We start from the raw sequence: 215444 nt of genomic DNA, 5'->3' as shown, positions 1-215444 counted from the left end.
GGGAGTCAGGTAAACATTTGCTGAGCACCTCTTGTGTGCCGGGGGGCCCAGTGTAAGGCCAGCAGGGATGGACAGGGCCTCTCATGTGGTGTCCAGAGAGACTGGTCCCCAAAATTGCTCAAGATACAATCACCTGGGACGTCCTGTAAGGTTCAGATTCTTGACTGGAGACCCCTGTATCAGGATCTCCCGGGGAGGGCGGGGAGCCCAGAAATCTGGATTTTTTTCACAGGTTCCCAGGTGATGCTTCTCATCAGGTGATTCTGGAAACCTCTGCTCCAAACAGCACTCTCCCTCCAGATGCTCATCAGGGCCTTGACAGACAGGGGCTTTCCTGCCCTCCACAGGCCCCTGAGCCCCTGGGAGCTGGGCATGGCCTCTGTGACAGGCTGTGTGACACAGGGCAACTTCCTTAACCTCTCTGTGCCTCCCATGCCTGGTTTTTGTGCTGAAGAACGATGGGTACTTGGCCTACCTCATCAAGCATTTATGAGGAATAAATGAATTAGTAAATGTTCAGGGCTTAAAGCAATGCCCTATACACACACACCACACAGATACACACACACACCACACAGATACACACAGAGACACACACACATGCATATACACATACATAGACACACACACAGACACAGACACACACACACAGACACACACATACACACACACATACACAGACACACACCACACACACGGACACACACACAGAGACACACACACATACACACACAGACACACACACACCACAGAGACACACACACACCACATAGACACACACCACACACAGAGACACACACACAGATACACACACAGAGACACACACACCACACACACAGACACAGATACACACAGACACACACAGATACACACACACAGACACACACAGACACAGACACACACACACACACACACCACACACAGACACAGATACACACACAGACACAGACACACAGACACACACACAGATACAGATACACACACACAGACACAGACACACATGCACACACATACATAGACACAGACACACACAGAGACGAACACACAGACACAGATAGACACACACAGACACAGACACACACACATGCACACACACATAGACAGACACATACATAGACACACACACAGATACACACACACAGACACAGATACACACAGACACACACACATACATAGACACACACACAGACACATACACACACAGATACACACAGAGACACAGATACACACAGACACACATGCACACACACATACATAGACACAGACGCACACACAGAGATACACACATGGATACACACACAGACACACACAGACACACATACAGACACCCACACATGCACACACACATACATAGACAGACACACAGACACACAGACACATGCACACACACATACACAGACACACACAGAGACATACACACACAGACACACAGACGCACATGCACACACACAGACACAGATACACAGATGCACAAACAGACACACATGTACACACATGCACACATGCATACACATACACTCATGCACCACACATTTATACACACAAACACACATGTGTGCCCACACAGGTGCACTCACACAGAGACACGTGAACACATGCATACACATGCATGCACACATATACACATGTAGACATACACAGGCGTGCACATGCATACACATATACAGATTCACTCACACATATACACACAGACACATGTACACACAGAGACACATACACATACACATTCATGCACACACATACATATGTGCACACAGATGTACATGCATGCACACAAACACATGTATACACATACAAGTGCATACACACTCACACAGACATGTATAGACATGTGCACACATATACACATGAACACATACACAGGTGTGCACATGCATACACACATACAGATTCACTCACACATATACACATACACATGCATGCATGCACACAAACACGTGTATACACATACATACGCATACAAGTGCATACACGTGCACATAGACATGTATACAGACATGTGCATGTATGCACACACATGCACATACACATGTGTGGACATACATCACATAGACAAACACACAGGTGCACTCACACATGCACACACTGACAGACACATGTACACATGCATACACACATATACCCATACATCTGTGCACACACATACACATGCATACACAGAGGTGCACTCATATACATATATGCACACAGAGAGACACATGTACATTCATGCGCACACACATGCACACGCGCACCCCTGACGTGTATTTTTATCAGGGATCCTGGTGACCCTGTCCCAGCCCTGCCAAGTGACTTACGCTGTCACTCAGTCGGGACAGGGGCAGTGCTGGGCTGTGAGGTCTGAGCTGGTCCTCGGGGCTGGGCAGGAGCTGCCCATGCAGTTCTCATTATCTGTGTGAATGAATGAATGAGGTATGAATTGTTTGGCATATTTCTTTGCTTTTAATTAGGAGAGCAGCAAATTTGCCTCTATAATGCCCTGCTCGTTGCAATCTGTAACAACAGTCACTGGTCCCTGCCCTGTCCCTCACACTAGAGGCTTCCTTCACCCCATACCCACTGGGTGCTGCCCCAGGACCAGGGGCTTTGGACAGGCCCCACCTTGGGAGCTCATGTTCCCAAGAGCATCACCGTCAGTGGCCCTCAGTGTAAGGTTTAAAGACTTCCCAGTGGGTTTCCAGCAATCAAGCTGGTAGACATCCTGCTGTTCTTGAAAATCCAGGAGGTCTGGCCACGTGGGGTGACATTCTCAGCCTGCCCACAGCAGGCGCCGAGGGTCTGCTGCTCATGGGGTGAGCTCTCTGACCCCACAGCCACACGGAGGTCCCTGCTGACTGATGCCCTGCCAGAGCCGAGCTTTGACTGAGCCACAGTGGCTCCGTCCTCAGGAACCTGCCCAGATCACTGGAATTCCCAGAGGGCCCCAAGCTCCTGGTGGCTACGGGTGTGTGCCCTGGCCCCTAGACCGGGGAGGCCAGGCCCTGGGGCTGGGAGGAGGTGAGTCCCAGGCTCTCTCTGCCATGGGCACTCTGCAGGTCAGGAGCCTGCCAAGGACATGGGGCCTTGCTGGCTGCTTCTCTTTGTGCCTCTGACTTGGGTGTCACCCACCCCACCCCCAGTGAGGTCTGTGCAGCCGCCCCCATTTCCAAGTGCAGAGACGGGGTCTGAGCAGCCCAGCAGCTTGGACACGTTCTTGCTCTGGAAGCCCTAAGCTGGGTCTGCGTCCAGGCCCCTCCCATGGCTAAAGTCGCCAGAGGCTTGGAGCTCTTCTGCGCTGGAGGTTCTGACCTCTGCTCTCCCCAGCCCCTCCCTTCAGGTCATCTCCTGGGACTGAGCTGTGTCAGGAGCCTGCATTTAAAACCCCAGCCTCAGTCTCCCTGTCTACATCTGAGAGGGCGGGGCTGGGCACGCTCTGTGCACCTTCCAGCGAGGGCGCGGGGCTGTTACCCAGCAGGCGCCTCCCCACCTGCCAGCCTATGGGGAGGCATCTTCCTTCTCCACAGATACCCACACGCCTCTGGCAGGCTGAGGGGGTTGGGACTGGGTAAGAGCGAGACACCTCTGCCCCGTTCTCACTGTCAAGAACTCCCAGCCAGGCTCGGTGGCTCAGGCCTGTAATCCCAGCACTTTGGGAGGCCAAGACAGGCAGATCACAAGGTCAGGAGATCGAAACCATCCTGTGTAACACAGTGAAACCTCATCTCTACTAAAAAAATCCAAAAAAATTAGCTGGGCATGGTAGCACACACCTGTAGTCCCAGCAACTAGAGAGGCTGAGGCAGGAGAATCACTTAACCTGAGAGGCGGAAGTTGCAGTGAGCCAAGAGAACTCCCTAATGCCAGGAGCGTCCACACCTCGGCAGCTTCCCGGCCTCTTCTTTTTAATCTAATGTCGTGGACTCAGAATTCACATGCCAAGGGGGCTTCACTGATGTGGACAAGATGTGTGTGAGGCCAGGCACGGCGGCTCACACCTGTAATCCCAGCACTTTGGGAGGCCGAGGCGGGAGGATTGCTTGAGCCCAAGAGTTTGAGACCAGCCTGAGCAACGTAGTGAGACCTCATCTCTATGAAAAATTAGCCAGGCATGGTGACACGCACCTGAGGTCCCAGCTCGTTGGGAGGCTGAGGTGGGAGGCTCGCTTGAGCCCAGAAGGTAGAGGCTGCAGTGAGCTATGATGGTGCCACTACACTCCAGCCTGGGTGCCAGAGGGGGACCCTGTCTGTAAAAACAAACAAAAATATGTGTGACTCCTTGTGCCTTGGACACTGGCCCTGTGGAGCCAGAATCCACTTAAAACACACGCGTCACCTAAGTCCTAAACGTATTGCCTTATTCTCTAAGACGGTTCTAGAAATAAGGCCAAGTGCACCTTCTTTCCGTCATTCTTGATCCTAAAAGTGCCGCCGGGCCACGCGGCTAGCCCAGAGGGAGGCGGAGATTTGATGGGGGCCTGTGAGGTGAGTCTCCCGCAGCCGGGAGGAGGTCACAGGGAGAGTGAGGGAGTGAAGGGGCAGGCATGATCCCCCTGCACGAAGGCTGCCCACGAGAGGCTGGCAGACCCCAGATAACGGTGGGCGCTGATAGACCAAGACCCCAGGCAGCAGAAGCTGAGCCCCACAGCGGCAGTGGGCGGGTGGTTCCGTTGTTTCTCTCTGGACAAGCAGTGCTCCCTGAGGCCAGAGCAAGACCCAGAGAGAGCAAAGGCAAGGTGGGTGCTCTGGCAGGGCAGGGACGGTGGGACTCCCCCGAGTCAGGGAATCCGAGCTTCACACATGGAAGGCCGGTGGGGGGGCGGTGGACAATGCCGAGGTCACACAGGACCTGAACTGCCCTCTTCAGACCTGGCCACGGAGCTGGACCTCACCTCCCCCCGGGACTCACCCTCCCCACAGCTGACTTGCACCCTGACACCAGGGGTCTGCCCAGCCCAGCAGGGATCAGGAGCCACTGAGAGCAACCAGCAACCGCGTAGGAGACAGTCTCAATATATTCTCTGAGGCAGGCGAGATCTCAAAACATCGTGCTTCTAAAAATGCTCTCAAGAAAAAGGCTGAACAGAATAACGTGGAAACATCTGTGGCCGTCATCAGAGTGACGGGCTGAAGTCCCTAAGTACTCACTATTCTCTTTCTGTATTCTTCAGGCACGTTACTTTTAAAACCAGAAAACGATTATTTTTGCAATCAGAAGAAATGTGATTATAAAAGCCATTGGTGGGTGCAAGTTTACAGGGGGAAGTGTTTCCGGGAAAGTTTATGGACAAAGAGGTGTCGGTCTGCAGGGGCCCAGAGCCCCAGGTCCAGCCCAGGACAGCACGCCTTGCAGGGGGCCTCCCGCGCCCGGTCTTCAGCAGCCCCTGGCACAGGATCCCAGACACCCCCACAAGCTCTCAATCCTTTAGGCTAGTACCTGTCTGTGGGGCGTCTCCCCACAAGTGCCCACTGTGAACGAGCGTGTGATGGGCCCTGGGAGCCAGGGGCAGCTCTCCCTGGTAGCTTTGAGCAGGTCAGTCCTCCTGTGTAGACAGCACCAGCCTCTACAGCTCTTCTGACATTACAGGCCCAGGGAGTCTCAGCCCAGATGGGACAGCCCCGACCTACCACTGCCTTCTAGCGGAAAATCAGAAGAACAACAGCGGCACCCAGGATTGAGCTCTGGTCTGGGACTGGCACTGAGCTAAGAGCCCCTGCTGTGTGTCCCCTCAGTGGGAGCGCCCCGAGGGCAGGTTCCTAAACCATATCCTTCCATGGCTGGGAGGGGGGCAGGGCTTGCCCAGGAAGTGCTGGTCTGGGCTTCTTATGGCTCTCTCCAGTTGTGAGATCCCCCGTCCTTAAGCAGACGGCAGTGCTCACCATTGCATGGCAGATAACCTGCATCGATCCCTTGCAGTGGAGGGGCGTGTCCCACACGTGCAGCCTCAGCTACCACTCCAGGGGGCTGCCCCATCTGATCACCAGCGTAGCCTGCCAGGTGGGGGCTTCCGGCTTCACTCTAGAGTGGAGAGCTGAGAGACACCACGGGGTGGAGGGATACCAGCATCTCCTGCTGGGGAGTGGGATGAATGTGGGGATGGCCCAGGCACTCTGGCCTCATGGCCTGGACGGACACAGGAAGTGGTTTCATGTAGCCAGGACAGAGGCCTTCCCGCCTCGAGACCTGGTGTGCACCCCACCTCCACCAAACCCAGCTGCCCCGCCTGAGCCTGGGAGAAAAGCTACCAAGTCAGGACAGGGTCACAGAAACGCCTGGCCCGGCTGGGATTTGTGGATTGATGTCTGAGGAGTGTGCTCTGGGGACCCACAGTGGCAGCTGCCAGCAAAGACAGAGCAGACACAAAAATCAGCCAGGCATGGTGACACATGCCTGTAATCCCAGCTACTCCGGAGGCTGAGGAAGGAGAATCACTTGAACCCGGGAGGTGGAGATTGCAGTAAGTGGAGATCACACCACTGCACTCCACCTGGGTAATAGAGCAAGACTCTGTCTCAGATCGGATTCCACGCCCTGGGAAGCCCCAGGGGCTGCTTCCACCGGGACCCCCTGTCTCTGCACAAGCTGATAATTCACCTGGCCCTGATGCTTCCAGCTGTATTTTCTGGAATCAGATCCTTAACCCCTCTAAGCCTCAGTTTGTTCATCTCAGAAATGGGGCTCATGCATGAGCAGGTTTGGAGGTGAATACTCCCCCAGTGAAACTTCCGACGAGGCCACAGACCCTGCCGACCCTGACTGCAACCTCATGAGAGACCTTCAGCCAAGCGCACCTGATTCCTGACCCACAGAAACTGCAAAAGTAAATGCTGTTTTAAGCCCCTAAAAAACTGCGGGATTCAAGCTCCCCTCCTCCCCAGCCTGCACGGAAGCACTGTTCGTGATTCAGTGAAGGAAATTCATGATTGCAACTGTAACTCTGTGCCAAGCACACGCAGGCTCTGTGCTCCGACTCTTGGCCATTTGCTGGCTACCGGGGAGGGCGTGGCCTCACGGGCCTTGCTTTTCTCACGTGTGAAGTGGAGCCAGCAGCCTCTGGCTCTTCTGGAAGGAGCTCGTGCTGGTGAAGGCACAAAGGACACTCAGCGACTTGAGGGTTGCTCTGGGGTCAGGCCTTCATCATGTCGATGTTTGCATTCGCGTCTACTCCCTTCCCCTATGGCCCCTGGGAAGGCAGCTTCTCTTTTGAATAAGGAAACACGGAAGGTCCCAGGTATGTTTGTACCTTGGGAGAGCAAATAATAGACAGGGCCTGATTTTCTGGAAGGACGAGGATGACAGTGATCTGATAAAATGCTCTGCCAGGCCCCCTTGGTCCGCCCAATCCACTAAAGACACTGGGATTAGAAAGCACTTCACCTTGGTGTTTCTGGCTTTACCAAAAGCTGGCTGTGTGACCTTAGGCAGAGCACTCAACCTCTCTGAGCCTGGGTGTCCCAGCTGTGAAGTGGGTCAGGGGTCGACAGGATGGCACATACCTGTGGTGGCCCTGCCCCTCTCTCTCTTCTCCCACCCATCTCTGACTGCCGGAGTCCTCCGTTTCCCTAGTCTGCCTTTTCACCCAAGTTCCAGACTTCACCGAACCAATGGATCGATGGATCTAAAACCTCCAACTCCTGGCCTGAGGGAGCTTATTGCACAAGTCCCTTGAGGTCCCCTTCTCCTATGCCATTTGCCCTTTGCCAGCCCAGCAAGGCCAATACCAGCTCCCTTTTCTGGAGCGGGAGCAGCAAGGACTCGGGAAATACCTGGGTCTCATAGTTGGTCAGGGTGTGGGGCAGTCCAGTTGATGCAGCCTGGGTCTCTTGCACCCCACCATCATACTTGCCTCCCTGGGGGTGTCTTCCGCCGTGCCTGTGGCAACACAACAGGAAACCCAGCCTGGGGGAGGCCACAGGCCAGGAGGGGGCCCCAGAGACCCCGAGAAAGGCAGGAGAGGGGGTGGCAGGGCAGAGCTAAGGCTTGGGCTACGATGGCCGCTCTTCCTCGCCTCTGGCCCTGCCCCCCACGTCCCCTCTGCCAGACTGGCTGGCACCTCTGCTCCTGGCCTCCAGCTCCGAGGGGCAGGTGTGGCCACCTAGGACACGAGCAGCAGCAGGCAGCTTGAGTTCCCTGGGTGTGCTCTGCAGCAGAGGGCCCAGGTTAATGAGCTATGGGGAGTGATTTCCCAGGAGTAAGGGCACAGGTGGGCAGTGGATGAACATTCCAGAATGCAGACTCACCCTGGCAGAGCAACTTGCACCCCACTGTGTGTCCTCAAAACGTGCTGCGGGCCCGGTCTCCGGCCCTGGCACTGCCACCTCCAGCTCCGTGACCTCGGGAGGGCCCCTCCCCCGAGTCGGCTTCAGTTTCCTCATCTGTGCCAGGACAATGGCGGTGCAGCCTCGGTGAAGGATTCTCAGTAGCATAAGGGAAGGTGCGTGCCTGGCGTGGGAGGGTGTTTATGTGGCCGTGGTGTTGCTTCAGTACTATCACTTTTTTAACTGTATCTGTAGTACCGGTTGCCTTGTTTCAGTTCTCACCATTCTGGGTGTTATCCTGTGCGTCCGTTTATTTACCCACCGGCCCCTGCGAAAATGAAAGGCAATCCCATTACTTCTTTAAAAATCGTGGATCCAGTGTCTCTCCCGGCTGGCGGTGGAGCTGGCCAAAGGGCTCGGGCATCCGGTCCTGGTGCTGTCTGGTTTGTGTGCCTGGGTCCCTGTGTCTGTGTAGCTTTGACTCGTTTGCAGCCAGCTCAGGAGTGCCCCGTGGGTGCACCACCTGGGACCCTCGTTAGGGTCTGACCCTGAAGCATACCCAGCTCGGGGGTGAGCTGGGAGTTCTCAGCTGCTTGTCTGCGTGACCTCCCAGGCTGGAGGACAGTTAACGCATCCGGGGAGCGGGGAGGGGAAGGACTCCCAGAGTCAGATGGCTTGGGGAGCCCCTCTTCCTGCCATCTGCATGTGTGGGCAGGGCCGGTTTCCCAAGCACCGGCTCATGCCCATCACCCCATGAAACCGTCACTGCCAGCCTGCGAGCTGCGTGCGCAGAGAACAAGCCCACTGTGAAGACAAGAGGAGCGAGGCTGGAGAGGGAGTGGCAGCAGGACCATGGCGACGCTGCTTTCTGCTCAGAAACCCACATGGGGAACTCTCCCTCCCGACCGAAGTTCAGAGCCCACCAGTGTCTGCATCTTCTCCCCGCACTTCCTTTTCTTTCTGTGCAAGAAAGCAGAGAGCTGGCTATTTGGAGAACCCCTGCGTACCCTCCCACGGCTCCCTCGAAGCAGCTGGGACGAGGGCAGACTCCTCAGGGCAGGAGGCTAACAGTGAAACGTCTCTTGATTTTTCCTTCCCTCCGGCCTTTCTCTTCAAGGATTCCCTGGGAACAAAGAGCTCCAGTGCCCTCCAGCCTCCATCCTTAGAATGAAGCCACCGTCTGCCCCTGGTATCCAAAATGGTCCCATGCCAACCGTCCCTGGGAGAACGGTGAACCAGGCCAGCCGGAGGGGCGGCGGGGCTGACCCTGCACATCCAGCCACTGTTTTGCCCCCCTCCCACCCCAGGCTCTTCCCCTGTCGTGTCCCCACATCTCCCTGTCCCTTCCTCTCTGGGTCTTTCTCCTTCCTTCCCTCTCTCTCTCTCCCGGTGTGTCTGTGTGGGTGTCCACGGTCTTCATCAGTCTCTCCCTCCTCTCCTGGGTCAAGCCTGTGACTGCAGTTACTCAGACAGCTCAGGCACAAAGACTCGGCCACTTTCATGTGCTGAGAGCCCAAGGAACCCAGCGTCTGCGCCTGGCATTCGAGGCTCCTGGGCATCTGCCCCCCAGCCTGGGTCCCTGCTCCCTGCTCCTTCCCACCTCAAGCTGGTTCCCTGCCCACACCCCTCTCTAGAAGGCAGAGCTGGAGACCTGGTTCCGGAAGAGAAAGTTTATTTATAAAGGGCCCAGGGTCACAGGAGTGGGGCTGGAGAGAGGGAGGCAGGAGGGAGGCGGCCCACCCAGAGGCATTGTCCAGTCGGCCACCTCTGCAGACACCTGGGGCTTGACAGCCAGGATCCTCAGAGGAACCAAGCAGAAAGTGGTTTACAATTGTCCACTTGCAGGCCGGGCGAGGTGGCTCATGCCTGTAATCCTGGCACTTTGGGAGGCCAAGGTGGGAGGATCACTTGAAGTCAGGATTCTGAGACCAGCCTGGCCAACATGGCGAAACCCCGTCTCTACTAAAAATGCAAAAATTAGCTGGGCATGGTAGCAGGCGCCTGTAATCCCAGCTACTCAGGAGGCTGAGGCAGGAGAATTGCTTGAACTTGGGAGGCAGAGGTTGTGGTGAGCCGAGATCTCACCATTGCACTCCAGTCTGGGCGACAGAATAAGACTCTGTCTCAAAATAAAAAAAAAATAGTCCACTTGCATCTCGGAAGAGGTGGCCATGTATTCATAGGCTCCTGTGCCCTATAGCTGCCAGTCCCCTCTCAGGGCGGGGCTGAGGAAGCCCCAAGAGCATCCCACATCAGCTGTCAGTGAGGCCAGGGACGGAATCAGAGGGAGAGTCTGCAGACCGCCAAGGCAGTAGAGTGGTCAGATTCCACCCCTGCCCTGCTGCTTTCCCCACCTGGCCCAGGGGATGGGGAGGCTGCCCCTCAGGTGCCCCCACCGTCCACCCCCATGTGGCTCCCCTGCTCCTGCCCTCAGAAAGGCCGGCCCACCACGAGGCCTCCAGCTGCCCAGGAGGGACAGCCAGACAAGCCCCGGCCCCATGGCTGTGGGTGCTCCCAGGGCTATGATGGACACCATCATCTCCTCCACCAAGCTGTCCCTGCGGACATCCCACACTGCCACTCCTAGCGTGCCCATCAGCGTGTCCCGCCTGGAAAGCCCGTTGCTCAGGCTCAGTGACCCACACTCCCAGCTCTAAGGCACCTGAGCCCTGAGTCGATCGTGCCTGCTGGTCAGTGGTTGTTGTAGTTGCCTATTTTCCATTATCACTGGGCATCGAAGAACCTAGAAACCCCCCAGTGAAGCTTCCCACTGAGGCTCTTCCTTCGTCCCTGCTCTCACAGTAACAAGAGACACCTGCTGTCTTCTGCCCGCCCCCTCCCAGTAGACGAACTCTTCATTGCCTTCCTGTCCATTGGGATGAGTCAGTTTCAGGTTCGATGGGTTCAACAGAGACGTTATTCTTTCCCTTGGCAGAAACCTCACCACCGTCCTACCCTGAACCCAGACCTCTGATGCAGCAAGCTCAAGACTGAAGCATGAAGGTTACACGGAGGTCCCTGCAGGGGACAGAGCGTCTGCCCTTTGCTTCCAGGCCCTGTGCACTGCCCGTCGGCTTGGTGCACGTGTCGTGTCCTGGGAAATAGGAGCCAGCCCTCAGCGCACAGCTCAGAAGGCTGAGCCTTGGGCAGGTCATTCTAGCAGCCAGCAGCTGCCCTGAGATGGGGTGTGGAAGGACAAGTGGGCCCCGTGGTCAGGGGCTCATTATCTCACCATCTTTGCTGTCAAGTGGGACGCTCTGTCTGAGACCCCTCCCAGGAGGCTGCAGAGACAATTCTATCCATTGTCATTAGGAAATAAGTCCGGATCGCCGTCTGCAAGGCTTTTCACCAGCCTACATTGGGTGGGGAACTGGCTTGATCCAGGGCTCACTCTGCACTGGACGCATTTCTCCTTCCATCTTTCAGCAAGGTGGATGCTAAGGAGGCTCCCTGACACACAGTGGAGATCCCTTTCTTCCTGAGTCTTGCCTGGAGTTGGGAGGTGTCATCTTTCTTTCCAGCTCTGAAGAGGGGTCAGGGAAGCCAGAAGCTCTCAGGAATCCCCCAAGCACATTCGCCAGACCAGGGAGAAGGTGAGGGGTGAGGGCCTCATGCAGAGTTCTGCTGCCTGAACTAAAAGCAATCCAAATGCTATGGTATTTTGAAGGAGACCATGCCAAGGACACTTAAGCCTGCTGGCATTCATTTCAGTGACTTCACAAACACTGATGAGTTGGGACTTCGTGGAGTGTTATAAATAACAAAGTGTTCAAGTCCAACTGGTTCAAAGAAGTCTTCCTTGGCTCATGGGCTGGGAAGTCCAGAGGTAGGTGGGCCTCAGGACTGGCTTGATCCAGGGGGTCAGAGACCACTTCTTTACAGTTAGATTCCCTCTCAGGCTCACTTCCCACATGGAGACGAAATTGCGTAAGCTGTCCCTGGCGTACATCCCGCACTGCAATATCCGAAGGAGGAGGGAGGGCAGCTTCCAACTCTCCCCTGAAGGTCAGGAGGCGTTCTTTCCAGCCTTTCTCAGCAAGCCACCTGCCACGCCCCATTGGCCCAAATTTGGTCATATGCCTTTCCCGGAGCAAATCTTTGTGTCCAGGGATGTTGACTGATGTAGCCTGTCTCCAGCTCAGAAGGTTTTAATGAGTCTAAGGATGACCCCAAGATGGGGTGAAGTCAACAACCCACCCAAAGACAGAGACTACAGCATGTGGGACTGGCTGCCCCCTCTTCTCCACACTCATATGCCTAATGAGATCACGCTTACAAGCCTGCACAGCCTCTGAACCCAAGACCTCAGAAATCAGGAAGGGGAATGGTTAAAGATCTTACATGAAACTACCCCTTCCCTTCTGTCCCTTTGTGTTGGCTGAAGGCAGATGTTTGAGTGCTCTTTGATGAGGGCACTGTCTGCCCACTTTTCACAGTCTGGGTGTCGCCACTGGGAAGAAGGGGATTTCCACTCCTTGATACTATGCCTGCAATTAGGGTACTCTGCCATCAGGAGGCAGCAAAGTAAAAAAACTCATTCATGTTGGCATCCTGAGAAATGTAGACGACCACATATTTTTTCCATGAAATTGTGGGTAACTTTTATGTTTAAAATACCACTTAATCACACAGCTAGGTTCCTTTTAGATGTTTGTTCATCACTTACTGCATGCACAGTAAGCCCCCAGACCTCTGCATCCAGTAACACAAAGGGACAGGAAGGAAGGGATGGTTAGGAGAAGGGGTGCTCTGAGACGCATACTGCTGTGGGCCATGGCGGAAGCCAGACTGGCCTCGCCCCACAGGACCTTGAGAGGCAGGCTCAAGCCTCAGGCTTGGGAAGTACACTTCTTCTCAGCAATTCTTCTAATCCTGTGGACACAGAGAATTATGTAACTGACCCTGTTCCTTTCTGCTGGGGCTGCCGGGCAGTGCAGACAGGAAGGAGGGGCTGCCCTCTTCTGTGTAACAGCCCATGGCAGAAGGGAGGGGCTTTGACCTCAGCCCCAACTTCCTCCTAATCTACATAGTTTTCCTTAACTCCAGTTTTCTTACAAGCTTTTGAAAAGATCTTTCTATAGTAAGGCTTTCTTTGTAAGAAGCCTCATATACTCTTTAGAACAAGATAGCATAAAAGCCTTTGATTTTTGATGTTCCAGGTACTGAAATCAAAAAGTCAAGTAAAACACACAGGGCTTCCTGGATTTGCTCACTCCATGCTTTACCTGGCCCATTACCTTGGCCCTTTCAAATCTCAGCTTTCCTCAGAGAAGCTCGCAGTACTCAAAGCTCACCATTTAGTGAGGAAGGCAGACAAGGAAACAATGACAATCCCAAGAGACCAGCCTGTAAAAGAGGGAGCCCCAGGACACACGGAACCCCGGGGGGGGGGGTGCCCAATTCGGCCAGGGGCCAGGGAGGACTTCCAGGAGGAAATTATGTCTAGGCTGATCCTTAAGGACTGAAGAGAAGTTGGCCAGGTAGAGGAGGAGAGGGAGGCTCCTGGCAGGCAGGGGCATGATGGGGTGGAGTTTGCTCTGATTTAGCCAATCCCTCTGTCTACAGGAGAAGGAATGGGGGTGCTGGGAGCAGGAGCAAAGAGAGCTGGAGAAGGTGTCTGCACTTGTGTCCCACTACACTGTGGAAGGACTTGGAGGCATGAGCTGGGGTTGGACTGATGTGATGGAGCAGGAAGAGAAGTCTCCCAGAGGGTTCTCAAGTGTCAGGGAAAGCAATGTAGTGGCAGCAGGTGCCATTTCTGGAGCTGGGAGAAGTTTAAGACAGGCTGAGCTCAGCCAGGGGCTTTCAAGTCATGGTGCTAAGGAGCCCAGGGATAGATTTGGAAAGTATACCAATCTGGCTTCTCCAGAGAAACAGAACTGATAGAAACAGATGGATGGTGGGTGGATGGTGGATGGGTGGCAGATGGATAGATGGGTGGATGGGTGATAGATGGATAGGTGAATGGATGGTGGGTGGGTAGGTGGGTGGTGGGTAAATGGGTGGACTGGTGGTGGACAGATAGGTTTATGGACAGATGGATAGGTGGATGGGTGGTGGATAGATGGTTGAATGGATGGTAGATGGATGGCTGTATGGGTGAGTGGATAGGTAAATGGATGGATGGGTGAATGGGTTGTGGATGGATGGGTAGTGGATGGGTAGTTAGATGGACAGATGGATGAATGGATGGATGGATGGGTGAATGGATGTTAGATGGATGGCTGTATGGGTGAGTGGATAGGTAAATGAATGGATGGGTGAATGAGTAGTGGATGGGTAGGTGGATGGACAGATGGATGCATGGATGGGTGAATGAGTGGTAGACAGATGGCTGACTGGATAGATGGGTGGATGAATGGATAGATGGGTGGATGGGTGGATGGGTGGGTGGGTGGGTGGATGAGTGGATGAATGGATATGGGTGGATGGGTGGATGGGTGGGTGGGTGGATGGATGGATAGGTACCTGCATGGGTGAGTGGATGAATAGATAAATGGGTGGATGAATGGATAGATGGATGGGTGGGTGGGTGGATGGATGGATAGGTGCCTGCATGGGTGAGTGGATGAATAGATAAATGGGTGGATGAATGGATAGATGGGTGGAGGTGCCTGCATGGGTGAGTGAATGATGAATAGATAGATGGGTAGATGAATGGATAGATGGGTGGATGGGTGGATGAGTGGATGGGTGGGTGGGCGGATAGGTGCCTGCATGGGTGAGTGGATGAATAGATAGATGGGTAGATGAATGGATATATGGGTGGATGGGTGGGTGGGTGGATGGATGGATAGGTGCCTGCACAGGTGAGTGGATGAATAGATAGATGGGTAGATGAATGGATAGATGGGTGGATGGGTGGATGAGTGGGTGGGTGGATGGATGGATAGGTGCCTGCATGGGTGAGTGGATGAATGGATAGATGGATGGGTGGGTGGATGGATGGATGGATGGATGGATGGATGGATGGATGGATGGATGCCTGGATGGGTGAGTGGATGAATGAATAGATGGATGGATGGGTGGATGGATGGATGAATGGATGAATGGATGGACAGATGGATGGATGGATGGATGGATGGACAGATGGATGGATGGGAGTGGATGGATAAGTGGGAGAATAAATGGGTGTGTGGGTAGGTAAGCAGACAGGTACAAAGAACAACTGATAGATAACAGGGTTTTATTTTAGGGAATTGTTTCATGGTATTGTGGGGGCTGACAAGTCCAAAATTCTGCAGGGCAGCAAGGCAGCCTGGAAACTCAGGCAGGAGTTGGTGCTGTAGTCTTGAGGCAGATTTTCTTCTCCACTGGAGAAGAAACCTGTTTTTTCTCTTAATGCCCTCAGCAGATTGGATGGGGGTCATCTCTTCATTATTGAGGGTGATCTTTACTTAAAGTCATTTTCTTAAAACTTTTTCTTTTTTTTTTTTTAGAGACAGGGTTTCACCATGTTGGTCAGGCTGCTCTCGAACTCCCGACCTCAGGTGATCCGCCTGCCTCAGCCTCCCAAAGTGCTGGGATTACAGGCGTGAGCCACCGCGCCCGGCCTTAAAATCATTTTAAGGCCAAATCATTCGTAGCTCCTGCTCCAAGCAGCTTGGCCATAGTGAAGGAAGAAAGAAATTCAAGTGGGGCCTGCTCTGCTCTAGTCATCTCAGGGAGCCGGGTCCAGCCCCACCCAGCTGACTGCACCTTTCTTTAGCCTTGGTGAACCTACAGTGTCTCATCTGTAAGACAGGGTGACACTCAACACCATGACCTCAAGGGAACACCCGACTGGGAGGCCCGCAGAACAAGCACTTTGTAAGTTACACAGGCAAGGGCTCCTGACTAAGCCTCCTCAAAACCGCCCCTCCCATGCCCACACAGCAGCTCTGAGAAGCACAGCCTGGTGACAAAGTTGCTAAGAAGGGACACGATGTCTTGCTTGATCAGCAGCCGGGGGTGGTGGCGATGTGGGACCAGAGGCTTGAGCTTGCCGGCAAGGCCAGCAAGGCCAGGCGCAGGCTTCTGGTAGGACCCTTCTGGCCTCCCACAACAAGAGCTGCTCTCACCGTCTGACGGCTGCCTTCTGGGTCCTCTGCAGGGCTGTGTGCCTGAGTGGTCATCAACCAAAGGTCATGTGGCTGGGGGAGCCCTGTGGCTTCTGGTCTGCAGGGGTCTGGGCTCCATGTGACCTTCTCTCTCTAGGTTTCTGTTTCTTCTCCCCAGCTGGGAGCCCTGAGACCTGCAGTTTTCCTCCCGGGTCCCACAAGTCATAGCTCTGGAAGACCATGTCCCTTGTGGGGCCTGATACCGGTGGTCCCCTCTGGTGGGGTGAATTGCACCTTCCAGAAAGGTATGTTGAAGTCCTAACCCCAAGACTCAGTCCCCAGGAATGTGACCTTATTTGGAAATCAGGTCTTTGAAGATATGATTGGTTAAAAGGAAGTCAGACAGTATTGGGATAGGGTGGACCCTCTGTCCTAGGACCAGTGTCCTTATGAGAACAGAAGGGGAACATTCAGAGAAGAATGCATTGTGACAGCGGAGGCAGAGTGCAGAGATCGGCCTCCCTCGCTGGGTGCGACGCCCTGCGCTGGCTCTTCAAGCCCCTTCAGAAAGCCTGTGGTCCCCCGTCACGCAGCTCGGCTGACTCACGCACCTGCCTGCTCTAGCTGAGCCTCTTCGTCTCACTTCCGGAACAGGGGCAGCTATGCAGTCAGTGTTCAATAGGTGTGGCGTCTCACCTCAGAGCTTGCTCCTTGCTCTGCTCTCCCTTTCTCTTTCCTTCCCTGGTGCTCCTCGCTTTCCTCATCTATTTGGGCTGCACAGGAATGAAGCTTCATCGGAGGAAGAGCTTTTGGAAGACCAGCCACATCCAAGCTTTGCAGTGTGAGTCATATTCTGGAACTAGGCCTATACATTTGTACATTCTACTTCATTCCATCGCTTGTAATGAACCATCTCTTGTGAGTTTTCTGTGATGGCAAAACACTGCCAAGTCGACAAACCACTCAGAGTTAGCTGGGCAGCTGGAACTGTGGCATAGATCGGGTGTCAGGGAGAACAGATGCCCGTGTAACCCAGGGCTGTGTGTCCCCTTCCTAACCCATCTGGGGGGCCTCAGGTGAGCCGTGGGCATGTGAGGGTGAAGCTGGGCCTGACTTAGCTGAGAATCCAGGTGTGGGGACCGGGGCTTGAGATAGGCTCCAGGCCGTGAGTCACATCCTACTTTTACTCCTGGTTTCATGTGGCGTGGTTTTAAATTATTGAGTGGCTGGAAAGATCCCACAATGAAATCATATTTCATTTGTTTCTCCATTTGGCAGTGAAGTCGATCAATTCCTGGAGTGTACTTAGAGATGAAGAAAGGGCAGGGATCCTGCCACTTTGGTGAGAGAAAGCCTGGAGTTTCCCCAACTGAGTGGAGCCCCCGACGGCCTCGGGACGCCCGCTGCTTGTTCTGCCGCCCTGTGCCTCTGACTTGCAGGGTTTCCGCACAGCTGGGTTTCCGGAGCGGACACCTTCTTTCTAGACCAGGCCCCAGGTGAGCACAGCCACACTGTGCTGCTCTTCACAGAAGCAATTTGTGGGAAGCCCCAGCAGATTCAGGAAGAGGTCATGGCGGCGGGAGAGGGGCTCAGGCAGCTCTGACCTCTTTCCTTGGCTGAGGGTGAGCAGCAGCCGCAGTGGGGGCCTGCGCTGATCCCACAGTTCAGTGGCCACTCTCCTCTGGGCTGGAGACCCCCTTGGGGAGTGGAGGTGACCCCTAACTTCGCTAGAGGGCCAGAGACGCTTCTCCAAGGAGGGGATCTCAACCAAGGTCCAGAGGGTAAGCCTGAGCTATCCGGGAGAAGACGGGGCACTCCCAGCAGCCCTGGGTGGGGGGCAGCAGGCCTGGAATGGCTCGGGCCCAGCTGGGCAAGTAGCCTGGCCATGCACCTCACACTGGACCCCATGACTCCCGGCTTCCGCCTTTGACCTCTTGAATGCCCCCTGGAGGGGATGATAGATTCCAGAAGGCCAGGGGCTAAAGGCCAGGGACTCTCTTCAGCAGGGCCCAGGTGTGCGGCCTGCCGGCTCCGCTTGCCCATAGTTTGCAATTGGGTAAGCAATGCCTCAGTTTTCTCATCTGTGACATTGGGATGATGATGAGATGATGACAATGATAGGGTCTTCTGAGCCTTGGCACAGAGCCGTCAGGACACAGCAGCCCTGGCTGTCACTGTTTGCTTCACCTGGCCTGGCCCCAGGAGTTCTGGGTGCAGTGTCACACGTCCCTCCGCCTCTCAGCCAGCCTGGAGTTGCTCCCACTGGGGCTTAGACAGGACCCCTCCATCGAGGCTCTCCTGTCCCCTAAAGCAGCCACCAGCCCATGGGATGCTGGGCCCTCTCCCTTCCGGCCCCTCCTGGCCCAGCCTCAAGAAACCCACAGCCCCACCTGCCCCAGTCCACGTGAGGCCAGCACTATGGGGTCTGCCCAGCCCCCAACCCTACCCAGCATGTGTCCTTCTACACTCTCTGCGGCCTTCACACTCGCTGAAAGGGCAATAGCTTTTTCAGGAGAAATGACCCTAATTTTGAAGCAATTTAAAGGTCATAGAGCGGTGACAGGTCCCCGTGTTTGTGGTGGGGGCATCTGTCATGAAGAGAGTAAGTCTTTACCTGTGATCACAGGACTCACATTTTAGGAAGTCTCACCCAGCTCAACCACGTAGGAAAAGCATTCCCCAGATCACCATGGTGGAGCTCTTCACCGGAGCGCCTGGCTTTATGTCTTCAATATACGTTTGTGAAAGTAGGTATTTGTGTTGAATTGCCTTTTTTTTTTAAAAGGAGTCTCGCCCTGTCACCCAGGCTGGAGTGCAGTGGCACCACCTAAGCTCACTGCAACCTCAGCTTCTCAGGTTCGAGCAGTTCTCCTGCCTCAGCCTCCCCAGTAGCAGGGATTACAGATGTCTCTACTGATGTCTGTCCTCAGGAGGCAGGGTTTCTCCATGTTGGCCAGGCTGGTCTCGAACTCTTGATCTCGTGATCTGCCCTCCTCAGCCTCCCAAAGTGCTGGGATTACAGGCGTGAGTCACAGTGCCTGGCCACCTTTTTGTTTTTTTATGGCCACCTCTATCATCAGGGCTGAGACCCCACATGTAAACCTGGCGCCCCAGGGAAGCAGCATTTGGCTTCGGGTGGCTTGACCTGGGGTGCAGTGGGTCAAGGACCTGGAGCTGCCCTCTCTGCATTCTGCTCCCTCCATCGCTGGAACAACCCACATCCCATAATAGTGATTAGGACATTCAGAGGGATGAGGTGCCCTTGTTTCCCTGGGGACCTACTGGGGGTTCTGGCCATTGTCTTCTGTGGGCCTGTCACGTTCCTGCTGGCCCTGGGCCTGCCCCCAGGTAGGCCCCCATAACCCTGCTGTCCTCCCCAGAGCCCAGAGCACCCCATCATAGAGCAGGGGAAAGATGAACGCATCACCTCTAAGTGTCTCCTTATCCCAAAAGAAGGCAGAGTGGTGCCTGAACTCGAATCCCAGGGAGGCCAGGCCAGGGGTGCATCCTGAAGCCTCCAGCCAGGGGCACCAGGAGGGGTGAAGGAAACCCCACTCCTTATGCTGGTGCATTGGAAAACTCTAGCTTTCCCCCTAGCACTTCCCCCAATGGGAAGCCTGGGCCAGGTTGCTTCCCCTCTCTAAGACCCTCTGCAGAGCATGGAAGTCCACAGCCCAGGGAAGCAGGCAGATCCTCAGGCAGGCGTATGCAGCCAAGGGCTATGGGGCAAGACTGGGGGTGGAGCTGGAGAGGTGGGGCCTGAGGCCTTCGAGGCCACTGCCTGGGGCACCCGCCTACCTGGGGCTTGACGGGATCCCCAGTGAAATGGGATGGGAGCCCCCAGGGGACTCTGAATAAGCAATGGAGGTAGAAGGGAGCCCCCAGAGTTCAGGTCTCTAGCCCGTGCCTGCTGGATGGGGCATGGGTCATTACAGGGCATGTCAGCTGAGGAAGGAGAAGGGGCAGCAGCTCCTGCTTCCACATCGGTACCCACCAAGGCTCACCTCTAAATGCACAGTTAATGAACTTTTTTTCCTTTTCTTTTCTTTTTCCTTCTGAGACAGGGTGTCACTCAGGCTGCAGTGTAGTGGTCCACTCATGGCTCACTGCAATCTCTGCCTCCAACATTCAAGTGATCCTCCCAGCTCAGCCTCCAGAGGAGCTGAACCACAGGCAAGCACCACCATACCAGGCTAATTTTTTTTGTATAGAGATGGGGTTTTGCCAAGTTGCCCAGCCTGGTCTCAAACTCCTGAGGGCAAGCAATCCTCCCACCTTGGCCTCCCAAGGGATTACAGGCATGAGCCACTGTGCCTAGTGCCCATTTAATGAACCTTTAAAGGACCTTGGTTTGACACATTTGGGGCCTCCCTGTGTCCATAAGCTCCCCTGTCACCGCACCAAGCCTGCTAAAAAAAAGAGGGGGACAGCATTTTTCTAGAATGAATCTTTTGACTTGTGAAACGATTTCTTGTCTATTTTCTTTACTAGGACTAGGGAGTTTAGCACATTAAAGGTGTTTGAGAATCCTAAGGGGCGTGCACTGTGATTCAAAGGTTACGGAAACTCAGGCACACAGAGTTGCCTGGGGTCACACCTGGCCCATAGTACCATGGACAGAGAACCAAAGTCTGTCTCAGTTGATTCAAATCAACCAGCAGATTCCTTGCAGTACCAGTTCAGCAGGCACGGAGCAGGAAGGAAAGAAAAGACCTGGCTCAAGCCCCACCTGTCACTGACTTGCTGGGTGACTTGGGGCAGGGCGTCTCTGGGCCTTGGTTTCTGCTCTTGTGAAAGAAGGTGTTGGAACCACATGACCCCTGGCAGCCCTTCCAGGTCGAGAACTGGTAAGACTCCCCAGCCCCTTGTCCTGGGCTCTGGAACCAGCCCAGAACAGGGCACCCACATCCACCCTCTGGCTCACAGGGATTTGGCGGAGAGGTGTGAGGTCTCCCTGCCGTCCTCACCAGGCTGTGTGGGGGAAATCATGACACCCCAGGAGGCTCTCAGGAGCCTTCAGAAACACAGGAGGACGGTGCCTCCGCTGGGAAGGAAAACAGGCTACAGGGGAGCTGGACCGAGAGTTCCTTAGAGGCCAAGTGGCAGCAGGGTGTCCCTACAGCAGGTGGGTGCCTGGCCCACCTCTCAGGCCATGACCCAGGGGCGCCAGGGGCCAGGGCTCTCCCCTCTCCTCCATCCTCTCTGTTATTCAACAGATATTTGTAGAGGGCCTGCTCTGTGCCAGGCCCTATGTTAGGCACTGAGAATAATAATAGCAAATCAAAGATTTAACCCAAAGATCTCAACCCATGCTGGGGACGGCTCACATTAACTCACTGATCCTCAGCCATCCTTAAACATGGGGACTGCTCTTAGATCTAATGACGGATCTCAAGGCACGGCGAGTTAACAGCCTTGCCGTGGCAGGAGGAAAGGGCAGGTCCCAATGGGCAGGCAGACTCAGGGACCGCCATCCCTACTACCCTTGCCTGAACAGAACGCTCCCAGCCAATGATGGAGCCTTCACAGATGGGCCCTAATGCCCACAAGGGAAGGGACGTGCTTCAGTCGCATCACTGAGAGGGGACTTGGGTTGAGAACAGGATGCCTCGCCCCTTCTGCGTCCCCTCAGTTACATGGCACTTGTGTTCCAGACAAAGTTCCCAGTGGCTGGCATGGGAGCCGGGCAGTTGTGGGCAGAATCACCTATCTGGGCCCCCTGGATTTCTAGGGTGTGTGGGGTGAGGGTGGTTCCCCAGGACTTCAGCTCTCCCCTGAGCCACTGTACTCCTGGCCTCCCGTCCTGGCCCCTCTTGGGAGGAGCTGGTTGCTGCTGGGGTCGGGGAGGGGAGGAGTACCTGCTCCTGCCTCAGTGTACTCACTGTACTCCTGGCCTCCCGTCCTGGCCCCTCTTGGGAGGAGCTGGTTGCTGCTGGGGTCGGGGAGGGGAGGAGTACCTGCTCCTGCCTCAGTGTACTCACTGTACTCCTGGCCTCCCGTCCTGGCCCCTCTTGGGAGGAGCTGGTTGCTGCTGGGGTCGGGGAGGGGAGGAGTACCTGCTCCTGCCTCAGTGTTCCATTGTCTACATTTTCTGTGCTCAACCTTCTTCCCCTTGTTGAAACCTACAAACAGCCCTGGCCCGAGCCAAAAGTCCTTGGCCTCTCCATGCCAGGTTCCCGCGATTCTGCATCCTAAATGCTCCTCCAGGTCAGGCCCCCGGTGGCCATCCTCCTGCTGGCTCCTCCCGACCTCTCTGCAGCCCGCCTTCTGTGGCACCAGGCACACAGTGGGGAATCCTGCTTCTCCCCCTTCCCCGACTCCCTATCCTGCAACCGCGCCCACGCCCTGTGCTGGGCGCCTGACGTCACAGGGGAGCTGGTCACCGTGGGGGCTCGGGCCGGGGACTGCGCCGTGGTGGGCCGCACCACCTCCCCCGGTGCGCCCCCCAGCAGGGCGCCAGCCGGCGAGGAGCGACGGGAGCCTGCGGCGGCTGGCGAGGCGCGGACAGCCCAGGCCCGGAGGCAGAAAACCTGCGCACGAATCCCCGCGGGTGCATGCCTCGCTGAGGGATGCGGGCTCATCCTGCCCGCGCCTGGCCCCCCGCCTCAGTTTCCCTCTCTGTAAACGGGGAAAGAAGAAGGGTTGGCCCAGAAGCTCTTCAGGCGCCTTGTGGCTCCATGACTCCAGGAGAGCTGCACTAAGCTCGCTTTTCCCTGCGCCGCTCTCCTAGCGACTCCCGGGCTTCCAACAGCGGCGGTCCCCACGTCGTCCCGCACGCCGCGGCTACCGCTCTGCAGAGATCTAAGAGCGATTGCGAAAGGCCTCAGCCGCCGACGTCGGTCTGCGCCTGCGCTGGCCGCGGAGCGTACTGGGACGTGTAGTCCGTTCATCCGGCAGCTGGGGCGAGAAGCGGAGGGGTGGGAGCGAGACGCCTACACTTCCCAGGGTGCTCCCGGCCGGGAGCGGGCGCGGGGCGGGGCCGCCAGGAGGGGCGTGACATAGGCGTGGAGTGGGCGTGGCCTGCGCGCGGTGGGGCTGCGGCGGCGCTGCCGGCGGGGTGCGCTAGGAGCCGGCGCGGAGCCGGGGGGCTGGCAGAGGATAGCGCGGGCGCGGCACCTGCGGGCCGGAGTGTCGGGCTGCCCGCCGCAGCGCCGGGCCGCCCCGACTCCGAGCTGCTGCTGAGATGAGTGCAGGTGAGTGCTGGGGGCTGAGGGACCGGCGGGTCCCCGCGCTGGATCGCGGCGCCGCCAGGGCTGGGTGGCATTCGGAGGCTGCACCTGCAACGCCGGGAAAAATTGGACCAGCGGCTCCCCCCAACTTTTGCTCCAGGATTTTGCAGTCCCGAGGGGCCAGAGCGCAGCCCCCTGCCCTGCTCCCGGAGCGCGTAGCTCAGTGGCGCGGGCCGGGGTCCTTTCCCAGCGCGCCGGCTGGCGTGGCTGCGCCGGGCTGTCTGGAAAGCGCCCCTCCTTTGCTTCTCACGGGGGTCCAGGTTGCTCCAGGCTGCAGAAGGCGGCCGGGCGGGGATCCGGGCGGGGGCCTGGGATCGGGGCGAAGGGCCGGGGCCCCAGCAGACCTAGGCACGCAGAGGTGAAATGACAGGCGGGGCTTTGCGGCCGGGGAGCCGCCCTTGCGTGGCTCCGGCAGCGCCTGGGTTAGGGGCGTCAGGCCGACCCTCGGCGCCCGGGACTCTCCGCAGCAGATCTGGGGACCCGGAGCCCGCATGTGTCAGACCCGGCTCCGACCCGATCTCTGCGTGTCTCCAGCCCCTCTCGCCCCTGCGCATCGCATCCCGGCCTTTCCTGCCGCACCCACCCTCCGGGATCTGACGGCCTCTGTGCGGCCTGGAAAAATCCCACAGCGTTGCAGCGCAGCCGGGCCTTGTGCTGTTGGGGAAACTGAGACCTGGAACTGGAGCTCTTGGCGGTGAACCCTGGAGGCCGCCTGAGGATGCCTGGATCTGAGAGCCTCCTGGGGCCCGCACCAGGCTGAGGGCTTGTCGTTGCATTCCCGGCAGGGAACGTCTGTCATCCCATTTTTCAGGGTGTGACCCGAGGCGCACCAGGCTTGAGTCACTTGCTTGGCTCAGGAAGGGGGGCAGGGATTCGAACCCGGTGCTCACAGACTCTTGTGCTCTTTCCTCTAAGCCTGTCTCACCAGGGACTGCAGTATGGCCCTTGGCCATGGTGCAGAAACCAGTGGGACAGCACTTCCCCTAAGAAGATCGACTGGGGAGAGAATGTGCATTTAGTGAAAGCTTCCTGTGCACTGTAGGCATAGAAGGGGGTGGGAGTTGAGGGGCCAGGGACTCCCCTACCTTGGGAGATGGTCTGCCTCCCCCTCCCATCCAAGGAAGGAGGGACTGCGTCGCAGGGAGCCTTTGGGAGTAGCTGAGAGCAGTGGCAGGTGGTTGGGGAGGTCGGAGACAGAACCCTTTGGAGGAGAATTTCTGAAATGGCTAACCTAGTTATCTGGGGGTGGCTGGGGCACCCTGAGACTTGGCAGAACCTCCAGACACATTTATCTAATGGCAGGTGGAGATAATGGCTGGGTGCACCCAGAGTAATTTTATGCCTCCTGTGGCCATAATTGATACCTGTGGTCCCCCTGTCATCAGGGAGAGCTTCTGAAGCAGTGCTGACATCTCTCCTCTGCATCTGTGGCTGCTGTTCCCAGAGAAGGGGTGTGTGGGCACTGGGGCAGCTGGGGGCAGAGACTGGGGTTTGAACTGTGGTACCTGCCTGGTGGTCTTAGGCCTAGGTGGCACCTTCCAGAGCTTAGCTTTCTGACCTGTAAGAGCAGTAGCATTGGTTGCCTGGAGGGGACAAGGTATAATTCGAAGAACCTCATACATGGGAGGCCCTTGGTAGTTTGAGATGGTCATTGCTAGATGGCCAACTCAGCTCAGCCCCTCTGAGTCAGTCCAGCTCTTTGGAACTGGCTGTGTGTGCACGCTCCCAGACACCTGTCGCCCCTGCCCAGCCCTGTCCCCAGCTGATGATGCACACAGCAGGCATTTCCACCCACACAGTCGGGGAGAGCAAACAGCTTGGGCCCTTGTTCCTGGCCTGTGGGCTCTAACGTCCGGCCACTGTGTGTCTGGCAGGACAGGAGCTTCCATCGTCAACAAGGGCAACAAGGGCAGGTCCCCCGTGGTGCTCCCCAGGCCGGCTGGCATCACTGCAGAGCTCAACACTGGGAGGAGTGGCTGAGCATCATCTGGTTCGGTCTCCAGCTGCTCAGATGGACCAGAGGATCAGAGCCCAGGGCAACCTGTCCACCCCTCCTGAGCTGCAGGCTCCCTGTTCCTTTGGGGTATGTGCAGGTCTTCAGTGTCATGACACAGGGTGCCTCCAGGATGACTCGGGTGTGGATCGAGGCCGTGCAGTCGCCTTACTTCTGTTGCATGTTGATTTCAGGTGGCTGGGGTGATTGTTTATATAGCACATGGCAAGGTTGGTGGAGATGACATCCCATACCAGAGAGGCCTGGTGAATCCAATGCCCTGACCATGGGGCTCCCCTGCCTCAGTTTCCCCGGTAGTATGGAGGGCAGGCCTTTAGCTCTGAGTGCAGTGCCAGCTCACACATGGTGAGCCCAGCAGGTGATGATGGGTGTGATGTAGCTTCATCTTACTGTAGCCCACGTGGTCACAAGGGGGCAGCTGGGGGAGGGGTTGAGAAAGGTGCCTGAGCTGGGGCAGGGGGTGGGGTGGGAAGGGATTCCAGTGCCAGGTCTGCCACCAGTGGGCACCAGATCCTTGAGCAAGGCCTGTGCTCTGTCTGAGCCTAGATGTACCACCGGGCAGCTGCTGGGCTGGCAGACTGGATTCCCCCGGGTGGACAGAGGCTCCTGAGGGGTTGTATTAATTTCCTCCCTAACAAAGTACTAAAGACCAGGTGGCTTAACCGGAGCTGGAAGGTCTGTGAGGAATGCTCCAGCCCAAACCCACACCCGCGCAGAGGGCAGACGGAGGCTCAGGGAAGGAAAAGCAGCTGTGCAGGAGCAAGGAGAGGATGTGGCGGAGCCGGAACCTGAGTCCTAGTCCTCGGACTGTGGTCGGCACAGGTCCTAGTATTTGGAACAGACACATTTCTTCTCCTAAGCCAAGAATGGACAATGACGTAGCCACAGAAACATCCACCTCAGCCTTACTAGTGACAACAAAAAGCTAGAAGCCACCAAACCATGGAGGCGAGTGATGGAATAGAGCCATCTGTTCCGCAAAGATGTACAAAATGCCTACTATGAGCTGATAGGTTTGGCTGCGTCCCCACCCACATTTTACCTTGAGTTGTAATAATCCTCACGTGTCAAGGGTGGGGCCAGGTGGAGATCATTGAACGTGGGGCGGTTCCCCATACTGTTCTCGTGGTAGCGATTGAGGCTCACAGTAGCTGATGGCTGTGTAAAGGGGAGTTCCCCTGCACACGCTCTCTTGCCTGCCACCGTGTGAGATGTCCCTTTGTCCCTTCTTTGTCTTCCACTAGGATTGTGAGGCCTCCCGTGCCATGTGGAACGGTGAGTCCATGAAACCTCTTTCCTTTATAAATCACCCAGTCCTGGAATGTCTTCACTGGCAGCATGAGAGCAGACTGATAGACAACCCACACTGCTCCCAGCCCTGGGAATCCGCAACAGACAGAACAACCCCAAATCCATGTTCTCTTGAACTGACATTTTGGGCCATGGGGAAGATATGTATATGAAGTCACTATGCATGTGAAGAATTAGCTACCTTTGTAAAGAATTTCTAATGTTAGGAGGACATGCTTAAGAAAATCAGTTTAATTTAGAAAATGGCTGAGGGCAAAGTTGTATGTCATGTAGGATGTCAGCTCTACAGAAACAGCCAGGGCGGAGCTGTGTGGCAGTGCCCTCGGTGCCCATCTGTAAGTGGTGGGAGAAGGAGCAAAGTTTCCCCCCTTCTCCACCTTTTTACTTTCCATGTGCTTTCCAAGTGTTCTTCATGGTGTTTTCTTTTGTACTAAAAGATTGAATGGAAAGAAGAGAGCACACTCTGCCTCCAGCCCTGAGAAGGGCACGAGCCGGTGGGAACCCATGACTCCGGCAGAGGTCCGGCGGTTCCGTTCTGCAGGGCCACTGTCCATCGTGTGGGATGACGGTGTCTCCCAGCAGTGAGGGAACTTAGCACGGGCCACTGTCCATCGTGTGGGATGACGGTGTCTCCCAGCAGTGAGGGAACTTAGCACGGGCCACTGTCCATCGTGTGGGATGACGGTGTCTCCCAGCAGTGAGGGAACTTAGCACGGGCCACTGTCCATCGTGTGGGATGACGGTGTCTCCCAGCAGTGAGGGAACTTAGCACGGGCCACTGTCCATCGTGTGGGATGACGGTGTCTCCCAGCAGTGAGGGAACTTAGCACGGGCCACTGTCCATCGTTTTCCCTGCCTGACCCACAAATGAGGCACAGCAGAAGCCAGACCCTCCTGACCCAGAAATTCATCTGAGGTTGTATCTGGAGAGAACCACCGTTGTGCAGGCACTGGCAGGCTGTCCTTAGCCTGGTCACCCCCAAGCTCTACCCTGTTCTTCCGTGAGGCGCAGGGTTCCTTCCTAACCTGGCCACCCAAGACCCTTGACTCTATGGTTTCTGTCGATGAGATAGTTTAGGGGTAGATAGGATATTTTCTAGAATCAAGTCTTGAGTTTGATGAACTCTTGGAAAGTCCAATCATACTGTCCCAGAAAAAGGTGTGTGTCTCTGACTCATGGAAAAGCTGCCTGCCCCACCCTGGGCTTCCAGAGGATTGTCCAGGTCATGGGAGACCGCTGAGCTCACCAGAGGAAATTGGCGAGACTGGGAGATGAAGGGGCCTGTCTTGTCACTGGCCCTTTAGGCGGGCACCGCCTGTCCTTGAGGCCGGAACAGGCTGCTGGCCCGATGCCATCGACCAATGCCAGAGCCTGGATTCCATGGCCCCTTTCCTGCAAAGACACTCAGGGGACTTCCTTGCTGCGCCCCTTGGCTGTGCCTCTGCCTGAGTAGGGCTCCGTGAGACCTGCCCTGAAGTGGGGTCTTGGGCTCACACCCAGCTCTGCCACTTGCTAGCATGATCAAAGATCAGACCTTTATGTCCTTCCGTCTGTTGCTGCCTCTCCCCAGGGTCTTGGTAGGGATTGAGGGTGCCATGAGCTGATCACAGAGGTTGTTAAAACAGCTGCGATAGGAAAACGTGGGCCGTGTCCTGGGGTAGCACCCAGTGCTTGCGGCTGATCACACGGCTCCTGCAGTCATCCCCCCATGATGCGGCTGCCCCAGTCCCGGGGAAGCCCGGAAAGAGCGGACCTCCGAGGCTCGCACCCGGCGCAGAGCAACCTGAGTCAAGCAGTCTTAGTTTACTCCAGGAATTTTTCCATCTCCAGGGCTGCTCAGGGTGTCTAGGGTGTCGGGCAGCACCCAGGTGGGACAGGCTTAAATGTCGCAGAGACCTCAGCTCATCAAGTGCTGCACTGGGGCCCTGGGCCAGATGCTCGTGTAGGTTTCCTCCCAGGGTCCTCACAGCACTGCTCAGAGCAGTCCGTGGTATCTCCACCTACGGAAGAGGAAATGCCTGCGAGTCCCATCCAGACCTGGTGTCATGTGACTTGTAAATGGCAGAGCTGGGATTTGAACCCCAGTGTGTCCGACTCAGCCGTAGACATGCATCTCCCCTGCTGGGTGGGCCCTGTCTGCCTGTCCTCCGCCTGTGTGCGTTAGCCGGCCGCGATAGAGGATGTGTTGCTGCCTCATGTGTGGCTGAGTGCTGGTCTGGATACAGCGTGGCCTGTTTGGGGCCGTTACAATGGAGCTTCTTGCTGGAGGTCTCACGTAGCCCACCTTCTCGCCTGGGCCGTGGTGCGTTATTCCCACTTTCCAGGTGCAGGACCTGCCAGCATGGAGCCAGGAGGCAGGATCAGACCCAAACCCGGCTCTGTCTGGTTCCAGGTCTCAGCATCCTATGGGGGTTCCTGCCTGGGGTCATTGCATGGCCCCAGTGATTCACCCTCAGATAGCCTTCCCTTGGCTGAACCTTTCCAAGTGTGAGAGGGCACTCTGGTGCCATAGAAGGCGCACTGGCTTTGGGGCTGGCACACTCGGCCTCCAGCCCCAATTGTTACGTGCTACTTGTGTGTTTCTCCTACTTGTGTGTTTCTCCGAGCAGATTGCTTAACTGCCCTTTTCCTCAGTTTCCTCACATAAAAGGCACAGGTGATGAGAGCTGCTTTTGAGGGTTGCTGTAGATTCAGAGGTGCCGAGTGGGAGTCCAGGGCCTGGGCACAGCAAGCACCAGGGAACAGGCAGGGTGGCCTTTGTCACAGCCATAAATACCCTCCACAGCTCAGGGACAAACCTGACGTCATGCCCCATGGCAGCTGCTGTGGCATCATCAGCCACACCCAAGGCTGGGTTCACAGCTCTCCTCCCCTTTGCTGGCCCTGCTGGCTCCCCTGCCAGCCCCGTCTCAGTCCTGTTTGCAGAGCTGCAGTGAAGCACTGGGAGGACCAGCAGCATCTCCAGAGAGCCACCCAGCTCCCAGTTCTTGTCACAGCATCCTCAGGAGGCGTGGTGTCTTGAGTCATCCGTCCCAGCTCTAAGCTTCATTTTAGCTGCATTCTACTGAGCCGTCCCACCCCAGGCGGCGGCAGCAGCCCCTCCCGCCTCCTGTGTGGAGCTCGGCTCACACCCTGTGCTGGAAGTTCAGGACTTTGGTTTCTCCTTCCTTAGAGTGATGAGTTAGAGACACGATCCAGCAATGTAAGTCCAGCCAGCACATGAAGGAAAGTGCTCAGTGTCACTGCGGCTGGCATGCTGGCTCTGTCCCCGTTGGCTCTGTCCTCAGGGCACGGCGGGACCTGGTGCTGGCTCCCCTGCAAGCCACTTGGGTGGAATGAGAGGGGGTGTTCCGTGAACAGCCATCAAGTGGAGGATGAGGGATAGGTGGAACTCTGTCCTGCCTCAGAGGGGCCTCCTCGTGTGTGCCGGCATTCCAGGTGAAGCGTTCACAGCTTGGCCCCTCTCTGACCCTCTGCTTCTGCGGACCTCAGTGTCCCCAGGATCTCACATGGAAAATGGCATCTGTTGGTGTTGCAGCTGGACATGAAGTGCCCAGGAGGAAGAATTCCAAGCACCATCCAGACCTTCACCCTGGCAGACGAGTTTCAAATGTCCTTGTGATGCTCCAACCCCTTTGCCCTAAAGTGGTCTCCAGTTAGGCTCCCCGAGTAGGTGCTGGGAAACGTGGATGCAGGTGGCTTCCTTGGGAGATGACCCCAGGAAGCACGAGGGCGGGCTGAGGAAGGTGAGATGGGGAAGGGAGGGGAAGCCAGGAAGGGGCATTTGGGCAGGGGGGCACATCTCTAGCAACTGGGGCTCAGTTCCACTGGAAGCCTCTGAATCGCCCCACAGGGAGATCAGCTGTTAGGGGTCTTTCTCCATAGGCCCTGTCCTGTCTGGGCGCAGGGCTGAGTGTGAGGTGCTGGGGAAGCCTCAGCCTGGATCTGGGCCTCCTCTGTGTCCAGCAGTCAGCAGCTCCCCCAGGGGATCAGAGCTCTTCCAGAATGTTCCTCCTGTCCCTCCATGGCTATTTATGAAGCATCTACTATGTGCTGTCTTTGCCCTGTCTTTGCTCTAATTGTGCTGTCCTTGCCCTGATCCCCAAACAGCCCTGCACTCTTCCTGCCGCCTTCTGCCTGCCCCCTCTCCTGGAGTCCCTCCTCCTCTCCTTTCGAGGCTCTGCCAGACTGATGCCACCACAGGAGAGCTTCCGCTGCACCGCTACCGCTGCCTCCTCCTGTTTTCCCTCCCCGCCCTGCCTCCCACCACCCACACCCCCCCCACTTCCACCCACTGCAAGCCCCTTCTCTGCTGAGGAAGGTATGTGTGGTGGACTTTGGTGAGGTGTTTCTCCCTCACAAGGCCAGACCACTGTCCCTTGGTGCCTGCCCACCTGGGCCTCAGGGAACCACGGCAGAGTTCAGGGTTGGTGTTCCGCTGGGCCCTGACTTGTACCCCCTCTCCTGGGATACTGGGGCCTAGGGCTGACTTTTCATGATTAAAGCGCGATTCACACTATAAAGAAAGGATTTTGTGCAGGTTCATGCCTCACTCAGGGAAAAGGCCACCCATGAGTGTCCAGGGGCTGCTACCACCAGTGACCACAAGCTGGGAGGCTTAAAGCAAGAAAAGGTGTTTCCTCCTAGCTCTGGAGGGAGCATTTCAATGTCAATGTCAGAGGCTAAACGGTGCTGGCAGCTCCCGTGGGGGCTCAGGAGAGGCTCAATCCTCACCCCTCCAGCTTCGGTGGCTGCCAGATTCTGAGGTTTGTGGCCACATTGCTCCAATCTTCAAGGCGGTGTTTTCGAACTCTCTCTGCTCCGTCCTCACGAGACACCTCCCTTGCGTGTGTCACCTTCCATCCCTCCTCTCCATGAGGACTCTTGGGATTGCCCTGAGGGCCCGCCCCTGGAATCCAGAATCGTCTCCCCATCTCCAGACCCTTTCTGTAATCACAGCTGCAAAGACCCCTCCCCTTTTAACCATGTCTGTCACAGGTTCTAGCGACTGAGATGTGGGTACCTTCTCGAGAAGGCATTACTCAGCCGGACACAGTCTCTGGGTGCATTCTGCTTCTGTGGCCAATACCTTTGCTTCTCCCCATGGGGTCTCTAGGATGGATGAGACAGTGAGAGTGACCTCCCATGGGATAAAAAAATGTTACTCACTAAATTTAAACATCCTGGGAGCTAGATCCTGTCACAGAGTGCGGACAGGAGTATCAGTTGGTACGATCTTTTGGGGAGCAGGTAGGTGAAATCTATTGAGCCTTAAATACATTCATGCCTTTTGATGGAATATTGCTAGTCCTGGGAATCTCTTCCGAAGAAAGGTTCTGAAACGCAGACAGGAATTCAGAAGTGAAAACGCACTGACTGCAGGGTTACACACTCCGCAGCTAAATGTGCCGCTGCAGAGCAGTGGAAGGACAGCACTGTCCATATCAGCGGTTCTCAAAATTCTAGGGCCTCAGGGCTCAAAACTACTGAGGACCCCAGAGAACTTCTGCTTATGCGCATTTCTTGATATTTGCCGTATTAGAAATTAAAGCAGAAATTTAAAAAAATTGTTGACCGGGCATGGTGGCTCACACCTGTAATCCCAGTGCTTTGGGAGGCCGAGGCGGACAGATCACTTCAGCCCAGGAGTTCAAGACCAGCCTGAGCAACATAGTGATATGTTGCTACAAAAAATAACAAAAATTAGCTAGGCAAGTGCCTAGTCCCAGCTACTCTGGGGGCTGAGGCAGGAGGGTCGCTTGAGCCTGGGAGGTTTAGGCTGCAGTGAGCCATGATTGCACCACTGCACTCCAGCCTGGGTGACAGGGCGAGACCCTGTCTCAAAAATATATATAAATAAATAAAAATTGAAAAATGAAAAATGTGTTAAACTGCAGAAGGACAGCGACCTCTTTGCGTGTTAACGTGAGAGCATTTTTTAGCGGCTGAGGCACTGCCTTACGGCTTTGCCAGTCTCATTGATATCTGGCTTTGCAGGTGACGGCTGGATTCTGATATCCGCCTGGAGTTCAGTCAGTTGTGACATCACATGTCACACAGCCTCTGCAAAACTCCATTGTACACTCAGGAGAGAGTGAGAGTGAAAGGGAAACTATATCTTCGTGTGGCTGTTGAAAGGCTTTTGACCACCGAACCCTGGGTGGGGTCCTGAGGACCTCCAGAGCTCCCCAGACCACACTTTGAGAGCTGCTGATAAAAGATGGGATATTGTGCTTTGAAGATACTGTGAAGCGTGAATAAAATGCATGTTAAGGCTGGCGGCAGACGAAGAATACAGGACAGCACAGAGTCTGCAAAATATGCAGAAAACACCTCAGAAAAAAAATGTGCTGGGATCACGAGCAATTTCCTTTTGTTCCCAATGCTTTGCTGTTCTGTGTTTTTACTGCTTATTCATTATAAGGTCATGGCAGTGGCGGGTTTGCTCAATACTAGGTCTCAAGGACACTCCATTAGAAAGCAGCTGTCAGCCTCCCCGGCAGCTGGCCAGGTCCTCTTGCTCTGAGATCCTCTCTTTTGGGAGGTGAACTTTCACTGTTGAGCTAGGGCTGAGTGGTATTGACATGTTACAAGCACAAGGATCTTGTGTGTGTGTGTGTGTGTGTGTGTGTGTGTGTGTGTGTACACGAGAGTGTTTTTGGGGATAATGGGATAATTTAGTCTACAGTTACAAAAGAGAGGCAGTTCTTCTCTGGAGCACAATCCCTGGTTGCCAATGAGAAATTAGGAGCTGGCCTGAGATTTCATGTCCTCAGCAGGAACGCAGGCAGCCAGCAGGGCTCCGGCAGAGAGCTAAATATATCCTGGGTGTGCTGGCAACCTCAGGAACCCCCGGCCGCTGACCAGAGTGGGACCCAAAGGGAGCGACTGATTTGTCTAATAAAAATCAATACCTGGCAGGGTGCTGTGGCTCATGCCTATAATCCCAGCACTTTGGGAGACCAAGGTGGGCAGATCGTCTGAAGTCAGGAGTTCAAGATCAGCACCTCTACTAAAAATATATAAATTAGCTCGGTGTGGTGGCACACGCCTGTAATCCCAGCTACTCGGGAGGCTGAGGCCGGTGAATTGCTTGAATCCAGGAGGCGGAGGTTGCAGTGAGCCGGGATCGAGACACTGCAGTCCAGCCTGGGCAACAGAGTGAGGCTCTGTCTCAAAAATAAATAAATAAATAATCAACACCTGCCATTTACAGAGCACCTAGCAACACCGGGCATGGGAGCAAGGCTGCACAGGTTGGTCTCCGACACCACAGATCCCAGCGGGTTGATTTTACTGCTCCCAATGTGCAGATGAGGGTGCTTGGAAAGGACAGGAGGTGTGGCCCGCCCCAGGTCACACGGCTGGTAAAGATGGGAGGTGGGCTTCCCGCTGGCCTGTCTGGCTCTCAGACGCCCACCCAGTGCCGCCGCCTCCCCAGAGTGTGTCTCCCCATGGGTTCTTTCGCAGTGAGTTCAGCATCTGATAAAAAACATCCCTTTTGTTGATGGTGCGTTTTTATGCTTTCGGAAGAGCTCACGCTTCTTGATGAAGGGCTGCCCAGCATCTGGTAAAGAACAGCAGCATAGCGGGGTCAGAGCACTGGCTGAGCGCTGGGAGCGTCACTTCTGTGAGTCCTCTTGACACCGGGTGGGGGGGTCGGGAGCTGTGACTCCCCATTTTACAGGTAGAAACATAGAAGCAAAGTGACACGGAGAAACCTGCTCCACCTCACCTGCCGGGCTGGCACCTTGTGTCCTTCTGACCCTGCGCTCAGCCGAGTGGCACCCTCCCTCCCTCCATAATCTGCATTAAATGTGGGTCAGCTTTCAGTGAGGCTTTCTGTGAGCCTCCTCTCAGCTCAGCTCAGCTCGGGAGTCGTTTTGAGACAGAGTGAGGCTCTGTCTCAAAAATAAATAAATAAATAATCAACACCTGCCATTTACAGAGCACCTAGCAACACCGGGCATGGGAGCAAGGCTGCACAGGTTGGTCTCCGACACCACAGATCCCAGCGGGTTGATTTTACTGCTCCCAATGTGCAGATGAGGGTGCTTGGAAAGGACAGGAGGTGTGGCCCGCCCCAGGTCACACGGCTGGTCACTTCTGTGAGTCCTCTTGACACCGGGTGGGGGGGTCGGGAGCTGTGACTCCCCATTTTACAGGTAGAAACATAGAAGCAAAGTGACACGGAGAAACCTGCTCCACCTCACCTGCCGGGCTGGCACCTTGTGTCCTTCTGACCCTGCGCTCAGCCGAGTGGCACCCTCCCTCCCTCCATAATCTGCATTAAATGTGGGTCAGCTTTCAGTGAGGCTTTCTGTGAGCCTCCTCTCAGCTCAGCTCAGCTCGGGAGTCGTTTTGAGACAGAGTGAGGCTCTGTCTCAAAAATAAATAATTAAATAATCAACACCTGCCATTTACAGAGCACCTAGCAACACCGGGCATGGGAGCAAGGCTGCACAGGTTGGTCTCCGACACCACAGATCCCAGCGGGTTGATTTTACTGCTCCCAATGTGCAGATGAGGGTGCTTGGAAAGGACAGGAGGTGTGGCCCGCCCCAGGTCACACGGCTGGTAAAGATGGGAGGTGGGCTTCCCGCTGGCCTGTCTGGCTCTCAGACGCCCACCCAGTGCCGCCGCCTCCCCAGAGTGTGTCTCCCCATGGGTTCTTTCGCAGTGAGTTCAGCATCTGATAAAAAACATCCCTTTTGTTGATGGTGCGTTTTTATGCTTTCGGAAGAGCTCACGCTTCTTGATGAAGGGCTGCCCAGCATCTGGTAAAGAACAGCAGCATAGCGGGGTCAGAGCACTGGCTGAGCGCTGGGAGCGTCACTTCTGTGAGTCCTCTTGACACCGGGTGGGGGGGTCGGGAGCTGTGACTCCCCATTTTACAGGTAGAAACATAGAAGCAAAGTGACACGGAGAAACCTGCTCCACCTCACCTGCCGGGCTGGCACCTTGTGTCCTTCTGACCCTGCGCTCAGCCGAGTGGCACCCTCCCTCCCTCCATAATCTGCATTAAATGTGGGTCAGCTTTCAGTGAGGCTTTCTGTGAGCCTCCTCTCAGCTCAGCTCAGCTCGGGAGTCGTTTGATGTGCTGTCTGTGTATTTGTGATTCTCCTTCGCGCCTTGCCCTTCAAATGGAGCAGGTCCCTCAGAGGCGGCCCTGGGGCATAGGGGCAGCGTCGTCACCGGGGAGCCACAGGGGTGGCTGCGGATTGTGGAAGCAACTTAGAAACTCTCTCTTCTTCCTTAGAATGACCCACAGCCTCCTAGGAGGTTGACAACTTGGAAGATTTTGCTGGAAACTGGGATTTTATTGGGAATTTCTGCCCCAGCACCAGCAGCTGCTTCCCCGCTGAGGCTCTGCTTGGAGCTTTGATTGCTTCCCTTCCCCCAGCTTGGCCAGGCACCCCTGGGGCCCAGCAGGAGATCCCAACAGGACTTCACTCTGTGGGGAGGGCGGGACCGCCAGGCTACAGCCAGCCCCTCCTCGGTGTTGACCTGGGCAGCTCCCAAGAGGCAGCCTTCAGGGCGGCTGTGGTTTCTCCCTGGACCTGAGGCCTCCCCTCCAAGCACCTGTTCCCTCAATGAGGACCTGCCTCTCCCTGAGGAGGCCGACATCAGGAAGGACCCCCCACAGAAGACCCCCCAGCCTGCTGCAGAGCCCCACCCCCAGTCTCACGAGCAGCTGTGTCCTCTAACAGGCAGCACGAAGCATCCACAGGCGTGGCGGGAAGGCGTGGTGTGTCCCCTGCAGCTTGTGGCTCCTCTGGCCAGGCACTGGGGCCATTCTTCCCTCCAGGAGCACCCAGCCACTGAAGAGGGCACACAGCAAGTGATGACAACACACCAGAGAAAGCGCTTCTCAGGGAGGGAGGCTGTGGGGACAGAGAGAAGGTGAACCTGGCCTGAGAGAGAAATCCTGGCAGGATTCCTGAAGGAGGTGACATCCAACCAAGTAGGAGTTAGCAAGACAAAGCAGAGGGAGAAGGCACCTGACAGCAGGGACAGCTGGTGCAGAGTCCCTGAGATGGGAGGGAGGGGGTGTCTCTGAGGAACTTTACCTATGCCCTGACCTTAGGCCCTGGATAGGGTGCAGGGTGCAGGGCTCCACAGTGCTGTCTGCCTTTTGCCCACTGCAGTCCTCCAATACCTCCCACAGCACGTGACTGGTAGTACACGCCCAGCGACAGTGCAGGGAACCCCGCCTCGGGGGCCTGGGAGTCAGTGTCTGGGGGAGGCTCTTTCCTTAGAGGGGTGGATGGAGACCCCTGATGGCACAACATGCAGATGCCCGGGCCTCAGCCTGGGATGCTGTGATAGAGGCTGGGCAGGCCCCAGGAGATGCATTTGCAGAAGCCCCACCCTCCAGCCTGCCTCCCCTCCCCTCCCTGCCCCAGCTGGGGCACTATTGACATTGACACTCCTTTCAAAATTTTTAGCCATGAAGGGAGGGGAGAAGGACAAGGGCCGGTATGTCCAGGGTCAAGGGAGGACTGGATCTCAGCAGGTGGGAAGGTGGGGTGGCTGCAGTGGGGAGGGAGGCTGGCTGAGAGTGTTCAGGGAGCGGTGCCGAGGCTCCGTGACTGGTAGTACATGCCCAGCGACAGTGCAGGGAACCCCACCTCGGGGGCCTGGGAGAGTGTTCAGCGTCCCTGTGCCTGCCCGCTTATTCACTGAGCTATCTTCTTGTCCTCCCCCTTCTCCAGACCTGAGGTTCCTCAAGGGCCGGGCCAGGCTGATGTCCTCATTGGGGGCTCATTGATCAGAAAGGGATGGTGGTGTCCTCGGGGAGGGCAGGGTCCAGAGAGGGGACAATCTGAGCTACGCAATTGCAGGAAGTGGCCCCTTTGTCCCACCGTGCAGGGGAGAATGAGGGACATCAGGGCGAGGCTGCTGATTTGGAAGCCCTGATTCCGCCTCTGTGCCCAGCTGGTGGCCACAGCCACATGTCAGGGATGCCACCGCTCATGAGGCGCCACTCAGCAGCTGACCCCAGCAAGCCTGGGCAGCCCACTCACAGCCCTTGCCATAATTTCACTCTAAGTGGAGGGCTGGGGTGGGACACCTGTTTTGAGGCTTGGCAGCATCTTGTTCAAGCTGGTAGCTCTTTAGCTCCTGGGCCCGGGAGGCGATGGGGAAGCCGGGTGACCAGGATGCCCTCTGTGCCTGAAGGTGGAGAGTCGTCATAATGGACTCCGTCAACGCACCCCCTGGGCATTGGGCCCTCGGTGCTGGCCCCAGGGGTAATGTTGGGGCAGTGAGGTGGGGCAGAGTCCCTGCCCTCAGGCAGTGTGGGCAGCAGGAGAGACCATCTGGGAGCAGGCAGTCACAGCAGTCAGGGGCAGCGCCATACAGACTTCGAGACCCAGACACTCTGGGAGGGGCTCGAGCCGGCGTGGAGACCCTGACAGCGTCCCAGCCCTTGCTGTCCCAGTTCTGGGAAAGAGGGTTAGTTATGCCAGGAATAGAACCCTCTGGCTCCCATGGCACCACCAGACTCAGGGCACCTCGACCAGCTGCAGCCCTAGAGGCTGGGCTTGCAGCTGGAGGGAGGTGTGCTGGGCACAGCACTCTGCTGGCCCCAGGATGACAGGGCCAAGCAGCCTGTTCCCCTCTGCACCCGTGGCTAGGTTTTCCGGCGGGCTCCTGCGTGGAGCAGGGAGCCCCTCCCCATCTTCTGAGCTCCAGGGTGCACGTATTCTTTCTCCACTCAAAGCGCAGGTGGAGTATTTGGCCCCACGTAGGTGGACAAACACACCTAGATGCAGTGTGGCCAGTAGCCCTGGGTGCAGAGTCTCCTTTTACTTAGGTCTCCTGGGGGCAGACCTGCACATAAACCCACTCCGAATGTCAAGCATAACTGGCTGGTATTAGGAGCAGGTGTAGGTGCTCACGCCTATAATCCCAGCGCTTTGGGAGGCCGAGGCAGGAGGATCACTTGAGGCCAGGAATTTGCGAGTAGCCCAGGCAACATACCAAGACCCCATCTCTACAAAACAGAAACTAAAAAGTATAATCTATGCTTGGTACGAAGCATGACCTCCCTTCCCCTTTTATGGAAGTTGAATTATTCAGATGTTGGTAAATGTGTTTGGCAAGGCTGTTCCCTGGTGCCTGAGCTTCAGGCGCATGGAAACCGGCAGCAGGGAAAGCTATGACAGAAGTGGGTGTGGCTGTGGTGTGCAGAGGAGGAAGAGGGGCTGTAATTGACCACAGGTCATGTCTGGGGCCTGGACGTGTGGGTCTTATAATCCATAAGATTATAGCTTTTGTTTGGTCTGGGCCAGGCACCCCCATGTTTGTGATCTCTTTAGAGTGATTCCAGAATTCCTAGAAATGCTTAGGGCTCTGGGGGTTGTGGAGAGGGGATGGCCAAGGTCACATAGCCAGGAAGAGACAAGGCTGTGATTTGAGCTCAGGGCTGTCTGTTCCAAGTCCCGGGCCCTTCCCACTACCTGGGGATGACTTGCAGGATGGCGAGAATATCTGAACAGGTGAGGCTAAGGCAAGGGTAGGCTGGGTCTGGAGGCATAGGCAGGGCCCACCTGAGCCTGAGGTCAGGTTCAGTGGCCTTGGAAAGCAGCCCATGGCTGCAGGCTTTGACGTGGATTTGAGTGAGGACAGAGTTCTAGAAAAACACTGTTCACACGCCCCAGGCTTCATCTGCATTGTTTCAGCTTCTAACTCTTCAAAGTTCTTCTTGGCTGCCAACTCCCTGCCTAGAACCCCGCCCTGACCCAGAAGCTGGGGGAGACACACTCTTTCCCGAATATCATCAGCCCTTTCCCTCCTTCCATGTATCTGGGTGCCGCTCTCTGCCGGCCTCCATGGGACCTTCGGGAGCCCCGAGCCTCCCTGGCCCTCGTGTGTGTTCTCTGGGGTTGATTTTATCATCGTTGTTTTCATCAGTAACAGCGGCCATGGGAATAATGGTGCCGCAGACAGAATGCTTGTTCATTTTTGAAGGGGCAGCTAGTTAAAGAGAGGCCACATGTGGCCCCACCTGCAGACAAGGCCCCACCACTGCCGCCTTTCCCCTACCAGGCTTCCAAGCCTCCAGGTGGTGCACAGTGTGGTCCTCCTCCTGCACTGTTTCACCAAGTTCCCACCTGGCATGAAATCCCTGCCATGGCTGATTCCTCGGCTGCCATGTGGGATCCCCCTGCGTGGCTCCCATGGTGTGCCTGACCGTGCTCTCTCTTTCCTTCACCACATGGGGAGCAGTTATTTTGTTTTGTACTTTTTTTCTTAATTTTATTTTAAGTTCGGGCATACATGTGCAGGACATACAGGTTTGTTACATAGGTAAACGTGTGCCGTGGTGGTTTGCCACACCTATTAATCCATCACCTAGGTATTAAACCCCACATGCATTAGCTATTTATCGTGATGCTCTCCCTCCCCTGACCCCTCCGACAGGCCCTGGTGTGAGCTGTTCCCCTCCCTGTGTCCATGTGTTCTCACTGTTCAGTTCTCACTTATGAGTGAGAACATGCGGTGTTTGGTTTTCTGTTCCTGTGTTTGTTTGCTGAGGATGATGGCTTCCAGCTCCATCCATGTCCCTGCAAAGGACATGATCTCATTCCTTTTTATGGCTGCATAGTATTCCATGGTGTGGATGTACCATATTTCCTTTATCCAGTCTCTCACTGATGGGCATTTGGGTTGATTCCATGCCTTCACTATTGTGAACAGTGCTGCAATGAACACACACATACGTGTGTCTTTATAGCAGAATGACTTATAGTCCTTTGGGTATATACCCAGTAATGGGATTGCTGGGTCAAATGGTATTTCCGGTTCTGGATCGTTGAAGAAGCACCACACTGTCTTCCACAATGGCTGAACTAATTTGCACTCCCACCAACAGTGTAAAAGCGTTCCTGTTTCTCCACAGCCTCACCGGCATCTGTTGTCTCCTGACTTTTTAATAATCGCCGTTCTGACGGACATGAGACGGCACCTCATTGTGGGTTTGGTTTGCATTTCTCGAATGATCATTGATGTTGGGGTTTCTTCATGTTTCTTGGCTGCATAAATGTCTTCTTTTGAGAAGGGTCTGTTCGTATCTTTTGCCCACTTTTTGATGGGGTTGTTTTTTTCTTGCTAAATTTATTTAAGTTTCTTGTGGATTCTGGATATGACCTTTATCAGATTGCAGAAGTTTTCTCCCGTTCCACAGGTTGTCTGTTCACTCTGACAGTAGTTTCTTGGGTTTGTTTGTTTGTTTGTTTGTTTGTTTTTTGAGATGGAGTTTAGCTTTTGTCACCCAGGCTGGAGTGCAATGGCTCGATCTCAGCTCACTGCAACCTCCACCTCGTGGGGTCAAGCAGTTCTCCTGCCTCAGCCTCCCGAGGAGCTGGGATTCCAAGTGCCCACCATCAAACCCGGCCAATTTTTGTACTTTTAGTAGAGACAGGGTTTCTCCATGTTGGCCAGGCTGGTCTTGAACTCCTCAAGTGATCCACCCACCTCGGCCTCCCGAAGTGCTAGGATTACAGGCATGCACCACCAGCCCAGCCTCTGATGATAGTTTCTTCTGCGGTGCAGAAGCTCTTTAGTTTAATTAGGTCCAATTTGCCAATTTTTGCTTCTGTTGCAATTGGTTTGGATGTTTCTGTCATGAAATCTTTGCTCATGCCTGTGTCCTGAATGGTATTATCTAGATTTTCTTCTAAGATTTTTACAGTTTTGGACTTTACATTTAAGTCTTTAATTCATCTTGAGTTAATTTTTGTATAAGGTGTAAGGAAGGTGTCCAGTTCCAATTTTCTGCATGTGGCTAGCCAGTTTTCCCAGCACCATTTATTAAATAGGGAATTCTTTCCCCATTGCTTATTTTTGTGAAGTTTATTGAAGATCAAATGGTTGTATATGTGTGGTCTTATTTCTGAGATCTCTATTCTGTTCCATTGGTCTGTGTGCCTGTTTTTGTACCAGTAGCATGCTGTTTTGGTTACTGTAGCTTTATAGTATAGTTTGAAGTCAGGTAGCATGATGCCTCCAGCTTTGGTCTTTTTGCTTAGGATTGTCTTGGCTATATAGGCTCCTTTTTGGTTCCATATGATTGCTTTGTAATTTTAAATTTTATTTATTTACCATTTTAACCATTTGTAAGTATGTCATTCAGTGGCATTAAGTCCATTCACATGGTTGAATGATGATGCAGCCATCATCACCATCCATCTATAGAACCTTTTTTATCTCCCTAAATTGAGGCTGTGTTCCCATTATGCACATACTCCCCATTCTCCCCACCCAGCCCCTGGCACCCCCATTCTTTCTGTCCCTGTGGATTCAAGGACTCTAGGAGCCTCCTATCAGTGGATTCCTGCACAATTTGCTTTCTGTGAATGGGATTTCACTCAGTGTAATGTCTTCAAGGGTCATCGTATTATAGCCTGTGTCAGAATTCCCTTCCTTTTTAAGGCTGAATAATATTCCACGGAATCTCTAGGCCACATTTTTTTATGGATTCATTTGCCAAAGGACAACTGGGCGGCTTCTGCCTCTTGGCTGTTGTGAATGTTGGCATGCGGGTATCTCCTAGGGAGCCTGCTTTCTGCTCTTGGGGTAGAGACCCAGAAAGTGGGACTGCCGGATCAACGGCCATTCTTTGTCTACGTTTTCAAGGGCCCACCCTGCTTTTCCTCAGTGGCTGCACCATTTGACACTTGGTGGGGGTGTTTTGAAGGCAGGACCATGTCAGGCTGGCCTGTGAGCCCTGTGCACAGGGAGGGAATCCACAGCTTGGCTGTGGGGCTGCGATGTGGCTGCACCATTTGACACTTGGTGGGGGTGTTTTGAAGGCAGGACCGTATCAGGCTGGCCTGTGAGCCCTGTGCACAGGGAGGGAATCCACAGCTTGGCTGTGGGGCTGCGATGTGGCTGCACCTTCCATCACCTGCTCACTACACCCTGTGCCCAGCCAGGTCAAGCTCTTAGGGGGTCCCATGATTGCCATGCTTTTCCCCAGCCTGGTGTCTTTGCACAGGCTGGTCCCCTCATTGGATGCCCCCCTCCCTGCCCCTTCACCCAAATCCACCAGAGGCCTGCCCCATGGTGCGCACTCCCTGTGGGCATTCCCTCCCACCCCGGGCCCTCTGCCGCCCCCACTGTCCTTGTCCCTTTGAGGCATGGACTTTTCACTTGACTGGGGTTCATGCCCTTTCTGCCTGCCTTCCTTGACCAGGGACTCTCAGAGTGGGGACTGCTTCACCCAGCTCAGGATCCCCTGAGCCAGTGAGCCCCTGAGGCAGAGTGGGGGTCCCAGTGCCTGCTGGGGACTAGGGCTGAGCAGTGCCCAGGTCAGTGTATGAGTCAGCCTGGCTGCCATGACCAATACCACAGCCTGGGCGGCTCATGAAGACAGACGCTGAGCTCTCATAGTTCTAGAGGCTGGAAGTCCCAGATCGAGGCATGAGAGTGGGCTCTGTTGGGGGCCACCTCCCCAAAGATGGGGTCTTCTTATTGTGTCCTCCCATGGCAGGGGACAGCAAGCTCTTTGGGATCCACCCTCATGACCTAATCACTTCCCGAGGGCCCAGCTCCTGAAATATCGCCTTGGGAGTTAGGATTTCAGCACACAAATTCAGACCTTAGCAGCAAGTGACCGGGCTTGGTTTCCTGAGGCCTGAGCGGGGAGGCCCCCTGTGTGCTCTGGAACATTGTGGCTGGACCGGAGGCCACACGGCGGGACAGTGCACTAGGCAGTGAGGCGTACATTTAGCCACACCGAGTGGGAGAACGCCACGCATCGTCCTTCCTCCGCTGCCCTCAGCCTGGTCAGTGTGACCCTGGCAGTAGTGCTGTTGGCACGCGCCCTACAGACTACAAGTTGTCGGTTGTCTGGTAGGTCCCGGGGACTCAGGTAAGCCATAGGCACTGGCCCACAAAGTCAGCCATGTGGGGTAGAGAAGGCGAGGCCCCCACCTGGTACAGCAGAGCCCCTCCCCCACGTCTAGTTTGGATTTGTGCTACCCTGGGCACAGAGAGCACAAATTGGCATCACTTTAAAAAATGGTGGTACTATATGTACGTTAAATTTCCATCTAGACCATTCTTTTTTTTTTTTTTTTTTTGAGACGGAGTTTCCCTCATGACCCAGGCTGGAGTGCAATGGCGCGATCTCGGCTCACTGCAACCTCCGCCTCCTGGGTTCAGGCAATTCTCCTGCCTCAGCCTCCCGAGTAGCTGGGATTACAGGCACGCGCCACCATGCCCAGCTACCTTTTTGTATTTTTAGTAGAGATGGGGTTTCACCATGTTGACCAGGATGGTCTCGATCTCTTGACCTCGTGATCCAGCCGCCTCGGCCTCCCAAAGTGCTGGGATTACAGGCTTGAGCCACCGCGCCCGGCCCTAGACCATTCTTGAGTGTGCTGGTCTGCGGCGCCAAAGACATTCACAGTGCTGTGCGACCAGCAGCCCCATCCATCCACAGGACCGGCTCGTCTTCCCAAGTGGAAGCCTCGTCCCCTTCCACACTCACTCCCCAGCCCCTGGCACCCACCCACACTTCTACCTTCCATCTCTATGAATTCCACAACTCTCAGGACCCCGTCTAAGTGGCATCCTATGATATTCGTCCTTCTGGGACCCAGCGTGCTGTCCTCAAGAGCCATCCATGCTGTAGCCTGTGTCAGGATTTCATTTCTTCTTAGGGCTGAGTGCGCACGTGTTGCTCGTCAGTTCACATGTCTGAGGACGCCGGGGTCATCTCCACCGCCTGGCTAGTGGAGATTCTGCTGCCGTGGACATGGGTTCTGTGGAGGCACGGGTCAGTGGAGATTCTGCTGCCATGGACATGGGTGAGCACATGCACGTCGTGTTTTTAATGGTCCTGTCAGCAGCTCCGTGGCAGGTGACCTCAGAGCAGGGACCGGCGCCAGGCCCCACACACAGCACTTTCCAAGAGCTGTTTCCTTCATTCCTCGCCACACTGGTTCTTCACCACCTGTGAGTGGGAGGTCTTACTGTCCCAGTGTGCAGATGAGGAAGCAGGTCAGCCAAGAGAGGCACCTGGCCCACGCTGCCGGCCTCTGGGCTGGGTGCAGCGGCTCTGGGTGGAGGACTTTCTGCCCTCGGAACCCCCATCGGCTGCGCACCTGAGAGCATCTGTCTCCATCCACTGGGACGGCTCTCACAGGATATCACAGCCCAGGCGGCTTAGAAACAGCAGACACTGATTTCTCACAGTCCTCGAGGCTGAAGGTCCCAGATGAAGGCCAGCAGATTTGGTGTCTGGGGAGGCCGCTTCCTGGATCATCGATGACATCTTCTCATTGCGTCCTCACGCATGGAAGGGGTGAGGGAGCTCTCTGCCGCCCCTTTTGTAAGGGCACCAATCCCATTCACGAAGCCCCCACCCTCATGAACTAAATCACCTCCCCACAGCCTCACCTCCTAACATCCTCACGATGGCAGTGAGGACTTCAACATATAAATATGGGGACACAGACATTCAGACACAGCAATATGTTAGCACGTATCAATAGCAAAACATCGCCTGTGCAGTGTGTCCCTCCCGGCCACCTGGTCACCCCCAGGAGTCCAGTGTGGAGATCGGCTTACCTTTTCTCCTCCAGGAGCCAACCCAGGATCACACATTGCCATCGGTTATTATGTGCCTTTGTCCTTAACCGCCTTTATTCTGGAATGTTCTCCAGAATACCCTTTTTCCTTTGTGCCATGGACACACTTGAAGAGTCCAGACCTGTGGCCTTGTAGCGTATCCCACCATCAGGACTGGTCTGTTTCTTCATGTCTGGGTTTGGCTGAACATTTTGGGGAAGGGCCTGCCTCAGTGATGCTGGGTCCTTGCCTCTGTGCCCGTCAGAAGGCACACAGGGCCCACTGGCTCCCAGGCGCTTTCAGATTTTAACACACTTTGTGTGCACCTAGCGGAAGTGAAAATTCTCACACGTGTATCTTTGCGCCCACATGCAGATAGATGTGTAAGGGATATTCCCGGAAGTGGAACTGGTGGATGGAAACACCTTCGCCAAGCCACCCTCCCAAAGGCTGTCCCAATTTGTACCTGTCCCAAAAGGGCACAAGCCCCTCGTCCCTGGTCCCTCCAAGCCCAGCTCAGGACACTGTCAGTCTTTTAAATATTTGTCAGACTGTGGGAAAACGGGGCGCTTCCTGTCTTCCTAGTGCTGCAGAGCCTGAGAGCGTTTTCATGCATTTCCTGGCCATTTGTGTCTCTGTGAATTTCCTGTCCCTTTCTTTGCTTATTTTTCTGTTGGGTTATTTGTCTTTATTGATTCAGGAGGCGGACGAGGCATGTGGCCTGCGTTTTGCAGGCAGGGAGATGGATCGCTATTGGTTTTAGTGTGCATTCTCCTTGGGCTGGGGCGAGCTGTGTGTGGAGGGGCTGTGAGCGTGGGGAGAGGGAAGGGCAGCAGGAGGAGGCCAGTTTTCAGCCTGGGCAAGTGCCTCCTTGGGGACAGAAAGCAGAGTGTGGTGAAGGAATGGCACCTCGCGACAGGGAGACACAGCAACACCCCTTCGTATCCTCCCTGGTGGATTTTCTCACCACACCTCTGTGTTCCCCCTGCCGTGGGGCTGCCTGAGACCTTGGGAAGGGAGTCAGTGTGCTTTGTCCCGGCCTTCGAGGCGTCCCTCGGGGCCCCTCCATATCCTCTGCTTGCCTTTGTTTCCGTCTGGCTTCGGAGCCTCTGACCTCCCTCCCCTCTTCAGCTTGGTGCAGAAGTCCTGTTCTCACAGCCGCAGAGGGCACTCACCTTGCTGTTCACTGTCGCCCCTCCAGCTTGCCAGCTCCATGCGTGACGAGACCCCCATGTGCCTTGCTCTGGCACCTGACAGGTGTTTCCCCCATGGACAATGCACTGGTGTTAGTGGCACGCAGGACTGTGGTGTGGGGGGGACACTGCCTAGCTAGCCCAGCCGGTGGCTGCCTGGGTTGTTTCCATGGTGGCCAGCTCCCTGTTGACACCCTGGGAGGCTCTGGGAATCTCTGTCCCAAGGGGTGTTTACAATGCCCATTGTCCTGTAGAGATGCTGCCAGGGCTGAGGCATGGGCCTGAGTGGAGCTGGGCAGCCTGGGGTATGTGGAGCACAGAGGAGTGAGGGGTGAGGAGAGCAGGACCCGGGGAGGAGCTCCAGCGAGGCTGGGGCGCTGCAGATCTGGAACCAGGAGTTTGCTCTCAACCTGGGAGGCCTGGGAAGCCCCAGACAGGATGCTCTGTGCTGGGGACTGGAAGGCTAGTCTGACAAGGAGTGGAGGGGCCATGGTGGGAGGGTGGAGGCCTCCCGTCTCTACCTGGAAAGATACAAACCAGCAGGCAGGAGAGGGCAGGAGAAGAGATGCCCCATAGGGGATGGAGAGGAAGCTCCCTTCATCGGCTCCCTTGGTGCCAGGGCTCCAAGGCTGTGGGTCCCCTTGATAAGAAGGGGAAAGCCAGCTCTATGGGTTGAACTGCACTTCCACTAAGCTAAGCCCTGGCCCCTCCACACGTGACCTTATTTGGCAGTGGCGTCACTGCAGATGGAGCTCGTCCAGGTGCGGTCATGCTGAATTTGGGAAGGGAGAAGAGGGAAGGGGATGTGAACACACGCGGGGAGGAGGCCACGTGACGTAGGAGGCAGAGACGGGAGTGACGCTGCTACAGGCTGAGGCTCGTGAGGATTGACAGCCGCCAGCAGAAGCAGGAAGGGGTCACGCAGGTCCTGCCCAGAGCCCCAGAGCCTGCATTGTCCTCACAACCCCTGGTCCGGGACTTCTGCCTCCAGAGCTAGGGAGAGTGAATGCCTACGGCTCAGCCACCGTCTGTGGCACTGTGTCACGGCTCAGCCACCATCTGTGGCACTGTGTCACGGCTCAGCCACCGTCTGTAGCACTGTGTCACGGCTCAGCCACCGTCTGTGGTACTGTGGCACAGCAGCCACGGGACACCCATCAAGTCGGGAACTGGGGAACAAAGATACCAGTTACCGAGTGCCTGCCATGTGCCTGCCATGTGCCTGGGTAGGGGCCAGGCACATTCACACACATCATCTCATTTAGTCTCCCAGCAACCCAGTCCGTGGCATCCCCATTTACAGATGAGGAAACTGAGGCTCTAAGAGGTAGAGCGGCTGGGCTGTGGAGTCCTGGGGCCTGCTGCAGGCCCAGAACTGAGTCACCTGAGGAAAGACAGCGGGGTGAGGGCCTTGCTTCGTGACGTGTGGCATTGCTGGGGAGCGGGTGTGGCGGTGAGCAGGCGTTCTGCGTTCTTTCTTCCGATTGCATGGTGCCCGGGCCATCCCGGCAGAGGCATCCAGCACTCAGCAGGAGCTGGGGGCCCAATGCTCAGGAGAGGCTGGGCCTGAGTATCCTTCCCCTGGGACTGGACGGTCTCAGATCCCTTTAAACCTCAGTTTTCATGATCCTGAAAAAGCACTGTTTTCCTTGCTCTCAGTGAAGATCTCTCCCCCGTCCCACGTTTCAGGCCCTGATCTCATTATTTCTCAGCTTTTAAGCAGTGTTCAGAAATGAAGATGTGAGTAATTGTACCCCATCCATGCCACCGTGATGGGTGGCAGCCGCAGCGCTGGGCTGTCAGGGAGTGAGGGGTTGTGTGCGGGGGAGGGGGTGAGCGTGAATGAGCAGGGGGACCATGCACGCCATTTCCTTTCCAACCAGGTCCTTCCTGTGCCACTCAAGCCCTCCTGCTAGCACACCCCACCTGCACAGAGAGATGTCCAGGCACCCCAAGGCCTGAGCTCAGCCAGCACAGCTGTGCCGGGGATGGAGGCTGCTGTGCCGGGGGTGGAGGCTGCTGTGCTCAGAGATGGAGGCTGATGTGCCGGGGGTGAAGGCTGCTATGGTTAGGGATGAAGGCTGATGTGCCAGCAATGGAGGCTGCTGTGCCAGGGATGGAGGCTGATGTGCCTGGGATGGAGGCTGCTATGCTTAGGAATGGAGGCTGATGTGCCAGCAATGGAGGCCACCTTGATGCCCACAAGTCAGGAAATGCGGGCCGCCCCAGGAGCATTGCAAGGCAAGGACAGCCTCCCCTAGAGCTCTCAGGGGAGCTCAGCCTGGGCGCTACCTTGACACCAGCCCAGCGGTACTGATCTTGTATTCTGGTCCTTGCTGCACTGCCCTCTACCCAGACTGTCTCTCTCTTCCCTGGGCCTGGCTAATTCCTCCTCCCTCTCATAGCTGGGCTCTGATGCCCCCTTCTCCAGGAAGCCCCCCGCTCCTTCCTAGCCAGGTCAGGGTCCCTCTGTGCTCCCCTGGGTGCCACCAAGCATACCCTGGGCTTGGGCCAGACTGCCTCCTTTCAAGTCCCAGTAAGGCAGGGCCAAGCATGGCGCCACCTCGCAGGGTCTCAGGGAAGCTCAGATGATTTGATACACGAAAATCTTGGAAAGGCCTGATCGGTACCTGGCACCCGCGTCTGCTCTCCCTGCCGCAGCCACTGCTGCTGCTGGACTGGAGCCAGGAGGACCCTGAGGGGCCAGGCAGGACTCTGAAGATGAACCTCTGCACATGCCCTTCTCCCGAATGTTACAGAAAATGCCCTTAAGACCCTGGCCTCAGCTCAGTGTGATGTTTCCCAGCATGGGCCATCCCGGAACCAGGGACAGACACAGCCAGGCTTCAGGCATCCAGCACCACCCTGGCCACCCTGTGTCTCCATCCTCGGCCCTGTGAGCCTGAGCTCCTTTGAGACTTGAGTGTTCCCCGTCTAGGCTGAGACCACCAGGGCCTCTCTTGGGGCTGCCTTCTGAATAAACTAGATGCTTAGGGGTGGACAGTGGGCTGGAGGTGAGGGGGATCTGAGGCTCCTCTCCGTGGGAACCCCAGGCACTGCTGAGTGCCGGAAGCCCGCAGGGCACCAGCCGTGCTGACTCACAGAAGCCCTGCTCCAGCTGCCTCCCCGGCCCATGTCCTGGGCTGGTGCGGTTGGCTTCCCAGCGTCCCCGAGCATAGAAGAGGTCTCCTTTCTGGATTAGGTACAGGACTTTCCAGGCTGCCCCCGTGTTCCCATCTGTACAATGCCGGCAGCAGGGGCAGTGACCAGTGACCATCAGGGCCTCTTCCAGCCCTGACACTTCCAGCCTTCAGACCCCAGAGCCACAGGGAGAGAGCATACCTGTCTCCAATCCCAGCCCCGCTGGCTGCTGCTGAAAACCATGTCCGAAGGGGACTTATGTGCACAAACTTGTCTTGTGAGCACAAACGTGATGATAGCACAGTGTGGTCGGCTTTGGGGTGAGGTGTCAAGGTTTCAAGTTCTGTGTCCTGGATTTCTCCCTCAATCTTAGAAATGCCATCTTTAAACACCTGTCTTACAGTGTGTCTTAGTCTAATTGCAGGAACCAATATGGTAGCTACTGGCCACATGTGATTATTTAAATTACAATCGATTACAATCAAATAAAATGTAAAACTCTGTTCTGCCCGGTGCTGCCATGTTTCGGGTGTGCAGGAGCCTCTCGAGCTGAGGCTGCTGTGCTGGGCCTGCAGGTGCAACGCCTTCCCTGATGGGGTGCGGGGCTCTGATTCGCTTGTGCAGAGATTTCAGTGAATGACAGAGGGGGGGGCGTATGGATTTCTGCTTTTTATTCCGTTTCCCTTAAAGATAGCACTGAGAGGGCTTCTTCTGATGTCAAAAGCTTGGGGAAATGTCAAAAGGAAACATTTCCCGGCCCTAGTGCCTAGACACACCCACCGCCTGTGGTCCTCCGGGGCCTCCGCCCCAGCCTCAGGTCCCTGAATGGGCACAGCCTGTGGGAGGGCGGGCAGCCCAGTCGGGGAAAGACATGGACTGGGGCAGCCAGGTAGGATGTGTGGTGTGGACACAGCTCGACAGATCCCCTCGGGTTGCTCCTTCTCAATCATAGACATTTATTTTCTCAGTTCTGGAAGCTGCAAGGCAAGATCAGGGTGCCAGGCTGGTCAGGTTCTGGCAGGGCCTTCTTCTGGGCCGCAGACAGACACCTTCTCCTCACACCCTCGTGTGATACGAAGAGCGAGGCAGCCTCTGGCCTCTTCTTACAAGGGCACTAATTCCGTCGTGAGGGCTCCACCTAATTCCTCCCAAAGGTCCCGCCTCCAAATCCCGTCACACTGGGGTTAAGGTATCAGCATATGAGTCTGGGGAGGCGACACCACATTCAGTCCAGGCCAGTGGACTGGGGCTAGACAGTGACTTCGTCTCTTTCCCGCCCTAGAGCCTGGGCAAGGAGACCAGCTGTGCAAGGTCACAGCTTTAGTGCATTCGTGTTTTACAGCCTGGGAACCAGCATCCTGTAGATAGAGACACGTCTTCTTGTGGTCACACCCACCTGGAAGCTCAGAAGGTGACCTTGTTTGGGTGTTTCCATATGTAATTACGGTAAAGATGGCGGTGAGGTCATTATGGGCGAGGGAAGACCCTAAATGCAGAGACTGGTGTTCTCAGAAGAGACAGAAAAAGGCACGTAGAGACATGCAGGGAAGACGGCCCATGAAGGCAGAGGCAGAGATGGGGCCCCTGTAGCCACATGCCAAGGGGTGCCTGGAGCCGCCAGCATTGGGAAGAGGCAGGCTGAGGCTCCCCGTGCCCCTGTGGAGAGGAGGGCCCTGCTGGTACCTTCATGTCACACTTCTGGCCCCCAGAACTGCAAGAGAATCGGTATCTGTTGTTTGAAGCCCCCAGTTTGGGGGGCCCTGGTGCAGGCTGTGACTCCCAGCACACGGGGCTGTGGGGGTTGTGAGCTCACTCGTGCTGCCCCTGACCCACGGGGAAGGGTTAGCAGATACTCCCACCCCCCACCCCTCCCTCACCTTAAGTGCCTTTTTAGAGTCCCTTTCCCGGAAGGGGAGACAGGTGTGTCCCTGGCACACAGTGTGGCAGGAGTCTATTTCGGTATGCCAGGAAGGGCTCAGTTCTGCCCCTCCCCGGGGAGAGGGTGGCGGCTGCCACGTGACCCTGTGGGAGCCATGTGGACCGCAGAGGCTCTCCCCCGCCCCACTGTGGTCTGAGCCTCTGTGGGCGCTGGGCCTAGCCACGAAGAGGGAGAGCCGCGACCCGCTGGCCCTTCACAAGCAGCCACACTCCATGGGGGTGCCCGGGGGAGACACAGGTAAAGCCCCAAACTGTGCTTTTGCCCAGACCTTCTGACTGGGAGCTGTGAGCTCCATGAATCAGCTTCGAGGGTCTGGTGGGAAAGGAGGGGGTCTGGTCGAGCTGTGCCCCGTGTGAAGGTCATGAGCATTAGCACTGTGAGTGCCAGTGGGTGAAGGCTTTGGGGATGCCCTCTATGGACAGCACTGTGGGGTGAGGAGGGTGACCCCATTATACAGGTGAATCAGCTGAGGCTGGGGACAGGAAGGGTCTGGTCCAACATCACACAGTGCTGGCATCAGAGCCCCAGCACCCGCTGACCACAGCGTCTGGGCCTCCCTCCCTTCCTCCCTCCTTCCCTTTTCTTTTTCCTTCAAGGGGGTGGTCCTCACCTCCGGGCAGCTGTGCTCCTGTACCCTCCGGGGGACATGTGGCCATGTCTGCAGGCTTTTTTGTTTTAGAGACAGGGTCTCACTCTGTCACCCAGGCTGGTGTGCAGTGTCATGAACATGGCTCACGGCAGCTTCAACCTCCTGGGTGCAAGTGATCCTCATACCTCAGCCTCCCAAGTAGCTGGAACTAAGGTGCGAGCCACCATGCCTGGCTAATTTTAAATTTTTTTTAGTAGAGACTGGGTCTCGTTTTTTTGCCCAGGTGGGCCTTCAACTCCTGGGTGTAAGCAAAGTGGAAACACAGCTGCAATGCTGTGTGTTGACCAGGTGGCATGTGGGGTGAAGGTGATGGCAAAACATGGGGCCTGGAGAGAGCAGAAAAGGGGGGCAGGGGAGTCAGATGAGGGGAGAGGGAAGGGAGGGGAGGCCGAACAGCGGGGAGGGAGCCCAGAACCCTGGAAACAGAGTGGTAGGTACACAGGGAAGGGGGCCTCAGTAGGGAGGGGGCCTCAGCCTCCCAAAGTGCTGGGATTACAGGTGTGAGCCACTGTGCCCAGCCATCTGGAGACGTTTTTGATGGTCACAGCTCAGGACGGTGCGCCTCTGGCATCTGGCGAGGTCAGGCCATCGGCAAGCATCCCGTGGTGTGCAGGACACCCCACGGCAGGGCCTGCCCAGCCCAGTGTCCTGCTTTGGGGAACAGCATGAATGCTGCAGGTGTCCTGATGTTACGTCAAAGAGAGGCCCATCAAACTCCTTACGTATGAGCCACCAAAACATCCAACAGCTGCAATGCTGTGTGTTGACCAGGTGGCATGTGGGGTGAAGGTGATGGCAAAACATGGGGCCTGGAGAGAGCAGAAAAGGGGGGCAGGGGAGTCAGATGAGGGGAGAGGGAAGGGAGGGGAGGCCGAACAGCGGGGAGGGAGCCCAGAACCCTGGAAACAGAGTGGTAGGTACACAGGGAAGGGGGCCTCAGTAGGGAGGGGGCCTCAGTAGGGAGGAGGGCTTGGTGGAGAGGGGGCCTCAGAGGGCCTGACACACTGCTTGGGCCTCCAGCGGGTCCCTCCTTCCCCTGAAATGTTTCCTATTCTGTGTGGGCATGAGGCCTGGTGCCCAGCAGGATCTCACCTCTGGGCAGCCAGACCAGAGCCTTCCCTCCCTGGTGCCCTCCTTCTGGCCTGTGGGGTCGGCCCTGCGCCAGGGTGCTGGGACCCTTGTCCATAGCTCCAGCATCAGTGCCTCACACTCTGAAACTCCGCGGAATGTTACTGAAGTGAGCAGCTCTGCATGGGGCAGCGGCAATGGGCCTGGAGTCCGACCCATGATGCTTTAAGCCCTGATTCTGTCTGACCTCACTGTGAGACCTTGGAGAAGACACTTCCCTGCCCATGAGGCACCCAGGAAAAGGGAATTGACTGTGTGGCTCCTCCACCCAAGGTGTGTGAAGATGCTCAGATGTGTTCCCAAAAGCAACAAGCTGCAGATCCCCCAGGGCTGCCCACACCCAGCTGAGTGGGAGTTCTCCCCTGCCCACAAGGACGTGCTGGCGTGGCTGGGCTGCTGGAGCGTTCTCAGGATAGCTGTGAATGTCCAAAGTGCACAGCAGGTGACCATGTCCGTGTCCCAGATGGAATTTCCATGGCAGAGGCTGGGCGGGCCTCCCCAGCCCAGCTGAGTCCGAGATGCTTTCTCACGCCCACTGTGCTTCCACCAGCTGTGGACCACCATGCTGGACGGATCATCTGGCTGATGGCAGAGCCAACGACGGCCATCCCAGGAGAGCCCTGGCACTGAGGCCCAGGCAAGCCTGAGGCAATCAGCGCTGCAGATCGAGCTTCCCATGTGAAGCAAGGGCATCCACAGTTAGAGATGGTGGTCGGGTGGACGTGAGTCTGCTTTACACAAACCGAATCATATACCTGACCACTGTATCTAATTGTGGGTTAAATTGAATAAAAACATAAATTTATTTTATGTGAAATTATATACGTAATAAAAACATAAATTTATTCATGTAAAATTACAGTAAAACAAAAAAAAACCTATAAATCTCAGAAGAACACATGGGAGCACATCTTCATGATAGTGGATCGGGTGACAGTTTCTTGGAAAAAACGCCAAAGCAGCGGCCATCGTGATAAGACATGGATGATTGGATTTCATCAACATTAAAAACCTTTGTGATGCAAAAGACATCATGACGGAAGTCAAAACACAACTGGCAAAATAGGAGAAAACCTTTGCGCATTAGCAAGCCCACACCGGACTCGTATCTTGAATGTATGAATAACTCTCATCTCTCAATCCTGTCAAGACGAGCAGGCTAAAAAATGGCAAAGCATCTGCGTCAACATTTTACACAGAAGATGCCAAAGGGATAATCTGCGCACAAAACAGGGCCAGCGTCATTCACCCTCAGGGAGCAGCAAATCAAAATCCCCGTGAGACATGGATTGTGGATCTGCTGGAATGGCTGGGTCCAAATCGCAGGCACGCCAGAACCGGAGGTGGGGGTGCGTAGACATCAGAACACGTGTGGAAAACACTCTGACGGTTCCAGGAAATGTGGCATGCAGAGTGACCACAGGACCCAGCAACTGCACTCCTGGGTATCTACCCAAAAGAAAGGCAAACCTATGTCCACGCGGATGTTTACGCTCGAATGTTCACAGCGGCGATATTCATAAAAACCAGAAAGTAGAAACAACCCCAGAATTCATCGACTAATGGATGAGCCAAATGGGATCTGTCCCTACAATGGAGTATTTCTCAGCCATCAGAAGGGATGAGACACTGATGCCCACCACACCGCGGATACTCTCTGAAAACACAACACCGAGTGGAAGAGGCCCCGTCGCAAAGGACCACGCAGTGTGGGCTTCCGTGCGTATGAAATGCGACAGACACGGAGCTGCAGAAGGAAAGTGGGGGTGACGGTAAAGGAAGCAGTGTTTGTTTCTGGGGTGATGGAAATTTTCTAAGATGGATTCTGGTGATCAGCACGCAGCACGCAACTCTGTGAAGTACCAAAGGCCACCGAGTGTGCATTCCAGACAGGCGAACCGCGTGGCTCTCAGTGATATCTCAGTGACGTCACGACTTTCAGATGTGTGCTCCGAGCACTCGGTTCTGTGGAGGCGCTGAGAATACGGTTTCTGAAAGCACATCGAGGCTCTGCCTTGTGAAAAGAGATGAATGATTCTGGGATGTGATGTCCTATCTTATGTCCCAGGTATGTGAGAGCAGGTGGTTTAGTTTGTGGAGCAGCCGCTGAGAGGTTAGGAGTAGTGCTTTCAGAGTGAAGGAATCAGGAGATTGTTCATTTTCCTTCAACGTCGATGTACCGTTTGTGTTTCTAACCATGAGCAGCATTCCTTAGGTCATCAAAATGAAGGCCTTTTGGTCGTTGAACCCAAAGGAACCGTGTCTCCGGAGGTTAGCAAGGGTCCTGGACGGGTCTCCCACCCCAAGCCACCTCCTGCCACACCTCTTGGCCTGTCCAGGGGGAGTCGGGACCTTGTCACCGCAGTGAGCTGTGTGATCGGGGCCAGCACACCCCTGCCTGCCCGTGTGTAGACCTGTAGACTGGTGTGTGAGCCGGACCCTGCCAGTACAAGGCTGATCTCCCCAGAGACAGGCTTTAGGGCGGGGGCTGGCTGCCTCTGTTGGGCACTTGGTTAGCGATGCCACAGAGCCACTATGCCCAGGTTCCCTTGTCCGGCGTGGCCTTCCCTGGGCTCCAGGCCAGATATCCTGACAGGCAGTTTTAATTAGACATGCCGGAAATGCTTCCCTCACACCAGCCTCTCTTGAATCAGCAGACCAGGAGAACATGAGAAAGCCCAGGACTTTGAGGGGGAGACGGGAGAGGCAGGCGGGCCAAAAACCAGTTCCCTCACATAGAAGCCCAGGCTCCAGGCCCCAGCCTGCCAGTTGAAGGCTGTGTGATCTGGCCAGGTTACTGAGCGTCTCTGAGCCGGGGCTCCTTCGCCTGCCACCTGAGAGTGACAGTGCCTCTCATGCCCCTGGCGATGGGGCTGGCGCCATTGTGCCTACACCGCGCCTGCACAGAGGTGGAGGACGTTTGAAAACCAGGGCTGTTGTCTCAGGCACCCTGTAGCAGCCCACACCGACCTGGGTTTGATCACAGGCTTTGAGGGACACCGATTTATAGTGGCATCTTTGTCCACACCTTGGCTGGTGCCCACTGCCAGCTTGGCCCTGGTGGTGGCTGGGCCCTGGACCATAACCCAAGTGCCTTGTGTCTCAGCAAAAGGGGAATCTTGGTGGGTAAATTCCACATATCTTTCCTTCCAGGGAAGATTGTAATGAAGTAAAGTGCCTGTGGACACCCGGAGGTGTGCCCACAGGCCTGTGCCCGGGCGCCCAGCAATTGCAGGCCACGTGGGATGGAGCTGTTGCCCTGCACACTCTCCAGTGCCTTCACTCGTGCAGATGTGGGTATGAATTCTGAATGGAGGGCGTTTTGGCCGTGTGGGGCACCCATCTGGGCTCATCCCCAAATCTGGGCAGCACCCAGCTCCCAGCCTGAGCACCCACGTGGTTGAGGCTTCAGGGACAAGAATTTTCAGGTATAAACTCAGACCCCTTCCCAAATACACCAATCCCTACAGAGGCCCTTCATGTTCGCGTTTTGTGGAGAAAATTCAACACTTGTAGGGTCTGGCCTCCTCCTGCTGTGGCCTCACCGTGCGTGCCCAGGGACAGAGGGGTGATGGCTTGGAGCCCTGAGTGGGTAGACTGGGGGGATCTGACACTGAACTTTGGGGTAGAGCCGGCATTTTGCTGTGGGTTTTGCAGGCATGGGCACACGTGGCCACTTTATGATTTGGGGGATTAAGGCCTCTGTGCGCCATGTAAGAGTCTGGATGTGAAGGGTGGGGGTGCCAAGCCAGGCATGGGGGAGGGTCAGGCAGGGATTAGAGATGCCAAGTAAGGGCTGCCAGCTGCCAGGGAAGAATGCTCTGTGGACCATAGTTAGGATTAAGGAGTCCCAGACCCGGGCAAAGAAGTCTTCCTGGGTCACAGTGCTGGGCCTCAAGGGCATTAGCAGCACATGGGGGCTTTTCCATGTCAGGAAGAGCAGTGGCAGGTGGGAAGGGAGCATGCAGAGCAGGAACGCCTCGGGAGGCAGGCACAGGCTCCAGGAGGAGGTTCACGCTAGTCAGGTCCGAGATGGATTCGCCGCCCCTGGGCTGGTTCGCCCCTCATCCCACTCCCTCTCCCATCCCCTCGTCCACCAGTGGGGCATGGTGAAAAGAGCTAGGGTCAGAGAGACCTGGGTCCCAGTGGCCTGGGGAGGTATGTTCCTGCTTGGAACCCCTGTTTACCCATCTGTAAATGGTCAAGAGAGGACAGGTCCCAGCTGTGGGGGATGGAAAGAATAATTGGAATACAGTGGCAGGTACCACGTAGGGTCTGACAGTGGATGGTCCTAAGAAGTGAAGGTTCATGTCCCCCCAGCATTCACACTCTGAAGCCAAACCCCCAGGTGATGGTATTTGGAGTAGGGGGCTTGGGAGCTGATGGGGGTTAGATGAGGTCGTGAGAGTGGTGTCCTTGTGATGGGACTCCTGCCCAGAGCTCACTCTCTGCCACGTGAGGACACAATAAGAAGGCAGGCATCTACAAGTCAGGAAGGAGCCCTCGCCAGGGCCCGACCATGCTGGTGGCCTGATCTCAGACTCAGGCTCCAGAACTGGGAGATCAGTGTCAGTCTTTTTTTTTTATTTGAAATGGAGTTTGCTCTTGTTGCCCAGGCTAGAGTGCAATGACACGACCTTGGCTCATTGCAACCTCCACCCTCTGGGTTCAAGAGATTCTCCTGCCTTAGCCTCCTGAGTAGTGGGGATTACAGGCACCTGCTACCACGCCCAGCTAATTTTCTTGTATTTTTAGTACAGATGGGGTTTCACCATCTTGGACAGGCTGGTCTTGAACTCCTGACCTTGTGATCCACCTGCCTCAGCCTCCCAAAGTGCTGGGATTGCAGGCGTGAGTCACTGCGCCTGGCCTAGTGTCAGTCTTTTAAGCCATCGCATCTGGCATTGTTCTGGCAGCCCACGCTGACCAGGACTAAGTGTGTCTCTGGGGAAATGGAGGATGGGAGCAGAGGGCAAGGTGGGGGACCTCTCTGACCCACCGTGGCCATCCTTACTGGGCCATTGGATGTGATAAAGATACACGAGGGCAGCTAGACTCCCCGTTCAGGCTGACGTGGTGTCTCCAGCTCAGGGCTGTGGCCCTGTCTTCAAAGCTCTGGGCAGCAGAGGTATGACCAGTATCTGCTTGGGGGCATATTGGCAGGTCCCCCCGCCCCCGGCCCACTAGGTCCCTGCAGTGGGGACATGTACCACAGCAGCTGCCTGGAGAGAGAGTGGGGTCCCTGGTGGGACTAGCTCAGCCCCTCAGTTCCTCCCAGAGAGGGAGTTGAGAGCTGGCTCGGGGTCTGGCAGGTCTTGGTTTGACGCCCAGCTGTGCGGTTTTGCCATTTGCAGCTCTGTGATCTGGATCCTGGGTAGAGGTGCTGAGTGCAGTCCCTGGCATTTGCCTGGGCACAGGAACTGAAAGATGACATGGGTTATTCATCATCACCCCCCCACCACTGGACAGTGCCCTGCGGTCACCGAGGACATTTCCTGTTTCTGATTAGATTTGAGAAATACTCACTGGGCATCTGCGGTATGCTGAAGGCCTGGAGGAGGTCACTTGTTGGACCAATGTGGTCACTCTGGCTCCAGGCAGTGTGACACAGGGGGACGAGCCCTGGGTTGGGAGCCTGGAGACCCGTGCCTTGGTGTTGGCCTGGCCACAGACTTGCTGTGTGACCTGTGCTGGTCTGCCCTGTCCCCCTCTGTGTGGGGGATGGGGAGAGTCAGTGCAGATGCTCTGAGCCTTGACCTTCCGGATGCCTCCCTTGAGATTCTCAGATGCCCCTGGCTCCGGAAGGGCTGTGCTCTTCTGGCAATGGAATAACACCCTCCAGGGCCATGGGTGCCAGGGATGCCTGGACCGGTGGCTGGAGGCCTCAAGAGTCCTGGAAGCACTGGGAGCTGGGCTGGCGTCTGCCCGGAGCCCACAGCCAGCCTAAGCCGGGGCAGCTGCTTAGTACCATCTCTCCCACACTGCCCCTGGAAGGAAGCCCCCACCCCACACTCATACAAACTCCTGCCAGCCCCGTGTGGTCACCGCCAAGTCACCGTTCTCCAAAAGCCTGGCGTCGGGTAGTCTCAGTGTCCCACTTAACAGATGGAAAATGGGCTCAGGGGAGTGACCAGGGAGCCGGCCAGTCCCCAGCTGAGCTCTGAGGCCAGCTCTGACTCTTCCCGCCTGCAGGGATGGCATGTGCACAGGTCCCCACTTACCATTTTTTGATTTTATGATGTAAAAACAATATGCATTCAGTAGAAACCATACTTTGCATTTTGAGTTTTGATCTTTTTCTGGGCTAGCGAGCTGCGGTGTGGTACTCTTACATGAGGCAGTCGACACTGTTATAAAACAGGCTTTGTGTGAGATGCGTTTGCCCAGCTCTCGGCTGACGTAGGTGTTCTGAGCATGCCCCGGTAGGCTGGGTTGAGCCGTGGTGTGTGCCAGCTTGGTGCATTCAGTGAAATCTCAGCTTGGGGATGTTGTGAGCTTGCGCGGGTGCATCAGGACGGACCTGCACGGTTGGCTGAGAAGCGTTCCTGCTGGTTCCCCACGCTGCCATGACAAGTACGCGGATGGGGGCTGGACCGGCGGAAGTCCAGATCAAGGTGGGGCCAGCGCTGGCTCCTTCTGAGGCTGCCAGGAAGGACCCATCCCAGGGCCCCTCTCCTGGCGTCTAAGTTGCCATCTTCTCCCGCGCCTTCCCGTCGTCGTGTTCCCTCTGGGGGTGTCTCTGTGTCCACTTTTCCCCTTTTTGTGACGCCAGTCCGGCTGGATAAAGGTCCACCCTGCACATCAACTCACTTTACGTTAATGGCACCTTTGAAGGCCCCATCTCCAAACATGGTGCCACGCCGAGGTCCTGGGATTGGGACCTCAACATGGGCATCTGAGGGGCCCAGTTCTGCCCACACAGATGGCTCGAGCTGCCTCCCGGCACCGCTCTTGCTTCCCGCCACGTCCTCTGGGAGGAAGGGGCAGCGTGGCCACTTGGCTGTTTTTCTCTTCCTGCTCCCAGAGGAGAGGCTCCTCTCAGGCCCCGAGGGTTGCCCGGAACCCCACTACCCTATGTCTGTCTGTTGCTCTGTGAACCATTTGTGGCCAAGAGTGACTTTGTCCTCATGGGCTCCTGTCTCAAAATAGGACAATCACAGGGCTTTCATGCCGGAAGGAGCTGTAGGACCCCCCACCTGCAGGCCTTTGGGCACACCCCAGATCTGAGCAGAGTGGTGAGGGGTCTGCTCTTCCCACTGGGCTGGGAACCCCTCCCTGACCCCTTGGCCTCGCTTGGGGCTAGCGGAGTTTCAGCCTCGTGGAAGCCCAAAACTCACAAAGGGTCTAAGCAACCAAGCCCTCTGGAGCCAGGCCCAAGAGGAAATGGTTTGATCATTTGGTTTTAAAAGACAGTGTCACTGTTATTTGCAGCACTGTGCAAAGAATCAAGGAAATTGAATCACTCTCTGATTTTAAGATTTTCTTAGTGAGACAGAAACCCAGGCTGAGCTCGGTGGCTCAAACCTGGAACCTCAGCACTTCGGGAGGCTGAGGGGGGTGGATCATGAGGTCAGGAGTTCGAGACCAGTCTGGCCAATATGGTAAAACCCCATCTCTACTAAAAATACAAAACTTAGCCGAGTATGGTGGCATGCGCCTGTAATTCCAGCTACTCGGGAGGCTGAGGCAGGAGAATCACTTGAATCTGGGAGACAGAGGTAACAGTGAGCTGCGATTGTACCATTGCACTTCAGCCTGGGCGACAGAGCGAGACTCCATCTCAAAAACAATAAAATAAAAGGAAGCCCGAGACTTGTGCCACAAGACTACACTTCCTCTTCAGCCTTCTTTGGGCTTCTAGAGTCTTCCATACCCAGCACCCCCAACTCACCTCACCTCAGAAGTGAGATTGGGGCTCTCTTCAGCCCTGTACCCCACACTGAGACATGTTTGACAGCAGCGATGGTGCCAGGACAAGAGTGTCCCCAGGACAGCATGAGGCTTGCTGGGTCGCCTGCTCCCCAGCCCAGCACCAGTCTCTGGGGGAGGTCTGGCAAAGCCAGGGGCTCATCCTGCTTCAGAGAGGTGCCCTGACCTGCTCAAGGCCACACCATCAGTGGGACCAGGTGAAAAGCAGGCAGATCCCCTCACCTGGTGAGTTTTTGCATCTGTAAAATAGGGACAATTTTCTTAGAGTTATGGTGCAAAGAAGGGCGTTCAGGGCCTGGAGGCTCAGCACAAGAATGAATAATGTCTGTGAACGTGCTGTCGGGACAGACGGCATCTGACGTGGGCCTGGAAGGACAAGTGGGGTTTTTCCAGGGGAGATGGGCCCACAGCGCTCTGGGATCAGGGATGGCGGGAGCCCAGCCTGGTGCCAGGACTGTCAAGGACAATTCTGGGAAAGAATGTGGGATCAGAGGGCAGTGAAGAAGTCAGGGAACCAGGTGGGTACCAGGCTTAGCGTGCTGGTTTGGTGGCTGGGCTGTGTTCTGTGGGGAGCCATGGAAGGTTCTTGAGCAGGGGAGGCGCCTAAGCAGAGGGGTGCAGCTTGTGCTTGAGGCCACCTTCCCAGATCTTGCCACCTTGCCAACTTGGAGAGCTTGTCCTGGGGATTCCATCATCCTGACTGTCCGCTCGCAGTGAGCTCAATGGGTGGAAATGGAGAACTTCTCCAACACTTGAGACTTTAGATGCCAACTCAACTTAGACACTGGGCTGGAGGGAAAAGGGACCTGCCCCAAGTCTTTCAGAAAGACAGAGGCCTGCCTACAACCCTGTGGGGTTATAGGACAAGTCTCACAGGGGCCAGCTCTTGCTTAAGCTGTGAGGGGCCTCTAGATGTGGGTGTGGAGTGCTCTTCTGTAACTGTCCTCTGGCGTCTCCCCAGGTGATGGGCAGTGTGCAAGGATCCCTGAGCCCTGGGGGCCGTGTGTTGGGCTCATGCTGTGTGCTGGGCTCAGTGTCCAGCCTCGGCACTGGTTACAAGATGGCAGTTGCCCCCAGAATGGCCCTATGTTGAGGACACAGTCTTTGCTCCCAAGGAGTCCATGAATAGCTAGTAGAGATAAGAAACAACTATTCCACGTGATAAATGGGATATAGTTGGCTCTCCACATATCCATGGTTTCACATCTGTGGATTCACCACATCACCAAGAGCTCAGTACAGCCGAGGCCTTCCTGTGCAGATGGCAGGGCGAGGCTCCGGAGGTGATGACTTTCCCAAAAGCTTGTGGCCTGCAGCTAGCAGGGCTGGCCTGGGCCATAGCACAGGCCTCTGAAAATCACCAGGGCTCCTCTTCCTGGGTGGTGTTTTGCTGTTGTGTCCTGCAAGCCCAGAGAACGTAGGGCTTGATTCCCTCTAACTGTCCGGAGCTTTGCAGTTGATCACTGTGGCGGGGACAACCCGTCATCTCTTCCCCCAGTAAGCGGTTGGGCCAACAGGACGCCGTGTGGGAGGATAGGAGAGATGCCCACGTGGGAATTGGCCAGGCAGGACACCCTGCTGGAAGTTGGAGTAAGCCAAGCTGGCTTCCGGAACCATGCCAGGAGGTAATAGTCATCCCAGTGCAGTTAGGTCTTCTCGGACGAGCCTAGGAGAACAGTGATCATAGGGCATGGGAGAAGCAGTCTTTGGGGCCAGGGGAACATGGAGAGCGGGTGGAGCCCAGGCGAGGCTGAGAGGATGGAAGGTTGCAGTGGCGGCACTGCGGTGGGTAGAGTCTGCTAGGGGTGGAGCCTCTGGTGGGTGGAGCCTTAGTGAGTGGAGCCTGTGGTAGGTAGAATTTGCGGTGCATGGAGTCTTAGTGGAGCCTCTGGTAGGTGGAATCTGCAGTGGGTGGAGTCTGTGGTGAGTGGAGCCTGAGGCAGGTGGAGTCTGCTATGGGTGGAGCCTGTGGTGGGTGGAGAATGGGCTGCAAATCAGTCAGTCAGTCTCAGCTGTCTTTGACCAAAGATGGGTAGCTGGAGAGAGGCAGACTTGGGCATCGGTCCCGGCTCTGCCACTCCCCACTGTGTGGTTTTGGGCTGGTCACTTAACCTCTCTAAGCTCAGCTTCCACCTCTGCCAAATGGGCAAAAGAATACCTCCAAGAGTGGCTGTGAAGGTTCCAGGTGAAGTCACACCAGGCTTTGAAGAGCGTTTCCTATCTTGGATCAAAATGGCAAGTGCCTCCTCTTGGGACTTTGGCTGTGCAGAAAGTGACTTTACTGTCTTTAGAGAGGTCTGGAGCCAGCCGGCGGAGACGGTGAGGAGACCAGGCGTTGCCACTGAGTCCCCTCTCCTGCTGTCTACACCAGGAAGTCTTTGTACGAGCAGAGATAAAATGCAGAGGGCTGATTTATAAACTGTAAACTGCTATCCTCATCAAACCTCACTTGCTGCTTGGTGGATGAGTTTCAGAAACTAGATCAGGAACAATTTGGAGCCTGGTATTTTTTTTTGGAGCTGTTTCTCCAGAGCAGGGAAGCTGCTGTGATCTATGTTGTAGGCCACCAAACCTTCCAGAGAGTGAAGACCCCTTTCTCAACTCACGTCCTGGTGCTGTATCCAATCATTGTATTGCTTAAGAAATAGTAACAAAAGCAACTGGGGATTATCTAATGCCTTCCAGCAGCCTCCACTTTTTAAAAATCCCTTGAGCATCTACCTACCACTGAAACCCATCGTCCCTGGATGTTCAACATAGATGGACCCATTTGTCTGCAGACAATCGTGGTGTGTGAATGCATTTGCAGACAGACCCCTTGCAAAATCTCCAAGGTCCCCAGGTGGCGACCCACTGATTTAGGGAATCCGTTCCTGGAGATCTTTCATGAAAGCCCATGTGTGTGAAAGCAGAAGTGAGATCAGAGAGTGAGGAGGAGGTGACCAGCCTTGGGTTTGCGGGGGGAGCTTCTCAGCAGCGTGGGACGGGGTTCTGCCCTTGGGGGGCATGCACAGAGGGAGCTAGAAACGGTGTGAGCAAAAGCTTTGCAAAGAGGTCTTCTGCTGTCTGGAGCCATCACTGAGGTGGCATTCTGGTTTTCCACGGCTGCCTCAGCGGCGTAAGACAAACATCCTGCTACATTCACAGGCTGGGAGGGCCTGCCATTGAGAAAGGGTACAGTGGGCATGCCTCGTCTCCTCTCCACAATGTCTGTGGTTTCACTGGGCAGACTCAAAGGCTAAGAGTGACTCACGAGCTGGGAGCCAGAATACTCTGCAAGCGTCTTTGCTGACACGTCTTACAGTCAATGCTGGCCATCTGTGGGGACTTCCGCAGTCTTTCTGCCAGAACAGAGACATATGGGCTCCCTGTGTGGTCACAGCATGGAGTGACTTGGGCTTCCTCCTAGTATGGCTGCCAGGTTCCCAGAATGAGCACCCTAAGAAAGCAAGGCAGGAGCCAGGAGTATTTGATGACCCAGCTTGGAAGCTGTCTGATGTCAATTCTGTGATATCCTTTTGGTCAGGGCAGTCACAGGGATCCACCCAGGTTCAAGGTGAGGGGCCTTAGCCCCCATCATGTAACAGAAGGGTCGACATGGTGTTGTAGAAGAGCGTGTGAGAACAGCTGTGGTGACTGTCACCTTTGAAGATGCAGCGTGCCACAGGGCTTTGCTCAGACAGCCCATGGAGAGCTCAGAGGGTTAAGCTCAGAGGCTTCCCGGAGGACTCCATGGGAGCTGTTGAGGTGTCTGGATGCTACTGTTGCATGCTCTGGGGAAGGTGGTCGAGGGTCAGTGTGAGGCACATGCATTCATCCTGGTCCCCAAGCATGTCCTAGGGTTCAGGCACTGGCAGGGGGCTGGACCTCCAGGTGAGCCCAGCAGGTGTGGAGCCCACCGGCCCTATAGAGGAGACAGATGTCAAAGGACGCGTTCTGAGCAATGGGCGAGCGCGAGAGGAGGATGGCTCATGGGCTCAAGCAATCCTCCCCATGAGCTGGTTCGCTGGACAGAAAGAGGAGTTTGGCTGCCAATGTCTGGGCCAGCCCTGAGCAGGGCACCGAGGGCCAGGGTGGCTGACACCCCAGGAGTGGCATAAGACAAACATCCTGTTACATTGGTGTGGGGTGACAGCCAGGCTGAGAGGGGCATGTGGAGGTCAGGAGCCTGAGGCATTTTCCCATAATTAGTTTCATCTGCACACATCTGTGCGCAAGCCCTGCGTCCATTCTCAGGAACCCAAGGCAGAGCCAGGCAGCTTGTGATCCTCAGGGAGCCGTGGTCTGGCCATGGGCAGGTCAAGGACTCAGATGGGAGAAGCCAGACTGCACTCCCAGGGAGCTGGAAGAGGGCCAGGCTGCCTCCTGGTATGCGGTGCCTCCCATCATCACTGAAATAGAGCCGGGGCAGCCCCAGGAGGAGTGTCCTGGGCTTGGGGTCCCCCCGGCGCCGGCACTATGAGCTTCCTCTGTGCTCTTGTGCCCAGGACTGTCCCATGACTGCTTGGGGACAGGGCAGTGCCTGCCCAACACTCAGGCTCATGCCAGCCTAGTTCTTGGCAGGGGGAAGAGTGCCCAGTGCACCTTTGCTTAAAGATTGAACAGAGGGTCGCTGTGTCTGACCATGTGGGGTCAGAGACCTTCAAAGCCCACTGGCTAAGCCCAGGCGGTGACGGTCGTGGCAAGAACAGGGCCGGCTCCAGAGAGCAGTGTCCTCAGTTCACGGTTATAATTAGCAGCCAGCTCTTAAGTAGGTTAGGAAGGAAGCGCCCGCCTGTGATCTGGCATGATTTTCTAAGAAGTAACACTTGGGCAGGGCAGTGGGGAGGCCTGGACCAGCTCTAGAACCCAGGCATGATCTATAAAGGAAGAACCTGAGGGAGGGGACGCAGTAAGGCACAGGGGTGGGGTCTGTAAGTCCCCGAAGAGACAGCATGGCAGGATGCATGAGGATGCAAAGTACATGTGTGTGTAAGTCCCCGAAGAGACAGCATGGCAGGATGCATGAGGATGCAAAGTACGTGTGTGTGTAAGTCCCCGAAGAGACAGCATGGCAGGATGCATGAGGATGCAAAGTACGTGTGTGTGTAAGTCCCCGAAGAGACAGCATGGCAGGATGCATGAGGATGCAAAGTACGTGTGTGTGTAAGTCCCCGAAGAGACAGCATGGCAGGATGCATGAGGATGCAAAGTACGTGTGTGTGTAAGTCCCCGAAGAGACAGCATGGCAGGATGCATGAGGATGCAAAGTACATGTGTGTGTAAGTCCCCGAAGAGACAGCATGGCAGGATGCATGAGGATGCAAAGTACATGTGTGTGTAAGCCCCCGAAGAGACAGCATGGCAGGATGCATGAGGATGCAAAGTACATGTGTGTGTAAGTCCCCGAAGAGACAGCATGGCAGGATGCATGAGGATGCAAAGTACATGTGTGTGTAAGTCCCCGAAGAGACAGCATGGCAGGATGCATGAGGATGCAAAGTACATGTGTGTGTAAGTCCCCGAAGAGACAGCATGGCAGGATGCATGAGGATGCAAAGTACATGTGTGTGTAAGCCCCCGAAGAGACAGCATGGCAGGATGCATGAGGATGCAAAGTACATGTGTGTGTAAGTCCCCGAAGAGACAGCATGGCAGGATGCATGAGGATGCAAAGTACATGTGTGTGTAAGTCCCCGAAGAGACAGCATGGCAGGATGCATGAGGATGCAAAGTACATGTGTGTGTAAGTCCCCGAAGAGACAGCATGGCAGGATGCATGAGGATGCAAAGTACATGTGTGTGTTCCTTAATTCCATGTTTAGACAACCAGCCCAGGGAAAGCCCTGTGCCCCAGGGCAGAGCTGGCACAGGGTGTGTGTGACCCCGTGGTGTGTGACAGCCATGTCTGTCTCCCAGCAAGGAATGGCTGAGCACAGGTCAGCACATGGCTGGCATCAGCTCTGGGCTCCCCAGCACCCAGCTCTAGGGAGACAAACCCCTCAGGCCCAGCCCTGGCGCATGAGGGCTTCCAGGCCAGAGGGGCAGCCAGGCCAGTGGACAGCAGCCGCCCATGTCTCAGGGCCATGCTGCAATGAAGGTGAGCCCAGCTTGCTCCTGTCCCAGAAGGTACCTGCCCATCCTCTGAGCTGCCAGCTCATGTCACCTCCTTCCAGAGGCTCTCCCAGACTACACACAGGTTCCTCTCCCTACTGTGCCTGCCCACAGCTCTGTGCCCCTCTTTGTATTCTCTGCTCTTTGCCATGGTCAGAAGGAAAGGTGTGAAAGGGAAGCCAGAACTGTCTGTCCTGTGACCCGCTCTGGGTGAGCTGGGACCTCTGGAGTTCATGTGTGTGTCTGTAGGCTTAGAAAAATTACTATTACTAGAACATACGTAGGACATTGGGAAACCCCCAGGCCAGCCATTTGCACAATACAAACAGCGGATGGGGAGCTTCTGAAATCATCTTGGTGGTTGGAGCAGGGATCAATGAGAACCCCTGCCATGGGTGGACCCTGAGTTTTCCCCTGTGTGAGTCCTCAAGGGGGGTCCCCTGCCCATTCTCTAGGGGGATCACCTCCGGAGCAAACAAGGAAAGCAGGAGAACAGAGTGAACACGGCTGCTGGTCTTTGGCCAAGCCAGGAATACCCGCTCAGGGCTCCAGAGTTCACTGGGCCCTCCGAGGAGCGGGGAACCAAATACAGATCTGTGAACAGACAGCAGAAATAAACAGTCAAAAACTCCCCAGCCAGTGTGGTGGCTCACGCCTGTCATCCCAGCACATTGGGAGGCTGACATGGAAGGATCGCTTGAGCCCAGGAGTCTGAGACCAGCCTGAGCAGCATGGCGAGCCCCTGTGTCTACAAAGAAATACAAATATTAGCAGGGCGTGGTGGCACACACCTGTGGCCCCAGCTGAGGTGGGAGGATGGCTTGAACCCAGGAGGTTGAGGCTGCAGTGAGCTGAGTTCGTGCCACTACACTCTAGCCTGGATGGCAGAGCAAGACCCTCCCTATCTCAAGAGAAAAAAAAAAAAAGCACTTTCCAGGATCACAGAATGATGAAGACTCTGCTCTCTGGGTCGTGAGAGCTGGTTCGCTGGACAGAAAGAGAAGTTTGCCCCCTCACCCCGTGCCGTGCCCCCTTGGCCTGGCATGTCCCCGTTTCCTTGCCTGTCATGCTGGTGTGGTGCTGAATGAACAGGTCTCCCCCGGTGCCTGACAGTGCGTCTGTTCCTCTGTTGAACAAGTGAACACATGATTTACAGCCTAACAGGTGATGAAGGGGATGGGAGGAGGAGCGTCAGACACACTCGAGCTGGGCCCCAGTCTCTTACCCAGCCGTGTGACCATCTCCTAGCCTCGGCATCCCCATCTGTGGGATGGGGATGACCAACCATTCCTGTGGGGCATGGTATGGACCAAACGAGAGCGTGGAGGGCTGGGACTGTGGCTGTTTCATTCACTGCGGTGTCCCTGGGGCCTACACAACTCAGTGCACAGAACAGGTCCTCAAACACGTGCTGGCCGAACAGATGAATGATGAACCAACAGAAAACACCATCTCCCCTGTGGGAGCGTTTGGAGTTGAGTGCGTTTGACCCAGGGTCACAAAGTTTGATGTCCAGGGTGAAGCCATGTGACTTGCATGGGCTTCCAACAGCCGAGAGCACCGTGGAGGGTCAGGGCAGATGCTCGTCTCCCAATCTGGGCTGTGGGCAGCAGGACGAGGTGGGGCCTGCAGTGTACCCCGCAGTGATTAGGGCCACATGGGAGGAAAGGGACAACACAGGGTGCCTGACACAAGCGGTGTCACCATTGGCCTCTAGGTTTGATGACAAGCATCAAACGTGGGACTTGAAGGAGGGCTGGTGAATGTCTCTGAACACGGTGGGGAAGGTGCTGCTAGGTCCGGTCTGAGCCACCAGGGCGAGGAAGAGAAGCTCAGTGTTGCATGGCTCAGGAGGCCAGAACGGGGTCCTCCAGCTCACAGGAGAGGAGTGCGAGGTCCAAGTGACCACACATGCTTCCACCCGGTGTCCTGGAGGCTCCCCCACCACGATGCGTGATGCCGCTGTGCTGGCCTCTATGTCCCCCTGCAGGGCCGCATTCATGGGATTCGGCCACCAGCAAGACCTGGGGTGAGTCTGGGGGGGTGCCATTCAGAGCCTCAGGCCTGGGCATAGCTGGGTGAGGCACTGGGGCACAGAGGTCAGTGCTGAGGAGCCTTCATCATCAGACCAGCATAGCCATTGAGCATGGCCAAGGATCTGAAAGGATTGGCCCCACCCTGGCAGCCCCAGTCAGGCTGAGAATATACCAAAGCCTGTCTCACTGCTCCGGCGGTGTCACCAGTTTCACATCTCACATGACCCTGTGTCTTGAGAATGGTTGTCCCCATTTTACAGATGAGGAAACGAGGCTCCAGGGGGTGGTGTGATCTGTCCAAGGTGGTGTAGCCAGGATTTGAACAGGGCTGTCCCTGCCCTTCCCAGTACCCTACCTGCCACTCACCAACGGTTGGGGGGACAGTTGGCTGATGAGGCTAATGTAAGCAAAATGTGGCCCTCGGGGAACCCTAGGCCAGGGCCATACACTAGGGCCAACAGACAAATAAAGTTTTATTGGAACACAGCTGTGTGCATTTGATTACGTATTGTCCATAGCTGCTTTTCAGATATAAGCGGAGTTGAATAGTTGCAGAGACCGCATGGCCTGCAAAGCCTAAAGTATTTACTGCCTCGCTTTCTCCCAAAAATGTTTGTGGACTCCTGCTCTGGGCTGTGAAACCTTGAGTGGACCTCAGAGTGATCATTTTTCCCCTTTCCGATAGCCATCTGACTCCTCCACCCTGCGGTCTGCGGCCTGTCTCAGCCGCTGTTCACAGCCACCCGTCAGGATTGCACAGAGAGCTTTCTCTACTTCAATGGACATTCTGAAAATCCTCCTAAGATCAAGCCCTGATTTACAGATATGAAAACGGAGGCTTTGCAGGGTCAAATCTGCTCACCAAGGTCACACTGCTGCCCCTGGATGGTGGGTGCAAGCCGGACCCTGCTGGCTCCCATCCTGACCTGCAGGTGGCAGAGCAGGAGTCCAGCCTGGAGGTGGAGGCGGGGTCTTTTCCCGAGACAGCTGCGTCCCTTTGCTGTGAAGGTTATGTGCTAACAACACCAGCAATCATTCTTGTTATTCCCCCTGGGGTCCCCAAGGCTGGGGGTTCATTATCACGAGGGATTAAAGGCTGCCCGCCCGTGTGTGATGGATTCTTAGCACTCGAGTTTGTGTTTTATGTTATTATCACAGTTAGAGACTTGTTCAGCCAAATTATTGGAGCCGATGTTGAAACTGCAGTGAAATGAACCTGCCACGCCTATGGTTAGTTCCTTTTTCTTTTTCTTTTTTTTTGAGACAGAGTTTCGCTCATTACCCAGGCTGGAGTGCAATGGCACTATCTCCGCTCACCACAACTTCCGCCTCCTGGGTTCAAGCAATTCTTCTGCCTCACCATCCCGAGTGGCTGGGACTACAGGTGCGCACCACCATGCCCAGCTAATTTTTGTATTTTTAGTAGAGATGGGGTTTCACCTCGTTGACCGGGATGGTCTCGATCTTCTGACCTCGTGATCCACCCGCCTCGGCCTCCAAAGTGCTGGGATTACAGGCTTGAGCCACCGCACCCAGCCTTCTTTTTTGAGATAGGGTTTTACTCTGTCACGCAGGCTGGAGTGATCTTGGCTTGCTGCGACCTCTGCCTCTCAGGTTCAAACGACGCTCCTGCCTCAGCCGGGATTAGCTGGGGTTACAGGTGTGCACCACCATACCCGGCTAATTTTTGCATTTTTAGTAGAGACGGGGTCTTGCCATGTTGGCCATGCTGGTCTGGAACTCCTAACCTCAGCAGTCCACCTGCCTAGGCCGCCCAAAGTGTTGGGATTACAGGCATGAGCCACCAAGCCCCGCCTAGAATTTTTAAATTTTTTAATGATTTTATTTCTCAGAGCAGCTCTAAGTTTCTAGAAGATACAGTGAGTTCCCGGGTGCTCCCCATAGTCAGTGTCCCTGTGATTAACATCTTGCACTGCTGACATGCGTTTGTTAGAACTGTACCAACGTGGATGTGTTGGTAAGTGAAGTCCACACTTTACATCAGGGTCCTCCTGTCACCCAGAGCAGCGTCACTGCCCTAAAAATCCCCTGTGCTCCCCTGATCCCAGCCCTCACCACCACTGACCCTTTTACTGTCTCCTTAGTTTTGCCTTTTCCAACATGTCACATCATTAGAATCCTGCAGGACGTCACCTTTTCAGGCCGGCGTCTTCCAGCTAGCCGCACTCCTCGAGGGCTCCTCCGTGCCTTCTCACAGTGTGATGCCACGCTTCTTTTGTTGCTGAATAATATTCCGTCATCTGGATACACCACAGTTCGTCTATCCATTCACCTGCTGAAGGACAACTTGAAACTTCTCTTTTCAATGTAAAGCACGTGGCTTACTTTGGACCAGGTTCTGGGGGACCGAGGAGAAGCCTGGCCCCTGCTTTTGCAGGGTTTTGCTGTTGCCTCCCTGGCCTCCTTGCGTGCCCATCCTCAAAATTTGGCAGCTGCAGCCGGACAAGGAATGAACCCCCTTGGGAGGCAGGTGCACACCAATTTACCTACCTGTGGTCCCAGGGCCCGGCAGGGCCAGCTGGAGGGAAACCTGTAGAAGCGCCACCTGCCTAGAGGCAGCGGGTTCTTCATGGCACAGTATCTACCTCCCATGGCGAGAGAGCAGTGCCTCTGCCACAACCCTGCGGCCCCAGGACACCCCGGAGGTGGCCCAGGTGGGTGAGGTTGGGGCCTCCAAGCAACTCCACGCTCTTAGCAGCTCCCCCCGCCACCCTGACCAAGTATATTTCCAGTCGCCTGGAAACAGGTGATGTCAGGCCAGTGTTCTTGAAAATAACAATGACAGTTGTGTATTGAGCACTTACTGTTTGCTGGGCTGGTTGCTATGGGAACCATAGACCAGTTTGCCCACGGTCCTGGCATCCCTGGGGCCAGATAACGCAGAAGAGGACAGATGCCTGGATGGAGAGGCAGACAGACACACAGACGGAAGGCCAGAAGTTTCAGGGACTTACCTGGGGTCACAGCATGCAGAAGCTGCATGCAGCTGCCTCAGAGTTCACCTGACCCCACCGCCCGCACTGTCCCCGGGAATCTGAAGCTGACGCGTCTCTCAGGCTGGATTCGGGCTGGATTCCAGCAGTGTTAACCCCGCCTTAGCGGATCACAAAGAGACTTGTGTGCTGTTCTCCGTGTTGCCAATAGATGAGAACATAAGAGTCTTGAAGATGGCAGCCCCCACCCCTGTGAGCTCTGACTGAGCATCAGATGTGGACCAGGTGCGTCACCCACACAGCAGCCTACAGGGGCCCCGGTGGCCTGAGCCACTCATGGCTGAGAGAGGCAACGTTTGAAGTTGAGTCCACAGTTCTAATCCTTGTTCTGCGCCAGGAGGCTTAGATCCTGCCCAGAAAACCTTCGCCTTCTGCCCCCTCCCCACCATCTTTAATAAATGATAGAAGAGGTGGTTTCTACAATGACTCTGCAGGCAAAACGCATGTGGGACAAACCTGCTGTGGATTCAGCCAGAGTGAGAAAGGCCACAGTGGCTTCCAGCGGCTGCAGACTGAGCCCACGGGACCCTCGCTGGGCTCTGCCCTGTCCGGTTTGTAGAATTAGAGGCAGGGCTAGGGTGGTGCTGAGTTATTTTTCATGCTGTTCATCTCCTTTCCGGTGTCTGCTTCCCTGGCTGACCCCTCTCCCTCGTCCCCAGACAGCTGACACCCACCACCCTCGTTCTGTTTGGAATCCCCAGCCTGGGAAGACCTGCTACCCAGTGTGACCCTGGTTCCTCCTTTGTGCTGTCCCGTCACAGTTCCACCCATGGGCAGGCGAGGATGGGTGGCCAGATCGCTGCCTTCTGGGATGTGGGATTCTGGAAACGGGTGGGGGCAGGGTGGAACTGGATGAGGAAATGGCCCCCTCTGTCTGAGACGCAGTTGCTGGATTTTTACCAGGGGGATGAGGAGCTTCCAGGCCCGGAGCTCAATCAGTGCTGGCATTGAGCAATTGTGTAAATAGATGTGAGTGTGTGCATCTGTGTGTGAATAAGCTTCGTCCTCACATGAAGGGTGGCAGGTGTATTCCCGGCCTGTGCCACATCCCTCGGCCCACCTGTGGTTTCGACTGCAGCCAGGTGGGCTGTGTGCCATCCCCTGCAGGCTGTCCAGCCCTGGCACCTGCAGCGCCCTGGCTCCGTGCCTCAGAAACTCGCTCAGCCCAGATGCCAGGCAGCCCAGAAGAGGGGCTGGGAGTTCCGCCCTTGGAGCAGCTCTTGCACTCGGGGGACAGGTCGGAAGGGACAGGCAGTGGGGACCGGCCTCCCTTCCTTCTGAGGGATGAGCTGGGGCATGCTCCTCAGGGTTTCCTGGAGGGCCGCAAGCCGTGAGGCCCCCCCTTCTACTGGGGGAGTGGCTCAATAACACACCTGCCACAGGCTTTCACATTCCTGGCTCCTCACTCCAACCTGGCACCTGGGACCCCTAAATAGACCACCGCTCGCCCAGCCTTATCTTGAGACCGGCTTCAAGGGAACCTAGACCAAGACAGGAGAAGCTGGCATTAGAGTGCTGTGGAAATAAAGGAAGAGGTGAGGACAAGTGGGTTCGACCTTCTCAGAGCTGCTGTGGCAAGGGAGTCGGCCACATGGGCAGGGAAGCAGGGGGGAAGTTTCCCAGGGGAAAGGACGGCTCCCGACGAGCCCCCATGGAGGCTGTCAGCCTGAGGGGACTGCAGGTGGTGCCTGGAAGGGGGGCATCTCATGTGACTGGTCAGGGGAGTGCTTGGCTTTCTCTGAATGAGCCTAACTAGAAAGCGGGGGCACAAATGAGGACAGCTGTGAGTTGTGGGTCAGGTCCTGGCCCTGTGGGACCGAGTTGTAATTTGGCCTCCTGGCTGTTGAGGGAGAGCAGTGTCCTCCCTGCAGGTCTGCCACACAGCTGGCTTCCCAGCTGGTGCCGAGGCCAGGCTCGGCTCCCTGGGCCGGCAGCTACGGGTGTGGTCTGAGCGCTGCCTTTCTCTGGGCTGAGCTGTTGTCCGTGTGTCTAGTCTCTGAATGAGATCTAGTCTCTGAATGAGATGCAGTGAATTGGCATGAGCAGAAGGCACGGGGCACAGCACTGGCCAAATGAAAGCCTCCCTGGGCTGCTGCACTGCACGGTGCTTGCTGTCGCTGGCTCTCACTCCCAGATGAAGAGGGGAGGGGCTCGGTGCCTCGGCCTCTGCATCCCTGCCTGTCTGATGGGTCAACCACTGCATTAGCTTCCCTGGCTTCTGTAACAAGGGACCACAAACTGAACACAACACGTTTATTAGCTCACAATTCCAGAGGTCACAGGGCCACCAGGTCTCGCTGGGTTAAAATCGAGGTATGAGAAGGGCTGGTTCCTTCTGGGAACTGAGGAGAATCCTCTCCTTGCCTTTTCTAGCTTGGGGAGGCACACACATTCCTTGGCTTGTGGCCCCTTCCTCCGACTTCAAAGCCCGCAGTGTGTCATCTCCCTGACCTTCTTCCACAGCCACGTCTCCCTCTGGCCACAGTCGTAAAATGTTCTGATTTTAAGGCCCCTGTGATGATGTTGGGCTCAGCCTGACCGTCCAGATCATATCCCATCAAAGCCCTTAACTTACTCACACCTGCAAGCTCCTGTCAGAGGTGTATGCACAGGTTCCGGGGATTCGCATGGGGACATCTTGGGGGCATTGTTCTGCCGAGCACAGCACTGGCCACAGAGCCTCCTGCCTGCCGCCTGTGCCTGCCCTGGGCTCCAGGCTGTCAGGTCCCCAGGCTGATTCGCAGGCCAGCACTTGCCAAGTATCAGCTGCTCCTCTCCGCCAGCCCCCCAGGACCCACAGCCTGGGTCCTGCCCAGCTCCTGTGTGGCCAGCTCTGTGCCTGGCGGGGCTCCATGCCCAGCTCCCACACCTCCATCTAACAACTCCTCCTCAAGACTCAAAGCAATGCCCACCCAGCCACCTGGTGGCCACTGTTGCTCACCTGGCCACCCCTAATGGCCACGGGGAGCCCCTTGAAGGGCAGGCCTGAGGCTTCTGTGCCGTGGCCCCTTTCCTGGGCGCTGGTCTCTGTGGATGCTTTGGGAAAGTGGGGATGAGGGGTGTGTCACCCTGCCTGGTCCCCGGAGCCCCAGAGTCAGGCCCTATGACCGTCCATCCTGACCTGTCCATCCGGCTACCCCTTAGACAGCCTGTACTGTGGTGGCTTCAAGGGGGACTTAAGGGAATGGCAGCAACATTCAGCTCCACGTCCCAGGACCCAGAGGAAATTTGTGAGCTCCCCTGAGGACCATGGCTGCTGTACTTGCAGAAGAGAGGGCGCTGGTTCCTGCTGCTGAGGGTTACTGAGCTCACAGAGGGGTGCCTTGCCCCCAGACCCCAGAGGGTAAGGCTGTCCCAGGTGAAGGCAGCAGCGGTTGGATCATCTTTCAGGTGGGGAGGATGATGGCCTCATTGCCACAGGTGCGCGTGTGGATGGGGCCCGGGCCCCTCACTGCGTGGAGCTACTGTAGACAGGAGCCCACACCAGGGGTTGACCAGATGGCCTTAGCCCTCTGGCCCCTCACCTCTGCATAATCTGGTCCCCAGGCAAAAGGAGATGACAGACTGTCCCTGATGCTCTGCAGGCTTGTGCTGGTGGGTGTGGGCTGCTGGGAGGGTCAGCTCTGCATCCTCACACCCTGCTCTGCTCACCTTCGTGCCTCACACATCTACCCCCCCTTTTTTTTTTTTCAAGACAGTCTTGCTCTGTCACCCAGGCCGGAGTACAATGCTGAGATCTTGGCTCACCGCAACCTCCACATCCCAAGCAATTCTCCTGCCTCAGCCTCCTGAGTAGCTGGGATTATAGGCATCTGCCATCATGCCTGGTTAATTTTGGTAATTTTAGTAGAGACGGGGTTTCACCATGTTGGCCATGTCTCGAACTCCTGACCTTGTGATCTGCCCGTCTCGGCCTCCCAAAGGAGGCTGGGATCACAGGCGTGAGCCACCGCGCCCGGCCACATCCACCCTTTAACACGGCTCTCCTCTCTCTCCTGACAGTGTCGCAGCCCCAGGCTGCCCCCAGCCCCCTGGAGAAGTCACCCAGCACGGCCATCTTGTGCAACACGTGCGGGAATGTGTGCAAGGGCGAGGTGCTGCGGGTGCAGAACAAGTACTTCCACATCAAGTGCTTCGTCTGCAAAGGTGAGCGGCCCCGCCCCCCAACCCCGCAGCCTGGCCCCGCCCCCGCAGCCTGGCCCCGCCCCCGGCAGCCTGGCCCCTGAAACAGGCCTCCCAGCGGCAATCCCAGGTCCTCAGAGTGTCCCTGGGAAGCTCCGCTTAGGCCTGGGATATTGGAGAACACTCCAGGGACAGAGTCTTCATAGGACAGCATGATCTCTTCAACATAGCCCTTGTCACTTGTGTGTGTGGGGAGGGTCAGGGGATGAGGGTCCACGTCCCCAGGGGTGTCCTCGTGTGGCCGCACCCAGCCTCAGAGAATTCTGGTCCTGTGGCCAGAGCAAGGCGGCCACTTGGGCACCGTAGCCACACAGGTAAATGGTCATGGTCAGTGGCACGAACTCAGCAGTGGGGGGAGCACAGGACCTTTGCTGGACCACAGGCGCGCAGGCGCCCCCACCCGAAGCAGCACCGAGCACATCACCGTTATTCCAGATGAAAATCACTTCCATTTATTTCTCTATGATTGTAAAACCATAATGTAAATGATCTACTAAAATCCAATAATACTGAAAAGATGAGGAAAAGTAAGACCAAAAAATCACGTGAGGCCCTGCCAGCCGAGATGGCCCGTGCCAGAGTCTCCCTCCAGCCTGCTCTCTCTTCCTGCACAAAGATAGCACATGTGCCTTTGCTAATTTTCTAAAAACAGATTAAAAATAGCACTGGGGGAAGGGGTGTGCAAATCGAAGCGCTTCGATGGCTGTTGACCCGAGGACTTTGCAGTCTTTAAGGAATTACATTCAGAACACTGCAAATCCCTGCTGCGGTGGTCGGCCCCGTCCATGCCTGCCTTCTGCAGGTTTGCTATGACAGCCCCCGGGACATTTGGAGATTCACAATCCCTAAGCCGTACGACCCTCGGTGAACCCCAGTGCGCTGACGGCTTGCTTTTTTCTGGGCAAAGAAAATTAGGAAATGTGCTACAGCAGATAATGCAGCGAAACGATTTTCGTCAGACGTCTGGCGGCCCTGTCCAATGGTTGTGGGCTGCACGCATCTGCTCCACAAAGGGTCTAGGAGGCCCTGCTGTGTGCCAGGCTCTGGAAAGTTCTAAAGACCAAGAAGGCGCAAGCTTTCGCTTGTTCACTGTCACTGTCTGGTGAGGGAGATGATGGGTAAGGTGCACGATGCAATTTGAAAAGATGACTTTTTATAGTGAAAACCAAGCACATGTGTGTGTGTAGGAGTGTCCAGCGGGAAGGATTTAGAAGATGCCAGAGAGGACTTCGCAGGGGAGGTGCTGTGCTGGCTGGAACCTCCAGACAGTGGGAATCTGCCTGCCAGAAGCAAGGCCACTCCCGACACAGGGCAATCCTCCTGGCGCAAGCAGCCCTGCGGGGACATGTGACTGTGTCTCAGAGAAGGGGACACTGAGGTCTGGAGGTGCTGGGAGGTTGCCTGGGCCTGTCTGCAGCTCCTGGGCCAGGGTCTTCCCTAGGTTTCTGTGGAGGCACCTTGAGGGACACCCAGGTGTGGGGGGAGCAGGAGGGCAGCGGGCGGTGTCTCCAGCCCTGCCCACCGGAGCGCGGCCATCGTCCACTTGTTCAGTTTATGTGTGCAGGCGCTGTGGAAAGACTGTTTGTGCAGAGTCCTGTTGCTTGGAAAGGAAACTTGAAAACCACCAGCCTTGACTGTCCCGCTGCTAAAAGGGGAACATCCGAGAAGCGGCCTGATGCCGCTGGCCCTGGAGAAGGCCAGAGTCCACAGCGAGGCCCATGGGGCCCTGCAGGGGGTCGGTGACTCAGGGAAGCTGCTGAGCCCAGCCAGCTCTCCACTGGCCCTGGGACCCCCAAGGGGACAGGAGTGGGAGTGCCCTGGATCCCTTGGACTGAGGCAGATCTCAGCCCCACCCTTCAGAGATGCTGAGACTCTCCGTCCAAAGATGTGGGTGACTATTAGGGACATCACTGGGACCACGTGATGCCCCAAGAATCACCTGGCTCCAGGGGTCCCCTGTATATCTACAGCCTGGATTGGCCCACAGCGAACTGTCCCCATGGCACCCTGATGTCCCGGGTACCCCATTACCACTGCCCTGACAAAGGCAGCAGGAAGCCGAGTCCTCATGTGGGGGGACCCAGGGACACCCCCAGCACAGCAGCTCTGCGGACTGCTTTGGAAGAATGATGACATGAACAACACACTCTCTGGCACATGCGGGGAAGGATTTGTTTTCTGGGAGTGGGTGACGAGCTGTGGGTGTGAGCGTGGCTGGCCTTCAGCCTCACGCATTAATGTAAATGAGCAGGTAGTCTGCCTTCTGGAGCCTCAGGATCCCCCCCAGCTCCCCTGGGAGAAGGGGTGGCCGCTGCCCTGGCCTTTCCCTCCCTACAGCTGGTGGATTTCATGCTTTTCATTAGGGCTTTCCAGGGCATCGTGGGATTTGTCTGGTCTAATTTTTTCTCCATAAAAATACATTTGCCACATTTCTGAAAAGCAAAATCCATTAGAGGGCTCTTTTTAAAAGCCTATTTTAAAAGACAAAGGGGAAGCTTACACTTTATTTGAAAGGATTTCTGTAAGCACAGACCTTGGGCATGCATCAGATCCCAGAGTCAAGTTCATTACCTCCTGTGACCCAGGGGCTTCATGGGTGGTGGGGGCTGTCCTGGGTCCCCCTCCCCTGTCTCCTCCAATGGATGTGGGAATAACCCTAACCTCTTCCTCTGCAGCTACAGGCGGTGGGATGAGGCAGTGTCAATGGCAGGCTGGCCCAGGGCTGGGGACATGCACTCCATCACCGAGATGATTAATGACCGTGGGCTCCGGCAGTGGCAGGGGTCTGAGGGCAGGCCCAGTGCCAAGATCCAGCACATACACCCACAGCCAGTCAGGGTCTCACTCTGTGCCAGGCACCTGTGGCAGGCCTGTTGGCTCTGCAGATACAGCAGCCAGGGCAGTGGCCACCCCTTCCCCTAGGAAAGCTCTGCCTTCGGTGCGGGGCCCTGTGCTTCTCCTGCTGGAGAATAGCACAGAGTAACTAAGATTTCCCTCACGCTTTCAAATGAGCGGCGCTCGTTTAACGTAAGGACCACACCGTCTTGGGTTAATCTCTCCAGGCTCTCCTGAGAACGCCACTTATGAATCACTGAGGGTACTTTGGGATGAATGAAAAGAAGACCCAACTCATAAATATCCGTCATGGACATTTATCATCTTAACACGAAGTCTGGAGGTAGACACACCCCTACCCCAGGGCTGGCTAATTAAACAACTCACCGGGGTCATCACAGATGCCCAGACGCTCCCTCTCCCACACTGCACCCTGTGCATGCCAGCAGTGCCTCTCCTCATGGTCTCAGATGGCTGCCGCTGCTCCAACATCACACTCACAGCATGGCATCCAGCCTGGAGATGTGCGCAGGCAAAAAGGCCCTCTGCTTGCGTAACCCTCCCTCTCAGTAGGGAGGAGAGCCCTTTCCCTGAAGTCCACCAAAGACTCCTCATATGACTCACTGGCCAGAACTCTGTCAAACATTCACCCCCACTGACAAAGAGGGACAGGAGGGGCGTGACTGACTGAGCCCAGCCATGGCCACCCTCGGTAGGCACGTCACCAGGTGAGCCAAAGCACGGTCTGTTATCAGGGAAGACGATTGTGTCACAACCCAGTTCTGATTTGAGAGGTCCCACTGTGTTGGGTTCCCACTACCCAGGCACTTACTTGTGCCTCAGTTTACCAGGGAAAATCTGTGAAAAAAATCATATGATTATCCTCTTGTGCATGGCTGCCCCAGGGTTGGGGATTCAAATTCCACCTCTGTCACCACAGCTCATGTGGATCGTAGGCAGGTGTCTCAACCCAGGTTTTCTAAGTAAAAGTCATTTGACAACTATTTATTATTGAGCACCTACTGTGTGCTAGGCACTGTTCAGGGTGTTTGGGAGGTAGCCGTGAACAAAACAGACACCCTGTCCTCACGGGGACCAGTTCTAATGCAAGGAGACAGATGATAACACGATAAAGACGCAAATTTCATCATGTGCTAGAAAGCGGTCCCTGCTAGGGAAGGAAAGATGCAAACTGGGTGGTCAGGGTGGGCCTCACAGAGGAGGTGATCTTTGAGCAAAGCGTGGAAAGAGGTGAGGGAGTCAGTCATTCACTCGTGTGAGGGAAGAGCGTTCCCACCAGAGGATCAGCCAGTGCAGAGCCTAAAGCAGGCAGGTTCGGGGACAGCTGGAGCAGAATGACAAAGGGGATAAGGAAGGGTGAGCCTCTACCATGGCTTTGACGCCAGCGAGGAAGCGCAGAAGAGGTTCCTGCTCCATCCTTATAGGTTTCCATGGATCGCTGGGTGCTCATTGGTGAGGGAGGCCAGGTCAGGAGTCAGAAGGAGGCCAGAGGCAGGTGCAGGTGCCCAGGCTGGAGCTGACAGTGGCTGGGATGAGGGATGACTTTGAGATCCAGCTGGCCCTGTCCTTACCCTACAAATGCAAATACATGTTGAACATGAATACGTCAAACCGTAGCACAGAGTGCCTGGAGAAACGAATCTGGTTCACCCGGCCTTGGAAGGGTGGCTGAGTTCTGTGCTTTGGGAATACGTTGTTTTCACTGGTCTGTCGTCCCCCTCCTCGGAATGCCCGGGGACACTGCAGCAGTGAAAAGATGAAGCCATACCCACATGTACCCTCGGGAAGGCAGGCATCTTCTGGTCCTTTTGGAAGCAGAACTGAGCAAGTCCACAGTCTTAGCAGGAGCCAAGAAAATAGGCAGGGAGGGAAGGACGCGTATCCGGGAGGAGAGCCATGAGCCGCACGGGTAAGGCAGGGGCATTGTCCCTGCGGACACTTCCATCTGGGACTATAAATAGCCACCTGTTCTGGGCAGGCTGGGAGGAATGAAGGAGTGGTGTGAGATGCCTGCACACGCGCTTCCGGAGCATTCCAGGCGTTTATGAGAAACAGCCATGGGCCTCTAGCCTCAAAGGGAAGCTCCAGACAGGTGGGCCTCGGCCCCGGCCCCGGCCTCGGGCACTCCTTGTTCCGCACAGCCTGAGACTCGCAGGGCGCCAGGAGTGTCGGGATCACATGGCGGGATTGTGAAAGTCCCGGCAGGAGGAATCTCAGATGACATCCGCCCTGTTGTTCACGGAAGGGGCCCCTCAACCAGGCTGGGCCAAGTCTCAGCACTGTGATGACCGGCCAGCCCTGGAGCCCTCGTCCAGGTTAAGGCTCACTCACGCCCTCGGGGTTCTCTGTTTTCTGTGTGTTTTGATGTGATTCGGCATCTCCTTCCACTCACCGATATGGAGAAATAGAGAGCAGCGGTGGACCGCACCCTGGGTGGTTGCTGTTTGGATCTGGGTGTATATTCCTCCTGGTCTTCCCTTTGTCTGAGTCTCTTTACATTTGAAGGTGCCGTACGCCTGATTCGTTCACTTCAGTTAGCATGTGGGCACTTTCCTGACTGTACGCATTCTTCAACACGCATGTCAATACCCTCCCAAATTCCTTCAAGCGCACACTCCACTGTTGCACTGGTGGGTGCTGACATCATTTCCAGCCAGACGCTGGGCTAATCAGCTTTTCAGACCTCATCTCATTGGCTTCTCACAGCCACCATGAAAGACTGGTATTGCTAACTCTATTCTACACATGAGGACTCTGAGGTTCAGAGAGGGCAAGAAACTATGCCAAGGTCACACAGCTGGGAAATGGTAGGAGCCAGGACTCAAGTTCAGGCTGCCTGACACTAAAGCCCAGGCATCTATTTGTGACATCTATGACATTTTATTGTCACCATAATGCAGGGAACTGTGGCAGTCATGGTCATTTCCTTGGGACGGATCCCAGGAGAGGGACTGCTGGGTCAAAGGGCAGCGATAGTGTTCACATTCCTTAGTGTCAGTGCCAAATGGTATTCCAGAAAGCAGTGCTGATTCACATTTCTCCCCACCTGCCCGCCACCGTCTCCTGCCTGTTTCTCGTAAATGACCGAGCGTGTGCCTGAAGGATGGTGCTCCCATCCCCCACCTGCCCTGCCTCCCCCCAGTGTCTGTGCTAATTTGATAAATTGCAAAATGCAATATAAGGACAATGTGTTGTGTCCAGAAAGATTTCTAAAATGACCAGGGGACTTGAACGTTTTATTTTTAGCAGACAGAGGTCTGGGATCTAACCGCCTTGCGGTGACCTTGGAATACTCAGGACAGCTAGAATCTGACCAGCAACCTCCCAGGTAACGGCTGGGGCTGGACATGCTCACTTGCCTGGTGCTCCTGGGAGTGGCCTCACGGCGCTGGAGTGGGGCACCAGAGCCACTGCCCCTGTTTCTCCTTCAAGCAACAGCCCACGCCTTCTCATCTTTATGAAGAATAGAGAAATAGACGAATGCAGAGCAGTGAGAGCCATGAGTGCCGTCAGCCCAATCGCCGCCCAGCTGCTGCCTCGGTGCAGGCGGTGTTGATACCAGAATACTAGAACTCTCCAAAGTGAGGCCCCAGAGTCTCTGCTCCTCCCCAGTCGGGATGCATTCGCTTGGTCCACCCTATGGTGCAAGATCAGACAAAGCGTTTTCACCCTCAGCCCGGATTTCATTCTGGGTTTTCAGGAGCCAGAACGTGCGTGCAGAGCAAGGGTGCCGTGGCCCAAGGCTGAGGCTGAGGCCCACCTGTCTGGAGCTTCCCTTTGATGCTGGGAGCCCTTGGCTGTTTCTCATAAACGCTGTTTCTCATAAACCTGGGAGGAGTGAGTGCAGGCATCTTACACCTTGCCCTCGTCCCTCCCAGACCGCACAGACTGGGTTTCATTCTGGGTTTTCATTCGCACACTGAGACGAAATTCAGAGTCAGCATCTCCGGCCCCTACAGCAGCAGCCAGGGCCTCGATGCTGGGCCAGGCAGGACTCAGGTCTCACGTCGCACTGGCTCACAGGATGCTCTCTGTGCTGCCGTGTGTCGCTCTGAAATAGGTTCAGTGTTCTAGATGAGGACAAGGAGACCTATCCTTAACCCAGAGAGGTTAAGGAGCTTGCCCAGGGACACACAGCACACTATGTGGGTGGAGCTGGGATTCGAACCCCGGGCAGCTCCGGCGTCTGGAATCTAAGCTGCTCAGTTTATGTCCCACCGTATCAGAAGAGTGAACTTCTCTTTGGAGAAATGGAGACAACAAATGCCAGAATGAGAACTTTCCAGCCACCCTGGTGCTTCCAGGTGGTTTGCTCCTAGAGTGCCATCAGGTGTTTTTTAGGCAGATACTGAGGGTCTTGCTTTGGCCTCGATTTCCCACTGGATGCCCTCCAAACGTTAAAGGTGCCCATATTTACAAAACGCAGAAAAAGCATTTTGTAACTTTTGGAAACTTAGATGTCAGCTTTAAATCGATGAGGGCAACATGGTTTCTCAATGCCCCTCCTCGGTGGCTGGGAGCTGCATCGACCCAGCAGGCAGGACCCAGCACTGACCAGGCCAGTGGGGCTGGGGCGGCAGGGGCTGCTTCTGTGGCTCCAGCAGGGAGGGCCTGGGCCAGCCGGGTTGGGGGAGGCTGTGGGCCGCTCCCTCTGAAACCATGCGTGGCTCCCACGTTGCCCTGGCGCTGGAGGGGAGTTTATGGGAGGAATGCACTCGTGTCTCAGGACGCAGATTGGGGGCCTCTGAGCTGGTGGTGACCGGCAGGTTGTCCTGAGGGGGAGTGTTCCCTTCCCCACCTGGCAGAGGTCCCTCGCCCCTCTGCGGAGCTCCGGGCTTCAGCGTCCTGGGGCGGGTGTCTGTTGGGAAAAGAGACGAAGAGCTTCCCTTTCAGGAATCCACAGGCCCCCTCCTGTGGGGTCTGGCCTCGTCCATGCTGTGGGAGACAGGCGTCGAGGGCCATGGGGACGTGGAGACACAGAGGAGCGGGGGAGGGGCCGGGAAGCCTCGGGGTGGACTGGAGGGACTGACCGCAAGGATCTGATCCATCCCCCCAGGGACCTTCAGCCCCCAGCACAGAGTCTAGCACACAGTAGGTGACCAGGCGTTAGCCCCTTCCTGATCTGGATGCCCGGTGCTGGAAACAGCCCACTGAGGACAGGAAGGGCTCAGGGGCCATCCCTGGCGGGGTCATGGAGGCTGGGGGCCCCCTAGTGAGGGTGGGGGGTTGGGCAGCCCCTCGGGGGAGCCTGGCTCTTGTCCCGGTCCACGCCCTTTTCCCAGCTTCTGTTAGTAAAGTCCACTCAATGCCAGGCCAGGGACCAGAGCTGGAGCCTGTCCCGGGAGCCCGGCCCCCCTAGAGTCGAGCGAGCTGCCCCGAGCGAGTGGCGAAGCTGCCCCGAGCGTGAGCGGAGAGCTGCCCCGAGCGTGAGCCGAGGGCTGCCCCGAGCGAGTGGCGAAGCTGCCCCGAGCGTGAGCGGAGAGCTGCCCCGAGCGTGTGCCGAGGGCTGCCCCGAGCATGTGCCGAAGCTGTCCCGAGCGTGTGCGGAGAGCTGCCCCGAGCGTGTGCCGAAGCTGCCCCGAGCGTGTGCCGAGGGCTGCCCCGAGCGTGTGCCGAAGCTGCCCCGAGCGTGTGCCGAGGGCTGTCCCGAGCGAGTGGCGAAGCTGCCCCGAGCATGTGCCGAAGCTGTCCCGAGCGTGTGCGGAGAGCTGCCCCGAGCGTGTGCCGAAGCTGCCCCGAGCGTGTGCCGAGGGGTGCCCCGAGCGTGTGCCGAAGCTGTCCCGAGCGTGTGCCGAGGGCTGCCCCGAGCGAGTGGCGAAGCTGCCCCGAGCGTGTGCCGAAGCTGTCCCTAGCGTGTGCCGAAGCTGTCCCTAGCGTGTGCCGAAGCTGCCCCGAGCGTGTGCCGAAGCTGTCCCGAGCGTGTGCCGAGGGGTGCCCCGAGCGTGTGCCGAAGCTGCCCCGAGCGTGTGCCGAAGCTGCCCCGAGCGTGTGCCGAGGGGTGCCCCGAGCGTGTGCGGAGAGCTGCCCCGAGCGTGTGCCGAAGCTGCCCCGAGCGTGTGCCGAAGCTGTCCCTAGCGTGTGCCGAGGGCTGCCCCGAGCGTGTGCCGAAGCTGTCCCGAGCGTGTGCCGAAGCTGTCCCTAGCGTGTGCCGAAGCTGCCCCGAGCGTGTGCCGAAGCTGCCCCGAGCGTGTGCGGAGAGCTGCCCCGAGCGTGTGCCGAAGCTGCCCCGAGCGTGAGCGGAGAGCTGCCCCGAGCGTGTGCCGAAGCTGCCCCGAGCGTGAGCGGAGAGCTGCCCCGAGCGTGAGCGGAGAGCTGCCCCGAGCGTGTGCCGAAGCTGCCCCGAGCGTGTGCCGAAGCTGCCCCGAGCGTGTGCCGAAGCTGCCCCGAGCGTGAGCGGAGAGCTGCCCCGAGCGTGAGCGGAGAGCTGCCCCGAGCGTGTGCCGAAGCTGTCCCGAGCGTGTGCCGAAGCTGTCCCTAGCGTGTGCCGAAGCTGCCCCGAGCGTGTGCCGAAGCTGCCCCGAGCGTGTGCGGAGAGCTGCCCCGAGCGTGTGCCGAAGCTGCCCCGAGCGTGAGCGGAGAGCTGCCCCGAGCGTGTGCCGAAGCTGCCCCGAGCGTGAGCGGAGAGCTGCCCCGAGCGTGAGCGGAGAGCTGCCCCGAGCGTGTGCCGAAGCTGCCCCGAGCGTGTGCCGAAGCTGCCCCGAGCGTGTGCCGAAGCTGCCCCGAGCGAGTGGCGAAGCTGCCCCGAGCGTGTGCCGAAGCTGCCCCGAGCGTGTGCCGAGGGCTGCCCCGAGCGTGTGCCGAGGGGTGCCCCGAGCGTGTGCCGAAGCTGCCCCGAGCGTGTGCGGAGAGCTGCCCCGAGCGTGTGCCGAGGGCTGCCCCGAGCGTGTGCCGAAGCTGTCCCGAGCGTGAGCGGAGAGCTGCCCCGAGCGGGTGCCGAGGGCTCGGGGCCCGTGTCAGGTGGTGGTATGCTCGTGGAGGGGTGTCCACCTGGGGCCTGGGTGGGGACACGGAGACGGTCCCCTCTGCCTCTGACGCGGCCCCGCCCGTCCTCCCCAGCATGTGGCTGCGACCTGGCGGAGGGCGGCTTCTTCGTGCGGCAGGGCGAGTACATCTGCACGCTGGACTACCAGAGGCTCTACGGCACCCGCTGCTTCAGCTGCGACCAGTTCATCGAGGGCGAGGTGGTGTCGGCACTGGGCAAGACCTACCACCCCGACTGCTTCGTGTGCGCCGTGTGCCGGTGAGTCCCGGGCCTTTCACCTTCCCGCCCCCTCCTGTGACCGCACCCCCCCCCCACCCGGGCCCCCGCAGTCTGCACCCTCCTCACAGGGAGCTCCGCCAGGGCAGGCTGGGCCGCTCCTCTCTGGGTCTGCTGCCTGGCACCGAGCAAGCGTGCAGCGAGGGCTGGCTGCGGAGATGGGGTCGAGGCCGGTTCAAGACCAGCCTGTGTGACATAGCAAGCCCGTGCGTCCTGGGCTGGGCAGGGAGGTCCACTGGCAGCCTTCCCACGCAGCCTTCCCACGCGGTCCCTGCCTCCCGCTTCCCTCCGCAGCCCCCGACTCGTTCCTCCCACAGGAAATGTTCTGTTTCCAGAAAACAAAGAATGAAAACATGAAAGCGCGTGTTTTCTGCCCTGCACTCCCTGCCTCGCCACACCCAGCTTGCAGGGGCGTTTTCAACGTTGTTTCCAAAGCAGCTCCCTGTGGTTACAGCGTGTGCCCCAGACAGAAATGGAACCTTTGTCAGAGGATGCGAAGGACAGGAGGGGGCCGTGACAAGGAGTATTTCCAGAGAGAGACACCCTAGGGAGTGTGTCATCGTGGCATGACCTGGGTCAGCCCTCTCCCAGGGATTATCCGCCTGTTTGCTTTCTGTGTACGTAGCTTAGAGATGAGGGTTACCATCTCACAGTTGCTGTGAGATCGCCTCTGGTTGCTCTATTATTTTACACATAATAACAGACAACCCTGGTCGTGCTGGAGTCACTGGGACTGGACTTGTCCGGCCACCGTCAACAACTAGGAAACTGGACAAAACGTACAAAACAACGTAAGTTTCCAGGACCTGGAGCTCAGAACTGAGAGGAGGAAACAGTGAGGCGAGGCCCGTGATCGCCCAGCTTCCTTCCTGGAGGCAGTTCTGGAAGGATAGCATGGCGTTGGGGGCGAGACCCAAGGAGACTGTGGCATCGTCCTGAGTCAGGAGACAGTGACCAGAGAGGAAGGCGCAGCTGGGGCATGGTGGGCAGAATCCCAGAGGGGTGGGGGCACGGCAGAGCGAGAGCACCCATCTACACAGGGCCTGGGAGTCTTTGACCACATATGAAGCCCTGTAGTCATAGAGGAATTTCACACAGTGGGGCAGAGAATGACCAGGTTGCTGCAAGCGAAACAATTCCTGGATTTGGGAAACAGCTGAGTCCTGTCCAGGGCAGAGGTTCCTTGTTGAATGCCAGGGCATGCAGTATGGACACCAAAGAGACAGGCCTTATCCAGAGGACAAAACAGCCCTGGAGTGAGGGCTACAGTGAACCTGCTCTACCAAAGTACAGCCCGATCCTCAGAGAGATCATGCCGGCTGGGCACGGAGGCTGACACCCATAATCCAGCACCTTGGGAGGCCCAGGTAGGAGGATCACTTGAGACCAGGATTGGGGCCAGCTTGGGGAACATAAAGAGACCCCATCTCTATTGTTTAAATTGATTTTTTTTAAGTCATACTGATCTGCAAATAAACTGCCTGCCAGAGCAAAGTCCAAGACTTTTCACAAGAAGATTTTAAAAATCCAGCATGCAACAACATAACATTTCATCGCTAGTGACGGCTGGGCATGGCAGCTCATGCCTGTAATCCATCCACTTTGGGAGGCCGAGATGAGTGGATCACTTGAGGCTGGGAGTTCAAGATCAGCCTGCATGACATAGCATGACCCTGTCTGTACAAAAAATGTAAAACTTAGCCTGGCATGGTGGCGCATGCCTGTAGTCCCAGGCACCTGAGAGGCTGAGTTGAAAGGATTGCTTGAGCCCAGGGTTTTGAGGTTGCAGTGAGCTATGATTGCATCAGTGTTCTCCAGGCTGGGTAACAGAGCAAGATCCTGAAAAAAAAGAAAGAGAGAAAGAAAAGAAAGAGAGAGGAAGAAAAGAAAGAGAGAGGAAGAAAAGGAAGAAAGAGAGAGAAAGAAAAGGAAGAAAGGAAAGAGAAATTACTAGGTATTGGTTATTGCCAAAGTAACTGTGAATTTTGTCATTAAAAGTAATAGTAAAGGGCTGGGCATAGTGACTCACACCTGTAATCCCAGCACTTTGGGAGCCTGAGGTGGGTGAATTGCTTGAGGCCAGGAGTTCAAGACTAGCCTGACCAACATGGTGAAACCCCATCTCTACTAAAAATACAAAAATTAGCTGGGTGTGGTGGCACACACCTGTAGTCCCAGCTACTTGGGAGACTGAGGCAGGAGAATTACTTGAACCTGGAAGGCAGATATTGCAGTGAGCCAACATCAGGCCACTGCATTGCAGCCTGGGCGACCGAGTAAGACTCCATCTCAAAAAAAAAAAAAAAAAAAAAAAATTAATAGTAAAAGCAGCAACCTAATAAAAGGAAACTAGAAAATGTGACCCCACACCAGAAGAAAAGTCAGTAGCAATAGGCCCAAAAATGACAGGAATGGTGAAATGAGCAGATAATGACTTTAAAATAGCTACTGGAAATATGTTTAAGTATTTTAAGGAAACATGAACATAAATAGGAGAGTTATGGAAAATATAAAAAGAAACCACTGGTATGCCTGCAGAAATGAAAAATACAATGGCTGAAGTGGAAAATCTCCTGAAAGGAATTAGCAGGAGATTGGGTATTTCCAAAGAAAATGTCAGTAAACTTGAAGGCGCAGCAAGAGGAAGAATTCGAACTTAAGCAGAGAAAAAAAAGACTGCAAAACACGAAAAGCAGCTCAGTGATCTGTGAGTGAGATCTAGTTCTCTATCTGGGTGGATGGGGAAGACCAAGAAGTATTTAAAGAAGTCGTAGCTGAACATTTTGCAAAGTGGGTGCAAACTGTAAACGCATGGATCCAAGAATTTCAATGAACTTCCAACAGAATAAACACATCAAAATATACCAACTCTGTCATCATCAGATTGCGGAAAACCAGTGCTGGAAAGAAATCTTAAAAGCTGCCAGAGGAAAACAAATTATTTACAGAGGAACAAACGTATGGCTCCAGACTTCTCATCAGAAACTATGTATGCTAGAAAACGGTAGAACCACACTTCTTAAATGCTGAAAGAAAAACACCCATCAAATGATTTTATACTGAGCACAAAAAGCTCCAGAAACGAAGGCCAGACTGCTAAAGGGTAAGGGATTCCTTTTGCGAGGGACAAGATTGTTCCAAAATTAATTATAGTGTCAGTGCACAACTCTGAATAAATTTGTTGCCAGCCAACCTGCACCAAAATAAACTTACAGGAAGTTTTGTGGGCTGAAGGAGACGCGAAATGAGAAGCCGCAAAAGCAAGCCGTCAGCTGGTGGAGAATGCCCGTGTCCGATGAGGCGCTGCTATACAAAATACTTACTATTTACAACTCAATAAGAAGAAGGCCAAAATTACTGTTAAAAATGGACAAAAGACGCTGGGCAATGGCTCACACCTGAATCCTAGCACTTTGGGAGGCTGAGGCAGGCAGATCACTTGGGGTCAGGGGTTCAAGACCAGCCTGGCCAACGTGGCAAAACCCCATCTCTACTAAAAATACAAAAATTAGCCAGGTGTGGCAGTGGGTGCCTGTAATCCCAGCTACTCGGGAGGCTGAGGCAGGAGGATCACTTGAACCCGGGAGGTGGAGGTTGTGGTGAGTCCAGATCATTTGACTTCACTCCAGCAAGACTCCATCTAAAATATATATATATGTACAAATGACCGACAGCACGCGTGAAACAGTGCTTACCGTCATTAGTCACAGGGGTGTGCAAATGAAAACCACAAAGAAATGACATTTTACCTCCGTGGGAGCAACTAAGACTAAAAGGTGGAGCGTGGCAAGTGCTGGTGAGGCTGTGAGGCCAGAGGACCGTCCCTCCGGTGCCGTGGTGAATGCGGCACGGTTCCCACAGCTGCCGTGGAAACCAGTCTGGCCATTTCTGATAAAGTGAAATACACACTTGGCCTGTGATCAGAAAACCCGTCTTACGTATTCACCCGAAAGAAAGGAAAGCATGTGTCCGCGGAGAGGCTTGTTGGCAACTGTGCTTAACAGCTTTATTTGTACCAGCCCCACACTGGAAACAGCCCAAAAGCCCCCAGCAGTGTCATGGAATTCCCACCGTGGTTTATCCGTGGGGTGGAACACTCAGTCCTGAAAGGAACAAAGGATCAATAGGGACAAGAGCATGGGTGAATCTCAAGACCGCGACACTGACCCAACAGCAAAGACAGCGTGTTCTGTGATTCCTCAAAGAAAGACGAATCTAATCCATGGTGACGGTGACAATCAGTGCCAGGGGCCATGGGACAGTGATGATCATGGTGCCTGGGGCCAGAGGTAGTGCACAGTGTGATTGTACACAGCCACAGGGGGCTTTCCGCAGTGGCCGGAATGTTACGCATCATGACTGTGGTGGTGGCAGTTACATGGGTGTACACATTTGTCACAATGCACCTCAATAACGTTGAGGAAATAAAAGCATAGCTGCCCTTGAGTCAGCCCTCCCAGGTCTTGAACCCAGGCAATAGGCCACAGCAGGCGGGATGCCCTTGGGTGAAGGAATGTGCGCATACAGCCCTGGGACAGAGGTGTTCTCGGTCCTGTTTTATAGGGGAGAAGCATCTCTGAGAGGCTGAGTCAACTTGCTCTGGGTTACACAGACGGAGGTTTGCTCCAAGCACATCCGGGGATGGGGAGGGACTCCCACACAAGATCCCCATGACAGGGAGGCTGCGAGGCGCGGAGACAGGGGACAGCAGACCACAGCACTCACACAGGTGGCAACACGGGCGTGGAAGAGCCGCACAGGCTCCCGGGCAGTGGATGGGAGGAGAGGGCCCTGGGCCTAGCTCAGCCTGTATTTGTCCTGGGTCCCCAGGAGCAGGCACTGGCCCCGTGGGAGCACAGGAACATGCCTGCTGCATGCACCAAGGGCACTGAATGCCAGCCACATAGGTGGGAGCTCTGGCAGGCCTTCAGCAGGGCAAGGCACAGTGGTCTCAGCTTCAGGGAGAAGGCCCCAGTGAGAGGCCAGTCAGGATCTCAGCAGGAGAGAGCAGGCCAAGTGTGGCTTCCTAGGGGAGCTTCAGTCCTTCACTTATTCACTCATTCATTCATTCAACCATGAATTCACGGTCCCCTCCCTGAAGAAGACAGATGGAGCCCAACGAAGGTGTTTGAGCAGGGGCTTTTCTTTTTTTTTTTTTTTTTTGATATGGAATCTCACTCTGTCACCCAGGCTGGAGTGCAGTGATGCAATCTCTGCTCGCTGCAACCTCTGCCTCCCGGGTTCAAGTGATTCTCCTGGCTCAGCCTCCTGAGTAGCTGAGACCCCGCCTGGCTAATGTTTGTGTTTTTAGTAGAGACAGGGTTTCACCACATTGGCCAGGTTGGTCTCAAACTCCTGACCTCAAGTGACCCTCCCACCTTGGCCTCCCAAAGTGCTGGGATTACAAGTGTGAGCCACAGTGCCTGGCCAAGAAGGGGCTTTAAAGGGCACCTGCGGACTGACACTTTGACAGCCTTCTGCCTTTAAAGCACCTCGTTCTCTGGCCAGGCTCAGCTGGGGAAAGGAAGCGGCTGCTGGGAGCTTGGTGGTAGCAGCTGTCGAGGGCAGACACGGCAGCATTTTCAGGCTGTGCTTCTGGCCCCGTCTGCTGGTGGCCTGGCCTTAGCTTGCTAGATGCAGCCACCTGAGCCACCCCTCAGTCTCCAAAGACATCCTTGGGGCTGCAGGAGGATGGGCCGGCTCTGCCGTCCCTCACCCTTCCTCGCTCCAGGCACTCGCTGCCGATACAGACTAAAATGGTGTCAAAAAGCTCAGTAGTCAAGCGAATCCTATTTTAATGCAGTACTTTTAAAAACGGAAATAAATGCAAACAACTCATTTAGAGCAAAACGCCAGAATTTTAAATAAAGACAGGGTCCAACTGTATAGCATCGTCCTGTCTACAAGGTGTGCTTTTAAAGACACTGCCCTCTTAGGAGGCCCAAGCAGCTAAATCGTGGAGCTTTGAAGCCAGGCAGGTCTTGGTTTGATTCTGGTTCTGACCTGTATCCACGTTATCCTAGGAAAAATTACATATCCTCTCTGAGCTCCAGTTTCTCCCCTATAGAGGAAACATGAAGCAAACACTAAGTTGAGTGGCATGGGGTTATTGATGAGGCATGCCCATAGGGCACCTGTCACAATAGCTGGCCCCGGGCACACAGGAGATGCCCAGTTGGCATATTTGCTGCCCTTGGTGCTGAGCTGATATGGAGAACGCATCCCATGTGGCCGAGAAGGGGTGGGCTGGAGGGGCTGGTGGTCCAGGAAGCCTGGCATGTTGCTGTGTGCCAGGCACGGGGCTGGCCCTTGGCTGGTCCTCACCGCCGTCTTAGGCGCAATGATTCTGCCTGTTGGTAGAGATGAGAAAACTGAGGCTCAGATGTCAGTAACTACCTGAGTCCCTGTTGTGAGGACATGGCAGTGCCTGGGTGGAGAGGCCCTGCATCCTCAGCCTGTGAGTGGTACCTCTGAGAGGTCCTGGGGAGACATTGGCCCCGGTTGCCTGCTCTGGGGCAGGGCTCTCCCAGAGAGGAGCTGGAGGTGGGCCTGGCTGGTAATGAGCTCTCTTGTTTCAGGCTGCCCTTCCCCCCTGGGGACCGAGTGACCTTCAATGGGAAGGAATGCATGTGCCAGAAATGCTCCCTGCCCATGTCGGTGGGCAGCAGTACACACCTGTCCCAGGGCCTCCGAAGTAAGTGGGCACTGAGTGGGGGGGCACTGAGGAGGGGGTGCTGAGTGGGGTGGGTGCTGAGTGGATGGGCATGCTAAGTGAGGGGGTGCTAAGTGTGGGTTGCTGAGTGGGGGGTGCTGGGGGTACCGAGTTGGGTGCTGAGTGGGCATACTGAGTGAGGAGTGCTGAGTGGGGGGTGCTGAGTGGGGCATGCTGAACTGGGGGTGCTCGGGGGGATGCTGGGGGTACTGGGGGGATGTGCCAAGTGGGGGGTGTGCTGGATGGGGGGGGTCTGAGTTGGGGGCGTGGTCTCTGCAGTGCCCAGGAACAGGGCCTGACAGACAGGGACCCAGAGTAGCAGCAGCTGCAGTGACCCATTATGGATAAATGTGAGGAGGGAGCAGGGACAGAAGTTTCTGGGGCTCTCGTGCCACCAAGCCTTTGCACTGGCTGTTTCCTCCACCCTATGTGCTGCTCCTGCTTTCCCAGCTAATGCCACTGCTGCTTTTGCCCAGCTCTAGCCCACCTCCTCCAGGAAGCCTTCCAGGTCTCCTTCAGGTCCACTTCCTCTGCTCCCCTTTGTTAGTTCCAGGCCGCTCGGGACCTCTTTGGGGGAAACCCAGAGAAAAGCACTGAGCTCCGGGCTCCCGAGGTCAGGGTCCTTCAGGTTCACTGCTTCACTTGCTGCCAGGAGTCTGTCAGGCCAGGTGTGTATGCAGTTGGGGCTCAATAGATGCTTCTCGAATTAGGAAGCAGGAGGTTGTTAGTGTGGAAAAACAAATGCCAGCTGGAGTGTGAGGGGTTTGCAGGTGTGGGGCCAGGTATCAGCAAGGAGGAGGCAACCAGGTCACCCTTCCCAGCCGGGGTGGCCCTGCCTGGCATGAGATGGCACACAGGTACCTGCCGCTGCCAGGCACCTGCTGCAGAAGCCTGCTCTGAGCACCGTGGTCGCTGGGGTGTCCCCAGACAAAGGAGGGGTTTCCACTGATTTCCAGAATCAGCCTCCTGCCTGCAATTAATTTCACCGCCTGTGCCCAGCGCCTCCTTCCCCCCAACCTTGCCTGCTGTGCTGAGATCTCCACAGAGGCGATTCCCTTCCAGCCTCCCGGGAGTGCAGTGTTGGCTGCGGGCTGGTTATAATTTGACTCTGTGAAATGAAGCATAGCCTACATCCCTCGGGAGGCAAGTTCACAGCAGCCGCGGGGGAGGGCGGAGGGTGCTGCTTTGGGGTTTGCTAGGAGAGTTCTCCGTTCAAAAACGTGTCTCTAGCTGAGGCCTGGATTGATGGAACTGTTGAGAATTTGCTTCACACACAGTAGTACTAATACAATTAAATTCAGATCATCATCAAAAGCTGCAAATTTTAAAAAGAGATTCGTTTTGAAAAAGTTCGTGCCAAGCTTCCTGGGAGCCAAATTCAAAAGGGAAATATGGGCTGGGCTCGGTGATTCACACCTGTAATCCCAGCACTTTGGGAGGCCAAGGCAGGAGGATCACTTGAGGCCAGAAGTTAGAGGCCAGCCTGCCCAACATGGTGAAACCCCATCTCTACTAAAAATACAAAAATTATCCAGGTATGGTAGCACCCGCCTGTAATCCCAGCTACTCAGGAGACTGAGGCAGGAGAATCGCTTAACCTTGGGAGGCAGAGGTTGCAGTGAGCTGGGATTGTACTCCAGCCTGGGTGACAGAGTGAGGCTGTCTCAGAAAAAAAGGTCGGGGAGGGGATGGACCACAGAATCACTGTCTTGAGTTTTTTTTGAAGATTTCAATACCCTTGGCAGAAAGGTTCTGCCCTCTCCAAATGTAAATTTATTTTGAAATATCAAATTTGCATTTTCAAAGAACAAATGCTCCCCTGACCCCTGGGCATCTAGTAATGTAACCTGCCGCCTCCCCAGTCTGTGCCTCAAAAGCATGAAACAGCGGTTCTGGCTCCTGTGTGGATGTCTGCAGGTCCCCACTGCAGGCTCCATTTGTTCCCCGAGCAGCTGTGCCTGGAGGAGCTCTTCTGAGGTGCAGCAGTGCCCTGGGCCTGGCAGGGTGGGTGTTCTGGGTGCCCAGCATCCATCTAGGAGCGGAAGTGCCAAGGGGTGGGCTGAGGCCTTTCAAGTCCAAAGCAAGTGAGCTCACCCAGCTAGGACCAGACGGCGGTCCCTGTCTAGTCCGGACTGCCATCCGAGGAGGTGGCTTTGGTTCGAAACTGGAGAGACAGGCTGAATTCCAGGTGGGCGTGGAAGGGCGAGGATGCTACAGGTGAGAAGGGAAGGCAAAGACTGTCGCCTGTGAAATGTGCTGGCTGCATCCACCTGACCCGTGTGAGTGGGCAGGGCTACAGCATGGGGGCAGGGAACGGGAATGGCACCAAGACACCAAAACCAGGTGGCAGCTTCCTCCAAAGCCACGCCATGGTGTACTCGGTACGTCTGGAGGCCATGAGGAGCCATAGATGGTTGTGGAGCAGGGTGGAACCCAGTCAGTCCAGATTTTAGGAAGCAGCACCGTCTGCCTGGCCAGCTTTCTGGGCCGGGGGGCAGTAGGGCAGGGCCTCACATGGCTGCCTATGCAGCTGTCCTCTCCTGGGGAGGGGAGAGTGGCTGGCTCGTGAGGCAGAGCGCAAGCTTGAGTCCCGTGGCCCTGAGCTTCCCTCTGCTACCCCAAGCAGGCCACTCAGGAACGAGAAATGCTTTAGGGTGGGCAACCAAAGCCCCGCATGCCTCAGCTTCCCCGCCACCCCCGTTGGTGGGGGGTCCCATGTGTCCCTGAAGCTCCGCCCCTTCCTGTGAGGCCACCAGCTCTCCAGGCCTGACCTATTGCTGGCCACGAGCCTGTCACAGGATGGCCCTCCCAGAGTGTGCGTGCCATGCAGACCTGGCAGCAGCTCTGAGCCCGGCTACCCTGGGTGGACCCTGCACTCCCCACTGTGTGCTAGGCACAAGATGTGTCCCCTCTCTGGGCCTTCGATTTGGCTGTGGGTCAGCCAGGGGTGTGGACAGCAGGCTGGCCATTGGGAAAGATGGGCTTGGCATGGAGAAAAGGGATGGCAAGCACCATCCAAGCTGAGAAGACCCCGCAACTACTTCTTGGGTCTGGCTGCCCCTGGCTCTTTAGGTCTACCCTCTGGACCTGGGGAGGCCCCAACAGAGTCAGGGATGAAGGGGCAGAAAGAGGCGTGGCAGCCCCAGGGTCCCGGGCCTAAGGATGGGGCTTTGGGGTCCTCCACTCTTCTAGCAATGGGGCTTCACCACCTGGGCTGTGGCACGAGGAGCCCCTGTGTTCTCTGCTCCTGCAAGGGTGGTGCTAAGAGGGTGGGTGCCCCCCTACCTTGCTGGCTGCCTGGGAAACAGGAGAGCTTGGGGTGAAGCTAGGGGGTAAACCCCAGAGCCCCCACCCCTCCCTGGCTGTGTAGGAAACAGGAGAACCCCTGTCTGCGGCTAGGAGGTAAATCCAGGATCCTCCTAGGAGCCCCCGCCCCTCAGCTGGCCCGTGGCGGGTCTGTGTCCCTGTCTAGTCCTGACCGCAGTGCATTGGGGCTGACCTTGACCGTGATTCATCTTTCCCAGCAGCTCTTCTTCCTCAGTACAGGTTCCTAAATGAAACTGCAAGGCGCATTCATGGATTTTCAATCACTTTCAAGTTTTGGAACTCTCTCAGAGTCCTTGTTTCCAAAACCCAATCTCAGATTTAACTTAGAATCTGAGATGCCGCCCTACTCCCCTGACTCCTGGTTAGACCTGGGGTGCTGCTAGGGGTCTGGTCCCTGCTCCCACACTCCCTGAGCTCCCAGCTGAGGCTCCAGGAGGTTGCCTGGCACATCCTGCCCCAGCCCACCCCTACCAAGACTGCATCTTGTGGAAGAGGGAGCATTCTGGAGGAGATAGGAAAGCGGATGGTTCTAGGAGGGTCATGCCATTGCTGCTGCTGGGCAGTGCCAGCCAAGGTGCATGGTTCTGTGGCCAGCTGACATTGGGGTGTCCTGAGGCCCCTTCTGTCGTGCTAGTGATGGCCTGCCGCTGACAGCTGTGGTCCACAGGCTGTGTCACACAGGACTTGAGCTGCCATGTGCAGCTCCGCAAAGCGATGTGGGGCTCCAGGTGTGTTTAGAACGTGAGGATGTGGTTTCTATGGCAACACTCCTTTGCACCTTGCTCTCATCTCCACCTGTACTGCTGATGGGAGAATGAGGGGGCCGAGGCAGGTGTGAGGTTCACTCCCCCTGCAGCTTGGAGCTCAAGGTGAAGGGAGTTCCTTGGCAAGCAAGGGAGGGCACCAGCCAATACGGTAGGAGGCAGAGTGTCGGAGATGCCCACAGTGGCGCCCCAGAGGGAGTCGGCCTCCTGCAAGGGGCTACCTGCAACAGCAGTGGCAGTGAGCGCAGAGGTGGGCCTGCCGCACCGGTCACCTATATGTGTTTTTCCCCGGATTACACATGTCCTCACTCCAAGGGCACAGAGAGGTGAAGTGGCTTTCCCAGGGCATAGCCTGTGGGGGCAGAGTGGGGATCTGACCACTGCTCTCTGCCGTCCATCCTCTGGCCGCCACGCAGTCCTGTGTGCTGTGCTCCCTTGACATGCAGAGAAGCCAGCAAAGGCTCGGAGCCGGGACCTCAGCTCCAGCACCATTCACATGCGAGCCCAGGGAGCCCTTTGCTGAAAGTGGCTGTCCTGGCAGGGACACTACCCACTAGATGCCCAGAACCCCCTCCGAGTTATGCCATTGCCAAGTGTCTCTTGGATAAAAGTGCCCCGAGTTGAGGCCACTGGTGCAGAGCTTTGCAGAATGTGGCCTCATCACCTGCTAAGTCGTAGGGGCCAAGAGGCAAAGCCGGGACTATGCGTTGTCTGCCTCCGAGGGAAACAGGAAGCAGCATGGGGAAGGGGGCGGTTGATGGGGGAGGGTCGCCTCCTGAACTGGTGAAGGGTGGAGGTGTCCTCTCACTTTGGCTTTCATTCATTCATTCATTCATTCCCCGAGTGTCTCTCAAGCCCACAGCCTGTGCTGGGCACCCAGAGTCCTGAGATGGGTCAGAAGCCCCACTTCCCTCGGAGTTTGAATCTGCTCTCTGGCTGTTTTCCAAATGAATATGCACAGTGTGGTCACTTGGGAAATCCTGAGCCTGACCAACAGCTTTGTGAGTGTTAGTTTGTTTTAATTGTTAAAACAATATGACTCAGGTCTCTGCCAAAGAAACGCATGAAGCCATGCCGGAAAGTGGCCTCTGCTGAGCCCTTACCACACGGCAGGCTCACGTGTGGCCTCGCCAGTGCTCACTGTCCGCTCAGGATGGAGGGCTTTGGGCCAGGTCTTCTGTGTAAATTAACATCACATCCGGGCAGGCACCAAGTGTGATCTCCTTACCCAACAATGAGGAAATGGGGGCTCCCACAGGAGGGGCACACTCAGTGTGACCCAGCGCATAGTGAGGGCCAGGATTTGTACCCAGCGTGTCGGGACATGAGGGGTCCCTGCTTGGGCTGTGAATCACTCAAGGGCTCCTGCGGGCAGCAGGGCCCTGTCATCAGTCATCCTCTCCCTGCCTGTCCATCACGGGGTTTGAGGCCCTGTCCTGGTCATGCCTCCAACACAACCATACCCTTAAACACACACAGACACACACACACACACACAGACACACAGACACACACAGACACACACAGACACACACACAGACACACACAGACACACACAGACACACACACAGACACACACAGACACACAGACAGACACACAGACACACACAGACACACACAGACACACAGACAGACACACAGACACACACAGACACACAGACACACACAGACACACAGACACACACAGACACACACAGACACACAGACAGACACACAGACACACACAGACACACACAGACACACACAGACACACACAGACACACACACACAGACACACACACAGACACACACACAGACAGACACACACACACAGACACACACAGACACACACACACAGACACACACAGACACACAGACACACACAGACACACACAGACACACACACAGACACAGACACACAGACACACAGACACAGACACACACACAGACACACACAGACACACACACAGACACAGACACACACACAGACACAGACACACACACAAACACACAGACACACTCTCACATGCAGACATGTTCACACATGTACACACAAACACAGAGACACACCCACGCACCAGTCACACACGCTGACGCATATTCAGCCACGACAGGTGCAGGTCCCTGGAGTGAGGGCGTGTGTCATCCATCAATCAGTGCATGCCAGGTGGTTGACTCCATGGGCACAGCTCTGTCCCAGTTGCTGTTGCTGTTGTCACCAGCTGGTCACCTTGTGAGAGGTCCTTTTTCCTAGGGACGGTGTCATGGACATCTCTGCCACTCCGCCTCCCACTCCCACCCCTGCCGTCGCATGTTCACAGGAAGGCTCAAGTGACACAAATGCGCACTTTCCCTCAAGACGCAACCGCATGCTTACAGTCACGCCATGCACACAGATGCATACGCACTCACACGCACCCTGTGCACGTACCAGGCTCTCCCAGCTCCCCAACCTGCTTCACCCACTCTGCCAGGGGCACCCCCGTACCTGCAGCACACCCTTGATACTAGCTGTGGCACCCCTGTGTGGCAGCTCGTAAGGTGGAGGGACTGTGGGCCACTGCTCAGGGCAGGGCCAGAACCTGGAGGTCCAGAGCAGAAAGACCAGGCCTGGGACATGGGGCAAGTAAGCAGAGCAGGCATGGCTGGGAAGTTCAGAGAGGGCACCAGGAGGCCAGGCAGGGGCCCACGAGGCTGGTGGCCACAAGGTGGAGAGTGCCAGTCACCGTGGGGATGGCAGGAAGAGAGAAGGTGGGTTTGGCTGGCTGGTGCAGCGGGAGACTCCCCAGGGCTGACTGGGTCGGGGGCTGGGAGCTGGCTCAGCCCTGTCTCGTCTGGTCCATTTCCCTTTGGTGGGCACATCAAGTCATACTTGGGTTCAACCTGGCATGTCTCTGTGCCAGGAGCCAAGTGCTCTCCTGCAAGACAGGCCTCCGTTCATCTGGGTTTCCCCAGCTCATGGCCCACGCTGCATGCAGTCAGCGCTCAGTGCATACAGGGCCAAACTTCCCCGGTTGCCTTCCCCATGCTCCGGAGACTGCTATGTAAGAGGGGCCTTCCAGTGTACTCCCTGTGGCTGCGGTCTGTCCCTCCCCTTCCAGCTGCCCCAGGGACCTTCATGGAATCTGCAGAGCAGGGGCCTGCCCGACATCTCTCACAATGGTGGGGGTGTCTGTGTTCTGTTCTCTTTCTTCCAGGTTGTGGGGGCTGCGGCACAGAAATCAGGAACGGCCAGGCCCTGGTAGCCTTGGACAAGCACTGGCACTTGGGCTGTTTTAAGTGCAAGAGCTGTGGGAAGCTCCTGAACGCCGAGTACATCAGCAAGTAAGTGTGGGAAGGCTCTGGCGAGTGCCTCTGCTCAGGCTTCCCTACTCTGCAGCGTCCCTCACTCTGCTTGTGTCCCCAGGGCCACGCTCTCTGCGTCTCTCATGCAGCTATGACTGTCCTGCTGCTGGGTAAGAAGCGCAGGCCAGAGCCTAGCGAATTTGTCCCGACAGGCTTGAGTCCTCCTTCCCTGGCCAGCCCTGGCTTCTGTAATGGCACTCGCAGTGTCCAGCTCCTTTTTTGTGGGTGAGAAGCAGACTACCAGGGCTGCCTTTTGGAAGGGCCTTCCTTCCCTGTCTCTGAGTCCTCGTCCACCATCCCCATGGGATCGGCTGCCCGTTCTGGTGCCTGGATGTCCTGCAGGAGGTGAAGCAATGTCAGCAGAGGCCAGCACAGGGACAAGGAGAGGGGCTGGGGCCCCACAGCCACGCACTTTGTCTTCTGCAAATCACAGGGGCCCCTGGGGCGGCTGCCACTGGCACCAAACATGTCCACAAATGTGCAGTCAAGCTGGGGCAGTAGCTGGTTTGGGGACCTGGGGAAGCCTTCTGGGAAGATCATGGCCTTGAATGGAGGCAGCTCAGGGCCAGGAGCTGGGGGTATGTTTTAACCCTCGGGGGTCGGGGACCTGAGACAGGCAAGCCTTCCGCATGGTGCAGGTCAGGGCGAGTAGGTAGATGAGCAGAAGAGGGAAGAGGGCAGCTTATCTGCACAGAGGGCCCCTTCCTGGGAGCTGGGGGGGTCTTCTGGCCCCTTTTGTCTCCGCTGTGCTTGTTCTCAATGCGCAATGGGAGCACAGTCATCACAGGAACTGCCCGAGATGAAAAGCGTCCTGTGATGGAACGGCACGGAGTGAGGCACACATGCCCACAGTGTGCACATCGCGCAGAGCAAGGCACACGTGCCCATAGCGTGCACATCACACAGAGCAAGGCACACATGCCCATAGCGTACACATCGAGGGCGTGTGACACGGAGCCTGAGTGATGCCTGAAGGCTGCCCGTGTTCACTTCCTGGCTGATGGCATATACTAATTCTACGTCGCCATGCGGGGGGAGACTGGGTGAAGGGTCCATAGGATCTCTCGGTACTGTTTCTTACAACCGCTGGGAAATCTCTGATTATCTCCAATGCATCCTTTTAAGTAAAACCTCCAAACCAAGGTGAGCTTGCCCCCAGGGTGAGGGCCTGTGAGGTGCACGAGTTTCCCGCCTGTATCACGATCAGCCAGGGACTGCCCGGTGTGGTGTGCACAGCACTTTAATATAAAACGAAAACGCCCAGCCCTGTGCAGACGGCAGGCCCCTCCCGCAGCGCTGGCAGCTCACCCACACCACGCACGTTGCTTAGCAGCGTCCAGAGCTGTCCCAGAATTGACGAGGAGGGCGTTGCTGTTACCATGGAGATGTTATCTTTAGCCTCCTGTTTGCTGCAAATACATGAGTTTGCGGGTTATTACGGGAGTCCTGAGGTCAGAAGCATTTGGAAGTGAGCCTGAGGACTCATTTTATGTCTTCCTCTCACGTGGAAGGAAGGGCTGCCACTCTTTAAGCAATGGCTCATCCGAGCTGTGGGCCACTCCCAGGCTGCAGCCGGAGAGGGCCACCCAGGCCTGGAACTCATGAGCCCACATCCTGGGGACCTAGCAACAGTCAGAGCTTGGGAGAAAAGGAAGTGAGCTGGGGTCTAATCCATGACAGCCTGAGGAAGTCTCCCTTTTATCACAGCTGTGTCAAAACTCACACCAAAGTTGGAACACTACAGCAACGTCAGCGATGCTGGAGGGGGTGCATTGGAGTGGCAGGCACCCTCACAGCTGCTGGTGTGGCTGGGGCTGAGAGGACAGCCCTGGTTGGTAATGCCAGTGGCTTCAGCCACCTTGGCAAGCGCCTTCCCTGGAGAATGACTGCTGTTCTCTTCATTAGTCCTTACTATTCTTTTCCCCATTTTGCAGTGGGGAAGCTGAGGCTCAGAGCAGTTAAGCGACTTGCCCAGGGTCACTCAGCTGGGACCTCACATTTGAGTGCAGGCCTGTTCACTTACCCACGGCTCAGCAGCACCTCCCCACACCATGTGTGGCCACTGCTGACCTTCCCTCCCGCATCTACACGGACATCCACCCGGTGTACTGATCTCATAATATCATGATAACGGGTTTGAAGATCAGCTCAGGAGCTGTGCCAGGGATGACCCTGCAGACGGCTTTTCCCTACAGCTCATTTATGGAGGGTCTGAGGCAGCCGCTGCTAGAGGGGCAGGCCCAGGATGACGGCATTCGACCGGAATTCCCTGAGTCCTATGCGCCTAGCACATAACGGGCACACGGCGCATGTGCATGAGGAGAGGGACGGACACATCTGTGCAGCCCTCCTGCTCTTTCCGGCACTGCAGAAGGCCGGGCCCCTCCATGTGTGGCCAGAGCCAGCCTTTGTCACCCCTCATATTTGGGGGCTGTGATGCAGGGCGGGGTGCAGGGGGGACAGTGATGTCTCATCCTACCCTTCTACACCCTTGACTGGGCATTCTGTCATCCTCCAGCCCTGTCCCCAAAGTGGGCACCCTTGCTGTCCCCCCTTTTTGGCTCACAGTTTTCTAAGGCACCCCAGATGTTGAACTTTGGATGGAAAGAGCCAGAAAGAAGAGCTAGGTCTGCAGAAGCAGCTCTTGTTTCCCAGAAGCTGCAGCTGTCAGCCCCTCCCACCTACTGGGCAGGTGGGCTGGCCTCTGCTCCTCAGTTTCTCCCTCTGTGAAACAGGACCATTGTCCTCATATTTCTCGTGGGGCTGGTGCCTGTGAGCACACAATGACACTGCCTGTTGGAGGCCTTGTTACCCGAGCAGGAGGAGGTGGGTGTTCTCCTACTCTGAGGGCAGACCCTCTTGTTGGTGAGGGTTGTTAGATCTCAAGGGTCAAGCACTCGGAGGTCCCTGGGTGACCCCGCCCTGTCCTGACTGCCTGTCTCATTGCAGGGATGGGCTGCCCTACTGCGAAGCTGACTACCATGCCAAGTTTGGCATCCGCTGTGACAGCTGTGAGAAATACATCACGGGGCGCGTGCTGGAGGTGAGCACAGCAGGCAGGGCCCCTGACCTCTCTGAGCTAAGACCTAATTGCCCACTGGGAGTTGACTGGGAGATTTGTGTGTGTTTGTGCAAGAATCTGTCCGGCTGAGCCTTCGCCTCCCTCCTCCCAACTCAGCCACTGGATGCCCTCGGCCACTGTCCAGGGTCTGCCCAGCACCACCTTCTCCAGGAAGCCTGCCTTGCGATGCTCTCTTCTGTGCCACTTGACAAATTCAGAGCATGGAAGAGGTGGGAAGGGCTTTGAGATGTTTTTGCCCAGGCTTTTGCTGTCTCGATTGGGACGCGGAGGCACGGAAGGTGGAAAGGAGCCCCCAGCAGGACCTCGTCCCACAGGAGGTACAGGTGTCACCCCGCAGGCAGTGCAGATAGCAATTATGTGGGGAGCGGGCGCTTCCGGAGTGCTGATGGTGTTGTGTTCCTCGGTCTGAGAGGTAGTCACGTGGTGTGTTTCCTGTGCGACAATGACATGTTATGCCCTTTACTATGTTTTGTTCAATAAGATAAATCCCATGGGGCAGCCAGGACCAAACCCCACCCTCCGGATTCACAGTCTGTCCCCCCAACCCTGCAGCCCACCCTCTCCAGGTTCACGGAGCCCCCCACCTGGCAGCCTACCCTCTGGATTCACAGACCCCTCCCACCACCCTTTAGCCCCTCCTTGGCTCAGTGCTAAGTACTGGGCATACAGGTGGATAGTCCCTGTCCCTGGATTGGCCCCATGGTCCATGGGTGAAGCGACAGGTGATGAGGGTCTCCAGAATGGAGAGGGGCTGTGCCCGGCATGGGAGGCCCTGTGGAGGACACAGGAGCTGGCCTCTGGGGGTTTGGCTGGGAGGATAGGGCAGGGCTGGGCGTGAGGCTGTAGGGAGGGCGCTGAGGAAGGCTTTGGCACAGGGAACGCCTGGCACACTGGAGTTTCAGAGAGCTCCCGCTGGCTGCTGCAAAGGCCAGTCTGAAGAGGGTGGAATGGGGTACACCCTTGGATCCCCAAGGCTCCCCTCTCCAGCTCCACAGCCAGGTACCCAGCACCCAAGAGCATTCAGAATGCAGAAGGGAGTGGAACAGTGAGCTCGGAGTTGCTTTCCTTGCAAGAAAAAGGCAGCTGGCACAGAGCTGGACCTGGCCTCAGACCACCTTCTTTCAAACCCCTGGCCAGCTCCTCCACCTCGGGGGACAGGGTTGGCCACACCCATCCCAGTCCCAGTCACTGTGTCTCATTTCCCCGGCTGAAGACTCAAGGGGGCCGGATGGCCCACGGGAAGGGGCCTGGCCCTGCACAGAGCTCTGTTCTCTGTGGAGGGCTCTGCCTCCCATTCTCATTGGCGGGAGGAAGTTTGCCACGTCCAGAGAGGTACGAAGAAGAAAACAGAGTCGCTGGCTGTGCAGCCACAGTCGGCCTCACTTTCCGGCCAGTTTTCTTTCATTTTTTCTTTCCATGTAATCACAGTTGATCTCAAGCCATCTGTGCCACGTCGTATCCCAAACACCCTGTGTTTGCCAGCTCGTGTTTCCTATTTAGCAGATTCCCAGCTTGTTATAAACTCCTCATAAGCATTTCTTTTGGGGGGGCAGTGGGCGTGTATTATGGGGACTTTTCAAATAGCCTCATTGAGATACAGTTTGTAATTCGCCCATTTAAAGGGCACAATTCAACGGGTTTCTTTTTTGTTGTGTTTTTGGAGGGGGTCTCACTCTGTTGCCCCAACTGGAATGCAGTAGCATCATCACAGCTCCCTGCAGCCTCACTTCCCAGGCTTAAGTGATCCTCCCACCTCAGCCTCCCGAGTAGCCGGGGCTACAGGTGTGCACCACCACACCTGGCTAACTTTTGGATTTTTCATAGAGACAGGGTCTCACTGTGTCACCGGAGCTGGTCTCGAACTCCTGGACTCAAGCAATCCACCTGCCTTAGCTTCCCAAAGTGCTGGGATGACAGGTGTGAGCCACCGCACCCAGCCCGTTGAGTGGTTTTTTTTTTTTTATCTCCGTGGGTGTTTGCAGCCATCACCATAGTCAAGTTCAGAACAGTTCCATCACTTAGAAAGAAGCCCATGCCTTTTAGCCATCACTCCCTGTGCCCCCAAGCCCTCGGCCACCACCATTCTACTTTCTGTCTCCACGGGCCTCCCTTCTGGACATTCCATACAAATGGAGTCATAAAATGCGTGCTCTCTCCTGACCGTTGTCTCTCACTTAGCTTGCGGCTTTCGGGGTTCGGTCGGACATAAGCTTCTCTTACTCTTGCGTTCTACTTCATCCTGACTGTCTCAGCGTTCCTCGGCGGGTCATTTACGGCTGGGCTGGACGTGGTGCCGCCCTCCAGTTTTTTTGCCACCATCAACATTGCAGTGAATACCTTTCTAAAAACAATGCTTTGTTTGCATTTCTAATTTCTCCTAAGATATATTCACAGAAATGTAGAAGTCGAGTCAAAAACTAGGAACATTTTTAGCGTTCTGGATGGTTACTATAAATTGCTTTCTAGAAAGATTATTCTAATTTACAATCTTGTCAACATGATATAGTACTTCTCCTCTAAACGTTTGCCAATCTGATAGGAGGAAACATGGGACCTTGTTTTTTAAGTTTCTTTTTTTTTAGGAGATGGGGTCTTGCTCTGTCACCCAGGCTGGAGCACCGTGTGACACAGTCATAACTCTCTGTAGCCTCGACCTCTTAAGCTCAGGCAATACTTCCCCAGGCTCCCAAGTAGCTGGTACTACAGGCATGCAATACGATGCTTGGGTCATTCTAAAAATGTTCTTGGAGACGGGTCCTGCTGTGTTGCCCCAGTTGGTCTGGAACTCTTGGCTTCAAGTGCTCCTTCCACCTCAGCCTCCTAAAGTGCTGGGATTACAGGTGTGAGCCACCGCACCCCACAGGACCTAACTTTAATTTGCCTTTCTTCAATCCCTAGTGAGGCTGAGACAGTTTTGCTCTTGTCACCCAGGGTGGAGTGAAGTGGTGTGATCTCAGCTCACTGCAATGTCTGCCTCCCAGGTTCAAGCGATCCTCCTGCCTCAGTCTCCCAAGTAGCTGGGATGACAGATGTGAGCCACCATGCCCGGCTAATTTTTGTATTTTTAGTAAAGACGAAATTTTACCATGTTGGCCAGGCTGGTCTCAAACTCCTGACCTCATGTGATCCACCTGCCTCAGCTTCCCACAGTGCTGGGATTACAGGCCTGAGCCACCACGCCTGCCTTTTTGGCCTTTTTAGCCATTCCTAGTTCTTGTATTTGAGTTATCGGTTGTAAATATTGCCTGCTTATCTGGGGGGTGGGGGTGTTGGTGCCTTTCGTGCAGGTGGATAAGATTGCAGATGTTCTGTCTGTCCTCTAAGTGTTTTCCTGGGTGGCGATCATATCTGATATTTACAGCCACCTCCTCTGGGCATGGGCCCATGTTGCATCCCAGGGATGATGTCCTGCCTGGCCCTCTCCTCTCTCCCCTTCTCCCAGGCCGTGGCCTCTCCCTCCCTCACCCTTCCCCTTGCTCAGCCCTCGTTGGCACACCCCGCCCCATGGGAGTCGTCGAGGGCTGTGGAGGAGCCTGCAGGATAGGACGGAGCCCGGCCTGATGCCTTGCCTGGCAGTCCATAGCCACATTTCTGTTCTCCACAAAGAGCGGCCCAGACCATCCACACGCTCCCGACTGCGCTCCCTGCGTGCACAACGGCCTTGTCTTTTGCCTGACAAAGAGATGGCAGCCAGACCTCAGCAAGGACGGCCTTGGAGGCTCGCTCTACGAGGCCCCATTTCTACCCTTACTGGCTCCCCTGCCCTGCTGCTTTCTGCCCACCACCGCCCCCACCACACCCTTGCCTGGGTCCAGCCCCTCTGGCCATCGCCCCTCTGCCATGCTTGACCCTGTCTTCTCCCATCTTCCCCACCTCACCTTCCAAGGCTTCCTCCCCAGTGGACTGTCAGACAGCGTCCGTCTCTTGCATTAAAAATTGCAGCCTTGGCTGAGAGCGGTGGCTCACGCCTATAATCCCAGCACTTTGGGAGGCCGAGGCGAGTGGATCATGAGGTCATGAGATCAAGACCATCCTGGTCAATATGGTGAAACCCCATCTCTACTAAAAATACAAAAATTAGCTGGGCATGGTGGCGTGTGCCTGTAATCCCAGCTACTCAGGGGGCTGAGGCAGGAGAATTGCTTGAACCCAGGAGGCGGAGGTTGCGGTGAGCCGAGATCGCGCCATTGCACTGCAGCCTGGGTAACAAGAGCGAAACTCCGTCTCAAAAAAAAGAAAATATTGCAGCCTGGCATGGAAGTCCCCACTGCAGAGCCTCAGCCTCCGCTCTCCCTTCGAAGCAGCCCCACTGCCTCTCAGAGACCTTCTCTTCACCCTTCCACCGACATTCTCCCCACTCTTCAGCAGATCTGGGGGCTTTGTGTGCAGGAAACTCTAAGTCCTTTAAGCCTCCTCTTACCAACCCCTCCCTCCGTCCCCAGGGCAGTACAGGGCCTGTGTTCCCCACTCACATGCTGTCCCTGACCCTGTTCCTCTTATACGCATGTGGCTCTGATGCTCAGCCAGGCCAACATCCATGCAGGCACTCCCCCTCCCCGCCACACACACCACCTCCCACCACTCACTTGGGCATCCAGCTGGATCCACCCACGTGCCTGGCCATCAGCCACTGAGAGCCGGTAGCAGAGCCAGGCTTGAGCCCAGGCCGCCCAGGCCACCCCAGCCCTGTGTGTCCCTGGGGCACAGATGTGGGTTTACACCTTCGACTTAGCACAGCCAGCGGCCGCCCCAGCCCTGTGTGTCCCTGGGGCACAGATGTGGGTTTACACCTTCGACTTAGCACAGCCAGCGGCCGCCCCAGCCCTGTGTGTCCCTGGGGCACAGATGTGGGTTTGCATCTTTGACTTAGCACAGCCAGCGGCCACCCCAGCCCTGTGTGTGTCCCTGGGGCACAGATGTGGGTTTACACCTTTGACTTAGCACAGCCAGCGGCCACCCCAGCCCTGTGTGTCCCTGGGGCACAGATGTGGGTTTACACCTTCGATTTAGCACAGCCAGCGGCCACCCCAGCCCTGTGTGTCCCTGGGGCACAGATGTGGGTTTGCACCTTCGACTTAGCACAGGGACGTTGGAGCATCTGGAGGTCTCAGCTGGGGTGCATCTTGGGTGCAGTCATTGCTGCTGCTGATGAGGCTGGTGCAGGAGCCCCCGCCCAGAGAGGCCCTGGCCCGGGGGCCGGGGCAGACCCCACCCAAACTCTGGCTGCTCTGCCTCTCAGGCACACTCCGCACTGGTTGAACAAAGTGGGCTTCATTGGGCAGTCGGTGTCCCTGCCCTTGGATTAGTAGGCAAGGGTCCTTGTTGGCAACATAAGCAACCCTGGTATTTAATGACAAATAGAGAACCTGGGGCGCACCCTGGCTCATCAGGAAGGAGCCATCCCAATTCGAGGAGCAGGAGCAAAACAGGTCTGGGTTTTTTCCTCCTCATCTGCTGTGGAGGAGAAAGGGCCTCCCGGGGAAGATTAATGCTTTTGTTTTCGCCTCTGCTGGGGAGGCGAGTCTGTGGCGGCGTGGCTGAGTCGGCAGGCTCTGCACAGCTCTGAGCATCCTCCCTGGGTGCAAGGTGGGAGCTGCGGGCGGGGACAAGCCTGGCTCCACAGAAGGGGAGCTGCCGCTGCCGCGGTGGCACCGCCCGATGCTCAGCCCAGTGTGCCGGCGCCCAGCCGGGTGACAGTGGACCCCCCGGGGCAGAGCAGGAGCAGGTGACAGACCAAGGGCTGAAGGCGAGGGCATCCTCCCTCGCAGGCACACGTTCCAGGGAGCAGGGCACTCAAGCAGGGCCGTCAGACTGGACTCTGGTGCCCAGACACCTCGCAGGTAGGAAGCCTGGCCCACACCTCCCAGGGGCTGATGGGGGCTCACAGGGGCCAGACGGGGCTGCAGGTGGGTGGGTTTTTGGGGACAGAGCAGTGAGGCGTGAGGCCTCAGAGCCACCTGTTCCCCCACCCCCCATTTTGCCCCTAAGGTGCCGGGCAGTGCCCCTGGCCTCCATCTGTGGGGCCCAAGCACAGGGCATCCCAGGCTCCCACCACCAGCCGAGCTCTCGCCTGTGCTGTGTCTGCATGTGGCGGGCGGGCATGGTGCCATCCTAAGTGCTGGCACCCGCAGTGCCCGCGAAATGTGCATTGGGTGGTGGCAGTGGGGTTTTCCCTTCCTTTCTCTCCCTCAGTTTCTCCTAAATGTGCGGTACCCTCATGTGGCCCACCCTTCTCTGGGTGTCTGTCCTGATGAGCTGGCTCCTTGCTGGGGTCTGGTGGGGGCATGAGAGGGGCTGACATCTGTGCCCCCTCCTGGGCAGGGCTGGCTGGCTGCGGCTGGGGGAGGCACTGGGCTGTGGCAGCAGAGGTGGGTGGTGCCTGGCAGCAACTGCGGCAGAGCCGGCTCCTGGGGACGGATGGCACCGCCCCCACAGAGGGAGCAGGGACTTGCTGACGAATCCATGGGGACAGCGTTATGACCAGCCTCGAGACCAGGCTACATAAAGGGGGGAGGTGTGGATGAGGGGAAGTCACGGCTGTGCGCTTGAAGCCCAGCCTTCCAGGAACTCCATCCCTCCCTCGCCCTGTCAGCACCTCCCTGCAGAGGTGGGCGGGAGTGGGGGTTCTTCTTTCCGGCCCCACCCTCTGTTAACCTCACCAGGGCCATGGTCTGGGGCCGCACGTGGCTGGTGCAGCCCATACAGGGTCTGTCTCCACGGTAACGAGAAGCCCAGCGTCCCCCTGGGATCGAATCAATTCCTCCTCCCTCTACTCCTCCCCTCCATCTCCCCTCCCTCCACCCCTCCTCTCTTTCCTTCTCCACTCCCTTCTAGACCCTTCCTGGCCTCACCGTGCATTCCACCCTGGGCTAGGTGCTGGGTTCACGGAAAAACAGGTGACAGAGTCCCTGCCCCAGGGGAGGCTGCAGGAAAGGGAGCGCCTGGGCTCTCTCTGTCCTCCGTCAGGAACCAGCTAAACATCTTTCTTGCAACTGCAGGACATGTGTTCGTTGCTTCCTCCTGTCTTGGGGCAGTTAGCACGGACGACTCTCATCATTGGGAGAAAACAAACCGTGTTTCCAAATAAATACAGCGTTTCTGAAGGGCAGAGGCAATAGCGACTTCTCAGGCCCCCAACTTCTCTCGCTCAGAAGGAATACCTATTTCTCATAAAATAAGCCAAAGCACTTGTAATGTCACCCCCGCGGCGAACTGCTGCTGGCACCTAGAAGTCATCATTTGAGATTTTGCACACTTGCAGATATACACATACACAGACAGGTAGGCACACAGAGATATACATACACACATGCACAACGCACACACCACACACAGACACACAGAGATGCACAAAAAACATGGACACAGTCACACACATAAGACACACTGACACACAGGCCACACACATAACACAGACATACACAATCACACAGACACAAACATACAGAAAGACACATGACACAGACACACTCAGACACACAGATACATATGTAGACACAGCACACAGACACATAGGCACAAACACAGAAGGACACACAGATCACAGACACATATAAGACATGCAGACAACACACTTAGATACAAACAACACATGTGAAAATAAACACATGACACAGGCAACACATAGAGGGACACAGACAACATGCATGGACACACAGAGAACACATGGACACAGAAAGACATGGACACACGGACACAGAGACTATACATAGCAACACACAGACAATACACAAAGACAGCACAAACGATGCACACGCATACAGTACACACAGACGCACAGAAGACATCCATACAGACACATAGGAAAAACCCGGAGACACACAGACACGTACACGCACACGCCCTTCGTGGATCGCTGTGTTCCTGCCTCGCCTCATGCCGGCGGCACAGCAGAGACCCTGGTCCTTCCCGTCCATGCTGGCTGTTGTGTCCCCCTTGCGTCCTCTGGTCCCCAGGCAGTGCGCTCCTCACTGTCTTTGTGGCTGGACCCTCCAAGGCTGGACACGCTGCAGCGCGTGTGAACATCCGCAGGTGGGATCCTGACAGAGCCTTTCCTAAACTGAGAACCCTCTGGCCCTCTAGGGCCGCTCACGCTGGTCTCTGGGCACCGTGTTCCGTTGTTCAGAACGTCCCTATTAAACAGCTCCTCTGCTGGTGCCAGTGCTGGAGGGGACGCTGGGGTGCAGCAGAGACCGAGACTGATAGGCCAAGCTCTCCTGAGGCTCATGCCCTAAAGGGAGCTGGGTAGAGAGGAAGAGGGAGCAGGGGCCGGGAGTGAGTGTGCCGGACAGGCGGGGGCCAAGAGGAGCTGTGTTCCAAGGGGCAGGGAAGGTCGGGAGGGCCTCTGATCTCGAGGCCTTGCTGGGCATTGCTCAGAGTGGGGCCCTTCTTTCTGGGATGCAGTGGCCCCTAGGGATTCTGTCCCGGCCACCGAACACCCCCAGGGGGACACCTGCTCATGGCTTTCATTCGTTTCTCTATAAATTTCTTATTGTCTGTGCACCATGGTGATCAGGTCTTTTAAGGTCTGGACTCAGTTCTGGAAGTTTGAAAAGGAAACTAGAGCTTTGAACTGGGCCAGTGACTGTGGGAGGAGCAGCTGCCAGGAGCTGCCTGCTCTAGGGAGGTGCAGCCCGAAGGCCCAGCTTCTGCCCTCAGCTGGGAGCTGGAGCCTGGAGCCAGTGGGGATGGAACCAGGGGAAGTGTGGCTGCTCTCCAGTGGGCACAGGAGGCCTTTGCACCCAGATTCAGTGGTTGGATTCAGGGAGGAAAGAGGCTGCCTGCCTCAGGTGTGAGGGGCTCATGGCAGAGGGCCTAATCCATTCTCCAGAAGCCCAGAGAGGCGGCCGCTAGCTCGCCTCTGCTGAGAGAGGAGTTTCTGGAGGTGGGGCAGCGTGGGGGCACCTCTGTCCTGCTGGCCCTGCTCTGCACAGTGGGGTGTCCCTTAAACCGCTGCCCTCTGTCACAGCACTGGCTGAGGACCTGTGGTCACCCTGAGCCACCACCAGCTGTGGGTGTGCCTCCCTGGCACCTTGTTCTGCCTTATTAAAGATGACGGCCACCCCGCAGAAGGCACAAGGCGTCTTCCTAGAACCAGGTACTATATGGCTGTTTGTATATTTTGAAATCCAAGCCATCTTGGGCTCCACGAGGGAGGGTGGGACTTCTGCCTGCCTGGGGAGCCCTGCACCCACTGAAGGGTTCAGGCACTCCCTGGGCGGCAACTGGGAGGATGCAGCCCGTGTGCCGATGACTGGGACGCCCCAGTCACTGTGAGAGAATGGTAGTGCCAACGGGAGTGATACGGGGAATGAGGACACTAATTTCCGACTTCATCAGCCCATCGATGACCACCTGTGACCCATCGGTTCCCAGCAGGAAGTATAGGGTGGGGATGGGGTGACCTGTGCCATGCCGGTACCTTCCGGCTGAATGTCCTCTGGAATCACAGAGCCTGGCTATACTACCTGAGAAGGAGGGACAGTCCTCTCTGTCTTACACATGGGGACACTGAACCCCAGCACATGATACAAGCTGAGTCACAGAGCCAGGAAGGGAGAATCGAGGGCTGGAATCTGTCACCTCCATGGCTTTGGCCACCAGCCTGGGACAGGGCTGAGCACCTGCAGGCACATATTCTGTGTGCCTCCTGTTGTCCCCCAGAGCCTGGGGACACAGGTACTCCAGCCCTGTGGATGGTTCCAGAACATGGGGCATCCTTGAAATGTGGTGTGGCTGTTGCCTCTCACACTTTATGAGGGGCCCCAACTGTGAGCGAGGGTGCCGGCTGCCCCGGCCACACGCCTGTGCCGTCACTGGGAAGGGCGCAGAGCTGGCCGTGGCTCAGACTCAGCTCTGACTCTGCCATGCGGCTTCTGGGACCCCAGGCTGCTCCTCTGCCACGGGCCGGGCCGTGGCATGTACATCGTGTAAAGCGTGGAAGGCTTCCATCTCTGCCCCAGCGTGCCAGGAGCTCTGCCTCCCTTCCTTATCCTCTGTCTGTGCATTGGGTGTGGGAGGAGGGCTGTTGACAGGGAACTGGTGAGCCTAGGATGTGGGAAATTCTATGCTCTGAGGCCCAGGACCTGCAGGGGCTTAGCCACAAATGTCCCTGATTGTCCCCAGGGCCATGGCATCTTCCCCAGAGGCAGCATCCAGCCCACCTGCTTTGGATCCTAGCTCCTCGTTCTCTCAATGATATTGCCTTGGGTAGGCCTCCTTGCCTCCCTGAGCCTTGACCTCCTACTCTGGAAAACAAGGATGGACAAGAGTGCCCACCCCGAGTGGCTGCCGTGAGAATGAACTTGAGGTGGGCGGAGCACCTGACAATGCTTGGTGTGTGGCTGGTAATTTACAAGTTGGCCATTTGGGGATCAGCTCTTCTTTAAAAAATTGAGGGCCAGGGGCAGTGGCTCCTGTAATCCCAGCACTTTGGGAGGCTGAGGCGGGCGGATCATGAGGTCAAGAGTTGGAGACCAGCCTGGCCAACATGGTGAAACCCCGTCTCTACTAAGAATACAAAAACCTCAGCCCCATAGGCAGTCACTCCCTAGCCAGGTGTGGTGGTGCGCACCTGTAATCCCAGCTACTCATGGGGCTGAGGCAGGAGAATCTCTTGAACCCGGGAGGTGGAGGTTGCAGTGAGCTGAGATCTCATCACTGCACTCCAGCCTGGGCAACAGAGCGAGACCCCGTCTCAAAAGAAAAAACGAACAAAAAAAAAATTGAAGTGACATTCATGTAACATACAATCACCATTTAAAATGTTCAGTGGCATTTGGTGCACTCACAATGTTGCACAGCTTCCAGTTTGCTCTAATTCCAGAACTTTCTCGTCATACTGAGAGGAAACCTCACCCCCATAGGCAGTCACTCCCTATTCCCTCCTCCCCAGCCCCCGGCAGCCGCTCACCTGCTTCTGTCTCCATGGAGTCGCCTGCTCTGGATGTTCCAGAGTCCTCTTCCCCGTGGCTGCGAGTCTGGCTTCCTTCACTGCGCACGTTTCCAGAGCTCGTCCACGTGTAGCAGGATCAGCATTTTCATTCCTGTCCGTGGCTGAATGACACTCCCTGACGTGGATACACCACAATTTCTTCTTCCATGGTGGACGCTGGGGCTGTTCCTACCCTTTGCTTGTTATATAGAATGCTGCTGAACATCACATACAGCTTTTTGTGTGGACCTGTTTTCTTTCTTTTTTTTTTTTTTTGACAGAGTCTTGCTCTGTCACCCAGGCTGGAGTGCAGTGGTGTGATCTCATTTCAGTGCAACCTCCACCTCCCAGGTTCAAGCGATTCTCCTGCCTCAGCCTCCCAAGTAGCTGGGACTACAGGTACCCGCCACCATGCCCAGCTAATTTTTTTATTTTTAGTAGAGTCTAGGTTTCACCATGTTGGTCAGGCTGGTCTTGAACTCCTGACCTCAGGTGATCTGCCTACCTCAGCCTCCAAAGTGCTGGGATTACAGGCTTGAGCCACCTCGCCCGGCCAAGTTTTCCCTTCTCCAATTCTCTTTTCTTTTCCTTAAATGCCAAGAAGTGAATTTTCTGGCTCCTGGTAATGCTGTGTTTAACTTCTTAACCGAAAAACCATTTTCCACAGTAGCTGCACCGCTGTATCCCCATCAGCAGTGCGGGAGGGTCCTGTTTCTCCACATCCTCACCGACACCTTTATTTTCCTTTCTGTGATGTTACTGTAGCTACCCTCATGGGTATGAAGGGATGTCTCCCGTGGTTTTGATCTGTATTTTCTCAATGACAGTGATCATGTACCAGCTGCCATTTCTATATATTTCAGAAGTGTCTACTGGAGTCCTTTGCCCACGTTTTAAAAATATTTCTTTAAGGGGCCAGGCACGGTGGCTCACACCTATAATCCCAGCACTTTGGGAGGCCGAGGCGGGTGGATGACGAGGTCAAGAGATCGAGACCATCCTGGTCAACAAAGTGAAACCACGTCTCTACTAAAAATACAAAAATTAGCTGGGCATGGTGGTGCGCACCTGTAGTCCCAGCTACTCGGGAGGCTGAGGCAGGAGAATTGCTTGAACCCAGGAGGCGGAGGTTGCGGTTAGCCAAGATCATGCCATTGCACTCCAGCCCGGGTAATAAGAGCGAAACTCTGTCTCAAAAAATATATATATAGATATATATATTTCTTTAAGAGTCTGGGTTTCACTGTGTCACCCAGGCTGGAGTGCAGTGGCATGATCAGAGCTCACAGTAACTTAGAACTCCTGGGCTCAGAGGATCCTCCCGCCTCAGCCTCCTGAGTAGCTGGGACTACAGGCACGAGCCATCATGCCTGGCTAATTTTTACATTTTTTTGTAGAAACTGGGTCTCACTATGTTGCCCAGGCTGGTCCTGAACTGGCCTCAAGTGATCCTCTTGCCTCAGCCTCTGAAAGCACTGGGATTTACAGACATGAGCCACCGCGCCTGGCCCCTTAACAGCACATTTCCTTCTGATCAGTTTTCAGTGTTGGCTCACCACTTTGTTGGCTTGTAATGCACACAGAGGGGTGCATGCATTATACCTGTGCATCTTGATACATCTTTCCAAACTGGACACATGTCACTGGTGCCAAGTCAAGAAAGAGAACAGGGCCAGTGCCCCAGGCTCCCCCATGAGTCCCCGAGGGCACTCTAGTTATGTAGATGGCTTTGCCTGCTTCTGAACATCATAAACCTGGGCCTGTTCTCTTGTGTCCGACTTCCTTGGCTTCGATCAGTTCACCAGCATCCTCCGTGCTCTTCCTTCAGGACGTGAGGGTGCAGTGTGTGTTAGTCCCTTCCCGTGACATGTAACAGAATGCCTGAAACTCCTGGGTAATTTACAGAGAAAAGGATCGATTTCCTACAGTGATGGAGGCTGCGAAGTCCGGGGTGGAGGGGGCGCATCCTGTGGTTGGTGGGAACTTTCTGCAGAGCCTTGAGAGGACGCAGGGCATCCCGTGGCGAGGAGCAGAGTGTGCTGGCTGGCTCAGACCTTTCCTCTCTTCAAGCCACCAGTCCCGCTCCCACAATGGCCTATTAGTCCACGAATGGATCCGTCCATCCTGAGGACAGGGCTTTCACGGTCCACTCCCCTCTTAATGGCCCAGCTCTCAATACTGCCACACTAGGGATTAGATTGCAACATGAGTTTTGAAGGGGACAAACAGTCAAGCTGTAGCGGGGAGCATGTGAAGAGGGGGTCCACACCCTGGGCCTAGGATCTGTGCCAGGACTCGGGGACGGCCAGGCTGTGGGTTGAGAGCCTGCAAGGCACGACATAAGCTCTGTTCACTGCAGCTCCGCCACCTGCCGCTGTGTGACCTTGCTCAAGCTCTTCCGCCTCTCTGTGCCTCTTGATGGTAAATGAGAGTAACAGTACCCATAGCACTGCCACAAGGACTCAAAGTGTGTGACAAGCTATGGAATGAGCTATGGAGGTGTAGCCACTGCCGCTGTGGAGGGCTCAAGCCCGTCGCCTTAGAAACTGTCCTAGCAGCGTTCTCCATTGATGCCCACGTGGGCGCACCATGTAGACAGCAGGGTTGGTGTGACCTGCAGGGTTGCTTCCTGTCCCCTGTGGCTGCCACCAAACTCCTGCTGTTAGAGGAAGTCTGTGAAGCAGAGACACCTGGATTCGGCAGGTGTGAGGACGGGTCACAGGTCACAAACTCAGCAATACTCCTTATGAATGCAGTGAGCCTGCAGTTGACAACTGTGATGTTGATACCTGGTGACTTTTATTTTTAAAAATGCAGCGCTGTCTCGATCTCTGATGTACACTTAAGAGTGCTACTCAGACCACTGGGCATGTTAATAATTGTGATCAGTCAAACAATCGTTTCACCCACACCCTGGGCGGGTGGGCAGATGCTGAGGCATGACCGGCTGTCCAGAGAGATCCCCGCACCTGGTGCTCCCTGAAGTGGTCCAGGTGCCAGGCCCTGCGCTTGAGAGGCTGGCCGTCTAGTGGGGGAGAATACACCCAAGTAATCACCAAACAGTGTGGAAATGGGGCTGTGAACACCCAGATTAGGGAAGCATCAGGGAAAGCTCCCGAGGGGAGGTGGCGTGTAGACTGAGATGGCAGTCGGGGGCCAGGGGCAGGGGAGTCGGGGTGCTGCTCCATGGAGGGGCCAGCTGGTGCCGAGGCCTGGGCCCTGGAGGGCAGGCGGGACTGAAGTCAGCCTCCTCACCTAGGGGAAGGGCCCCTTTGCCGGAAGACATTCGTGGCCTTGTCACCTGGCCTGGAGGCTGGCAGAGTAGGCCACACCAGGCCGTGTGCAGGAGAAAAGCCTGGAGATGGAGTCTTGCTCTGTCACTCAGGCTGGAGAGCAGTGTCGTGATCTCTGCTCACTGAGACAAATACGGGTCCTGATTGTGGGGACTGGCCCTTCCAGTATCCCCTGTGTACCGGTGCGCGGGGCGTGCTGAGTCCATGCCGGGCGCTGTGACCAGCCGACATTTCTGAGGCATGACCGGCTGTCAGAGAGATCCCCGCACCTGGTGCTCCCTGAAGTGGTCCAGGTGCCAGGCCCTTGTTCTGCCTTGTGCTTTGTCCTCCGCCTAATTCTCTGGGCTCTTCCTCCCAATACACAGGGGCTGCCTTGGGGCTGTTTTCATCCCAGGGAAGGCACAGGACAGGAAAACTGGATGCTCAAAAATGACATTTCAGCCCTTACTGATTCAGGAAACTAGTTATTATAAATTCAAATGTAGGTGGGGATTAGGAAAGCTCTTCCCATTTCAGGAAAGAGGTGTAGCAGGGTTCAGCAGCAGGCCGCTGCGCCTTGCCCTCGGGTGGGAAGTGGGGCCCTCGGGTGGGAAGTGGGGCCCTCGGGTGGGAAGTGGGGCTCTAGTGTGCTGGTGAATGCAGCATTTGGGGGAGTTTTTTGGTTTTTGTTTATTGTTTTTGCAAAAATAAGCCACACCAGACAATGTAACTGATTTGGGTTGCTTCAGTATTGCTGTTTGTAATCTAATTTAATACATTTTAAGAATGATAAAAACAAAATGCTTGTTGAGCACACTGAGCGGTACAGAGACATGAAGAGGAAAGAATCGATCCTTTCTACCCCGCTCCTCTAATTCCTGCACCTGGGAATGTGTTCTCTTTCCCTCCCCTCCCTCCGCCCTTTTCCTTCTTTCCTGCCGATTAAACTCTCCACTCCTTAAAACTGCTCCTCGTGGTGGAGGAGGCTGACCCCTCATGAACTGCCCTGGTAGGGAGCAGCCCACCTGAGCAGGGTGGGCAAGTGCAGCCTGGACTCCCCGTGCCTCCCTGTGGGGTACCTTGGACAGCCTGAGGGCACCCCCTGGGTCCAGGCTTTGCTCAGGGGTCTTGGGTTCCGAGGGTGGGGGCTGGCCCTTTCGGTATCCCCTGCGTACCTGTGCACAGGGCGTGCTGAGTCCATGCCGGGTGCTGTGACCCAGCCAACAGTCCCAGCTTTGGTAGAAACGTTCTGCGCTGTGCTTCCTTCGCAGGCTGGGGAGAAGCACTACCACCCTTCCTGCGCACTATGCGTCAGGTGCGGTCAGATGTTTGCAGAAGGCGAAGAGATGTATCTTCAAGGTAAAACACAAACTGTGCTGTTTGGTCCCCTAGGGCAAGGAACTGCTTTTAAGAGGTCCACACCTCGTGCTGGGTGTGAACGGGTTGGTTACAGCGTCATCTCGCTAGGTCACGAGCAGCCCAGCCACAGTGGGGAGCTGTCAAGGCAGGGTGGGGCACATGCCAGGACGGCCTCCTCAGCCCGCCTTGCCTGTCCAATGATCTCAGCGAGCCCGAGACCAGCAGGAGAGGAAAAGGGCCGGACCAAAGACCAGAACCTGGAAGTGCTGGCTGCTTGGCTCCAAGTAGCACAGCTTAAGCAAATGCAGCCTGTTAGCATCCATGGCCACGTTGGGCCCCTGCTAGAAAGCCGCCCCTGCTCAGGGAGTCCAGATGAGGAGTTTGAGGTGTTTCCTGCCCCAGCCACCCCAGCCTGCTGTGACCCCTCTGTCCGCAAAAGAGGTTGGTAGCAAGGTCCTGAGGGCCACTGGCAGGGCCAGAGGTTTTCTTCCAGGAGCAAGCAGGGAGCCAGCCCCACCGAGCATTGGCGAAAGGAGAGTTTGGAGGGAAACTTAGCGGATTTCTAACGGGCCTCGTGGGAAATGCCCCAAGCCGTTAAAAAAATCACTGCTATCGGCCAGGTGCAGTGGCTCATGCCTAATAATCCCAGCACTTTATGAGGCCAAGGCAGGTGGATCACAAGGTCAGGAGTTCAAGACCAGCCTGGCCAAAATGGTGAAACCCCGTCTCTCCTAAAGGTACAAAAATTAGTTGGGCATGATGGCAGGCACCTGTAATCCCAGCTACGTGGGAGGCTGAGGCAGGGAATTGCTTGAACCTGGGAGACAGAGGTTACAGTAAGCTGAGATCACTCCACTGCACTCCAGCCTGTGCAACAGAGCAAAACTCCATCTAATAATAAAAAAAAAAAAGACAGAATCACTGTTATCACAAAGCGGGGCTGTCCTGTGGGGTGCCAGACTGAAGACAGAGCAAGGCTTGAAGGCTGGCTGCCTCTCCTCCTCCCAGACCAATCCTGTTTCACTCACTGCTTCTCATTTTCACAATTAAATCAACCTTCCGATGGCGGCATTCGGCTATCCTTTATATCTTCACAGTGCAGGAGTCCAGTGGCAGCAGAGGAGGGAAGCAATGACTCTCGTAGGGGGAAGAAATGTAATTTTCTACCTTTTATAGTTCTTAGTTGGGGCAGATCCCTGTAGCAAAAGGCAGATTAACAAGAGAAGGATGAACAGAAACTTATTGACACGTGCACCTCGTGTATGCTCCAGAGGTAGCCCAGAGAAATGAGGACACGCAGGGGCAGATCTCCAAGAGGCAGCTTTGGGGTTTTTCTTGTTTTTGTTTTTTTGAGACAAAGTCTTGCTGTCTTGCCCAGGCTAGAGTACAGAGGCAAGAACTTGGCTCACTGCAACCTCCGTCTCCTGGGTTCAGGTGATTCTTGTAGTCCCTGTAGCTGGGACTACAGGCATGTGCCAGCATACCTGGCTAATTCTTTTTGTATTTTTAGTAGAGATGGAGTTTCACCATGTTGGTCAGGCTGGTCTCGAACTCCTGACCTCAGGCAGTGTGCCCACCTTGGCCTCCCAAAGTGCTGAGATTACAGGTGTGAGATACCATGCCCAGCCATCAAAGAGGCAGCTTTGACCTCAGGCTGAGACAACCGCATTCCCTACAACAAAGAAGAAAGAATGTGGGGAGGCACAGTTATGTCGAGACAGGACAGGAGGGGACCTCAGGCAAGGGGGGCGGTACTGTGCATCTTCTCCTTGGAGAAGAGACCCCAGGGACTCTTCATGGTCATCCTCATCTTCCTGGTGCAGAGAGGAGACACCGTTAGAGATGGAGGCTCCTTTTGGAGATCTCGATTCCCCTTATAAAATGGTCACTTCTACTCGATTTTCGGTGCTTTTCTGAGTCTGCCGTTTCCCCCAGTAATCAAGTCAAAATAATCAAGAGGGGCATGCCAGGGGTGGCACATTCTGGCCTCCTCGTCCTGTTTGGGGCGGCATGTTCTGAGCCCCGTCACGGTCCTTGCAGATTGGCTCCTAGAGTTGCGCTTCATCTTATCACGCTGACCACCCCGCTACGTATTGCTTATTCATTCCCTGAGCCCTCCCTGCTACAGAAAATTCTTCTGGCCCTCGTTAAAACCAGTAAGGAAGATACTTCTGGACTTTGTGACAGGAGTCAGGACCATCGCAATGGAAAAGAGAGGGGGTGAGATTCTGAATGGCAGACAGTGGGATTGCAGCCCATGAGCAGGGGTGGGGCAGCGGGTGGAAAGTCGCTGGAGGTACTGGGCTTCTTGCTGAACTGACCCCACGAGACGCTCGCTAAAGACGGGGTAAGGACTGAGACTTCAAGGAAGGGATGAGGAACCCATCAGAAGTGGAGGGAGATGAAGCTTCTAGGCCCAGGGATTCCTGCCAAACTGATTTTGCAGGATTCTCGCTGAAACTGAGACTTCAAGGAAGGGATGAGGAACCCATCAGAAGTGGAGGGAGATGAAGCTTCTAGGCCCAGGGATTCCTGCCAAACTGATTTTGCAGGATTCTCGCTGAAACTGAGACTGCATGGGTTGTGAGGTTGACGGTGGTGGCCTGTGGCATGGTGGAGGCCTAGTTGAGAAGAGGGTGCAGAGGTCGCAGGGGCACTGGTGGGACAGGGGCTGTGTGTTGGAGTGCAGCCCCCAGGCCTGATGATGGACTGGATGGGGCAGAGGGGTCCTGGTGAGGGGGGATCTGGTATTGAGACTTGGTCTCTTTAGCCACAACTCCCTCTTGAAGATTCTCTGTCTCCACTGCTCCCAGAGGCCAGCTGGGCCCAGCTGAGTCAGGGAGACTGCTGTCGGAGTGTCTGCCGTGCAGGCCCCTGCAGGCTGCTGAATGACCTCATGCGGCCATCATCACCAGGCCGTGGGTCACACAGGCCTCCCTTTCTCAGGCTGAACCCAGCAAGGTGACGTCAGACAGGATAGCCTCATCCCCGGGGTCACCTGTTCCTTGAGTCTCTGCTCGAGAGCCCATCAAAGGGTCCTTTGGGACCATCCCAGCAGTGCCAGGCTGTCCGGGTGGGGGACTTGCTCTGCATGGGGCTTGGCCACCACAGTAAAGGGTGCCCTTAGACAGCGGGGCCTGGCGGACACTGAGCACAATGGCCTTGGGATGGCAGCTGGGGGATACAAGTTCACATCAGGGGTAACCTCATCTCAGGAACAAAGGCACCCTTCAGGACTGGCTGAGGCCGGCCCTTGCTTCTGCTGTGAGGTTCTGTGGGATGTCAAACCCAGGCCCGTCCCCTCTCCAGACTTGGATTTCTCAGTCTGAATGATGACAGGTCAGACCAGCTGTGCGGCTTTCAGGCTCTGCTCCCTGGCACAGGCTTCCTTGGGGCCCCCACCCTGCCTGGTCCTCCTGAGACCCTCTGTGTGGCCTCCAGGGATGACAGGGCTCTGTGCAGATATTATCTGGCAGACAAATCCTGCTGCAATAAAAGCTCTGAAAAGCATGGGTCCCAGAGACCCCCATGGTCTCCTGGCAACGAGGCAGCCCAACCCCCCAAGTGCCACCACTGCTCCTGCCATGGACTTTCCCGAAAACATTGGCGGGGGGGGAGCGTTAGATCCCACTAATTGTTAAGATGCCCATATTAAAATAATGAGATACTCGTTTTTCTCACTGCGCTGACAAAGATGAAAAGGAAGGTGAGCCCCATGTTGGTGAGAGTTCTTACGCAGCTGATAGGGGTGAAAATTGGGAAGTTGCCAGAAAAATCTCAGGAGCCTTAAACATGACCCCACTCATGGAGCCAAGACTCCATTTCTGGGAATATGTGCCAGTTGTGTGCAGTGGAGCCCCTGAACTGTCATTTAGAAATTAACGCATGAGAAAGATCAGGAGAGGAGGCTGGTGCAGGGGCTCAGGCCTGTGATCCCAGCACTTTGGGAGGCCGATGTGGGCGGATCACATGAGGTCAGGAGTTCACAACCAGCCTGGCCAGCACAGCAAACCCGAACTCGTCTCTGCTAAAACTGGTTGTGGTGCCGCATGCCTGTAGTCCCAGCTACTCAGGAGACTGAGACACAAGAGTGTCTTGAACCTGGGAGGTGGAGGTTGCAGTGAGCTGAGATCGCACCACTGCACTGCAGCCTGGAAAACAGAGTGAGACTCTGTCTTAAAAAAAGAAAAGAAAGATCAGGAGAGGAGTAGAGAGATAACATTCTTGTCTATCCATATTCCGTAGCCCTTAAATTTGCATGTTTGGATATTTAATTTAATGAAGAAATGTTCAAGATATTTTGAGGAAATATGTAGGATATGAAATTGTGTCTGTAGGCTGGGTGTGGTGGCTCACATCTGTAATCCCAGCACTTTGGGAGGCTGAGGCAAGCAGACCGCTTGAGCCCAAGAGTTCAAGACTAGCCTGGGTAGCATAGTGACACCCCGTCTGTACAAAAAAAATGAAAAATTAGCCGGGCATGGTGGCATTTGCCTGTAGTCTCAGTTACTTGGGAGGCTGAGGTGGGAGGATTACTTGAGCCCAGGAGGTGTGGGGACTGCAGTGGGCTGTGCTTGCACCACTGCGTGCCCGGCTGGGTGACAGAGTGAGACCCCGTCTCAAAAAGAAAAGAAGGAAGGAAGGAGGAGAGGACAGGAGAGGAGAGAGAAATTGTGTATATGCGCTGAATCCCTTCTATTTATGGGTACACCTCTACTAGAAGGCAGTGACTGAGAGATTAGAAGTGATTTTCATTTTATTTATACTTTTTTTTTTAAGACGGAGTCTTGCTCTATTGCCCAGGCTGTAAGGCAGTGGTACAGTCTCAGCAACCTCCACCTCCCAGGTTCAAGCGATTCTCCTGCCTCAGCCTCCTGAGTACCTGGGATTATAGGTGCCCACCAGAATGCCTGACTAAATTTTGTGTTTTTGATAGGGGTTTTGCCATGTTGGCCAGCCTGATCTTGAACTCCTGATCTCAGGTGATCCGCCTACCTTGGCCTCCCAAAGTGCTGGGATTATAGGTGTGAGCCACCGTGCCTGGCCCTATTACTTTATGGTCACAACAGTTTTTAAACTTATAAACAAGAAATGCTTTACGTATACTCACACACATATATAATCCAATCACCATCTCTCAGAGTTCTGAGTTGCTGCTGTGTCCCCAGAAAGGAGATATTGTGAAATCCAAATGACCCAGAAGGCTTTGTAGGCAGGAGATGGGATAAGTTTCTTCATTCCACACATGCTTTTCAACCCTGTCTATGTGCCAGCCTGTGTGGCTTGTTTGTAGGAAACGCGAGTCAGCCACAGCCCTCACCTTCATGGGAGCAGCAGGTGAGAGATGGAGACACAGCCATGCAAGTGGGTCAGACTGAGGTTCAGGGAGGCCCCAGAAGGAGCAAGTGTGCCAGGTCCTGAAGGATGGGAAGGTGGGCAGGGAGAGCTGACATTTACTGAGTCCCCCATGCACAAGAAGGATTGCACTAATGCAACTAACATTTGTATACAGCAAAGCACTTTTCTGATACTTTATTACCTCTGCTTAATTTTACTTAATTCACCCAGTGACCTGACAAGGTGGAATTCTTACTAGCTCTATTCTTAGGTGGAAAAATACCAAAGACCTGGGGCAGGTAGAGGCTGGATTAGAGAAGAGACCAGGGTGCCAGGGATGTCAGGGGTACTCGGTGCTGGGTGACCTTGTTGTGTTGATGAGAGTGGCTACTGACCTGGGTGGCTGGACAGAGCTGACAGCTAGAGAAACTGAGACACGAGAAGGCTTGGAGACTGAGTAAATTAGTGACAGGGTGGGGTGAGCCTTGTGCCCAGTCTGAGCCTTATGCCCAGCTCCCACCGAACATACCCCATACCCTAAGGAGCAGGCCCACTTCCCAGCTGAGGTTCTCTCTTCCCACCTCTCAGCTTAGAGCCCTGTTCCCAAAGTCCTCTCCCCAAGGCTGGCTCCCACCCAGGTTGCAGCCTCAGCTGTCTGCAGGCCGGCCCCACCATTGCCCTCAACATGCAGGCAGCCAATCCTACATCCTAGCCAGGGAGCCTCCTCTCTGGACTTGCAACCACTTCAAATACCCACTCCTCAGAGAAGAATCTTCCAGCTGCCCCAGGCTGGGTGGGATGTCTGCCCCCCAGGCTCCTCATGACTCAGGAAGCAGTTAGTGCACAGCAGTGCGTTTCCCTGCCTGTTTCCTGCCTCCATCCCACAACTGGGCTCTGAGCCCCTGGGGGCAGGGACTGTGATCTAGGCACCCCCTGCCCGGCACTAGCTCCAGCACAGAGAGGATGCGCAGGGCCGCTTGGAGGGTGGAGTCCGAGTGTATGTCTGTGCCTGGACCAGCTCCCTACACCGTGTTTCCACGCAGGCCCCTGCAATGTGGGAAATAACGCTAATCATTTCCCTGTCGGGAATTTGTCAACAGGTTCCTCCATCTGGCATCCGGCGTGTCGACAAGCAGCCAGAACTGAAGACAGAAACAAGGTTGGTGGCATCTACTGGTGTCTCTGATGTACTCTTCACTGCTCCCACACAACCTTTATTCAGTGAAGAGGACACTGACCAGGTTCTACAGGCTCAATGTCCAGTCCCACGGGTGGCAGGATGGGGGCAAGGAGGTGGGAAGGGGTAAACAGGTAGACTGCTGAGCAATAACGCAGATGGAATAAGAGCATCTTTGTTTTCTGTTTATATCACAGAATGCTGCAGGCTAGGTAATCTGTTTAAAAAGAAATTAATTCAGCTCATGGTTCTGGAGGTGGGGAAATCCAAGAGCATGGTGCTGGCATCTGATGAGAGCCACCCCTGGCAGGAGATGGAGAGAGGGTGAGAGCTCATGAACAAAGAAGAGGGGGCCAAACTCCCGAGATAACGAACCCACTCCCACAGCATCAATCCGTTCATGTAGGCAGAGCCTCCTGAATAAGCACTTCCCAAAGTGTGCACACACTGAACCCCTTCCGTTTACAGGTACTCCTGGGCTAGAAGGCAGCCAACAAGAAGTGGTTGAGAGATTAGAAATGCTTCTATGTTTATTTATGCTTTTTAAAAGGTTTCTATAATCTTTAATAAGGGACATCTATTACTTTCTTTTCTAAGGCAGTCTCACTCTGTTGCCCAGGGAGTCTGCCGCAAGGGACACGGAGTTCCCAAGATAAATTTTGGGGTGCACATAGCAAAGAGGCATCTAAGAGTCTTCGTTGACTGGCCTGCTGACCTTTTTGTTCATTTGATAACTCCAGGACCCCTACAGTGTGAGGGGGTCCCAAACAGTCCCTAAGACCACCCTCGTCTCTGTGAACTCCGAAAATCTGAGACTGGTCTCAGTTAATTCAGAAAGTTTATTTTGCCAAGATTGAGGATGCATGGCTGTGACCCAGCCTCGGGAGGTCCTGATGACGTGCGCCCACGGTGGTCTGAGCACAGTTTGGTTTTATACCTTTTAGCCAGATAGGAGACATCCATCAACACTTGCAAGGCAAACATTGGTTTGGTCTGGAAAGGTGGGACAGCTCAAAGCAAAGGTGGAAAGACTCAAAGCGTGGGAAGGGCTTGCAGGTCATCATAGGGAGATCAGAGACAAATGATCTCCTTCTTTTGAGCTTCTGGTTACCCTCTCCGAAGGAGGCAGTCAGATATGTATTTATCTCCATGAGCAGAGGGGTGGCTTTGAATAGAACCAGAGGCAGGTTTGCCCTAAGCAGTTCCCAGCTTGACTTTTCCCGTTAACTTAGTGATTTGGGGCAGGCCCCATCGGGCTTGTGCTCTGTGACCCGAGGGTGGTCTGTGGCCCGGTCTGGCTGGTAGTCTGGGAACCGAGGGTACCCCTAAGGCCCGCAGATCAGGCTGTGTCCTCATCCTGCTGTGCATCTCAGCAACCCCTGGCCTCCCACTTCCTCCCGAATGTGGGGTGTCCCACACGCCTCATCCAGTCCGCCAGGCATGCTACCTTAGGGGTCCTGAGTGACTCCAGTGTCCTGTAGCAGCAGGTCTGGGATTTTGTTTGAGCAGCTGTGCCTGCAGGGAACAAAATGGGGTGTTCAGAGTGTCTCATGGGGTTTGGGACAGCACTCAGACGTAGGCCCGTCTGGCAAAGCTGCAGGATGCCCAGCATCCAGATCCCTCCTGGAAGGGCAGCTCCCCTGCTGGCCGGCAGAGCAGGCAGGGCTGGAGGCCTGCACAGGGGCAGGCAGGGGCCCTGGCTTCCCACCTGTGTCCCTGATGGTCTCTTAGTGGCTCTGCTTTGGGCAGGGGAGGGCCCCCAGGGGAAGTCTGCCCTTTTCTGCCTTCCACGGTGGCAGAAGAGTCATGCAATGAAATCCCTCTGTGAGCTTGGCCAGGATGGCAGCAGCCAGCTGGCTCATTATGAATTCCATCATCCTCTCAAATGGCTGGTGCGCTCCATGATTCACTGTACAAGCTGCCCTGGGGCTGCCCTGGGTCTCCGGGATGAGCAGGGCAGCAGCCCTCCCCTCAGCAAGCCACAGTCCATGACCCCGAAGTGACCACAGGACCCGCACCATTTATGAGATCCTTCCATGCCCACCGAAGGCCTGTGGAAGGGACCTGAGTGGGGAGCCTCTCATGCTGAGACCACCAAAACACACTGTGGCTCGCATGTGTGCACGGGGAACACCAGCCTGTCTCCCGATGATACAGCTGGTTCTACACCAGGTTCTTCCTCTCAAGTTGAATTAGAAAAAACGACTCGAACCCATGAGGAGTAGTTTTAAGGAGCGGAGAGTTTAATAGGCAAGAAAGAAGGAAGAAGGAAGAAGCGCCACCGTACAGAGACAGAGGGAGTGGGGGCTCCAAAGCCAAGAGAAAGAACCTCAAGTGGTGCCTATACCAGCCAGGTATGTATAGAGGCTGGAGGAGGCAGTGTCTGATTTACATAGGGCTCAGGGGATTGCTTTGACCAGGCATGTCAGTCACTAGCCCCGGGAAAAAGCTGGCCCTCACCCTAGCCTTTTAATATGCAAATGAAGGACTTGGTGTCCCACGCTACTGGGGGTGTGTGGGGATGGCCATGCTGCCAGGAACATGTGGGGCAAGGGCAAGAAGGCCACGGGAATCACCATGTTTGCGTGGACCCAGTTTCTAATGGCCAGCCTTTGCCAGCCTGGCTCTAAGAGCTGCTTTGAAAACAAAAACTTCCCAAGGACCCCTTTTCGTCTCTATCTGCCTAAAATAATTTCTTAATAACTCCTTCCACACTGAGACTGACCAGGGCTAGGAAAGGGAGCGCCGCAGCCACAGCCAGGTCCCCTAAATGGCAGGGGAGGGAGGCCAGTGCCAGCTCCCAAGTCCTGGGCCCCGCTGTGGAGCTGGCCGTGGGACCTGCAGGGGGCCTGACTCTGGCCAGGCAGCAGCAGTTCCACCCTCCGCACCGATGCCAGCCCATGCTGACCTCCGGGTCACTGGCCCAGCAAGAGGGGCTCACTTAGCCCGATGCTGCCAGCACGAGGAGGAAGTCCTTGTGCTTGGGGCCTGTGCGGGCGGGGGCGCTTCCTGGGCTCTATTTGCAGCTGCTTTTGAAGCAGTTATTTTTAACAGAGGCTAGCTGGCCTCTGCCAACACGTGGAGGCGGTCCATGAGAGCAACTGGCCTCTTAGTGCCATCCCAGCCTAATGGTTCTCGGACATATCTCAGGTCTCCTTGGGCTAATTGTCCCAGTGGCCCGGTGCTTTCTGACCTGGGGGTGGGAGGGAGAGCTGTCTTGGTCTGTGTTGTTCGTCAAGAGCAAGCCAGTTAAGGAGAGAATATGCAAAGGCAGGCAGGCCTGGGGAAAAGCAGCCCAGGCGGCATCAGCCTTACCGGCTCTGGGAAACCCATACCCGGGTGGAAGTGGCTTCTCCCTGCTACCTGCCAATCAAAAGGAGAAATAACTCTGGTCCTAGCTCCTCTATGCCAGCTCCTGGGGGACTCCGGGACCCTCACAGGTGCCAGCCTATCCCTGTCTCAAGGTTGCTCTTCAACAAAAGGCCGACCCCTGAGCACCTGGCCCAGGCAAGGTCGCCGTAACGGGGAGAGGGCACTCACTGCTCTCCCCAGCCTGGAAGGGGATCCTGATTGCCTGGCTGCCTTTTCCACACTGTGGGGGTGGGAACTCCCCAAGGACAGGACCTGGCTTCTAGAAGAGTGAAACTTTAAGATATTGGAAGAGATTCATTGTGAGTCAAATATGAGTAGCCATGTCTCATGACGCAGCCCCCGGGAGACCCTGAGAACAGGTGCCCAGGATGTTTGGTGCAGCCCTCGGGAGACCCTGAGAACAGGTGCCCAGGATGTTTGTGTGCATCCCCCGGGAGACCCTGAGAACAGGTGCCCAGGATGTTTGTGTGCATCCCTCGGGAGACCCTGAGAACAGGTGTCCAGGATGTTTGGGGACGCAGCCCCCGGGAGACCCTGAGAACAGGTGCCAGGATGTTTGGGGACGCAGCCCCTGGGAGACCCTGAGAACAGGTGCCAGGATGTTTGGGGACGCAGCCCCCGGGAGACCCTGAGAACAGGTGCCAGGATGTTTGGGGACGCAGCCCCCGGGAGACCGTGAGAACAGGTGCCAGGATGTTTGGGGACGCAGCCCCCGGGAGACCCTGAGAACAGGTGCCCAGGATGTTTGTGTGCAGCCCTCAGGAGACCCTGAGAACAGGTGCCCAGGATGTTTGGGTGCAGCCCTCGGGAGACCCTGAGAACAGGTGCCCAGGATGTTTGGGTGCAGCCCCCGGGAGACCCTGAGAACAGGTGCCCAGGATGTTTGTGTGCATCCCTCGGGAGACCCTGAGAACAGGTGCCCAGGATGTTTGTGTGCATCCCCCGGGAGACCCTGAGAACAGGTGCCCAGGATGTTTGTGTGCATCCCTCGGGAGACCCTGAGAACAGGTGCCCAGGATGTTTGGGGACGCAGCCCCCGGGAGACCCTGAGAACAGGTGCCAGGATGTTTGGGGACGCAGCCCCCGGGAGACCCTGAGAACAGGTGCCCAGGATGTTTGGGGACGCAGCCCCCGGGAGACCCTGAGAACAGGTGCCAGGATGTTTGGGGACGCAGCCCCCGGGAGACCCTGAGAACAGGTGCCCAGGATGTTTGTGTGCATCCCTCGGGAGACCCTGAGAACAGGTGCCCAGGATGTTTGGGTGCAGCCCTCGGGAGACCCTGAGAACAGGTGCCCAGGATGTTTGTGTGCAGCCCCCGGGAGACCCTGAGAACAGGTGCCCAGGATGTTTGTGTGCAGCCCTAAGGAGACCCTGAGAACAGGTGCCCAGGATGTTTGGGTGCAGCCCCCGGGAGACCCTGAGAACAGGTGCCCAGGATGTTTGGGTGCATCCCTCGGGAGACCCTGAGAACAGGTGCCCAGGATGTTTGGGTGCAGCCCTCGGGAGACCCTGAGAACAGGTGCCCAGGATGTTTGGGTGCAGCCCCCGGGAGACCCTGAGAACAGGTGCCCAGGATGTTTGTGTGCATCCCTCGGGAGACCCTGAGAACAGGTGCCCAGGATGTTTGTGTGCATCCCCCGGGAGACCCTGAGAACAGGTGCCCAGGATGTTTGTGTGCATCCCTCGGGAGACCCTGAGAACAGGTGCCCAGGATGTTTGGGTGCAGCCCTCGGGAGACCCTGAGAACAGGTGCCCAGGATGTTTGTGTGCAGCCCCCGGGAGACCCTGAGAACAGGTGCCCAGGATGTTTGTGTGCAGCCCTAAGGAGACCCTGAGAACAGGTGCCCAGGATGTTTGGGTGCATCCCCCGGGAGACCCTGAGAACAGGTGCCCAGGATGTTTGGGTGCATCCCTCGGGAGACCCTGAGAACAGGTGCCCAGGATGTTTGGGTGCAGCCCTCGGGAGACCCTGAGAACAGGTGCCCAGGATATTTGGGTGCAGCCCTCGGGAGACCCTGAGAACAGGTGCCCAGGATGTTTGTGTGCAGCCCTAAGGAGACCCTGAGAACAGGTGCCCAGGATGTTTGTGTGCATCCCTCGGGAGACCCTGAGAACAGGTGCCCAGGATGTTTGGGTGCAGCCCTCGGGAGACCCTGAGAACAGGTGCCCAGGATGTTTGGGTGCAGCCCCCGGGAGACCCTGAGAACAGGTGCCCAGGATGTTTGGGTGCAGCCCTCGGGAGACCCTGAGAACAGGTGCCCAGGATGTTTGTGTGCATCCCTCGGGAGACCCTGAGAACAGGTGCCCAGGATGTTTGTGTGCAGCCCTAAGGAGACCCTGAGAACAGGTGCCCAGGATGTTTGGGTGCAGCCCCCGGGAGACCCTGAGAACAGGTGCCCAGGATGTTTGTGTGCAGCCCTAAGGAGACCCTGAGAACAGGTGCCCAGGATGTTTGTGTGCATCCCTCGGGAGACCCTGAGAACAGGTGCCCAGGATGTTTGTGTGCAGCCCTAAGGAGACCCTGAGAACAGGTGCCCAGGATGTTTGGGTGCAGCCCCCGGGAGACCCTGAAGACAGGTGCCCAGGATGTTTGTGTGCATCCCTCGGGAGACCCTGAGAACAGGTGCCCAGGATGTTTGGGTGCAGCCCCCGGGAGACCCTGAGAACAGGTGCCCAGGATGTTTGTGTGCATCCCTCGGGAGACCCTGAGAACAGGTGCCCAGGATGTTTGGGTGCAGCCCCCGGGAGACCCTGAGAACAGGTGCCCAGGATGTTTGTGTGCATCCCCCGGGAGACCCTGAGAACAGGTGCCCAGGATGTTTGTGTGCAGCCCTAAGGAGACCCTGAGAACAGGTGCCCAGGATGTTTGTGTGCATCCCTCGGGAGACCCTGAGAACAGGTGCCCAGGATGTTTGGGTGCAGCCCTCGGGAGACCCTGAGAACAGGTGCCCAGGATGTTTGGGTGCAGCTCCCGGGAGACCCTGAGAACAGGTGCCCAGGATGTTTGGGTGCAGCCCTCGGGAGACCCTGAGAACAGGTGCCCAGGATGTTTGTGTGCAGCCCTAAGGAGACCCTGAGAACAGGTGCCCAGGATGTTTGGGTGCAGCCCCCGGGAGACCCTGAGAACAGGTGCCCAGGATGTTTGTGTGCAGCCCTAAGGAGACCCTGAGAACAGGTGCCCAGGATGTTTGGGTGCAGCCCCCGGGAGACCCTGAGAACAGGTGCCCAGGATGTTTGTGTGCATCCCTCGGGAGACCCTGAGAACAGGTGCCCAGGATGTTTGGGTGCAGCCCTCGGGAGACCCTGAGAACAGGTGCCCAGGATGTTTGGGTGCAGCCCCCGGGAGACCCTGAGAACAGGTGCCCAGGATGTTTGGGTGCAGCCCCCGGGAGACCCTGAGAACAGGTGCCCAGGATGTTTTTGTGCATCCCTCGGGAGACCCTGAGAACAGGTGCCCAGGATGTTTGGGTGCATCCCTCGGGAGACCCTGAGAACAGGTGCCCAGGATGTTTGGGTGCAGCCCTCGGGAGACCCTGAGAACAGGTGCCCAGGATGTTTCGGTGCAGCCCCCGGGAGACCCTGAGAACAGGTGCCCAGGATGTTTGGGTGCCGCCCCCGGGAGACCCTGAGAACAGGTGCCCAGGATGTTTGTGTGCATCCCTCGGGAGACCCTGAGAACAGGTGCCCAGGATGTTTGTGTGCAGCCCTAAGGAGACCCTGAGAACAGGTGCCCAGGATGTTTGTGTGCATCCCTCGGGAGACCCTGAGAACAGGTGCCCAGGATGTTTGTGTGCATCCCTCGGGAGACCCTGAGAACAGGTGCCCAGGATGTTTGTGTGCAGCCCTAAGGAGACCCTGAGAACAGGTGCCCAGGATGTTTGGGTGCAGCCCCCGGGAGACCCTGAGAACAGGTGCCCAGGATGTTTGTGTGCATCCCTCGGGAGACCCTGAGAACAGGTGCCCAGGATGTTTGGGTGCAGCCCTCGGGAGACCCTGAGAACAGGTGCCCAGGATGTTTGTGTGCAGCCCTAAGGAGACCCTGAGAACAGGTGCCCAGGATGTTTGGGTGCATCCCTCGGGAGACCCTGAGAACAGGTGCCCAGGATGTTTGGGTGCAGCCCCCGGGAGATCCTGAGAACAGGTGCCCAGGATGTTTGTGTGCATCCCTCGGGAGACCCTGAGAACAGGTGCCCAGGATGTTTGTGTGCAGCCCTAAGTAGACCCTGAGAACAGGTGCCCAGGATGTTTGGGTGCAGCCCCCGGGAGACCCTGAGAACAGGTGCCCAGGATGTTTGTGTGCATCCCTCGGGAGACCCTGAGAACAGGTGCCCAGGATGTTTGGGTGCAGCCCTCGGGAGACCCTGAGAACAGGTGCCCAGGATGTTTGTGTGCAGCCCTAAGGAGACCCTGAGAACAGGTGCCCAGGATGTTTGGGTGCATCCCTCGGGAGACCCTGAGAACAGGTGCCCAGGATGTTTGGGTGCAGCCCCCGGGAGATCCTGAGAACAGGTGCCCAGGATGTTTGGGTGCAGCCCCCGGGAGACCCTGAGAACAGGTGCCCAGGATGTTTGTGTGCATCCCTCGGGAGACCCTGAGAACAGGTGCCCAGGATGTTTGGGTGCAGCCCTAAGGAGACCCTGAGAACAGGTGCCAGGATGTTTGGGTGCAGCCCTAAGGAGACCCTGAGAACAGGTGCCAGGATGTTTGGGTGCAGCCCTCGGGAGACCCTGAGAACAGGTGCCCAGGATGTTTGGGTGCAGCCCCCGGGAGACCCTGAGAACAGGTGCCCAGGATGTTTGGGTGCAGCCCCCGGGGGACCCTGAGAACAGGTGCCCAGGATGTTTGGGTGCATCCCCCGGGAGACCCTGAGAACAGGTGCCCAGGATGTTTGGGTGCAGCCCCCGGGAGACCCTGAGAACAGGTGCCCAGGATGTTTGGGTGCAGCCCCCGGGAGACCCTGAGAACAGGTGCCCAGGATGTTTGTGTGCAGCCCCCGGGAGACCCTGAGAACAGGTGCCAGGATGTTTGGGTGCAGCCCTAAGGAGACCCTGAGAACAGGTGCCCAGGATGTTTGGGTGCAGCTTGGTTTTAGACATATCCGGAAGACACCAGTCAAAATACATGTAAGATTTACATTGGTTTGGTCCAGAAAGTGGGACAGCTCAAAGCAGGGGCTTCCACGTTACAGGCAGATTTTAAAACGTCGTGATGGGCCATGCACAGTGGCTCACACCCGCAATCCCAGCACTTTGGGAGGCCGAGGCAGGTGGATCACTTGAGGTCAGGGGTTCCAGACCAGGCTGGCCAATATGGTGAAACCCCCGCTCTCCCAAAAGTAAAAATCTTAGCCAGGCATGGCGGCACGGACCTGTAATCCCAGCTATTCAGGTGGCTGAGGCATGAGAATTGCTTGGGACAGGAGGTGGAGGTTGCAGTGAGTCGAGATTGTGACACTGCACTCCAGCCTGGGCGACAGAGTGAGACCCTGTCTCAAAAAAATAAAAGTAAAATGTTCTGAATGGGAGTTGTTATCTATAGAAAGCAATGTCTGTTGGTGGAGACCAAGGTTTTGTCATGAAATGAAGCCTCCAGGTAGAAGGCTGTAACAGACTGTTCAGAGAGCAGACTAATGTTTCTTATCAGACTCCAGGTCTGCCATGATGTTAAACGCTGGTCAGCTTTTCCTGAATTCTGAGGGGAGGCAGGCACAGCGAGGCATGTCTGACCCCTGCTTCCCATCATGGCCTGAACCAGCCTTTCAGGTTGACTTTGGGGTGCCCTGGCGGAGTGGATGGAGTTCATTCAGATGGCTGGGGAACCCTAGCATTTAATTTTTGGTTTGCAGACAGCATGTTAGACGTCCCTGGCATCGGGCTAGGGTGCTCAGTGGTGGTGAGAAGGATGTGGTCCTAGCTGCCCTGTTCCCACCCCCCTCCCAGCAGGCATTTGAGCATGTGGTCAATCAACACACAAGCCATGAAGCACCTACTGTGTGCACGCTGAGGTGGGGCACCGTGAACACAGAGGTAAATAAGACCTGAGGGTCCCTGCCGTCAAAGAGCCCCCTGTCTGGCAGAGGGGCAGGCTCTGCTGTTCAGGGTGCTCAGAGGTGCCGTGGCTAAGAGGGGCCCAGGCCCAGCTGCCCCTGGTCACAGACAGCTTCCTGGGGCTGCGGCTTACGGTCCATTCTGGTTCTGGCTCTGGTCCTCTGTCTGAGGAGCCAGTGATCTTCAGGGGACTGCATGTGGGTTTCAGGAGCCTGGGGTGGGAAGGTGGTGGCCCTGTGCCTGTGAGTAGCCCAAGATAAGCCCCAAGAACAGTGAAGGTTGCTGCACGGACAGCTCAGCGCAGAGGGGCCCTGCCCTGGCCAGGGGCTGGGTGACTGGTGGAGGAGGCCTAGGCCGGCCAGGCTGGTCGCGTGGGCTGTGGGTTTCCAGGTGCTGCCCCTGGCAGGTTTCCTTTGAAAAAGTTGAGTGAGGCCTGAGTGGTGGCTACTATGGGTGGGAGCCAGGAGGAAGCTGGAGATTGCAGGGGCCATTGAGGAAGGAGGAAACAGTCTTGAGGCCAAATGCAGGGCTGTTCTGGCTGAATGGGAGCCAGAACGTCCTGGCAGTTCTCAGCAGTGGCCAAGGGCGGTAGAGCAAGGCTTGGCATTGGAGTCCCGCTGTGCCTCCTCCCAGCTGTGTGACCTGGAGCAAGTCACTAGCCCTCTATGAGCCTCAGCCTCTCTGCTTTCACATGGAGATGAGAGGGGTCAGACCGTGTGACCTTAATGACAGGCCTCCCCAGTGGCCATAGAAGGACAACCGCCTCCCTGGGGCTGGCCAAAACCAGTGGGGATTGGAGCAAAGTGAGCGAGCTCCCAGCCCTTCCATCTCTGTGGGTCTAAACAAGCCACTTGTACCGGGGGCCGGGAGAACGCATGGGTATTGAGTTCCATTGCCAAGCACCTCTGTGCGATTGGCATCTGGTGGGGAAAAAGCCAGAAAAAGCCCCAGCCTCCTACCACTGGGGAAAATCAGGCCTACCCAGCGCCCTTCTGACTCCTCTCCTCCCGTCACAGAGCTGGGAACTAAGCCCAGAGAGGGGAGTGAGGATAGTGACCTGGCTGCCCTGCCCAGAGCCCCTCAGACATGCAGAGAGCAAACCCTAGCCAACACTCCCTTCCTCCCGTCCATACCAAGGCACAGTCGGAGCCTGGAGACATTCTTGTGCTGCTGTTGGCATGCTTAGCTTAAGGGAACGTTCTTCTAAAACACCCAACGTTCATCTGCTTTGCAAAGAAGAGGCTTCCCTGTCAAGGTCATCTCCTGAGCCCACCTTGAGCTGAAATAATAGTGGGGAGAATTTTTCAGTGCTAAGCACCTCACGAGCCTCATCCCTGATCTAACCCTCAGAAACGAGAAGCCCCTTCAGGGAGGTGTTGCTGGGGCTGGAGAATGACGCTGAGACTGAAAGGGTGTTTAATGCATTAATATAAAAAGGATGCTGCCGTCATGTTGTCCTGTCAAACATTCGACCTGACCCAGAAACAGCGGGCACAGCACACTCTGTGTCACATACCTCAGAGCTAACTGTCCACTTTGCAAACAGCAGGTGGTGTGGGGCCATCCTGGGCATCACTGAGGACCCAGCCCCTGCCATCCTCCAGAAATCTGGTCCCAGGGTACAGACAGACCCCAGAGTTGCTGCCCATCTGGTATGTAGCACTAGGGCTGAGGGAGACCCAAGGAAGCTGGGCAGGCCTGGAGGAGGATGAGGAGAAGGAGGAGGAGGACGAGGAGGAGGAGGAGAAGCAGGAGGAGAAGGAGGAGGAGGAGAAGGAGGAGGAGGACGAGGAGATGGAGGAGGAAGCGGAGGAGGAGGAAGAGAAGGAAGATGAGGCGGAGGAGAAGGAGGAGGCGGAGAAGGAGGAGGAGAAGGAGAGGAGGAGGAGAAGGAGAGGAGGAGGAGGAGAAGGAGAAGGAAGAGGAGGAGGAGGAGAAGGAGGAGGAGACAGGAGGAGGAGACAGGAGGAGGAGGAGGAGAAGGAGGAGGAGACAGGAGGAGGAGGAGGAGAAGGAGGAGGAGACAGGAGGAGGAGAAAGAGGAGGAGGAGGAGAGATGGAGGCGTGGTGGCAGCAGCTGCCCAGCTTAGGATGTGAGGGGGCATGGGACATGGAGAGGACCCAGGCCTATGAGCGGGGGCGCGTGCAGAGGCAGTGGGCAGGTGGTGGAGTGTCATGCCCACTCCCTCTTCTCCTTTCTGTCTAGATGCAGAATCACGTTAGCAATCAGGGTTGCCCAGGCGCCACCCACATGCCTCAGAGTTGTTCTCCTGCTGCTGTGTGTGGCCCCACATCCAGAGCTGATGTTACCCATCCTCTCTGGCGTGCACTGAGGAGTGTAGGAGGTGTTGGCTGTCACCCATGCCGGTCCCTGCACGATGCCCAACCTGAGTCAGGCAGCTGGGGCTTCCCTGACAAAGGCCCCTGGCCCAGGCAGCTTGCACAGCAGAAACCGACGTTCTCACAGCTCTGGAGCCTAAAAGACCAAGATCACGGTGCCAGCTGGGGTTGGTCTCGCCCTCCCTGGCTCATAGATGCTGCCTTCTCCCTGTGCCTCCACGAGGCCACCCTCTGTGCGTGTGTTCTGATCTCCTCTGCTCATAGAAACCCCAGGCACAATGGATTAGGGCCCACCTTAGTGACCTCTTTAAAAACCTGTCTCCAGATACACTCGCATTCTGAGGTTCTGGGGGTCAGGATCCCACCTACAAATGTTAGCATAGATCGGCTCATCCGCCATGGTGCCTCCTGGGCTGCGGGCACCGCTGCACAGATGGACCCTGAGATGGGCGGGACAGGATTGTTGGGGGGTGGCAAGAAAAGGATCTGTTCAGAAAATGAGAGAGGAGGGGGCTGCCGTGGGGGCTGTGGTCAGGGTGGGAAACTGTCGATGCTGCAGAGGATGTGGGGGCTGAGGGGAGAGTGAGGGCTGAGTTCTTGGCTCCTGAGGCCTGAGGAGGCCTCTGTGCAGATCAGAGGCGTGGGGAAGACAGGTGGCCCAGGAGTAAGGGCTGAACCAAGAGAGGGCCCTGCCCTGCAGGTGGGGAGGGACAGCAGGTGCAGCCAGGGCTGTGGGGACCACAGAAGGACTGTGTCTGCAGGCCTGGAAGGGGCTGAGGTATGGAGAGAGGTGGGACAGTCATGAAAATCATCAGCCCAGGGGGCACAGCCGGTGTGGTCTGGGAGGGAGGAGGGCCCAGGAGTGGCCCCAGGCAGCAGTGCGCATGCAGGAGAACACAGATCCCAGGTGAGATGGCAGCAGAGACCAGGACCAGCCCAGAGGTGCAGTGGAGAGTCAGCAGGGACCTCCGAAGGGCCATTGCTAAGTTGCATATCAGGTGGGAACAGGTGCTCTTGGAGCCGAGAAAGGCCTGGGGGGACATGGGAAGGTCAGAGGGCATAGAGGACAGAGCTGGGGGCCAAGCTAGAGAGGGTTTCTAGGGTGACCAAGACGATCCCACGTTCCCAGAAACCTGGGCTGGTAGACAAAGCCACAGCAAGTCCCCATAGTCCTGGTGGAAAATGACACCTCTGAGCATACCCAGAGCTTGCAGAATGGCTTAGCCTGCGTGTCACGCTGGTCCTGTGTGGCCCCTGCATCTGTCTGATGCCAGCTTTTCAGTCATTCATCCAAGCCTGTGTTTATTCTAAGAATTCCTTCAACCCCGACTTTAAACAGACACCCTTGTGCACCAGCATGGCTGCTGGACTGGGGCTTCTGACAGTCGCCTCTGGAGGCCCCGAGCATGGGTACCTGCCTCAGTCTCTTCCTCTCTCCTTTCTTAGGAAACCAGAACTTCCTCAGAAAGCATCATTTCTGTCCCTGCTTCCAGCACCTCAGGGTCTCCGAGCCGTGTGATTTATGTAAGTTGGGGCCCTTTTATGGGGATGGCGGTGGGAGAGTGGAGAGAGAAGGGGGGCCACATGGCCGTGGCTGAGCCAGCCCCTGAGAGTTCCCCGAGAACTGCGGTCTGGGGCCTGAGGGACGGCGGTGCTCTCGTCCCTGCTTTGGGGCAGAGGTTGGTACAGACTTTATGAGTTTGACTCTAAACCTGGAGCACAGACGTGTTTGTTTGACCTGACAGTTCCCTGGGAACCGATCCACAACTATCTGATGACAAGAGCACATGCTGGTGTGTACACAGCTGTCGTTTATAGTGGTGCAGACACATCACATCAATGGGTGACAAGCAGGGCTTGCCAGGCACCCAGGCGGGACCCTGCAGGTTTCGCAAGTAATGGCGCAGAGCTGTGCGTGTCAACACACACACTCCCAACAAGTCCCCAGAAGCCAGTTAAGGGTGATGTAAATTATGTGATTCCATTTTCGTCGGAGAGAGAGAGTGTGTGTGTCATGTGTATGTGTGTGTCTGTGTCTGCATGTGTATGTCTGTGCCTCGCACACTCGTACGCACACATACAAATATGAAAATGATTGGAAACGTTTTAACAAGTTGTCACCAGAAATCTCTGAGTGATGGGATTCGAGATGGGAGCTGAATGTGACTGTCATTTGTTGGCATTGCTTGTATAAATGGCAGAATTCCTTATCTAGGAGAGGCCCCCAGCCGCCAGGTGAGGGGGGCTTATGCAGTGGTGGGGGCCGCCCAGGACCGCCGTGTAGGTGCCCCTGCACCAGAACCCAGCACTGGAACAGCTGGTGACCTGGGACAAGCCCCTTCTCCCCTCCCTGTCCCTGCCAGGCCAGGACCTGGGTTCCCTCGCCTCAGCGGGGTCTGGGTCAGCTCTCTGCTGCATTCTTTTCCGGCCTCATCTCTCTTAGGGATTGGACGAGGGGTCCTTCCTGACCTTAACCTTGACTGAGACCTCATTACCATGACATTGGCCTGGAGGGCGAGTGGCGCTGTGGCCCTCGGGACGTGCACTCCGAAGCTTAGGCGGGTACACAAAGGCACCTGGTTGGCTTCATGCCCTGGGTGAGGTGCCACCTGCCTGGAGCCTCAGGGAGGGCCTCAGTGAGCTGTGGAGACCCCCAGGCACCTTTGATTCAGGGCTCACTGAGGCACTGCCTGGGCTGTGAGCACAGCGCCTGCCCAGAAGAAGGACATGAGAGGCGCTTGCTGTCATTTCCGTGTCCATCATCTGCATCAGCCTCCTGGGGGTTTCAACAACAGAAATAAATTGTCTCAAAATTCCAGAGCCTGGAAACCGAGGATCAAGGAGTCGGCAGGGTTGGTCTCCCCGTCCCTGGCCTGCAGGCGGCAATCCTCTCCCTGTGTGTGTCTGGGTCCTGATTTCTTCCCGTAAGGACACCAGGCAGATTGGATGGGACCCACCCTATTGGCCTCATCCTAACTTCATTACCTCTCCGAGGCCTGTCTCCACATACCCATTCTGAGGTCCTGGGGTTAGACTTTACCGACATAGGCATTTGGGGAGACACAGTTCAGCCCATAGTACCCTCACCATCTTCATGAATAATGATTATGACAGTTGCCATGTGAATGAGATAATGTGTGTGTAGGGACACACAGGTATGACCTGTTTCCTTACCCACTGAAAGGGTCACAGCCGACGCTCCCATAGCAAGAGGCAAGCAAACAAGAGAAAAACATGACAGATTTATTTCATCAAAGTTTTAGGTGACACAGGAGCCTTCAGAAATGAAGGCCCAAAGACCCAGGCAGGACTGTCCTTTTTAATTTTGTTTTTGAGACAAGCTCTCGGTTTGTCGCCCAGGCTGGAGTGCAGTGGTGAGATCATGGCCAGTGAGCCTCAACCTCCCTGGGCTCAGGCAATCCTCCCACCTCAGCCTCCTGAGTAGCTGGGACTACAGGCACATGCCATCACACCTGGCTCATTTTTGTATTTTTTGTTGAGATGAGCTATTTTTATGTTGCCCGGGCTGGTCTTGAACTCCTGGCCTCAAGCAATCTGCCTGCCTCGGCCTCCCAAAGTGCTGGGATTACAGGTATGAGTCACTGTGCCTGGCTAGCACTGCTCATTTTTATGCTTAGACTGGATGAAGACTGGCCCACCACGTAGAAAAATGATTGGACAGAAGGTGTGTGATCTGATGGGAACAGAGTTGGGGCGGAGGGGGGGAACAGCAGGTCAGTCCGCTCAGATGCTTCTTGGCCCCGATGGGCAGCCCTCCCTCCTCCAGGTATAGGGCAGGGGGTCTTAGGACGCATTTCCAGCCAAGCTAGGTCAGAGAATGTGTCCATGGCCAGGTCATGCACAGAGTGAGGGATGGTTAGACTGATGTGGCTTCATGACTGGCTTTCGGGAGGAGGTTCTAGTTTCTATGACCCGCCTTGGAGAAGGGGAACTCCGGTTTCTATGGCTCACTTCAGGGGCACGGGGAGGAAGAGGGTGAGAGACAGGAGGTCAGGAGGTGGTCAGAGGACCTGCTTCGGAGGCCCTCCACCCTCCATTAGGTCGAAGTCCTCAGCACACCATGGCTCCATACTTTGGGGTATTGCTTCCTGAGCCCCAGTGTTGGTAAAGCACTCAGCATCTGGCCTTGCATCTGCAAGTGATCTTCACGGTAGCCGTTGCTGCTGTTACTGGAACCTGCGTGGCACAGTGTAAATGCCCATTAAATATGAGCTCATTCTTTTTTAAACAAACTGGCATCTGCCAGGGCCTCAGGGTGGTAGTGACTGTGTGCATGCAGCAAGCAGTGACAGCGGCCTCTGTTGTCACGGTCTCCCTTTCAAGGCCGTGCACAGTCAGCGGCAGAGCGGGGCTTTGAGCCCAGGTCTCCATGACCCCAAGGCTTGAGTTTTTTCCAGGAGACCCCACTGCTCAGTGCTGTCAACAGCCGTGGTGGGTCCTTTCGTCTCCCATCAGGCAATTACAAGCATGGGAGAGCATGAGCTCCCTGTGGAGCCCTGAGGACCCAGCTGTGATCAGGCCAGGCAGCATCCATGTTCTGGTAGGGGAAGGGGTTCCCTTCCACAGGAGAGATCGGGGCAGACCCAAGTGCGGGTTTCAGGGCACGCCTGCCAAGGGAGGGGGCAGGATGTTGGTGGGTGAAGAATTTCTGCACCAGCGGGGTGTGCACTTGGTCGAATGCAGCCTGATGCACTGTCTCAGCTTTGATGCGCTTCCTGCTTGGCCAAGTAGGCGTGCACACACTCCGGTTTTAAACAGCCCTCCCACAAACTAATCCAATGTCCCGGCTCTTAGTTTGACACGAGAGAATCTGTGGAATGCCACGCTGCCTCCTCCTGGCCTCGGAGCTTTCCAGGACCCTCCATCACCGTGCTCATGCCGCAGAAGCCACTCCGAGAGATGCGCTGACGTGCTTGTGTGACACAGGCTCTAAGTGGTGGAGCCACCGTCTGAGGACACATGCTCCCAACTCTGACATGTGCTCTTAGCACCATGGTCAGCACCCAGCTTGGCTGCACCCCGGCCCTCCCAGGGGCAGACAGGCCAGACGCCAGAGCAGCCCCACTCTCCCTGCTACCTCGAGGTTGGTGCCACACGCAGTGGGCATGTCCAAGATTGGTGGCAAGCCTCCTGATCTCAGGGTTCTGCCCTGCTTTTCTTTCTTTTCTTTTCTTTTCTTTTTTTTTTTTTTTGAGACCCAGTCTCTCTCTGTCGCCCAGGCTGGAGTGCAGTGGCACGATCTCAGCTCACTGCAACATCTGCCTCCCAGGTTGAAGCGATTCTCCTGCCTCAGCCTCCCAAGTTGCTGGGGTTACAGGTACACGCCACTGTGCCTGGCTAACTTCTGTATTTTTAGTAAAGACAGGGTCTCACTATATTGGCCAGGCTGGTCTCCCAACTCCTGGCCTCAGGTGATCCGCCTGCCTCGGCCTCCCAAAGTGCCGGGATTACAGGTGTGAGCCATTGTACCCGACCTGCCCTGCTTTTCATCTCACGTCTGCTGGTGTCTGGTGTCAGCCTACGGTGCGCCTAGCCCCTTGCTCTGTGCTGGGCACCTCTGTGGCCTCAGGAAGGGGCCATTCCACACCCCATCGGGGGTGTATGCAGGTTGCAGCCACCTAGCCCCGCCTGCTGTGGGTGGTTGTCAAATGCAGCATCCCCTTCCTTCACTGTCAGGAGGAGACCGGCTCCCCATGCCATTCACGTGCACAGGAATGGACCGGAATCCCCTGAGCGACTGCATCTCCTCCGTGGCCCTTGAGGGCATGGTGGGCAGGGGCTAGGCCTTGTTCAAATTAGTTTCCAGGAAAAAATGTGCACACAGTAGACACTCCATAAATCATGGGGCTTTTGGACATAACCTATTTTACTGCTCTTGATTACAAAAGCAATCCGTATTTATTTTTTAAAAAAAGTAATCAGCAGAGCAGAGGACATTGAAGCATTTGTGTCCTGCCAGCCACCGTGGCCTGCTGATGCCATGGGCACCCTTCAGGTCTCCCGTCTGTGTGTGGGTCACTTGGGTAACATGGGGTCACACTGGACATAATGTTGTAGCCTTTATTTCAACATGGCAATCGTGCGTAGTATGAAAGCAGCATTCTTCCATTCTGTGTTATTGACTGGATAATGTGGTAATGATAATGTCATATGTGGCCATATTATTATGTATCATGCTGGATGGAGTGTGGGAGGGAAGAAAGCAAAGAGGAGAAACCCTTTACACACACTCCAGGAGCCTTCCGCCAGTTAGAGTGGGCAGCCCGTTGTCACTTGGCATGGGAGAAAGTGGATCTGCAAGGCCGCTTAGCGGCCTGTCTGGGGGGTCGGGCAGAGGCTGTTGGTGTCCTGCAGGCTGCCCTCTCTGACCCCTACTGTGAGGGCCAGGAGGTTCAGGGAAGCCTGAGGAAGGCAGGGAACTAACCAAGGGCAAGGCGGCCTCGTTGCCCCGCTGACTCCTATACTGTGGGGCTGGACCGGTGAATGCTTCCATCATCACTGCTGGGAGGGGGCGGAGGTGGGAAAAGGAGGGTGCAAAACACACCTCTCCAGGCATCCGGCTGAGAATTCACCTGACTTTTGCAAATGCTTGATTGGCTTTCATTCAGTTCACAACCCCACTGTCAAGCTGGGCAAGGGACTCAGTGATGAATCCTAGGCCTCCAGGAGCCACAGTCTTGGGGGATGAGGGACGAGTCAACACTAACCCAGAGTGGGCGGGGACTGGGGAAGGAACCTGGGGGAGGGGCCTCCACTGTGTCTGGAAGGACCAGAGGAGGAACCTGGGGAAGAGGCGTGGAAAGGGCACGTCCCAGAGAGGGAACAGCAGGCACAAAGCCCCCAGGCTGTGGGTGACTGGGAGCTGTAAGGCCTTGAGTGCCAAGTGCCATGGATAAGCGGGGAAACCAGCGGCAGATCCTGAGGCAGAGGGGAGCTGCTGAAATCCTGCAGGATCAGATCTCCTCATTACAAATGGCCAGCTGGGGATCGGATCTCAGGTCTTCTGAACGCTGCCCCGGGCTCCAAAGGGCAGCCAGGGGCCTCAGATGGTGGAACTTCATTCTCTTCATGCACATCGAAAATGGCAGGGTTCACCCCGAGACCCTATGTCTTGGGAGAGCCCTCAAGCCTGGTGATCAGGGAATACTTCATGGAGGAGGTAGGCTGGGGGCCAGTAGACCCCGAAGAATACAGGAAAGCTGGAGCAGGGGGCCGAACCTAGCACACTTGGGGACATGGGGAGGAGTTGCATTAGGTAAAGCTGCCGGGAACAGGAAGGCCAAGTTTAGGGGCCATAAGGGAGGCTTACATTCTCCAGCCCAGGAGGGAGCTCCCAGAGGGTGTGAGCTGAGAACACTGGGGTGCATCTGGGCCTGAGAGGCGGTCCCCTGGCAGTGAGGCCTGGAAAGGGGAGGGCTGTGGTGGGGAGCGTGGGCTCTGGCGTCAGACAGCCAGGTTCATGTCCTGCCCTACTCCCTTCTGGCTGTGTGACTCTGACCAAGTTACCCAGCCTCCCTGGGTTCTGGCTTCTGAATTGTGAAAAGGAGCTGCTGTGAGTGTCCCTCCATGGCATCATTGTGTTTTGTGAGTGGATAATGGAGGACTCAGCTCAGTGCATGTCTCGGGGTAGAGAGCGCGTCGTGTCCGTTGCTGCAGAGGGTGCATGGAGAGGAAGCCTGGCAGGAGGCCTGGAGGAGTCAGAGGCAGAATCAAGATGCAGCACAGGGATCTCCACCAGAGCCACTTGCAGCTGGAAAATGCCCCAGGCAGCTCCGGGGGAGCCCAGAGCCAGGGAGAACACAGGCAGGGCGAGAACACATGCATGGTGCACAGGGCCACCGCAGGGAAGCCTGGGCAGACTCAGAGCAGTGAGCGGCACGCGCAGCTGGACCTGCCCTGGGCAGACACAGGGGCTCTCAAGCGCAGGAGCACCTCTGAGGGCCAGACAGACGGTCCCCACCCCGCCGAGTGTGTGTCCCAGCTGGCCTGTCAAATGCCAGGTGCTTTGCTGATGGAGGGTGCATGTGAATGGTGTGAGTGCGTGTGGGCATGGGGGGCGGGGAATGTAACTTGCTTGGTGTGGTGGGGTGATTGTGTGCAAGTGCCTGTGGGCAGTTGTGTATGCATGTTGTGGGTGAGTCTGGCTGTGCAGGTGTGTGTGCTGTGTGTGGGGTGTGCTGGAAGTGTGTGAGTGAGCCACGGGCCTGGGGAGGGATTGCATGTGTGAACACGTCGTGTGTGGGTGTGGACATGTGTGTGCTGGTATGTGGGAGTGGGCTGGATGTGAGGGAGTGTCTGTTCCTCCGCAGTGTCAGGCACGTTCTCTGTGTGGGGCAGTACATGTACCTGTGTGTAGTGTGTGCATGTGTGTGTCTGTGCATGCACAGTATGTGTAGGTATGTATCCATGGGTTCCACATCTGCAGATTCAACCAACCTCAGATTGAAAATATTCTTAGAAAACAATAAAAATAGCAAAACAACAATTAAAAATAGCGCAAGTGAAATAACACAGGGTAACATCCATCTACCCAGACTCACACTGTGTTAGGCGCTGCAAACAGCCCAGATGATTCTCTGCAAACGGGGGGATGTGCACAGGTTACAGGTAAATACCACATAATTTTATGAACAACCTGAGCATTTGAGGATTTGGGGCTTTGAGGAAGATCTGGAAACCAATCCCATGTGAGTAGTAAGGGATGCTTGTGTTTACCTGTGTGTGTATATGCGTGCAGTGTGTGTGTGTGTGTGTGTGTATGCATGTGTGCCTATTTAGGCCATGGACTGAGTCTGACTGTCTGCCAGGCCCCATGCCAGGCACATCACAGGCTTGGCCTCCTTGACCCCAGAGCCTTCCTGTGCAATCATTTCCCTCACTTTGTACAGAAGGAAACTGGCCTCGTGGCCCTTTTGTGGCTGGGCCTCAGGACCCAAGCCTGCCTGCTCTGGAGTCCCCTGTGCTTTTGACCCCGTCCCCATTTCATCTATACAGGAGCTGCGGGTGAGCTCGGATTCTGCCGGAAGCACTGCGACTTTAGCACCCTCCTCATGGCTGCTGGTGCAGCTGCCCCCTGGCTTTGGGGTCACTGTCCGGTGGGATGCATCTGGCTTTGGGGGTGCTGCCCTCTGGGGTGCATCTGGCTTTGGGGGCACTGCCCTCTGGGATGCAGGTCTGACTGTCCATCCCCACTTCTCTTTCCCCGCTCAGGCCAAGCTTGGTGGTGAGATCCTGGACTACAGGGACTTGGCAGCCCTTCCTAAAAGTAAGGCCATCTATGACATCGACCGTCCGGACATGATCTCCTACTCGCCCTACATCAGCCACTCTGCAGGGGACAGGCAGAGCTATGGCGAGGTATGGACCCTGCCTGCATGGCAGGGCATCCTCCCTCGCACGTGTCCCATGGGGCCAGAGCCCACTTTCACCTTCCCCACGCACCCACACGCTAAGCCTCTTCACATCCACCAGATAGCCACACTCATGTCCGATTCAGGTACTGCCCAAGTCCCTGGGGCCCAAAGCTGCCGTCGCTGAAGAGTGAGCCTGGGATCCTCCTTAAATGAAGCAGAAAGTAGGAAGCATGCTGGCTTGTAGGAAAGATGATAGCAACTCAGTGAAAATCTCATTTTCTTAAGCATTAGATTATTTTTCTAAAGCATGAGATGCCTTTCCTCAGTAGAACACTGGACCACGCGGCAGCCTCCCTGCCAAGGCTCTGCCCCGTGCTTCTCTGCCCCATGAACTCATGAGCCAATGTGACTGACCTGGTTGAACCACAGATTGTTCGTTTCCGGGCACGCCTGCGGACAGTGTTCCTTACTCCTCGGAGGTTTCTTACTCTCTCTTTTTTAAAAAAATTTGTTTATTTATTTATTTATTTAGAGATGGGGTTTCACCATGTTGGTCAGGCTAGTCTTGAACTCCTGACCTCATGATCGGCCCGCCTTGGCCTCCCAACATTCTGGGATTACAGGCGTGAACAACCGCGCCTGGCCTGGAGGCTTCGTATTCAGAGCTGCGCTGTCCGTTTCCTGTGGAATGTATTGTTGGTTTTTGCTTTTCCCCTTGCAGTTCTGAGGTTTCAACAGGACTGTGGCTGCCCCGGGTAGGAGGAGGCATTGCCAGGCTGTTGGCCAGAGCGTGTGTGCTCTTGGCATGTGTGCCGCCAGGGATGGGGTGCTCCCCGGGGTGGGGAAGCCCAGTGCTTTCAAACACATTTCCCTTAGGCCTTCTCATTTAGAGACTTCAACAAGGTCCTCTTAGGAAGCAAGAGTTGAGTCTCCAGGGCATCATGTCCAGTGTGGATGATGTGGGGTGAGGAAGCCATGGCTGCTGGGGGCACCTGCCGAGTTCAAGGGCTGGTGCAGGGAGGTGAGACAAGCACAGGGCCAGCAGGTGCCCTCCAGACTTGCTTCTGCCCCTGTGCATCACGGGAATTTAAGGATGTGGGTGACATCCCACTGACACTGAGAGGGACCAACCAGGGAGCTGAGGGAGGCCATCCCGACCCGCAACCACCTGTACCCACATACCTGCACTTACCTATCTGCACCCACCTGCACCCACCTACCTCTACCCACTTGTACCCACCTACACCCACCACCTGCACCCACCTACACCCACCACCTGCACCCACCTACCTGTACCCACCTACACCCACCACCTGCACCCACCTACACCCACCCACCTGCACCCACCTACCTGTACCCACCTACACCCACCACCTGCACCCACCTGCACCCACCACCTGCACCCACTTGTACCCACCTACACCCACCACCTGCACCCACCTACACCCACCCACCTGCACCCACCTACCTGTACCCACCTACACCCACCACCTGCACCCACCTGCACCCACCACCTGAACCCACCTACCTGTCCCCACTTGTACCCACCTACACCCACCACCTGCACCCACCTACACCCACCCACCTGCACCCACCTACCTGTACCCACCTACACCCACCACCTGCACCCACCACCTGCACCCACCTACCTGTCCCCACTTGTACCCACCTACACCCACCCCACCCACCTACCTCTACCCACCTGCACCCACCACCTGCACCCACCTACCTGTACCCACCTGCACCCACCTACACCCACCACCTGCACCCACCTGCACCCACCTACCTGCACCCACCACCTGCAGCCACCTACACCCACCACCTGCACCCACCTACCTGTACTAATCTACACCCACCACCTGCACCCATCTACCTGTACCCACCTGCACCCACCTACACCCACCTACACCCACCACCTGCACCCACCTACCTATACCCACCTACACCCACCTACCTGTACCCACCTACACCTACCACCTGCACCCACCTACATCCACCACTTGTACCCACCTACCTGCACTCACCTACACCACCACCTGCACCCACCTACACCCACCTGCACTCATCTACACCCACCTACGACCACCAACTGCACCCACCTACCTGTGCCCACCTATACCACCTACCTGTACCCACCTACACCCACCTACACCCACCACCCACACCCACCTGCACCCACCTACACCCACCACTGGCACCCACCTACACCCACCACCTGCACCTACCTACCTGTACCCACCACCTGCACCCACTTACCTGTACCCACCTATATCCATCACCTGCACCCACCTACACCCACCACCTGTACCCACCTACCTGTACCCACCACCTACACCCATCTACCTGCACCCACCTACATCCACCACCTGCACCCACCTATACCTACCACCTGCACCCACCTGCCTTTACCCACCTACACCCACCCACCTGCACTCACCTACCTGTACCCACCTACACCCACCACCTGCACCCACCTGCTTGTACCCACCTACACCCACCCACCTGCACCCACCTGCCTGCACCCACCTGCACCCACCCACCTGCACCCACCTACCTGTATCTACCTACCTGTACCCACCTACACCCACCACCTGCACCCACCTACACCCACCCACCTGCACCCACCTACCTGTACCCACCTACACCCACCACCTGCACCCATCTATACTCACCACATGCACCCACCTACCTGCACCCACCTACACCCACCACCTGCACCCAGCTACACCCACCCACCTGCACCCACATACCTGCACTTACCTTTCTGCACCCACCTGCACCCACCTCCCTGTACCCACTTGTACCCACCTACCACACTCCCAGGCTGGGTGTGGACTTTATTGTCCAACATCTGGTCTGCACGTAGACCAGACACTGGAAGAGAGTCTGTGAGGACTCGCAACTTGGCCATAGGGCTGAGACCCAAATCCAGTGCTTCCTTCTCCCAAAGACCACAGGACATGCTGGCTGTTCTCCTAGCGCGTCCTGGCGCTCTCTCTGACATGCAGTTCAAGCCTAGAGGACTGGCATCGCAATCCTGCTCCACCTCTTGGCAGCCTTGCGACATCGGGCACACTCCTTCCTGGCTTGGGTGTATGCGTCCCTGCGGAAGGGCTCTGTGGCTGTGAAGGGCCACGTGCAGAGGTGATGTGTGGGCGTGGGCTGTCATACCCTCCACCCCGCTCCCAGGTACCATGGTGTGACCAGGACTCAGCTTCCAGCCGCAAGGTGGATGCCGGCCCTTAGCTGTGTCATGGAGGTTTCTTTCAGCCTCTCTGGGGCTGCGCCCCCTCAAATGGCAGGACATCTACGAACCATGGATGATCCCACCGCAGGACCTGTCCCCAGAGGACAGAGGAGCGGCAGGAAGGGAGGGGCTGTGGCTCCAGAGTCACCCTCTCCCTCTGGGGACACCTGGGTTGGCCTCCCTGCTCTGCTAAACACTGGCACCTGTGTGTGAGCTTCTTCTCTGAGCTGTAAAGTGCGACCCCGTGGGGCCTGCCTCGGCAGGTGGATGGGGCAGGCACCTGGGTCAGGTGTGTCCACACCGAGCTTCCTCTGCCCATGGCCAGGAGCAGCCTGAGGGTGCCTCCCTCGATTCCATCGTTTCACCCACAGCCTTTGGCTTCCCACGTCCTGTGGCAGCCTCCCAGAGGCCGTCGAGTTATTTCGCCATAATAACCATGGTTTCTGTAAATGCAGCACCTCCCTGCTCTCTGTGGGAACAGCATTCTCTGTCCCAGTGCTTGCCCACCTCATGAGGGCCGTGCCTTTTCTGGATGCCCTCATGAGGTGCACCTCCCTCCCACCTCCCACCTCCCTGCCCCTCACTAATCATTAATGCAGATGGTAGTAGATGGGGTGCTGGCCTTGGAGGACAGGTCAGCCTGCTGTCCAGGGCCCTGGGGCCCCCACAGCAGAGGCAGCTGCAACCCAAAGGCTCCTGTCACCTACTGTCTCTGTTGAGCCCCTTTTCTGTCTTGTCCAGAGGAAACCGAGGTCAAGAGCTCATAGGGTGTTGCTGCCCGTGCCCTGAGCCAGTCTCTTCCTTCTGGGAAAATAGGTCTTTGTGGGAGAGCAGTGGGACATGGGGGTGGCCAGGGGGAGACAAGCTCTGGGCTCATGGGCATGAGATCAGTTCCCCGGGGGCCTCTTTCTCTGGGTGGAATTAACCATGTTTCTGCAAAGAGAAGGTTCCAGAATCCTGGCTTGTGTCTCTCAGGGTAGGGTTCTTTTCCTGTCTGGAGGGTTGGGGCTCTGTGTTGCCTGCCGGTCACGGCACTGCCCTCCTCCCTCTCTGCCTGGCGCCGGCACTAATGGCCACTTTGTGTGTTGTGTCCACAGTCCCCTCAGTTGCTCTCGCCAACGCCGACCGAGGTAACCACCACTCTCTTGCCTGCCCCTGCTTGTCGTGGCGCTGCCGCCCAGGTTATAAACATAACCACCCAGCCACACCCCTGTGACCGTGGGACCCAGGGCCACGGCCCTCGTGGCGTGGGGCACCCTCCCGGCTGCTGGTTATCTTTATAACCACGCCGAACCTGCATGCTTCCCCCGTGTGTCTGCCAGCCCTGAAGACGTGGCCGCCTGGAACGCGGGATCCCCTGAGCAGATCATGGTCTGGGCCATGGCTTCCTTTAGGGGAAAATTCAGGAGCCTGGCTGAGCCTGGGAGCACTTCCTGCCTCCTGCCCCTCCATGTGGGATGGATGGGAAGCCCCTGGTCCTCATGAGAAACACCGGATGTGTTTCTCTACCAAAGAGCCTTTACTGTTAGCAGTCTAGCTTTTTTTTTTTTTTTCACATTTCTCAGAATTAATCAGTGACATAGAGAGCTGCCCATCAGATTGCAGTCTGCAGGTGGCCACAACAGAAAGGTGCTGTGGTAGCCAGGAGCAGAGAGCCCTGGCAGCGGCTGCACCCACAGCTCTTCCCCTGTGCTTGTTGCCATAGCAAACATTTTATAGGCCAGAAGCAGTGGCTCACGCCTGTAATCCTAGCAATTCAGGAAGCCAAGGCCGGCAAATCACTGATGTCAGGAGTTCGAGACCAGCCCAGCCAACATGCTGAAACCTAATCTCTACTAAAAATTAAAAAATTACCGGGGCATGGTAGCATGCACCTGTGGTCCCAGCTACTCTGAAGGCTGAGACAGGGAAATCACTTGAACCTCGGAGACAGAGGTTGCAGTGAGCTGAGATCACGTCATTGCACTCCAGCCTGGGTAACAAAGTGAGACTCCATCTCAAAAAAAAAAAGAAAATTTATATTTATTCATCCCCCACCACAACCCCCAGAGGCAAGTTCTGTGATTTTTGCTGCAGAGAAACGGAGGCACAGGGAAGTTACATAACCTTTCCAGGGTCACACACTACGAGGCACGGGAGGATTTCAGTCCAGCTGGTGGCTCAGAGCCTGTGCTTACCCACTGAGCTCTCCAGCCTCCTGCTTCAGACAGCCTGTCCCGTGGGAGCTGTGCACAGCTGTGGTTCCCTGGGTACTGAGTCCCTAGAGCACTGATGCTTATGGACCAGTGACTTTTAATATCCCAGGCCTGGGGCCAGGCACTTTTTCATTTCATCACTTACCCGCACAGGGAACTCCTGAGGGAGGGATGTCATCTCCCCTTCCCGGTGAGATGAAGGGTCTGCTTGGCACAGAGCACACTCCTGGAAAGAGCCTGGTCTCCCTGCAGAGGCTCCTGTCTTGGCTGGTGCCACAGAGTGGAGCACAAAAGCGCACACATGTGCTCAGGGGGATTCATGCGCCTCCTGCAGGCTTCTGGTCCAGAGGTGGCCACTGTGGTCACAGGACCTCGGCCACCCTCATCGGGACTTGCCAGCTTCCTGCCTTCCCTGCCCACAGCCAGGCTTCCCAATCCAGCCTTAGGAGTGGTCCCAGGAGAACTTACCTCCTGATTGCTGAGGCTGAGGCCCTCCCCAGGCCCTGACAGCTTTGGAGAACCAGAACCTTCTGCAGAGCCCCCTTGCCTGGTTTCTCCGCTTGACTCCTTCACCTACCCCCATGGACACAGAGCTGGGGGACAACAGAGGAATAGGGCAAGTGTGGGCCTCGGCGGTGCTATTCTGCTGGAAGAACGCGGCCCGCCTGCAAAGCCAGCAGCAACTGGGCATCGAACTCTTGGATCCAGGGATGTGATGGCCAAACATGCAAGGGGCCACTTGCCCGAGCTGCTGAACCCATGTATAGCTGGCAGGCCCGGAGTCCATGCTGGACCAGGAGCCAGGACACCTGTAAGGTGGATGTTGGCTGCCAGGCCATGCAGAGGACGCTCAGGGTAGTGAGGAGGTAGCAGCGCACTAGCCGGCCTGAGAGAGGGTACCCTGGCTGGGGTTAGATGGTGGCCAAAGGGCGCAGGGAGAAGGCTAAGTAGGAACCTGGCGTGAGTGCGTGGGGGTGGCGCTCCGGGCAGGCATTAGGGTCAGCACACCTTGGGGTGGGAGACACTCTCCGAAAGGCCAGGGGAGCCATGGGCCCAGACCAGGAATTCCGTTGCTCATCAGTGCTGCCCTTGAGGGCAAAACAGCAGCATCCACCTACAGCAGGACACTGGGCTGGGCCATGTAACAACCCAGGCCAGCATGTCAAGCTGTGGTGAGCCAGGCAGCCTGCTCTCCCCCGTGCCACGGTGCCACGCCACCTCACTCCACCCGCGTCCCACTCCACTTGCTGCAAACAGCTGCTCCTGCCTGGATGAAGTCTGCCATGTCCATGCTTGTGGGTCTGACTCAGCTGGGTGTCCCAGCCTGGGTGGGGTACCTTTCTACCTCCAAATGAGAGTCGGGGCTGTGAGAGCCCCCAGTTCACACGTGACAAGCCCCCTCGGGGCTGGAGGAGGCTCCCTGGTTCTCACACTGTGTTCTAAGAGCCCTGGGCGCTGGCGAGGGTCGGGCAGGAGGAGGCCTGGAGGATGCAGCCGGAGTTCCCACCCGCAGGAGAGGAAGAGGGGTCCCCGCCAGTGGATCCCTGTACTATGCCCTGTGGTGGGGATCCACCAGGAACAGGGAGGAGTGCATCTGCACCACGCCAGGCCCCACCTGGCTCTTCAGACCTGCTGGGGCAGGTGCAGGGGATTCCCACATGGGGCTACATTGAGTCATCCACTCGGGTCAGGGGGGCAAATACCACATGGGGGTGGGGGGATGGGTGAAGGGGGTAGGCAGTGCTCCCGGCTTGAATGTTCACGAGCTGTGTCTTTCCTCCCAGGGGGATCAGGATGACCGATCCTACAAGCAGTGCCGGACCTCTAGCCCAAGCTCCACTGGGTCGGTCAGCCTTGGGCGCTACACCCCGACCTCACGGTCACCGCAGCACTACAGCCGTCCAGGTACTTGGCCCCCTCATTCCTCTGAGCCCCCAAGGACGCTGTCCTTTCCCTTGTTTTTTTTTTTTTCTAAGTGGCCTTTTCCTTATGCAACTGGAAACATGATGGAAATGGGTGGGATTGCCAGCAGGTGAATGGCTGAGAGCCTGTTCATTTAGTGACATAAAGGAAAGGAGCTCCTCGTGTCTTGGGGCGAGGTAGCTGCAGAGGCTGCCCTGCTGGTTGGTGGAGCCATGTCCTGGGAAGCACATACTGAGTGCTTAGATTCCAGCTAATGACTGGGTGGCAGGAGATGTCGGGAAGCCAAAGCAGCACACGTTAGCAGAGCAGACTCCGGCCAGTGGCGAGCTCACATGGGTCTGGGAAGACGGGCTGGGAAAGTAAAGACTGGTGGAAAAGTGAAGCCCGTTAACATTTCACTTGTGGCTGAGTTGGTCCTCAGTGACCGCTGTCCTCATGGGAGAAGGGTGAGAGGCCCCCGCCAGTCAGGAGAGAGCCCCAAGGCGAGTCCTCTCCATGCGCATCACCTCATCCCCTGCCTGTCTCCCAGCTGTGTATCATTCCCTGTAGCTGTGAAACACCTCGACCCCCCGAGAGTGTGAAAGGCACAGCAGGGATGCTGCACATGGACACAGTCTTTTGAGGGATTTTTCCGAGCTGCTTCCGTCCCGGCCAGCTGCTGCATGGCTCCATTTCCACATCCATGGACTCTAGCTCTTATTCTTGCAGCCTTTGTGGAAAAATCAAAACTCATTCATTTGCAAAGTTATTTCCATTGGTTCCTTGCAATGTGCCTGGTACATTCTGCTCAAAATGTTGAGAAAGTGGGTAAGGGAAAGAGTACATGAGTGAGTGAGTGAGTGAATGAGTGAGTGAGTGAGTGAGTGAGTGAACGCGTGACTGAACAAGTAAGGGAGTAAATGAGTGAGTGAATGAATGAGTGAAGAAATGAGTGAGCATGTGAGTGAGTGAGTGAATGAATGAGTGAAGAAAAGAGTGAGTACATGAGTGAGTGAATGAATGAGTGAAGAAAAGAGTGAGTACATGAGTGAGTGAATGAATGAGTGAAGAAATGAGTGAGCACGTGAGTGGGTGAGTGAGTGAACAAGTGACTGAACAAGTAAGGGAATAAATGAATGAGTGAATGAATAAGTGAAGAAATTAATGAGTACATGAGTGAGTGAGTGAATTAGTGAGTGAATGAGTGAGCAAGTGAATGAATGAGCAAGTGAATTAACGAGTGAGTGAATGAATGCGTGGGTGAGCAAGGAGGGGAATGAGTGAGTGCATGAATGAGTGAATGAATGAATGAGTGAAGAAATGAGTGAGTGAGCAAGCAGGTGAGCAGGTGAGCACGTGAGCAGGTGAGCAGGTGAGCCAAGGGCAGCCAACTTTACTGAGCTCCACCTCCTAAGGACCCTTTGCTGGCTCAACCCCCATAGCATAAGGATGGCCTGGGCTTGTTGACTGCACTTGGCCCGGGCTAACCCCGAGAGCCAAGCTTCCATCTTGCCAGGCGAGGCTGGTGAAGATGTCTGGTGGCAGACTACTCCCTGAGCTGCTCTCCAGCTGAGTCCTCCATCCTCAGGAGACCCCCGGTGCTGAGCCACAGGCCTGGCTGGGGGCCCTCCCTCCCCTGGGAACCCCTGCCCTCTGCCTGGTACTCCAAGGTCCAGTTTCCTCGCTCCACACCTGGAGGAGAGTGGTCTAAAGCATGTTTGGTGACTCCCTTCAGGTGCAAAAAGGGGTGCATTCCTCAACAGAGGAAGCAGCAGTGTTCCTAGCAGAGTGGGGATGAGGAATATGTGTGGCTTTGTGCCAGCAAGCACAGGTTGACTCTGACTTGCTCTCTGTTACCCCGTAGCTGGTACTGTGAGTGTGGGTGCCAGTAGCTGCCTCTCCCTGTCCCAACACCCAAGCCCTACATCCATGTTCAGACATCATTACATCCCCCACTTCCGAGGTAAGGCGCACAGTGCTGTGGGCGGTGGGTGCTCGCTGTCCGTGTCGCCGCATGGCTTCAGCAGAGCCCGTTTCATGCCCTGTCCCTTCGCTGTGTGTGTCTTGTGCGTCTGGCTCCATGTGTCTGTGTGCAAATGTTCCTGGAAGGAAAACGTAGGTACCTTGTTACATAAAGGAGCAGAAGGGAGAGAGGGCTTGGAAAGCTTCAGGAAGAGGGGACCAGGTGTTCCTGCACACCCCCCCCCCGCACAGGCTTTGTCCTCAGAGCCTTTACCCAAGTCACCACCTTTGATTTCATGTGTCAGCCGGGGGGCGAAGGTGCTCTCGGGCTTAGTGTTCAGGAGCAGAAGCTGCTGTGCGGAGGCCCCGACTCTTCCACAGCCCCAGAGCTCCTGGGCCCAGGGCAGGGTTCACACCCCATGTGGCTCCAACTCTCGGTTCTCCCAGGAGTAGAGGAGCCATCCACATCCCTGCACGGGCATCCACATGCAGGTCCCACGGGAACACGGCCATGCTCGTGTTCTCCTGTATGCTGAGGACTGAAAAGTGCATCCCCTACACTCGTAGGTTGAAGCCCTAATCTCTGACATGACTATATCTGTACCGGGGGCCTTTAAGGAGGCGATTCATTGGATGAGGTCCTCAGGGTGGGCCTGAATCCCAGAGAACTGACATCTTTATAAGAAGAGGAAGAGATGCCAGTGCTCCCCCTCTCTCCACACACACTCAGATAAAAGGCCACTGCAGACAGCGATCTGCACGCCAGGAAGGACAGTCTCACGAGAAGCCGCACCTGCCAGACCTGGCTCAGAGAGGACCATCCTCCAGCACTGTGAGGGGAAATATGTCTGTCATGTAAGCCACCCAGGCTGCGGTACTTTGTTACATGGCCCCAGCCGGCTGGTGCACCATGGAAAGAGGCAGCCGTGACGTTCTTGCCGATTCCCCAGGCGATGCCAGTTACCCATCGTGTGCAGCTGCTGAGTGGGAATGTCTCCCGGAAAAGCCTCCCAGGCCACAGGGAGCGAGAAGGTAGGACAGACAGCAGGACGTCCATCATGGGATGGTCATCAGACCGGGCTCATTCGGACCTGCACGCCTCTCTGCGTACCTCCTCATCATCGTTTTAGGAGGGCCCCGTGGCCTACTGAGAAGAGAGTTCCTGACCGTTGATGGACATGGCCATCCTCATTTCTCTGGGGACCTGTCCCTACAGTTCATGGCCTCTTTGGGATGATTTGACTCCTTCAAGAAAAAGCAAAGCCCTCCACAGGTGCAGTGGCTCACACCTGTAACCCACTGCTTTGGGAGGCCAAGGCAGGAGAATCACTTGAGGCCAGGAGTTCAAGACCAGCCTGGGAAACCTAATGAGACCTCTTGTCTTCAAAAAAAAAAAAAAAGTTTAGCTGGGCATGGTAATGCACGCCTGTAATCCCAGCTCCTCAGGAGGCTGAGGTGGGAGGATCGCTTCAGCCCAGGAGTCTAAAGCTTCGGCGAGCTATGATTGCGCCACCGCGCTCCAGCCTGGGCGACAGAGCAAGACCCCAACTCAGACAACAAGCAAACAAAAGAAGCAAAGGCAGAAAGGGCACCTCCCCAGAGCGGGGCGTGGCCAGCAGGGGCTTTGCTATGTGTGGTCTGCAGCAGTCACGTGGCAGGGGTGAAACCACTGGTGAAACCCATGGTGAATCCAACCCTTTGGGTGAGTCCCGGCGGGGTACCCAAGGAGATGCCACTTGTCCTGTTGCTCCGTGCCAAGAGGCCCTGGCACCCAGCTCTCCTCCCACCTTCAGCCACCCTGCTGTGGCCATCCCAACTGTGGGTCCCTGAGAGGGGCATGGCCAGAGCCTGCCCCGGTGACCCTCCCCTCCTCTGCCCCAGTGACCCTCCCCTCCTCTGCCCCGTCCTGAGTATCCACCATCTAATTCTTACCACTTCAGGATGAGGACCCTCCCTCCTCTGCCCCGTCCTGAGTATCCACCATCTAATTCTTACCACTTCAGGATGAGGAAGGCTCAGGGCAGGCCCCCTGGGAGCAGCCCCCTCCTCAGCTCCCAAGACAGCCAAGGAGGGAGACCAAGGACTGGCAGCCCCCTTCCCCCATGCCCTTCCTTCCACCCCTTGTAGCAGGAGAGAGTTTGGAGGCTGCCCACCTACCCACCCCGCCACCACAATGTGGCTCCAAAGCCGTCTACGCCACAGCCCCTCCAAGGACATCTCCCGGGGTCAGGAGGCACCGTCCCTTTGAAACCTCCACTGGGTAGGGCCAGGTTTTTGCTTCTTTGATGCCTATCTCTGCCCTGGTTCCTCCCTGGCCGCATTGCCTGCCAGTGCCCTTCCTTTAGAAGTCCCTCAGGGCTGGGTGCAGTGGCTCACACCTGTAATCCCAGCACTTTGGGAGGCGAGGTGGGTGGATCACCTGAGGTTGAGAGTTTGAGACCAACCTGGAGATGGTGAAACCCCATCTCTACTAAAAATACAAAATTAGCCAGGTATGGTGGCGCACCTGTAGTCCCAGCTATTAGGGAGTCTAAGGCAGGAGGATTGCTTGAAGGTAGGAGGATTTCTTGAAACCAGGAGGCGGAGGTTGCAGAGAACTGAGATTGAGCCACTGCACTCCAGCCTGGGCAACAGAGTGAGACTATATCTCAAAAAAAATTAAAAGAAAAGAAAATATCACACAAAGCCGGGTGACCTCCTTTCTGGTGTCCAGGGCAGGGGAAACCAGCACCCATGCTCTGTCCCCACCCGATTCCCATGGCTGTCCATGACCTTGGGAGCACCCAGCCTCTTTCCAGAACATACTCCTGAGGGGACTGCGGCTCAGAGAAAAGCCACTGGCCAAGATCCCAAAGCTCCTTCTGGCAGATCCCAGGGTCAGGGCCCCGTTCACAAATTGCGTTCACCCTCAGGTCCTGGGCCACACGAAGGTGCTCATCCTCCTCTGCAGCCGTGGGCTCCAGTGCGTCCCAGCCCAGGACCTCCTGGTGGCAGCCCCTGGGGGTCAACTGGACACCAGGCAGCGTCGCCCGCCCTCTGGGAAAGTCCCTTGTTTTTGCTCCTTGGGCTCTTCTGCTGTCTCTAGCCCCACTCGGTGGACCTGACCCTCCAGATGGCACTGTCGGGAGGCAGCGTCCCCAGGCAAGGCTTGGCCCAGCCCCCCACCAAATGCTGGCACACCTTCCCACCAAGAGCCAGCTTCAGGAGAGGTGCTGGCCACAGCCATGGGAAATTTCTCGTGAATTTCAGTCCCTGACATGTCCCCTGTGGAGGAGCCAGCAGTGGGGGCAGGCAGGTGCAGGTCAGGAGGGGAGTGGGTGCTGCTGAAGCCGCTGGCCAGGCAGCCTCTATGTGCTGAGCCGTGGGCCCGCTCTGAACCCCTGGCCTGAGAAGGAAGGAGGGGCCCTAGCAGCGCCTCTTCAGCTTGCTGAGCGGCCACTCCCTCAGCTGCAAAAGGGTTTCATCCCTGAAGCATGGTCCTCAGGGTGGTTGTGGTCGAGGACCCACGATGTATCTGTGCACTGCCATGTGGCATCGTCCTGCCCATGGCTGCCAGCTAGCCTCTCTGCAGCATCCCCTGGAGGAGGCTCCATAGGAGCCAGCTAAGCCAGCGCCAGGGACACTCTGGGCCACCAGGAACACCAAGATGAAGCACGTGGCATTGGATTGCAAACTAGAGTACCAATAGCAAGATCCATCCGTTCACGAGCATCTTTGTGTAAATGTTGAGTAAACAAAGAGAGAAAGCGAGATCTCCCACACAGAGGAATTCCAAATAACGTCAGCAGATGCCCCATCCTCCGGGAGGGCTTTGTAACTCCCACTCCTGACACGTGAGCAAGCGTGGGCTACAGAGTAGCTTCTTCCCAAGATCACCATGTAGGAGGGGAGAGAAGGAGCAAGTCCACCGTGGAGGAACCTGATGCACGTGACCGGGTCAGCAAGGCCGCCACGGCCAGTGATCCACTGTGCTGAGAGCAGGCGCCCTTGTTAGGACATGGTGAGGACACGTCACCTCGGGGGCTACTCCCCAACCCCATAGCCCCAGTATCTCCATGAGAATACATGAGGCAGCCCTGCTCAGCAGCCCTCCTGCAAAAGGTCACAGCCGAGAGGAGCCTCTGGAGATGTGGCGACAAAGCATCATGTTTCCTGGGTGGGATCCTGGATCGGAAGGACACCAGGTGACACCTGGGGAAACCCAAATCTCATGTGGCATGGAGATGGCACCAATCTGTGGGCATGCCCTAGTGATGGGGGAGGGGATGGCAGGGAGGCTGGCCGGGGAGGGTGCAGGAGCCCCCTGGACTACCTGAGGCTGTTCTGAATGAAACATTTACTGAAATTTTAAAAAGATGGAAGAGGAGAGGAAGAGGAAAAAGTAGAGAAGGAAGAGAAGGAGAAGAAGCGGAGGAGGAGGAAGAGGAAAAAGTGGAGGAAGTTGAGGAGGAGGAAGACTTTTAGAAAGGGCTGAGGCTGCTCCTCTCCTAATAGGCCGCCTCCCAGTGTAACGGATCCTCCTCTGTAGCATATCAGAAGCCCCTAGGATGTGAGCCTAGCAGAAAAGCACTCCACGTGGAAGCAGGCAGTGCATTTTGTTCCAGTGAAGCCTCATGGCTGGCAGGCAGGCATGAGTGCAGAGAAGGGAGAGCGTAGACTGTCTTCCCAGAAGGCTGAGCAGAGGAGGCAGAGCCTGAGCCTGGACCCCGGAAGGGTCTGGGCAGGACACTCATCAAGGGGTGGGGCTCTGGGAGGGAGGGACCGAGGTGGCAGGACTGGGACTGGTGTTAGAGGGCCCCGGGGGAAAGGAGTGAGGTGGGCCACTGACTGTGTCTCCAGCTTCCCTGTGGCCTCAGGCCCCTCCAAGCATCTGATGGGTCTCGGGATGGGTCTCAGGACTCTCCTCAGGTCGATGTGCACATGTGTCCACAGACTCTTGTTTGTGTAACTTCAGGGGGCTCTGCCCCATGGCTGGGAACTGGGGAGGGACAGGCATGCTGTGATGTGTTAGATCCTTGGCCCACTGAATGGGAGGCAAGGCAAATCAGGGGCCATGATTCCAGATAGGAAGAAATGAGCCCTCCCAAGCCTCCCAGGTCCCCGGGCCATGCCAAGAGCACACGCAGCTTCGAGATGGTGCCTGATGTGAACCGTCTTCCTCTGTTCAGCGTTCGTGTGGGTGTGGTTTTTGAAACTGCCCTGTTTGAGTGCTGCTGGGGACGGCTGTAGCACAGCCGTAGTCACTGAAGAGGTCCCTGGTGTCCTTCCAGTCTCCCTGCTGTGAGGCCCCTGCTGCCACTGGGAGGTGCAGGAGTCCACCGTGGAGAATGCTGATGAGTGTGACCCGGCCAGCAAGGGCGCCACATCCAGCAAGGGCACCTGTAGAGCCAACTGAGGTTCTAGAAGGTTCCATGCTGTTCTGGAGGGAGGTTGCTAAGGGAAGAACAGTTATCCATCAGACGCTCCATCAGCATTGACAGGCAAAATCAGCACCCACGGCCAGGCACAAGAAAATGCTGAATGTTAGAGTCCATGGTCCCTTCTGTGCCATCAGCCTGGCTGGGGCCACTAGGATCTGCTCGGGCTGAGCCCTCCCCAATCCTGGTGACTTCCCACTGCACACAGCCCACTGCCAGGCAGGAGCCCCCTCTGGACCTGCATCTATCGAGCCCTCCTCGTAAGTCCACCGCATGGCACCTGGCCAGCCCACCTCCAGGCCCAGCTTGGCACTCACCCGCTGCGGAAGTTCTGTTTCTGTTTCATTTTGATGTCACTTCAGGGCCCTGCTGCTCTGAAAGGCTGTGCAGCTTGAGGGAGCATTCTCAGATCGAGAGAAACTTTCCCCTCACACCCCATCACCTAGTGCCAAGGGGGCGTCCTGCGGCTGGTGGGAGGGAGGAACGGGGCTTTGGGAGTGTCTTCTGTAGTGAGGGTACACCTTCTCATCACAAGCATTCAGCACCCTGATCTGTCTGTCACCTCATTCTCCACCAGGTGTGGGGAGGGCGTCACCTGGGTCACCTCGGCCCTCTGGATCCATGGCTTTGCTAATCCAACCTTGTTCACAAAACAGAATTATAGTTCCAGGTGAGCCCAGCAGTGGGAGCAGGGTCAGATAGAGTTGTATTTAAGAATGTGGTCCAGGCACGGTGGCTCATGCCTGTAATCCCAGCACTTCGGGAGGCAGAGGCGGGAGGATTGCTTGAGCCCAAGAGTTCAAGACCAGCCTGGGCAACATGACAAAACCCCGTCTTTACAAAATTGAAAAAAATTAGCCAGGCTAATTTTTTTTTGATGGCACACACCTGTGATCCCAGCCACTTGGGAGGCCAAGGTGGGAAGATGGCTTATGCCCAGAAGGTGGAGGCTGCACCCTGCACTGAGCCATGATCATGCCACTGCACTCCAGCTTGGGTGACGGAGCGAGACCCTGTCATCACTCCCCAAAAAAGAATGTGGTAATGGATGGATACTATTCTTATCTTCTGCAGCTGGCAAAGTTTTACTTAAAATCACTGGCTTTTAAGAATAGTTTTGATCATGTTAGTGCTTTAATCCTATTCTGAGTGGCTGATTTGTGGGTTCTTGAGGAAAACAGTGTGTTTAGATACAAAAATCATTAGAAAGAGGGGTCTTCTTCGTTTTGGCGAATTTGCAGTTGGCTGGATTTAAACACCAGCCAGGGCGCAGAGGTGCACATGGAGTGAGCCCCCTAAGGCGTGAACTAAGAACAACAACCCCGTGCCCTCAGCAGTGTTGCCCCTCTGCCATGGCACCCTGGACAGAGTTCAGCTCAAGGTTGGATTAGCAAGTCGTTGGACACAGTCCAGAAATGTGGATGAGGCCCACACTCCTTCCCCTGGGCAAGGGTTCTGGGCTGTTCCCCCGGGCAGGAGAGATAGGGCTCACTGCGAATGAGCTTTTCATGCTTGAAATATTCTACTTTGCTTTCCCGTTTCCCCTTTATCTGCTTCCTCTGCTCTTCCGTCTGGAGGCAGTGAAAGTGGCCGGAGCACCCCCAGCCTCTCCGTGCTCTCGGACAGCAAGCCACCCCCCTCCACCTACCAGCAGGCGCCTCGCCACTTCCACGTCCCAGGTAGGCTCCAGGACATGCTGGCTGGGCTCCTTACACCCAGGTCTGGCCACACCCAAACTGTCAGCTTCCCTTCACTCAGCAGGTGCCAGGCGACACTCCAGGCTCCTCCACTGCTCCCCAGACACTGAGATTCTCTAAAACCATCAGACCGATGTGTGTGTGCTTTCTTCCAAAGTCCCACAAACTGCAGGGAGACATGCTTGTCCTCCTGGGAATGGGGTGGAGGAAAAGGGCTGTCCGAGCTGGCCACACTTCCCAGGGGGCCACAAGGTTCCTGCCTGCTGCCCCATCCCCTGCAGATGGGGGTGGCGTCTGGAGTCAGGGAGGCTTGATCTAGGGCCTGGGTGTCTGTCACTTGCTGGGTGCCAGTTCCTGCCTGGTGGTTCTAAAGCTGGGTGAGTGCTTGTTGCTTAAAAAACGGCTATAGCACAGAAATCATCACAACTTGCTGCTTACCCTCCTGTTCTCTCCTTGTTTTCTTTCTTCTTCCCCAGACACCGGCGTAAAAGATAACATCTATAGGAAACCCCCTATCTACAGACAGCATGGTACGGTCGGACTCCTCCGCTGCTGCTGTTTGCCCGCATGCCTGGCAATACCCGTGTGCTTCTGAATTGCACCCTTGTGTTGTGCTGTGGTTAATGCAGGGAAGGCACCCTTCTCGGTCTATTAAGTGCAAATTCACTAGCAGCCTCCCGAGAGTCCCCTTCTCGTCAATTCCGATGAAGGATCTGTCCGAGCAAGGACGCTCCTGTGTGTTATGAAGCGGAGGCTAATGCACCTCAGCCAGGGCTTGGGATGGGGGTTTATAGCCAAGAGCCTGCGGGTGGTGCCTTCAGTTGTGCAGCCAGAGTGACTTTAGACAAGATGGGGAGGGGCAGAGGCTTCTCGAAGCACGATCTGATCCAGGCCGGGTCTTTGGAATACAGAACAAACTTGAATCAGTCGCTTATTCCTTAAGGAGACTTCAGTCTTGTGTTTTGAAAATTTCTGGTGATGGGATGAGCGACCTTACCTTCGGTCGCGGAGATCTCTTGCATAAGCAAATAGGGGCTGCCACGCAACTCTGCTCCACGTGATCCTGCCTGGGAGGTGCGCAGGGAGCAGCTTGCTCGGGCCATGGAGCGGGAATCAGAGGCGAAAAGTCTCCCCTCTCTTTCCTCCTGGGATTTCTGGGTGATTGACAGCAGGTTGCTTTACCATCCTGAGCCTCGGTTTACTCATTTGCAAAACAGGACCAATCCCCTCCACCCTGGCCAGTCCACGGCTGACCATGGGAACTTCATGGAATACTGAATATGGAAATGCATTCCAAACTGTAGAGTGCGGTGCACGTGATGGGAGTTGTTATCCAGTCGCTAGCGATGGGGAGGGGCACTTCCGGAGTGAACGTTCTTGCCCAGGGGTAGCTAAGGCAAACGGCCACGTCCCGCACTGACAGCTGGATGGACACTTCCAGGCGGAATCTTAGCAAAACCGTGTTTTCTGGGACTTGCTGATCAATCACTGATCAGGTTATGCAAACTTCTAAAGTATGTTCTCCATGATGGTAATAGGTCCTGTACTTTGTGCATCTTTTCATCTTCCCAAGAGGGAAAAACGTGAATGAAATCTCTTGAGTTGCCAGATGTGGTGACTCTACCATTGCCTTTCCACCAGAGAAGCTTAGAGCACAAATCCCCAAGAGGATCAGAGACGGATGGACTAGAGAGACTCTAGGGCCCTTAGAAATTGTCCAGACCAGCTCCCTTGGGTTACAAGTGGGAAAACTGAGTCCTGACTAAAAGAAGGAGCAGCCACAGTAAGTGGCTGTGTTTCCATCCTGGTCCCGGCCTGGACAGCCTGCCCGGAAGGGCTGTGTGTTCTGTGCTCGTTGCGGGGGCACAGATTGGGATTGACTACCGTGGCCTTTTATTAACCCACCCCTACTGTCTCAGATTGGTGCCTTAAAATGTGTGGTTCACATGTGCAGGACAGGAGGGGGTCTGCCCCTTAGAAAGGGGAAGAGGGCACGCTGGGCGCATGGCTCACGCCTGTAATCCCAGCACTTTGGGAGGCCGAGGCGGGCGAATCATGAGGTCAGGAGATCGAGACCATCCTGGCCATGGTGAAATCCCATCTCTACTAACATACAAAAAATTAGCTGGGTGTGGTGGCGCGTGCCTGTAGTCCCAGCTACTCAGGAGGCTGAGGCAGGGGAACTGCTTGAACCCGGGAGACGGAGGTTGCAGTTAGCTGAGATTGTGCCACTGCACTCCAGCCTGGCGAAAGAGCAAGACTCCGACTCAAAAAATAAAAATAAAAAAGAAAGAAAGAAAAGGGAAGAAAGCAAACCAGGTTACGAAATTGCTCATTGCCGTCCAACAGACCCAGATCTACGACAAAGAGCTTGGCGCTCGGTCCCTTAACCGAAGCATCGCTGGAGCGATGGGATCTTACTGTCTCCAGTGATCGTCTTTGTGCATTTTAAAAATCTGGCTACAAATGACTCCCCTATCCAAAGGCAAGTCAATTCCTCTTTGATTAAATCCCAAGCAATTACCAAAACTCTTTTATCCTTTCAAAATTTTGTTATAGGCCGAGCACAGTGGCTCACACATGTAATGCGAGCACTTTCGAGGCGAAGGCGGGTGGTTTGCCTGAGCTCAGGCATTTGAGACCAGCCTGGGCAACATGGTGAAACCCCATCTCTACTAAAATACAAAAAAAATAGCCAGATGCAGCGGCATGAACCTGTAGTTTCAGCTACTCTGGAGGCTGAGGCAGGAGAATTGCTTGAACCCGGGAGGCAGAGGTTGCAGTGAGCCAAAATCATGCCACTGCACCCCAGCCTGGGTGCCAGAGGGAGATGCCGTCTCAAAAAAAAATTTGCTATATTAGTTTTTTTAAGAACTAGATTGGATAGAGCACCTGCTTCCTGCCAAACACTTGGCCACATTCTGGGGACATACATGAGTAAAATCTGTGCCAGACTTGCAGGTAAATGGGGCCTGGTGCAGTGGTTCACCCCTGGAATTCCAGCATGCTGGGAGGCTGAGGTGGGGGGATCACTTGAGCTCAGGAGTCTAAAACCAGCCTGGGCAACCTGTAGAAACCCTATCTTAATTAATTAATTAATTTTTATTTATTTATTGTTTTTGAGACAGAGTCTCTCGCTGCAGGCCAGTCTGGAGTGTAGTGGCATGATCTTGGCTCACTGCAACCTCCACCTCCCGGGTTCAAGCAGTTCTCCTGCCTCAGCCTCCTGAGTAGCTGGGACTACAGGCGGGCACCACCAGGCCCAGCTAATTTTAGTATTTTCAGTGGAGATGGGGTTTTACCATGTTGGCCAGGATGGTCTTGATCTCCCAACCTTGTGATCTGCCAGCCTCGGCCTCCCAAAGTGCTGGGATTATAGGTGTGAGCCACCGTGCCCAGCCCCATCTTCACTAAAAATATAAAACATTAGCTGGGTGTGGTGGCATGTACCTGTGGTCCCAGCTCATTGGGAGCCTGAGGTGGGAGGATCACTTGAGCCCGGGAGGTCAAACCTGCAATGAGCCAAGATCGTGCCACTGTCCTCCAACCTGGGTGACAAAGCAAGATTCTGTCTCAAAAAGAAAGAAAGAACATGGGCAGTGCAAATTGCATGTAACTGGGCAGGCATTGATTTCCAATGTACTCATTTAAGATGTTCTTTTACCAGATATTCTATCCAGGTAGAATGTCTTCTATCAGAGGTGTGCCCATGCATGCCCAGGAATGTCCGTATGCGTATGGGTGTGCGTGCATGTATAAGATCCACCTGCAGGCCCCTGGCCCCACCTGCGCAAAGCACCATCCGATCTCATCAGGGAGAGAGGAAGGAATCAGGCTTGAGCAGCCCTCATCTCAATTTTCAGGCTTTCTTGAAACAAACTCTGGGTAATGATACTGACTGACTGGACTGTTTAATTAGTTTAAGACATTAGTTTAATTAGCTTAAAATAATGTTAATTCAACAAGATTTAAAAATCAAGGCTTTTGGCCAGGTGCAGTGACTCATACCTGTAACCCCAGCACTTTGGGAGGCTGAGGCAGGCAGATCACCTGAGGTCAGGAATTTGAGACCAACCTGGCCAACACGGTGAAACCCCGTCTCTACAAAAATACAAAAATTAGCTGGGCAGGATGGCGGGTGTCTGCAGTCTCGGGAGGCTGAGGCAGGAGCATGGCTTGAACGCAGGAGGCATGGGTAGAGGCCGGGTTTCACCATGTTGCCTTACCAGGAAGCAGAGGTTTCAGTGAGCCAAGATCGTCCCACTGTACTCCAGCCTGGGTGACAGAGCAAGACTCTGTCCCAAAAAAAAAAAAAAAAAAAATCAATCCATTTAATTAATGTATTTACTTTCAACTCTCTGTTTTGAGCTCATTGAAAGTTTTTAAGGTTAGCACTGCATTTTCCTGGTGCCCAAGCCCCTGGATTCCTGCTTTAGGGAACTGAGCCTCCAGCATGAGAGTGGTCAGGCCTTCAGGGCGCAGGGGTGACACTTGATCTTGAAGATGCCTGGTGTTTGAGGGGCTGCCATTCAGTGTGTGAACACCACATACTGAGCCGTCAGTAGAGGACCTCGCCTCTCACCTGGTCACCTCTGAGGCTGCTGCTGGTGCAGGTGAGGAGGCTGAGGCTGGGGTGGGAACATGACCGGGCATTGGCCAAGCTGGCGTCCACACCTGCCTGCCTGGCCCCTGACCCCTGACCCCTGACCCCTGACCCCCGACCTGCGCTGCCCTCTGGCAGCCTTCAGGGCCCCACAGCATGCTCTTCTACCACTGTAGCCTCACTGCATGTTTACTATTTATTGGCTTCTTTAAGCAGAGAAAGGAAGTAAAAGGAAATGAATAGAAAATAAAAAAGGAAGGCAGGGCCAGGCACAGTGACTTATGGCTATAAATCCAGCAATTTGGGAAGCCAAGGTAGGCGGATCACTTGAGGTCAGGAGTTGAAGACCAGCCTGGCCAACATGGTGAAATCCCATCTCTACTAAAAATACAAAATTAGCTGGGCGTGGTGGAGCATGCCTGTAATCCCAGTTACTCAAGAGGCTGCGGCAGAAGAATGGCTTGAACCCAGGAGGCAGAGGTTGCAGTGAGCCGGTATTGCATCACTGCACTCCAGCCTGGGCAACAGAGTGAAACCTGTCTCAAAAAGAAACTAACGAATTGATTGATTAAATAGACTGAATTCACGAGGGGAAAATCGATGGCTCTCCAACATTTCGCAGTCAGTCCGACTCCCCAGATGCAGGGACAGTCCTCAAAGTTACCAGATTAGCTGTTTCACTTCTAAGCAATCCTGAGCCACCAGATGGCAACATGGCTCTCTCCTCAACCCCGACACACACGCTTGCCCAGCAGGTGAGGGCTCTCACTCCTGCCCACCGGAAGCCAGCAGTGGAAGCCACAGCACGGGCCATGCACTATTCCCGGTGTCTTTGCGCCCCGGTTTAGAACAGGAATTAATCAGTCTTTGTTGTGTCTCTCTGGGATTCCAGATTCTAGGGGGGTTGAGTTTCCTGTTGGTTTGGGGTCCTTTTTGGCCCCAAATGGTGAAGGCTTGTTTCAGTTTTGGGACCAGCGGGGTGGGGAGGAAAGGCAGGCTGTGTCCAGGGGAAGGCGGCACTGGGTAGCCCGTGCTGAGTCTCCCCAAGGGAGCCAGGGAGTAGGAAGTCAGCCTCTCCGTAGAGGGTTCCTCATGGCCGATGGTTGCCAGGGCTCTGAAGGAACTGTCTGTGTGATACAAAACACAGGCTAACCCCTCCCTCTGTGGTGCAGAGAATGCAGAGAGGCCATCCGAGAATGGCCAGGGGCAGTGCTCACACCTGTAAACCCGGCATTTTGGGAGGCCGAGGCAGGTGGATCACCTGAGGTTAGGTGTTTGAGACCAGCTTGGCCAACATGGTGAAACCCTGTCTCTACTAAAAAATCAGCAGAGTGTGGTGGTAGGCACCTGTTGTCCCAGATACTCGGGAGGCTGAGGTACACAAATTGCTTAAACCTGGGAGGCAAAGGTTGCAGTGAGCCGAGATAGCACCATTGTACTCTGGTCTGGGCAGCAGATCAAGACTTCATCTCAAAAAAAAAAAAAAAAAAAATACACAAAGAAATAAAGAAAGGTGGAAGGGAGGGAGGCCGGAAGGAGGGAGGGGTGCAAAGGCATTGGCTGGGGCGGAGGCTCCAGGCCCACTTTCCTCGTCGTCTGGAGTCTTTTTCCATCCTGACATCAACCAGGGAGCAGAGGTTCTTATTCTGACTCAAGAGAGGAGAAAGCCCAGCGTGGAGGGATTCGAGTGACTTTCATTAATTCATCCAAGGGATGTTTTTCAAGCACCCACCCGCTGTGTACTAGGCTCTGTCCCAGTGCTGGGGACACATGGGTGACCCTGCATTCCCCCTGATCCCTGGAGCTGAGATTCTAGCAGATTTGCCCATGGCCAGACAGGTGAGAAGCTGAGCAAGGTGTCTAGCTGCCAGCGCACATGCTCTGGGCCCCGCCCACACATGCTCTCTCACATACACACACTCATGTTCTCTCCCTCCCTCTGCCTCTCTCTCTCTCTCTCTCCCCTCCTCTCAATGTCATTCCAATTCACTGTGAATCGTAGAGATAGAGATCATTCTGAGAATAGAAAAAATCCTGTTGATGGGTCTACTCCTTAGAGGCTGAATCTGGAGGACATAGGAGGGGACAGATCCTCAAAACCTCCTGCAAAGCCATTCAGAGTCCCAGCAGCAGAGAGGACGTCTCTCTCTGGCTGAAGGGACGAAGCCCCGGGCACCTTCCCAAGTTACTATCAGCCCCTTCCCTTGTCAGAGAGAGTGCCTGCTGGTGCCGGCCCTGGCTCCTGGCTGCTGGAATCCTGGACTTGCCTCAGGCTCCTCAGGTATGATTCTGCACTGGAGGCAGAGGAAATCTGGTGAGGAGTATGGCAGAGACCACCTTCTGGTGGCAGAGCCTTGGCTGGCACCGCCGGCACAGTGGTGGAACAGCCCCACCGCTGCTGGCCCCCGCACACTGGCAAGAGATCCTTGGAGCTTAGGGCTGTTGCTGAGTTGATGCCAGCAAAGAGGGAGCTGGTAGGGTTAGGGTTAGGGTTAGGTTAGGGCCCTCCCTTGGAAACACGGGCCGTGTCCATCTCACTCACTTCCTCTGTGCACCTGGGGCTGCAGATTGGCACATCGGTCACCAAAGGGAGTGCAGAGGCTTAACACATGCAGCCCTTGCCCTCGAAGCATCTCTCTTCAGCTGCTCCGTGGGGAAGTGGATTTGTACAAGTCACAGGAAGCAAAGTGGTTGGTCATGCAGCCCTGAGTCTCAAAATGTCCATGTGTGACATGGGGACAAAGGGACTCCAGCTCTGGCTTCAGGGTCAGAAACACACAAGGTTCCAACTACCATCTATGTGAACTTAGACTCCAGACCTCGGTCTCCTCATCTGTAAATGAGGTTCATAGCATCTATTATTCTCTGTTAACATGCTTTAAAAATGTTTACCCAAGGGCTGGGCACAGGGACTCACTCCTGTAATCCCAGCACTGTGGGAGGTCAAGGCGGGTGAATCATCTGAGGTCAGCAGTTCAAGACCAGCCTGCCCAACATGGTGAAATGCCATCTCAACTAAAAATGCAAAAAGTTAGCCAGACATGGTGGCAAGCACCTGTAATCCCAGCTACTCAGGATGCTATGGCAGGAGAATCGCTGGAACCCGGGAGGCAGAGGTTGCAGTGAGCCGAGATCACGCCATTGCACTTCAGCCTGAGCGGTAGAGTGAGACTCCATCTCAAAAAAGAAAAGTTTATCCAGACCACAATACAGGGTTCATCCAATGAGTAGGTGTTCCGTGGTACTTAGCGCACGCATGTTCTCAGGAGCGCACCTCTGTGCTGGCTTTGCTCCTCCCATCAAAGCCCTTGTTACGTACAGAAACCTTCTCATCCACCTCTGCCTCCACTTCACTGGCCGGTGAGCTTCTGAAAGACAAGGGTCATGTCTGAGTTTTTTCGGCATTCCCCATTCGTGAGACAGTACAGTGCACAGTAGGCACTCGGGACAAGGAGAGGGGGACGAAGGTTGAGGGGCTACGGGTGAACAGAGGGTAGATGGACTGATCTGTGCATTAAGGGCTACATGGATGAATGGATGCATCAGTGAGCAAAGAAATGAAGCGGACAAAGAGAGGGATGGATGAATGGGTGGGTAAGTGGGCAGATGGATGGGTGGATAGATAGATGAATAGATGGTGGTGAGTGGATGGATGGATGGATGGATGGATGGGTGAAGGATGAGTGAATGGGTGGGTGCATGGGTAAGTGGGTAGATGGATGGGTGGGTGGGTGGATGGGTAGATGGATGGGTGGATAGATAGATGAATAGATGGTGGTGAGTGGATGGATGGATGGATGGATGGGTGAAGGATGAGTGAATGGATGGGTGAGTAGGTGGATGGGTGGGTGCATGGGTAAGTGGGTAGATGGGTGGGTGGGTGGATGGGTAGATGGATGGATGGATAGATGAATAGATGGTGGTGAGCAGATGGATGGATGGATGGATGGGTGAAGGATGAGTGAATGGATGGGTGAGTGGGTGGATGGGTGGGTGCATGGGTAAGTGGGTAGATGGGTGGGTGGGTGGATGGGTAGATGGATGGATGGATGGATAGATGAATAGTTGGTGGTGAGCAGATGGATGGATGGATGAGTGGATGGGTGGGTGGGTGGGTGGGTATGTAGATGCATGGATGAATGGGCAGATGGGTGGGTGGATGGGTAGATGGATGGGTAGATGAATAGATAAGGGTGTGGAAAGGAATGAAGGGGTAAGAGATGCACATAGGCTAGCATGGATGTTCTCATGTGAATGAATTATAAGATGGGGTTTGGGAAGGAGGAACAGCAGGTAGGTTCTGTACACAGAAAAATAATTTGAGACCTCTTGCTTTCATTCAGACGCCGCCAACCAAAGGTATCCCAAAGAATACAGAGAATAGAAAGTCGGCCTTTCCCAAGAGGGTGCCTCATGACAAATGCACTCCAGAACTCGGGAGGAGCTCCTGTGTGGTGCAAGAGACATTTCATTTTATTTTATTTTGAGATGGAGTTTCGCTGTCATTGCCCAGACTGGAATGCAATGGCACGATCTTGGCTCACCGCAACCTCCGCCTCCTGGGTTCAAGCAATTCTCCTGCCTCAGCCTCCCGAGTAGCTGGGACTACAGGTGCGCACCACCAGGCCCAGCTAATTTTTGTATTTTTAGTAGAGACGGGGTTTCACCTTGTTGACCAGGATGGTCTCGATCTCTTGACCTCGTGATCCAGCCGCCTCGGCCTCCCAAAGTGCTGGGATTACAGGCGTGAGCCACCGCGCCCGGCCGCAAGAGACATTTTAAACTCTTTCTCTGACTGCCCTGAACTGATCTTTCTCTGACATCCCAAAGCAGCCTCAACGTTGGCCTCTTGTTTATCCCTAATTTTTCAAACTGTAAGCTGAGTTTTCCATTATGTCCCCGCATTCATGCAGGTTATCTCACGTGGTCCTCACAACTTGGAGGGGTAGGCATCCTTTGCCCATTTTACAGATGAGGAAACTGAGGCTCAGAGCTGTTACGGGAGCAAGGCACCAATAATGCAAAGTACCACTTTCCTATCTTTTCCTACTCAGCCTCCTAGTTCTCGAGAGACTTGGTCATCTGTTTTGTGGACTTGCAAACTGGTTTTCAAAAAGTCCTTGGTACAAATCTGGTTAAACTGTGCACATCTGGAGGAGCTGGCAGTGTTTGCAGAGGAATCTTGCTGAATCTTGGCAGAATATCCCTCTCTCAGATGGCAGGGGCTGTTCTTGAGACCTGAGATGGCTCTCCAGCCAGAATGTGTCTGGTCAGCCATCTTCCATGGCCATGGGAAGTCCTTGAAGCCAGGGTGGCCTCTGGGCCCCCAGGCCTGAATTCCAAGGGCTGGGATTTCATGTCCCCAAGGGCCCTTCAGCTGGAGCGACTGAATTATCCATGCACCTGCAGATTACTCCAAGTGTGGTGATCCACTTTCCGGCCTCCTGGCTTTTCAGGAAATGGTGCACTTACCTTTGCCAGCCGACTCAGCCCCAGGGGCTTCTCTGGCTTGGATGATGGCTATGCTCTTAGAGCTCCAAGTAGTCCCTGGCCTGCCTTGTCCCGGGGACTTGCTGGGCAGCTGCCAAGAGTCATGACTGATGCATGGCCACACACTCAAGGGCTCTGCTGCCGGGCGACGGCCGTTGTCTGGGCAACAGGAGATTCCGGCTATGGGCATGCGTCCCCCAGAGCTCCCTGCCCCCTCTGCCTCGCCATTAAGCGCTTCTTGAGTAGGCTGGGCATTGATTTGCCTCTGTGAGTGGGGAGAGCAGGGCTTTGTATTCTCACGCTGAAAATCAGTCTCTCCTGGAAGAAGGAGAAACAGGTAGCTGTTCAGAGTAACAAGATGTCAGTGTATTCGGAACAGAACTGCTCAGTCTTCAATTTTGGCCTTATCTTGTCAAGGTCCTGTAGCCCAATCCCAAATTTCCAAGCTCTCTGGCCTGGTATCAGTCTTGTCCTTGGTGGTGCAGGAGGCAGGGTACGCCAAAAGACAGATGGGCCCGAGCCTGCCACCCGCTGCAGGTAAGAAGCCCACCTCAGCGTGTCCCTCCTGAGGCCTGGGTCTTCGTGGTGGGCTGGGGACCGAGACGCGTTTTTTGTGTGATTGTTCAGTGCATGGGGTCAGTGTTTCTGTACAGGATACAGAAGGTGTGGGGCTTTACGTGCTAAATTGGATGCCAAGAAATGTCAGCATGGCCTTGTGTGATTTATTTGCTCATTCTTGGCTGGAGATGTCAGCCCAGCTGGGTGACAACCTCCCCCAAAAAAAGGCGAATGGAAAATCCAGACGCTTTGTTACTGAGCTCCAGATAGTATCCTTGGTAAAGGGACTGTTGGGAAATGGACTTTCGCTTGTTCTGGGTCATTGAGTCCATTCCGGTCGCGTTTCGTAATCCTGTCATTTCCTGACCGCCCTTCGTGGGCGTCTTCCAGTAGCAGAGCTCGTCACCATTTCGCAGTTTGCCAGGTGGGGCAGACAGGGAAGGACTTCGGACTCAGAAGGCCTGGCTCACGTTGGCCTCTGGTGCCCACTCATCCAGGACCTTGTGTGAGGCATGCCACGTCCCTGAGCCTCAGTCTCCTGATCTGTGAAACGGTGTGAAGCCCCTTCCTGGGGGAGTGGGTGGGGTAGGCACTGGCATATGCAGAGCCCCTCGCCCAGGTCAGACATGTTGACCCCCACGACTGAGACTTTGTGTCAGGTGGGAGGTGTTTAAAATGCATGTTCTCCAAAGGCCAAGTGGGCGGGGCACGGTGCCTCAAGCCTGTAATCCTAGCACTTTGGGAGGCTGAGGCACGTGGATTACTTGAGAACTTGGTCAAGAGTTCAAGACCAGCCTGACCAACACGGCAAAACCCTGTCTCTGCCAGAAATACAAAACTTAGCCAGGCGTGGTGGCACACACCTGTAATCCCAGCTTCCCTGGTTAGCTGAGGCCAGAGAATCGCTTGAACCCAGGAGGCGGACATTGCGGTGAGCTGAGATTGCACCACTGCACTCCAGCCTGGGTGACAACAGAGTGGGACTCCATCTCGAAAAACAAAACAACAAAACAAAATCAAAGGCCACGTGGCTGCATCTGCAAACGTGACTCTGCTCTGTGAGGGTGTTTGGCCTCACTTCACAGCCCTGCTGCTGTGGCTCCCGGGGAGGTTCTCCGGGGGCCTCGTCCAGGTCACCCTGTTCCTTGACCTTCTCTTTGATTGATTTTTCATTTTTGAGCATAACTGTAACATGGGAAACTGTGATGCGGAAACCCACAATAAATATCGTGTTGCCTTTACAAATTGTTTTTTCCCTTCCAGCTGCGAGGCGATCCGATGGGGAGGATGGAAGCTTCGACCCAGATAACAGGAAGGTAAAGCCAGGGAGTGGAGCTGGCCTAGAACAGCCTTGCTCAGAAAGAAAGCGGTTTTGTGGGGGCTTCTCCAATGGGAGCTTCAGAATCTTTCTCTTACATTCTGTTCCCTAGGGGCCCTGCAAGGCCAAAAGCACGAGGCCTTTCCATCAGTCTCCTTCCTGCATTTAGGACGCACACATCTTCTACCAAGGTCCTGGTTATGTGCCTGTGTGACTTGGTTATGGTTCTGTGACTCCAGAGATGTGTGCCGTGAAAGGGAGATAAGCCAGAGTGTATCCCTGGGGCATCCACTGGCCTAGAACAGGTTCAGCAGGTGTTTTTCATAAAGGGCCAGAGAGTAAATACTTCCAGCTTTGTGGGCTGCACCATCTCCCGTGCAGCCACCGAACTCTGTGAGCGCAGCCAGATCCGAGACATGAACGGGAATCTCCGTGTTCCAACACCACGCTCATTATAAAAGCAGGCTGTGGGCAGGGCGTGGCGATTGGGGTGAGCCTCTCTCCCTCTGGGGGATTTTTTTTGGGGGTGGCTTTCCTATGGCTCCCTTCACCTGCTCTAGCGCTGGAAAGCAGGGCTGTGTATGGGAAGAGCCCACGGCTGGACTTGGCAGCCTCCATCGTTCTTCCCATGCGGATCCCTGCAGGTCCCTGGCCTCCCAGAGCCTGGATGGCTGTGTCCTTAAGATGGGGCAGCTCCCTTTCCCCCAGATGCTCTTTGTACCTGTACAGCGTCTGGATAGGTCTCACTCAGCAGCGAGATTTTTATTGAAAGCTACGTTTCTCACGTATTTAGTTTTCTCACAGTGCGGTCAGCTCATAGGTTAAGAGCAAGGAAGCTGGCCAGGCGCAGTGGCTCACGCCTGTAATCCCAGCACTTTGGGAGGCCAGCATGGGCAGATCACGAGGTCAGGAGATCGAGATCCTCCTGGCCAACATGCTGAAACTCCGTCTCTACTAAAAATATAAAAATTAGCTTGGCATGGTGGCATGTGCCCATAGTCCCAGCTACTCGGGAGCCTGAGGCAGGAGAATTGCTTGAACCCGGGACGTGGAGGTTGCAGAGATCACGCCATTGCACTCCAGCCTGGGCAACAAGAGTGAAACTCCATCTCAAAAAAAAAAAAAAGTAAAGAAGCTACAGGAAAGGTCCAGTGAGATGTTTCCACCACTGCAGACGACCTCGAAATCCACATGACGTTGTTATTGCCTTCAGCAGAAGCGCAGCTGGCTGATGCTCAAGGGGGAGGCAGACACGAGGACCGACTCTCCAGACCTGGACAGCCAGTCCTTGTCCCACAGCAGCGGGCCCGACAGAGACCCTCTCCACCAGACGCCAGGGGACAGCTTTCATGCACGTGAGTGGTTCTTTTGAAGAAGCAGCTGCGATGTGCACGAAAGGCCTTGCAGCAAAGGGGCCCCGTAACTCAGAGCAGTCCCCCCACATCTGAGCCTTGCCTGTTAAAAAGCATAAGAGCAAGCCAGCAAATCTAAGCGCCGACTGGATGGAAAGCGGGGCTCTTGCCGTTTGCTGACTTGGCTGTCCCCGAGCCAGTGTGCTAGCAGGGGTCACGCCTGCATGTCCCCTCACGGCTCTCCAGGGCCTGCGAGAATGCAGAAAGCCAGATCTGCCCCTGGGCTGTTCAGGAGAAAGGCATCCGGGCTGACGGGTGGAAGTCGGGGCCTATTCCCTCCAGAGCAGACGTGGGCCTGGTCCGGCTGATGAGTGCAGACTTGGAGCTGATGACAGCACCACCCCTGTCCCCTGTGACTCATCGTGAACAAGGCACTGCCTCAGGCCTCACAGGGAGACAGGAGTGGCATCTGCCTGACCCTAGGGGTGTTATGAAGACTGAATCGGGAGTGATTTTCAAATGTACAGAAAACCCCAGATAATGCTGTTTGCTTCCAGCCGCTGTAACTCATAGGTGAAAACCAGTAGCAGGTGCAGCCAGACCCACTCAGCGCCTCCCAGAAGGGCCTCGGCTGGGCTGGAGGCAGATTTCTGTGGGCAAGGTTTGGGCTCAGCTTAGGAGCAGGGGCCGGGAGGTGTGAGAGCAGAAGAAAGACCTGGCTTTGCAGTGAGGCAGACCCAAGTTCAAATTCCAGCTCGCCACTGACCAGCCGTGTGACAGGGGCCGGGTGGAACTGGGTACACTTGTGGCACTCAGCCAGCCACAGTAGATGCTCAGTAAACAGAAACCGCTTCTCATCCTCATCCTCATGCCTGGAAACTTGAAACCATCTCACTTAACAACTTAAGTAGAAAAGTGTTTCGATGTGACGCAGAGACTTGGAGACTATAGTACGTTAAAGAATAACTTTTAAACAAAGAAAGGTGTGTTGCTTGCATGTGATCTCTGTAAGCAGGTGTCCTGTAACCCTCAGGCCTCTGTCCCCACCTGGGGTGCAGCTTTGTAAATATCAGGATCCCAGAGGCTGGGCACAAGGCTGATGTCACCATAGGAAAGCCACCCTCAAAAAAATCCCCCAGAGGGAGAGGGGCTCACCCCAGATGGCAGCTTGTTCCTTCCGGAGGAACTGCCCATTTCATCTGCAGACAAGGCAGGGGGGCTACGGGGCTGGTCCACATATGCCCGCCTGTGCCCCATGGGCAACTGCCTGCCACTCCCCCGGTCCCTCTCTCTTGGCTCCCAGGAATCCCTGCCCCCGGGTGGTACAGCGCTTGCCTGCAGGCCAGGGAACCTTGGCCTGGCTCGTGGCCCCTCTGCCCTGCACTCACGTGTCCTGATGCAGTTGTGTTTGTAAGGGGAGCTCCTCTTACACGAGCTCAGTAGCTTCCTCAGCACAGCCCCCACCTTGCTCAGTGTCCAGGCATCAAGGCATTGGCCCTGGCCCTGGGAACCAGGAAATCAGTGTTTGGGGATCTCAGGGTGGCATCATTCAGTCCTTCCCATCCAGGTGGCCAGCAGGACTCAGCTGGGCTGGGGCCACACTCATGACCTCCTCAATTTGATGACCTCCCCTCAGACTCTTCGGGGAGGCCAACTACTGTCCCCAGAATTCCCACTGATGTTTGTGCCCTGCCTGTGGCTCAGGACTGAGGGAGGAGGGGTGCTGTGTGGGAGAAGCCAGGCTAGAGCTGGGCTGCCCCCCGGACCCCTGAAAGGCTGTATGACCAGCACATGTGGCCTTCACCTCATACACTGCTTCCTCGTTTAAAAATACCGGAACGTAGGTGCCCTGGAGTTACCCCAGGAGCTCACAAGCCTGGCGGGGGGCAGGCCCTTCGAGGTCCGGAAGCCATGGCAGGTGTGTGGGTGGGCTGGTCACTCAGCGGCCAGGGCCTGTGTCAGCCCTGCCCCTCGCCGTCACGTTCTCCCTCCAGGCTGCCTGTTCAGACCCATGCAGGACGCAGCTGCCTCCATCCTGGCGTGCTGAGTCTGCAGGACTCCTACGGCCCGTGCTGAACTCACGAATTCCCCAGGGGGATTGTGCCCAGCAAAGACGTGTGTGTCTTCCCCTTGCCATATGCGGCGGTGCTGCTGTCCTTCCTGCACTTTCTCCTGGTGTTTTGACATCAAGTCCTCTGAGCAGGAAACCCATTGTGTCTAACCATTCTGATTGTGCCTTTATTTCCATCTCAATGGCATTGCCTTGCTTCCCGATTCGCATGGAAATGGCAGCAAGGACCCAGGCTGCCAGCTGTGCCTGGATCAGGTGAGCCTTGCCATCTGCAGCCTCCTGAGGAATCCAGGTGGGAAGGGGAGCACGTGCAGATGGAGAGCTGGCCACTCTTTTCTCTCGGGGTTCTTTTGATTCTCACCGGTAGCCCGAGACCTGAGTCCATGCGCAGCAGTTCCATCTGCATACAGTGCTCACCGAACAGAGCGTTTGCACACAGCAAGCCCGCCCGGGCCTCGGGTCGCCCATCTGTGGTGCCCAAGGAAAGTAGGATTGTGACACTCAACACAGTGGGCACTCAATAAATGTCTGTTGAATTGAAATGCGTTACATTCAACGGGTATTTATTGAGCACCCACTCTGTGCCAGACGCTGAGTGTGGCGCCGAGGGGGGACAGAGAAGATGAGAGCAGCCCTGGGAGAAGCGTGCAGGGAGCTGGGAGAGGCAGAGACGCCGGCAGAGTGAGTGCACGGGCATCCGCTGCCACCTGCCCTCCTGGTGCCGCTGTGGCCTCACAAGGGCTGGGTCACAAACTCATGTCACCCACAACACCATCTGCATATCTCACCCGGGACTGAATCCATCATTCAGTCATTCATCCATCCCTTCACCAAATACTTGCTGAGCACCTACTATGCGCTGGACTTGATGCTAGGCAGTGGAGAGGCAGTGGTGAGCATGGCCCAGTCCCTGTTCCCCAGCAGGGAAGCCAGAGGACTCTACAGCGGTGACAAGCTAGGGAGCCATCCCCACCCCATTAGTTCCCAGCAGGCACCACCATCCCTCCAAAGAGGGTGTCATATTTTGAAATCTCAACTAGGGCTTTGGCATTTTCTGTCCCCTTCTGTGTGCCCCCTGGCTGTGGGACCGGGTGGAGTCCCGTGACTAGTGGGAGGTGTTCGTATCTGCTTTATCTCCGAGATGCCTGGTCTCGGAGCCTGCTGGGAAGGAGGGGTAGGAGGCAGCTTTCCTGTTCCTGCCAGCAGAAGGGAAGATGGTGGGTGGGGGTCGGGGCAGAGGGGGCAGAGGGGGCCTTCCTCCTTCCTCCTTTCTCCTTTTATTCCTCTGGAGTTGCAAGGTGGGGCAGAAAAGTTCTTCTCACATTCCTTAGTCCATGGTTGAAGGAAGAGACTCCCTGATGTGCTACCTGTCAATCTCCTGAGAGTATCTGGTGGGACAGGCAGGGCACATGGCTCAGGCTTAGAGATGTGAGAGCCCCCCTGGGGTGGAATCCTCAAACATCAGAACTGGAAGAAGAGGGCCAGGCATGGTGGCTCACGCCTATAATCCCAGCACTTTGGGAGGCCTAGGCGGGTGGGTCACCTGAGGTCAGGAGTTCGAGACCAGCCTGACCAACATGGTGAAAGCCCATCTCTACTAAATACAAAAAATTAGGCAGGCGTGGTGGAGGATGCTTGTCATCCCAGCTACTTGAGAGGCTGATGCAGGAGAATTGCTTGAACCGGGGAGGCAGAGGTTGCAAAGAGCCAAGATTGTGCCATTGCACTCTAGCCTGGGGGACAGAGTAAGACTCTGTCTCAAAAATAATAATAAAATAAAAAAGAACTGGAAGAAGAGCATAGCAGCCCAGAGACAGTGGGTGGGAGCTGCCAGTCAACAGATGCAGGCGATCCCCAACTTCTCATCCGGGACTGTGTGACTTTACGCTGGCACGAAAGACGCGTACACTGGGGAGAAAGCGATCTGCAGGACCCACACACCCACTGCTTCTCACCCTCAGGACAGCACTCCACGAATGAACGAGCCAGTCAGCCCCTCGTGATGCAGCAGGCTGTGCATGAGATGACTGCCTGGCCGAAGGCTAACGCCGGTTTCTGAGAATGTTTAAAGCAGGCTGGCTAAGCCGTGATGTTCGCCAGGTTAGGTGCATTCAGTGCGTTTTCGACTTAGGATCTTTTTATCTTACTGGGTTTATGGGATGTGTTGAGCCTGTGGTGAGCCAAGGGGCATCAGTCTGTATTTCGTGAGTGCTTGCTGTGTTCCGGCGCTGTCCTGGATGCCGGGGACAGAGCAGAGGCCAAAACAGACAAAGTTCCCTACCTGGGGAGCCAACATTCTAGTGGGGGCGGGGAGACAGAAACAAACTGAAAGTGAGTGATATCAGTGCCCTGTGCTAAGAGGGACAGAGAGGGCTGGGGGAAGGGTGCAATGTGAAATGCAGTAAGCAGTCAGGGCAGAGAGACGGGGCCTGGCACAGCTTGAAGCGGGCGCAGCCTTGAATAGGGTCAGTATATGGGGGAGGGCGTTTCACCTCCCCGAGGGTGGAGGCCGGGCCGTAGGTTGGAAGAACAGCGAGGGCTGTGTGTCCGGTTTGTGCACCCTTGGGAGGACCCAGGCCTGGCCTGACTCAGGGTTTAAGCAGCACAGACAGCCAGTAGGTGGGTATGGAGGCAGGAGCAGGGTGGCCTGGGGAAACCGAGGCATCGAGGGTGGCGGGGTGGGACGCACCAGAAGCTGGCGGAAGCCGGCCGAGGTCCAGTCAAGAAAGTTCTGGAGTGCAGTGCCAGGGAGGGGGAGTTGGGACGACACGGGAGTGAGTTTACGTTTTGCATGTTTAAAGCGTCAGACGGTGGACCAGAGGCTGCTCAGCCAGGGCGAGAGGAATTGTGGTGCTCACAAAAGCAGCTGGGGGCTCTGGAAGGATCTCACCAGCAGGGCCGGTGTGGGAGCAGCTCAGGAACCACGGGGTGCAGGGGACACAGAATCAAGGAAGACACTGGGTGGTTCTGGCGCAGGCCAGCAGAGGCGCCTTTACTCAGAGATGGGGTCGGAACAGGTGGATGTCTTCACGTTGGCTTGGATTGCCTGAGACGTCCAGGCAGGGCTGTCAGGGGGCTGATGGAACTCGGAGGAGAGAGCCAGGCTGGAGGCTCCCAGATGGAACTGGAACCATGGGAGCTGGTAGCCCCGGCCACTCCGACTGTGAGCACACGGCTGCGTCCTGAGTTTGCGTTCCTTTCTCAAGAGGGTCTGGCTCCAAGCCTGCTCCTTGTCAGCATCCTCCCGTCTCCTCATCTCAGCAAAATGCTGGGAGGAGAGAGAAAAAGCCTGCACATGCGTGTGCTGACAAGGGAGCAGGTGGGAACGTGCCATCATGGGGCAGGAGGCTCCCTGAAGGAAGTGGGGAGGAGCACCCAGGAGGGAGGAAGGCAGGAGAAGGAGTGGGCTGGGGAAGCAGGGACCGGGGCAGCCAACAGGGCCGATCCTGGGGAAAAGGCAGGCAGGGACAGCCCAAGGAGGGCTGGGAATTTAGGCATGGGCACCTTGGTGTCCAGTAGTTGGCTGGAGGGTCCCTCCATGCAGAGGATATTAGGGAGGAGTGGGCAGCGGGGCCACAGTCATGGCCTTTCTGGAAGGCCTGGCCTCTTGCTGGGCCTGCAGGGTGCTCTCTCAGCCCCCAGAGAAAGCAAAGGGAGCTCCAGAGGTCAGGGAGAGGTCCCTGGCCCAGGAGAAGATGCTGTGGCTGGAGGTATACCCCACCCCGGGGACAGTGGCCCAGGCTGAGCATGCTGGGCTCCAGAGCCCTAGGGAGCAGCTGCCCCCATTGAGTTGGCTGGAGGCTAGCTTTCAGCTGGAATCCCCATGCCTCCCTGTGCCCAGCAGGCTCGCCCATGCCCGGGGACTGGGTAGGGTATGGCCTCCCAGTCCTGCGGGTAGCAGCACAGGCCCCAGGGCCCCACTGTGTCCCTCTGGGAGCTCATGTTGTCTCATGGCCACAGCCCCAGGGCCTCCCCTGTCCGCCTCCGATGCTGCCTGGGCTCTGGAGAGCCCTACCCCACACTGGAAGCTCCGCCTGCCCTCCCCAGTCCAGGCCTGGAACACTGACCTGTCACCTGTGTGCTTTTCTCCCCGTGGACTCTTAGTGCCTCGGAACAGTGTGAGATTCCCGTGCCTCCCATTCCCAGGCAGTGGCCTTGCCATCCGTGCTTGTGGTTGGCCGCGTCTACCAAAGGCTCCAGGGACAGCTTCCTGACCAGCAGCCTTCCCGCTAGGCACCCAGCATTTGTTCTGTGGGGTGGGGGACATGAAGGTGGCCACCCTGAATACAAAGCTGAAGTGTCTAGGAGAGCATGTGAGGGGTCTCCAGAGATGCTGCCTGAGGGCACTGGTACACCCATGATTCAATCCCAGCCTATAACCTTGCTGTGTGACCTTGGGCTCTGCATGAGGGCGCTGGTCCACCCATGATTCAATCCCAGCCTGTAACCTTGCTGTGTGACCTTGGGCTCTGCATGAGGGCGCTGGTCCACCCATGATTCAATCCCAGCCTGTAACCTTGCTGTGTGACCTTGGGCACAAGAGAAACGTCTCTGAGTTTGAAGTTCCCTGATCTGTAAGAACAGATACGATCCAGTCCTGTAGGGAGCACATGGGGGTTGAGGAGCTTGCACGTGGGCACACGGGGTCCTGCGGCCTGACCATGAGGGCTGTTGAGGCTCAGCACCTCAATTCCACAAGCCGGGCCACGGCAAGGCCTCCGTGGCCATCTTGGGCCTGTCTCACTTGTTTCTGAAGTCTGCAGCTCAGACCAGCCGAGGGGCCTCACATTCACCACTGCTTATGAATGATGGGTGCCCCCTTCCTCAGATGAAGACACCAAGGCTCAGAGACGGGACCCGAAACTTGGGAACCGTAGCCTCCAAAGACCAGGCCATACACACTAAACGTAAACAGGACAACAGCGCGCTCAGAGGATTTAACACCTCACAAGATCAGTCTCCAAACATAATATCCAAAACTCCCAGATACTGCAAATCGCCCATCACACCAAGAACCCTGGAGAGAAATGAGGTGAGTGAAGCCGGCAGATACTAACCCTGGGAAGAACTGACGGAATTGTCAGGATTTTAAGGCGTTCGTCATTACAAAATGCTTCGACAAACAATAACAAACACTTAGAAACTGGCTGGTGACGGAGCCTGAGGACTCGAGGAAAAACACAACCACCCCACATCTCCCACCCAACAGCAGCAGGTGACCCCGGCTGCAGTCTAGAGTCTAGAACACGCGATTACAGGTGACTCCGGCTGGAGCCTAGAACGCACAATTACAAATACTTTTGAAACTGAAAAGAAAGCCTCACCAAAGAAATATAAGCTGTAACAAATGGAAATTATAGAACTGAAAAAATAACCAAAATTAAAAATTCACTGTGGATTCGATCACAGAAAATCCAGGTTTGGCAGAGGAGAGAATCCATGAACTTGAAGATAGAACAGAAATTATCCAATATGAACAAAAAAGAGACATGGGGGGGAAAATGAGCAGAGCCTCAGGGACCTGTGGGACAACATATGTTTCATTTGATTCCTAGAAAGAGAGGAGAAGGAAAACGGGTTTGAAAAAGTATTCAAAGAAATAATGGCTGAAAACCCAACAATTTTGGCAAAAGAAAGACATAAACCTACAAGTTCCAGAAACCAAGGGATCCCCAAAGAGATAAACCCCAAAATCTTCACCAAGAAACATCATAATTAAATTTCTGAAAATTAAGCAGGAAGAAAAAATGTTGAAAGTAACCAGAGAGAAAAAGACAGAGGAGAAACACCAATTCGAGTGATGGCAGACTTCCCATCACACTCCACGGAGTCCAGCAGGACGCACCCCGACATCTTCCATGTGCAGAACAGAACTGTCCGTGTGAATCCTAGGTTCAGTGAAATATCCTGCAGACCTACCCTTAAGGAATCTATCCCAACAGAAAGGAAATGATAAGAGAAGGCCTGGAACTTCAGAAAGGGAAGATCACTGGAATAGGTAAAACCGGGGATGAAGTGTAACAGACAGGCCTCTTCCTGGAAAGAATCACATTTGATGGTTGAAGCAAAATTTCTAGCACCATCTTGAATGGGTGCTCAAAGGAGATACAAGACATACCTGAGACAACTGTAGTTTCCAGGTGGGGAGGATAAGATGGCCTTCATGGAAGCAAGGTTTCCAGCCTGCATGTGAAGTGGTTAAAAGTCAAGGCTGGGCACGGCGGCTCACTCCTGTGATCTCAGCGTTTTGGGAGGCCTAGCCGGGCAGATCACGAGGTCAGGAGTTCAAGACCATCCTGGCCAACATGGTATAACTCCATCTCTACTAAAAATATAAAAATTAGCTGGTGTGGTGGCGCCTGCCTATAGTCCCAGCTACTTGGGAGCCTGAGGCAGGAGAATCGCTTGAACCAGGAGTCGGAGGTTGCAGTGAGCCGAGTTCATGCCACTGCACTCCCACCTGGCGACAGAGGAAGATTGCATCTCAAAAAAAAAGTAGAGACCTGTCGGCGGCACCCTGGGCACTGGGAAGCTCACACACTGTCCAGGTGACTCCAGGGACAGGCGGGTGAAGGCCCTCGGGCTTAAGAGGGGTACAGGACACCCCCCCCCCGAGAGTGTTCTCTGTTCTCAAGGCCAGAGGGCAGTGTACATCAGGATGGCCTGGAAGCCTTGTAAAAACACAGATCCCTGGAACCCAGCCCCAGAATTCTAACATGGAGGTTTGGGGTGATGCCCAATAATTTGCATTTCTGACAAGTTCCCTGGCAGGGTTGGGACTGCTAGCTGGGGATGCCAATTTGAGAACCACCGCTCTAGCACCGTTGCTGAAAAGGCACTCCTGCTGCAGCTGGAAGCGCCCTCGGGACCTCAGAGCATGCCTGACTCTGGGCATAAAGGAGGCAGCAGCTGTCTCCTAGAGGAACCCAGGATTGCAAGGCAGGAGGCCTCATCCGGCTGCCACTACCCGGATGGGTGACCTCAGGCAGGTTCCTGCATGTCTCTGGGCCCTACTCCCCTTCTGTGACATGAGAAGAGCTGGCTAGGCCATTCACCAGGGGGTGCATTGGAGGGGCTGGGAGGGAGAGGAATAGCCCCAAGGGTCTGCCCCCTCTCCCCACCTGTCTTCCCAGCTCCTCATTTGTCTATTTTGCATGTAGGGGTTCACGTAAGAGCTCTCGTGTCAAGGGAGTCCCTCTGCTAAGAGAGGTTTGAGGACTTTGGTCTTGATGTTTAAAAGGCCTTCCTGACCCACATATAGAACCGTTCCACTGGCTACCCCATGGCAAACAAGTCCCCAGCTGAGGCTCCTCCCACAGGTCTCTCTGTGTCCCCATGTGACCTTCATGGAATTTCTTCTCTGTCCTCATTGAGTCTGTGAGGAATCCCCAAATGAAAGACCCCCGGAGAAGCATTCTTTGCTGAGAAGCAAGGTCCCTGTAGTGGGCAGACGGGCAGTTCTGTGCACAGAACCTACCTTGCCCCTGGAGGCACCGTCCTTCCTATAGACACGCGGCCTCGTGAGCACTGAAGGATGTGACCCACCTTCCCCTCGGAGGCCTCATGGACAGCCTGCCAGCTCTCAGGAGTGAATCTGGCCTTGTACCTGGCTGGCCTGCGCCACTGGGACCCAGTACTGGGGCAGACACCCCCAGATGAGGCAGGTGTGGCCCCACAGCCTAGTGGAAGGACAGACAGTTTAGGGACTCGGGACAGGCCTTTCAAGGATGCTTCCCTGAGTGTGGAGGGCCCTGCCCTCCAGGGTCCGGGCTCTGGCCCATCTTTTCCAGAATGTAACTACACCACCTCTGAGACAGGCAGGCACTCACTTCCTCCCACCTCTCCCATCACATGGCATGGAAGAGGTTAACTGGGAGGTCTCAAACTCCCAGCGAACTCCCAGGCCCACCCAGGGCCAGCCAGGGACATGAGTGATGGAGGGAGCTGGGTGGGGGCTGGGAAAGGCTGGCCCCTCCTGGCAGCCCCAGCGAGCCTGCCCCACAGGGAATCGAGAGTTCATTGTCTCAGACCAGCCCTTTATTATTTCATGAGAAGCTAGAAATTTGAATTTTAATATGAAATCCCCCACTTGCAAGCAACCCAGGATTTTATTTATTCATTCATTTTAGAGGCAGGCTCTCACTGTCTCCCAGGCTGGAGTGCAGTGGTGTGAGCATAGCTCACTGCAACCTTGAACTCCTGGGCTCAAGGGATCCTCCCACCTCAGCCTCCCAAATAGCTGGGACCACGGGCATGCCTCACCCCGCCCAGCTAATTGCTTTTTGTGGAGTGGTCTTGCTGTGTTGCCCAGGCTGGTCTTGAACTCCTGGCCTCAGGTGATTTTCCCACCTTGGCCTCCCAAAGCTCTAGGTTTCAGGCATGAACCAACATGCCCAGCCAAGAAGTTTACTGAAGTAAAATTCCCTCCAGCCCCCGTGTGCTTGTGGTGGGCCTCCATTTACCGCCTCTGGCATAGGCTGGCACAGCCCTGCTGCTCCTCCAGGGTTCCAGAGACTGCGCCCTTTCCTGACTCTGCCCAAGTCCTATCTGTAAAGTGAGGGCCTTGGCCCAAGTGCCAGGTGATGCCCAGGCCTGAGCCTGTCCCTGAACACAGGAACCAGCTGGGCTGGGGGTCTGTGATGTTTCTGGTGTCATGGGCAAGCTTGGGACATGACCCCTCCATAGCTCCTCCTTGGTCAGTGCCTGGGGACAGAAGGTCACCACTGAGGCATGGCATAGTCCTCAGGGGTCTTCCCTGTGTCACTTGCTCAGCCTTACCCACCCCGGTGGGAAGCCCACCAGGGCTGCTCCCCCCTTGCTGCACTGAGTGCTCGCGTGACAAAGCTGTGCTGTGTCTGTTTCAGGATTTCCCTATTCCAAATCTGACCCTCTCCCAGGACATGGAAAGAATGGCTTGGACCACCGGGTAGGTATTGACCCCTCCCTGGCCACAGGGTACTAACGATCACTGTGAGGCTGAGCACGCTTCCCACAGCTTCTTGACCACACAGCAGGAGGAGAGGCCCCGGGGACCCTCCGCCCACCTGCCTCTGCCTGATGCCCCGCCCAGGGGCTGCTGCTGCCACCACCGCTTTTTCCCTACTAGGACTGGACCAGACCCTCCCCACCCCACCTCCCTGCCCTGGCCCCAGGGAAACCTCAGTGCATGGAAGCAGGGGAGATGAGGGCCACCCAGAGTGATCAGGCCCAGCTCCAAGAAGCCCCTCCTCAACCTCTTCCTCCTCCTGTGACACAGAGCCTGACAACATTCAAGGGCTGTTGCATTTGGTGAGCCACTGTGAGCCAAGTGCCCACCTCCTTGTCTGGGATGCCCTGGCCTCCACTGCTATAACATTACCGTGATTACCCCAAGTAATCCTTAGCTGTTACTTGAGACTGCATGGAGATTGGATAAACTCACAGTCAGGCAGTCTGGCTGCCCCCAGCTGAAGGCTGGTGCCATCTCCTGCCCTGAGCTGAAGGCTGGTGCCATCTCCTGCCCTGAGCTGAAGGCTGGTGCCATCTCCTGCCCTGAGCTGAAGGCTGGTGCCATCTCCTGCCCTGAGCTGAAGGCTGGTGCCATCTCCTGCCCTGAGCTGAAGGCTGGTGCCTTCTCCTGCCCTGAGCTGAAGGCTGGTACCATCTCCTGCCCTGAGTTTTCTGACTCTTGGGGCATCTGAATATGATTCCAGACAATCTGGGGGCTGGCTGCCTTGCAGAGGGGACAGTCCCGGTGCCCCAGGGCAGTTAATGCCTTAGAAAGGGTTGCTCATGTTTGTTCCTCTGCCCACAGCGTCACAAGGTCCCCAGTGAGGATCCCTAGGGTGGGGCAGGCTTGCTGGTTCCAGACCCCTTCACACACACACACACACACACACACACACACACACCCCAGCTCAGGGGTCTCCCCATTGACCAAGGCAGCCTCATCCTAGTCTGGAAATTCTGCCATACACAAAGGCAATTCACCTCTCAACAGAGGCCACTAAAAAGCTGACCCCCATCTTTGTTGCATGAGAGCAGCCTGAGCTGCGTGTGACCCCAGGATGGCATCCTGCAGCCAGGTTCACTCCCCGGGGTCGAGGCCACAGGACACCATCTCCAGAAGCTGTGGGTGTCCTCTGGGGCCGGCATGTGTCCTCTGCTGTCCTTCAGGCTCTGTCAGACCCACTGCTGTGTTTTTGTCCAAGGCCCAGCCTCCCTGGATCTCCCCCAGCCCAGGCACCTCTGCATGGTTTGATTCTAACGAACCCCACCCCCACCCCACCACCCATTCTTCCCGTTCTGGAATGGGCCACACTGGGGACCATGCATGTGGCATGCTTTGAATTTTCTCCAAAGGAATTCACTGTTCATCTTCCACATGGAAAGCAGGGGAGATAAGAGAGCTGGATCAGCATTCACAGGACTCCTACCCCACCAAGATGGGCAAATCCCTGAGCTCTGTGTGAGGGGTCCTGTGGGTGTGGGAAAACTGTCTAGATGTTCTCTCTTCTTGCTTGGAACAGCTGTTCTCTGACCCTGGGACTGGCGAGTGCAGTGTGCACAGTCCAGACCAAGCCGGGTGCTCCTCCACCCGAGTGAGGTCCTGGAGACTTTCCTCCATATACGGAAGAAAAGCAAGAGAACAGCGCGCCCTGCATTTGTAGTCTTGCATCATTGGCGCCTGGGCTGCGCGTCCTCTGGGAAGATTCTTCTCTAGGCTCACATGCTAAAATGATGCGAATTGACGCCTCTCAGCATCTGCAGAGAAGGTCATGGTCTCCAAATGCCGCACTGCCTGAAAGAGTTTGAGAACAGCCGATCCAAACATTCTGGCAGGGACGGTCTTCACTCCCTCTCCTAGAACTATCGAGAGCAGAACGTCCAGCTTTATAGAATTAAGAACTAACCCTTCTGTGAATGTGTTTCTCCTGCAGACTAAGGGATGGAAGGGAGAGCGTGGGCCTGTGTGCTCTCTGCGTACGCTCGGAGAGCTGATACGCAGGATTCATCATCTTGTGGTGATCCTTAACTTTTCACGTTACTTATGGGGGAGATTGGTGGATATTATTAACGACTTTGCTTTGGGATTCTCTCTTCCCTGCTAATGTTCTTTCCTATTTTTTCACTCTTTCTAAGACCTTTATGTGGTTTTATGCCTGTTTCTCAGAAGGCCAGATACTTGATCTTTCACCTGACCAGCGTTTTGCAGGTGGCCTGCTCGGCACCTGGACTCATGCCCTTCCCCTGGAGACTCCCTGTGAGTGCATGTCTGTGCCCTACAGTGCTCCTAAGCCATTTCCTAGGTAGTGTCTTGGTTTGCTTTTACTTCCAGAAAGGATTCTGGGTGGCCTCAAGCACAGATGCAGTGAGACCAAAATCTCATGAACGCCAATCACTAAGGAGAGGAGGGAACAACAGGAGAAAATCGCCTCAAAACACACAAAAGTCTATGACATGAGAGGCGGGGTGCGGTGGCTCACGCCTGTGACCCCAGCACTTTGGGAGGCCGAGGAGGGCAGATCACTTGAGGTCAGGAGTTGCAGACCAGCCTGCCTCCCCGTCTCTACTAAAAATATTAAAATTAGCCAGGTGTGGTAACAGGCACCTATAATCCCAGCTACTTGGGAGGCTGAGGCAGGAGAATTGCTTGAACCTGGGAGGTGGAGGTTGCAGTGAGCTGAGATCATGCCACTGAACTCCAGCCTGGCAACAGAGTGAGACTTCATCTCAAAAAATACATGTATTACTTGAGAAAAGCTGTCAAATCTTACCTCTAAGCTTCCTGGTGGCTGAGGCATAGAGGCCGTTATGGCCAATGACGCAGTCCCCACTGTCTGGTGGAAGAAGGGAAATTAGTTCGTCATGGGAGGAAAAGACTTCCCTGGGTTTCTTCCAGAAGGACCTGTCACAGTATGTCCCAGAGGTCATTAAAATGTGCTGATAGCCAAACCTGCCGCAGTGCCTGACCCATAGTAGATTAACACCTACCCATGGAGCGAATAGAGCAACAGAGACCTGCTGCCCTTCTCTCTGTGGGTGAGGCAGTAATGATGTGGCGTGTACCACCTGTCTGTTACTCAGAGCGTGACCACGGGCGGCAGCAGGTCCCTCTGGTAGCTCACTGGAAGAAGTCCCATTCTGAGAAAGCATGATGCCAAATGTGAGGAGACTGAGCTGTCCTATTAAAAGAAACTGTCATTGAATTTTTAAAATCAGATATGCTATCATACGAGGCACATTTTAAAACTATTTTTAAAGGATAAGAAAGATACTGAAATCGCAAAAGGCAAGCAAGAGTGGCAGTACTACTGTCAAAGTGAAAGTTAAGGCTGAGAGGAATTAATAAAATGAATAGTATAAAAGGGGAACACGAGTTCATGATGAAGGCGTAATTTAATAAAGCAGTTGTAGCATTCATCGACTTAAATGCACCCAGCAACATGGCAGTGCTAGACAGCTTGATTGAATACGAGTGGTGGGTGCTTTGAATATGACTCTTTTGGAATAAAACAAATGGTGCCGGGCAAGGTGGCTCATGCCTGTAACCCCAGCACTTCAGGAGTTCGAGACTAGCCTGGCCAACATGGTGAAACCCCATCTCTGCTAAAAATACAAAAATTAGCCAGGCATGGTAGCACATGCCTAATATGTCACCTACTTGTGCACAAGAATCAAGAATTGCTTGGACCCAGGAGGCAGAGGTTGCAATGAGCTGAGGTTGTTACGCTGCACTCCAGCCTGGGACAACAGAGCAAGACTCTGTCTCAAAAAAGAAATAATAGAAAGACAAATGTGTCTCGTGAACAAAAATTAATTTAAAAGTACAGAGAAAAGTTAAATAGTACAAATAGCAAACAATCTAATAGGGATATGAAAAATCTATCTCTTGAATCATTTTCACATGTTCAGAAAATATTTATTAAGATGTTTGTGCAATGACTACAAGACAAGCAGTAACAAATTAAAGCAGTTTGGTATTTCCAAACTGTAATGCCGGAAAGAACACGCGCGTCAGTGTCAGACAGCCCTGAGTTCAAACCCCAGCTTTGTCTTCGGGCAAGTTACTTACGTTTTCGAATCTTTAAAAAATTATCCTTACCTCTTGAGGTTATTTTGGGGACATGTACCATTATGGCTGTGAATTTTTTATAAGCTCCATAGCATGGTTCCCACGTGAATAATTATATAAGAAGCAGTTTCTCCTCTGTCTTGCTCCCATGTCACTAGCTGCTGAGTAAAGTAACACATTCCACTGTGAGCTTTAGCAGGAAAAGAAGTCTGGCCAGTGGCAGACGCCCATAATCTCAATTCCTATTAGCAATTTCAGTATAATTTTTGGAAAATAAAACACATGGGCTCAAATATTTATAGTCCCATGTATGTGTTGTATGATCTCAGGCAAGTTGCTTAATCTCTCCAGGGCTCATGTGTAAAACGATGATAATGCCCCCCTCCTGGAGTTGCAGCAAAGGTTGGAGAATGTATCCATAGAGCCACAGGCACATAAGAAGTGCTAAACAGCCTGGGCGCTGTGGCTCATGCCTGTAATCCCAGCACTTTGGGAGACTGAGGTGAGCAGATCACTTGAGGTCAGGAGTTCGAGACCAGCCTGGCCAACATGGTGAAACCCCATCTCTACTAAAAATACAAAAATTAACTGGGTATGGTGGCAGATGCCTGTAATCCCAGCTACTCAGGAGGCTGAGGCAGGAGAATCACTTGAATCCAGGAGATGGAGGTTGCAGTGAGCCGAGATCACACCACTGCACTCCAGCCTGGGCGAGAGCAGGACTCTAGCTCAAAAATAAAATAAGTACTAAACAAATGGGACAGCTAAATCATTTGTTGCTTTAAAAATCGCTGGTACCTCCACTGAGCAGCGTAGGGGAGTCAGCCAGGAATATGCCTGATGGCACTGCCTTTGTGGTACCCTCCGGCCACTTACTTCTCCTGCTGGTCCACACATTAAGACGGTAACTCAAGACCCCTGGCACCTGTGAGGCCTTGGGCATCCCATCCCCTTTGCACTTGGAAGACCAGACGTAGACCCCGCTTTCCCTGCTCTAGACCTATCCAATGTTCCCGCTCCTCCATCTGGAAGATGCCTCGTCTCTGTCCTAGAGTCTCCACCTTGTCTCAGAGCCTGGAAGACCAGGGAAGCTGGTTTTGCTGCTAGGGAGTAAGTTTCCAAGCAAGGTGGGTGGTGCCCTGGAGTTTTGCAAGCCCGTAATGTAGGGCAGCGGGCACTAGGGGGCAGCGTTTCTCTTTCACATCAGACAGGCCAGGCAGGCAAAGGCAAGGCCGTGGCCGGTTGCCTTGCATTACACTAGAGGTTCCCTGACCAGAACAGGTGCACCTGGGGTGCTAGTCTGGGACAAAGAAAATGTATCAAAAAATTGTTCTTGAGTGGACATGGTGGCTCCCATCTGTAATCCCAGTGCTTTGGGAGGCTTAGGTGGGCAGAGAGCTTGAAACCAGGGGTTTGAGACCACCCAGGGCAACAAAGGAAGACTCCATCTCTATCAAAAAATATAAAAATTAGCCAAGTGTGGTGGCGTGTGCCTGTAGTCCCACCTACTCAGAAGGCTGAGGTGGGAGAATTGCCCGGGAAGCGGAGGTGGCAGTGAGCTGAGATCGTGCCACTGCACTCCAGTCTGGGCAACAGAGCCAGACTCTGTCTCTTCTAATTTAAAATGTATTATTTGTGTGACTGGGCACAGTGTAATCCCAGAACTTTGGGAGGCCAAGGCGGGCAGATCACCTGAGGTCATGAGTTCGAGACCAGCTTGGCCAACAAGGTGAAACCCCATCTCTACTAAAAATACAAAAATTAGCCAGGCGTGGTGGTGGGCACCTGTAATCCCAGCTACTTAGGAGGATGAGGCAGGAGAATCACTTGAACCTGGAAGGTGGAGGTTACAGTGGGTCAAGATCCCACCATTAAACTCCAGCCTGGATGACAGAGTGAGACTCTGTCTCAAAGAAAAAAGAAATTATTTGTGAATACTCTTGAAGGGAAGAATTATTTTGTGAAGTGGGACCAGGCCCAGGACGAGGGTGAGGGAGCGAGGTGCTAAAAAGAAAATGCCGTCAGGATAAGTCGGATTTAACGCAATGTTTTTAGAAATCCCAATTAATGCAAAAAATTCGCATTAAACAAAATAGCAAAAATGTAAATAGAGACAGGTTCCGGTCCTCTGCCTGGGTGCTTACCCGCCTCGTGGCTTGACCCCAGCCCTCTGCCTCCAGCTCTGCGACAGGAAGAAGGTCCCACTTCCCTCGGAGCCTCGGTTTTCCTGTTTCAGATGAAGCGCGTTGGACTCAGTGCTCTCCGGGGTCTTCCTGCTCTTGTGCTCTGTAGGCTGTAACCCGCTCCTCACTGACGGCCTGCTGCCAGGCTCCGCTGAAAACACTTTCCCCTGTAACAGATCCACTGGGCTGAGCAGACCGTCTCTCCTTCGTCTGCTGAAGTCTCCCCGTTGAAATGTCATCCCTGTACCGTTTCAGCAGCACTGGCCAGGAGCCCTGACCCTGTTTCAGACCCCATGCCAGTTGCTGGGGAAAGGAGCATGAATAAGACATTTTCTTCAGCAGGCTCTGTCCACCGCGGACAGCCGAGGCACAGCCACAACAGAGCATGGCTCAGGGTCATAATGCAAACCCCAGGTGCCAGCGAGGGGCAGCAGGTGGGCAGGGGCAGGACTGACCGACGCCTGCAGGGCTCAATGCCTGCTCTACAGGGTAGGGAACCCCCTATAGAGGTTTGCAGGACATGTCGATGATGCTTCCAGGTGGACAGAAGGAGTTCCAGGCACTGATTGTCGCAGTGCGCTAAAACGGCAGTTTGTAGATGAATGCCACGGGTCCCTGAAGCAGGGCCGGAGCTCTCAGGCCCACCCACCCTCAGAAAGTCGCCCTTAGGGAGTCACTGTTAGAGGCATGGCCACCCTGTATGGGTGCTTAACAACATGCCAGGTGACACGCCAGGGGCCTTACAGACACAGGGCTCTTTTCGTCTTTGAAACAGTCACACATAGAGCTGCTGTGAGTACCACAGTTTCCGGGGAGGTAGGGACTCCTCTTGTTCAGGAGCATTTGGGGTGGATGGACTTCGACGTGCGTCCGTGTGGCTCTGAGAATACCCTAGTAGTTCCATGAGATTGTGAACAGTGCCAGAGACGGTCGCCAGTCTTCCCCCTTGGCTGGGAAGAGGGGGCCCCGGATGAACCCTGGGGTTCCCTGAGCACCTGGGATAGCAGGTGCTAGGAGCTGTGCTCAGGAGCCCACCGTGTGGAGGGGACACATCAACAGGGAACTGCAGGGTGCCATATGTCATGCAGCGCAAAGAAATGGTGCTGAGCCCCCGCTGTGGTCCGTGCCAGCTGCAGAGAGGGGAATCCAGCACCTGGAGCAGCTTTCAAACAGGGTCGGAGCCGTCCACACAGGAAGGGTCCACGGAGACCGCCCAGGCGTTGGGCGTCCTGCAAGCAGGAAAGCTGACCAGTCCCGCCCGCTCCCCTTCCCAAGCCACCGTCGCCGTCATGTCACCTACGCCCCACTGCTGTGCTGAGGACACCCTACTTCCCAGGCAGTGCAACGTCCGCAGCCTCCAAGAGGCAGCATCTCCTGGCCCCGCCCACCCTCACACTGTCGTGCCGCCTGCCTCTTGCCGCCCAACCTCTCTTTCTCTTCCAGAATGCCAATCTGGCCCCCTGTGGAGCAGACCCGGATGCCAGCTGGGGCATGCGAGGTACACAGAGTGGGGACCCTGTGGGTCTCTGGCTGGGGCAGGGGTTGCTGACTTATTCCACAAGTGTCGTTCTGAAACCACCCGTCCAAGACTCCGGGAGTGTCGGGCGGAAACCTCGGGGGAGGGCGAGTTTGTTTCCCTTCCTCTCCCCGAGGAGAGTCAGTGCCACTCTAAACTAGCTTTACCCACGATGCTCCCTCTCTCCCATCTGTGGTCACGGTGGCTCTGTCCTCTATTGTGTGGCACTCTGTGTCACTCGGGGAAGCAGAATCTCAGGCACAAGGCTTCCAGGGTCTGAGTGGACCGCTCTGGGCCAACCCTGCCTGCGCCTTGCTCGCCATGTGGCTGCTGGCATGCAGCGTGACTCCAGGTTCAGCAGGGCTGCTAGGTTTGTGTTACCAGAGTGGCCACCTGGTCCTGTGGCAGGTGCCTGGCAGGGGCACTGCTTACCTCCTTGTCAGCCTCTGTCCCCGAGAGTGGCGGAGGAGCCTTGCTCTGCTGGACTGCGTTGCATGTGGGTGGAGAGCGTCAGCACCCACAGCCTGCTCCCTCTAAGTGGCCTTCGGTCCCTGGGTCTCAGAGCTGGCAGGTCCAGAACCCCACGTGGCATGTGGGGAAACTCAGGGACCCGCCCTTGACTTGGGGTCTCCCTTCTGAGACTGGCTTGAGGACCAGGGTCTGTAGAAACTGCTCTCTGTGGGTTCAGTGTGCATGGAGGCCTACGATCCACACTACTTCATTTTTGTGATAAGACACTTTCAGTCTGGAAGTGAGACATTAGGGCACAAAGCTCAGTAGTTTGAAAAGGAGAAAATACAGTTAATAAGGTAAGACAGTGAGAGACGGGGGAGGCTCAGACCACAGAGAGATGTCAGTCTCCACAACACCCCCTAAAAGTTTCCCCTGAAATGCCCACTGCACAGGCAGGTAAACTGAGGCTGGCGTCTTTCTCAGGGTGACCACCAGAGAGTCAGCTGAAAAGCACAGTGCTACCATCCGGCTTCCAGTCTGGTCTCCAGCCTGACCATGCCTCTGCTCTGGTTTCCCAGGGGAGGCCCTCAGAGCCCCTCTGCCGCAGCTCTGAGATCAGGGCCCCAGTCAGGCTGCTCGGGGACCGTGCATGGCCCAGCTGACTGCAGGGGAGGAGATGTGGGTGCGCCCGGGCGGGGATTCACCCGCCTTGGATGACATCTTGCACTTTCTAAACCATCTCGTGGTCTCCGCTCTCTCTCTCTTACAGAATACAAGGTAAGCGGGGCCGCTCCCACACTGACCTCCGTGCTGCGCCACACCTGCCAGGTTAAAAGTCCTTTCTCTTGTGCTTTCCCTATGAAATGTGTGTGTCAGGGGCAGACGCAAGTATGTATTCTCGGTGGCCTTCTGCTCAGTTCTTTGGTGCCAGCACACGCTGGCTTCGCGAGGTGACCCTGTGTTTCCTCCCCCAACAGATCTATCCCTATGACACCCTCATCGTCACAAACCGAATTCGGGTGAAACTGCCCAAAGACGTGGACCGGACGAGACTGGAGGTAAGCGGGGGACTGCGGGGCAGGGGTTCATTTCTCACGAGACAGTCTCTGCAGATGCCTCCTCCGTGGTGTCAAGGCCATTGCCTGAGGGGTCACCATGGGGGACGGTGCAGAGCCTGGCCATGATGCAGAGTCGGGGACCTATATTGCCTCAAAGACCAAACAATGTGGTGACGTTCCCCGTCCTCGATGGCTTTGCAAACCCTGGTTTGTGGATGGGGCAGGGAAGGCTTTGTAAGAATAATGAGCTCGGGGCTGAGTGCAGTGGCTCACGCCTTTATCCCAGCACTTTGGGAGGCTGAGGTGGGCAGATCACTGGAAGTCAGATGTTCGAGACCAGCCTGGCCAACATGGTGAAACCCCATCTCTACTGAAAATAAACACCTTAGCCAGGCGTCGTGGCAGATGCCTGTAATCCCATCTACTCGGGATGCTGAGTGGGGAGAATAGCTTGAACACAGCAGATGGAGTTTGCAGTGAGCTGAGATGGCGCCACTGCACTCCAGCCTGGGCAACAGAGAGAGACTCCATCTCAAAAAAAAAAAAAAAAGAAGAAGAAGAAGACAAAGAATGGGAATGAGCTCTGCAGGCGGTGCCTGTTCTCTCACACTAAGGTTGAGCCGACAGCCCCTTCTTCCCACGTGACCACGTTTACATCCATCTAAAACAACCCAACCATATGTAGAAAGCAAGTAGGTTTCAAAGCCCTGGCCAGGTGTCGGCACAGAGTCGGGGTTTGAATGAGACCTGTTGGCTGAGGGAACTGACTTTGTTGAGTGGGTGCTATGTGCCCAGAGTGGCACGTGCAATCCTCTAAAACTGCCCCAGGGTGTGCCAGCGTCCAGCCAGGGGGTTTCGTCTCCTGAGCCCTGTCACGGATGTGCTGGTGACTTTTAGTAGACTCTCTTGCTAGCGTGAAGGGTCTTGAGGCTCCTGAAGGAAAGGGGATACCCGGCCCATCTGAGCCGCAAGGCTGGAGAGTGGGTATGACCCCATGTGCACAGGGCCAGCTGCCAACCAGTGTCCAAACTGCCCACCAGGCAGTGGCTCAGTCTGCTCCTGGGGAGGGAGCTGGAGGGGCATGGATGCAGCGAGGGGCACTCAGCGGTGCCCCAGTGCTGGGGCCAGAGGCGGGGAGTAGGCACCAGGCTGCTCCTCAGAAGGGGAAGTCTGGAAAGGCCTTCCAGGCCCAGGGAAGCCCAGGAGCAAAGGCTGGTGGAGAGGGTGCTCCAGGCTGTCTCCGGGTAGGAAGTCCTTACCAGGAGCACGGGGTGGCCACCGACTGCCCCACCCAGCGGCCAGGTGCTCTGGCTGTGATTTCTGCACCTCTAAGATGAGGATATTGATCGGTTCGTGTGTCAGGGAGACAGAGACATCCATACGTGTGAGTACACATTGGTTCAGTCTGGAAAGCTGGGACAACTTGAGGTTGGGGCTTACAGGTCATGGGCGGATTCAGAGATTTTCTGATTGGCACTTGGTTGAGAGTTATTATCACAAGACTTGGAATCAACAGAAAGGAGCATCGGGTTAAGGTAAGGGGTGGTGGAGACCGGGTTCACAGGGTGCTGGACTCAGCTAACCTCCTCGCGATCAGAAAAAGGCCAGAAAGGGAAGGGGATTCTCTGCAGAATGTAAACTTCCCCACAAGAAACAGCTTTGCAGAGCCATTTTGTATTTTACCTTGAGACAGTCTCACTCTGTCACCCAGGCTGGAGTGCAGTGACATGATTTCCCTGCTCCCTGCACCCTCCGCCTCCCAGGCCCAAGCGATTCTTCTGCCTCAGCCTCCCGAGTAGCTGGGCTTACAGGCGCCTACCGCCACGCCCGACTAATTTTGGTATTTTTAGTAGAGACGGGTTTTCACCATGTTGGCCAGGCCGGTCTCAGACTCCTGAGCTCAAGTGATCTGCCTCCCAAAGTGCTGGGATTACGGGCATGAGTCATCACACCCAGCCTGCAGAGCCATTTTAACATACGCCGGAGAAATATATTGTGGGGTAAGATATTTCGATTCTTTTCAGGGCCTGCTCTCTGTCATGGGATGCTATACTATAGTCGGGCTGGAATTTGGAATCTGGTTGCTACAGGCTTAAGATCTCTGTTTTAATGTTAATGTCCTCAGTTGTGCCTGATTTCCAAAGGCAGAATGGTAGAATGGGGCATATCTGACTCACTGCCTATTCCTTTCATAGCCTGAACTAGGTTTTTTGGTTTCTTTGAAATCCCCTTGGCAGAGAGGAAGGGTTCATTTCTCCTCAATTGTCAGCCAGTTGAGGGGCTTAGAATTAGTTTTTGGCTTACAGCTGGCGCTCATGACTGAATGTCTCCTTCAGGTGTGGCTTGATCAAGGGCTAAATGAGTCTTCAGCACCCAGTTTCTTTCCTTCTGTCTTTCGACTGTGCTTTTTCTGTGCCGGCTCTATTGATGGACTTTCACCTCACCTTGCTCAGGCTCTGTATCCGCAGGGAAGAGACCCACATCTTTCCCTCTCTCAGCAGTCCCAAAAAAGCCCCATCTCTGCCCCCTAGTGGGTAATATGACCACCCTTTAATCAGCCAGTTTGACCCAAGGAATGCAGTGCCCCAGTTGGCCAGGCTCAGCCATAGGCCCACGCCTGGAGCTAACGGGGCTGCTGACATCACCTGAGCTGGGTGGCGTACATAATGCTCCATCTTATATCCTGTGCTACTCACGAAGTCTTTGAGGGAGAGAGGAGAGAGGGGAGTGAATGGAGAACGGAGATGAAGGTTAGGAGGAAAGCGGTCTTCCCTGGTGCTCTTTAGCATTTGCGACATTTTACAAAACAATGTAGATAAAGGCTAATCTATAAACAGGGAAACAATGGGGACAGCTGCCTGTCACATGACTCAGGTCCCTTAATCATATTTTCTTAAGGCTCAAAATATGTTAAATTTCCAACAGCTTAGATTTTGAACAGCATGTTGTTTTCACGTTCCGAAAGATGGGGAAGAGAATGCTGGGTCACAGGCAGTGTCTGCCTACGGGAGGGTGGGAGATGGGGCCGAGGACGAGGGAGGGGCTGCATGTCAAGCCCTCGACCGCTGTGTCCAGTCAGTGCGGTCAGTCCTCCAGGGTGTGCTGAGCACCCAGAGGTGTGGGCTTCGTGCTAGCGAAGGAACCACAGAGCCAGATAGCACAAGGCTCTTTGCTCAGGGAGCTGGCAGCTTGTGGGACATTTGGTCTTCACCCCACAGAAGAGGAAAGGCCACCAAAACGTTCTGATGTGTTAGGATGTGCATGTGTCATCAGTAGGAGGACTCTGGGCAGCGGGAGCCAGCTGGGAAGCTGGCATGTGGGTCCAGGCAGTGCGAGGCGGGTGGAGGAGACCAGCATCTGTGCTGAGTGAGTGCGCAGGTGAGGCTATGAATCCACTTCGGCCCACCTCACACTCAGGAGGTGCCCCTGCCATCTCATCCTCAAGGCCTCTCTTGGGTGACCATCCCCCAGTGGCCAGAGAAGGCACCCCAAAAGGAACCCCAGCACTGCTAGCAGCCTGAAGGGATGCATTTGTCAGTTCCCATTGACCTTGGTTCCTTGTGAGCTGTGTGGTCGGTCCTGTCCCCAGCATAAATGCTGCTGACTGTTGTAAGATGGGTGTCTCCAGTGGGGCGGGTGGCTCCCCCTGTCAGGAACTGCCTGGAGGGTTCCTGCTGGTTCTGTGTCTTTGTTCCTCAAAGGGTGTGTCCCCTCTGGGCTGCCTAATGGTGCTGGAGTTCATTGCTCTCACCAGGAGAGGTGCGCTCAGCCGGCATGCCTGCAGCTCCTGGCCCAGCAGCAGTGTGGGACCAGGGGCCTGCGGGGACTCGCTGCAGCCCTCTTGGGACTGTGGTGTGCATGCCAGGACTTTTTTTTTTTTTTTTTTTTTTTTGAGACGGAGTTTCGCTCTTGTTGCCCAGACTGGAGTGCAATGGCGCGATCTCGGCTCACCACAACCTCCGCCTCCTGGGTTCAGGCAATTCTCCTGCCTCAGCCTCCCGAGTAGCTGGGATTACAGGTGCGCACAACCACGCCCAGCTCATTTTTGTATTTTTAGTAGAGATGGGGTTTCACCATGTTGACCAGGATGGTCTCGATCTCTTGACCTCGTGATCCACCCGCCTCGGCCTCCCAAAGTGCTGGGATTACAGGCGTGAGCCACCGCGCCCGGCCGACAGGACTTCTATTTAACTTTCTTTGGCAATAATGCAACATGAAAATTGTAAAATACAAGTGGTTAACGTTTGTCCCTTTAAACGTATCCTTTTAAAACACCCTCTAACACCTGGGTAATGATTTTAATCATTCGAATTTCCAACAGCACAGCCAAGGGTGCGACACTAGTCCTCCTTCCTCCTCAGGCCCAGCCAAGCCAGGAGGCAGCTGGAAATGTTACCGCATATGGGGAATGTCCCTCATTCTTCAGCAGCGGCTCCCCGCCTGCCTCGGGCTAGGGGTGGGATGTGAGCCAGAGGGGGCTCAGGAGGGGCCGCCTCCCAGCAGGAGAGAAAGAGACCCCTGGTGTTTTTATCTCAGAGAAAAGAGCTTTATTTTTAATATAAAAACAATTCTCAAATGTGATAGAAGCCCAGAAAAATACAAAGTAGGACATAAACATGTTGCGGAATTCCCCCACCCAGTCACAGCTGGTAACTCGCCGGGGATGTGCTTTTGGAATCTCTTTTGCACATAATCTCAGAGCTACTGAACCCTGTTGGGATAAAGAGGGCTCATACTGTATATCCAGTTTTCACGTTACTGCCTTTTTGCTTTCAAATTTGACATGGCTGTTTCTAGGCCAGTCAATTCTGATGTGCCCCACCTTTTATTTGGTTTTTTGAGACGGAGTCTCGCTCTGTCTCCCAGGCTGGAGTGCAGTGGCACAATCTCAACTCACTGCCACCGCTGCCTCCTGGGTTCAAGTGATTCTCCTGCCTCAGCCTCCCGAGTAGGTGTGTCTACAGGCGCCCTCCCCGACACCTGGCTAATTTTTTCTGTTTTTAATAGAGATGGGGTTTCACCATGTTGGCCAGGTGGTCTCAAACTTCCCAATTCAGGTGATCTGCCGGCCTCGAACTCCCAAAGTGCTGGGGTTACAGGTGTGAGCCACCGCCCCACCTTTTAAATGGCCATGTGGTGGCCTATTGGGACCTGTGTGCATGCATATGTATGTATGTGTGTGCACACGTGTGCGTATTCATCCATTTTCACATTACTATAAAGAAATACCCGAGACTGGGTAATTTATAAAGGAAAGAGGTTTAATTCACTCACAGTTCTGTGTGGCTGGGGAGGTTTCCAGAAACTTACAATCATGGCGGCAGGTGAAGGGGAAGCAAGGCGCGTCTTACGTGGTGGCAGGTGAGAAAGAGCACGTGAAGGAGGAACTGTCAGACGCTTAAAAACATATCAGATCTCCCGAGAACTCCCTCAGTATCATGAGAACAGCATGGGGGGAACCACCCCCACGACCCAATCACCTCCCACCAGGTCCCTCCCTCAACATGTGGGGATTATGGGGATCACAATGTGAGATGAGACACAGCCAATCTGTATCAGTGTGTATACACGCACCTGTGTGTATGTGTTTATGTGGATGTGTGAATACGTGTGTGTATATGTGTGTATACGTGCATATATATGTGTGTATATGTGTGTATGTGTGTATACATGTGTGTACTGTGTGTATGTGTGTATACATGTGTGTATGTGTGCATGTGTGTATATATGTGTACATGTGTGTGTATGGTGTGTGTGCATGTGTGTATGTGTGTGTACATGTGTGCGTGTGTGTATTGTGTGTATACATGTGTGTATGTGTGCATGTGTATATATGTGTACATGTGTGTGCATGTGTGTATTGTGTGCATATATGTGTGTGTATGTGTGTATATATGTGTGTGCGTGTGTGCATGTGTGTGTTGTGTGTATATATGTGCATACATGTGTGTATGTGTGCATGTGTGTGCATGTGTGTGTGTGTGTGTGTGTTGTGTGGGTAAGGTGAAGAATGGCAGGTAGGAAATGAATTCCAAGAAGAACAAAGTACACGTGCAAAAGACCTGGGGCAGGAGGAGGCCTTGGCTGTTGGAGGAAGCATACGAAAGCTGAGGCGTCTGGACCTGAGTGGGGATGGGCCCTGCAGAGCTCCGGACCGTGTGAGGCAGTTTGGTTTTTAGCCTAAGAGGAATGGCATTTATGCCTAGGTGTGCTACATGGTGAAGCCCAGATTGGTTGTGTAGAGGTAGGGCGGCCGTTTCAGGGCAATTTGGGTCTGGGGCAAAACATGATGGCATACTGGACACTTGGTGGTGGCCCTGGTGAGTGTGAGAAGTGGATGGATGCAGGTGCTCTGTGGGAAGTCCAGGTGGAGGGACCTGGTGATGGGAAAACACCCCAGGGGTGGCTGCAGGCTGCGCGGGTGGGATGGTACCACGGAGCCAAATGCTCTGCGCCCGTGAGCAGCAGCCAATCACTGTGACAGTGGGTTTTGCAAAAGAGAAGCGATTGTATTCACAAGACCGCCGAGCAAAGAGACTGGAGAACAAATCGCAGACTTGCCTCCCAGATAATAGGGCCTAGGGAGGAATAAGAAGTGGGTGGCCTAAGGCGTGGGAAAGATGATGAGCTGGCGGGAAAGGTGAGGTCATTGGGATTTTGCGTGATCACGATTGAGCTACATTGTTCTTCATGGGACATATGTTCAAAAAAAAAAACGCAGTGTTAGCATGATCCGAGAAAGGTGTTTTTGGCCCTCTGAAGTCAGGAATCCGCCCAGGCCTGCTTGAAGGGTTCATGATCTCTGTTGGCTTAAAAGGGACAAGAGCTAACGCTAAGTTTCCAAAAAACAACTTTTAGCAACCCACACATCAGAGAGGTTGTCTGTGAGGGACTAGTGGGAACTGAGTGACTTTTAGCTACATAGGTTAAAAAATCAAGAAGCAAGTGACTAGAACCAAGCAGGCAGACCTGGAAGCCAGCAGCAAGTCTGGAGGCCCAATCAGATGAGTCCCTTGGTTTCAAGGGTGGACAGAGCAGCCATCACTTAGTGGAGCGGGATATGTGCAGATGTGATCAACACTCGCCAACGGGGCACAGCTGAGGGGACGCAGGATGCCCAGCCCCACAGTGGTGAAAGGTGCCACGCAGCACATAGTAGGTGTTCAGTTAGTGTAAGTACAGAGGAGTATGGAGAAGCTGTGGTCATCCTCTTCCTCCCTGGGAGGGGTGTCCCATGGAAGAGGGTCAGACAAATCCGGTGGTGACAACAGGCAGAGCGGGAATCAGCACACAGAGCCCCTAAGAGGCAGAGCTGAGATTCAAGCCAAGGTGTTGCTGAGAGCCACTGCAATATGCTGTCTTCTGAGCTAATTACAGTGTTGAAAATGAATTTTTTTTTTTCAGACAGGGTCTCTGTCACCTGGGCTGGAGTGCAGTGGCACAATCACAACTCACCCCAGCCTCAACCTCCTGAGCTCAAGTGATCCTCCCACCTCAGTCTCCTGAGTAGCTGGGACCACAGGCATGTGCCACCACATCCAGCTAATTTTTTTCTTTTTGTAGAGACAGGGTCTTACCATTTTGCCCTGGCTGGTCTCAAATTCCTGGGCTCATGTGATCCTCCCATCTCAGCCTCCCAAAGTGCTGAAATTTCAGTTATGAGCCACTGTGCCCAGCCTGAAAATGAATTTCTAACTCCTCTTACTTGCCCCCAACTTCCCAGTAGAGACAGGCATTTTGCTCCTTAGATAGGAAAGTGTATCAACCAGGGTTTTCCAGAGAAACAGAACCATTAGGTGAATGGATGGTGGGCGGATGGATGGATGCAAGGATGGACAGATAGATGGATAAATGGATAGATAGAAGGATAAGTGGATGGGTGGGTGGGCAGATGAATAGATGGGTGGATAGATAAATGGGTGGGTAGTTGGATGGTTGGGTACATGGATGGGTGAGTGGGTGAATGGATGGATGGGTGGGTGGATGGATGGATGGATGGATGGATGGATGGATGGATGGATGGATGCATGAGTGGATGGATGGATGGGTACATAGGTGCATGGGTGAATGAATGGGTGGGTGGATGGATGGATGGATGGATGGATGGATAGATAGATAGCCATGTACTAAGAAATTTAAGAACTTGGCCCACACAATTGTGCAGGCTGGCAGTTCTGCAATGTGTAGGACAGGCCAGCAAGCTGGGAACTCAGGCAGGAGGTGATATTCCAGGCAGGGTTTCTTCTCTGGGAAACCTCAGTGTTTACTCTTCAGGACGTCGACAGATGACATGAGGCTGCTGCATCTTGAGGGCGATCTCCTTTCCCCCCGTCAGCTGACTGTTGGTGTGGGCCGCAGCCACAGCACACGTTTGCAGCTAGGCCAGCGCGTGACCAAGCACCTGGGCACCACAGCCCAGCCACGTTGAACACACAATTCAGCCATCTCAGAACACAAGGGGAATGGGTGGGAAAGGGACTTCTTGTCTGGCCTGAGGCCCTCCCAGTTGCTGACTCACGGAGTCACACTCTGAGACCTTTCTGCTTGATTGGCAGGGCAGGGCAGAGCAGGAAAACAGCGCTGTAGCCACAGGAGTTGTCTTAAATTGCACATGTAGTCACAAATGCCATTGTTCTTAGGCTGAAAACCAAACTGCCTAACACGGTTCAGCCCCTGCAGGGCCTCGCCTGTCCTCACCTTCCCTGGCTCAGGTCCAGACACCTCAGCTTTTTTTCTGAAACATAGTCTCACTCTGTCACCCAGGCTGGAGTGCAGTGGTGCACCCTCAGCTCACTGCAACCTCTGTCGCCTGCATTCAAGTGATTCTCCTCCCTCAGCCTCCCAGGTAGCTGGGACTACAGGCATGCACCACCACGCCCAGCTAATTTTTGTATTTTTAGTAGAGAAGGGGTTTCTCCATGTTGCCCAGGCCGGTCAGACTCCTGACCTCAGGTGATCCACCCACCTCAGACTCCCAAAGTGCTGGGACTACAGGTGTGAGCCACTGCGCCCGGCCAACCTGAGCTTTCGTATGCTTCCTCTTACAGCCAAGGCTCCCTTCTGCCCCAGGCCCTTTGCACATGTACTTAGTTCTTCCTGTAATTCATTTCCTACCTGCCATCCCCCACCTTACTCACACACAACACACATACACACACAACGCACACGACACACAGACACAACACAGTCACACACAAGACACACACACACACACACACACACACACACACACACACACACGGAGCAGCTCTTTGCTGGAGTTCTGAACTGTCCTCTTCCAGGCCCTGTGGCTAAATGCATACTCAAGTTTGCTCAAGCAGTAAGAGCCCACATTGTTGGAATGTGCCTGAAAAATAATACCCTGCACTTAAAGAATATCCCCTTTGTTTAAACTCATCCAACTGCTCTGATGAGGGTGTGGCCTGGTAGGCGGAGGGTGACAGTAGGAGGTTTGGAGCCACATGCGCGTGTCTGAGAGATGGGTTTGCACCGGGATCCCCTAGTTGAAGCCCTCCCTGGCCAAGACCAGGAAGAGAAACAGAAGCAGAACTGTGTGGCAGGGAGAAAGCGTCGGGAGTCAGGAGAGTGGTGGGCAGAGGCCCGATGCAGGGGCCTCCAAGACCAGGACAGTGGCTGGGGAGCCCCGTGGCACCGCAGCAGAGAGCAGCACAGGCCGTGGAAGCCAGAGGTGTCTGGGGACAGCGCTGCAGAGAGGAGTCCAGATTTAGATTCACAGACGCAAATAGAAAAGACATCCTGTCCCTTGGCGAGGATGGGACAGTGCTGTGAGCAGACAGGCCGGTGCCCACCCTCACAGAGCTGACAGCCAGAGATGGTCAGCACTGACTCAGTCTTGAGGGACACAGCATGGCTCCAGGGCCTGCTTGGTCGGCACAATCCAGGAGGGCCTCCAGGAGGAGGAGATGCCTGTGTCAGGACCAGTAGGATGAGGAAGAGCTACTGGTGAAGTGGGAGGAGGAACACTCTGTGGTACTTCCCCTGGGGTTCCACTGCATACTGAGGAGCAGAGGAGTGGAGGAGAGTGGCCCTGGGGCCACTGACAGCCACAGCATTGCTCCCCTAAGCTTCTATCCCCTCTCTGCCCCATAGGCTGCAGGAGAGGTCGCAGGGTGCGAAGGGAGAGCTCGCCTGGATGGGCAGTGGCCACCATCATTGTGACAGTGATATCACTGTCGGTCATGCAGGGACCTCCTGCTGGGAGGGCTGGAGCTTCGGGGCCTGGGCCTGGCTTCCGAGAGACTCACCCTGTATGCACAGCCTCCTTGTGCCGGCCAAGGCAGCATGAGCTGGTGGGAAGTACCACCCGGCCTTGGGAGAAAAGCGGCCCCTTGCTGGCCCTGGGGGCCCTGGCTGAGCAGGGCTAGGACCTGAGGCCCGCCCAGTCAGCCAGCCCTGTGCTGGTACAGGGGAGTGGGTGGCTGTGACTGGCGGGGTGTCTGGAGGAAGGAAGTGTCAGAGAGGCCCCTCCCAGGGGCGCCTCTGAGCTTGGTCGGGTTGAGGGAGCCAGGGCTGGAGGTTGGGGGCAGGCTGGGGCAACCTGTCCCTGCTGGAACGGAGGTGGCACAGGTCCCTGAGGCTTCACAGCTAACCTGAGATGGCCATGGAGGTCCCAGTGGGAGACAGGAAGTAAGGGTAGAGGAAAGGTCAAAGCCACCTAGCCTGGCTCTCAGGCCCGGCTCTGCCACTTCCTGGCTGTGTGACCTTGGGCAAGTCACACAACCTCTCTGAGCCTGTGCTTCCTGAAGCAGACCCCCTCCCATGCTGCAGAAACGCCTCCCTGCAGGATGCACCCTGGAGAAACCAGTGTACCTCATCAGTGAGGCCACCCCACCCTCTGCAAAGACACCACCCCGGGCTGTTTTCCTTCCAGCTCAGGAACAGCTGGGCTTGGCCTGCAGAGGCCCTGGGGGTGAGGCGCACTCCTGCAGAGCCTTCAGGAACCAGGGGCCAGAGGAGTGGGCTTGAGGCCAGAAAGCTGGCTTGGCCTCTGGGGTCAGCTGGGCCTCACCCGTCCTGCCTGCCTCTGCGCTGAGTGAGATTGAATGCCGGTTCTACAGCTAGCTGGGGTGGGGCCTTGGAGCCCTTCTCACCCAGGAGGCAGTAGAGACAGCCAGGTAAGGGCTGACACTCAGGATCCCACAGCTGGAGTCCAGAGTCATGAACAGACCCCCCTACTGGGGATGGCCCCTCATGTGACCCTCACCCAGCCTTCTGGGTACTCAGGCAACCAAGTTCTCTTCTCACCCTGCAGACAGAAAACAGGACTGGAGCCTGAGGGGTCCCTGCCAGTCTCCTAGACCCTTGGCCCCAAGTCCTGGGCCCTGTAGGCCACATACGAGTGGCCCGGCCCAGCCCCCATGCTCAGGACACCCCCGGCCCCTCCCTGTTCCTGTGCTCTGCCAAACCTGGCTGCATGTGTCCGGGTGATACAGTGTCCGGGTCCCACTACCATGCTCCCAGAGGAGGTAACCATTCACAGCAACTTCAGAAGCCACCCAGATGCTCTCTCCACCACCTCAGCCACACCACCCCTCCACCGCCCCCCACAGTCATCCCTCGGAGTACCTCTGCTTCCCACACCCACCTCCCGGCACCCTGCCAGCCTTCCTGCTTGCCCGCCAGCTCCAAGTCTTCCTCCAATCACCCTCACCAGAGGCTCCCACAGTCTGGAGCCCACGGTGTCATCCCCACACCTGCCCTTCTCTCCTTCCCAGCATGTGGGGCACAACTGCCCCACCCACCACCCCCTGCCAGCTCCCTCCTTCCTCCTCCCTCCTCTCTCCTCCAGCTAAACCCGAGGGACCACTCGCTCACCAGTCTTCTCCCTTTAAATACGCGATTGCAGATGGCAGGGGCCACTGGGCACTGCCACACCACCCCCTTGACGCCTCCCCGCTGCCCACTAGCACCTTTGTGCCCCTCCAGCAGGAAGCAGGAATGTGGCAGCAGGGAGGCCTGCCCCAGGCGCAAGCACTGGACTTGAACTCTCCTCTCCCTTCCACGTCAGCCTCCGTCAGCCTCCGATCCCTTGCATGCCTACGTGTCAGTTCACCTCCCCAGCCAACCCCCCAGGGGCCTTGTGTCTCTCTGGCTTTCCACGTCTGGAACAAGGTCTGGCGTGTCGCTGCAGCTCAGTCAGTGTTTGTGGGATAAAGCTAGAAATGCTTTTCCTTTTTCTTTCCTTTCATCTCATTTGCCTTGATCGTTCCACTGTAACTGGGAAGATGGTGATTTGGTACCTAAAAGTGCAGGGCTGCTGTCTTTCATTTATTCATTCATTCATTCATTCATTCATTCATTTTGAGATGGAGTCTCGCCATGTCAACCCAGGCTGGAGTGCAGCGACAGGAACTCCACTCACTGCAACCTCCGCCTCCTGGGTTCAAGGCATTCTCCTGCCTCAGCCTCCCGAATATGTGGGATTACAGGTGTCAGCCACCATGCCTGGCTAATTTTTGTATTGTTTAGTAGAGATGAAGTTTCACCATCTTGGCCAGGCTGATCTTGAACTCCTGACGTAGTGATCCACCCTCCTCGGCCTCCAAAGTGCTGGGATTACAGGCATGAGCCACCGCGCCCAGCCCAGGGCCACTGTGGTAAATGACACACTGAGTGTCTTGAATGTCTTAAGAGACACCATCTGAGGTGACAGTTCTAAGTTTCTGTGGACTGGCTGACCGATTTCTCAGCACTGAGAAACCCTGATCTTAACAGCATGCAAGTGGTTAGCTTCTGGCACGCATCAGGACTCTTTTCCTCTTCGCAAACTCGAGATAGCAGCAGGCAGCTGAGGGCCTCTTCCTGGCAGACTTGCTGGCTGTGCTGTGGGTGGGGAGGGGGATTTCCTGAGTCCCGCCTCCAGATCACCCTAACAACTAGAGCTCCAAAATCCAACACACCACACGGATCGGGTGATCGCTGTGAAATGTGCGAGTGACAACGGTTTACACCTCTCAGTGACCGGATGTCCCCAGTGCCATTTTCTCTTTTGCTAATCACAGTGATTCTAATATAGCACTTGAGGTTTTTGTTTGTCTGTTTGTTTTTTGAGACAGGGTCTTGCTCTGTCACCCAGGTTTGGAGTGTAGAGGTGGGATCACAGCTCACTGCAGCCTCGACCCCCCTGCCCCGGACTCAAATGATGCTCCTACCTCAGCCTCCTCAGTAGCTGGGACTACAGGCACATGCCTGCACACCCAGCGGATTTCTGTAATTTTTGTAGAGATGGGGTCTCGCCATGTTGCCCAGGCTGATCTGAAACTTCTGAGCTCAAGTGATCTGCCCGCCTCGGGCTCCCAAAGTGCTGGGATTACAGGTATGAGACCCCACACCCATCCAAATTGACCATTTTAACCATTTTATTTTATTTATTTATTTATGTTTGAGATGGAGTCTCACTCTTGTTGCCCAGGCTGGAGTGCAGTGGCGTGATCTTGGCTCACTGCAGCCTCTGCCTCCCAGGTACAAGGGATTCTCCTGCCTCAGCCTCCGGAGTAGGTGGGACTACAGGCGCCACCACACCTGGCTAGTTTTGTATTTTTAGTAGAGACAGGGTTTCTCCATGTTGGTCAAGATGGTCTTGAACTCCTGATCTCAGGTGATCCGCCCATCTCAGCTGCCAAAGTGCTGGGATTACAGGCGTGAGGCACCGCACCCAGCCCTATTTTATTTATTTTATTTTTATTGATTTTTTTTTTTTTTTTTTTTTGGAGACAGAGTCTCACTCTGTCATTCAGGCTGGAGTGCAGTGAGGCAATCTCAGTTCATTGTAACCTCCGCCTCCCGGAGGGTTCAAGCAATTCACCTGCCTCAGCCTCCTGAGTAGCTGGGATTACAGGTGCACACCACCACGTCTGGCTAATTTTTGTATTTTTAGTAGAGACAAGGTTTTGCCATGTTGGCCAGGCTGGTCTGGAACTCCTGACCTCAGGCGATCCACACACCTGCGCCTCCCGTAGTGCAGAAATTACAGGCGTGAGCCGCCACACCCAGCCCATTTTAGCCGTTTTAAAGTGTACCATTCAGTGCCGTTCACAACCTCGTGCAACCAGCCCCTCCATGCAGCTCCGGAACATCTTCATCACAGCAGGAGGAAGCCCCATACTCATGAGGCAGCCTCTCCTCCTCTCTCCCCCAGCCCCTGGCGACCACAGATCCACGCTCCGCCTTCGTGGACTTGCTCATCAGGACATTTCCTGCAGGTGGAATCATGCACCATGCGGTCTCTGGTGTCTGGCTTCCTTCACGGAGCCAGTGTGTCTGAGGCTTGTCCAGCTGTGGCGTGTGTCAGAACTTGACGGCCTTTGAAGGCCGAGGGCTGTTCCGTCACTCGGACGTGCCACATTCTGTGTATCTGTTCGTCCGAGGATGGGCACCCGGCTTGTGTCACGCCGCAGCGATTCTGAATAATAGTGCCATGAACTTGGGTGACCGTCGTCTGTCTGAGTCCCTGTTTTCCATTCCCCCGGTGTCTGCCCAAGAGTGGGTGGCTGGGGCAGCATATGTTAGCAGGTGGAGCGTGTCGCAGAACTGCAGAAAACTGCTCCCCCACAGCTGCACTGAAGCCACACTTCAGACAGCAACACACGGGGGTTCAGGGCAGAGCCTGGCCTCCTAACCACTGGCCTTCTTCAGCCTCCTTCCATTTCCTCCTCTCAACCCGGCCCAGGCGAGGCAAGGGGAGCAGCCTTGGATGGAAAGCCCCGCGCTCCCTGGAAAGGCTCCTCAGGGGAGGGGACCCCTGAGCCAGCTCTGAAGGATGAGGGGTTTCTCACAGCCTGCTGAGAGTAAGGGGAACAGACCCTTTGAGGCAGAGGCTAGAAGGCAGGTGCCTGCTTGGCAGAGAGGTCCACAGAGCTTGCGGTGACCGAGGTTATACATAACACGTGCAGCCAGCACCGCTGGTACGGTCCACGGCCAGTGTTAACTGTGTGCACACCTTCCTCCCTGCAGTTCCAGGGTGTGGGTTCTAGGGGGCCCCATTACACAGATGAGCAGACTGAGGTGCCAGGGCCTAACTCACTCACACGGCATCCCAGAAGCGCCGGCATCCATGCCCTGACCACCAAGCTGTGTGCCTCTCCACAGTGTCCCCAGCAAGAAGCTGGGCGCAGAGAGGTACGATCACTCTCTCACGCTCACACACCAGAGGCTTCTGGGAGACAGAGGAGTTGCCCCCAGGCCTGGGCCTTGCCCAGTGTCTTTGCTCACTGTCTGCACCCCAGCTTCCTGGGCTGTGAAGTCCGGGGTAAACCCTTCACCTCCTACTCTCCAACGGCAGCTGTGACCATTTGCTGAAGTAACAAATATGAGCACTGAAGGAAATCTGCAGAAGCTCAGACGTCCGCAGGCTGGGGGTGGGGGGTCCTACTCCAGAATGTGATGAACTTGGTCTGCATCCACAGATGCCTTTGTAGGAGTCGAGAGCAGAGGGTTCTGGCCCCAGCTCCGACACTGGGCACTGTGTCTCCTGAGTGTCCCTGGCAGGGTCGCTGACCTCTGAGCTCAGTTCTTTCACAGCAGAGAGGGTGCCAGGAACTGCCAGGAGGCCGGGCACTCTGAGGGCCACCACCCCATCCTCAGTTCGATCCTGCCCCTGGATTGCTTGGTGGCAGCAAGCTGCCCAATGGCGTACCTTGCTGCATTGCTATGCTAACTGGCCTTTTTTTTTTTTTTTTTAAGAGACACTTGTCAACCGAGGAGTTCCAGGAAGTGTTCGGTATGAGCATGGAGGAGTTTGACCGCCTGGCCCTCTGGAAGAGGAACGACCTGAAGAAGAAAGCCCTGTTGTTCTGACGGCTGCCAGCCTGCCCACTGCTGTGCGCCGGGAGCCGAGGCGAGGGGTCCCTGGCGAGAACCATGCACGCCCCTCCCACACACCTTGCTCTGGCTTCCCTGCATTGATGGGGTGGGCGGGAGGGGGTTCGCAGCAGGTGCAGCCCCTGTGCCTGCCGGCAACACTCCTGCCCGTAGTTTAGGGCTGAGACAGCTAGCTTCACACCACCCTTCCCCGCTGTGGCTTGGTGTCAGGGAGAGGCTGCAAACTGGCTGCGTGGGGCATCAGACAGAGTGCACAGGTGGCTGCAGCCCAGCCTACCTTCCCAGCATCCTCGAGGTGCCCTGGCCCCAGTGCTAGGCACGTGGGGGACAGAGGTGCCCGGAACATGAGCTGTGAGGCTTATCAGAGATGGATACTGACACACATCCATCTTCAAGGATGGGCACACAGCCCCTTTGGAGCCTGGGCAGCCTTGCCTCACAGGCAGACCCGCAGACAGGGCAGGGAGCGTCTGGGGCCGTGGCAAGAGTAGGGCTCGTGATTTTTGCAGGCCCCTTTAGGAACAAATGTCAGCTGACAGGCACCTCTGGCAGCGCCGCTACATGCGCTGCGTCCCTCTTCCGGATCACCCCCTAGATGCCTACACAGTATCTTTAAAGTTACACAGAAGTTTTTATTTTATTAAAAAGTATAGCCTACTTAAACACGAGATGACATATATAGAGTTGGATTTAGGGTCCCTCCACAGGGGAGCGGCCTCCAGCCTTATTCTCCACCGCTCCCATCTGTGTGGTTTCAGTCGGTTCTCGGTGTGGTCCTCATACACAGAGCTCCCTGTCTGGTTTCTTCTCTTTTCTTTTTCATGTCACACAGGTAACCTTCAGGACAGACCCCTCTGAATCGCGCTTTGTAAATACATGTCAGGTGTAGCCACCACTGTTTTCCTTGCTGTTGTTTTTCCAAGTCTTGGAGAGAAAACATCTTCCTCTGATGGCCAAAGCCCTGGAATAAAAGATTTCCACGTCCCCCACCTAATGCCCGACGTAGCTCTCGGTGTGCCGTCCTGTGCTGCGGCTGGCGGTGTCTCAGCACACCCACCTGAAAAGCCCCACACGCCCCGGGAGCAATGAGCTCCTGTGTGTCCCTGAAACAGACAACCACACGCTGTTGGGGAGCAAAGGATGGAGATCCGCCTCTCCTCATCCCCAACGCCAGCAGGGCATCCCCGAGCAGGAGGCTGGCCGGGCTCCCCACGCAAAGGCGTTGGTGTCTGCCATGCGGCGTGTGTCGGGGTGCGGCGGCGTGTGTTGGGGTGCGGCGCCGGCCGTCACAGGATGCCGCTACGCGCCGAGAGGTGGCTGAAGCACCGCAGTCTGTTTCCGCGTCCTCAGTGGGTGTTACCTCTTGTGTGTGACCCAGTGTTCCTGCCTGTGAGTCGGCCTTACTCTGTCCGCTTCCTCAGCGCCCACGACATGCCAAGTCCCATTTCCCTCTCGGCTTCTCACCCGCCCAGCTCGGCCAGGGAGGGGGAGTTTTTAGCACCTAATCCGCTTCCTGCCGCTGAGCAATCTGAGCCTGAGCAACTGGAAACCCCCATTTCTCAGCAGTGCAGTGTCATGTCTGACCCCGGGAACCCTCGGAAATAAAAGACAATGCATTATCACATATGGAAGTACAAGAGCACTTGTTATGAACGTGTGTGATTTTAAAGGCAAGGCCCTTCCTGCAAGGGGCGGGATCCTTGGGGAGGGCGCCTGTTCCCAGTATGGCGCTGGGGGTGTGCACAGGGCCCGCAAGGCCCTGGGGGGGCGGGCAGGCAAGGCCTTGGGGAGCGGGGGCAGGCAAGGCCTTGGGGAGGGGCCCCGTAGGACATTCCCCGGAGGCAGCTTGAGCAGGCAGACGAATTCCTGGGCCCTCAACAGGGCCAGGCACTCTGCTGACGCCAGTGAGGAGTGAAACCTGATATGCACCTGCCTCAGAGGTTGGGGAGACAAGGGCAGCCAGGCTGATCGATGCTCTGTGGAGCTGGCCCCTGGGCGGCCCCAAATACACCCCCAGGTCAGGGGAGTCTTTCTAGACCAGTTGCTGCCACGCTAAGTCTTGGCAAATGGGAGGTAAGGGATTAAATACCTCCCCAGGAAGGGAAGGGCATTCCGGCCAGCTGGAACAGCCGTAGCGGAGGTGCTGAGGCTGGGAACAGCCTCACAGCTTCCGGAAAATTCAGTGACTGGTTGTGGCTGAACACAGGGCCAGGGAAAAGACCGGAAGGAAAGAGAATGCAAGCCAGGCTCCCACGCGGATTAAACAATGCCTCATAAT

General features: G+C 55.6%; 1 protein-coding gene and 1 long non-coding RNA gene across 51 annotated transcripts; both read left to right on the top strand.

Annotated features, from left to right (window-relative positions):
- The first annotated feature begins 16460 nt into the window (after positions 1-16460).
- Positions 16461-17770, top strand: LOC118152367 (uncharacterized). The gene is made up of 3 exons (XR_008480321.2): positions 16461-16579; positions 17056-17115; positions 17553-17770. It is a non-coding gene; the product is annotated as an uncharacterized LOC118152367 (long non-coding RNA).
- A 5528-nt stretch (positions 17771-23298) lies between these two features.
- ABLIM2 (actin binding LIM protein family member 2) lies at positions 23299-214790 on the top strand. Of its 50 annotated transcripts, none has more exons than XM_078367597.1 (24): positions 23299-23467; positions 44502-44648; positions 76536-76679; positions 86628-86811; positions 93408-93523; positions 100809-100935; positions 103906-103999; positions 119515-119602; positions 126040-126098; positions 139323-139400; positions 147108-147254; positions 151595-151627; positions 154477-154597; positions 156459-156557; positions 163551-163652; positions 164147-164200; positions 174181-174300; positions 175585-175637; positions 176856-176994; positions 187927-187988; positions 195743-195797; positions 197038-197096; positions 197246-197326; positions 213029-214790. In XM_078367597.1, exons 2-24 carry the CDS (start codon positions 44597-44599, stop codon positions 213140-213142), a joined length of 2181 nt encoding a protein of 726 aa, XP_078223723.1. In that variant the 5' UTR covers positions 23299-23467; positions 44502-44596; the 3' UTR covers positions 213143-214790. The 50 variants fall into 50 exon arrangements, 46 of the variants coding, with proteins under 46 accessions (XP_078223723.1, XP_078223719.1, XP_078223722.1 ...); XM_078367593.1 differs by having other exon boundaries at positions 197038-197156; XM_078367596.1 differs by having other exon boundaries at positions 176853-176994.
- The last annotated feature ends 654 nt before the right edge of the window (positions 214791-215444 follow it).

Source organism: Callithrix jacchus, chromosome 3 (assembly GCF_049354715.1).
Source record: "Callithrix jacchus isolate 240 chromosome 3, calJac240_pri, whole genome shotgun sequence".
In the NCBI taxonomy this organism is placed as follows: domain Eukaryota; kingdom Metazoa; phylum Chordata; class Mammalia; order Primates; family Cebidae; genus Callithrix; species Callithrix jacchus.
This window is presented reverse-complemented; position numbering and strand designations above follow the sequence as displayed.

Coding starts and splice junctions, on each gene's coding strand:
- ABLIM2 (XM_078367592.1), top strand. CDS start 44,597: ATGGGTTCTGTGGAGGCACGGGTCAGTGGAGATTCTGCTGCCATGGAC. Junction 44,649..76,535: donor TTCTGCTGCCATGGACATGG/GTGAGCACATGC, acceptor CTCTCCTGACAG/TGTCGCAGCCCCAGGCTGCC. Junction 176,995..187,926: donor AGGGGACAGCTTTCATGCAC/GTGAGTGGTTCT, acceptor TGTCTGTTTCAG/GATTTCCCTATTCCAAATCT.